Source organism: Dipodomys merriami, unplaced genomic scaffold (assembly GCF_024711535.1).
Source record: "Dipodomys merriami isolate MVZ:Mamm:240054 unplaced genomic scaffold, mDipMer1.0.p SCAF_12, whole genome shotgun sequence".
Taxonomy (NCBI): domain Eukaryota; kingdom Metazoa; phylum Chordata; class Mammalia; order Rodentia; family Heteromyidae; genus Dipodomys; species Dipodomys merriami.
The window spans coordinates 41,147,968-41,388,072 of NW_027202493.1; the positions used below are offsets into that span (position 1 = coordinate 41,147,968).

At 46.8% G+C, this 240,105-nt stretch overlaps 1 protein-coding gene and 1 long non-coding RNA gene across 2 annotated transcripts; both read right to left on the minus strand.

The window, feature by feature from the left end:
- Window positions 1-19,721: 19,721 nt before the first annotated feature.
- Window positions 19,722-203,736, minus strand: Ebf2 (EBF transcription factor 2). The gene is made up of 16 exons (XM_070016691.1): window positions 203,347-203,736; window positions 200,845-201,001; window positions 199,211-199,274; window positions 198,938-198,993; window positions 198,381-198,454; window positions 192,006-192,074; window positions 70,646-70,727; window positions 58,307-58,424; window positions 56,680-56,810; window positions 55,411-55,537; window positions 39,357-39,445; window positions 37,893-37,958; window positions 37,631-37,808; window positions 35,238-35,423; window positions 27,177-27,344; window positions 19,722-22,493 (listed from the first exon to the last, which is right to left on the minus strand). The coding sequence occupies exons 1-16, from the start codon at window positions 203,475-203,477 to the stop codon at window positions 22,462-22,464; spliced, it is 1,728 nt and encodes a 575-aa protein (XP_069872792.1). The 5' UTR covers window positions 203,478-203,736; the 3' UTR covers window positions 19,722-22,461.
- A 6,967-nt stretch (window positions 203,737-210,703) lies between these two features.
- Window positions 210,704-217,667, minus strand: LOC138823072 (uncharacterized). The gene is made up of 3 exons (XR_011370732.1): window positions 217,550-217,667; window positions 211,631-211,706; window positions 210,704-210,951 (listed from the first exon to the last, which is right to left on the minus strand). It is a non-coding gene; the product is annotated as an uncharacterized lncRNA (long non-coding RNA).
- Between the last annotated feature and the right edge of the window lie 22,438 nt (window positions 217,668-240,105).

Here is a 240,105-nt window from a genome sequence, read left to right on the forward strand (position 1 = left end):
AGAAAAGGAAACACCACCACCATGCCATTCTCCAAAAGAAAAATTGTAAGAAAGGAAGTACAAAAACAAACTGACATATTTATAGAGAATTACTCATAAACCTAAGAATTGGTTCCTCAGGGATAAAACAAGTACCAAATGACTAACAGCCTCACCAAATAAAAAATACTGGGCTAGATCACAAGAAGAAGAAGAAAAAAAGCAAGAATTGTGTTTTATTCTATGCTAATCAATTTGAACCTCTTGTTACAATAATCATTTATGTAGATAAGTCAAAACTGACACAAGATGAAAGAAAAATCCTCAATGGGTAACAATTGGTGAAACAGGAAAAGCTGTTGCTGTCAGAGAATTATCTCCAAAAAAGGCTCCAAGCCCAGAAGTTTTTATGAGCAAGTTTTAAATTTTTTTCTAGGAAAACAATTCTCTCCTGTTATGTAAGCTAGAAAAATAAGAAAATTATTCCCATTTATCTTACAATACTTCATGTTTCTCAAGAAAACAAGCCTAGTACAGCTAAAAACTCACACAAAAGTAAACCAATCTTACTTTTGGCTTGACTAGCAGATCAAATCTAGCAACTTATTTGAACAAACAATACAACATAGTCAGGAATGCAAAATTGGTTTGATGACAGAAAACCTGTTGATGTAATTCATCATCTCTGTAAATCAAGGAAGAATGATTATCTTGCAAGATGCCAAAATATGCTTTTAATATCATTCCTGATTTTTAATCAAAATTTTAAACAGAAACTTCTCACTAACACAGATTTCCTTAACCAATTTAAGGATATTTATGTCCAGTTGGCCACTATGACAATTAATGGGGAAACTAAGATATTGGAATCAGATTTCTCTCTGAGAACTTGCCATCATCAGGATCTTAAAAAATATTTGCCTGGGACTCTGAGTCATAAGTATGTCAAGAAAAAGAAATATAAAGTGCAAATAGTGGAGAGAGAAAAATTGTTTGCCTCACAGGCAGTATAGATAATGCCCCTGATACACTTGGGCTATAGAAAGCAAACCATGTATACCCTTCCAAGTGAAGGGATTCTCTTAAAAGTATGGTGTATCTGAGGCTTACTGTTTTTTTAAATTCATTTAACTACTCTGTGTCATTCAATCCATTTATATTTTTAAGTGATACTTGATAGATCAGGATTTACTAATGCTGAATTTGTCTGCTGGCTTGTTTGTTTTTATTATTTTCTGGTTTGTGGATTGTTTGCTCCCTTCTTCTTCCCTTTCTGTCTTCTTTTGTGACTAGATGGTTTTTTAATTATTAAATTTAAATTTTATCATAGAGGTGATGTGCAGAAGGGTCACATAAGTAAGGTAATGAGTACATTTCTTTTTGAACAGTGTTACCCGCCTCCTTTATTTCTTCTACTTTCCCCCTCCAACCTCCTCCTGCTCCATGCTGTAAAGTCCATTTCCAACATAGGGTCTAGTGAATATCGCAGTTGAATTGGTTTACCCTTTGTCTCACTGTTTCTGTGATTCCCCATCCATTCCTCAAATCAGTTTAACTGACATATAAGACAAAGGGTAAAAAACAGTGACAACAGGTAATAAACACATGGAAGGAAGAAAGAAAAAGAAAGAGAAAGAAAGAAAGAAAGAAAGAGAAAGAAAGGAAGAGAGAGAGAAAGAGAGAGAGAGAGGGGGGGGAGAAAGAAGGAGCTGCAATCAGTACAATAAAAAAACTCTTGTTTTTTATATGATCATATGCACATAGCTATTGAGCCATTGTGATCCTCTCCTAAGAATATCCTCCTTTGTTCTCACTGTGCAATGCTTGGAGTGCTATTTAATTAATCATATCCAAGCGCATACATGGACTGAAAGTGAAGATGGAAAAAGTTATTTCATGATGATGAAAACTAAAACATAGCAGAGGCAGCTGTATTTACAGAAAATAGTTTTTTAGGTTAAAAAGAGGATTTTCTTTGTACTTTCTTAAGCATTTGAAAAAATAGAAATATTACATAAGCCACACATGTACTTTGATATTTTCTATTGGCTACACTAAAAATACACAAGGAAATAGGTACAATTAACTTTAAGAGTCTTTGAATTTAACCCAACGATACTATCATTTCAAAATGGCATTAGGATACTTTTAAGTAACCTTATGAGATTATTTCATCCTACAGGATATCTCAATTTGGAGTACCCATATTTCAACAGATCAATAGTTATGTATGACACTGATTTCTCTATTGGGTAATGCTAATTTAGGGTTTCACAAATCAATAATCACTGCCTCTGCTTTAGCTCTGATTGGATAATTTTGTTCCACTAATTTCATTAAGCAACTAAGACGCACAGAGCAAAGCTATTATGTTTTGTATTCTAATTACAATGTTGCTGTATTTAAATAAGTCATCTTAGCTTCTTTTCAACGGAGAAAAAATTCACTAAATGTCATATATGTGCACATTTATAATAAAAATAAGACCACTTATCAATTTCCAGAGTGGGGAAAATATAGAAAGCAAACTCTCATTTCTGTTTGTGCCCTGTCTCAGAACTCCCCGTGGTAATAAACACATCACTGTTTGAAGGGACAGGAACAGGGACAGGGAAACAAGGAAAGAAAAACTGAGAATAACTCAAAAATACCATTTATTTTTCTATACCTCATACACACATACCGAAAACAAATCTAGAATAAATAAACATTAACATTTTAGGGTTTATTTCTTGGGTGAAATTCTATTTGATTTTATTTCTGCTTTTAAAAATCTTTTTTTAATATATTTTATTATAAAGATACTATACAGAGAGGTTACAGTTACATGAGTAAGGTAATGAGTACATTTCCTATTGAGCATTGTTATCTCCTCCTTTGTTTTTCCCCTACTATCCCTCCCTTCCTCCCCCCTCCCCAATTCCTCTCCCCTCCCAGGTTGTAAAGTTTGTTTTCAACATAGTATCTTGTACATTTCATTGTTACAATGGGTCAATCAGTATCCTTGCTTCAGCATTTTGTTATTTCCCTTCCCCTCCCCAAATTAGAAAAATGTATATACAAGATGCAGGGCACTGGAATCACATACAGTGAAAACAGGGGTTATACCATGGGAGAAGAACATTCAAAAGAAGCAAACATCACATAGTATATTATAAATACATTAAAAACAACAGCAACAAAGATAAAACCTCTTGGGTCCCTATCTTGGGGTTCATTTCGCTTATGGTCATATGTACATAGCTTTTGACCTTTTCTGCTTGTCTGGTAAGATTATCCTAGACATATATTAGTTATTGCAAATAAGGGAAACCATAGAACCTATGTTTCTTTGAGTCTGGCTTAAAAATCTTAATTTAATTTATTTTTTTTTAGATTTTTATTGTAAAGCTGATGTACAGAGGGGTTACAGTTACATAAGTCAGATCTTTAGTGTGTTCCTTTTTGAACAGTGTCACCCCCTTCCCTCCTTTTCTCCCAGTTTTTTTTCCCTCCCCAGTTACATAGTTCATTTTCAACTCAGTGTCTAGTGAGTATCACTGCTGCATGTGTTCACCCTTTGTCACACTATTTTTGTGCTTCCTCTTCCCCTCCCCAAATCAGGCAAACTTAAGTACAAGACAAAAGGTACAGAAATTTTTTTAAAAGTGACAAAAGAAGATTTGTACAGTGAACATTCTTTTTCTGTGTAGGAGAAAATAATTATTTTTCAAAGTTCAAAGACAAATAATGGGATAGAAGGTATTTAAATTGTTTGTGGAGAGGATGGGGGTGGTGGCGAGTATGAGGCTGCCGGGGTGTGCTGGAAGAACCAGGCTTTGGAAGCAGAGACCCTGCCTTCCACCTCATCTCTCCAATCATGGGAGCTGTCTTGGTGGGGAAAATGACTATTTCCTGACAGAGATGAACACAGTAGCTGCTACACTTGAGCCAGAAGTCTACTGCATGTGCCCTTAAGCCCATTGCTGTAGTGGCGGCTTAGTGAACTCCAACAGGCTCCTCGTGGTGTGGTGATTCTGTAGGCTTCAAAGGGTAGAACAAGTCTTGCAACTTCAGCCATGCCAGTCAAGAGTGTTGATGTTGCAGTCAGCCCCCGGTCTGCAGGGGACAAGGCCTCTTCACACCAGGCAGAGGTCGGCAGGGTTGGATCAGATGTCCCCGGAGGCCAGAGTTTGTGTGGCTCTGCATCTGGGCTCCCACGGAGAGACTGAAGCCACAGCTGGGTTCATGCGGCTCTCCCACCATGGAAAGGTGCACCCCGATTTGGCTTTTGCTTCCTTAAATATGTAAGCCCTGACGTAGGTTTGAGATTTTTTTTTCTTTCTTTCAGGATCTGAGTTGTGGCTTCATGTACTGATTTTCCTCCTTCTTCCAAACATTGCTGGGTCTCTGGCAGCAGTGTGTACTGGACTCTGAAAAAGCAATTTCTGCTTGGATAACTCACTTGTGGCTGGGGATTTCTTGTGGTTCTTCATTTTGGGGAATACAGGGCTAATGGTATAATAATCTTATGTGTTCTATTAACTCTTTGAACTTGTGGGGTTTTTTTAAGTAGGACTCAGAAGAGGCCATGCAGGAGCCACACCCATTCCCATGGAAGACAGCCCAGCTGGTCTCTTCCGCAGAACACAGCCCTCGGCTTGACACTGAGCAGACTGCACACGGGGAAATGAAATTTTGGACATTCATTTCTTTGCATATCAAGTCACAGGAAAAATAAAAGCTTGAATTGGATTTTAATTTCTTTGGACTTTTCCTTCTACATGTTAGAGACATTCAACTTGGGATCTTAATTCTTTTTTTGGACTTAAACTTCCTTGGACTTTTCCTTAAAAAAAAAAAAAAAAAAAAGGATTTAATTCTTGGACCTCAGTAACTCACTTGTAATTTCCAAATGGGCTCCCCTCTCTGTTACTGGAATTCTGTGGCTGAGTATCTTTCTGTTGTTATTTAAGCACCTTGCAGAAGCTTCTAGGAGTATGGTCATCACCATTAACATGACTGAATGTGGTTTTTCTGGAGAAAGAACAGCATTCTGGGAAGGCAGTTACTGGGTACTGGGTACTGGAAGTATTGGGTACTTCAGTTAGTTAAATCAGTGTCTCCTTTGGACCTAATTTGGAATCTTCTGAGGGTAAATTCTAACGTGCCTCCCTCAGTCCCAGGGCAATTCTTACCACGGTGGGAGCACAGTCTTGTGAGAGACTTCCCTCTGAAACCCTCTGGCCCTGGAATCTAGGAAGGGCATCCATTGTGGCATCCATCCGTGAACGTGGATGTCTGGTCCAGGGGCTCCCCTCCTGGGTCAGACATGTGGCCAGAGGGAGCAGGGAGCGCTGTATCGGGTCCACTGACCACCTCAGCCCTGCTCCCCGGAGCTTTCACAGCGATAAAAACTAACATGGCCGGCACCAGTGGCTGGTGTCTGTCATCCTAGCAACTCAGGAAATGGAGATCTGAGGATTCCAGTTGGAAGCCAGCATGAATTAGAAAGTCTGTGAGACTTTATCTCCAATTAATCACCCAAAGAACCGCAAGTGGAGGTATGGCACAAGTGATAGAGAGCTGGCCTTGAGCAAAAGAGCTCAGGGACAATGCCCAGGCCCTGAGTTCAAGACCCAGGACTAGCACACACACACACACACACACACACACACACACACACACACACACACACACACACACACACACACACACACACACACACACACACACACTATTTCAGCTGGCTGGATCCTGTCCTGTCCTCTCATCAGTTCTGAAGTTAGCCAGGAAAGGGTGCATTATGTGCTTATAGAGTCCCCCAGTAGGCTTCAGCTTTAAAGGTTGACTCCTAAGTCCTCCCCCTCCCAAAGGTACATGCAAGGGCTAGGTAGATAATGAATGTGGAAATTAGTTTTAGATTGTTAATCATGACAATTCATTCAACAATCCTGGCTACTTTGGATCATTGTAAGCTCACGAGTACCTGCCTTGCACATCAGAATTCAGAAGAGCAGGGCTCACTGCCGTGATTCGGTAGCTAAAATCACTGCCACTTCCTGACTTTTGGGCTGGGCAAAGAAGGTCATTTCTCCCTCCAGGCATCTCTGGCTTTCCTTAGAAGAATAGGACGTTCATAGGTTTGGGGCGGTATGTCAATCGAGCATCTGAATGGTATTGTTACATAACCATTAAAAAATGATAAATACAGAAAAAACAGGATCGTTTGTGGCTTCTATTGCTTCCTGCAGAAGAGCTGTGGGCCGGAGGCTACTCTTAGGCCCTGTTCTTCCTCTAGGTTGGAAGTCACTTCCTGTCTTCTAAGTTGATCGCTCTGTGTGTCAACTTCCCATTAGCTATCCAGCCGACACCCCCACATGGCCCCCACTGCCCCGGGCACCCCATCTCCCAAGCAGCGATAATGAGACAGTGCTACCTAGATAACCTGGTCTGATTAGAGTCTGAGATCTTCCCACCTTAACAGCTGTGTGTTGTCAACATTGGAGACTTTTAACTCATCCGCCAATTCCCTGGTCGCCCAAATAAGTGGCTGAAAGAGTGGCTACTGTTTCATCATTTATTAGGGTGGAATTTAGACTCTGATAAACCCTAATGCTGAAAATTAGCTCAGAGGAAACAGCTGCTGCGGCCGTTGGTCCCTGACTGATAGAAACAAGGAGAATGTATTCAGGTGGGTTTTTCTTTTTTCTTTCTTTTTCTTTTTTTCAATCCTGTAGCCAGTTCAGCACACAAATTACTTCAGAGCTATTTTTAAAAAAAAAAAAATGTAATAGGACCAATACTTAGGAGAGGCAGATACGATGTGAGGAGGATTAGAAACCATCCATTACAGCTCACCGTTCACTCTCCCACAAAGCCTCAGATGATATTGGAAAAAGCCGCTCCTGATCTTCCTGGTGGCTCGGCCAAGCTGCCCAGAGTCCCTCTGGGTGGCTTTTGTGTTGTTTTGTTTTGTGTGAGACTGGTTACACGTGGATAAGTCATTCCTGTTGGAATGAAGAGCTTGTGCATAACGACTTTTCAGATTGTGTGCTACATGGAGAAGTGAATCCCCCCCCAACACACACACACACACACACACACACACACACACACACACACACACACACACCCCTTCCTTTCAAAACTTCCATACCTAGGAGTCTTTCTGAGATCTCTAGAAAAAGGCTAGGTTGGCATTCATGGTGGTGCATTCAAGTATCCCATAGTTTTTTTAAGCAAAAAGAAGAAAAAAACATCCAGGGCTTCACATTGTGCATTCTAGAACTCCCCTTCCTATTTTGATACCGGTGTACATGAACCTTCATTTCTATTGTTTTCCCTTCTGATCCATTCCGAAGCAATCCAAAAATGGCCTAAAATACCTCCCACTGCAAGCCAGAACGCTGGCAGGGACAGGGGAAACAACAGGACCTGGCCTCAGAGAGCTTACTGTCCAGTGAGGGAATTTTCTCATCCCCCGCCCCTCCGCCACCGCCCCGGCCAGGGAACGCCGAGTCTCTCCTCTCCCAGGCTGTGGCTCATTCTGGCGATGTCCTTCCCCAACCTTTCCAAGTTTTCTCAATCTGTCTTCACTTCCAAGAGCCAGCTTGAAGCCAGTACAGGAAAACAATAATCTTATTTTAAAAGATTTTTAAATTGAAAAAAAATATTTCTGTATATGTAGAACATCTTGCTTATATTATTTTTACATGCAAGTGGGAAATCAGGGGAATTAGAGGTAGGGTTGGGATCTGGCGCAGTAAATGGGAGGAATTAGAGGTAGGGCTGGGATCTGGCTAAGGCACCACCTCGCTTTTAGACTTTGGCCCCAGCTTGTCTCAGCTTCAGTTAGGTCACTTATACAATTGTGACAGCTGACCGCAGGCCTGTTAGGAGAAGCAGAGACCCGGGGTGGAAACTGCCTTGTGCGGAGTTCTTTCCTGCGAGTGGACAATTAAAACCATCCACAATCCATTGTGAGTTGAATACATTGTGTGAACTGAAACAAGCTCATGGTTTTCAAAAAGAGCAGCCGTGCATGGTGTGCCTCATCTGTGCTAATTTTCCCAGACAGGCCGGGGTCTGCCCAGCCAGCACCCAGGGCTGAGGATGATGGAGGCTGAGTGTTTAGAAACCTGCCGTGTCCCAAGTCACACACCCGCAGGGCAGTGTCAAGAACCCACCCACTCTCTGAGTCATAGTTCCACGCTCAAAACCATCGTGAACCATCTCACTCAACGTCTGTGGTTTTGTGTCTTTGCTCCTCTTGATAAAGTCTGGATATGCTTTCCAGGCTGCTCTCAGACTTTTCATCCTCGGGCCTCAGCCTCCCGAGAGGGTGGGATGGCAGGCGTGCACCACCATACCTGGTGAATCTCAGTCTTCCAAGGTACGTTTCGTGTTTCTGCTGCCACTCGGCCCTGGGTCCGGCCTCTTCACTTCCTGCTGCCAGGTCTGCTGTCTGCTCCTTTTACACCCACAAACTCAACACCCTCCTCTGCCCCCCGGAGCTGCGGATGTCTCCAGGTGGGTTGGGACACACAAGGACACGGGGAAGACGATGTGTGGACAGAGCGCGAGGGCCGCCATCTGCAAGCGAAGGAGAGAGGCCTCGGAGGAGAACCGCCTTGCCCACAGCTCTGGTTTGGGATATTCGGGCTCTGCTTCTATCTCGGTGTCTGTCGACCCCAGGGAGGCTGGAGGCTTCCCTTCCACCCCTCTCCCAGCACGTTGCTGGCTCCTTCTGATGGCAGAATGTGAGTGATCGAGACCAGCCCAGGATGTCTCTAGGGGCTCGCTCAGCCACCTTTGTCGCCTTCCTCTGAGGACCAGAATCCTGTCCCAAAGGGTTCTGTGTGGTCTGGGGATTCAACTCTCTGACATCCTGGGGACAAAGGAAGGGTAGCTCTGAATGGCTGAAGGCACAAGGGGGGAGAGTAGGCAGGGGTGTGTGGGGAGAGAGAGCCGGCCCCTGTCAGTAGCTGCTGGCCGGAAGTCCTGCCTCCCAGCATCACCGCTGTCTACCAGGGCGGGCGGCTGCCTGCTTCACTGGCATGCTCAGATTTCCTGTCCCGTGTTGCTGGGCTCTGCTGCTCTGTCCTGTGGGTCTGGTTCTCCTCCTCCTCCGTTCTGGGACACAGCCAGCTCACAGTTTGAGCTGAAGCTTCAGGTGTTTCTTCTTTAGACGGTGAGTTCCTGCTCCCAGGGCCTGGGCACACTTTCTGTCCAGCTGCGCCTGATTGGTAGGGAGAAGAGAGATGCTCTGACTTCCATCCTTACAACAGAACATGGGTTCCTAGAGGAACGTGGGCTCCCTGGCGTGCATGGCACCTGTGCAGGTGCAGGGTCCCTGTCAACCAGCCCTGTCGACCATGGCCGGCTCCACTCCTTCTCTTCCTGTCTGCACTCAGCAGGTCGGAGGCATCGCATCTGCACCGCACTCCCAAGAGAAACGGGAGGGCGAAGTGCCTCCTGGGCCTGGGCCTGGGCCTGGGCCTGGGTGCATGGGCCTGGGCCTGGGCCTGGGTGCATGGGCCTGGGCGCATGGGGTGCTTCGCTCACCCTGGTCTTCCTGCTGTTCCAGACACAGTCGTGAGGAGGAGGGGCTAGGGAGGAGTGAAAAGCAGCCAAATGGGCCTCTGGGTTCTGAACTTTGGACCATTTTCCACTTGGCTCTACCTCTCTGGGTCACTTTTTGCATCTTTTCCTGCAAAAGCCTGCTTTGTGAAGGTGTAATTGTCATACGATACACTGCACCTACTTACAGTGTACACTTGGATAAGTTTTGACATCTGTAAACCCCCATGAAGCTGCGGCCACGGCCAAGGGAGGAAACAAAGCACCCCCATCCCCCCCATCCCCGCCTGGGCCTCATCCTCCCTCACCCTGCCAGCCACTACTCTGCTGGCTGTCAGCACACATTAGTTTGCAGTTTCTTGAGTTTGCTACAAATGAGATTATACGGCCTGTAGTTTTCTTCTTAAAAACAACCATTCAGATATAATTTACATAGACTAAAACTTCTTTGTTTTAAAGTGCATGCATTTGTCAGGGTTCTTCAGAGAAACAGAACCAAGTGAGTGTGTATGTGTATGTGTGTGCATGGTGTGTGTGTGTGTGTGTGTGTGTGCACGCACGCGTGCGTGCGTGGAGGGGAGGGAGATGGGAAAGGGAGAATCCTAGAGTGGTTGATTTATTTCAAAGAGTTGGCTCACACCTAGCGTGCTAGGACAAACCCATAATCCCTGCTATTCAAGAAGCAGAAGTAGGAGGATTGTGTGAGGCCAATTCTAGTCAAAAAAGCAGGAGACCTTATCTGAAAACTGACAACTGAGGGTGTGGTTCAAGTGACAGAGTGCCAAGTATTTGGTCCTTATTTCAAATCCCAGCACTGCCAAAAACCTAAAAAAGAGTCACACTGTCACGAGGGCTGGCAACTGTGAAATGGGTAGGGTAGGCCAGGAGGCTGGAAACTGAGGCAGGAGACGGTGATAGCGTCTGGAGGTAAACTTCCTTCTTTCCTCGGGAACTCAGCGTTGGCGCTGGAGGCCCTTCGCCTGATGGGAGGCGGCCTATCACATGGCCAAGGGAATGTCCTCCTCTTCAGAGCCTCGCAGAGCCACGTGCTGGAGGGAATGGCTGCATCCTGAGAGCGGCTCCGCCGGCACACGGGACTCGGCCTCACAGAACAATTCCGTAGCTCCAGTGCGTCTCCTCACAGTCCCTGTGTGTAGGGGCTCCACTCCCCCAAGACCTCAACGCTTCTTCCTAAATCTCCTTCCCTGCCCATCACTGTTATCCTCCACTCCCCAGAGCCCAATTCCTCAACTCTTCCTCCCCAACCAACCCTGGCAAGGCTCTCCCCCAGTTGCCCACTGGTTGTTTTACTTATGTATGTTTGAAATGAAAGCCAGGACTCGATCAAGAGCAGCTTCCTGTAGTCACATTCGAGGACGCTGAACATTACTGAGAAGCACTGGGGGAGGTGCTTTAGGTATTTTATAACAACAACAAAAAAGTGGACAAATCAGAAACTCGTCTTTTCATTGCAGCTCAGCTGTTTATCACCAGCATGACATTGTGTGTGTGTGTGTGTGTGTGTGTGTGTGTGTGCGCACGTGTGGTAGTAGGGTGTGAACTCAGGGCCTCACACCTTTTTGCTTTAGTTATTTTCTGCTTTGGGACTCAGGCTGTGATCTTCCTACCTGTGCCTCCCACATAGCTGGATGACAGACATATACCACCATCCTCAGCTGTTGGTCAAGACAGGGTCTTGCTTTTTGCTTAGACTGGCCTCCAACTACAATCCTCCTGATGTCTACCTCCCAACTAGCTGGGAGTACAAGCATGAACCACCATGCCCATAATCTTTGAAGAGCTCCAACCATTTGGTATCTACATGACCAAGTCTTGCCAAAGAGAAGGTCTCGAGTACAAGGAGCTGAGCCTTGCATCTCCTTGGTTCCTCCCCTGCTGCGTCCAGCTGCCTCCTCTGCCATCGTGATCGATGTCAAGGTGAGGATCCAGGTTCTGCTGTCACTTCCTGGAGGTTGGTGCCATGGCCCATGTTGTCCCAAGGGAGAAGGTCCCCTGTGCCCCACCCCACATGGAGATATGTCCTGTGGGATAGTCTTGGGGCTACTTCGGTTTCTCTGACTTTTCCTCCCTGTACTGGAGTCCTCAGAGAATTTACTTAACTGAGCATTCCTTTAGTACTCAGTACAGCATGTCTGGCCCTGTTATCTCTTCATTTTCTCCTTCTCCCTATTTGATTCCACCCCTTCACCCCCAACAATAACAACAACAACAGCAACAATGATCGAAGTCTGAAGAAGAAACTGTCTAGCATGGGAAATGTCAATGCAAATTAGCCCAGGTCCACAAACTCAGAGCCTGGCCAGGTAAACTGGAATATTTCCTCTGGCTTCAGGACAGCCTTGTCTATAACCACACCACGCTCGAGGACAGTGAGAGACTCCCTTCCCCAGAGAGAGACGTCTTCTTGGTTTTCCTGCAAAGCCAGGGTTAAATTTCCCAGGAGGGCTATGGGCACCCAGTGAATTCAGAGATGTGATAGGTTCTTGTGTCTCTACCTTTACAGACAGATACAAAGAACCTGTTGCTCTCAGTTCTCAAAATAATACCATGAAGCATTTCTTGGGAGATGACTTTCGTGACTTGTGTTATAGAGATCTGGAAAATCTAGGACAAATCCGATCTCAGAGGCATTGGCATTCATCGAGTCACAAGTTCGGATCATTGGCTTCCAAAGTGTGGTCACCTTGGTTTCAGGTGAGCCTGTGAACTCTGAGGCCACCGTCATAACTAATACTTCTTGGGTGGTATCACCCCTGACTGTGTTCTTCTGAGCAATGCCCTCAATGAGCCAGATTATAGAGATGATACAGCCCACCACCAGGTGGTTTTGTTAATAATGGGAAACACATTTCTCTATTTCATAGGACCAAGGGGAGGAAAACACCACCAAGAAAATGTGACATGTGGGGACAATTATTCAATAGGTCCTTGGCTGGGATTTGCAATGATGAACATAACTCAGAGGCACAAATGAAATGCTAGAATCATGCATGGAGAAGTCTTCTACTGAAGCAGAATTGCAAAACCCAGGAACTCATTGCCACCAGGTCCTGATTGTTCAAGGAATAATGACCCAAGCAGTAGATGACTGAAGTTTTCCTCTCTTTTCATCCCAAGCTTTCTCAAGTTTGAGACACAGATGTGGAAATAAAGAATATGGAATGTATTTATTTTTTTGAGACTGGGAAACCTCTCTTAAAAAAGGCCACAGTGTTTCTTAAACAATAATTGCATTAAGCTTTACACAACACTAAAAATTTAAGATTGAATTTTCATGCCTGAGGGCATGCTTGATTTTGTTATTTTTAAATAGTAATTTACACAATAAAAAGAATCCAAAGCCCCAAGTTCATGCATTCAATATGAACCCTATTGATGTACAGTGGTGGATGGTGGTGTTTGGCTGAAGTGACCTAGTGGGACTACAACCTTCCTGAGACAGATGGAGAGGACCTAGCTTCTGTGATTGGTTCCAGGGCCTCCACAAGGACTTGTGAACCCCACCATGAAGAATGCTGATTTATCCATTTCAAATTGAAATTCTTCTTATTTTCCCTTATCTCCAGATTCATCATGGCAAGGAAATAGATGAGAAACCCTTTTTGTTGGTAAAAGTTGATAATAAAGGAATTTGGGGTAACATATAGATTTCAATAAGGTAAACTGTGCATTTTTTCCCACCACCAATGAGGTTAGAGGACTCTCTATATCGTCTCTCCAGACACACAGGACTGGCTGTAAAGTTGGCAGGTGGATGCCTTTCCACACGGAGGATACACTGATGGGAATACAGCTGCTAGGCCTACCTTTCATTGTAGATCCATGTGAAGGAACAGCCAATCCAGGCATTGTGATATCAATGGTGGGTTTTTTTTTACACCCAGCACTTCTATCTTCTTGATGTTTCTCAAACACTGGCTAATTAATCAGTTCTTACTACTGCCAGGGAGAAAGGACAAAGAAAGAATGATGACTGGCTCTCCAGATAAACACATTAATTTTGATCCCAGGTGAAGGAAGGGGAAAGAAACAAAAATGTATACAGCTAAATGCTTGCTGCTCCTGACACTTAGACATTTGTTTTTTATTTGAAACTTACAACAATCTTGGCAGGCAAAAAGAAAAAAGTCTTGGCATAAGGGTCTCCTTATCTCCATTTTTGTCCATGGGGAAATTGCATCTAATAGTTTATTTTCTGACAATCACACATAATTAGAGTTGGAGGGATTAGATCTCAGGCCTGTTGGTTTCCAGTATTCACATTCATTCTTTTACTCCACAGTACAGAGGAGAAAAGTTTAGAATTTCCACTGTAACAGTTATTATCATTATTGTTGGCAAAAGTGTTATTAATATTTAATAAAAAGCCATAGCACTTCAAATTTATGTAGCCTAGTCTTTGAGACATTTAGCAATTATTTCGCCTTCACTCTGTTGGATCTGATACTGGAAGTCATTTTGGTCTTATTCCTGTCTTAAAAGCAATTTTTCATGGGTTTAAACTCTTGGATGTGTGAAACACTGGGATTGAACACAATGCTTGCTTTGTCCTCAAAGGCAGAGCTTGATTCGCCAGATGTTCCAGTCTTGTCAAAAAACAATTCTCATTAACTTTTAATGGAAAAAAACAGATTGGTTTTAGGACACATCTCCGATTATATATATATATATACACACACACACACACACACACACACACACACACACATACACATGCATACACACATATTTACCTTGTAAAGCACTGGGGCTAAAGCTTCTCCTCTATTCCCACTACTGAAGAACCACTGCTAGGCCAGTATACTTCTTGTTCTACCCTGATCTTCACTGGATCAAAGAGTACCAAAAGCCAAACTGGACCCATTGCTCTTTACCCTTTGACCACAAGTCCACCCTAGGAAATCCTATGACTGATTAGTGGCTAAAGCTGTTGAGAGAAAGATGTTAGTTGACCCTAGGCCAGGACCAGGGCTGAAATCCTATTTTCTTAGTGATAGTGAGTTTCAGTGTTTCTTCTGCCCTTGCACTGGCCAGAGGAAAAGGCAGGATTCAAGCTGAGTCTATGGGACTCTGAAAACACACGGTCAAGCTATGGTTGATACTTCACTGACCCCCATGACATGGGAAGTTTACATACTCAATTGCTTCTTACTTTATCAATTGTCTGCTTAGGCCAAGTACAATTCCAGGTACTGAGAATACCATTTCTCCCAACCTTTGAACAAAACCAACATTCATTGAGCTTATGTCAACTAAGGTATATGCATTTTAAATTCTCATAACTATATCTGATGCAAAATTATTTGTACAGATATTTATATGTATAATACATAAATCCATGTTTTGTGACTGATTTATATTTACGTAGTTGTCATTTATTTAATATTACATAACTAAGGATAACAGGTCTTAAAATTAAATCTCTACATATGATTCCTCTCTAGTTCCATTTTATCACAGTCTTCTATTCATAAAACCTATTTAAAAAATAGGGACTTGCTATGCAAAGTAGAATCCACTCTAGGGGACTAACTAAAATCTACCTCCATGAATTTTATGTTAGTTCATGTGCCATTTGAACAGATTTCTAAGAGTCAGGGAGTGGGTTCTTTTGTAGTTGTATATATATTATTCATTACAACAAATTCCAGCCGAACACTCAACTGTTGTTTGTTGTGTGGGGAATTACATGTATCTTATTATTTGTATTTGGCAGAATCCAGTGTGAAAGTAAAGAATAGAGTCACTGAGCTGGGCCTCAGAGCTGGCTCTCAAGGGTAATCCACAAGGTCAAAGGTGAGTTGCTATGTAGGAGTAGATGAAGGTGCTCATGGCTCCGAGTAACTCTCGCTAGTTTCTGAATGATCACAGTGTAATGCAAACTAAATGAAGAGATCCAGAGCAACAGGCTATAGTATAAGGAACTTCTTTTCCCCTCTTCCTTCCTTCCTTCCTTCCTTCCTTCCTTCCTTCCTTCCTTCCTTCCTTCCATTTTCCTTTTCTATCTTTCTTTCTTTCTTCTCTTTCTTTCTTTCTTTTTTCTAATTCCCTCTCAGACTCTCTCAGAATAACCCAGGGAAGTGAGAGAGACAGGAGTTTCATTTTTGATGAAATTAGAAAAATGAGTTATCTGAATCAGGATTTCTGAGCAAGGGATAGGATGGCAGCCAAACAAAGTCAGACGAGAGTGTGTTGTGACTGAGCATGGACTCCAGGTGGTGGGTCATGCGAGTGGGCTACCTGAGGGCCCAAACCCACAGCCTCTTGTCTGGAACACTGGGGGCATGTATGCCGCCTGGTGGCAGCCATGGCTCTGGAGCCCACTGGGTAGAGAAAAGCAATAGGGTGGAGAACGGATGGAGGGAATTGCTCAGACAAGCCATGTGTGCTGGAAGCAGTCTGCAGAGACGAAGAGTGGTTGAAGTGCTAAGCCACTCTGCCTCAACACCGGTCTATGCTGCCAAAAAGAGGTAAAATCTAAAAGTTTTCTCTCCCTTTCTCTGCCCCCTTCTACGGATGTACACACACACACATGCGCACACACACACACACACACACACACACACACACACACACACACAGGTGAACATACACCTCTAACATTCTTGCTAACCCTAATCTACCTTCTCAAAACTAGCTGTCACATAGCTGACTTAGTAGAAGACACTTGTATTAATCAAAGATAAATACTATCCAAATGGATCTAACAATAATAAATATTCAAAGAAATGTAAAATGATTGGAGAGACGATAGGAACATAATAAATTATATCAGAAAAGTTGTAATCAAGCTCAGAATTGTCATAACAATAATAAAAAGAAACATCCACTATAAGACAATAGTTTGAAGCAGAGGTACCAGCATTCAATGAAAACAAGCAACACAATAAAAATAATAGAATAGCTGGGTACCCATGGCTCATGTCTGTAACCATAGCTACTCAAGAGGCTGAGATCTGAGGATCATAGTTCAAAGCCAGCCCAGGCAGGAAAGAGCATGAGACTCTTATCTCCAATTAACCACCAGAAAACTGGAAGTAGATCTGTGGTTCAAAGTGGTAGAGCACCGGCCTTAAGCAAGAAGAGCTCAGGGACAGTGTCCAGGCCCTGAGTTCAAGCCCCATGACCAACAACCAAAAAAAAAGATGGTATATAGCTACTGAAAAGAATGAAGTAAAATGTTGAAACTATCTGGGCAGGTGCAACTACGTTAGAAGGGACATAAAGTGGAAGGAGAGTGAGACAAATGACCTGTACTACCAATGCTATTGCCATGAACGATGGGGAGGAGAGAGCCCGTGCAGAACCGTACTCCTGGCAGGAAGAACGCCAATGAAGGGACAGCACACATATCTATGTCACATGCTACTGTCGAAGTCTTCAGACACAAAGGGAGGCTTGAGTCTACACATTGATAAGGAAGGACATCTATACACTTCTACCCCTGGCACAAAGGACACATCATGGTGAGGTCACCAGTCTACAAATTGGAGAGACTACTTCAGGCAGTCAGAAAACAGCTAAGCCACTTGTAAGTGGCTAGGCCCTGGGTTGATCATGGGCATCATTACTAGTCCCAGGCATAATTATTTATTGTGTTTCCCTCACTCTCAAGGCTAGGTTTCTAATTTCTGAAACCCCAGAAATTTTAGTCAGCCATCTATTAGAATAGAAATAATCATTTTGTATATATAATTGTAGGAATAGAATTCTCCCTAGTTCTTCTTGAATAAGCTGATGGAAAAAAAAAATCAAGACTGGAAGGGAGCAATGAAAGTGATTGTTCCTCAATTTCAAATCATCCCCTGGAGCAGGTAGGAGAGACACGAGCCAGCTCTGCCGCCCCCGTGCTACCGCCATGTCCCAAAGAAGGCCTTCTCCGAAGTGGTCTTTCCAACCTTCACTAAGGAAAAAAATCGTGCTTTTTCTGTCCCTCAACATGGTCCCCTTTATGCTCCCCACGTGGGCTAGTGTTATCACCAAAACCTGTCCTCTAAGAAGCAATCTCGGCAGCATCCTTGGTTCCCATTCTCATTTCCACAGCTCGCTAGTCAACAAATCCATCAAACTGCACAGGAGTCTCTGGAATCTTTCCTCTACTTGCCATCTCTAGGCCCAGCCTTACTTCAGGAACGAGATATCCCTGTCTGTTGAAATAGCCCAGGGGTGATTGCAATTTCAATGCATTTAACAATGAGCAACACAGGTACTGACCAATCTGAATAGAAGTCATTCGTGAACAAGGGCCCTGTACACTGAGGCTTTTATAGCTTCCTGTTAGCTGCAGTCGATTCCTATGGAGAAGGTAGAAACCCCTTGAAATAATGGACAACTTTGTTTGAGACTATATCTCCACCTAATTCTTTTTTTTTTCTTTTTCCAGTGCCAGGGATTGAACCGGGGTCCTCTGGACCATTGTGCTCTACCACTAAACCTCCCCCTCAGCCAAATATTATCTCTCTCGTGCTCATGCCCCATTGCCGCTCTGAACCTCTTGCAGCCTGGAGCACACACTACAAACTCACTGAGATTCAAGTGTGTGGTTAACAAGATAAATGTGCTCCCTGGAATGGGCACAGAATACGCACTCCTTAAAAGGCTCCGATTCTGGCTCTGGCATTACATCTGAGCAAGAGCACTCAGATGCCCTGAACTCCAAGGTCAATGGGGCAAAGCAACCTGCCCGACAGACTGCCAGCCAGAGGCCACTTCTTCCTCAGCCCCCACCCACTTTGTCCCCAATATGTGATCAAGAGCCAGACATATGATATTAGAGACACACTTCACGATGCTGTCCGACTGGCTGATGGCCAAGACTATCCCTAAGAAGTAATTCTCAAAGCAACACCATTTCCTGTCACTCGTGATCCGTCAGTTTCTTCTCCCTCACCTCCACCAGGCAGGGCAGAGCTAAGCTCCATCTGAGGGTGAAAATGGAGCCAGATCCTTCTCCTTTCCACAAGCTCTGTGAGGCCGCAGCACTGGACACGGGGCTCCACATTCAGTGCTGAACCCATTCAAGTCCCCGCACTTAGGAACCTTGCATCGGAAGAGGAGCCAAATAACCCACAGAGAAACGAATGCAAATGATGACAAGGACATGAGCAGAGCTCAGTTCCCGAGGGCGGATGGGAGCACTCGCATCTTCAGAGAGCGGCTAGGGTCTTCTGGCAGAGGAAGGGCCAGAAGAGCTTCAGAGAAGCAAACGCCACGGCTTCCCCAGTTTACCATTTAGAAACACACCTCAGCCACTCACTTAAGGAAACAAGTTCTGTGGTTTGAAAATAACCTGTACTCTCGCTGCTGGATTCTCAGCAGTCTGGTTGACAATGTCAGTTAGGGGCTGGAGGCATGGCTCAAGGTGAAGAAACTTCCATGGAATGCCTACCGAGCACAAGGGATGCCTCGGGTTCCGCTCCCCTGGTAACATACATACACAGTGACTCCCCAGCGACCTTGTGAATTCCATGCGTCCAGACCAGGTAGAGTGGGGTACAACTGTAGTGCCAACGTGGGAAAAAGTGAGACCCTAGCTCAACCAACAAACTAGGGGTGGTAATGCATATCTATTTGAGAGACTGAAGTAGGAGAATCACAGTCAGAAGCTCACCCAGGCAAAGGCACAAGACCCCACCTGAAAAATAATCCAAAAGGAGCAATGATTGGGAGCATGGGTCAGGTGAGGTCCTGAGTTCACTCTCTAGTATCAAAGAAGAAGGAAAAAAAACCATGAATCCAAAATCAACTAAGTAAATAGAGTCCTTTTTTTAATTCAGGGGAGGAATATGAAGGAATTTGAACAGCTGGAGATATAGATAAAAAATATGCACAGAACATTGACCTACCATCTCCTCTAGGTAAGTATCTTGGCATATGCCCCGTGTAAGTAAAAGCTGTATGTTTTTCTCAACCAGAGGAAAACTCAGAAACCAGCAGTTATGAGAAAACCTACACCAGCAAGAGCAAATCCCAAACTACATTTCTTCTACTTAAATTAATAAAAAAAAAAAAAGCAAAGATCATTTTTACAGTACAAAAATTTTTATTTTTTGTTAGGATAATTTAAAGTTTAAAACTGAAGTAGACATATTCATTTTACAAACAAGATATTCTTTCATAATAAGTAAGACCATTAAAAACAGTAAACAAAAAAAGCCGTCTTTACAAAAAGCTCTGTGCATAGCAACTTTATACTGGATTTAACTGACAAAGCAAAACAAAAATGAAACTATACAGTTTCAAAATGAGACTTTACTATACAAAAGGTAGAGAAAGATAATGGTTTTTAAACCATGCATATTGGCTTGAAATGTGCAAAGAAAAACTGGGAAGAATTTCGATGCTATAACCCAAAGAGAGAGAGAAAGAGAGAGAGAGAAAAATAATGGAGTAAATTATCCTTTTAAATGAAAACTCTTACACAGCTCCTCTTACAAAGATAAGATCAAATTTTGTAGTCACCTAGTAGAAGTATTCGTATTCCAAGTGGCACCATTTATAAACCTGGGACCGAAGAATTCATAAGCAATGACTAGAGAGAACAGAGTCACTTTGTTTTTAATTTATTAGTACACTAAAAGTAATCCTTACACACATTTTGTACAATTAAATAGATCTGTTGCTGCCAAGGTTCTAGCTGTACTGTCAAGGGCGTCTGATATTTAGTTACACACAATTTTTTTTCGGTGTAAAGCTACCAAGAAATTCTACAATCCTTCTGAAGATAGTACCGCACTCATCTTCATGCAAGAGCAAAAATTCACAGGTTCTAAAAGCAATGCTACTTTAAAGAAAAAAAATAAACATTTCCTTCTGTTGGATTGGCTCCAATCCAGATCTCAACGTGCTTAGTTTTGTTCTGCCATCATTTCGGATGGCGGTGTTCGCCCTCCCCACACATTCTTTCCTTGCACCGGGTTGTTCGCTGGGGAAACGTTTTCTCTCATGTATTTCTGTGTATTTTGGCGCTGTCAGCCCTCACGATGAAGGACTGTCAACAGTTGTGACAAGCATGCCAGGTTTCTAAAACCATAGATTCTCATGTGCATAGAGAAAAAATATGGGTCATACTGTTAAGCCCAGAGTGAACTAAAGGCAAATCAGACTGTTGAGGTTTGGGGATTTGCAGCTAGTGGAGCAACAGGGTCCACCTAAACATGGCTTGCATGCACTCAAGTTGTTTTTATCAACTTCTAATGCTAGAACCCCAATCCAGACCCTCACAGATGCTATGTCTGTGTCTAAGCTCTAGTACTGCTAGCCCTGACCCAGGGGAACGTGGTGACGGGCTGGTGACCCAAGTAAGTCCAGATGCATGTCAGGAACCAACCAACCGCTGTCAGCAGCTACTGCAACGTCTCACCTCTAAGAACTAGTCACAGGACTATGGGCTGGGTAACTGCACTGCTCAGAACACAGCCACCCCTAATCTCTGAGTCTCCTTAGAACCCCCATTTCCATGTCTTTGAACATCAGGAGACTTTGGGGTTCTAACAATCCTCCTCCTCAACCCGTCCCACTCTGGTCTGGAAGTCATGTTACTTGGAATACATACATACTGTTTCCTTAAAGAGAATTTAACCACAGAGACCAGGAAGAGTTAGCAGAGTGAGGAGAGGACTTGGACATTTTCAGACTGATCTGAAGAGTTGAAGACATAGCATCATCTCATCGTACTCAGCCTGGTTTTTGAAGTTCTGAAGTTTTTTTCCCCCTCTGTGTGGAGAGAAGGGAAGAATTGCAAGAGGGCCCGTGGTTAGCAAAGTCCAGTGGCTTTTGGCTCTTCTCAAAGGTGGGACATTTCTCTCCTCAGATGCTCAAAGCCTGAGATCAATGAACAAGCGGGGCTTTGTCTGCATTGTTGAGGGAAGAGCTGAGTTTTTAGAGACTGCTCACCAAGAGTGAATACGAAAAGGGGTCTATAGACTAATTTGAAGGTAGAGGAAGCTGGGTGTGGAGTGATAGGTTGGAGTGTCTGTCTATGTGTATTCTCTGAGTCTGTTTTTGGAGGGAGACAGTCCTGTAGGAATCCACATACGTTCCACAGTTTTGCTCCTGGGTCAATAAAAATGATAGAAAAGAGGGAGGTGAAGCTGAGGGTGGAGGCCAATAAGTAACTGTAGTTATAATCACACACCTTTAAGACTTGTTACTACATGTTTGATTCGTTTCCTTTTTACATCAGAAAGAGAAATGGTCTCTTCTTTAAAGAAAAAAAAAGGCCTTAATTTCTACTGCTACTTACAATAAGTTACACGTTTATTTATTTAAATAACTGTAAAACATTTTAAAATTTTCCCTTTTTTGTTTTTTTTTAAGAGATTAAACTATAAGGAAACACACATACAACATTTCATCATTCAATTCAGGTTTCTTTTTTTTTTTTTTTTAAGAAAGTCTTCCATGCTGGTACCCTGTTTTGTTCAATGGTTTTTTTTTTCTGCATAAACTAAATTGGTATCTGAAAGGCTTCATAGAAAATAGAAACTTTCAACTTTTTTCCTACAAAGAAAAACAAATAGTATCCAAAATATTAAGCATGAATTGTTTGCCAATTTTTTTCTTAAATATTTTACAAACACAGGAAGGTGGTTTTCTTCCCCCCCCCCATAATGTTCATAACAAAGCATTGCATTTCTGCTCTCAGCACTGACCACGTCAATGACATCTTTTGTCCTGGTCCCCAAAGGGGTCAGTTTGTGTAGCTATTGGCAAAGCTACAGGAGAAATGTGAGACCAAGAAAGATGACGGATTTTGCCTTCCCAGATCTGTCCATCACGTCCACTTGGGCGGGGGCGGGGGGGCGCAACTCTCCCCCAAAGAGCTTAGAGTGCTTTCCTCATTATTGGTCCATCAGAATAAGTAGTTTTGTGCTATGAGAAAGCAGGACTCGCTCTGCTTCACATCGGGGGCACGACGAGTCCGGTCATGGCTGCAAGGCAAACAGTGACACGGGAATGAGACTGGGGGACTTGGTGTGGCAGCACTTCTACCACAGAGAGGAGGGCAGGGGGTGTGGAGGGGAGAGCCTGGGACAGTCCAGAGAGAGGGGCAGGTTTGGGCTCACAGACAGAAGCCACTGGCCCAGACACACAGCTGTGGAGGTTCTGCTGCAGGCTGAGAATGAGATTGTTTTGTTTTCTAGTAAGGAGTTATATCAACCACATGGTGGATATAGACAGAGCATCTATACTCTAGCTTATGCACCTATAATTGTTCATCATTGGACTAACAATAATTTCCAGATTATACTATCCCCAGTCCCTTATATGGAACAGAAAAGGAAATTCCAGATGTCGAGCCCATTGGCTGGTATATCGTTGATAATAGATCAGGCTTTCTATCCTTTGTGAGCCTTTTTGTTGGTTGGTTGGTTTGTTGGTTGGTGGGCTGAATTCAGGGCCTGGGCACTGTCCCTGAACTTCTTTGTGCTCAAGGCTAGTGCTCTACCACTTGAGCCACAGCACCACTTCTAGTTTTTGACTGGTAAATTGGCGATAAGAGTCTCATGGACTTTTCTGCCCAGGCTGGCTTCAAACTACAATCCTCAGATCTGAGTAGCTAGAATTACTACTAGGTGATGCTATCATCTACAAGTGCCAATCCACTGGGAAGAGAAAACTTAATTTCACTCTTAATCTGGGAGTCAGTCATCCCTTCCTCCCACTCCAGTGCTACCTCCCATCTGGACAAGAAGATGTGGACAGCAGAGCAGTCCAAGAAGATATGGAAATCACACAACAAAATGTATTCCTTTCCCCTGTCAGGGAGGAACCCAGAAGATTTTCACATTTTGAACAATGGCAAAAAAAAAAAAAAAGACTTTCTCTGAATCCAAAACTTCTAGCCACGTCTGGGTCTGATTCTCTGATTTCTCTTGTCTGCACCGTACCAAGGCAATGACAAATGTCATTCTAGCATGTTGATGAAGGGCACTTAGAAGCAAGGGGCCAAAATTCTGTTTATTTTCCCCAATTTACTCATCTTTTTCTCTCTCTTTTCCCCTCCTTCTTTTCTCTTTTGCCTCCCTCCCCCTCCTTTCCCCCCACTGCTCCCTTTCTCTAGTCCTCTCGGGCAAAATCGTCAACCATCTATTTCCCTGCCCATACAGCCTTTATTGAATGTTTGCGAGATCTGGATTAAGGTCTTACACAGCTAGCAAAGCCTTAATTATTTTTGCCTGTATTACTATATATTGAATCGATGTAACTTTTCAATAAAGGCAGTTCAATTCTGGACACTCCCTGATGATTTGAAGATATAGCAACTCTAGTAATTATCCCAGAGTGCAAGAGGTTTTTTTTTTTTTTCTTCTCTTTCCTAGAGGGAGCTAGAAAATGAATCAGACACACGGTGTATAATATTATCTTGACAATCTATACTCATCAACTATAAATGCCTGATAAATGAGGCCGAGGCTGCAGACAGGCCTCTCTAGCGGGGGTTGAGGGGTGGGGTGGGGATATTCTGACTCACATGCTGAACTTCACCCTGTCTGTTATATTCAACACTTCTCCACCCATGTCTGGTTTCTGGAGGTCAGGCTTGCCCAAGGAGCACTCGGAGGACAGAGAAGCTCAAGTGTTCAGACCCATCCCATGCCAGAAGACAATGGACTCCCCCCACAGCTCTTCCCAATCCCTCCTCCTTCAGCACTGGGTGGGCTGCACCTCAACTCACAGGGTAACCTCGACGTTTCCACTTGTAGGAAACAAAGCCCGCAGACCGGTAGCAGACAGACACCGGAGAGGAAGTTAATCGTTTCATGGGTAGCAGCGGAGAGACTTTAACTACACTTGAATTGTACAATCCCTTTGCACCGTGGGCATTTCCCAGGAAAGCAATAACCTTCCTTTGGCCCAGGTGGCAAGCAGATAGTAGTGAAGGGTGAAAGGTTAACAAGAGGACTTCCGTTAGCACAGTCTCTGGTAAGATGGGGGGCTATCAGAACCCAGGCTCAGAGATCCAAATGTCTGGGTCCAAATCATCAGACACTTGCTGTATGGCCTTGGACATGGTACTTAATACTAAAAGTGGGGATGGCAGCATGGCTCAATGGAGGGACTTTGTTGCAGGGCACTCAGTTCAGTACGTTGCTCACGGCATATCTTAGCGAGTGCTGGTTGCACATGCCTCTGCTGATAATTAAGAGCTCGTCTACAAAAGCACCCTTCCTCACCTACGTTTCTCGGTCTCCCCCTGCCTGGGAAGCCGGTGCCCTGGGCGTATCCAGGCCCTGCCCTCCCAGGAGGTGCTCATGCATTAAACACCAGCTCGCTCTTCTCCTGCTCTGTATCTCCTGGCCCCTCGGGGAGCTGGACAGTGAGCCCCTGCTGACATGGTCCCAAATGGAGACAAGCAGCAAGTGGTTTGTCCTTGCTGGTCTTGAGGCAATATCCTCTACCCATCTTCACTCACACTGTTCCTTCCACAGTGGCCTCGAGGATAGCTACGGATTGTCCTGTGGGGTAGACGAGGAAACCGAGGCCTGCCAAGAGTTGAACTCCAGTTCCAACAGACGTCTACAAAGTGAATCATGCTGCCGGTCATATTCTTTAGGACTCTCCTTAGACTCCAGCATCATGTCTCCATGCATCCCTTTCTATTTCCATCGCTCTCTGCAATTGCTCTAAGCTGACGGGGCTGTCTGCAAGGGTTCCCTTGCATTTATTTTTTGAATGGTCACATCAACAGGGAATCTTGAAGGGAATTATGGGATTCAAAAGTAGTAGGAGACCTCCTGTGATTCTAGAGAATCAAGAGCCTGGAGCTTGTGCCTGTATACAGCTAAGTCATCACCTTGACAGACACGATCAAGGATTGAGGCTCAGCCACTGCCCCAGGACTAGCATCCTTGCTGCTGGTGACAGGCCATGTGCTCAGCTGAGGACCCCAGAGAGGGTCTCCCTTCCCACCCCATGACCCAGGGGCCTTGGACCACAGAAGACAGGGTTAGGTGGCAGGCCACGGATCCAGGAAAAACTCTGCCTCAGCCTCCCTGTAGCCCCAAATCCAGGCAGGGCCCACAGCGAGTCTCCCTGGGGCGATCAGACCAGATCAGATTCAGATCTGGAATGGGCAGCTCTGAACCGCCGAATTCGGTGCCTGTGCGAGAGAGGGGGTAGGGAAGGCTGACGGGAGCTCAAGGGCCATTGCTTCTCTTTCCAGTAAAACCGATTGTCACCAGGCCAGGGCAGTGTTCCTGTCCCCTCCCGGAGCCCACGTGGAGAAAAACCAAGCTCACCCTCGTCTGTCACCCTGTGTTTCCCCACTAGGCTCAAAGTCTGTGAACAGAGCCAGGGGAGGTAGAAAGAGGGGCATTGCTATGGAACCAGTGTGGGGAAGGGAGACACAGCGAGTACTCAGCCACAGCTTGCTCTCAGGGAGGAAGTAGATTACCGGTGGGATGGAAGCCACTAGTACTTGATGAGAGATGGGCCTCCCCCTCCCCCAGGGCAGGGCGGGGGCGGGGAGGGGGAGCCCGGAGCGGGGAATGACGCTTAGCTACAGGCTGCACTGTTTCTCTACGGCATGGACATCTGGATATGGAGAAGAAAAGCTCTGTGAAGGATACAGATGTTTCCAACTATCCACATGTTGAGTGGCACGGAGCCCCTGCGGCTGAGTTTACTCAGAATTGGCAGAATGCGGGGCCCGCCTCCGCCTGATGGGCTTGGTCCATACCTCCATCAGCTCTGGCAGCATGGAGAGGATGCTGTAAAGGAATCTCACACAGCCCTCAGGGCGTGATTCACACACAAGTGGACAAGGACCCCTCTCGCGCATCCCCGAAAAATCAGGAACTCACACACTTATTGAAACCACGGGGGGTGCACAGCTCCCGCCATGGTTCCCCACTACGGTTTGGGGATCCCCAGCTGTCCTGCTCCAGGAGGGGTTAACCCAGCCTCGCTACGGTTTTATCCAACCCTGCTTGTCCTGTGTTCATGTGAAGATGCGCGAGTCAGCTGCAAAGCACTGTGGGATGCCAGGGAGCCATCGCGCTCAGCAGGCTCCAATTTGCTCTTTGGCCGTGAGCTGCCTCCCGTCCTCCATAGGGTGATTCGAGTCTCATGTACTCATCACATTCGAGTTATGTCATGTCACATTACAGTTTCCGACGTTGCTTGAAAGTGCCTTTGACGGGTGATATTAATTTTTGTTCTTAGAAACAGTACGACCTCTCTCTCTCTCTCTCTCTTCCTTCCCTACCCCACCCCCGATCAGGCGCCTGCTATCAATTTGGCTAGCATGTTAAACCAGAATTCTCAGAACTTGCTCCCGACTCCACGTGTGGTATGGGAATGCAGCGTGGGTGGTGAGCCGGTTAGGGAAGAAGATGATATGGCTACGTGGCATCGGATGGGAGGTCAGACACCTTTCCACCGAGCACACAGACTCCAGACACTCCGGGACCACAGGTGCAGCGGTTCCACTGGAATTCCATGACTTGCAGCTCCCTGACCTGTCCCTGTCCACCCTCACCCTTGCTTTGTGATGGCTGCACAACCCCGACGGCTCTCTCTCTCTCTAGTTGAGTGACCATCCAGACTACTATGGAGCAGCGCTGTGACCACACCTGGTCACCTGGGTCTCACCTATTCCCCAGGCTTACCTCTGAATCCATTTCCGTTACCACTGGAGCAGGCTGGGGACGGGGAGCCTTGGGGCCTGATGACAGGGGCGAAGGCACTCTTCTGTTTCACAGCAGGAAAAACTGAAGAGGAAAACGGGAGGATGGAGGACGTGCTGGACGAGCCAACGGTTGGGCTGGAGGACATGACTGCAAAGCAAAGCACAATCATCTCAGAAAGAGGGATCCTCCAGAAACGCGTGGAGAAATGCTTCACGTATAGGCACAGGTCCAGATTCCAAGATCACAATAGAAATGAAGTGTGACATGCTCCCTGTCCCCAGGGGGTGGGCACACACCCTGTCTGTGATGGTCAAGGAAGTTCAGGCAACATGCGCAGATGCATGGACAGAGTTCCTTCAGGAAGTCAATGGCAAGATAGGTCTGGTTCGTGAACAGATTACTCGAGACTGACATCCTTAGAAGGTTCTCAGATTCACCCAGCATGAGAAAACTCTCTCTTACCCTAGGAGAAGTCCTCTCTGGGGCCCATGTGCCTCCCTGCCAACTCCCAGGCCTCCAGAGGTTTGATTTACAGGGTTACTTTCTTCTTTGAGAATGCTATCTCGGTGGGCCGCTTTCTCATTAAATGTAAGAGTTTATTAACATTTAGAAGATCACTTCCCTCTCCCCGGACATCCGGTGCTCCTGGGAAATAAAGCTACAAGCCCGCCTCCTCCGATATAATATTTAAAGGGGAAAAAATCCACACCAATATTAACAATATTAACATTAAAATGTCTTAGGGGAAGCCAATATCTAAGTGTGGTAATTTCCAAGAAAAATAAAGGCAATTTACACAACGAAGTGCCTTCCTCTTAAATCCACATATTCGTCCAAGTTACATCATACAAGGAGATAACTCTATCTGCCCTGTGTAACAGGCATGGGGTGGGGGTGGGGTAAAATGAGTTTTGACAAAGGTTACAAAGGAGGAAGTCCAAGGTGAATTGAAGCTCATGTGCTTTGTATCTCCTCTTTCCTTCATCTTGCTATGTAAAATTATATCTTGAGCTATGTTCACCCATATATAAAGTAATCATAAAAGACATCTCCAGTATGGTGACTTTTACAGAAGAACTATGAGCCAATAGTATCACAAAAAGAACTGTCTCTAAAAATACTTATCCTTAGCTCATCCTGACCTAAAGAGCCATACAAAAGAAAACATCTGAATAAATTTATTTCCTCAAATCAGATACACAAAAAAATAAGTTGCAAAGAAAGACAAAATCAAGCATCTCATGTAATAATTGAAGTGGTAGATGCATAGAACTTGGGCCAATGCACTCTGGTAAGATAGGATGAACATTAAGCACCGAAAGTAGGTCTTACTCATTGTTTCTGCGAAATCTTCTTTTGTAGTTTTGTCTCTAGCATCAATAAACTAGAAGAACAACATAAAATACTCCTCCTTTCTTTAAGGTACAGATTTAGAGGCTGAGACTCAGGAGGCCCCAAGGCTGATGAAGGTTCAGTCTCTGTTGTATTTTGTTGTGTTGTTGTGTGACACCAAGAGAGCAGATTGGGTTTTTGGGTCCTCGATGGTAGAAGTGCTACTCAAACACAGTGACAAAGATGGTTCTTATGATGCAGCCTTGCATTGACTCATACACTCCCTTTCATTTATACCCAGCACGTGTCCCCTTTCTACAGACAGTCTCTTTCCTAATCACTAATTCCAGCCTAAAGTGTGGCTCAGACACAGGGTGTTCTGGTAAAAGACCAGAAGGCACACCATACCAAGCTCTGCTAGGTGATGTCAAAGAACTGCTGCACCCCCACTTAGCAAATGGGAGTCCCTCTGCACAGCACATTACTAGTAACATGAACTCATTAAAAAAATAAACAACTGCTGCAGAGTTGAATAAGTACCAGCCTTGGTAATTGTTTTATAAAAATGATCAATTATATTCCAGTAATTTAAAAGTTAATACAACTGTAACAAAAGTCCTAAAGGGGATTTTTGATATGTATTTCAGAAAAAAATACTGTGTTTCTTGTGCTTCAATAGTGACTTTGTCAGAGGTTTTGCCAAAACATTTGTTTCAACTAGTAAGGAAAACACTGATATTAAATATTACATCTGTGTCAGTTAAATCAGTGCTATTATTTATAATCAGTGTTATATTAATAAAGAAATAAGAAACTTGAGGGTCCAGAAATGGGCCTGGTATATGTAATATATATATATATATATATATGAATTGATACATAATAAAGGTAACATGTCCTGTTGTGAAATTATGTATTATGAAATACATAGCAACACCACACTAAAATTTGGGAGACTAAATTTAGAGAACTTCATGTTCATCACCAAAGTAATCTAAATAGATCAAAGAAGTACATGGAAAAAACAAAATTATAAAGGTGCTAGAAGAAAACTTAGTAAGAATATGTAATACTCATGATTCATTTACCCTAAAGCTTAAATAAAAGTTTGCAACATTATATTCACCACATAATAAAAAAAAAAAAACACATCTATACACAAAAGGCCAAAGCCAAAGTAAGAAAAAAATATTTTCAGCACTTACTTAAATCTGTTCATGTCCTTGCTAGCTAATATGTTCTTATAAGTAAATTAGAAAAACACTCCATTTGGAAAATGAGCAAAGAACATAAAAAGTAAAGCCACTAAAGAAGAAAAAAAATGACCAGATGACATGTACAGAAACCCACAAACTGATTAGTAATAGAATGATAATTAAAGTACTAACAAGATGTTATTTTTCTCTTACTAAACTGATAAAGATTAAAGAAAAAATTAACCGGGCAGAGCAACATATATTCCCTCTTTTCTAAGGAAAGAATCAATTTCTCTGGAGGGATTTTGGCAATACACTGCAAAATCTTTTTAAATGTTCATATCCTCTGACCCACTAATTTAATCTCAAGAAATTAATCCCAAGGAGATAATCAGAAATGTGCCAAAAAATAGATCCAAGGGCATTTTTATGATCATGAAAAATTGAGAAATAAGTGACCCTCAGTAGGGTAAACTATGTTTAGTCCGTATAGTAGAATACTACATTGAGACTAATGTTAGGGAATATTTAACATACCTGAAAAGATATCTCTTCAGAATAGAAAAGCAGATTATATATACATTAACACAGTTTTACGGGTACACAAAATTCATATAGCAAAAGTCTAAAAGGATGTAATATATAGCCAGCCTGTAAAATGGCTTGTCTGATGAATGAGATTACAAATATTCTTATTCATTCTTATTATTATCCTTATTTTCATTTTTCTACAGTGAAAATATATTACTTCTGATGTGGGAGAAAACAGGATGAGTAACTAATATTTGAAAATAGAAAATCTCTATTTCATTGTTCAAAATAGTCATCTTTAGCAAAAAGAGTAATAGTTTCCTGAATTATTTTTATTTTCTTCTTTAAGGTTTTATGGCCTGTCAACAAAATTGTGTGTTAACTTCTTTAGCACAAAACAAACAGACAAACAAACTGAAGAACAAAGATAATAAATCCTCAGATTCCTGGGGAAATTAACGTCCTAAAAGCAAGTGCCAGCCCCGGTGTCTGTGGTCCATTCTTAGAAGTAGAGCTGTGGTTCAAATGGTAGAGCGCTAGCCTTGAGCACAAAGAAGCTCAGGGACAGTGCCCTGAGTTCAAGCCCTACGATTGGCACAAAAAAGAGAAAAGAAACAAGTATAATTTCTGTATCAATAAATTAAAAGAAATTTATTCCTCTTAGGGTGACAGCAGGCTTTCTTTTAAAAAAGCCAAAACTATTTTCCACACAAAAAATAAAACTCTTTCCATGATGTTCTATTAAATGATAACAATGCTTAATATCATACAAGAGAAAACTCTTGATATTAATTTCTAAAAAGGTAAAGATACTGAAGCCCAGGTCCCCGTTTAAGTCTGTGAAGAAAGCAGAAATCTCCGAGGACAGGTTGGATTCCTGCCTGGCTGGATTCTGCCCCAAACTTGGGGTCCATTTGGTGGCTGGGTCTCCCGGGAAGAAGAGGTCCCTTGGGTGTTGGGTAAGCCAGGTTTAGGGAGGGCAGAGGGTATTGTTTGAGGAAGGCCAATCACATGCATTTGCAACTGAGAATTTCTCCAGTGGATAGAGGCCAAGGTAAAGGCAAACACGCCTGGCCCAGAAAGCTACACGGATTGGGGGAGTTAAGGAAAAAGCCCTTTTCTTTTAACAAAGATTGACTGGCTGCCCCCAGCAGGAACCCGCCAGCATGCAAGCCAGGCTCACACTAAGAGGTCCCGATTGTCAGGGGCTTAGGATCCAGCCACAGCAACTCACAGAGCTGGAACCTGGCACACGGTGCTATGGCCAGGAAGTGACGTTTGTATGTAGATTTGAGGGGGGAAAAAAACGCCCAAACATCTGTTTGACCATGTTCTGAAGCAGCATGAGAGCACACACAGAAAGACACAGGTGTCTGATCCTCAGCTGTGGCTGTAATGAAAGGCCAATGTGACCAGGAGCTGTGCCTCTGTTTCTTTGTTAAATGTTGCTGGCAAGGGAGGGCCCGTGGTATGGTTCAGCTACAACAGGTTGCAAGAGTGAAATCGTAGATCTGTGTTTTAGACACAGGCAACTGAATCCGTAAGTTGTTCCTCTCTGGGTTTTTTTTTTTTTAATTTCTTTCCTTTCCTTTTTTTTTCCTTTGCCAGAGAAGTAAAGACTTGGTTAGAAATACAGAGCAGGTAGTACTGCCATGAGCTCCGCTGGGGAAGTTGAAGGCAATGGATGGATGGTTTGAAATCTCCTGCCCACACTGCAACTCCTTCTGACCATCTCTCCAAAACGAAGCGCTCACTACCAGCTCCTCTGCTCTTTCCTACTTCCTAGTGGGCAAAGGGCCTTCTTCCCAGGATCCCTTTCTCTTCTGTGTATACCATCCTGTTTTCACAGGTGATACTTTCTTGTGGCGGTTGGTGTGAGTGATCAGAAAGTTACTTGCTAGGGTGAGAAGAATGCCTCTCTACTGGATGGATTACCTAGTAAGACCTAGTAAGCAATTAACACTCACACAGGCATTTTTATGAATGAAAATTGACCCTACCCAGGTGCTGGTGGCTCACGCCTATAATCCCAGCTACTCAGGAGGCTGAGATCTGAAGATCACAGTTGGAAACTAACCTAACACATACATGAATGTATGATCAAACTGCATAAAGCTACCTTTTCCATAGCCTGGAAGTGGTCAGAGAGGGAGGAATTTTATATGATTCAGGCTAAAAATATATTACAAATACGCTAATATTTTCACATCCTGGAGTAATTTCATCACAGGTAATCTAGAGGCTGGGGACAGAGGTTCTGGTCCCACGTTTACTGTTCATTGGCTAGGAATCTTTGAGTACATCATCCCTCACCTCCTCCAAGGGAGTGTGGTGATGACACTGATGATTTGCAAGGCCTCGGGGAGCTTGTGAGGACCTGACTGACTCAGGCTGTGAATTTGCTCTCTCACTGATGACATCATCATTCTGTGACAAGATTCATCCAGTGGCTCTCCTGACACCACATGGCTTGTGGGATTGTTACACAGGTGGTCTCTGCCATACGCAAGGAAGGCCTGAGGGCAAACCTCCTCCCGGTCTCCTTAGCGGAAGTACCCATATTTACCCTAAGACCCCTCACAAGTAATATTTAGACATAAAATCTCTTTTTTTTCTTTTCCTGCTAGTCCCCAGGCTTGAACTCGGGGCCTAGGCGCTGTCTCTGAGCTTCTTTTACCCATGGGTAGCGCTATACCACTGGAGCCACAGCTTTACCTCCAGCCTTTTCAGTAGTTTATTGGAGATGAGAATCTCACAGACCTTACTGCCCAGGCTGGCTTCAAACCAGGACCCTCAGATCTCAGCCCCCTGAGTAGCTAGGATTATTTTCATAGGCATGAGCTACTGGTGCCCGGCTAGGACATAAAATCTTAGCACAACGTTCTCCTCTAACATTCTGTAAACTTGAGACAATATTAAATAGACTGAATGCATGCATGCTTGCCCCTTGGACTTAATCTAGTTTTCTTAACCACTTTCCCTTGTATCTCAGTTTCCTATTAACTCTGGGTTTATACATGCCTATTACCTATTTGATTTTTATGATATGTCAAAACGTTGGGATGGGATCAGATTTTTTTAATCAATCAATCAACTGACAATAATTTATTCCTGTTGACACTCAGAACTCATGAATCGGGACTACTGGAGAGGTCTACAGTGACAAAACTTGCGTTGTGCTGAGAGAAATGAGCTCTGCTATTTTCTGCTACTTGTCGCTGTGTCCCCACACACGGTGGAGAGTGGACTGTGTGTCTTCAACAGATAACCCAAAAATAACTCAAGAGGTCATATCCCCTGGGAACCAAATGTCCAAAGGCAGCCAGAGGCAGCCGCCACGGCCGCCACCGCATGAGCCTGGCGGGCACATCTGTGTGCTCTCCTTCATGTGTCCTTGTTGCTGGCACAAGGGACGCACTCTGGGTAAAGAGAGGGCAAGCTGCGGGGCCTTGCGACAACACCCAGAATTTCAAGAACACTCTCCTCAGGCGCTCATGTTCCTTGCCTCAAGAATTCCCTAAGTAGGGCTGGAAAAACATACACACTGGCTCAGTCTCCCGGGACCATTGTGTAAGTCCCCAGCCTGGCCATCTGGGTTCTTTACCCAAATGGGTTTTCGCAATGTCCCGGAGCCACAGATTAGGATTAAGGAAGGGGTGACATTGATCAAGATGCATTGTCCTTATAAACAGATGTGTTGAATCAAAACCCCTTTATAGCAGCTACTGAAAGATAGTTTAAAAATATAACACAGAGGGGCTAGGAAGGTGGCTCAGTGGTAGAGCGCTTGCTTTGCATGCCTGAGGCCCTGGGTTCAATTCCTCAGCACCACATAAGCAAAAAGAAAAAAGCCCTAAGTGGCACTGTGGCTCAAATGGTAGAGCGCTAGCCTTGAGCTGAAGAGCTGAGGGACAGCGCCCAGGCCCAGAGTTCAGGCCCCACAACCGGAACCCCCCCTAAAAAAAAAAAAAAAAAATATATATATATATATATATATATATATATATATATATATATATATATAAAACACACAGAGCTGGGCGCCGGTAGCTCATGCCTGTAATCCTACTCAGGAGGCTGAGGTCTGAGGATTGCAGTTCAAAGCCAGCCCGGGCAGAAAATTCCCCGTGAGACTCTTATCTCCAATTAACTACTCAAAAACTAGAAGTGGTGCTGTGGTTCAAAATGGGTAAAGCATTAGCCTTGAGCAAAAGAGCTCAGGGACAGCGCCCAGGCCCTGAATGAAAGCCCCATGATTAACAACAACAACAACAAAAAAGAATGTATATACATTATATAGAAATTATATGCATTACATACGTGTGTGTACATATATATATATATATATATATAAATCAAAAAAGATTGAGCAGCACTGTCTCATTATGTCACAGTTGTCACAGGCTTTCATCAAGTACACCAAGAACATGATGTGACAAATAACAACCTGAAGCCATCAATTCAGTGCCCAAATCCTTGCCCTGCTGTATTCAGACTATGTGGTAATGGGTAAGATGTGCACCAAAATTCTTTGTCTAGGTCAGGGCTCAAGTGGTAGAACTCCTAAATAGCATGTGAAAGGCCTTAGTTTCAAATCCCAGTACCACTAAAACCAAAAATCTTTGTCTATCACACGGCAATAACATTAACTCTGGACATTTCTCATGGACACAAAATGAAATATTGCACTGTCAAGTGTCTGATGAAGAATATACATGTTTTTGACTGAAATGGAATCTTCCTCTCTGACACACACCCAAGCCCCATGTACTCTCCTATACCAAGAGAACCATTTCTTTCCCCAGAAGGCCTTGACTCCAAAGGCAACTAAGAGGAAAGAAGAAAATACAGCAAGGACATTTCCTCCCCAACCCGGACCATCCCTCACATGCAAGTAAGATTCAGGAACGCAGCTCTCCCCCAAAAGGCTGATCGGAGAGTCGCAAAGACCTGGAGCCGCAAGGACGTGGAACACACTTACTTCCGTATGGGGAGCCGGTGGGGGAGCCGTTCAGGAATCCCGGGGATCCCGGCACACCCAGGTTGGCCATGGGGACGTTGCTGTAGCCGTTCATACTGTTGCTGGAGGTACTGTAATTAGACTGCTGAGGTGTGGAGCTGGAGGAGTAACCCCGCGGGGAGATGCTGCTTGTGTTTCGAATGTAACCTTGACAACAAAAGAAAAGCTCAGCTAGGTCAGCGGGTCCCCACGGCGGGCCGTGCGTGGCTAGCACCGGTCCACACCGGTCCAGACCGCCACGTCACAGCACTGTCCATACATGTATACACCCGACAGCGATCACATCTGTCACATTAAACACGGATGGGTTCTTTGTGTTAGGAGCATTCCAAATCTTTTCATGTAACTACCTGGAATTATACAATTATTGTTGACGATAATCGCCCAAGCATGGTCTTCAACACTTTGAATGTGCTCCTCTTACCTAACTATACCTTTGTGGCAGCCTTTTACCCATCCCTCTTTCCCTGCCCCCTCTCCCTCCCACCCACAGCGCACCCGTGATGTTCCTCCCTGTTCCAATCCCACACTCAGCATCTCCAGCACACCCTAAGGAATGGGACTCCTATGAGATACGAATTGCTGGCACGGGGAAACATGTGTACATTAAGTAAAGCTGGGCAGATGTGATGCGCGGTAGCTAGCTCTTGAAGATCCCTCGATGAAACGCCTAGAGAATAAGGAAGTGACTTTAACTTTGCTAATCTTGCATTTCCCACGATAGAGAGCATCTTTTGGGGGAGGGTGGGAGGAAGGCACCCTGCTAACATTTCTGTTGTCAGTTGCATTCTGCAAGATGCAAGTTCGGTAGCGTGAGTCCGCAGGGGTTACCATGCCTTCAGTGTTGGATGGCAGAGACTGGGATCAAGTTCACTCAAAAAGTAATGAGAGCGGGGGGCTGGTGGCTCATGCCTGTCATCCTAGCTACTCAGGAAGCTGAGATCTGAGGATCATGGTTCAAAGCCAGCCTGGGTAGGAAAGTCTGTGAGACTCTTATCTCCAATAAACCACTCAGAAAACCAGAAGTGGCACTATGGCTCAAGTGTAGAGCACTAGCCTTGAGCTGAAGAGCTGAGGGACAGCACCCAAGCCCAGAGTTCAAGTCCCATGACGAACAAAAAACAAACAACAACAACAAAAAAAAACCAAAAGTAATGAGGGGCTGTTCTACGTATTCTGTTCTTTAACCTAAGACTCTAAGACACCATGAATTGAGTGTGGGCACTCAGTGTGTGCGTGGGCTGGGGAGGAAGATAAATCCTCCCCCATGTGTGTGAAATCCAGCCCAGTCTCTCCTGAAGCAAACCCATGAGATAATTGTCTCTACACCTACCTAGCCAATAACCCCAAACTGTCATCAAATAAAAAAAAATGTTGCTATATGGTCCACAGATCCCATGTTTAACAAAAATAATAATGAAGTAATAATGTCTCCCACTTACTCTCTTATGAGAAGAGCCCACCTTGGGCAAAATATATGAGGATTCTTCCTCCCATAGATAAACAAAATTAGACATAAAAATATCCCAAGGTGAAAGATGTCAGTAGGAAAATTTACTCCTTTCAAAAATGATTTATGAAAGGTAGTTAGATTTGCCCTTTAACAATAAAATTGACCTCTGATAAAAATCAACACCATGGGAGCTGGGAAGGTGGCTCAGTGGTAGAGTGCTTGCCTTGCATGCATGAGGCCCTGGGTTCAATTCCTCAGCAGCACATAAGTAGAAAAAGCTGGAAGTGGCTCTGTGGCTCAAGTGGTAGAGCACTAGCCTTGAGCTGAAAAGCTGAGGGACAGCACCCAGGCCCAGAGTTCAGGCCCCACAACTGACAAAAAAAAAAATCAACACGATGTACCTCACATGTCGAAGTATAGTGGACTGTAACATTGCTTCTTATCTGTATATAAGATAACACACAATGGAAGTTACCCAAATAAGATCAAGTCATTCATTCACAAGGGGAGAGACAGATAGAATGAATGAGAATGGCAACAGTTGACCTTATTTTATTCAATTGGATAACTGAAATAGTATAAATATAAATTTAGTAAATATCTGCAAACCTAGTTTCCACGGGCCCAAACCCTTCTGAATTTATGCTAGTCAACCTCATCTTTACATGTTTGCAGTTAACGAGATTCTCTCTGGTGCCAGAAGCTCAGATGTAACGATGTACCATCTGCAATGCTGACAGGGGCCAATCTGTGATGGTGCGGCTTACATGGGGACGGCTGTGTTCAAGGGCCACTCTGTTGGATAGTCCTAACCTCCAGTTCCTTCTCCTCCAGCAGAACCAAACATTTACATGAAGACCACAAACATGCATTCTGACTGGATTCAGAGTTGAGGCTGTACCTTGATTATTTCCTTGTGTTGACTCTGAGATGCTGACCCCTAGCTGGCTGCCGTAAGAATTGATGCCCATCATGCCACCGTGCGCTGGGGAGCTGGAGAGAGCTGGGATCTGACTGGGGTTCCTGGGGACGCTGTACAGAGCCTCCGCGATGTCTGCAGCTCGCTTCAAAATGATGTCCTATGGAGGGAGAGGTGGGCGTGAGCATCGTGCCCAGCGTGGAGGGTCAAACTCCACACGAGGGGTTGGACGAAAGTATCCCACCTGGTTATTGTGGGGTGTTCCATAGAGGGCCTCCACAAGGTCAGCAGCTCTCTTCAACAGCATTTCCTGGGAGGGAAAGAAAGGAGGACTCCGGCTACCATCACTATGGAAAACCCCAAACGGCCAACAAAAGAAACGCACAGATTAAACGCAAAACAACACAATTATATGTCAATAATTACCAAGCGGTCTGATGCTTGGTAGAATATTTACATCTATCATTTCATTCTGTTGAACAATGAGTCTACAAGGTGGTCAGGACCCAGACAAAACCCATGACCAACCACATGGAGGGAAGAGTTGCTTAAATTTAATGTCTTGAAAATTCAATGAAAACAACTTCTAGGCATCATATTTAAAAACAAGATGGAGGAGAAGGGGCAGGAGGAGGAGGAACAGGAAGAAGAAGACGAAGGAAGAAAAGAGGGGAAGGAGAGGAAGAGGAATAACAATAATTCTGGTACTCTAATTAACCAAATATTCTTGACATGATTGATGAACCTGAGGTTAGCTGTTTGCCAAGGAGCTGTCCAGAGTACTGAAATTATATTGGCAACACGTATTGCAAAATTCTATTCTAATAAAGATGAAGTCTTCCAGTAATATTTCCCCTGTTCACGTTAACCAGAGAGAATTAGTTATCTCAACTCCCACTTCTCTCATCTTGTCTTTTCTACCTCCTGTGTTTTTTTTAACAACCTTTTAAATTGCTATTAGCCTACTTTCCAGATATCACCTAATTTAATGGTGGAGCTGGGGATTTTTCCAGGAGTAAAACCAAGGTGTGATATAGAAATAACTGGTACTTGAATTCCACTCACAGCACATGATAGAGAACATAACATTTTATAACTTGTGCATTTAAAGTGCAAGTCAAATACAAGCGTAAAATTTTTATTGTTTCTCATTAGTTGAATGACAACTAATAAATTGACATGTTTTTTAAATAAAGAAAGCGAATATCATGGGCCAGATTTGCAATGAAGTTTTCATAAGCAAGATCATTTAAAAGTGATACATTTCCACCGATGTTTTCTGTGGAGACATTTTTATTGTCATTAAATCTGTATGTACATAGTAGGCCCTCAATGAATACTTGTTTCTAGATTGATGGGCTTCTGTAATATAAGCAAATAAAATCATATTTAAATACAAAGCAGAGGAAGCCCACATTTCAAGCAATTAAGCAAAATGTTTATTTCCACAAAGTTGGCATTGTTTTATCATCTGACTATTCTTTCAGCTTATCTGTTTTATAGGCTCCAAAATTTTTAGGTTTCATGCTTCCGGAGAGACCAAAGATAATATATTTCATAGTCTAAATTTTATGTTCATCTCGTTCCTACACTTTAGCCAATTTCAAGGGCTAATTGATTTTAATGGGGGAGTAAAAGGCTGGGTTTGTCTACATTTGCTAGGATTCTACAGAGAGGCTTTCCTAGGTCGAGTTTCCAAGTATCTTACCTTAGCTAATCTCTCAGGATCCCCAGGGTGCCTGGGGATGACTTTCTGCAGCCTCTGGAAGCCGTAATCAATGGTGGGTTCATTGAGTGCTGAAAGAGAAAATCCTCTCTGAGTCACACAGCAAAGCCAGAGAGTAACCCTTCTGTTAACGCCTCACGCAGGTAACAGAAGCCTTCTGCTACTGTCTCTCGCAGAACTGACAGGCACAAGGTGCACACAGGAGATCCTGATACCGACGCTGGTTAATTCACATGCAATTCTGGAATCGATCTTTCAAAATAACATTTTTTTCCTTTATCATTCTCATCACATGCACACATAACCTTCTGTGATCTTGTGCTCATAAAACCCTGCCCTTGTGCGCCCTACACTTGAGCCCTTTGTGGTTTAGGCATCTACCTGTACTTTTTGTTGGATGAGGGGAGGCACTGTTTATTGAAGGCAAGACGTATGCATGCTAAGCAAGTGTTCTACCTCAAAAAGTATTTCTCAAACACACATCAATCACTTAACTGTATTTTTATATCCAGTGTGTGTGTGTGTGTGTGTGTGTGTGTGTGTGTGTGTGTGTGTGTGTGTGTGTGTGTGTGTGTGTGTTGTGTGGGATCGAACCCAGGGCCTTATCTATGCAAGGCAAGCACACTACCTCTGTGCTATATCCCTAGCCCAGCACACACATTTTAGAAATGTCAGGTTCTTGTACTACACCAAAATATCCATTGAAGCAGAATCATTTTGTCTCACCCACTGGGTTTTCATGGCTGAAGACTGCCAGGAATACAGTAGGCGCTTAAGTGAGTAATTCTGAGTATGTAAATGAACAAATGACATCCTTTAGTATCTTGGTTCTTCTCAAGAATTTTCAGCGTTGGTTTCTTTGGGGTTTTTTTTCACTCCTTTGCTCCCTTTCTTTTTCCTTTTCTTCAAAAGTTGTTGATTAGATTTTATGGTTTTAAACCTAATGCTTGACCAAAGGTTAAAAAAATCATACAAAGAATAAAATAATAGTGTGCACTCCTGTTAGAGAATAATAAACTCTGGAGAGTGTGGGGGTCTTTTTTGAAGTCTTTCTTTTCGTACATGTATTTTATGAACATCTGTTGCTATTACTATATTGAAACAAGGCCTCTTCAAAGAAATTGTAACCAAACTTCAATATATAGTAAAAAAATAAAGCCACCTGTAGACACCATCACTTCAGAGACAAGCACAATTTACCTCTTCTAGCCTTCCAGAGTTAAACACACGTGTACTTAAAATTACTGACATTGTTACATCATTTACTTTTGAAAACCTTCTAAACAATACTGCATGTCATGAACTTTCGCCAGGCTATTAAATATTCCTTTATAATTAAAACTCCTGCAAATTTCCTCCATAACATACTCCAGTATTTATTTGCATGGTTTCCTAATTCTGGGTATTTTGTCAAGTCCTTATTTCTCACTATGATAAAAAGCAGAGCAATAATTTGTTTGTGTATAATTTTATTTCAAATGGAAAATGCCAAGAATTAGAATGACTGGACCAAACATTACAGACAAAGCCTTTCACACACTGCTGAGTCACTTTTTGTTAGATTGTAAGCTTGAGTCACTGCACCCAGATTAAGTAGAGACATGTTAGTATGTTCTGAAAAAGATATTCAACATGGATAGCACCTCCTGCTTAAAAGTTTGAACGAATCCCAGTCAAATTGTTTTTGTTGAGTTCACTGAACCAAGGGGAACTTTTTCGTCTTCATCCCAACTTGGCATCAGACACAGCTCACATCTGCTCCTTCTGGAAATGTTTCTCTCCACCGGCTCTCCTGAGTTCACTCTGCTTCCCACTAACCTGTCTGGTAAGGCATCCCGGCCTGCTCTGGGGCTCTTGCTCTGCAGCCCATTATGCAAATATGATGCCCTTCTAGATTGTTGCCATGGTAACTTCACCCAGCCCCCCACCACCACTCCCATGTCCAGGTATGTGCTGATCACCACAAAATTTTATTTCTAGTTTATAGCTTGCTAGGGATTCGGCCTGTAATATCCAACTGTTGGCTGGACGGCCACCTGCATACCCACCGGCCCCTCCCTCCCAAAGCCTTCATGCTCCGGAGATTCCAGGCGAGTAGCAGCATTCACCTGACTGCCGAGCCGAAACTTGCATTTGTTCTTCTTTCTCAGTATCACATTTGTCTAGAAAAGCCATTCATTTCCTCACAATTCTAAATGCTTTATCATAGATCCAATATTAGATTTGTTTTTACCTCCCCTTCCGTTAAAATTTCCCAAACAGCTATATTTCTAGTTTTCACTTCTTTTTTTGTTCCAAGAAAAATAGGTATACTTTCTAGGGGGTTGAGTATGGATGGTTGATCCCAGACAACTGCCCTGGATTTTCCAAAGGTAGTCTTTGGGAATTGGAGTGGGTGTTTTTGTTTTGTTTTGTTTTTTGTTTTTTTGTGAAGGGACATACTAGTCCCATCTGTCTTCCACAGATAGTGTTTTAATGTTCCATTCACTATCACGTATTATTTGTCAAATTATTTAACCCATTTTATCCATTTTTACGATGGTGCTTCTCTTTCCAGTCTCCTTACAGGTCTAACTCTATTCTTTCCTAAGAGTCTGGAGTCCAGCTGCCACACAACCCGGCGCGCACACACCAGCACACACATTTTCTAGCATGCCAGCGGAGCTTAGGATCCAGCATGAATAGATTCCCATTGATTTTATTTCCCTCCAACTTATTCCGGAGGTGAGAAGTGATTACGTCACCATTTTGCTCAGAAACACACGGAATAGCTGTGTGCTGTAAGTGGAATCCTGTAAACTTTTCCTTCTGTTTAGCATTTGAAGTCATCCATTTAAGAAGCTTTTTCTTAATAACAGGATGCTGAGTGTCTATGACCTGCAATAAGAACATCGTCATCCCCTCCCCCCAATCAGGATATACTGGTGCTTTTCCCTGTGGTGGATAGTCTACTGGCCTTGAACCACGATCCTTCTGTTTCTGCCTCTAGAGCAGGTCATCCACAATCACAATTCTCGTTGAAAAAAACCTATGGGCTGAACTTCATCCCCACATTAAACTAGGGGGTGAAAGAAGGATCTGAACCCTGGCTCCTGTAATCCCTAAATCTGCCTCCGAACTACAGACAGCCCTTCCATCACTCTCTGCGCCTCTTCCTCAGCTGCAGGAAAGGGCTGCCCCTGTGGGTGACTCCCGGAGTCACCTAACTTCTAAGTCGCCGAGAAGTTACAGGGCAAACAGATCTGGTGACAAAACTCTCAGCAGCAAACATTGTTTCGTTTGCCATCCCAAGTGAAGAGCTTCTTCTTGGGCATTTGAAAAGCTGAAGGCCCGGGAATGCTCATGATGGGCTGAACACACACGGAAGCAATCCCCTGGCTCACCAGTGCAGCCACGCCCCTCTCTACGTAGCATCCCCCCCCTCCTTTCCATCTGCGCCGCCACCCACCCCGCAGGCCTCTCCCAGCAGCCCGCACCATGCCACCCGCCACAGCCACCACCATTTCTCCTTTCCCCACCTTGCTGCTGCCCACGGAGGAGCGCTCCCAAGCCGGGCTCCCCTCAGCACAGGGAAGGGGAAGAAAGAGCACTGTTTCTTTAATACAATCCCCTGCTGGAGAAGCTGGTGATTGGCCTCCTCCAGCAGACTGAAAGCCATCAACATTCTGTCTGGTTCGCCTCTCCTGCCCTCCTTTCCCCAGCCCCAGGCTTTGAAGGAACTTAGTCTCTTGGCTGCACAGGGTGACTAACGCATGTTTTAAAGGGAAGGAGGAGATTCAGCACAGCTGTCTGTTTATGCACACTGTTTTAGGCAGGCACCTGACAGGTAGGGTGGGCCACGTGTGCATGCCAAAGAGAGGGTCGAGCAAGCCACGGTGCTGTGTGTCCTGTGCATCACGCAGGGATGAATGTCCCATGCGCAAGCGGGCACACATGATCTCATCTAATCAAGTGCATATCTGAAGTACAGGTCACCGTCAAAAGCAGTCAGGTGCTGTTCAAAACCAGTCCGCCTCTGTCTTCAAAGCCTCAAGGTCAGGCTCAACGATCTGCTCTGGTTCCCAACTGCCTGGCTGTTGTCACATCCCATAGCATCCATTTCGCCTTGGATCCCAGCCGTCCCACCTCTCCCCGCCGCCAGCTCCCTGGCATTCTCTGGCTTTTCTGAGCCAGCCAAGAACCTCAATTAGCTAATGAGGTACCCAAGACCAAGCACCAAGACCGTCTCAAAGGGCCAGCCAGGTCATTAACGGCCATCATCCACGTAAATTTACAGCCTGGCCTACCATGTGAAGGCAGGGTGTACGCCATCCTGCCAATGCTTTGGCTGACAGGGACAGGGAAACGCCGGCAAGATGCAAATAGAGTAAATTAAAAATACGCTTCAATCTATAGGCTCTATTTATCTATGTCTTTCTTTAGTAATATAACATTAAGGTAAAAGGTCATATCCCCACTGAAATATAATTTATATTTACCTTTTATTAAATAATTATGGCATGGCATGAAGTTAAATATTACAGAAGCTAATCAAGGGGGAATTCAATAGAGAGGACTAAGACATGAGACTTCCGTCGTTGCTATACATAGAATGTCTTAATCCTCCAGTGGGACTCATTCGGGTTTGCTTAAGGAGTTTAATAATACACATTTCAACTGCCACAGACTCTAAATCCCATTTGGATCAAGCTTGAAAAACTTTCATCAATACCTTGAGATTTCATAATATTTCTCTCGAGAACCCAGACCTCATGTGTCATTTCTCATTCTGATTGTGGGTTATAATATACAAAGTTACTTACCTATCTTGGACCCAACAAGTAGGTAGAAAATACAAATCATGTGTGAAGTTTTCTCTCTTTTTTTAAGCAAATAAAAATTAACTAAAAATATCTACTGAGAACCACAAAAAATACAGCTGGCTGTTGCCCAATACTGATTTTCCCAAAGGATCGATAAAATATATAAATTCTCCACGATTTTTTCTTTTCTTTCCTTGAGAGGCAGTAGAGGGACCAAATAATGCTCATTCCCAGCTTGTGCTTCTATTTCTGTTTCCCAAAAACATAAGGATGCTGACTAGTATGGGAAAGAAAAGAGCTGCCTGCAGCAGCCCTGAACACCCCTCAGCAACGGGGCTTTAACGCTGTAGGAGGCTACCTGTGCCCTCAACCAACAGGGGTACAGATCACAAACGTGGCAACATCTAAGGCCTGCTGGGATTTCTTTGCAGGAGTTTGAGAGGAGATCTGAGTGGCCAGTGGGTGTGTCATGCTGGGGATGTTGGCCAATCACAGCACAGTGCTGGCTTTCAGTCTTACTCAACATGAAGTCTTCACTTGGGCCCCAGAAAGGCTGTGGAATCTATGGATGGCTATCAAGGGGTTCACAGAATGAGGAATTCTGAGCTGAGCTCTGTGTCTGCGCATAGAGTCTCTACCCAGATCACATGTTCACAGAGCCCAAGGTCCAATAAAGACCTTGAGGGGGGGGGGGAGGAAGCCCACAGAATCAGAGGATTTCCCACAGTCCCAGTTCTAAATTCCAACTTTTTCAAGAAGAGATAAAAGAGCCAAAAGGGATCCTGTTCTTTGTGCCACAAGAACAAAGGCAGAGAAAGCTGGAATCTCTGTACGTGTGTACTCGATCAGAAGAATTGATAAGCACACAGGAGCACATGCGTGTTGAGAAGACACACACAGCATGTGTCCGTGAGTCAGAGTTGCTCTGCTGAAGCGGGTAAGCAGTCCAGCTTTTGAAGGCATTTTAAGGGTACAGGAATAAGCTCTCATGTTCCTTGACAACTTCTTTCCAGTGTCCATCTTCCTGTCCTGCCCGTGGGTTCCCAGGAACTCAACCTTCCTGTGCTATGAGTTGGGTTTTCCTCTCTCCTGCCCTCAGTCTCTGCAGCCACTGCCTAACTCGGCCAGTACCCATCAACCAAAGGCTGTACGTGTTGAACACCCCTTATCCAAGATGCTTGGGGTCAGAACTGTGCAGATTTTGAATTTTATTTTTGGATTTTTGAAACCCTTTGTACATGCCTAAGTTATAAACCCCACATTCATTTATGTTTCATCAAAATCTGATCAACATAGCCTGAAAGTGATTTTATATAAAATTTTAAAATGCACCTTTGTTTTGACTGGGATTTGTTGCGTGGCATCAGGTGTACATGTCGGGGGTGGGTTTCATACTTGGGGCATCTTGTTCATGTTCAAGAGGTTTTCAATTTTTGGAGCATTTCATGTTTCAGAGTTTGGGATCGAGGAAGCTCTACTTGCATTAAATTAGCTCTGAGTTAGGGGTTTTCACAGCATCTGCTGCTCAGACTCAATGAATCATGGGATCTGACTTCAAGATCAAGAATGACCAACAGTGTCATCCTCCTACCATTGCTCAGCCATGCAGAGCTTTGGCTAATGTCTCCTCAAAGGAAAATGGTTGGTGTGCATGGTCCCCAAGACCTTTTGCATCTTACAATTCTAAGACTATGGGTGGGGATAAAATCACAGACTGTTGAACTAAGTTAATTTTTACATTGGTGACATTGAACTCTCTGCCCACATCCATTTGTTTCCATTAGTTACACCAAAGCATAGTGCTGGTAGCTTATGCCTATAAAGTTAGCTATCTAGAAGGCTGAAATATGAGGATTGTGGTTCAAAGCCTAGACAAGAAAGTCTATGAGACTCTTAAGTTCAATTAATGAGCAAAAAGCCAACAATGAAGCTGTGGCCCAAATGGTAAAGTACCAGCCTTGAGCAAAATAGTTAAGGAATAGTGCTCAGGCCCTAGTACCAGAAGAAGAAGAAGAAGAAGAAGAAGAAGAAGAAAGGAGGAGGAGGAGGAGGAGGAGGAGGAGGAGGAGGAGGAGGAGGAGGAGGAGGAGGAGGAGGAGGAGGAGGAAGAAGAAGAAGAAGAAGAAGAAGAAGAAGAAGAAGAAGAAGAAGAAGAAGAAGAAGAAGAAGAAGAAGATGATGATAGAGGAGGAGGAGGAGGAGGAGGAGGAGGAGGAAGAACAGGAGGGGGAGGAGGGGGAGGAGGAGGAGGAAAATAAATTTTAAAATAGAGGGAGGAAGGAAGGAAGGAAAGAAGGAAAGAATGAAGGAAGGAGGGAAAAAAGAAAGGAAAGAAAGAAAGAAAGAAAGAAAGAAAGAAAGAAAGAAAGAAAGAAAGAAAGAAAGAAAGAAAGAAAGGAAGGAAGGAAGGAAGGAAGGAAGGAAGGAAGGAACGAAGGAAGGAAGGAAGGAAGGAAGGAAGGAAGGAAGGAAGGAAGGAAGGAAGGAAGGAAGGAAATCAGGACAACACAGGATCAGCGCTCACCTTTGTGGACACAGAGCAAGAACACCAGGAGAGAATCAGCAGTGCACAAGCAAAAGATTAGACGGAAGCCTTTGATATTTAATTTTAAATGAAATATTAATTTAATATTTAATTACGCTTTGGTTTCAAGAAAAACTGCAGCCGCAAGACAGATTGTTTGAAGAAGGGAGTAATATACACAGTTAAGGAGACAACTGTAAAAATTAAAGATAAATTTCAAGGGTAAATCTAAATGCCACCACGGAGTCGTTATGAATCCGCGCCTGCTCTGTAGTGTTCATTTAGAATATTCTAGCCTGGAGCTCCAGTGCATTAAGGAGCTGACAGGTCTCTGGTGGAGCAACAGCTTCCCTCTCAGGAGCCAATGGGGGCGCCTCATTCCTCACACTCAGCGCAAAGAGGTCTCTGCATTTCATAAGAGGTGGGGGGCAGGCAACTTCCCCAAAAGTACGGGCTACCAGGAGAGCTGTTGATCCAACCTGTTTCCAGTTTGAACAGGGAACAACAGGCCTCGGGCCTGCTTTTGATGTCTGCATTGGGTCTTTTTTTAAACTAAAACTCAGATTCATTTCTTCTATGGGGATTTTTTTTTCTGGGAGCGGGGAGATAAGGCTAGGAAGAGAAAATAAGAAATGCAAAGTAGATGAGCAATTAACATTTGAGATCTAGTTTGCACATCTGTTTCGGGCAGCTTTATGCAGAGAGAGAGAGGAGAGAGAGAGAGAGAAGGCCTCCAGCCTCGTGTGGAGCTGGGGCAGAGACTGCCTGCTATGTGATTTGGGGCTTTGTGGAAAAATCCAGCTCGGCCATGTTTCCTTCTAAATGCCGGCTCTTGCTGTTGATGAGTACTGTCTCCCAAATAACGAGCAGGCTACTTAAACACTCTCTGATTTTCTTTTTCCTAAAGTAAGAGCTAAGCATGTCGCTTATAAACGTTTAAGACTTCGCGTTGTTTCTCCGTGCGTCTCAATTAGCCAGGCTGTCACAGTCGACTTCTAAATTCAGCTGCGCACCTTGTTGAAGCATCTGTGTACACCTGGGCCAGGTGGGGCTGTCAGTCTCTTTTCATTCTGGTGTTCATTTACCTTTGACCCCCATCTGCTGCCCCTTCCTCCTCCTTCCCTGCTTCCCCACAACCTGGAAAGCCCATGTCCTCAGGCTGCCTTGGCCTACTCTGTCTCCTGATTTCTAACCTGGATCTTCAGGCCTTCAAGACGCATCTATATTTTTACTGAAAGGATGACACGTTACGAGGCCACCGCTGATGACACAGGGACCACTGGCACTATCCCAGCTGTGCACAGCCTTCCCACCGCAGCCTTCGCTTCTGCGTTTACATCTACGTGCATCGCTGCCTTTGTGTGCGAAGATCACTCCATCTCCCCTGCAACTATAGCTCCATTTTTTAGATTATAAAAACGAGGCGAAGAATACTTGCATGAGTTCCCCCAAATATGTGGATGACCATCCCAGCCTCTGAGCCCCAATCGCTGTTTCTCTGCTACCCACCAGCAGCCCTCCAGAGCCAAATTCACTCAGGAGGAACAACGATGTCTGTCTGGTATTCCCTCTAAGGAGTTCAAAACAACCTGCAGGCTCTAACACATCACTTTGAGATATTCAGACATTTCCCCCATTTGCTGTGTAGGGGGAAGGCATCTTCTGAGACCCCCAGCATGCTCACTGGCTGCAGCTAAGTCCTGGACACTTCCTGGGTAACAGCCAGACACCAGGCCATCAGCATTTGCCAAGGAAAAATGCAGTTGGGGCCAAATGCTGGCCTGGGGGGCGCTTCTTCTAATAGGCTGGACAGCACTGGCCATAAGCCAGGGGTGCAGACAGAACTTCGGAATGAACAGTCACCTCGCTCAGTGACTTCATTTGTTATGCAACAGGATTCTCACCTAGAAGGCTGAGATACTAATAAAACTGTCAGGATGGGCAGAGCTGATGATGGCTGTGTTGGATACTTCCTGTGAGAATCTGGCCCTGCCTGCTCAACACACGACAGATGAGACTTGCCGAATTACCATCATCCTCTGTGTGTCTGTCTGTCTGTGTGTCTGTGTGTCTGTGTGTCTGTCTGCCTGCCTGCCTGTCTGTCTATCTGTGCTGACACTGGGGCTTGAACTCAGGGCCTCATGCTCTAGCTTGGCTTTTCTGCTCAAGGCTAAAGCTCTTGTCATTTGAGTCATAGCTCAACTTCTAGCTTTTTGGTAGTTAATGGGAGATAAGAGTTTCATAGACTTTTCTACTCAGGGATGGCATTGAGCCATGATTCTTAGATCTCAGCCTCCTGAGTAGCTAGGACTGTAGACATGAGCCACTTGCTCTTGGCTATTATTTTATTCTTACAAGTTGTATCTTACACTAAAACTTTAAACCCACCCTCAAATATGTAGTCTGCTTCTGCAAATACCAGTGGGAACAGCAGTTGAAGCACTGTGCTCATCACCCCTGGTTCTCAGCCACCCCTTAGTTCTCAGCCATCTGCCCACAGCTCACACATAGATGGAACTTGACTATCGGGTTTCCTTGTGAAATAACTATCCTGCAATACCTGCAATCCCCTCACACACAGAACGCCTTCCAGGTCGCAGGGGTAGCCTTCTGGTGGATCAGCCCTGCCTACCAGCCTGCTGAGAGCTTTCTACCCCAAGAACCAAGTTTACTTGTGAGTGTTGTTTTCAGTATTTTAAACATGCATTACTCATTTTCATATTGTATTTTATGCTTCTAATTTTTAACTAAACTTATTTAATTTCACTTGAGTAATAGGAGATACAAACAAGCACGCAACATAAAAAATTACCAACACCAAGAAATAATCACAGTTTGGTATAGAGATTGCTATGCTTTACTTATATTTTTTGTATTATTATTCACTAGATATATAGACAGATGATCACATATACTTACATATATATAAGATCATAGTTATAAGGTCATATTTGTATCACTGATAATACTTTGCATTGTTTCTGTATATATATCCACACACAAAATTATGTATGTACATAAACACATACATACTCACACGCACATGCACACGCACACATACTTTGAGATTATCTTTTAATACATTGCTGGTCTGGCTAAGAACTTGCTATGTAGCCCAGCCTGCATCCTCCTGCCTTAGACTCCCTATGTGCTCAGATTACAGGCATGCTTCACCACCTAGCTATAAGCATTTTAAAAACTTACACACGTCTTTTTTTAAATTTTTGTTGGTGGTGGTAGTGGTCATGGGGCCTGAACTCTAGGCCTGAATGCTGACCCACAGCTCTTTAGTTCAAGGCTAGCGCTCTACCACTTGAGCCATTGCACCACTTCTGGCTTTTTCTGCTTATTTGCTGAGGAATCGAACCCAGGACCTCATGCATGCAAGGCAAGCACTCTACCACTGAGCCACCTTCCCAACCCCCTTACACATGTGTTTCACAGACATTTTCATCATAGGCAGTTATTTTTAATGTTCAAAAAACATAAAGATGCTTCATTACTTATTTAATGACCCCTCTACTGGACAATAGGACATAGTGCCACCACCAGAAATCCTACTCCAGTGAACAGCCATGGGCAAATTCAAGCATTCTTCAAAGTAGAATTGTTGGGCATAGAACACACCGGGGTGTGTGTGTGTGTGTGTGTGTGTGTGTGTGTGTGTGTGTGTGTGTGTGTGTGTGTGTGTGTGTGTGTGTGTGTGTGTGTGTGTGTGTGTGTGTGTGTGTGTGTGTGTGTGTGTGTGTGTGTGTGTGTGTGTGTGTGTGTGTGTGTGTGTGTGTGTACTGGGGCTTGGGCTTGAACTCAGAGCCGTGTGTACTTGCTTAGCTAATTTGTTTTCCCCTCAAGGCTAGTGCCCAATCACTTGAATACATCTCTACTCCTGGCTCTTCAGTGGTTAATTACCCAAACTGGTTTTGGACCATGATCCTCAGGTCTCAGCCTCCTACATAAGCAGAATTACAGGTGTGAGCCACCAACGCCTGTCTAGTTTGTTCCTTTCCTTCTGACTCAGGGTAGCCTTTCGGCATGCAGAAGCTTTCCTCTTACGTAACTCCGTCTTTTGTCACTGTTCTCTCCTAAGGCTCAGTTAAGAATTATGTGTAGATCTTTTGAAGTGTTTGTGTTTTTTAACGCATAATATTCCATTTGAACAAAATTCAGTGAAGGATGTGAAATCAGAAATGACCTTTTCTCTTCCAACAACTTTTGAACTGGCTGGCCAAACCATTGTCAAACACCCTGCTTTTTCCACTCTGAGCTAAGAAAGCTCCTGGCCTTGGGCTGGACCTCCAGTGTTTACCCCAGTGTTTAGTTCCAGATTTTATTTTCTGCCGTGTCGCATTTCTCTGTGTCCCTGTAGAGCCCCCATATTCTTTTAATTACGGAAACTCAAAGTAGGTTTTCGAGCCTAGAAGGACAAGGCCCTCTCACTTTTCAAAATCAGGAGTTAGATTTTTAGCACCTTCCCAGGTGAACTCTGTCACGTTCTCCCCACAAACATTTTGTTTGGTATTTGGATTGGCATCGTGTTAAATGGATTCATTAATCGGCATCTTTTCAATATTAAAATCTTCCTCCCTCTCCACCGGCTGGAAGCATTTTGTCCTTCCTTTGAACTTCTTCAACACTTCATACCTTTTAAAAAAATTCACTCTCTAAACTATACCCACACAATTTCTCCAGCCTGTAACCCGAGTGCCATCCCTCTCCCTCTCTTCTCAACCCTCACCCCATCCAATTAATCATCAAGGCCCATCTGTGCTGCCTCCTAAATTCACCTGCTTCTGCCTGTCCCCTCCACCAGCACCCCAGTCCACACTGCCAGCATTTCTTTGCTGAGCCACCACCCTGGCCTCCATCTGACCCAGCTGCATCTGCCCAGCCTTCTAAGCTATTCTCTGCACTGCAGCCAGAACCGCTCTATTTAAGAGACGAATCTGATTGTGACAACACCAATGCATGGCACTTCAAGAGGAACTGAGAAAAAGATTCTAGGTGGAGTCTGGACAACCTGGTCTGAACTTGCAGCTTGGACCAACCAGTGCATCCTTTCTTGCCTTATTCAGAGTGACTATCAAGTGAAAGCATTTATTGTTCCATCTCAGGGCCTTTGCATGTGCTGTTTCCCCTCTGTAGACTGTTCTAAGAGTCCTCCCATTATCCACTTCAAGAAGATTCAGTTTTATCCCACCATTTGAGAGGCTGAGGCAGGTGAACAGTGACTTTGAGGACCAATTTGGGCTACATAGCAAGAAAACAAGAAAAAAGAATACCCCATTATCCGGAGCAACTCCCTTTCAGCCCCCCTCATGTCTGCCACCCCTTATTCAAGTCAGTGTCTAGCAATAAAAGATGAATGGTAGTAATAAAGATGATACTCATAACCTATGCTTTCCAAATAGTAAGGGGTGGCTCCCTCCACCTGATCGTGTTGCCAGGGCTCTCAGACCTGTGCTCGGCTGGCGCTGCCGGCTTGTGAGAGTGGGGCCTGGTCTTACAGCATCTGCACGGACATCGATGCTGAAATCCACTCTTTTCTTTTAAACTTCCATGCTTCCTTACTTGTCCTTCCTTACTTGTCCTGTGGGCACTGGGAAGCGGGTAGTCCATTTACAACCCAGGGAAGGGCTTTCAGGAAGCAAGTCCAGCACTCTGACCCCTGGGGTGAGCAGCTCACCCGTACATCGTCCAACGCCAACATCGGCTCGCGCCGGCCGCGCCCTGGCCTGATGTGTCTGCAGCTTCCCTGCGAAGCACACGGCACTGAGCGCAATGCGCATGCTCAGTCCATCCCTGCCTGATGTGTCTACAGCTTCCCTGCATAGGGCACAACACTGAGTATAAGGTGCATGCTCAGAACATGCATGTGTCATGAGAATGCGGTACGGAAAATTCAAATGTTATTATGCTGTAACCTCCTCTAAGAAGCCTTCCTTGATTTCTCCTACTTAGTCACTCCCTACTCAGTATCCCCATAACCCTTTTTGCTTTTACCTCTTAGGAGACTTAACATAATTATAACACTTCAAAAGCAGCTGTCTCTTCTTCCCTGACTGTCGAATGCTGAATAACACTGATTTTATTGGTTCTGTTCTTTGTGCATAATTTCGAGCACATGTGTGTTCAGGAATACGGATTCAGAGACTCAGCCATTTCACAGCTATCTGCCTGAAGTCCAGCCTAGATGTTGTTGGTAGTTTGAAGTATAGCTACGGATGAGAAGATGAGAATCTCTGCTCTCAGTGGACACACACACACACACACACACACACACACACACACACACACACACACACACCACCCCCACCCAGTTCCAAATGACTACAGTCCCTCTGAAAACTTGGGTCCTTCCTAACTGCACAGAGTTGAAGATGGGTTCCAACATACTTGTGATTATACCTGCCTATCTCCCCCAGTCCTGCGACGGTGATCGGCACCTTGAAGACACAAGCAATACTGCAGATGTGCGAGGTGTCCAGGAGAGAAAGCCACTCACCTAGCTCAGGGATCATCCAAACTCGCGGCTTCCTCTCCCCCCGCCAGTCCTCCTCAGCCTCCCCTGTCATCCTGAGTCACGGACACCCCGGTAGTCCTCTTCATCCTGTAGCTCCTCCTCCTCCCCCCCCCCCTCCTCCACCTCCACGCTCATGTCCGGTCCTGTAGCTTTACCTCCTATCTTCATTCTTCCAGGCTCAACACCCTCAAAGCCTTCCCCTCAGAACCTCTCGCCACAGCCACCTTCCTGCCCTACCTCCCAGCATGCTTCACTGGCCTCATGCTTCCTGCGCCACCAGGACTCCTTTCTACTTCTTGGCCTGCCTGGGCCAGGACATCACTGTTCACACAGTCATGAACCGTGTGGTACTGCCCCCACACCAGCGAGCGGCGCCCTGGGACGGGGACAGGGGAAGGGAAGCCATGTACATGGACCCGCGAGGGAGGGCAGACCACTGTGGCTTGTCCCTTCCTGCGACCCACCCCATTGCCCAAGGTCCCCTCCTTCAGAGAGGCCTCCCTGCCCCCCTGCCTAGGCCCCCTGCTCTCCTTACCTCATGCCTCGCTGCCTGAAGTGCTTTGTCATCGGTGTCGCCCCCTAGTGCATGAGCGTTATACTGAGGACTAGGCCTGGCTCCCTTCCCTGGCTGGGAGACAGCCCCGTGGAGGTCACAGAAGAAAGACCATCTTGAATGAGGGCTGAACTGGGCCTCTGGGGGCTTAGAACCGTGACCCTGTGGCCACCTTGGAATGTCTATCAATAGTAATAATACTAATACTACTACTAATACTTGAGATGCGCTTATCTCAGGAGGACAAATTCCAAGGCAAAGTTTTAAATGAGCACACCTAAGCATGATCCTTCCCACCCCTCCAGTTTGTCACCTAGCTGGAAACACAAAAGAAGGATGAAAGAATTTATCACATGCTGCGTTTGGAATCTGCCCAATATAGTTCCTGGTATCTGGGGTTCTCTTGTCTACATCCCTTATTTCCTTTTTCAAGGTCCAGTACTCTACCTCCAGTGCCACCCGCCTTCCTGTCAACCGCACTCTTTCTCCAAACGCAACGCTGTGGCCCGCTGGCCTAGGCAAGGAGCCCCAGCGGTCCTCAGACTTCTTGCCAAGTCAAATGTGAACGCCCCTTCACAAGCCCTCCCTTCCTCGGAAAACACAATTAGAACGAAATGCAGTGACAGAACACTGGCCTCCTGACCACTTCTGCGTGTGCAAAGCAGTAATGTCTACACTGCGGTGAGCACTTGTGATCTGGGTCACTGAATGACCACCCATTCTCCCCACGTCCCCTTCCCCTCAAGAGCGGCCATTCACAATGGCCTCTATGAATCTGGCTGCCCTCTTGGGCTGTTGTGTAGTCTCATGCCCTCCTCTTTCCACCTCACACAATGAGACCTGGGCGAAGCCCTGCAATGCACCCGGCCCCAACGGTGACACCAGGCACCATCTTGCCTGTGCACGTCCTCCTCTCCCTGCGGCCAGCGCCCATGGTGTTCCACAGTCACAACAGTTCTCATCCTCGTTGCCCATCCCAGCCCTCCCCCTCCCTCAAATGCGGCCTTCAGTTTCCATCAACTCCATCCCACAACTCCAGCTACCTCTGACTCTGCTTGAGACGCATAGTCTCTCCACTGGATACGCTCTGCCTTACATTACAAAGTCTCCATCTTACTAACTTCTCCAAAAGTTAATGAGCTTCCAAACAAGGAAGAAGCTATGGCTTAGACATCATTGGTACCTCCCACCTAGAAAGAAGAGGTATCTGATAAACTCAAAACTTAACCATCATGCAAAGCAGAAATTCAGGAGCAATTGCACTGCTATGTGATTTTTACTTTCAAGATGTTTCCAAAAACATCACTCTGCCACACAGTTGAGAAGTGTTCTCAAGTCATTGTCAAGAAAAACGTACCACCCACAAGGTCAAGAGCTGTTATCTGACTGCTTGCAGTGAAGCCCAAGTCAAATTTGTAAGGGGTGTTCGGCAAGTGAGCTGTCAGGGGCATCTTCTCCAGTGTGCAGGAGCTGCTTATCCACACACATCTAGAATCCAGTCTACACTTCCTCATCCAGTGTCTAGCCTTTGCCCCACATTTCCCACAGCAACAGAAAGGTGTAGAAAAGTTGGCTAGAGCGTAAAGAGGCTGGGAAGGGAAGGAGAGCAAAGACTGGAGAATCACCTGGTCACTCACCTGTGTAAATGAATCTTCCCGGCGCTCCTTTGCAGAACTGTTTGGATTTGTAAGATAATGTCACTTCCACAACGCCAGGGATGTGCCGGGGAGGGGTCTGCACACGGATGGCATGGGGGGTTATCAGCTGAGGAGGGACACAGAGGGACGGAATAGCATTAGAGCAACCACCAGCAAGGACGCCACTTCTGGCTGCATGCATTCATTCATGCAGCAATTTCCAAGCCCAACGCAGCACTAAGACCTATCTTTCTGTAATGTTTCTTGTTGTTGTTGTTATTATTATTATCATCATCAGAAGAGTAGAACATATCTGATGTAGAAAACTGAAAGAATGACACAAATATCTAGAGGGAAGTAATGTTGCACAACTCAGAGATAGTCAATGTCATTTGATCCTCTTCCAGTACATTCCAGGGCTGTGTGTCACAGAATGAGCTTTCCCCTGGGCAGGAGCTGTCCTGATTTGTGAACTTGTTTGCATTCTAGTACACACATAGGCATATCTCTCCTCTCATCAGAATTTTTCTGAATCAAAATTTTCAATGGTGGCATCACATTCTATTGGGGAGTGTTTTTTGCTTTTGTTTTTTTTTTTTTTTTTTTTTTTTTTTACCATTCTCCTATAATCCAGTATCTAGGCCCTTTTTTTTCTTTTCTTCCTTGCTTTTTTAAAAAAAGAATGCACAGGGGCTGGGGGTTTAGCCCAGCGGAAGGGCGCCCGCCTCGCGCGCCCAAGGCCCTGGGTTCGGTTCTCAGCCCTAGTTTAAAAAAAAAAAAAGACATGTAAAAAAAGAATGCACATAATGTTCCAGTGTACATCTGTCTTTTTTAATTGGTTCCGGGGTTTGAACTCAAGGCCATGGGCTTTCTTGGCAGGCACTCAACCACACCTGAACCACACCTTCAGACCTTTTTGCTTTGGTTATTTTTGCGTCTTGGTCTCATCTTTAGGCCTGGGGCAGCCTGGATTGTGATTCTCCATCTATGTGTATGTCTCTGCTCTTTATTAATTGCTATGAGGGTTTCTCACCCACTTTCCCCAGGCTAGCCTTGAACCATGATTCTCCTGATTGCTACCTCTCCCAGGCAGCTAGGATTACAAGTGTGAGCCACCACGCCTGGTAGGCATGTGTGTTTTTAAGGAATCTGTCCCTGCCGGACTCATGATCTTCATATCTTGCTTTCTTTTTTGCTCTGCTCATAGTAGGTGCCCAGTACTAGGCTGCTCATGCGGCTCCTTTGGGAATTAAGTAGCCTTTCACCTACCTCGCTCCACACGAGCATGGTGCCAAACACCACTTGGAGACCATCGAAGAAGTTGTCGCCAATGATGATGACCATAGCGCCGCCCGTGGTCCAGCCCTCACTCGGGCTGATGGCTTTGATGCAGGGGGTAGCTAGGAGGGCAGGAAAAAGGAAAGTCATCTCTGTCCTTAGGTGCCTGAAGTTTAGATTTTGAGGAATGAGCTTAGCTTTTGGTCATCTGAAGAAGTTCAAGTTGAGTGGTGTTGACTTGCCATCCTTCCCTAATTGGATGTTGATTTTTTATACCAGGTCATTAAGCCTAATGAGTTGACCATTATGTACGAAAAAGTGAAACACTTAGCTAATTGTGCAAAGGGTGTTTTTAAAGCTCTGTTGTTTTTACCCATATTTTTATAAGTGGATCACACTAGAAAAGTGTAAATCCTTTTGCTCTCCCCACCTCCTCTGCCCCGTGACGCCAGAAGACTTACAAGGCCCATTAACATGCTGGGAAGAAAGGGAGAGAGCAAAAGCTATCATTGCTGAAGTTCTTTTTGTTTTGGGCTTTGTCTTTTCTTCCAGTTTTATCAAGAGGCAATTTCTAATCATTCTTGTAGCTTTATAGGAATGGTTTTCCTCCCTTCCTGCCTGCCTTCCAGGCCTCCTGACTTTACATCCCAATAGGAACCCAATATGGTTTTCAGGCCATAACTAAAGTCAATCCATCACTCCATTTCCAAAGTTGACAAGGTCAAAGGTGGAAGAGAACTTTGGCAGGACTCCAAAAACACGAGCCCCCTTTGAACAGCCAGTCAATCACATTCAATCAGTCAAAAGGAACTCGAAGGGCTCCTAGCTCTCAACCCTGGGGTTTGCTTCTCTCCTTTCAGTACCCACTGTGGGAGAATTAACACCACTCCAAATTCTTTACTGATTCAATCATTTTCTTTCAGTTCATTAATTCCTATTTAAAGTGATACAAGATACGTTTTAAGGGCTGAGTTGGGGTATAGGCTGGTAGGCAGGATATAGGAAAACATCACACTAAGAATAGTAGCCTAACTTGGCCATTCATTCTGTATTATAAGGCTTTCTTACATTGGTGAGTGGAGGAGGAAGGGGAGCGAATGAAGGCAAACTCTCTTAGGTTTGTCAGTAATGTTCATCGATACATGTTAATTTTTTTGGACAACTTGAAGTTTAACAGTTACCGGTATTTCTAATTACTTTAATGCACTTGGAAAACTACCCAGAGCTGCCCGTGATTTCTTCTTGTCCAAGCAAACAAAAATCAATTAGTGTCAGTTTCATTCTGCACATTGTTTTGTTTTGCCCACAATCTGTTTAAGGACACATCTGACACTCATTCATACATGTCTGGCACGGTAATGTCCCTGTTTAACTAAGATGTCATAGGCCTGCACTTGCCTGAAATGCAAAAAGAAAAACACAGCGCTGGATGGGAGTCAGAGGCACAGGAAATGGAGCGCTGGCTGGGGGCTGAGCGGGGTTTGTGATGGTCCAGGCCTCAGTGTTTACAGAAACCCACACGCTCTGGGGCACCTCCTCCAGGTGATGCTGAGACAGCAATGTGAAATTCAAACAAGGAAACTTGTAGAAAGCTTCCATTGATCTGCTACACTCCTACCTTCAGACGGGTCGAGCCTCCTCGCTCTCCGCCCGTGCTTGGAATTGTTGTGGACGAACATGTTGTCCGAGACAGCCAGCACGTGCCCATCCACATTCACCGTGGTCGACAACACCACCTGCATGGAAAGGACAATGGGAAGTACCAAGTCCCAAACGTCCCAGAATTCCCTCTCACCAGAAAGAGGAGACAGGACAGAACTTGGGAATGAGTTATGTTCTTAATAGCTCAACAGACTTTTACCCCCTCCTGTAAGTATGGAAAAGCTTTATAGCAGGGGAGGAGGGGTCGGAGAATGAGAGGCAGTCCACAGCCCGTGTGTTGTCATGTATTTGTGTTTAATCTCTGTGTCGTGAGATTGGAAAATTGGCCTTGTGCCCGTGAGGTCCAGAAACCTTGCTCTCTCAAAGGTTTGGGCTGTTATTCCCGGCAGGGCTTTGAACTTTAGTCACACTGACTGTGTGCAGTGTGGAATCCAGGATGGATGGAATGGTCAGCTGGAAGACCACTTCTCCACCCTGGGAAATGGTTCCCACACTTCAGAAGTGGCCCCAAACCATGCTAGGCATCAGAATGCCAGTGGATGGTTGTCCACAGCCTCCCTTCCCACTCAGGAGCAGTAAGCAAAGATGCTCTGACTGTTGGCGAGAAGCTGAAGTTCCCAGGATTCACTGTGGGGAAGAGGAGGACCTGGTCTCTCACTGGAGGAAAGGAAGGGAGGCAAGGGTGTGGCGTCGTACAAGGACAAGAATTTGGATTCAGAACCCATCCAAATCCCAAGCCGCAACTTCCCACAATGAATCTATGACAAATGACTGAATGTTTTTCAATCTCAGTTCTGCTTATCTGTACAACATAAATAAAACAACCTAGCTCTCAGGCCTGCATGAGATAACGAAACACGCACCCAATACCTTCCAAATTAGAATCGTTTATAGTCTGTGGGCCTCACCCCTGCCCCATCTGACCGGCCAGGAACACGCTGATGCTACCTGCAAGCTTCTCCCATGATCTAAGTTCTGGGAGCCCACCTGGGTCTGCCTACCACCCGTGGGCTTTACCTAGGGAGCTGGGCCATCAGGACAACAAACTATGTCTCAGCTCTCCTCAGTTAAGCATGGGATTTTTTTTTAAAGGAAGGAGCTTGTTATATTCACGCTCATGAATATGTATAGCGCACTGGAGGAAGGGCATTGAATAGGTACCTAATGAGAAGCAGTGTTTCCAAATGACTCATCCTGCCTCTGCCCCCAAATGTAATTTGTTGATATTCTACTTGTAATTGTTGTGCCACCCCTTTCTTCCTCATTAAATGAGGGAGGAGGGGGGAGGCACTTGACCCTGCCTTACCTCTTAATAGGAAAGAACTCAGTGGCATTTTAAACCTTGTTATTATGAATAAGTTAAGATGAGCAAAACAAACTCAATAGTGTAATGACTCCCTAGGTCCCATTGTCCAGCTTCAAGACTTGTCAAAATCTTACCATTCTCATTTCATCTATGTGATGATGGTTTCCACAGGTTTGGAGGTGGGGAGGGTTTTGGTAGTTGTTTTTTTTTTTTTTAGTTAAAAATTATAGGTACTGAAGTGCATGAGACTTAGCAGTACATTCACATTGCTTTAATGATATGAAATAATTTCTGTTTCCAGAAAATTGTCTTAGGCCTTTTCCCAGTCACTCCTAACCACCACCACCCCAAACACACAAAGGAACACTCTTCTCAGACTTCTATTGATGTTTTGCCCTAAAGAGAGTTTGAGATGGCATCTTTTCTTATTTTTATAATGTTTGTAGTTTGTAATGCAGTCGGTTTGAGTGAATCTCTAAGATTCTCAAAGCCCACAAATCATTCCACACTGCCTCACTCCACAGGCAGACGCGGCGTACATGAAATTCCACACGGACACAAGAAGGTTTCAATCACTCAACTCAACAGATATTCACTGAGCTCCTACTACATGGCAAGCATTAGGACAGGCCCTGGGGGGCTCAAGGAATAAACTTAAAGAAACCTCAGTTGTCATTCAGAAAATTATCACCCATATAATTGCTCACAATTCAGGGATGCAGCCTCTCTAGCTCTGGGTCTGTTTTCAATTGTGACTGTGTTAACAGGTTAGCATCTGAGCAAAGTCCTTCTCAAGAGTTCTATCATGTGGTGGCAACCATAAAACAGAGCTATCCATCACTCTTGGCACAAGTCCTGATCAGAGTGATCATGGCAAAATGCAAGATCATGTCGCAGCCAAAGCAACAGACTGGACCGCATAAGCATAGGGGCCAGTGACCGGGGAGGTAAAGCCATTGCCCGTGAGGCTGTGTACCCCTGAAAACAATAGTTTTGGTGTTGGGCCACTCTTAATAACTATGAGTGCACATGGATTCCACCCCCCCCCCAAAAAAAAAGGCTGTCACCTGTGGGAAACAAGCCAAAAGTCCCAAATGACCACCAGGAAAGGTGCTTCTGACATGAGCCCGGAGAAGGGACCTGCAGCCGCATGAGAGGACAGCGTGAACTGGGGCGCATTCTCTCAGAGAAGACATGAGCGTGCCTCCAGCCTGCCATCCCTGTGCTCCTGGAACATTCCTGCCACAGAAAAAGGGGCTTTCGCCGAGCCAGCGGATTTCATCATTGTCCGTTTGGGTGGAGTGAGACTGACTTCCAAAGTGAACATTTCCCAAATGACATACCCTGCCGGTTCAGATGCACTTCATTATTTTCTATTAACAATGGAAATAAATTTTAATCTCTTGCTGGCTAGTGCCGGCCTCTCATGACAGCAAGGGAATTAACCTGAATTATTTCAGTGTCTGCAAAATTTATTACAAGATTTTAAATTATGTCCAAATGTGTGTAAAGATATATATATAGGAGGGGGGGGGAGAGATTGAAAGAAAGAGACAGAAAGACAGAGGAGAGACAGATGAGGCAAGTTTCAGTTTTTTATATTCCACAAAGAGCATGCCAATTAAACTTGATTTGCAAAATACAATGGATTTAACGCGCAGACACCATCACAGCATTTCAGGCGCATTGGCTGTTGTGCCTCTGGTGCAGATGTGTATTCAGATGCTGACTTTCCTACACACTCCCTCTACTTCTGGAAGAACGAACTCCATTAGGCAGGTGAAGATACTTCTGATTCAGTCAAAGCTTTGAATTTAACTTCCTTCACTGTCTCTTGATGAATGATGACAACCCCGATATTATTCTATTCGGAGAAGTTAAAATTTCTAAATGTTTTAAGACTGAAGGAAGTGGGACGTGCATTCCAACATCATCTCCCTCCCAGGCTTCCCCTTCCCCAAGCCAACTTCTTTCCCCTAGTGAGTATTTCCTGGGTCATGGAGACTGACCTTTTCCATCTGGAATCAATCAGTCAACCCCTGACAACTTCCTGAAACACCTCACTCCATTTCCTGTTCTCTCCCCCTTCTCGCTTTCCCCCTGCTTTGCTTCACTCTTCAAAACTGCAGGCCCCAGAGGCTTCACGTTAGAGGGTCAGGCACAGTTAGACTCCAAAACACTACACAAGGACACCTTTGACCTTCAAAAATCTTTACATCTTAGCTAAACAAATCAAGGTCAACATTTCTTACTATTACCTCGTTAACTATTTGTATGCATCTTTACCAATGCGCTTCTGGCCAAGCCGTCATCAATTCCACTTGTTCTCCTAAATCATAAACTGGTCTGCTTTAAAAGCAGCAAGCTTGGTGTGGGTAGAAGGTGCCAGTTGAAGGTGCCCAAAGCTAAAACTCATGCGTGTGCTATCAAATGCACGGGAGCGGATTCTGTACCAAAGCACTCCTGTGCCTCCTCGATGTCTCCTGTCACCTACACGTGATTCCTCATTTTTCCCCCCCAATGCTATCAAGCCTTCCTGGCGGTGCCATTCAGCTGGCACAACCCTGAAGAATACAAATTAGGAATACAGATGTCCATAATTTGTGAGGGATGGACCCCGGGTTTTTGCTAGTGACACCAGTGACAACTTTCATTTATTTCTCATAGTTGATGTATCTGTACCTCAGCTCAAAGTCCTGACAGCAAACCTGCAGATCTGAATACTAAGTCATTACAGACGATTGCTATCCGCCCCACACACATTCAATTCTGCACAAAAGTAAGAAGCAGTCCATTCATCATGAACCTTGGAGTCAAGGTTCTCGGGAAAGAAGTCAGGATCAATTGAATTGCTTGCTTTTTTTTTTTTTTTAAGTAAAAGTGGTCTTTGCGTGTGTGTGTGTGTGTGTGTGTGTGTGTGTGTGTGTGTGTGTGTGTGTGTGTAGCCATCCCTTATTTTGTTTTGATTATGGTCTTGAAGTTTTCGTGAAGGCAGCTCAAGAAGCTGAGACCAAGTGGAGAATGACGATTCTGGGTTTCATTTTGAGCTCAGCGGACTAACTATAAGGCAGTGGAGGCCAACAAAGAAACACAAATACAATCCTGGTACCCCCTTCACCCCGTCCAGGAAAGCCCGAGAAAGTTTTCAGAATCTACAAGTGGGTTTCAGACTGCCGAAAGTGCACAGGAAAAGTGATTGGCTTTCTCAATTTCTATTTTTCTTTTCATTACCCCAACATTTTCTCACGTCTCCCCCTCTAATAATTTATACAAAGCAGGAGCTGAGTTGTAAAGAGCTCTTTCCTGCCCATAAAAGGCCACGGTGGGAGTCAGCCCCAGGTCCCGTCCTCGGCCTGCACAGCTAACTTTCTGATAGGAGAGCGGGATCGTGGGTGCCCGTGAGAGCCCATGGCCTGAGGATTCTGATGAAACCGACGTGGGCCTGTGCTCGGCTATTTCTACACCTCACTCTGAGATGCCCTTGGTGCTTTGGAATGCCACCACTTTGGTGGTTGGTTTTATTTACCCTTCTCGGAGTCCTAACTGCATAGTTGAGTTGAGTTCGTCAGCCGGGGGAGGAGCCAACGTCGGCCCTCCTCCCAGTCTCCCTTTCTCCACTCATCTCCAGGTGTTTCTCCGTCTCACACCAGGAAGGTAACAAGAGAAGTCAATGAACGCTGGGTCGAACGGCCACATGACCTCTTCTTTTGAAACACATGGCACGCCACTGTCTTTAGTCAGTAGAGAACAATCAGGCTGGTTAGGAACTGCCCCACTGGCTCAGAGTTCTTGCTCTGAAATCACACCAAATCCTACCACTAGACAGACACAGGGCTCTCGCCTTTCGGAGGAGGGTCATACCTCTCGTAGCTCAATGTGGGGTCTCAGGAAAGCCGTAACGCGTAGCATTTACAACACACTCAATGTCAAAGGCTCTCTGATACCATACTTATGAACATGCGTACACCCCGCTAAATAAAATGGGCTCAAAAATTCCTGTTATTTTGCCAAGTATGGAAAAAAATTCTTTATGACATTTTACATCTGGAAATGGAATTAAATTCATGATGTGCTTTTCCTTTATAACTGTTCAGTTGCTATATATGTTATTTCAGCTTTCCCAAAGTATAAGTGTATGTGGGATTTTATTTTCCACCTGTGGAAGAAGGAAAGAGACCAGGAGACCATTAAAGCAACAGAGAAAATCAAGACAGACTTCTGGCTATGTTAAGCACCCTGGTTGAGAATCCACACTATGAGATATTTCTGTGCCCTGGATAATTGTCATAACTGATGAGGAAAATCTAAAAAAAACTATTTTCTATAAGCCCTCATTAATTCAGCACTGGTTAACAACAAACATATCGGCTACTGCAATTTGTTTCACCCTATACATTCATTTTTGGCACACATTGAATTTCCAAACCAGATTTAAAGCCCAGATTCTTCTTTGTTACTGGACTCCAGAGTCTCCACAATTAGCTTTAAACACCTACCCCACAGCATAGGTTTTGTCTCTTAAAAAAAAATCCCAGAATTCTTAGGGAAAGATGTTGTTTCACACTCCCTAAGGCTAAATTTTCTGTTCAGTGAAGTATCAAGTTCCAAATAGGAATACACAAAGTTGGTCACCATAGAGACAGACCCAGAGCATTCTGGGATGGTGGACACCAAGGCATGGGGACTGTGGCATTAATGACGAGTCCTGAGAAGACACTTGCTCAGGTAACCAGACAGGGATATGTTCGAGCCATTCATCAAGCATCTTTTGAGCCTCCCGGGCACTAAGCTACATGCCATGTGGGCTTACAGAAGACACTGTCACTGCCTCCAGCAAACTAGCACGCAGTTGATAAACCGAAGCAGGGCAAACTAGAGACACGATCTCTGAGCAACTATTACTATACAGTGACGGCCATTCAACTCTCTAAGGGACCAAAGGCGAGGAGAACCAACTCGAATTGAAAACAGAAGTCAAAATCTTCATTAAGAAAGTAAGAGTGGAGATAGGGCCTGAGAGATGGACCACATTGGGGTCTGCAACTTGAAACGTCTTGAGATGACGATGCAGGCACCTATGAGAAGAAATCCCATCAGGTAGAAGTAGAGTCTCATCGCCAAGAGGTTTCAACCGGCACAGTTTGCTGAGTGTGATTTATGGTAGAGCTTGCTTTTTCAGATCCCTTTGACTATGTACAGAAGTAATGTGCCATTTTTTTTTAAAACCAGCTTTCCGGCACTGGGGAGACATGTTTCTGCCGTAGAAGTGACTCCTTCGTCTCAAGGGCTGACACACTGGCCTCCCCATCCCACCTCAGCTTCCTTCCGTGGAATACCTTGCATTTCCCATCTAACGTGTAGGCCAGGGGGTGGGATTTCACCAGCAGACGTTTGGGGAGCCCTGGGGGAGCCGCAGAGTGTGTGAGACGCGGTTCAATGTTGGGCTCTGTCATTCTCCTCCACCAAGCTTTCCCCTGAAGACCCTGTGAATCACCTGTCCTGTACCCAAAATCAGAAGCAGCCAAGGAATGCATGTAGCACCATTGCAGAACTAAGAAACTCTGTGCTCCAGAATGTCCTACATCTGATGGTGCTGGAGTGGGATCAGGTGAAGGGTGAGCGCCAAAATTTAAGTCCCCTCAGATATTTGAGTATTTGCTTGCATCTAACTGAAGTCTGATGTGCCCTTTCCTAAAGGTAATTTAGGCAACTACCTGTTCACATGTCGCTCCCACAAAGAAGCCAAAACACATTTTCTTCAGTCAAAAGTTCTAACATCCCGATTCTTATACCACTGGGGACACCGAAAGCTGGGGGCGGGAACGCAGAAGGCAATGCCACCAGGGGAACGCATGGGGGAAGCTGTGGAGAGTTTTCCCAAACCGAGGAAAAGACCCGCAGAACCTCAGAGCTTTCCCCAGACTCCAGGTAGATAACGATCCTTTCTTCACTTGGACTCTGCTTTGCTTTATGACCAGGTAATGGACACAACCATTGACCAGAGAGCCCCTAAGTCACCTCGATTTTATTATGTGCATTAGAACTGTTGCTCGGTAGCGCAGCAACTTTCAAATGGTGGGGAGACGTGAGACCCCTCCAACAGCTGGGGCAGCTCTCAGACGGAGAGATCTGAACTAAGGAAACCTGCAGGCAGCTGGGGCTGTATTAAATTTTTACCATTTGGAGTTAATTTAAACTCTCGTTTCTCTCTCTCCAATGGGTGTGAGAGAAACATTCAACAATTTTTATTTAAGGAAAATAGATGGTGGTGCCATTAAAAGTTTTATATAAGAGCTGAGGGTTTAAAAAAAAAATCCTAAGGGGTTGTTGGATAGATCCTGGCCCTGCTCCAAGACATGAGTAGCCCTGCCCTTTGCTCTCACGTCGTTTCGTCAAATCGAGTAATAGCTAACGCCCAGCTGGGAGGACGAGGTGTCTTTGTTAGTGATGTTAATTTCCCATCGTTCTCTGGGGTTGTGGCACCCGGTACACTGCAATACAGACACAACGCTCCTGGAGTTCTCTAGTTCCTCCCGGAGATCAGCCAGATCAGATCATGTGGGCAGATCAGTTCCTTGGCTTTTCTCATAGACCTGCCTAGTACAGCCTCTCCAAGCCCGGACCCTTCCTCTCTGCCCCTCTGAGTTCCCTCAAGATACCTAGTAGTCTACCAGCCCATCCCGGGCATGTGGGCAACCAGAACCGAGTCACCTCTAACCCAGAAATGATTTCTCTGACACTAGAAAGGCTCATCTGTGGAGGCCTAGAAAGGCATGCCTTGAGCAGGGTCCCCTCCCTGGCATCACTGCACAAATGGAGAATGATTGTGTTGGTCCGTCTAATTGAAAAAAGGAAGCCATTGGAGGGGTGAACTTGAGACACCCAGAAGTCTCTCAGAAAACACAGTAAATTGCAGCTGAGAAACATGTTAAATCTAAGAAAGTGCTGCGTTGGAAAGATGGCATCCATTAAAAATGATCTGGAGATGGGACACATGTCCAGGCTGCCAAGGCCAAAGTGACCTGGTATTCAGGCCAGCACCCTCTCCCCCCCCTTCCATCCCGAGGCAAAACACCCCTGTGGTGGTCTTTCAGAAATAAGTCATTTTGAAGGCAAACAGCTGCTAGGCTTCCTTGCCACAAGCAAAAGACCTGTTGGCATTACACACGATGCCATGGTAACCTCTGAAAGCACTTACTATTATTTATAGTGGTGGGCCTCGTGCACATCTCAGCACAGGGCTGACTTTCTACAGGCAACAGGGAGACACCATGTCAGACAGGGTCCTACTTTCTGCAGGCCAATCCTGTGAAGACCACACACAAGTAGATCTCTGTCATGAGAACCACTCACATACTCTCCTGTATCTCTTCCCTAGATGAAAGCCAACTAGCGTGTGAAACTGTTGTGGGAGATTATATCTGAGTTGTTCCCACTGTATCTCCAGCACTTAAGCTGCACAGGAGGTGTAAACAGGAGCATCAAAGTCTAGGCCAGCCTGGGCCAAAATTCAAAATCATATTCAAAAAACTAACTAAAGCAGAAAGGACTGGCGACGTGGCTCAAGTGGTAGTGTGCTCGCCTAGCAAGTGTGAGGCGCTGAGTTCAAACACCCCAAAACACTTGAGCTGAATCTATTCAGACTTGGGGAATCCATTTAATATAATGATTTGTGTCTTGTTCCATTGTTTTTTGGAAAAAGTTCAGATTATGCCAGTCTTGAGAGAGGAAGGGAGGGCTTTCTTGAATTCATGATTGTATTAGAAGCATTTGCAGTTCTATTTTGCAGATTAAAATTTCCATAAAAGAATCATTTAGCTGGGTGCCCATGGCTCGCCTAGCACTCAAGATGCTGAGGACTACAGTTCAAAGCCAGTTCAGGAAAGAAAGTCTGTGAGATTCTTACCTCTAATTAATAACACACACACACACACACACACACACACACACACACACACACACACACACACACACACACACACACACACACACACACACACACACACACACACACACACACACACACACACACACACACACACACACACACACACACCAGAAGTGTGGCTCAAAAGCTAGAGCACTAGCCTTGTGCAAAAAGCTCAGAGACAGTACCCAGGCCCTGAGTTCAAGTTCCAGGACCAGCAAAATAATAATAATAATACATAGTAATAATAATAATACTCCTTTATATTAAACGTGTTTGATCATATAACCAAAGTAGTAAATGAAAGTAATTGTGTCTGTGATTTAAAAATGATTGTTCTTTTCATTCGGAATTACATACTTTTGGTGTGATGGAAATTTCTGGAATCAGGTGGTGGTGACAGTAGGCTAAAAGCCACCGACTTGTACACTTTAAAGTGGCTTTTAAATGGTGGGTTGTATGGTACACAAATTAATTTTACCTCATTCTAGAAAAATGTGAAAGAAAATTGTTAATAAACACTGGTTTTAGTCTAAAAATAGTGCAAGCCTAAGATCTACAGCCTTTCCTTATATTTCCCTTTGTCTTTGAAAAAGTCAGGTATGTCCTGGGATGAGAAGCCGAGATCACTCAGAGTCAGCAAGGCAAACCCTTGAGCAGTGAACATCTCGAATAGAAGGGAAGAACTGGAGAAGTAGAGGCCAGCGTGCCTACATTTGCTTTACAAACCTATTTCTAAAATTTGGGAGAGATAAAATGAGAATACATTCTTCTAGAAACCCTTCACATTTGTTAGAACCTTTTCTAGTCTAACCTGCTTTGAAGATGGTGAGGGAAAAGAGGGGACGAAAAGAACCCAAGCGGCCTGCTCCTTTCCCTTGCCCATGTTTCTTCTAGGAGTGAAATTAGCTTCCATTTTCAATGTGGCACTTTGGGAATTCTAATTTCACTCTTAGGCTGTGGGCGTGGTTCAAGGGGTTAGAGCACTTGCCTACCAAGAGGCAAGATCCTGAGTTCAAATCCCAGTCCTGCCCAAAAGATTCCTTTCTGGGCTACAGTCATTTTGCTGGCATTGAAGATAGGACATTCTCCTGGGAACAACATTGCTGCTCAGTTCCCAAGCTTCATTGCAGCTTTGTTTGTCTTTCTATCAATCAGCAAAGGAAAGGCCTCCATACAGGGAGAGGGCTCACCTGGGGCCTGGTAAGAATGGTGAATATGCCTATACATATACCAAAAAGTGTCCTGGTCACAGCAAGATTGCTCGATAGCCATGATATAGCAAAGATAAATTAGCTAATAATTAATTAAAGGTTTGGGCTGGGAAGGTGGCTCAGTGGTAGAGTGCTTGCCTTGCATGCATGAGGCCCTGGGTTCAATTCCTCAGCACCACATAAGCAAAAAGAAAAAAAGCCGGAAGTGGCGCTGTGGCTCAAGTGGTAGAGCGCTAGCCTTGAGCTGAAGCGCCCAGGCCCAGAGTTCAGGCCCCACGACCGGACCCCCCCAAAAAAAATAATTAAAGGATTTTTTTCCAGAATAATTCTCATGGGTATGATGTGTGCTTCTTCCTTCCTCCCACCCTTCCCCTCCCTCCCTCCCTCTCTCCTTTCCTTTTTTTCCTCTCTCCCTCCTTTCCTTCCCTTCTTTCTTTCTTCCTTTCTTTTTCCTCCAGTGGGTAGGAAGTGAACCAAGGCCCCTCTATACTAGTTAGGTTTTCTACCACTGAACCCCATCCCCAGTCCTCTGTTAGCCACTGAGTAGCTCTGTTCCAAGTCCCTCTCAGACTGTGACCTCACTACAAAAGGTCTTTTAAGACACCTAATTGGTGGCGTATAAAATGGACAACATTTCAAGCATTGGGGGACTGAAGGCATGGTTCAAGTGGTAGAGCACCTTTCCCAGCAAGCATGCTTGAGAGAGCAAGACAGAGACAGAGACAGGGACAGAGAGAGAAGAATAAAGAAAGAAGAAAGGAAACAAAGAGACGAAGGAAGGAAGGAAGGAAAGGAGAGAGGGAGGGAGGGAGGGAGGGAGGGAGGGAGGGAGGGAGGGAGGGAGGGAGGGAATTGTTTAGCAGAAGTTCACATATGCAGAAGTTCAGGAGGGCGGCAGTCAGCCTGGCCCAGTAGCTGCAACGCAACACATCCCCCACCCATGATGGGGAGAGGAAGCTGACGCTGTCCTCCCCACAGCTGGCTTCAGGTGCCTGGAGCGTGTGGACTAGCCATCCCCATCTCCTACCCTGCTCTGAGGGCTGTCTCTAAGTCTCAAGCCTAAGGAGCATTGCTTAACCCACTTTTCATCTTTCTGTGGAGAATGGCCTCCAGGCCCCGCGTGTGGCTGGGGGTGGCACATTCCCAGGTGGTGCGTGCAGTCTGGGTCCTTCAAAGCAGAGGAGAAGTGAGCCACGCCGGGCTGCACCCTCTCCCGTCTCCAGCCCAACACGCCTTGCTTGGTGCGGTGTTTTTGTTTTTGTTTTTTATTAGCTCCTCAGTGCATCGGTGGCCAGGGTGATAAAATTGGTGGCAGATTTAACTGCCGGGCAGCTGGGTCACTGTCCCATGGGTCTGGTTGTCACACTGAGGTCTTAAAGTGGCCACGGCTGCTGGGGCTGCAGCTTCCGCAGGCCGGGAGGGAGAGCACTGAATAGTTAATCGTGAGATGGGAAGGCAGAGGCTGTTGCTTACCAAAAAAAAAAAAAAAAAAAAAAACAGACAAGCAGCTTTGAAAAATCCCAAGGTGGCTGAATATCAAGAACCCGGCTCCTGCTGTGGGCAGCTGCGTGTGCCCGGCAGCCTGAGGGCTTAAAATCCACTCTCCAGCATAGGTTGGTGCTCTTCCCGGGGGCTTTAGCAATAGAAGCAGAAAACCTAAACACTACAAAACGAAGAAGCCCTCCGCCCCATCGGAGCCCAGCCAGGGTGGAGGTAACCTGGACCAGTTACCTTTTGCATTGCTGGCTGGATGGGTACGTGGGGGGAGGAGGGGGAGGAGAGAAAAGATAAGAACAAGAGTAAGAATGGTAAAACCAGATGACTTATTTAATAGTCATGGCGTCTTACCTGAAACCGTCTCATGTCCCTGGGGTTTCCCGCTGTTTTCAAACAATTCTGATTGCACTTGAGGAAAAATTTTAAAAAGAATCTGCGAAGAGAAAGCAGCATGTTAACTTTATGGTTTTACCCACCCCCCCAGTAAACATTTCGTAAGGGCGACGCTCATCTGCACTGGATTAGGTCTGGTTTGGAACGTGATTGTATTTCAGGTGTGGGGAATGTCACCCAGCCTTCGTCTGGGAGGGACCCGGACGCCCCTGTGCCAGCCGCCAAGTTGGATGTTTTCGATCACCAGCCTTTTCCATCCCCGTGGGGGGAGCTGCAAACTAGGCTCTGGTTTGTAAGCCAGTGTCTGAGTTTCTGCAGCATTCACCCTGCAAAGAGACATCAGATACGCCAGTGACCCCTGCTGTTCAGGGGGTTTTAAAATGGGAGGAAATAACCCAGAATCCCAGTCCCCCCACACCCCTGGCTGATCCCTGCTCTCCTCAGACCACATACACCAGCACACTCACACCTGAAATTGGTCTGACCATGCCTTCCAATGAATCCAAACTCAGAAAACGGCAGGCTACCATTCCAAGACTCAGTCTGCTATACACATAATTAATAACAAGTGTGAATGTCCTTCCAGACCATGAAGGAATTATCCAGGAAAAAAAAACCCACAACAACAAAAAACCCCACTAATGCACAAAGGTACACATGATCATGGTGTGAGGTTATCATCTGTAAGACAGACTTTGGGAGCTCATGTTCTCATCAATGATCTGTGTGATTTTGAAAACCAGGCCCCAGGAAGCAGACAACCATATCGGCCAAGAAAAATGACCCAAGTGGTCTGTGGAGAAATTTACTTAGTTCCCGTTTTGAAATTTTGTTTTAAAAATACAATAAGTTTTTTTTTCATTTATTTCACTTGCAGAGTCCTTTCCCTTAAAAAAAAAAATCTAGCTTTTGCAGTGTTCAAGTCCCAGGTGAGCTGGGCCTATTTCCCTTCCAGTTTCTATGACAACGAAATTTTACCGCAGTCCCAAAGTCCCTTCAGAACTCTCACACCATGCCTTGAATTAGAACTTTAAAGGAAAAGATATACATTTTCTCCAGGATTTACCAACAACAATGAAAAAGAAGTACAAATCAACAATGCTTCCTTAAAAAAAAAATCTGTTTTTAAAGCATTAGTTGTGGAAATGCTCTCACCATTGACCTTCTGTGTATTTTTATTTTTAACAATCACACAAAAGGATTCAAGAGCCTCCAATTAACTGAATGTATCACTTACCAAAAAAAAAAAAAAAACTGATGAGAAGGTAAACAATAAGCAACGATAGAGAAGGGAAACTGACTCAGGTACCTCTGTCTCAAAGCTCTTTTATCCTTTGTTTGCTAAAATTATTTGGCAACACACCTCTACCCTGATCTGTGAATAAGGTTGAGTGTGAACTTGGAAGTCACAGCCACATATTTTTTTTAATTGCTTTCTAATGTCTATGGTTCGTTTCTATCTTGTGATCTTTTAGGGGGTGGGAGAGACAGGGCACAGAAGGAAATGGGCAGCATTGATTTTGTGCAGTGTATACATTCAAAGCCTGCTGCAGAATTCAAGAGTACAGCGACATGTCGGCCCATGGTCTCTGAAGTTAGAAAGGAGGACTCAAACATTTTGTTTCTAAAAGGAGCGCCTTTCCTCTATCCAGTCCTATAGGATTCCACTTTGCCACTCCCAAGGCTGGGAGATGCTCGCAGGAGATGCTGAAACCTCGTCTTTTCTCTTGGACCCTCTTTCCAAACAATAGCCGCCCCCCACCACCACCACCATCACCATATTTCCCCTCTAACACCCTCAAAAGCAGTTTCCCCTACCAAAGCCTCAGTGTTTGTTTTCGTTTACTCCTTGGTCTCTGGAACGTTTGCCCGAACTGGACTGGTTTACGAATCGTTGGTGTGGGTTCTCCTTCCCGTTGCCCCCCCGCCCCCCCCCCCCCGAGCCTAAGATTTCTGCTGAAAACATTGGTGTTCAGGAAAGCATTCTTAGGTGAATGGTGTGGCCTGGAGGAGAGTGCAAAAGAGATAAATGTTCACCTCGGATCAAACTGATTTAGGGAAACACAGAGCCTGGTGAGAGGCTTTATTCATTTTAAATTAGGATCCTTCACAGCTCTCTGGATGGAAAACACACAGTGTTGACTCTTTTCACTTATTTCAGGGCTGAGTTTGTAACCTACACAGACCCCTGCACAACCTACTCAGACTCCCTGCACACCAAGGGTTTAGCATCTGGCTCCCAATGCGGGGTAAAAAGGAGGGAGGTCGAGGGGCGTGGGCCATCTTTACATTATAATACAATACCTAATAAATTATAACAACATAACATACAACTGCTACTTCTAAATAGCTACCACCATAAATTGTAGCTTGGATTATATATACACATATATAAGTATATATGTATATATACATGTACATATATACACACATGTGAATATGTACACATACATGTGCATGTGCGTGTATGTGCATGTATACTATATATATATATATATATATATATATATATATATATATATATATATATATATATAAAGATGAATGAAGAGACATTTTGGAGCTTGCCGACATGCCACTTCTGACTTTCTCTGGGTCCTGTCCACCATTCACCCGTGTGGCCTCCACGCCACCGTGTGCTGGGTCTTGGTGAGAAGCCCTTCCCCGCCTACCCCATCTTTTAGCCACAGGCTAACGTGCAAGGAACAAATTCTCTCCGAATCCCCTGGGTCTGGATCCCTCCAAAGCTGGAGCTGCCTGGAAAATGTCAGCGCTCTCCACTCCGAAACAGAAAACCAAAATGAATTACAAGATTCAGACCAAATGTGCAGATTTCTCATCAAGATGGGAAATCTTTCCACTTTTTGCAAACAACAGTGACAACATAAATATTACAAGCACTTAGCAGGCTGCAGTGGGTGGGGCTTCGAACTGCATTCCTGAGGCGTGAGCCCTAAACCAGGGAGGTTTATCCTTGTTTTATGGGTAAGGAGGAATGGAAAGGTGGGGTCAAAATGTGAACCCCAACCAACCCACACATTCCTGTAGGTCCCCAGGTCACGGAGGCGGTGTCATGTACCAAAGGCATTCCTTTACAGCAAAACTATGCATTCACATGCTCTAGTCCAGGCCGGCCAACCACTACCGATGTAACCAAATCACCCCACATCTCTGGCCTCAGCTTCTTCAGTGGTTAAAGGAAGAGTCTGATTGAGTTCTCTCTAGACTTCCTTCCAACATCAAGATACCATGACCATAGCTGGGCAATGGTGGCTCATACCTGGGCGCTGGTGAAATCCTACCTATTCACGAGACTGGGGACGGTGGTTCAAAGCCAGCCTGGGCAGCAAAGTCAATAAGACTCATCTAATTAACCAGCAAAAAGCCAGAAGTAAACTGTGGCTCAAGTGATAAAGTACCACCTTTGAGTGAAAAAAAAATTAAGGGACAGTTCCCTGGTCCTGAGTTCAAGCCCCAGTACTGGCTAGCGCGCGCGCGTGCGCGTGCGCGCGCGCGCACACGCGCACACACACACACACACACACACACACACACACACACACACACACACACACACACACACGAGATTGCAAAGGAAAATGGATAGAACTGACAGCCTTCCAGAAAGGAATATTTAGGGGAACAACCTCTGAAGATACAAAGACTAGAACTTGCTGGAAGGAGAGGTGATGTAAGGGACAGGTCAAATACACCCAGACAAGGATGTGGAAGGCAAGTGTCGGGAGGGAGATGGCTGGTTGACGTCCCTCTGGGCCAGTGGGCTCCCAAAGATAAGGGGCACGTGGCTAGGCAAAATCCACCTTTCCGTGAGGATCCCTTTGGGACTTCTACTGCATGGGGTGTAGGAAGACCATAGGTCAAGGCCATTTCTATCCCTGCTGGCCATTTAGGGGACTCAACAGCTGAATACTGCAAAGGATACAGAGGAGAGGAAACACTGGCAGGTTACATTCCAGCGTATTCCTGCTACCGACCAATCCTTATCCTCAGAGGATGCATTCCAAGGCTCCAAACTCTCTGAACTCTAGGCTTTTTCTTATATATACACATCTACAATAAAGTTTAATTTATAAGCTAGGATGAGATTCACAATACCTATTAGTAAACAACAACAATTATGACAATACATTGCAATAACAGTAATGAATGATTGATTTCTGGAACTTTCCATTCAACACTTCTGGACTGCAGTTGACTTTGAGTAACTAAAAGCTTAGGAAAGGGAGCTGGTGGATGAGGGGCCCATGCTCTGGGCTCGGCATGCGTGACCTCATGGAGTTCTCGTGACAACCTTGTGAGTGACACGTCACTTGCTAGAACTGGAGAGGGTGGTCAGCAATGCCCCAGGAGCACAGGACTGGAGACTGGGCCTTGCCAGCCCCCAGTGCACCTGGCATTCTATGTCCTATGCCAACACTACCAGGATGGTCACACAACTCTTGAGTACACGTCAGTCCACTGAAGTGCATGCTTTGAATGAATGGACAAGCCTTCTGGTATGCAAACCGTATCTCATCAAAGCCACTGATGGTGTTTGTTTACAAGAAACAGTCTTAAGAGTGAAGGAAGAAAATGAGGAAGGAACAAGAAAAACAGAGGAGTCTGGCTTCTGAAAAAAGCTAAAATAAACTGGGTGCTGGTAGCTCCCACCTGTAATCCCAGCTATTCAGGGGGATGCGATCTGAGGATCAAAGTTTGAAGCCAGCCTGGGCAGGAAAGCCCCAGAAAGTCTTATTTCCAGTTGGCCACAAAGAGTCAGAAGTGGAACTGTGGCTGCAGTAGTAAAGTGCTAACCTTAAACAAAAAAAGCTCAGGGATAGCACCCAGGCTCTGAGCTGAAGTCCCACAGATGCAAAACAAAACAAAAGAAAACATCTGGTTAGAGATAGTCATAACAGTACATATTTCACATTGAAATTCTCTGCTGTTTCATGTGCTAGTGGGTCATGCCTGTTTACCTGAGCCACTCGAGGCTGAGATCTGAGGCTCATGGTTCAAAGTCAGCCTGGGCAGAAAAGTCCGTGAAACTCTTATCCCCAGTTAAACAGCAAAAAGCCAGAAGTGGAGGTGTGGCTCAAGTGGTAACATGCCAGCCTTAAGCTAAAAAGCCAAGCAAAAGCTTGAGGCCCTGAGTTCAAACCCCAATCCCAGCATATGGAAAAAAGGAGAAAAAAAAAGAAAAAGAGAACAAATTTCTGCTCAATTCATGCACATACTCATTGCTCAGTACACAGTACATGGAACCCAGCGTGAAGTTCAGGAAGAGTGACAGAGCACCTGCGTTTGTGGTACACATAACCAAATTATCCTAGAGCCAGACATGGACCTGTCCAATGAAGCTACAGATTCCCTGACTCTATGGATCCCAGCAGCTCTTGCATCCCAAACCTCTCTCCCTCCACTCCTAGTATCTGGGAACCATTCTTTACTGTTGAAGAACATGATGAAAGTCTCACATGCTTACTGCATGTCCTGCTTCCATCTTGAATAGAAACTGACTTGCACATTACTGTACAATTCGTATTCAGAGTGAAGGTCCAGTAGTAGAGGCCTGAATTGAGAAGTCACCGGGTGGGGGGAGGGGTTACCAGCCGATATTCCCCTGGAAATATGTGTAACAATCTGCCACAAAACCCAGCACCACACCCTTCAGGATTTACAGAAGAAACTATCAACCTTGTCTCCAACTTTAGCAGCAAGATCTAATCCCTTCTTAATAATTTTAACATAAAATAAAAATCTTCAGGTGAACACTGTAGATGGCATCAAAGGGTTTATTTTCTCCCTCCCAGGAAATGATTGGACAAGATTGCCCATAGAAGAATTGTGAACTTAGTGCTACTAACAGCTATCTTTGTCCAGAGCCTTATTCCAAGTAAACTAAGGTGTCAAATATTTTCCCCCTCGAAACTTAAGGTTCCCTACTTTCAAACTTATTCTAGAAACAACTTCCATGATGTGGCTGCCTCTTCCAGACTGCAGCTCCCATTGTACCTGACACTCACCAGGACCCCAGAGCTGGGATGCGCAATGTGGACCCATTTATCTGCCCTGATGGTCACGTGAGTAATTTGGACCTCTAAAGGCTGAGACAAATATCCCGTAGCTCTCACCTCACAAATCACGTAGGTGCTTAGAGGTCTGTGTCCATTGATTTTTGAGGAAGACACCTTTTATCTGGATTAGCTGCTAAACCTCCGTTTTTTTAAGAGGCCAATAAATTGAAATGCAATTGACTTTCACTGCTCATGTGTGCTTCAAAAAAGAAGACATCCCTTCTCCCTTAAAGTGCTCTCCAGTTATTTCAGCTTTGAAATGTGGAGATCAGCTATTCTAAGTCACAGAATGACATTTGGAAAGAAAAAAAAAAAGGAAGAGGGAGGCATTTCCCTCTTCTTCAAGGACTTCTTCAGAAATACGCATGCTTTAAATCATTGTCCAGGCTCTAACATCAGAGAGAGACGCCATGTTGGATGTACAGAAGCCCTGGCACAATGTCTCTCTCTGGAAGTGCCCTCATGGCCCTCCCTCTGCCTTCAGTGTTGGGACTGGCTTCCACTAGTGCCCAGTGGAGAACACAACAATGCTCTAGCTTATCTGGTTCTTAACTGGAGTCTCCTCTTGGACCGTCCTACAGCAGAAGCAGCACAATGTCTTTCCCCAAAAGCTTCCCAGAGATACCCACGCCAAGCAGGAGCTTGGAGGAAGGACAGGGAAGCGGCAGCCAGACATGGTGTGAAGATGAAGATTGAAGAATGAAAGGATAGAAAAGGCCCTAAAGCTTTAAGGGTCTTATGAGAACTCTGCGTAGAGCCCATCAGGATGAGAAGTCTCTGGAAAGCCAAGCTCCCAATGGGCTCTTGCTACCTCTGAAAGCAACATGACCATGACACCATGGTCTGCTGTTGTTGTTGTTGTTGTTTAGCAAGATGGCGGCTGCAGCATGGAAGTCCAAGAAGACCCATGTGGGATGTAGGGGGAGATAATTTGATGGACTGGCTTAGGCATCTTACAGTTTTGGTATCTTCCAATTTGGGTATCTACGGTAGGTCCTAGAAGCAATTCCCTGTGGATACCAAGGGATGACTGCACTCATTTTTTATAATGTTCCATCTTTTCCAGCTATTAAGCAACTCCTTGAACTATATAGAGAAATCTATGGACAGACAGGCAAAGATTCTCTAATCCCTTCAGAAATTCCTAAGGAAGGGATGGATTACCACTAAAAGTGGTTGGCTGGTGCTCTCCCACTTGAGCCTCCACTTCTGGCTTTTTAGTGGTCAAGTGGAGAGAAGAGTCTCATGGACTTTTCTGCTCAGACTGGCATGGAGCCTCAATCGTCAGATCTCAGCCACCTGAGTATCTAGGATTATAGGCATGAGCCACTGGCAGGCAGCTTATAAGAACTTTTTAAGCAGAAAATGTTCTTGCTTCCTCCTACACTCAACTGCCCAAACTCCTTTTGGCTAAAAGACTAGGGTGACAATTATAATAATCATTGACAATAATCTAAACTCACTAATTTCATATTATTTCCCACACGTGATTTCATTTAACCCACCAACTCTTAAGGGTGGGTGCATTAATATACCCATTTTACAGAGGAGATGAAAAAATGCCTTAAAATTAGATTATCTGGAAAATTCAAGAAGGGCCAAATTCAGTGGCTCTTCACCTATAATCCTATCTAACTGAAAGGCAGAGATCAGTAGGACTGAAGTTTGAAGACAGTCAGTCTGGGCAAAAGTTAGTGAGATTCCATCTCAATTTACAAGCTGGTTGTAAAGGTTCACACTTGTGATCTCAGCTATCTGGGAGGGATAGGTAGTAAGACTGTGGTGTGAAGCTGGTCCTGGGCAAAACAGTGAAACAATATCCAAAACAAAAAACAAAAAAGGGCTAGAGGCATGGTTTAAGTGGGAGAGCACCTATCTAGTAAGTGCAAGGTCCTGAGTTCAAACTCCAGTGCCACTAGAAGGAAAAAGAAAGCTTGTCTCTGTGGCAAGAACTTGGCCAAGCTTCCATTGAAGACGAGGTGGAAGCCATGGCCGAATGGCCGTTCACTACAGACAAGCAGTCACAACCCTGCCTCCTCTTCCTCTGGAAATGGATGCACAGTCAGTCTTTATGCAGCAAAACAAGCAAACAATCAGAAATGTCTATCATTCTTATCAGGGATGGTGTGCTGTAGCAATGCTACTTGAAAGTGCAAAGGAAAATAAACAAGTCTACCAGATGTTCAGAAAGCAAGACTTCTCAAGATCACCAATGGTCCAACGATGGCTCTGCCCAAGGAGCTGCAACTGGTGACAAAACAACAACAACAACAACAAACAAACAAACAACAACAAATCCAGAAGGCTGATGAAGTGCATAAGGAAGATTTCGGCTCTATTTGTCCTAAGAATAAGACAAGAAGCCAGAGCTGTAACATAAGAAGTTAAAGTCATTCTTGGAAAACATGTTTTGAGAATCAAATCACCGCAGCTAAATTTTGAAAGCATTACTCCAGGGATGCATGATTGTTTTTGATGATGGAGATTTTTTACATAGACCAGAAAGCCAATTCCTCTGGCAGCAAATATTTTCAGTTTTATCTGTGGCCACTAATTGGAATGCCCCTACCATTTCCATAAGACTTCAAGCAATTCTTATGACGATTACTATTACTTAAATGTTTATCTTAAAAATGGGGGCCCTGCTGGGCACTGGTGGATCACGCCTGTAATCCTAGGTACTAAGGAGGCTGAGATCTGAGGATCACAGTTCAAAGCTATCCCGGGCAGGAAACTTGGTGAGACTCTTATCTCCAATAAACCACCAGAAAATGGGAAAGTGGCGCTGTGGATCAAGTGGTAGAGCACTCGCTTTGAGCTGAAGAGCTGAGGGACAGCACCCAGGCCCAGAGTTCAAGCCCCATGACCACCACCAACAACAAAAATGGGGGCCCTCCTGGGGCCAGTAGTGAGAGGCAGGTCATCCTGCAAACTCTAGGGATGGCGGCTAAGCTTGGAGCATGCAGCATCACTTTTTGCTAGACATACTCGTGCCTAGCTCTATCTTAGAACTATGCACTCTCCAAATTATTCAAGATGAGTTGACACAAGTTGATATTGGATCCTCTCTGTGAACTGGGGTTCTCTCTACAATAAGATGTATCTTCCTTAAAGAACTTCCTTAAATAGTCAAAGAAAAAATTCTTTGACAAGATAGTAAAAGGAAAAGAAAGAAAAAAAGTATTAAAAGAAAAATAAGACAACATACATAATTAATCCAGTCCAACAGATTGTAGGGGGAAACAAGACCACAATAAAGCAAGATGGTGGGTCTAAGTCCTCGATGCTGTTTGCAGTGAACTCTGGCCAGCCAAAGATTTCCGAGCTCCAAGCACAATATGCCGGCTCCTAGCTGGCAACCGGCCCTGTGGAAACATTTCCTAGCCCATCTTCTTTCCAGCGACAAGCTCCTGGAAGTGGCATTTCAGCTTGGCAATAGATCCTCAGTCCCTAAACATGCTGCCCCCTCCAGGAGGATATGTTGTGTTCACTTAGACACCAGAAGGGGGTATGTCCCTCATGGTGCAGATCAGACTCTACTGATAGACTCCATTTCAAAGCCATCTCCTGATTTCTTCTGAAGTGAGTGTCTCCCTCCATTCGGTGGCTGAGCTGAGCTGCCAGAGCTAGGGGCCACTTTGATGTTTTAGTTCTTTCTGACCAGGAATACTCTCCAGTTTCCGAGGGTCTGGCCTTCTGCTGTATTTTAATTTCTTTTTTCTTCTCTATTCAGAAACATCTTCACTCTCCTGAATTTCATTACTTGGCACCAAGTGGCTCACAGGGAGCAAAATCTCTAAGGAAAAGTCCTTGTTTTTTTGCAGTCAGATGAAAAAAATCTGACACCATTAATGAAAATAATAATTGAACTCTTTGGGCCTGAATTGGAAGGGAACGCAACGCTAAGTGCATGTTTGTAATTCTAATTGTTCTTCTAAAATGTCTTCCGAGGGCTCTTGGCAAAGAACACAGATTTATCTTTTCTTTTCTTTTCTTTTTTTTTCCTGCAAACTCAGGTCTTCTCTGCCCTGTCTCTTCCTTCCCATCTATACCCCAAAACTGAATCACATTACACACTGCCTTCTGAAAAGCTCCTCTTTCAGGGAGGCAGAAGCATACAAATCTAGTCTCCTTTCTGGTACCATGATTTCTTGGGTGAAGGGGAGAAATGAAGTTATTAGTCAGACATCAGCTTAACGGTTCTCTCCGTCCTGTTCCCCTCACTACCCTCCCCTTCCCCACAAAGCCCATCTCTGCTAGGCTGAGCAGTGAACACCAATTACTGCAAGGGCCCTTTGCTGCTGCCTGGTCCGCTGGTTTTACTGTTTTGCCAGATGGTTGAGGCCAATGTGCAAAACTCTCCACCCTACCGTTAATTCATAACTCGGTAATAACTTTCCCACGACTCCGGGAAATTGAAATGAAGTGCAAATGTGAATATTTGGAAAGGGAATCAAGGTTGGACAACTATTTTACACCTGCCAGAATCGATAACAGTGAGACAAAAAGATAACGCTATTTCCACAGGCTGCAGCCAGTGCTACTTTCCCAGAACGGAAGAGACATGACTGAACGTGCAATGTTGGAGAGAATGGGGAACAAAGTCCAGAGTCTGGGCTCCACCTGGCATCGCCTTCTCTCTGCAGACTGCAGTGCACTCCTAGCGCACCTCTGAGGTCACTCACGAATGACCTTGAGCCCGAACATCTAGGTAACGTTATATTTTTTAGGACTGATTCCTAGCTTAGCAGATGTGAGTGCATTCTCTTGCTAAGACAGGACACCATCCAATGTTTGTTAGCATCATTAAACTAAAACTGACTTTTCACCTGCTCCCATACCATATGCAGCTGCAAATTTTTAAATTAAACTATGAAGCCATGCATAAATTTACATATATTACGGACTAGCCTCTCCATTTAACATGCAAATGTACTCCAATGTTTCAGAACACCTTCTGTCGCTAATTAATTTGCTGAATTATAATTAGACTAATCCTGCATAATTAATAAGCACAGATTTTTTTTTAATTTGTAAGCAGCTTGAGGAGATCATTCACTTCCTTCTATAAACTGCTAAGTAAGTGTTAAAAAAATCTGGAAAGAACATGTGTGAAAAGGTATGTTTGATGTCGCGTACAAACGCAAACTTGCATGGAAGACACAGGAGGAAGAATGGATAAAGGTACATTGTCTGAAGACAACATTCAAACAATCAAAAACAAAAAGGAAAAAAAATCCTATCTAGAGAATGGGGACTAATTCTCCCTTTGTCTCCTTGTCTATAGTGTTTTATTCTTTGCCTTCTATCCGTCGGATCTTCCAAGATCACAGAGGCAGGAAAGGATTAAAGTAACCGTATGTTGTATTAGCAGAGATAATGATATTAACACTCCACTGTATATCAAAACACTCAGTGCATGCTGGGTGCTTATAAGCCCCTTTGATGGTATTTGGAATCATTTTCATTTTGGCTGCCAAAAACACCCGAGATCCATCTAGTGGAAACAATTAAGTTCCATTAGTACTGTATCCATTCGGTAATGATTACAATGAAGGGTCCCTCTTTAATGCGAGAGAGTAGAGTCGCAAAGAAAAACATGCGTCTGTGCACTGGAAAATGTGTAAAACTATTGAGTTTGACAACCAAGCATGAAGCTTCATTCTGATAAAGTGAGATCGGGAGAGCTTGAAGTGTAGGCAGATGACGTGTTCAGAAATCCCACACAGGGTGAGACCGTGGAAGGCCAAGGCCAGCTTGCCCATCAGGCAAGTTGAGAAACATTTATGGGAAGACAACATGCTTATTGGCGAGGGGAGAACCTGTAGAACCTTCAGCCAGAAGGAGAAAATCACTTTAGAGGAAACCCAGAGCTCCTTGACTGCCCATCAGTGAAACTCTAATACCAGTGACCGAAAGATGAGCAGACCAGAAGGAGGGAGCCACTTGAAATACGCCTGGCTTTCCAGAACTGCGATTTAATTTTTCATAGCGAGGCTATAAATAGATATGTCTTCTGCAGAATAGAAAACAATATTCCCAGGTTCATTACTATACCAAATATACCTTCTTACTACCAGGAAGCCAACTTTTTCTTTTTTAACAAAACTAGGAGATAAACTAGCGTGAGAGTTGAGAAAGCAGGTAAGAAACGCAGTGGCCCCTGGGAAGCCATTGGCCAGTGTTCAGAGCAGAAGGGAAGGCTCCATTCAAGGAATGTCTCAGACAGCTCCCTCCTGGGGCTCTGGCAGCAACTAGCTCGAATGCAAAGACTACTTTGAAAGCACCTGGGGAAAGGCTGTCACAATTCTTCTGCACTAAGAAATGCTATTCCTTGGGTAGTTTAGGAACATAAGATCCTTGGAAAGTTTTTCTAAGCCAAACCATAGTCCTTACCATCCATCCTCAACCTGAAGTCCCCAAACATCAGGACGAGATTTCTAAAACCGAGGCGGGAAGGAGCTTACGAGACCCTCCGTGGATCCTCCAAAAGAACACCACAGCTGGAATCACCACACGAGGAAGAGGCACCAACTATCCTCGCAAGAAAACATAGGCATGGCCAGGGACATCTTGTCTGAATGTGCCACGGCGCTGAGATTTCTCCTGCCCCGTTTTGAATGATTATAAGAGGAAATCAGGTTTCTCTTACAGTCAAGACTGTGAACAGCTCTGTTTTTAAAACTCACAGGGTAAACTGAGGGTGTCTCTGCTCCCTCCCACGAAGTTCTGGCTGAGTTCGCTCCCTGAACTTGTTGGAGCAGAGCTTAAAGCTGAGACTGAGAGAGAGCAGTTTTGTTTGGGGACTTGCTTCCCTTCCCCCCCTTCCCCCCCACCTTCACCATCGCCCAACCAATTTCCCATGATGCACTTGTAGGAAAGAGTGGAGAGGAAGCAATTGGTAGAACCCGGAATTAGCTTTTGTATCATTCCTGACAAGTTATTAGGGAGTTCAAATGCTCAGGTGTAGAGCAGTTCATTAACAAAGCCATGACTTGGGCTAAGTGGTTTTCTCCTAATGTTCACATTGTAAGAAGTTTCTCTAATTTTATTTTTACTTATTTGTTTGTTTGTTTTGGACCTCTACTGGGGCTTGAGCTCGGGGCTTCACACTCTTTCTTTAATTACAGTTTTTATTATCTTTAAGTAGCTGAACAAAGGAGTTTCCATTCTGGATCAATACCATCCTTTTCATCATTCTCTCCTTCCCTGCCAACTCAACCCTCTCCCTCAATTTTCCTAGAATAGACCTTGAATATTTATTGGTTAACTCTGTCCACTCGAGGCTGGCATTCTACCTCCTGAGCCACAACTCCACTTCCAGCACATTGTTGGTTAACTGGAGATAAGAGCCTCTTAAATTTGTGTGCTCAGGCTGCCTTTGAACTTCAATCCTCAGATCTAAGTCTTCTGAGTAGCCAGGATTATAGGCCTGAAGCCCTGGTATCTGGCTTTCTAATTTTGCTTTCTTATAGGAGAGTTTCCCTCCATGCCAGCCCTTCTTGTGAAGAAGAAAAAACTTAATGATAATTATAGCCAATCTCAATTTCATCTGACAGATGTGATGGTTTGCCTTCACTTTAGCCGGTAAAGTAACTCATACCCAATTACACTGAGGGAGAAAGAAAGAGCATATACCCTGACAGGTAGCAGGTGGTACATATAGAATTATCAGGTCTGGTGTCAGATTAGGCACCATCAGACTGCATTTGCCAAACCCACATACAAATATAAAACCAGGTATTTCAACATTCTTATCAAAACAGATTTTCTTCTACTACTTATAGTAGAGCTAGCTGGTTTTCATTAGAATTTTCTTTAACTTTTTTTCTTAAAGTAGAACTAAACTTAGATGATATAAAAGAGAAACTGGGACAAAAATGAGGTCAAGAATTTGATACAAAAAACATTTAGACAAGACCAAGAATATTCAGCTTAGCTGATGTCACCTTATACAAAGTTCAAGGGATCAATCATTTATTTCCAGTTTTGTTTTGTTGCTCAACACTTATTGATTATAAGGTCTCTATTTGTGAGAATTACCATAATTTTTGGAGATTTCCAAATCTCTCTACCAATGAAAACTTTCTTTGAAATGCCATGAGCGAATTTTACCTGTTCCATGTTTCTTTGAGATATAGTACAGACACGTTTTGTGCTAACCAACACAGGTCATTAATGCTCATTTCTCTCAGAAATAGACTACAAGACTTCTTTCATTTCCCTTGGAAAGCCTGAGGCTCACCAGGAGCTGGTTGCTCACATGCAAAATCCTAGCTACTGAGGAGTCTGAGATCTGAGGATCACAGTTTGGAGCTAGCCAGGGCAGGCAAGTTGTGAGACTCTTATCTCCAATAAACTATTAAAAAAAAGCCAGAAGTGATACAGGTGGACCCACTGCAACAATGAGAAGTATAAGTCGTTATGGCGAAAACGAACTTTACAACTTGGGAGGGGGGGAGGCGCGGGGAGAATTGGGAGGGGCGGGAGAGGAAAGGGAGGGATGGGAAGGGGAAACAAAGGAGGAGGCTACAATGCTTAATAAGAAATGTACTCATTATCTTGCCCATGTAATTGTAACCCCTCTGTACAGTATGTTCACAATAAAAAAATAATAAAAATTAAATAAATAATAATAATTTTTAAAAAGCCAGAAGTGGAGCTGTGGCTCAAGTGGTAGAACACTAACCTTGAGTTTAAAAAAAAAAAAAAAGCTCAGGGAAAGGGCCAAGGCCCTAAGTTCAAGCTCCAAGATAGCACCAAAACAAAACAAAACAAAAAAACAGAAACAAAACATCTTAGGCTCACACAAGAAGGATAGGAGAGAACCGGAGCGGATGCGTCTGCAGCCTGCACTGGGATGTGAAGTGGTCTAGGTGCTTCTTTCCCACTTCCCTGAATTCTGCTCTGTTGGTTACTAGACCAAGATGCAACTGAGGCATCTTATTTCAAAACTGGAGGCCACGCTTAGAGTCCCCCATCTTGAGTGAGTAATGGTGATTTCTCACTCCAGGTGCAAAAAACCAAACAGCTAAATATGAATGGGCATATTTTAGGGCTCCCATGATTAGCCCCTACCTGCTTAAAACAAGAACTTGAGTTCAGATTAACATCTTAAAAGTTCTTGACAGAGCTCAGTCTGAACTCCAGCTAAGTAACTCCAGACTGAGGAGGCTTGAGTATTTGGGTTTATTTGTTTGTTTTTTCTAAATCCAGACACTTGTAAGGATGAAAGTTCATTTAGATGCATATTCTGACATGTCACTAAGCAAATGTGATTGGTTGTTAATGCCTGATGCAGTAGCTTCAGCTCTGGAGAGCATGTTTACTTGTGACCATATCCTTACCATGGCTCAAATGAAAAGGAAACCTCTATGCAGAAAAAGAAAGAAAATGCTATGGAAAAAGATAACTTTCAGACTTTAAACTAAATTTGTTCTGCCACTCATTTCCTTACAAGAGCAGATAGCACTGTGGAACCAATATATACAATCCACAACCACGGAGCATAAAAGGTAATAACTCACTAGGCACTAGCGGCTCACACCTGTAATCCTAGCCACTCATGAGCTGAGGATCACAGTTTGATACCAGCCTGAGCAGGAAGGTCCGTCAGACTCTTATCTCCAATGAGCCACCAAAAAGCTAGAAGCAGAGCTGTGGTTCAAGTGGTAAAAAAACAGCACCGAGGCCTGAAGCCCCAGTACAGGCACACACAACATAATTGGCAACTCACACCGTGTGTGTGTGTGTGTGTGTGTGTGTGTGCGCGCGCGCACGCGCACGCACGCGCGCTTGTACCTAACCCCTGAAACTTAGCTGAGGCTTCCAACACTCTCTGGTTTTCTTACCCTCCAAACTGCCTTCAAGAGAAGTATCAATAAACCAAAGAAACTATATAAAGTTTACATAAATGGCTAAAATTTTAATTGGTTTCAGTGGGGCAGAGGCATGGGTTATCAATACTCACTGCATAAAGTGATCTGTAAAAGTAGGTCCTTGGTTTTATCTATCCACATGACCCTTCCTGGCCCTAGAGTTTGGAGTTGGGTCATTCTTTATTGCTATTCAGAGAGAGGATGATGGAACATAACCATTAATGAAAAAAAAAAATCCTTCCCTGGGGAGTCAGCAGCTGACCTGGAAGTAAAACATCTTGGCCCTTCACTCAAGGGTCACAGGGCCTGCCGTGCTTTCTCAGGGAGCAGCAGGACGGGGTCTGGAGGCATGGGAAAGAGAGGCCACCATTCCCTGGGGATGCACAGAGGAGCCGGCACAGCCATGCCGGGAGGAGGCCGCTCCAGGGCAGCCTCCGGTGCTGGCCTGGACTCCAGGGAACAGACAGCAAATTCTCCCAGCAAACTCCCCAGCAGGATCACCAGTCCCAGAAATGGCCCGGTCCCAACACCAGACAGAGAAGTCACTGAATCCTGTCTCTTGCCTGAGTCAGAGTGCACCGGCTGCTTGGGCAGTCTTGGATGCTCCCACTCCACCATCTCTCCTGGTAGAACCCTGCCTGGAAAGCCGACAGAGCCGGGAAGCACAGGCCTCGGTGTGCTACGTGATGGCAGAAAGCCCCGCCTCCGCTGGCAGCTAGGCCTTCGCTCAAGTTCCTTCATTTATGTAAAGGAGATTTACAAAGGGTGAACAAATGCAGCAGTGGTACTCACCAGATACTATATTGGAAATGAACCAAACAACTTGTGGGTGAGGACCGGAGGGAAAAACTGGGAGAGAGCGAGGGAAGAGGTGACACCGTCCAAAAAGAAATGTACCCTTTACCTGACTTATGCAACCATAAGCCCTTCATCATCACAATTTAGAATGTTTTCAAGGAGATTTTAGCATTCCAGTAATACAGGTTCTAAACCAATCAAAAAGGTACTTGCATCTCTCTGCTTTCTTTGGCAAAATCGTGGGGTATGACGAGGGGAAGGCATTTTTACATTTTTTTTTGGTAGAAGTGGGGCTTGAACTCAGGGCCTGGGCACTATCTCTTACTGCTTTCACTCAAGGTTAATGCTCTACCATTTGAGCCACAGCTCCACCTTCTGCTTTCTGATGGTTAATTGATGATAAGGGTCTTATGGACTTTCCTGCCCAGGCTGGCTTGGAACCGAGATCCTCAGATCTCAGCCTCCTGAGTAGCTGGGATTACAGGCATGAGCTACCAACATCCAGCCAGCATCAGTAGTTTGGGGGGGGGGGGTCTTGCATTATGTTGACTCTGGCATCTGCTGAGCTCCTACTACACTTCTGCTTCCCGTATAGCTAGGATACAGGTATGCACCACTGAGCCCAGCTAAGGTTGAGATGGAGTCTCCAGACTGATTTTTTTTTTTATTCTGGTCTGGTCTGGAACCATGATTTCCTGATCACCACTTCCCAAGTAGCTAGAATTATAAGCTTAAGCCACTGTGCCTGTATCATGTTTGATACAACTCAACTGACAATCTCAGTGAGTCATAATCATTCCTCATCCCTGAGAACATCAAGTCAGGAATATATCCTAACTCAAGCTGGCCTAGACTAGCATAGCCAAATCTTTTTATTTTTGTAAGCAAAGCTAGGCATATGGACTTTTATAATACTTGAAGTGATAAGGCAATTAGTGGATTAATTTTCTTCTTACCTCTACTGTTTTAACCTGGGCCAAATGTTTACATTTCTCCTAATGAGATGACTCATTAAAAAGGAAAGATGTCATTTGCTTTTCATGTGATCTATAAAATTAATCTCCCATGTTTATGTTAATACTGATCATGTGAGGTAGGAAACACCATGTCCTAGAAGAGAAAACTTAAGACTCAGGAGATCAGCAGGGTGCCGGGGGCTCATGCCTATCATACCATTATATCATCTCAGGAGGCTGAGATCTGAGGACCAAGCTTCGAAGCCAGCCCTGGCAGGAAAGTCCATGAGACTCTTATCTCTGATTAACCACCAAAAACCTGGAAGCAGAGCTGTGGCATAAGTGGTAGAGCACTAGCCTTGAGTGAAAAAACAAAACAAAACATAAAAACAAAGCAAGAACATCGGGCCCTGACTTCAAGCCCCAGTTCTGCAGGCGCGGGTGCACGCACGCGCACACACACACACACACACACGTAAGGAGATTGTGTTCAATTACTCTTATATGCCCAGCAATATTTTCTCCTCTGCCTCTCCGTAGCCTGATCTCACCGCTTGTACACATTCCCACATATGCCGATTTCCTGCAATATGGGGTAATACCTCTGAGAGATATGGGAGGATTACTTGGGTACTTTGGGAATGACTTAAAACCCCTCTCTGAACTTCCCAGTAAAATTGCAGCTGCAGTCCGGGCTGTGCACGGACTCTGCCTTGTAGTAAATAATCAGGATGTGCTTAGTGAATTGTCTCTGCACACAGTCAGCTCTGTCCCCCTCTCCCAAGCTTACACAGGTGACCCTCCATTCCCCCCAAAAATGGCTCTCTTTGTTTCCTGAGAATAAATCACCCAAAGGAGAGCGTGGTGGAGAGTAATGAAGTCACCGAGTTAAGGAGAGATCGGTGTTTCGATGCTAGGGGTTAAACCCAAAGCTGGTTACATCGGGAAGGAATCTGTGCTCCGTATTCAGCTGTAAAATAAGCCAGGAGGTTTTGTGTTCAGTGTCTGAAACATCCCTCAAAACACTAAATCAATTTAATGTCAATAATTGCCAGATATATGCTAGATTAAATGAAGCAGTGCAGATAGCTTAGTTCACAAAGAAAAACAGGGCCAAATGGCTTTCGTTAGCATGACTAATCTCAAAGTTTGGTGGCTCGATAATCAGCTGTGTAAGCCTGAATTGTGACCTTTGCTGTATATAATCAAGCTCCAGAGGTTAGAGGTGTCCTGAGTCTTCAGTGTATGTGCTGAGTATCACAGCTGCCAGGTGACACGAAAACCACCCACAGGGCTCCACAACACACCAGACCTGCAGAAAGCAGGGGCCACGATCGACAGCTCCATTGTCCTCCAGGTGGGGTTTGAGGGGCTCTGGAAATACCCACTCTGGTCCTGGGAACCAGCAATCTGAACCATGGTTTCAAGACCCAGTTGTGCCGGGTCCGTTCTGCAGCAGCCCCAGAGCCCTGCTGGCTTGCGTTCCCTGGCTCTGGTTAAGGCCCCGGGGCGGGCCCCGCAACTCCAAGGGTTTGCTGCTTTTTTTCCTCAGCCCCAGAAAATTGTTCTCCCTTTAGGAAACTCTGACATCCCTCCTCCCCTGGTAACTCTCAGGATTCTGCAAAGCTTGTGACAAATTTGATCCCTCCACAGCCTGGAGTGACCAGTTTCGCTTACGTTTTCATAATGAAGAAAGAACGGGTTGTTGCAGAACACGGGCTGTGGACCATGAGCTGGGGTGGTGAGCCTCGTGACTCGGGATGAGAAGCCTTCGGAGCCCCATGCACACGTGCATGAATGTGTGCACGCAGCACACTGGGCTGGCTGCAGCTGGAAATGTGCAAGGCAGAGGTCATGGGTCATATCTTGAATTCCCGAGTCTGGGCCTGTCCCACACGCACCCTTATGCCGGTTCAGGCTGTCCCCCTCAGTGTATCTGTCAGCCATCTTTTGAAGCGTGTGCACATACATGCTCATGTGTGTTCATGTGTGCACATGTCTGTGTGTGCATGCGTGTGCATGAGCAGCTCTGTGTCAGGGTGAATGTCCCATGGAGATCTGCCGGAGCCCCAAGTCAGAGCAGCTGCCAAGTCCCTCCTCGGCCAATCTGGAGAAGAGGAAAAAGCACCCGGCTCCCCGTGTCCACGATGGAAAGGGTGTTTTCTGTTCTTGTGTTTTCAAACCCCACAGAGCACAGTCGGGAAACACACTGAGAGATCATGTGACCACTCCAGAGGGTGGGTTTGGGAACACAGATGCTGATCATCGATGGTCCTGAGGAGAAACTGAGGTGGCCAGGGGGCAGCCAGGCCTGTTCAGTTCTTTGTAGGCTCTGTTCACCTGTGTGGTGAGTGTGTGTGCGCTTGTGTATGTGCGCACGTGTGTGTGCATGTGTGCGTGTGTGCATGCAGTTACAGGAGGCTGATAAAAATGATACTTCTGCTTTCCAAATGAACATAACTGCAGCGGTCTTCCAACCCCTCAACCCAGTTGTTCTGAGGCATGACCTTACACACGCGGTTGTGCCAGAGGCCTTGGGGAGAGCTCTGTCCTTCCACCGACACGCCAGGGCCCTGTGGCCTGCAAGGCCTCTGGGGAACAAGGAAGAGCATTTCTTATTCTCCCCTTGGGACAGCCTGGCAGAGAAATCCAGAGTCCTAAGTTCAAGGCAGGCTGCTTCACCCCTACGAATGCTGCTGTAAGGTTGAGAAACATCTGAAATCTCTCCTCCCCCCCCCCACCTCTGTTTATTCTTCCCAAGTCTGCCAAGAAGTAAATAAATAAGGTGTGTCTTAAATTGGGCAGTGGCCAACTTTCTGAAACACCCCTGAAAGGTAGAGGTGACTCCTCATGACTCCATGAGCTGGACACCAGCCTTCTGCCTCCATACTGACCAAGCGAGTGGCCCCTTTCACACAGAGGTCTGACAGAAGGTGCTCTGTCGACGCGTTTGCACGGCTCCCATCTGGATGACTCTCAAAGATTCCTCCTCACGCTCCACCCTGTCAAAGTTCAGACTTAAAACCTAACAACCAGACACAAAGGCATAAATCCTCTTAAGCTATTTCCTAAGATGCATTACTGCCAGTCAACCCAAAAGGTCAGTGATTATTACTTTTTTTTTTTTTAAGCAAGATTGGGAATGTATCACCTTTGGTCCAACAAGTCACAGAGATTACTTGAGCAGAGAATCCAATAGATCAGTGATCTCCCTGGGTAGAAGAAAGATGTCCACCTGCTTTTTGGGAGGCAGTGAGTAGAATTTCTAGGAAGCATTTCGGGACCCGGGTAGCCAGTCTGATGTGTCAACGTGGCCAGGTCACAGGACCCAGCTACTTTGGTCAACAGCAATCTAGGGATTGCTCTGAAGTAACTTCTATAGATGCAGTCAATATCAATAGGGAACGGCTTCAAGGTCACAAACTACCCTCAGCAGTGTGATGGGTTGCATCCAAGTGATGAAAAGCCTTAAAAGCAAAAACTGAAATTTCCTGGGACAAGAAATTCCACATCTGCCCCTGCCTGAGCTTCCATCCTGCTGGCCCATCCGACAAGTTTTGCACTCACATCCTGCTTGCCCCAACTCTCAGTGTGTCCATTTATCATGTGGAAATACACAGAATTTCCCAAATGGCTCTGTTTTTCTGAGACCTCTGACTGATTTTTTTTTAAAAAGAAAGAAAAAGACTCACTAGAAATTTTAGATAAAATCTTTATCACCAGAGAATCCAGGGTGGGTAGTTCTATAGGCTGGACCTGGGCATTGGACTTCCCAACGTCCCCACCCCACCCCGCATCCTCCCTTCCACCCAGTAGAGTGGGCAGAGAGGACAAGGGAACCTCCCTGGGGAACGTCCTGGAGGTCATGCTGCAGTGGCCTTCCACATGCACTTACACCTCAGGCTGACATGAACTCAGTTGGAGCCTAAGTCCTCTCTTCTTCTCGTCTTCTAAGAGAACCTCTTAGAAGCCTGTTCTTCAGAGGTGAGACTTGTATAAGCTATCTGTGGAAGGGAGCAAGAGCACTCACAGGGACTTCTCTGTAGCTCCCATCTGACCTATTCCGCCATAGAGATGGAAGTGAAGGGAAGCAGAAGAGACTCCAACCCCGGCCCCATACCTATCACCAGGAAGGCCACCAGACTGGGCCAGACTGCAAACAGACCAGGAAACATTCTCTACCTTCCACAGCGCATCTGTTGTACATGGAAGACCCCCATGATGCAAAGAGGCTTCTGAGGACTAAGTAGAACCTCTTGGACTGAGTGCCCAGTTAGTAAGTTGCCTTGACATAATACTCAATAAATGGTAGCTATGGAAGTGGCACTGTAGCTCAAGTGGTAGAGCACTAGCCTTGAGCTGAAGAGCTGAGGGTAAGTGCCCAGGCCCAGAGTTCAAGTCCCATGACCAACAAATAAAATAAAAATAATTCAATAAATGGTAGCTATTAGTGTTCTATTAGTGATGATCAGTTATATTATTATGATCAGCTATTTGGTGCTATATTATTATGATCAGTTAAGAAAGATCCAGGCAAAGACAACTCAATTGGAGACCATTCGTATGACATGGCTACTAAGCATTGGCCAGTAGTTATTTAAACACTTACACATGTCATAAGGAGGGGTAAAGAGAGGTTAAAGACTTACACAAAGACATCAGAGGATGGAGCTGGTGGGGACCTAGGATGTCCTCTGTTCTATTTGCCTACATTCAACCAATCCATTCGCCCAACTTCTCTTAGAACAGAAAGGACCACCGCAATATAGGTCCTCCCTGAGACATTTCATTGAGCTCTGTGTATAACACATGTTACGAGCATTCAATGAGGCTTTTTATGGAGGGCTTTCTGTATTTTTAAGTAAGGTGCTTCTTTATTTTAATATGTATTTACTCTGCTTCCCTTCCTTTCTATTGGGTAATCTTCTCTTCCCTGCTTCGGACCTCTGGTAACATCTGCCATCTTTCAGAGAACACATAAATGCCCTCCACTAGTTTTGTTCAGCAGTGACTCTCTCCTTGAGCACAGAAGGAAACAGAGTTATACTGACAATTGGTGGAGAACAACGGAGAATGGAAATGGAGGGACTGTGCCTTGGCTATGCCTTAAGTGTATCCCCTGGGGGCTTGTGTGCTGACAGCTCAGACTTCGTGTGCCAATGTTTGAAGGTGGTGGGACCTTTAAGAGGTGGAGCCTAATGAGAGCTCCTTAGGCCAGTGGAGGCAGGCTCCTGGAAAGGAGTGAGGTAGGTCTCTCTGGTCAGGCCTCTCCAGAGACAGGGTCATTAGTAAAGAGCAAGCCTGGCTCTTACTGGTCTCACCCAGTGATCTCTCCCTCTCTCACGTGCTGTGGTGAAACACAGCCAAAGGGGGACCTTCACCAGAGCCCAAAAGATGTCAGCATTGACCTCCTGAACCCCCAAACTGCAAGCAAAATAAACCTACTTCTAATAAAGTACCCGTCTTCGGGTATTTTCAGCAACAGAAAAGAAAATGGACTGTTCACAGGGTATGTGGAACTCCACAGTGGCCGAGATGGAAGGAGGTGAAGGAATGAGACAAAATCTGATGAAGTGAATTTTTTCTTTCATCACACTAACATTCTTTGAAAGATGCTGAGGAAAGAAAAACTAGAATTGCTTGCATTTACTTTTGTCTACTGGAATTCTGGGTGCAGTGGGGACACAGAGTTTCAGGTCCAAGTAGCAGCAGTGCCAAGGTTCACTGCGGAGGCAGAGTCCTGCCCGACCAGTCGCACTGCTGCTCTACAACCCAGTCTTCCAGGACTTGCATTATTTCTGTGTATCCGTTGTATGGGATACACAGTTCTGGGAGACCTAATCCAGAGCCCATTACCTCTGGCTGTGTAGTGTTTAGAAAAGTCACCATACCTCTCTGAACCTCATCAATAAGCTCTTCCTCTGAGAGGCACATGGGATAATATATGAGCAAGAGTGTTAGGAACCACGAAGGGCTACATAAACGTTGCCACCACTCGGTGCCTTGGGAGTACTCGTTAAAACCCTGTTGATTGACTTACGCTGGCAAACTTCCTTAAAAAACTGGCTCATTTAGCCGAGAAAGGGACAGCTATGTAATTTGAGTGACATCCAAGAAAATCCATTCCATTTTATAGCAGCCTAGTCTGAGGGTGTTTTAAGGTAATAGCTCACTTGCGAGCGATTCTCTCGGTCTGTCTCTGTCCCTCTCCCTGTCTCTGTCTCTGTCTTTCTCTCCACTCCCAGGGCTTCACAAATGCAAGCCAAACACTCCGCCACTGAGCTACAACCTCACCCGGAACAAATCTGTATTTATTGCTCCATAAATATAACTTGGGTTGGGATAATGAGATTGTTCCTAAGAAGTGAGTGTCATTTGGACTCACTACACGTGCCTCTGAAGATCGAGACCCTGGGTTCAACAAGTTTCAGTGAAGAGGTAAGAGGCGCCCAACCTCCAGGGACCATATCTGGACATGCAGCTGCATGCCTGAAAGAAAATGTGGAGGCCTGGACTGAGGTCTGCAGATGCCAGGCTTCCTCATGGTAGGTAAGGACACTGGGCCTCTCCCTGAGGTGTTTTTGTTTTTGTTTTTTTGGTCGGTCGTGGGGCTTGAACTCTGGGCCTGGGTGCTGTCCCTCAGCTCTTCAGCTCAAGGCGAGTGCTCTACACTTGAGCCACAGCACCACTTCCGGTTTTCTGGTGGTTAATTGGAGATAAGAGTCTCACAGACTTTCCTGCCTGGGCTGGCTTTGAACCACAATTCTCAGAACTCAGCCTCCTTAGTAGCTAGGTGACAGGCATGAGCCACCGGCACCTGGCTTCGTGAGGTTTTTTGAGAAACATCTCAGAGCTTACACGACCTCGTTAAAAACAAAAGCAACTTGAAGTTACCAAGCACTGAAGCAAATGAAACTTCAAACTAAATTTTTATTGAAATTCTCCCCCATTGTCCACCGCCGCCGACATTTTCAATTTTCATTTCCCTGCTTTAGTCCATTTTACCATAGAAACTTGGATGTTTTCATTGAACAGCCGCCAGCGGACTGGAGGGGCACACTATAAATTTGGAAAAATAAATAAATGCTTCAGAACTTCCACTTGAAAACCACAGCTAAAAATGAAATCAAATCTGACCCACCCCTTTTCTTTTAAATTGTGGGAACAGGCTGGGTCTGCCTCAATTTTTAAGCCTATATTAAATTTTATATAAGCACCTCAGAAGTCAGCGAGTGCACAGCTCGGTCCAAAGTAATTGCACGATTTGTGGTTGATACAGCATTTGGACAACTCGCACCAAAAGGTACCATCCCTCCTGCCCGGAGTTTCTTAATAAACACGTGTGCTTAAAAAATAAAAAGGGAAGAAAAATTGGTTTATGGGCATAGATAGAGAGAATAATTCACTCCAAATTGCTCCTTTGATGAATGTGGACAAAAGAATAAAATTTGTCACCTAGCTAATATTACCATCAATATTTTGTCCAGCTACATTCTTTCCAATTTAAAAACAGTTCAATATCCCTTTTACCTTCAAGTAGCAGCACTTAATAAACAGTGATGGATGGTTTTCACTTCTGTTCGCATTTCAGTCTTCCGTGCTTCTGTTACAAGGGGACTATTTTGCTTGGGGGAAATGTAGATCTCCCGTCTAGCTTGCATTGACATGCTCCCCTCAAGGAAAGACGGCCATATTTAATTCATAACCCCCACCAGCTACACAAACATACAACTTCCCATCAATTAGGCAACACAGAGATGCTGTTAAAAATCAATGAGCTTATTATTAAATATATTTTTTTCATGTAGCAATAATAGTTATTGCTACAGTATTGTTATTACTGCAATGTCAGCTCTTTAGACAGCTTTCAGAGGGTTTGATTGCCTTTGATCTTGCAAGGAAGGAAGGAGCAATCCAAGAGAAGCTGCCCTGTCTGTCTTCTGCCAGTTTCAGAAGCCACCAAGAGAAAGGGGGACATGCATGCTGTAGTGAAACAAACCTTGGATTGGAGGCACAAGACCGGGGTTCTAATCCCAGCTCTGCACATAGTGAGCTGTGTGACTTTAGGTAACTCCCTTCTCCAGTCTGAGCTCCCCTGGCTTATTTGTAGAAAGGAAAGAAGTGTTCTCCTGCAGGATCCAAGGACAGAATCTTTCTATCCCATTTTTTTTTTAATTCTTAAGTAAGTTTTATTTTGTAGCAAAGAAAAAAGGTAGAAATGGAATTGGTGCAGCAACTCCCATTGATCCTTTTCCAAAGACTCTTGACTTACCAAAAATAATAATAATAATAAATAATAATAATGATGATGATGAAGGGAGTGGGGTGAGCGGGAGAGCCCAAGTGAATCTGGAGCAGACGTGAAATGGATCCAAAAACCAAATATGTCCATATTTGTGTTTTCATCGTCGTTATCGTGTGTTTATTAAAAATAATTTTGATATTTTGACACATGCCACGACTGTGGAAGTCTCCTGCCTACAAACAGAGATGTTAAAATTGTGCCAGCACATGCAAAGGTTAAAAACAACATTGCAATGATTTTGGCAACTACATCATGCGCTGTCTGGCCGCAGCTGATGTGAACTGGGTCCCCCGTAATTACAGAAGAAGGTGGAGCAGGTTTGCTGCTAATTGGAAAATTCTGCAAATGGCAGCACTGAAGTAAATTGACAGTCGTTAGAATATTAGCAAAATGAGAGTACTGATTAGTAAAAAGCTCAGATGCAGATTTTTTTTTTTTTTACTGCCGGAATCTACTGGCAAATTGATAATAAAAGCTGAACTTAATAATAACAGCTGTTATTTGACCTGGTAATATTTTTTTTAATCTGTTGCTGTTCCTCGACCAATAACACATAAAGAAGGTTTGTATCCACTGTGGCAAAATTATTTTGAATCCCCAAAGATAGATTCTGACTCCAGGAAAGGAAACTCGTGCTTAAAGGGACAGCGGTAAATAGCACAGGTACAAGCGGAAAGCCCTGAGCTGATAGGTAGCGTCCACCTCTCCAGGAGGCCTGGGCTGTGGGTCCTGTTGAGAACTGGGCCCTGGATTCTATTTCCAGTTTGCTGGAAAGCTGTGACTGGCAAAAAAAAAAAAAAAATGTCAACATTAACTTCGCTTTCATGTCACATCGGAGAATGCTGCTAGAGCGTGAGCGTTTCTCAGCACTGAGCCGCTGGTGAGATTACAGGTGGGAAGGGACGGGACACAGACAGGCCGCTGTGAGTCTGCGGTGGGAGGGCTGGACATGCCACCACCCCGAAGAGGCTCGGTCTCAGGGTGCTCTTCTGCACGGTGGGAGGTGATGTAAGTGGGAACACACAGCCTTTGGCCCCCAGATTCTATTACAAGGATTTGTCCTCAAACATGAGCCATGGACTTGCCCGAAACGTTACCCGCCAAGATGTTCCTTCCACCATCGTTTATTTTGTAAGGAACAATGACTAGTGGAAACCACATTTATCCTAAAATAGATTATGATGGATACACAAAGGCACATTACAGAATTGCTGAAATTATGTTATAGAACTGTAGGATAATGATAGTCTGGTTTTTCAAAAAAAAAAAATAAGGCTAATACAAAAGTACAAACATGGGATGTGCACTGAGAGGGGAGGGAGAGAGGGAGGGAGAGAGGGAGGGAGGGAGGGAGAGAGGGAGGGAGGGAGGGAGGGAGGGAGAAAGAGAAAGAGAAGGAGGCTCAAAGAGACATGGATTAATGGTTATTTCTGAGCAGTGAGTTAATGGATCATTTTCACTTTATTTTGCTTGTTCACATTTTCCAAATGGTATAAAATGAAAACTTAGCTGTTATTTTTAGAAAATAAATCGATAGAGGGTTTCTGCTATTTTAAGTAACAAGCCACGGCCACAGGGACAGCAGCTTGCCCGAAGGGCGGGCTGGCATCTTGCCCCTGACGCTCTACTACCTCGTGCAGCGTGGGTTCACGCTCCACCAAGGATAGGAGAATAGCCAGCTGGATCAAACCTTAAAACTCGAGCTGAAACCAGCCTGCAGATTATAGTTAATTTACAGCCCACCCCTCCACCCCCACACACGCACACACGCGCACACACACACACACGCACACAAACACACACATACACACATGCCCTCTCTTCTTTTTGATATCTCTTCTCTGAAATCTCAGGTCATCAGTGACACTTATGACCCTTGAGAGAGAGAGAGAGAGAGAGAGAGCCTTTTCTATCTTGAGACTCATCTCTGACAATGTTGCCATCTTCCTCTGCTCTGTGATCACATGGAAGCTCTTTCTTCCACGTGTGTGGGAGGGAGGCACTGTTGGGCTCTGGTTTTCTCTCACCGGCTGGAGGAGAGCAAGGGTTGGGATCACAGTGCTCCCAAGCCAGCCACAACCTCACCAAATCGACTGTGTGTCCATATTGTTATCAGCGGGGTCCCCGGCGAGCTCGGCGCTCCCTGTGCTGCGAGAGGAGGGCTCTGCGTATTGAACTCAACTCACAGAAACCCAATGGCCACAGCCCCATGACGCTGTTTGTACCTGAACACTGGCCAAGAAGTTAAGGAAGGCTGGAAGGTTTCCGAGCTGGCCCTAACGTGCGTGTGCGTTTGCTGGAGTCCTGACAGAGGCAGTGCATGTCCCATCAGGTCTACTTTAAAAAAAAAAAAGGCCCTTATTAATATCCTAGGATGCTGTTGCCAAAAAACATAAAATTCCAAAGGCAAATTCCTGAAGTCCTAGTCCAGCCAGCTTCGCTGGGGGACTTGAAACCACCACAGTTGCTTCCACAGCAAGGACCACAAAGCCCACCCCATTAGCCTCAGCCCAGGACCAGGACACTTCCAAGCTGTTTCTTGCCAGGATTATATGGGTGGGCAGCGGGCAGGGTTCCATCACCACAACTAGACTCAATGGACTGTAACCCAGAAATTGTTTTGGTGGTGGTGTTTTGCTGTTGTTGTTGTTGTTAAGTAGCTTTTTTGGCTGGTGGGACCCAGATTCCCCCTCGGCCCTCCCCGCCCCCCATTCCTCATTCCTTCTCACAGCGATGCAGCAGGTACACAAAGCAACCAGGAGAGTTTGTGCCAAATACAGTGATGGGTAGAGAGAGAAGGTGGGTTGGGAAGCGGGTGCAGGGTGGGGCTTGGGGGGAGTGGAAATCAAGTCACTTTCAATCAAGTGTCACACCTTTAAATAGTGGTTAAATCTTTGCATTAGGCAGCTCATCCCTTTACAACATAGGGTTCCCTCAGAGAATTCCCTGTTTACACTGGGAATTCCTCCAGGGCTGCATCAATAAAGCTGAACAGATGTCAGGGTAGAATGCCAGCGGCGGTGGCTGTTGTCCGGGGTACTGGGGAGGCAGGCACAGAACAATAAAACGGCGTCTGCACACAAAGCCCTGCGCGTGGGTCAGGTTCTGCCAGTGTGTAAAGATTCCACTCTCGCCTTTGTCTGGACACATTGCCTTTCTTGTGTCTGGATGACAAGGGTTGACACATGTCACCCGGCCCTATCAGGAGTGTTATTTGTTTGTCACTTGCCTATGCACCAGTGTTCCTGACCTCCCTGCCTCTCGGCTGGCAATGCGTGGGGCAGAGCTCGGCTTCCCCCGGCCCTGCCCCAATCTACAATTTCATTATGCACTTTCCAGTCGAAAGTGGGATGTAGATGTCCTTCTTTTTAATTAAAAACATGATTGATGAGACTTAACTGACAGTAGGAAATGCAATTTAAATATTCCTTAAAGAGGCACTCACCCTGTTTGGGGGGTTGGAGGGGGTTGGCTTGGCATTCCCTGCCAACGTTGGGACCAGGGGGAGAGAGGAAATTAAAATAAAAGCTTGGGCGAGTCAGGTGGTACTGTGAGACAGTCCCAGCAGCCGTGTAACCAGAAACTTCTGCGCAGGAGGAGCTGAGGTGAGGTGTTACTTGGTAATGGTCATGGGGGGGGGGGGGGTTCCGGCATGAAGTCATGAGAAAGCTAAACCAGAACACTCGCTTCAGGGTTGTTGTTGGTTTCTTTTTAAGGTGGCAATCAGCTTCCCAAAGACCTCATACCAAAACTCTCCTCTTCTTCAGATCTGCAAAAGAGTCCCCCACCACCCCCGCCCCGCTGATCGCCGTCTGACTCCTCCGACAAGGCCTTTTAAAACAAGCGCCGCACAAAAAGCCAGACACCTCGGACAAGGAGGGGGCTGCTCGTCTAAGACAGAGAGAAAGAACTTGTCACCTTATTTATTTCTTTATTTTTATTATTTATTCCTTTATTTTTATTTCTTGACCTTCTCAGCTTTACTCCCCCAGTGTCTGCTAAGCTATTAGGGCAAATTCTGTATCGCATAGGATACAGTAATTTACAAACCATAGGAATCATGTAAAGAAGGCCAGGAGACAGTGCCCCGAACTGCAGGCCCTTCCCACTGCTTGTTTTCCTTCTGCAAATAGTGTACCAAGTTGAATCTTGCTCCCCACCAAAATAGTGTAACTTAAAAACCAGTAACACTAGCAGTTTAAAAATTATTTTCAACTAGATCGCTCCTCTTTCTACTACTTATAAGAAGGAATTGTCGTTTCTTGTTTTTGTTCTTTCTGGGTGTTTTATTTCGTTTTCCGTGGAGATAGTTACTTTCTGAGAAATGCTAACACTGAATTTCAAAAAGGCATCCTAAATATATGTATTCGAATAGCCTTGTCTCCACTCTGGAGGTTTGCTCAGAGTGTACGATTCATACATGATTTGTGCCTAAAGATTTTATTCTAGGGTTTCAAAAGCCCATACCACATGCTTCTTCTCTGCTTAAAGCCCAATTAAAAACTGATAAAAAAGAAAAGCATTTATTGAAATTCCTGAATTAGAGAACAAGGACTACAATTTGGGACTAATTTTTGGTAACTATTTAACTAGCAAAGGTTAATTAGTATTGTAGCAATGAGATGTAAAATAACAGATTTTGGTCAATTGATTAATGAGATGTCAGAAGGTATAAGAATTCGCCTTTGAGAGAAATGTATTAAAAAGGAAATGTTTTCCAAAGCTGTCCCTTTTACTTAGTTTATTAGCCTGGGTGGAGGCAATGTACAGAAATGAATGCCCCGAAACCTGTGAAAAGCAGCACCAAACGGGTTACCTAAGTTTATGCCATCTGAAATTTTTCCTCATTATCTGCGAGAGGTCAAAATCTTCACAAACCCCCCTCCAATTCCTCTTTGCATTTTCCTCTTCCTTCTATACTAGATATTCAAACTAAAGACTAATTCTTTGCAAAACTGTGCATCTTTCATTACTAAAAAGAAAACCATTTATAATGCCTATTCTGAAAAGCTAGATCGACCCCTTTGGTGTCAGCTTCACCCTGGACAGAGTGAGGAGGTGTTGGGATAAAGGACCATGCGTGGTTTGCCTGCCCTGGTCAGCAAGCACCTCTTCCTATCTGCGGCATAGATGTTCTTTGTCACAATAAACCACAGTGTATTGTGTTTATATATGTCCTTCAGGCATGTCACAACAGTTTGGCATTCTGAGGGGCTCCACCACTGTGTACATTAAATAGTCATGTAGTTACATTAAACAGGAGGGAGTTCACACTTCACAGGCACTCCGTGTTTTAAAACAGATGTGAGCTGTCTGTTGTCAGACGCCAGTGAAAAAGCTTAGAAGCATCTTGGTGGGAACTCAATCTGCAAAGGACTGAGGGATCCCCCAAATTTCCCATCAGGTTCCCTGGTACCCCATCTCACACACACACACACACACACACACACACACACACACACACACACTAAAGGATCTGGGTGAGAAAGACAGAAGAGAAAGGAAGGGAAAGGGAGGGGGGAAAGACACAACTTTTATGTCTTACAGTACAGAGATCTGAAAAAAAAAAAAAGAATTCAGAATTCGGAATAGTTGTGCCATGGAATATTTTGAGCGGGGTGGGCTTGCCGGGTACCCTGGGATTTACTGACAGGAGAATTTTTGACAGTTGATGGACAGATGAATTCCATCATGGAGGCGTTAGTCGAAAGCGGCAAGGCCAGATGGAAACTCACAGCTTGTCTTTAATATTAATTTTCTTTTTTTTTCAAGAGATCAGAATTCCCTAATTCCCTAAAATGTTTCAATGCATCTTGAGGTATTATTTTTCCGATGCTTTTCTCCACCTACTCTTAGTAAGAGTGTTCCTTTGTGCTCATGTTATTTTTCCCCCTTTACTTTGAAAAAATAAAAGCCGACTTTTTTTTCTTCCTTCCTTCCTTTTTTTTTTTTTTTTGACTATACTTATGCAGCTGTTAAAATTCTTCCTTCATTTGCAGCAAGCATAGAAGACAAACACCCAGCCTCATAAGTATTAAATCTAAATACTAGACATACACTGGGAACAGCTATGGCTTGGAGCAATGGTCACAGACGAAGGTGACAGGATTTGCTCGTGGCTGAAAGGAAAGGCGTTCACCCCATGCTTTCGCAAGGGCAACGCTAGGCTGAAGTCACCCACCCTCACCTGGGATCCGTCTGACTGCTGTTGGGCTAAGACCCAGGGGCTGCAGTTCCAGTCTTGGCTCGCTCTCTCCTTCGCTGTGCGGTGTGGTACACAGGTCACAAGAGTTTTCTAAGCCTTGATTTCCTTCCTTGTAAAATAGGGTTGGTGTTGGCAGGAAGACAGTGGGTCCTAAAAGCTCTCCATGGGTCCCTTTAGAACAGTCCAGAACCTTTTACGTAACGAGCTAAAATGTGAGGGACATGCTTTCCTCACGGCCGAGCTCAGAGGCCCCCACAGGCTCCTAGGAAGTGGATAATGCCCCCGACTTTTAGTCTCACCTTTTCCTTTCTGTTCTGCTAAACATAATTGCCCTGCGTTTTTCTGAAGGGGAAAACTCACTCTTCAGCCCAAGCAAAAAAAGCAAGCAATGAAAAATCAGTAACCATATATGATATTCTACACTGTAACACTGCAAAGCTCAAGTTCTCCTACCTGTTCTGTCCTATCATGTGTCCCTCGTTCCTTTCTTTTGCACCAATGACTTCATTCCGATTGAAAACGTCACTCTGAAACCTGGTTCTTTCTCTTTTAGATCTGTGTTATTTGCTTTTCTGATATTGTTTCAGGTTTAATATAAAAATAGTAACCCATGATCATTCCTGCCAGGATATACCGACATCACCGGCTACAACTCAGGTCCTTCTGTGATGTTCGTGTGTGTGTGTGTGTGTGTGTGTGTGTGTGTGTGTGTGTGTGTGTGTGTGTGTGTGTGTGTGTGTGTGTGTGTGTGTGTGTGTGTGTGTGTGTGTGTGTGTGTGTGTGTGTGTGTGTGTGTGTGTGTGCGCGTGCACGCTAGTTAACATACTTGTCTATTAATGAGTTAGTGTGGGTCAGTTAGAAAAACCTTTAAAAGTAAGCATAATGAAACCATTTAGCTAAACAAAGCACCCCAAAAACAAAGCAATAGGAGGCATCCATTGATAGACTAGAAGAGGGGACTTCCCCCTGCACCCCATAACTCACCTCCAGGCAGCTCAGGAAAGCTACATAGCAGCCCCGCCTGGAAAGCTTAAGGTAGGAAGTTCTCACTCTTGACACGCCCCACCCCATGCTCAGGCACTGGATACCCAACTTCCCTCCTGTGTCCATATCAGCGAAGTGGGGAGAGGATTATTAACTTAGATGCATGGACCTCATACCAGCAGCTTTGGATGGCAGACACCACGTAGTGTTTACCAAGGAGCAGACCTGAAGCAGCATGAGGAGGACCTGTAAAAGCACCGCACGGCTCAGCCAGGGCTGTGGCATGACACCACACACCTCCAGAAGACAATTTCTACTGGACTGAGGAGGTCTGATCCTGCAGACGTCCTGTCTATCCATTAAGTATGCAAAATGTATATTATACAGACAATATCACCTGTAAAAATGCATGTGATAAACAAATCTACAATAAGTACCTGTGATAAACCTCACACCCAATAAATATATGATGGACATATCATAGGTAATAAATAAATGTGATAAGCAGATGTAATATCTGATAAATGTGTCACATATAATTTTCTTATAAACATATCATATAGTAAACAGGTAGCGGACATGCCTTATATGATCAACATAGATTCACTATACACACATCATACATGAGTATGAGTTTAGACATGAGCAGATGTCATGTGCACGTGTACCAAGATAAATACCTGTGACGTATAATTATACAGCTTGCAAACTGGGTGAAAGTACTCATAAATACCATCATGAAAGAACCAACTATTGGAACCACAAGAGATCTTAAGGGAAAAAAATCTGGAGACCCATGTGGTCCCCTGAAGATGGTGGAGCCAATGTTCATGGTGGTTTACAAAATTCTTTCTCCTACTCCTTTTGGGAGACGCCCAGCCTCCTTCTAGCTGCACACTTGACTGGCATGGGGACAGAGGGCAGGGCTGGGCCAGGGCTGGGCTGGGGACAGGCCATGTCCCCAAGCCACCTCTCTCTCTCAGCCACATTGCTGCCTGTCTCAAACCAGGAATGTGTGGTGCTGTTCGTCGAGGCTCACTTGTTACCAGAGGTAGCAGAAAGCCCGAGGATCATTTTCCCTCCAGCTTTCGTTTTGTGAAAAAAGCAACGGAGGTTGGGAGAAGACTGTTAGTACACCATTCAAAATGAAAAGCTTGATTTCTACTTAAAGACAGCAGCCTACACACCCCACCAGGCAAGTCATGATTTAAACCAGGTGAGAGCAAGAATGATTTCATTCATTACCGCTTCCATGTGCCTCACGAAGAAAGGCATGTGGAATATGTACGTAGCAAGAGAGCCCCCCCAGGCCCCTGGCGCCCCCCCTCACGCACAGTAGACCAGTAAACGTGGGCTAGCTATTTGCAGGGCTGATGGCAGGCGGTATTCTTCCCCTGTGCCAAACAACTTCATCCTAAAGGAAATACTTCACTCTGGCGAGATTTAATAACAATTATATGCATACCTTATACTGATACGGCGTTCTGTATCTAGAACATTCTTTCATGGGTAAGTTGATGGGGCGTGGAGAGGGAAAGTGGGGAGATGTGATGGTGGGGGTCCCTTGAGGTCCTGGGGCTCCCCTTCCCCTGATACCAAGCACAGGATCATACTCCCCTTCCCCTCTGCTTAATCTTCCCATCTGACATTTTTGGAGGGAATGGAACAAAAGAACCCCAGAAGAAGCAAAGAGTTCTTCTAAGGGAAAGAAGGGGCTGGGAAACCAGGCTCCCATCATCACTGGACGCCCCAGGCTGGGCCCCATACAAGAAGGAGCATTAAAGACACACAGGTGGACCCTGTGCCTGACCCTTGCGTCTGGGACCCCCCCTCCGGGCCCCTGGTATATCAGAGTGGGTAATCTAAGCCTCTTGGCTGTAACTCTGCTGGCTCTCACCAAACCCTAAACACTTGCTAGAATGCAGCGTGTGTGCCCAGCGTGAAGCCTCCCCACACTGAGGCTGGGTTCTAGTCCATTTTAGATCACTTGCAGATCACTTGTTAACCCAGCATATGTTTCTTATAGCAGCTGTGACTTGCCAGGAGCAGTGTGAGAGGCTGGAAACGGACACATACGTCTGTCCTCACAGCTGACCCTGGGCAGTGAGGGACACAAGAAGAGGCCTCAGAAAACATGTGACAATCACACACACACACACACACACACACACACACACACACACACACACACACACACACACACACACTGCAATCACAGAAGGGATCTCAAAGTACCTTCCAGTGTAAAAACAGATGCTTAAAATCCCCTTCTAGTAACTTGTATTTTAATAAAGTTTGTTCCTACTTGAATTGTTTGTGTCTCTTAAAGAAAGGAGGATAGTTAGCTAAATCAAGACACCACCCATACCCAACCTCTTTCATAAATGTACAATTCAGCCAAGTTCTTAGGGTTCATGCCTGTAATTCTAGCTACTCAGGAGGCTGAGATCTGAGGTCTGCAGTTCAAAGCCAGCCTGGGCAGGAAAGTTTTAAGATTTTTCTCTCCAGTTAATCACTGAAAAGCCAGAAGTGGATCTGTGGCTCAAATGGTAAAGTGCTAACATTGAGCAAAGAAAAGGAAATACCCAGGCCCTGAGTTCAAGTCCGAGTACTGGCACAAAAGACAAAATAAATGTATAATTCAGATGCCTTCCCTGTAGTGCTCACATTCTATCCCACAGGTGTAGTGGGTGAAGCCCAGGAAAAGGGAAGTGTTTCCAGAGAAGCTAGAGAAACTGAACAGGAACCTACTACCTTACTAAACACTGGCTTTGCTCGGCCTTCTTAAGATGCTATGTACTGATGTTTGTTTCGTTCTTTGCATACTTTTTGGACACATGCATGATTTGATGGTTTGGAAACTAGCAACCAAACAGGAACATTGTGTTTGGGAAAGTGATCAGTCAACATGAATCACGCATGGACCTGTGGAGAGAACTCCGGCCACACTCGGTCACTGGGTGCACAGACCCTAGACACTATGACATGACACACAGCCTGCCTTTCCTGTCAATTGCTGTGCACATGCTTCAGGCCTGAGAATACTGCTGGATTCTCCCAGGCATCTTCTGTTTCCTCATGCCTGGTGTGTGTGTGCGTGTGCGTGTGCATGTGTGCGTGTAAAATATATTCATAAAGTAAATATCATATATGGCATGCGACACAGAGCACAGAACTAGATGTCACAAATATTTGGTAGGTTTCTCAGCACAGCAGAGCATCATGGCAGTTCCTCTTCCGTGATGTGAGCCATGGCTCGGATGGAAAGGGAGAACTTTTCAACTTCCTTTGACTTCCTGCTGGGATTTTCAAAGCTCTTGGGGGCCTATCCTGAAATTCTCAGTCCTCTTTGGGGGCTGGGCTCTGTTTCCTTGGGGTTCTTGGCTCCCTAAAAGCTCTGAAGCCCAGTCCCACTCCGTGGGGTTCGGGTTGGAGACAACTTACAAATTGCTCCTCCAAGGATCGGAGGCCAAATATCCTGAAGCCAGGGCTTTCTTTTCCTCTTGCCTTGGCTGTGAGAGCCCCCCTCTCTTGGAGCGTGGGGGTCGTGGAGCCTTTGACAGTCATTAGCAAGTGGTCACAGGTCCCCAGAGGTCCTACTCCCCTTCTCCCCCCCCCCTCTTCCCCCTCCCCAGAGGTCTGGGGAGACTAAGTGCTGTCGAAGGTCGTCCACTGCCCCCGGACCCTCCCAGGCAGCTTCAGAAGTACACACATGGCAAAGACACTGCTACCATGGACACCGAAAGGCTTTTCTGCCTCAAACTAAGCTGTCATTGAGGATCTCTCCTCCCGGTGTGGGGCTTGCTGAAGTGCAGGGCGGTGGGGAAGTTGGACACCTGCCTGGCCCAGCCCACCGTGTGACATCACAGGCCACGGTGACCGCCCTCGCTCTTCTGCGAGCCACTCTGCTGATGATGAGTGGCTGAGCGCCTTGGTAGCGACTCGGCTGCCTCTGTGAGGTCATCATCCTGGGACACAAGGGCTTTCTCCAGGAACCCCATGTGTGAAAGTAGAGCCGCCTCTAAGGACCTTCGTGAGACTTAACACCTTCCAGGTCAGAGCCCCTGGCCCGGCTCTGTCGGCTCTGAATAGAACCAACAGTCAAATAAATGTTGGTTTCTTCCAGGGAAGAAGCCAAGGGCTGGCAGCAGGGTTCAAGTGGGAAAGTAAGACCCTGAGTTCAAGTTTCAGGACCACTAAAAAAAAACAAAACTGTTGACTTAGAGCCTCAGTGACAACTGGCTAGAAACACCTTCTTTTAAATGGTGGCTTTGAGACTCTGTATTCTGTGTCATTTTCTACTCTATGCTTCCCACACAGAACTTTCCACAGGGTTGGCCTTCAGAATATACACGGTGACTAAGGATTCTCCAGACTCTTGAGAGCCAGGACGGCAGGCAGTACCACTGTGCCCAGCTATAAGTAACTTTCTAACCTAGCACTCAGCAAGCCTTTACCAACTCCAGGCTCACAAGAGCCCCTACTAGTGACCATGCTCCGGCTGCATTCTATGGCTGATCCACTGAGCTGACTCATTGCTCACGAGTCCCTGTCTTTCTTCCTCTGCTAAGAGGAAAAGCACCCTGCAGACAGAAGTCAAGATGTACAGCTTGAAGCCCTTTTAGCATCCAGCCCCAGATTTCATACACAGCCATCCTTCAAATAAGCAATGGTGGCTTGACTGTTTGGTGCCATGGCCTGTGTCAGCAAAGCAGTGAATGGTATTCTGCCCTTGGTCTCCCGGCTGGGGTGGGACCCGGGCACTCGGGCCTGCTCTTGGAAAGGCGATGGACACCTCTCGAGCTTCTGGTTTCTCAGCAGTGAAACAAAAGCAGTGGCATGCAATCTACGATCAGTGGTTTCCTAACTCTTCAAGCAGGGGATGAATGTCCTGTTGCTCCCACCCACCACCACACTCCCAGAATCCTCTGCTCCAACCTTCTTAGGCTCTACAGCCTGGACAGTAGTTTCAGGACCTGCATGATTTTAACTCTTCTCCTTTGACGCAGACCTGATTGGCACTATTCTGCCGTGACCTGAAAGCATAACCCATGACCTATGTCTCATGTCCCATAAATTGCTCTGGGGTTGTGTCTCCTCCGTGCTGTAGGGAAATGGTAATTCAGACCAAGTTGTCTCTGACATCCTCTACTCTTCTGTAGCTCTGTGGGTTGTAAGTTCAGGGACAGATAAGCTATGGGGACCAGCAAAGGAACCAACCTGTTGTGTCGTTTTCTTGAATCTTCCTAGAGTCTTGCCCTTAATGAACTTTTCTGCATCATCTACTTAGAAAACCCGAGAGAAGCTGCCCAGGTTTATTCAACGCTCAAGGTTTGTTTATTTATTTGTTCCAAATACCAATGCATGGAAGGAGGAATTTCATTCAAGTAGAATCAGTTATTTCTTCCTCCTCCCTCTACGTGTTTTGTTGGTTTGTTGTGCTTTTTTGAGACGTTCCAGGCTGGCCCTGAACTCTCCATCCTCCTCTCTGGGCCTCCTGAGAAAAACCACAGCCTTCAGATCCATTTCCGCCAAAGCTGTGTTCAGTCTTAGGGTAAAAGAGGGTGTAGGGAGTTCATTTCTGGGAATTCAATCTGTCCTGAACCCTCCAACAATGATCCATAACTAGAATCATGACGGGAAAGCAGCGTTAGAGGGAAGAGAGTTCTGATTCCACCTCTGTCCAATTTTTAATGCAGCTGCTGGGTAACTAAATTGATTGAGTGGAAGGAAAGTTATATTCCTGGAGCTATGATTTAAGGATTTAGAAAGCCTCAAACTAGGACCATGGTCTTTTATTCATTCAGAAGGTAGAAGCGCCTTTTAGTGCAGAATGCTGAAATATGAAAGTCGGAATGAGCAAGCAGTTGCAGTTGGAAGGACCGTGCAGGAATCTGCCTGATGAAGCACAAGCAAGCCCTCACAGACCAAGGCCCTCTCTCCACTAGCGGCCATGAGGAGGAACTGATCACGTTTGACCCAAAGAGTTCTTCCACTTCCCAGCTCTTCTGTTAAAATGCACAGCCAGACATGGTGATTCACACCTGTAATCCCAGCACTCAGGAGGCTGGTGCAGGACAATGCTGAGTTCAGTCTCGCCACAGAGTGAGAGCCTGCTTGGAAGAGTCAAACCCCCAAGCTTCCACCATCGCCGCAGCGTCTGGAAGGATGCAATAGCTAAGGAAGAAACCCTGGATGGTCCAGGACACAGGGCTGTGAGTACAAACCAGGGAAGGCAGCGGAACGCCTGTGTGAGCACCGAGGGGCAGATCTCTTCCTCACCCATCGCCCTGACAGCTATGCCTGGCCTGGTCTCCAACACCTCATCTCAATCCATGTGCTAAAAGAAGTAACGTGGGGATACAATGGAATGTATCAGACTTCCCAACTTCCCAACAGTCATCTCTCTTTCTCCGACCCCCACCCCCACCCATCTCCAATACCCAGTCCAGACTCTACTCCTGCACAAACCCATTGGATGACCCTACCGCTATGGTGGGGTGCAGTTTGGGTGGGACTCCCCCTCCCCCGAGGCCCATCATTGCATGCTGGGACATAATCCCCAGTGCAGGGCAATACGAGGTTGCTTACAGGTGCAGCCTTCGGGACGTGGCTAAGAATCCTGGTGACTTTAGATGAAGGAAACGACCCCCCAGCGTGTGACATTCATTGACTTCCATCCATGAGCCAAAACAAACCTCTTTTCTTTATAAAATAGCCTGAGCATGGTTGTTTTATTATGGTGATGGGGCCTGCAGCCAATGCTCATGCTCAGTCTCACTTTCCCATTCAACCAAAATATTCTAGTGCCTCTACCTCAAAGTACTGCGCAAGCGTCTGTCTGCCGCCGCCGCTGTCCTTGTTTAAATCCCATCCCTTCTGGCCTGAAGACTGCCCACGACCCCCCAGAGTTCCTCACTTTCTCCTCCATGTCCAAGCCAAGATTCACCCCCAAGCACTAGTCAAAAGGCAATGCAGTTGGTTAGATCGCCACAGAGAAGCTTTTCATTCATACCAACACCAGTGCCCTAAGACCACAGGGCAAACTCCTTTGCTGGGTCCGCTGGCCCTTCTCCAGCCTCAGGCTCCGTACCTCTGTGGGAACCGCATTGGAAGCGGCAGTGTGGCACCCTTCCCTGCTCGTGCAAATCCCACAGGGGGCGCTGTTCCTTCCTTCCCTGCCAGGCAACGCCTCTTCTTCCTCAGCCAGAATGGAGAACGGCCAGCGGGTCTATAGCTTCCAGACAGTTCCGTGTCCTTCCTATGACTGTGGCGCAGACCTCCGATAACACACTCACTTGCCCTTGTTTTTTTTTAAATTCCATCTACTTCATGTTAGTGAGCAAGGAAGGGTAACACAGTATCTCATCCACAGAGCAGATGTTGACGACGCATCTGCTCCATACAAGACGCACGGTCAACATGATGCCAGAAAGTTCTTCCAAAGGACTTAGATGGCCAACCACTCCTTCATCCATGGTCATGCTATAAGCCTCCTTAAAGGAAGGAGAGAAAGACCTCTCTCATCAGAGACTAATCCTAAGAGAGGGTTTTTTGAATGACGTAGTATCGCGTTGGCCCAAAATGACAGCACACACTTGTGTCTCTCCCACCATGGTCCTGGGGATGAATGGAACTCCAACTGGTGGTTTCTCTAGAGAGTTGTCACTCTGGGGATGCAAGCTATGCAAAGTGCTATGACTCTGCATAAACCACCTCGAGCAGCTTCAAAGACAGTTCCCCTTTCCCCGACGGTCCTCCGTCCTATCCAAGGGACGCACACCAGCACCTGGCTGCTGCTTCCCTAGCCACGGTGCCCTGGGAGGGCTGGGCCCAGAGTCCCACTGTAATTATACCCTGTTTGACTAGGAAATGGAATTCCTGATCGCATTCCTAGCTCTCCCACCGACGCGACATTTATAACTACATTAAAAAAGGAAATGCTCTTTGCTGTGCGCCTTCACTCAAGATAATTGGACAGGGATAACGCCGTGGAGGGGCCTGAGGCCCTTCCCAAAATGGCACAACAGAACCATGACTCATAAAGTAAAGGGAACTCTGGTTCCCTCCTCGAGCCCCAGAACACAAGGGAAATAAACGGAGCCTTAACTGAAAGATGAATACATCGCTCAGAACTCTGGGGTTCTGGAAGCCCGGGAGCTGCCAAGGCTCCTACTGCATTGTCGCCCGCTGCCCCTGCTGTCTTCCCCTATCTATAGAATGAGGCCAGCAAAGTTGTGGCTTCTACCCAAACTCCCACCCATGACTGCAGAGCCCTGGGGGTCAGGGGGTTACTACAGGTCATCTGGGAATCCCAGTATTCACCCATAAGCACGTGCTGCAAAGCCAGGGAGAGGTCTTGCACAAGTACGCTGTTGTGCTTTCACATTTATATCACTATCACTGATAGCGTTTGGTGGGTGATCGCCACAGGCCAAGCACTTTCCAAACATCATCTACATGCTAGCCAGTTGTTTTCCATGAGCCCTATGACCATCGCTGTTCCCATCTTATAAATGGAAAACAGCAGCACAGAGAGGTCATGAGGAGTGGAGATTCAAGCCAGGAGCGTGCTCTGTGACTCCTCCATCCTCAACCAACAGCTATTAAAAAAGACCATTATTATCCTGTCGGGATCCTGATTGTGTGTGTGTGAGAGAGAGGGGGGGGGGAGAAGGAGAGGGAGAGGGAGAGAGGGAGAGAGGGGGAGAGGCGGAGAGGGGAGGGAGAGAGGGAGAGAGGGAGAGACAGAGACAGAGACAGAGACAGAGACAGAGTGTTAATGAGGGTTCTAGTTGGGAGAAAACCAAACTGCCCAGATTAACCACTAGTTGGGCTAAATAAAAAGATTGCAAAAGACACATCCTAACAAAGCATCTTCCTCCTGATGTCCTTGCTGGAGAACCTGCCTGTGGGTGTTGAGGAGATTCCTTCTGAGTTACTTTTAAGATACTAGTCCCCTAACAAAGGGTAAAACAAGTCATTAGTACCTTAGCACAGTGACATTTACAAATCATTCCTTCATTTTCAGGAAACCACACACACGCATACACACATGACATAGGGCATTAGAAGGATATTCTTGAAAATGGAGGAAGGGGTCACAGAAGTAAAGGAAATGATGTGGGGGTGGGGGAAGGGCAGAAAGTGCATTTCTTGTCCTGCAAAGGACAGAAAATGACCACTTTGGGAGACAATCAGGGAAGTCAGAAATAAACCTGGCCTACTTCACAGTTCTGCCTGGAGCGGGCCTCGGGGCGTTCATCAGTACCCTACAGGATGGCCCTTTTTGGCAAAATGTCTTAAATCCGTTAAGGGCTAAATCATTATTCTAGAAATATTAACCTCATCACCTTTTGAAACAATCCTGTACCAATAAGCGGGAGGCCTGGCAGAGCTGGGATCTTACTTGAGGTGGAGAGCAGCACAGCTTAGCCTGCTGGTCACGAGATGTATTAATGAGCATCATCCGAGGGCCAGCTTTGACAAGGGGTAACCCCGCATCAGAGCAGCTGCACGGAGCTGGCCTGCTGCAAGTTTTCTCCTTTCTATCTCTGGTTCCTTTGCCTTGGTAAAGATCTCTCCTCTTTACACTCCTAAATTTTCCTTTCAAATTTCCCATGTTGTTAAAAACAAGGGGGCTGACCTCCATGGTGCCCACCCATATCAGACGTGTATTTCCTTAAAGAAGCATAAGAGAGACGTGCCACAAAAAGCCACAGAGCACTAACCAAGTGTGCATGAAAGGATTTATCTACAACACAGAGAGCCACAAAAATCTAAGGGTTCTCATGTTCTAGAAAACTCCAGGGTACCAGTAGCCAACCATAGTTGGCCACTGTGAAGAATACCTCATGTAATCGGATCAAAGGACAGGAATACCCATCATGGCATCTTCTCTGCTGCTGTTGGGTCTCATCAGGGAAGGCTGAGCTCAAGTCTATTAAACCACTGACCCAGGATCAAAGATGTCAGCAGATCTGTTCTTCACCTGTTTCGGCCATAGACCCCACTGTCTTAAGGATTGGGCAACTTCTAGGCAGTACCAGAAACACAATGCACAGCTCAGTAAAGCTGATGACAAATGACAGCAAACGTTCCACAATTTTAACACAAATTGCTAAGAAAAAAACAAACAAACACAACCTATGTATAATCCAATTCAAAGATCATTTTTCTTTTCCTCCTCTTCTTTTCGTTACCTGAGCTGATTCCCCGGCCCATGACAAAGTGGTGTTTATAACTTCTTAAAGAAAAAATAAAGTTGCTTAAAGATAGAGATGCTACGTAGCTTTCCTCCCCAGATCAAAATCAAAAATAGACGCTGCTTCCCTCTTTCTTCTGATGTGGAAATTCTTTGGCATTTTTAGAAATTAATTTTTCCAGGCAATTAAGTTAGTCAGTAATTTGATATCACCAACTTATTTCATTATATAGAACACATGCTGAAATGACACACAGCCTCATTTTCATTTATTATTTTTGCAAATTTAGTACTCATTAAATGTGCTAGCTTGACAGTACCGGTGACTAGAATCTTCCCCGCTGGCTGGGATAGAGGCTGAGAAGTGGTTACATTAGAGGAGGAGCTGAGGCCTTCCTGGCTGTGGGAGCAGGACCAGCCCTTTATTCTCTGCTTCAGAACCCTTGCTGGTCCACCCAATAGAGCAGGATAAATGGCCCATGGCTGGAATCCTCCCCCTCACTTCCCAGTGGCCACCTGGTATTTCTATGATTCCAAAGAATATGTAAATGCTTTCCAAGTCTTCCAACTCAATCTCTAGCCCTTTCAAGAAGAGATGAATCTCCAAGAACCTAGAAATACACATGGGAGGAGAGAGAATGGACACACTCAGCTTTAGAAACCCTAAGTAAGATCCTTTCTCAGAGCTTATAAGGGGTATAGTTATGTTCTACCATGGGAAGAGTGAAGCTGAAGATTCCCATTGGCTCCTTAAGTTCCTAGCAAATGAGATGCACTGTTTACTGATTTTGTAAATGGGCAAGCAAAGACACAGAAAGGAGAGGAGCAGCTTCAAGTTCATACTCCCAGTGGAGAAGTCAAGGTCAGGATGAAGATTCAGAGGTCATCCCATCACAAATAATGCCTCTCTTTAACAGTTTTTCATAGAAACACATGGAAGAACATTGAAAGAGGACAGCAGGGGTGTAAATCAGAACTGTCCAAGGTAAACTAGGACAAGGGTCCACTCGTGTGTGTGTGTGTGTGTGTGTGTGTGTGTGTGTGTGTGTGTGTGTGTGTGTGTGTGTGTGTGTGTGTGTGTGTGTGTGTGTGTGTGTGTGTGTGTGTGTGTGTGTGTGTGTGTGTGTGTGTGTGTGTGTGTGTGTGTGTGTGTGGTCAAGTTAAGAACTGCTATAGATCACATCAGCCTCTTTTTTTCTGCAGGCTTTGCCAGTCCCTCTCCCCATACTCCACGCCTAGACTCCCCTCTCCTGTGTGCTCTTCATCTCCACACACGCTGGCCTTTATTTAAGACCCAAATGAACGGCCACCTCGCCTACACAGCTCTTCCTGCCCACTCCATTTATTCTGTTCTTTCCCTTTCTGAATCTTCTTCTTCTAATTCCTCTTCTTCTTCTAATTCCTCTTCTTCTTCCTCTTCTTCTTCCTCTTCTTCTTCCTCTTCCTCTTCTTCTTCTTCTTCTTCTTCTTCTTCTTCTTCTTCTTCTTCTTCTTGTTCTTCTTCTTCTTCTTCTTCTTCTTCTTCTTCTTCTTCTTCTTCTTCTTCTTCTTCTTCTTCTTCTTCTTCTGCTTTTTCCTCCTCCTCCTCTTCCACCTCCTCATCCTCTTCCTCCTCTTCCTCTTCTTCCTCTTCCTCCTCCTCCTCCTCCTCTTCTTCTTCTCCTTTTATGGTATGGCTCCAACCTGCAGGATGCTTTGGGGTTTTTCCAACTTGTTCTATAAGGAGGAGGCTCTCTTCCAACAAGGCTTTCAGCTCATGGAAAGCCAGACTCTGCCTTGAGCTCTCGCTCGCACTGTAGGTCAAGCTCACGCATACTCGGGATGTTAGGAGAGGGAAACTAGTTCTCAGGGCCCGGCCAGCCCAGCTACACACCCCAAACAATTGATCTGTGAGAGAAAAGGGGTGCTGTACGCACCGTAGCCCTACCAGGCCTAGAGGAGGGCCCCACCCTGTGGACTCGTGGGCCCGCAGACCCCTCCTTACACGTTGCCGTTATGACTGGGCCACAGGAACGCATGTTTACTTAGGCATCTAGCCACAGGGCTTGGGAAGTAGAAACCCAGCTGGATCAATCATGGCATCATCAATGGCTGGCATGTCATAGACACTCAGTAAACGTTGGCAGAATGAATAATCGATGGGATAAATATCTGGTTTTCTTAAGATAATAATACAGGCACGTTCTAGATTTAATTGGGTTTCTAAGATGTAGTCAGGAGAGAAGAGAAGGAATCTGCTGGTTGTTAGAATGGTCCCAGAGGATGATGAGGGGAGATGCCTGGCTTCTGTTTGCCTCCCAGATTAGCTGGAAGAATCCATTCCCAGTGACTTTCTCCCAGGTCCCACATGGTGGAGGGGGAAATAGCGCTAAATTCAAAATCAAGGCAACCAACTTGGGGCCTGACTCTCCACGGTCTGCCTCTTACCAGCATTATGACACTGCTCAGAGCTGCTAACTGCCCCTCCGTACTGAGAGAAGACACCCATAGACCCCCGAGGAGCCTGAACAGGCCCTGCCAAGTGGCCCAGGAAGACTCCCTGGGCATTTGGAAAGGAGAATGAGGGTCGCCGAGCAGAGTGACATCCTACAGGTCTGGACCCTCGAGCGTGATCCCTCTTCTCCAATCAGGGAAACATAGCTTAGTCAACGGAGTCCCCAAATCTCCCCGCCCCCAGCTTCTTGGAATCTCCTGGTCACAAACCGGGGTGCACATCAGGTAGATGTGACGTAGCTCTGGAGGCCTCTTAAAGGCTGGGTCCTTTCCTTTGCTTTTCCTTTTTTTTCCTTTTTAATCAGCTGCTGTCAGCGTATGTTAGTGTCTCTTCATTTAAACAAGTGCCTTAGTCCTGGTACACAGAACTGGGACTTAGAAAAAAAAGTGAGTGGAATAAATAATCTATCATGCTAGCAACATAATTACAAGGACATATGTTGGCGCCGACCAGCTATCTTTCTAGTTGTATGAAGGGCTGTGTGGGAGAGAAGGAGAGCAGGAGGAAGAGCGTGCGGGGGCTGGGCGGAGCCCACAGCCTCACCTGCACCGCGCTCCAGAGGGCTGCTATTGGTGCTGCCAACCGGCGGCCTGAGGCTTATCACTGGCAGGGAGAGAGATGCCCACAGCATTTCTGCTGCGCCAGGTGCAGAGAGACCCACAGAGATGCCACCTGCTGGGAGAAAGTTCTGCTCGGGTGGGCAAAGGCCACGGACCCTGGTTCTCACAACGTCTCTGCTCTGAGGTATGGAAGAAGAAAGCAGATGTGCCCCTAATTTGATGGCCTTCAGTGTATGATCCAAGGGGGAGGCAAGAGGGCGGGGGAGGGACATGTCACGGGTCCTTGTCGTCATCTCTGCATCTCTATTGAACCTGTCCTCACCGTTCAGTTCTCCAGGAACTCACCCCCTCTCGCCTGCCTCCAGGGCCACCCCCGTGCCCGGCCCTGGCCCCTGCAGACCTCCTGCCCACATCTTTCCCTCTGCACAGATGGGTTCCCCCAGCTCTCAGCACAGCACTCACCGTTCTGGGAGACTCCGGTACTCATTCCACTTTTAATTATGCAATGCCTGCCTTCCCGAATGGATTGCTGCTTCCGCCAAGGTAGAGCTGTACCTAATTTGCTCACCACAGTGCCTGCAGCTGGCTGGGGATCTGGGGTCTCTGCTGAAGATGCAGACACGTGCCAGCCCATGAGGCAGCTGTAAACAAGGCACCCAGGAGCCGCACCGCACTGGGAGGGTCAGGGAAGGCTCTCAGAAGAGGGCCCCAGACACACAGTGGGCTGCAGCACACACCAGGACCCAGAGCAGGCAGGTCCGAACGCAAAGAGCACCAAGCCCCTTATCCTGGATGCCCAGAGACAGAGGGATGCCTGCACTGGGCTGCAGGCATCATGTCAAGTCTGTGCCCTAGGAGGTTAATCCTGGGGACACAAGGAAGGTCTAGCGGGCAGGAAACCAGCTGGAAGGCCATTATATCCAACAGAGTGAGAGCTAAAGATCTAAATTAGGGTAGAATTATGGGATAGACCAAGGAGACATTCCAGAGAAAACAGCAGTACATATTTTAAGAGACACTAAGCATTTAGTTCACAGTCCTTAAGAAAATAAAAATAAACTCGGGAAGCTGAGATCTGAAGATCAAGATTCGAAGCTAGCCTAGGAAGGAAAGTCTATGAGACTCTTATCTCCAATTAGCCAACAAAAAGCCTGAAGTAGAAGTGTGGCTCAAGTGACAGAGCTTCGAGCAAAAACCAAAAGGGACAGCACCCAGGCCCTGAGTTCAAGCCCTAGAACTACTAGCACATAGAGGGGGAAAAAATTTAAGACCTACTACAGACCTGTCAATAATAACTATTTATTTACCAGTAATAATAAATAATTAACAATACATTTACCAGTATATGCCAATATTTATCAATATATACACCTGTGTCTCTGAGAACACAAAAAATGAAAACTATTTTTGTGAAAATAGTATTAAGTATCATTTCAACAGATTTCCCTATTTTTACGTGACTTGCTGATATTTTTTACAAGAGAAAGAAATAAAAGATGGAAAGGAAGGAAAAGCAGAGAGCTCAGAAAAGTCCAATGTGTAGAACCACAAGCTCGAGCCATACACCAAGTCCAAGAGAATGTCTATGTACACTTGCATCTAAGTTGGAGTCCTTTAGGACCTCTTCTTCCAGCTACACGTATTTAGGTGCTGCCTTCTGTGTTTGATGAGTACAGGCAAAGAATTGAGGTGTCAAGGTACCCCACACCCAGATAAACACACAGGATGCACACATCACCAGGGGACACCTATCTGGGAGGGGAGCCATTATTTCAGCTCAGGGAACATCACGGAGAGTAGAGCCAGGAAAGGATGGAGTACAAGGGCGGGTGGCAAGCTATGACAGGGACAGACATGTTAATGGTCACCCACCCTCCAATCCTCACTCGGTTTTCATTCTTCAGTGCTAACACTTAAACAGTATTCTCTCCCAAGATGACACACAAGGAGACTTGAACGTAAGCCAGACTATTATGTCAACAGCGCCGATATAGAAAACATGACATTTGTGCTTATTCCCAAGGAAACGCTGCTCATCAAGTGGTGGGAAGCAGACTGACATATTACCCACTGCTGTGCGCTTCCTGATCACCATATTGATCATTGGAAACGTTTGGCAAAAGCCACGTTTAGTGCTGTGCCCTTTACAGTGCTATTAAAACCCAGGACAGAGGGGTCAAAAGGGCATGGGACAAAGCGCTCACTTTTACTCTTTGTAAGAAAAAATGGTAGTGGGGTTTTTGCGTCCCGACTGCCTTGATCCCCCCCTCTACAACCCACGTCTCCTTAGACCACTACTCTTTCAGGCCACAGATGAGGAAGAAAATGGTACTTAGCAAAAAGATTTTTTTTTAAATACCAAGCCACCAGCGGCTGTAGAATGTGCTGGGTGGTGGTCGTTACTTTGCCAGGGGTAGCTGAGCATACTACAGCACGCTGGCAGAGTGACCTGGACTTCCCCATCTGAGCTCAGAACTGGAGGTCCTTCCACTCATCCCTGCGGCCACCTCTTCTCCAGCCCCCTCTTCTACTAACTGCCTGTCACCTGCGCATCCTTACTGAACCATTCTGGACAAGACAGGAAAGGCCCACGGAAGCCTCTACAAGCGCCGAGGTCTGCTCTAATCTGTCCATGATGTAAATCAAATGAGACAGTGTTTCAATTCACAGTCCTGATCTGGGGAGACTGCCTCTGCCCAGGCCCGGCTACATGGAGCAGGACACAGACAGATTCCAAATGGCCAGGCTCCCTTTAGCAGGCAACGGAGAGGTCGGGTTCACCCAGAGAAGGAGGCCCCTCCTCGGCCTCTGTACCTTCCCATGGACTCCCCAGACAGGTCACAGACCCACACCCACGGCGACTCCAACTCCCCAGAGACTGCCCCGCTTATTGCTTATCAACTGTCTATCTGTCTATCACCCTAGTTATCCCAGAGGCTGAGATCTAAGGCTCACGGTTCAAAGCCAGCCTGGGCAGACAAATCTTAGAGACTCTTATCTCCAGTTAACCAGCAAAAAGTCAGAAGCTGGAGGCTCCACTACTTAGTGGAGTCTTGAGCGAAAAATCAGGCCAAGAGGAAAAGAAAAAAGGAGGAAGTGAGACTCACACCCAGACCCAACGGCCTACAACCCCTCAGAGCCTCCCATCAGACCCTGCAGCCTAGACCCTCTGGAGTTTCCCATCAGGCCCTGCAGCCTAGACCCTCTGGAGTTTCCCATCAGAACCTGCAGCCTAGACCCTCTGGAGTTTCCCATCAGAACCTGCAGCCTAGACCCTCTGGAGTTTCCCATCAGACCCTGCAGCCTAGACCCTCTGGAGTTTCCCATCAGAACCTGCAGCCTAGACCCTCTGGAGTTTCCCATCAGACCCTGCAGCCTAGACCCTCTGGAGTTTCCCATCAGAACCTGCAGCCTAGACCCTCTGGAGTTTCCCATCAGGCCCTGCAGCCTAGACCCTCTGGAGTTTCCCATCAGGCCCTGCAGCCTAGACCCTCTGGAGTTTCCCATCAGGCCCTGCAGCCTAGAACCATTCAGTGCCTCCCATCAGAAACAGCGCAGCCTGCCCAGCGCAGGAAAAAGTGAAAGTAAATAAACGCTGCCTTCATCCCTCCAGTAGATTGGAACAATCTGAACGGACCTGTAATTTCATCCAGACATGCGGGGAGAATAATTTTTTAAAGCCTTGCTCAAACATAAATGTACCTCCACTCATTACGATTTCCCCGGCAGCTTTTTTTTTCTTTTTTCTTCCTGCCCCCTTCCCCATCTGCACTTCATTCAATGAACACATCTGCATTCCTTCTTCTCTCTTTTTTTGGCCAGAAACTCTATACAACCTTATCACTGACACCTCTCTGCAGTTTCAAATTCCAACTTTGTGCCAAATCCCTATTTCCTGCTGCTTAATTTCCATTCATTTACTCTTGTTTTTACTTCTTCTGCCATTCCCAGCGTGGACCAGCTCCAGCCCAGCTTCTTGTAATTTTTAAAGGAAGGCTCCCCATCGAGTGCTATTGGAATCTGAGCTTTCTCTCCATGCCAGTGACTGGCCATTGTTTATACTACCTAACGACAGTTGCCAATAAGGCCTGTTTCTTTCTCTCTCTTTGTTTCACTCCCTGGGTGTGTATATTAGGGCCCAGGAGGGCTTTTCCCCACATATGGTGACCTACTAGGTCTAGTTTTATTATTACTCCAGTAGACTCTGAAGTAGACTCTTTCCATTTTTGTTTTCAAGAGGAAAAATAAGATCGAGAGTGGAAGCTTTGTTTACCCGACTCTCAAAGGCACAATGGGCCAGAGCCTGCTATAAATGGTTGTCAGGACCAGGTCTTAAGGAGCCTCATTAAGTTAGACTAGACCTGGTACCGTGACGGGAGAGTTCCTGGGGCCTTGGGCAACCTAGGGCTACTTTTCTGGCTTCAAGGGAGGGCTACTCACGTACAGAATACCCTTGTCAAAGCAAGTGATCTGTGGTAGGAAAACGCGCCACCATTTTAATTCCAGGGCCGATTTGGTTCTAGCCAGTTGTTTGGGGAAGGCCCTGGTTTTGATTTTGGTTTTCCTAAGTCTGTCGCTAAGCCATCAGCTCTGTCCTTCACCCCACTGGGACTCCAGTGTCACTGCAAATATTACCCCAGGTCCTGACAGCTCTCCTCTCCCCATGCTGTCCCTCCAGGTCCCCAACACCTAAAATTGCATTTTCACTGCAAAGATCCCACCGAAAACGGAAGGACAGGGAGTCAGGAATAGGGAAACTGTCAGAATAAAGGCTAGAAAAGGAAATTGCCAATTGTCTTAGAGCTCCCTGACACCTCTGACCATCTCTTCCCAGCCATCTCTACTACAGGTTTCACACTGTCTAGATAGTGGTGTCCCGAGAGCCACACTGTCCCGAGAGTTGTGACCCATCATTCCCTGGGCTCCTGGCTCTGAGTCCACCCCACCCACACTCCTCCTCTGATACTGCCCTCAGAACATCTTACGTCCCACAAAGTGTGACATATTCTCACACACGTTCTCCTTTCCCAACCTGCATAGGAGCAGCCCGACATCCAAGGTGAGCAAAAATAAATAAATAAAAAAGCGTTCTCACACAGTTGCAGGACCCAGATGTGCAGTGTGCCTTGAAAACATGACTTTTGCTTATTTGTTTTATTTAGATTTTAAGAGCAGTCTTTCTTTCAGTAAAGCACAGTTCAGTTAGTCTCATGACCCAAAGCAACGTGGGCTCACAGCCTCTCAAACAGTGCAATTCACACTTATATAATGCCAGACACCTGAACACACCGTTCAAAGCCAGATTTTTTTTTAAATTCTATATGTGTGCATGTGGTCATCTCAAGAACAGCACCACGGGTTGATGCTCTGTTCTACAGATGCGAAACCCATGATTTGGGGATAGACCTAAGGACACACTAAAGGCAGAAGAAGCCCAAAGATTCAGATCTGAGTGCACTTGCCTTTCCTGGTTTCTGGGGAGGGGTACCCTGGAACCCATCTGTGAGGACCCCAAAGCAATGAGGCTCCGCGGAAGGAAGGAGTGGAGGGACTCAACTTGGCCCCTCTACTGGGCAGCCATCCCCAAGTCTTCCTCCGGCCCTGGGTCTCCCAGCCATGACAGGGAGATTCAACCCTTGCCTGCAGATGCAGGAGCACTGAGTTTCCTGCAGTCCTGTGAGCTCCGGCAGGAGGAAGCCCACCAAGAACCGGAAGTGTATCTTTAAAGAAAGTGGGATTCCATCTGGAGGAACACACTCTGCCCCCACAGCCTGCTGTGGCTCTCTTCTTAGAGTTCCTGCCGCAGGCTTACCACACCAGCAGCGCAGCTGTCACTCCAAACACACGAGGCAAAGGAAAACCACCACCCTGGAAACAGCCTTATGTGCAAATGAACAGGCAGAGCTTAGCTCGGTGTGGGTGATCCTAGCTACTCAGGAGGCTGAGACTTGAGGATCATGATTTGAAGTCAGTCTAGGCAGACCAGTCTGAGAGACTTTTATCTCCAATTATCCAGCAAAAAAAAGCTGGAAGAAGAGACATGGCTCAAGTGCTAGAGCATCAAGCAAGCAAGAGCTCAAGTTCAAGCTCCAGTGGGGCTGAAAAGAGAGGAGGAGCAGGAGGAGGAGAAAGAGGAGGAGCAGGAGGAGGAGAAAGAGGAGGAGGAGGAGGAGGAGGAGGAGGAGGAGGAGGAGGAGGAGGAGGAGGAGGAGAAAAATGAGTGGAAAAGGAACCAAAGGGAGTTGGACACTCATCTCTAAGAACAGACATCTTTGCCCTTATTCCTATTAAGTTAAAAATTCAATTTTGTTATTTTTCTTTTCTTGAAATGACAGCCTTTTCCAAACTTCCCCTGGAAAATCTGTCCATCAAAATAAGTTTTCTATAATTCTAGAATATTCTTCCTCATTTTATTCAACTGCTCTGGGCATCCAGAACACCTGTTCACTGGAGTAGCCACATCTAAAAACAAACAGGAATGGGAAGAATGTACATGCTGAATGCCAAATACAAATTCTACTTGTTTGTTTCCCTCAGACTTGCATTGTGAGTGGATTGACACGGTCCTGTACGCAAAGGACAAAACAAACAAGACAAAGTAACAAACGAGGAAAGGCCCAAACCTTGGTTCTAAATCCAATTGAAGACCCGTGTCTTTGAGGGCTGGAAACAATATTGAGCCCAGTGTGTTGGTGCTGGTGGCTCTCTGATGTACCTGGATTTCTGTGGGCAACTTACAAGAGGGCTGTCAGGATAACGAGCTAGTCCCCGGAGAATGAGCTGGCCCGAAGCAAAAAGCACCAATGTAAATCCGCAAAGTCCCCAGACAGCAAGCCCTTTAGGTCACCCTCCAACTGTTGTCCTGACGTATCTGGATCTAGCCTCTGAACCTGGACCATCCATTTGCTACGCTTTCTTGGAGGCACATGGACTGACCAAAATTTAAAAAAAAAAAAATCTCCAAGTATTTGACATCAACCTGTTTTCCTCAGCTAACGAGCTTCTCTATTCACCAGCAGCCCAAAAAAAAAAAAAAAAATTTAAGTGGCTCTTAAACAAAGACAGCCCAACGAAGAATAATGCTGTCAAACCCAAGCCACAGTCCCGTGGTGTGAACACAGAGTCTGCAGGACCCAAGTTAAAAATGATTTACAGGCAGTTTGATCAGAGTCAGATGTAACATGGTGTCTTACTGGAGACGAGCCAGCGGCTATCAATCCGAATCCCCTACAACAAGTTATGTCATTAGTCAGAATCAATACATTATGGAGACAATTTTCCCCTTTGTCTCTCAGCCCAGGGAATTTACTGTGCTGAGTTTCATCACCAGATCGCAAGGTACTCGCATTACAACGTGGCTGACAGGAATCAGACCACAGCTCCATGGCGTGGCACTGCTGGAGGGGTAGAGAAGATGCTTTAAGAAAAAAAAGTCGACCCAACAACAACAAGTCCAAGATCTGGTCGGCAAATTCATGTTGAGCTTGGATAGCCTGTTTTTGCTCCTCATATCCTTTTTAAAGAAATGGCTTTGGACTCTCAAGCACAAAAGCAACATGGCAGCAAGACATTCCATTGTAGGTCACCCCTGGGTAGGGAGGGGACGGGGTCATCTGATCACCTGGCTTGGCCAAGACAGAGTAAAAATGACTCATGGATGAAGAGCAAGACATTGCCTCTGTCCTCTGTACGACTCCTTTCTCTCCTCTCTGACACCAGGCAGCTGCATCTACCTATAAAATCCTCATATACCCACCCTGGTCAGTTCTGAAAGAATGGTCACAGGGCCTCTAACCAGGCCAGGTCTTATCATTAATGCCATCAAGGAGGTTTTGCATTAGAGCTTGTGGTATCTTCCAACCTCTCTTCCCATGGAAGACAAAGAATAGGAATAAAAATATTGCAAAACAGAAAAAAAAAGTAAATAAATAAATAAATGTCTCATTTTCTTATTGCCTTCAAGCTCTTCCTAAAGAAAAATTCTCTATTCACTCCCATGTGCGACTCTAACACATGATATTTTTCCAGCTCACTGGTATTTCATAAACACCATTTGTTGTCATGTGGTTAAATTAAAACTGAGGATATCAAACATCAAACAGTATGTTAATGTCAAGTATGCTTGAATAAATAGTAAGAGTTCAACTGAATGGAATATGTGGATTGCTAGCTAATTAAGCAAGAAGCAGGTGTGAAAAAAATCTAATTTAGGCAATTTTTTATAATTAATAATGTTTACTTGTAGTACCCTTCTAATGGGGCTCTGGTTTAGCCTCTTGTGAATTGCTAGGAGTTTACTCCGGTATTTTCAAATTATAATTGAATGGAGGATTTTACGAGCTATCAGGTTTCCTTACAGAGAAGAAAGCACTGTACATAGATGGTTCCCGACAGTACTTTGTATCAATAGGATCAATTAGCAAATCACCCCAGCAATTAAGGCTTAAAACACACACAGTCATGGCCCTGCACCTAAAAGTTTCCCTGAACCTCCAGCAGGAGCAAAGGTGCAAGTGAACTCAGATGAACCAATCTGAATAAAGGTATTACATTTGAACCAATTATCAAACGTGCATGATGAGGGCTTCCGTGATTTTCTGCAAAGAACAGGAACAAAAAAGATTTTGCTACAATTAGAAACAAAAAAAAACTTTTTTTAAGATCCTGTCTAAACTGTCCAGGCAAGTTGCACACAACCAATCAATTAATCCAAGCATACATTGAAAGTTGGTTTTCTTTCCAAGAAGCTGAATGGAAGTTGAGAAGGAGAAAATGGCCACAGATGTGGAGACGGATCTGGACTGTCTCATGGATGTGACATATCTACTGCATTTAATTAAACGAAGAATGTATGAGAACAATGTATCCTTCACCATCCAGGCCCGGGGACCAGACCGGGACTGGATTAGATAGGACAACTGAAATCTCGAGAGGCCGTCCGCTGTGTAATGGGAGCGCCACATGTTTGATACGTAGAGGAGTAAGTGGGTGTTCTGGACACCATCCACCATTCATCATCATACCACAGCCCCACTCCTTCCCAGAGAGGAGACCTAAAGCCATGACACCATATGGAGAATATTAAAAATCATTTCACGTTAAAAATGTGCATCCTGCAGACATGCACTCTGGACAAGGCTGCGATCCAAGGACGCCCTGAGAAATCTCCAAATCAGAAGACAATGGATGTAAAGGTAGACTGAGTTGCGTGAATGTGTCCACACACTCACAGAAAACGCCATAGAAATCCAGTCTTCCCCTCTGCAATTCTGTCTTTTGTCACTATTTACCTTACTGGTTTGTTTGTTTGTGTTTTCTGGTGCCAGGACTGGGGCTTGAACTCAGAGCCTGGACACTGTCTCTAAGCATTTTTGCTCAAGGATAGGGCTCTCACACTTGAGTCATGCTCCTGTTACAGGGTTTTTGCTTTGCTTTGCTTTGCTTTGCAAAGCTTTGCTGGTTAACTGAGAGAAGAGTCCAACAAACTTTCCTGTCCAGGCTGGCTTTGAACTGTAATCCTCAGATCTCAGCCTCTGGAGTAGCTAGTGTTACAGGTGTGAACCTCTGTGCCCAGCTTCTTTACTGATTTCTATAACAAGGAAACACATACCTTGAGCATCTGTACGTAAATCTATAATTAAAGAAGATAAAGAGAAATATTAGCTCTTCTCCCACTACTGATCACTTAGTAGTAAGTTTTTTATATGTGCGCATATATTCATGGCAGGTATTCTATTGTTTCTCAGACAGAGTCTATTTTTGTGGGCTTTTCACTGTCACTGAATTAATCACAGCCTTGCCCCTAACCACACAGAATTTTATTTTCCCTAAGTGCATGTTTACTTTGGTTTACTTGGTTGGAACTCTGGGTAGTTACTCAGTCTATAAAGATTTAGTATACTGTATTTTGGTAAGCACCATTGAAAGCTCTCCCTGCCAGATCTTGTCACGCGTTGCTTTGCCTCGATGCAGATTCTCCAGCTTTTGATTCTCATCTCGCTCACTAACAAGGGCACCGCGGAGCAGAGCTCAGTGTGCCCGGAAATGCTAACACGTTTGGAGATGGAGACTTCTATTTATCTTCTCAGTTGCCAGAAATAACATATGAAGGGAGAAGTAGAGGCCGCGGCCCTCAGCCTGCGCACAGGGAGCAAGTGTGCTTTGGGAACTTTGCAGAAAATGATAGGTGGCAGAGACAACCACCAACATGGCTCCCCATATCCCAAGATAGACCAGACACCCGCTAAGGACCACTAGAGGACATCTGGGTACCTGCTCACTGTGAGGGACCCAGAGCTCACTGAGGGATCCTCAAATCCCCCCTTGTAGTGGGGCTATCTGCCCAACACACACACACACACACACACACACACACACACAGCGTGGGAGACCATGCAATGTCTTCTGGAACTGCCAGCATCAGAACAAGTACAGCTGAAAGAAACCCAGGGGTCTGTGCCTGGCCAGGACAGCAAGGCTGCTATGGCCTCTGACAGCCATCAGCAAGCAGGGCCTGCCCTCCACACTGACCGCAGTGGCTGCTGCCCTCCGTGGACAGGGAGCAGTGAGAGGAGGCTCCCTCCTTAACGATACATAGGGAATAGCTGCAGCTCTGCGAGGGGAAGACAAGAACCGGTGCCTTCGGCCCTCCAACCACAGACCCCATTCCACCCAGTCCCGGTGGGGCTGGCTCCTTCTCAAAGGGGAAGCCCTGGGCCTGGGGACAGCAGAGCCTTGGAAAGGCCTGGGGAGGGAAGGCACACAGGTAGTTAAGAGCACATAGCCCGTGGGGGTCACTCAAGGCTGTTCCTGGCCCCAAGGAAGCAGAGAAGTGGGAAGCCAAGCAACATGGCACAGGGTGCTGCCTTCTTCCTCACCGTCCCGACCCCATTCCTGCACTTGCTGCCCGGGCCCCAGAGGGAATCACATCCAGACAGTGCCCTGATCCAGACCTTTGAGAACCAGAAGTACCAAAACACATCCAGGCAGAAAGAAAGGGCTGCCACTAGATCAAGGCAACCTGGAGGTCAGGAGAGGTCAATGGTAACTCCCACGGGGCTTGGTCCCACTGTTTCATACGAGAGGAGGCCGAAGAAACCATCTTCATGGGCAATCCTGAAGTTTTTGATTTGGGGTGGGTTTTCTTTTCCTCTTAAAATCCTGGTAAGTTGCCTTCCTGAGTTCCCAAGGAGTGACAGCGCCTGCTCTGCCCCCTCCTAGTGCCGCAGCTCCCAGCCATGCATGCTGAGTGAATAGGGCCAGACAGAAAGGCGGCCCACGCCTTCCCCTCCAAATCCACGATGCTGCAGCCAGATAGCTTTCCCACCTGCCAGCAGCCTGGTGGGCGTGCAGATCTGCATGGTCACCATCCCCGGACAGACAGACAGATTACACAGAAGATTAGATAGATACAGAAAAAGATACATAGATAGATTAGGCAAGTAGATAGATAGATAGATAGATAGATAGATAGATAGATAGATAGATAGATAGATAGATAGATAGATAGATAGATAGATAGATAATACATGTATATATGTAAATTTTCTTAGAGACAAATACCAACCATGGATGGGGAATGCAGTCACTGAAGAGCTGCAGTGAGCACAGCTACAACAGACAAGGAGAAAAAGGCTAATAAATAAATTCATCTTCCTCAATGATGCAGGAGAACGCAGACGGCCAATGCATTCAAGAAAGTCAAACCTCCCATTCATGGCTCACACGGCTCGGAGCTATGGGTGAGCTGACACTGGCTGGAGGCTGGGAAGGCAACAATGATATGTGTTCATTACATCACTGCTAAAGACAGAAGACAGAGGCATGGGCTGGGAAAGCTGCAGCTACGTGGAAGTAAAGACAGATATGCAGGGAAAGAGAGCCAGCCCTTCCGTAGCTGAAGAACTAGATTGAGCACCTATGGATGGAGGGTAGGGAGAGGGCGGATTTTCTAAGTTCCTTGTTTAGTCTCCATGAGACACAGCCCAGAGTGGCCAGTCAGACTGTAGCTCTGAGCAGCATGCCTGGGTTCGAGTCCAGGGTCCCTCTACTTGCTAACATGGGCAGATTTCTTAAGCTCTCATAGCCTTGGAACCCACATACGTAAAACAGAGATAATAATAGATTCTGCCATAGAGAGGTGTCATTGCAAAGATTAAATAGAGACGGGATAGAACAGTGGCAGAATGCTTGATTTGCATGTACCAGAGCATGGGTTCCATCCCCAATACCACAAAACAGCAGCAGCAGCAGCAGCAGCAACTAAAAGGTTGGAGAAGGCAGCCGGTAGCTAGGCAAATGCGTGATGTGGCGTCTGGAACACACAGCACACACACGAACAGCGTGAACTCACAGAGCGCACACCTCTGTCACGCCCTAACAGTGTGCCAATAACTGAAAGCAGGATGGGCATTTTCAAAAGGTGCCAGCTTGTCAGCGAGTGTTGGCACTTGTTCTGTACATTGTGGGGCTTTGATGACAGCCAGGACACTCGCTGGATGGATAGTCACAGACCCCAGGGACTCCTGATCCACACGTTTTACCTCTGAGAATCTCCTCCCAGAACAAATGGATTTCTAACCCCATGTTCACAGGAGCCCAGAGGTGGAAATTACCTAAGTGTCCACTGATGGATAAAATAATAAAGACAATGGATGCAACCATACAGTGGACTATTACTAGGCCTTTAAAAAGGTAATGTTTTTATATACTGTAACATGGACAATAAAATAAGTCAGTCTTGAAAGACCAAATGTTCCATGATTCCACCTTTATTAATTCCGGGGCTTCCAGGAGCTAGTGAGAAGAGGAAATGGAGTTACTGTTTAATGGATAGAGTTTCTAATTCACAAGATGGTAAAATCTCAGAGACAGATGGCAGTGATGGCGTCCAATATGAGTGTACTTATCTATTGAACTGTGTGCTCAAACATGGTTAAAATAGGTCTTGCCAAGAGCCGGTGGCTCATGCCTGTAATCCTAGCTACTCAGGAGCCTGAGATCTGAGGATCACAGTTCAAAGCCAGCCCGGGCAGGAAAGTCTGTGAGACTCTTATCTCCAATAAACCACTAGAAAACCGGAAGTGGCACTGTGACTCAAGCAGTAGAGTGCTCGCCTTGAGCTGAAAAGCACAAGGACAGCGCCCAAGCACAGAGTTCAAGCCCCACGACTGACCAAAAAAAAAGGTCTTTTGATATATGTATTTTACTACAAGAAATCAATTTTAAAATTAAAAAAAATCTCAGCAAGTCATGCAATCAAAAAGATCCTTTCCAAGTAGAGAGTAATGGCCACTCTCGCAAGTGTCTCCTTACAGTCAAGATTCCTGCCAGGTACCAGTGGCTCACGCCTGTAATTCTAGCTACACATGAGGCTGACATCTGAGGATCACAGTTCAAAGCCAGCCCAGGCAGGAAAGTCTGAGAGACTCTTATCTCCAATTAATCACACACACACACACACACACACACACAAAAACTGGAATTGGAGCTGTGGCTCAAGTGATAGAGCACTAGCCTAGAGCCTGAGAAGCTCAGGGACAGTGTCTAGGCCCAGAGTTCACGCTCTAGGACCAACAAAAAAGAAAAAAAAAAAGATTTCTTTAAACGTCCTAAAGTCAGGCTTGGGAGAATAAAGAAATCATCTAAAAAAATTTATAAGCTGGGCGCTGGTGGCTCATGCCTGTAATCCTACCTACTCAGAGGCTGAGATCTGAGGATCCCGGTTCAAAGCCAGCCCAGGCACGAAAGTCCGTGAGACTCTTATCTCCAATAAACCACTCAGAAAAACGGAGATGGCACTGTGGCTCAAGTGGTAGAGCACTAGCCTTGAGCACAGAGAGGCTCAGGGACAGTGCCCAGGCCCAGAGTTCAAGCCCCACAATGGACAAAAATAAATAAATAAAAATAAAAATAATTATATTTAAATACCTATATAATATATATCATATATATATATATAGGCTTAGGTCTGAGTCACAACAACATCACTCATGGAAAGTTGACAAACTCTTCCCTGACCATATGCGAATTTCTTTCCTGATGTCTAAGCTCTATTTAGACATAGCCTAGGATGGGGGATTGAAGGGTCCACCAAGCCCAGAGGGCTCAAAAGGAAGGCGCTGCAGAAAACTGGGCCAGAGGAGACTCTTGTCCCCACTGGTCGGTTTGTGCTGGGGGAACAGCGAATGGGCCTCTGGCCCCTGGGACCCCCACCAGGCCTGGGCTCTTTCAGAACCGCCTCCATGATCAGCAGCCTGGGAGACTACTGCATCTGCACTGGCGTTTTCGGCAGGAAAGCGTGTTTGACTGGCAGGTCTCCCAGGGCACAGTGAGTTCACGCTCCTGCTCTGTTCCTTGGAAGTGAGCCTCCTTTGAGGTACAATGGCTAAGAGTTCAGGTTTGGGGGTGGATCTGGGTTGCTGAGCAACCACAGCAAGTAATCTCTCCTGGCACCAATTTCCTCATCTATAAAACGTGGATGACAACATTGCCTATTTCTTAGAGTTGCGGTGAGTGTCCACAGGACCGTGTGTAAAGCAGGCTTAGATCAGGGCCTAATACCCAGCGAATGTTCCACCATTATTATTTATTGTCCTCACTACAGGCCTTTGGAACCAATTTTATGATCTTTTTCCGCCTCTCAACAAGGGAGGAGCCACAGAGGGAGGTGAGCGACTGTGAGGAGGACCCCGCCCATCACGGCCTCTTCTGGCTCCATCCTTTCCAGACCCCGAGACCCACCAGGGCAGGTGTAGTGAGCAGAGCCACCCAGGTACCTCTGTGTCTCAGGTACACCTGGAAGCCGCCTCTGGGTTGGCGCTGAGTTTCTCAGCCTGGGTGGTACCCAAGCAGCCGCACACATCTGTCCCCAGCTCTTGCATTCGCCACGACAGGAGCCTTCATCTGCTCCGCCTTCTGGGACCGTGCCTTGCTCTCTGAGCCCGACGCGGAAGCAGGTGTAGGCATATTTTAAGCTCCAGCAAATAACTTTAATTGAGCTCTCCTTAGACATATGAACCCACAGAGCGATTTTTTTTTCCTCTTCTAATAAAAAAAGACCCACAACAAGCCAGATGGGTCTCAGTCCCTCCCTGACAGCCCCCACCACTCCTCAGACTCCTCTAATAAATCTTTTAATGTGAAAGAAATTACCCTTCTCAAAGTGGGTATGGAATTGGGTGGCATGACACCCCCCACACACCCAAGCTGCCGTGGGTCAGACGGGTACGAGCTACAGAGACAAGGCCTGCTTGCTTCTCACCTGGTGGCTACTTTTATTTTTTTCTTTTTTGCCAGTCCTGGGACTTGAACTCTAGGCCTAGGCGCTGTCCCTGAGCTCCTTTTGCTCAAGCTTAGTGCTCTACCATTTGAGCCACAGTGCCATTTCTGGCTTTTTCTGTGTTTAACTGGATATAAGAGTCTCATGGACTTTCCTGCCCAGGCTGGCTTTGAACCAGGATCCTCAGATCTCAGCCTCCTACTGAGTAGCTAGGATGACAGGCGTGAGCCGCCAGTGCTCAGCTTCATTCCCATCTTGGATCTGTAACTTCTGTCTCTTCTCCTGTCTCCCTTTAAAGAAAATTCCCTTCTTGTGTGGACTATCTATTGCTCAATAGGGAAAGATCCAGACAGAATTCTCTTCACCAAAATCCAGCTGAAGTCTTTGGTGATGTGTCCAGAAAAGAATGCCCCTATCACCAGCATAAAACTGAAGAGCAGGCCAGGGAGAGCTCGGCTTCCCCGGCTGTCTTTGAATGCCCCAGAGGAAGGTGACAGCGGGAACCAAAGGGAAATACGACATTGTGAATGGATTCCAGACCTCCCTCGCCAGAAATGAAAAAAAAAAGGACCTCAAGAATAGCCCAGGGCAAGAGCTAAGCAACCCGCTCTGGGTTCTGATTTATGAGCACTGAATTATTGGTAGGAGGGCCCAAAAGGAGTCGTTTACAACAGAAATTATTGCAGGCAAATGTTGGTTGGTATTTTAAATCACTCACTAATATTGATAGGTTAATGCCTGTCACACTTACTTAAGGGTCATGGAGAAAGAAAAGAAAGAAGAAGCAAAAAAAAAAAAAAAGAAGAAGAAGAACTTTATCTTTGGCTTGTTACTAGCTAGGTAGAATGATAGATCTACCTTTTTGTGTTTTGTATTTTTCCCCCAGCAAAGCCTGCTGGATTATTTATGGTTTTCTGAGTCACCGGCTATCGCCTGCATCTGGATTTTAAAAGGTTGATTTGCAAAATACAAACACAAAAACAGGGCACGGGTCTAGGGAGATGGGTGAGAATCCGCTCGCCTGGCGCTCGGCAGCCCCTCCGAGGACCCCGGGCTCGGCGCTCGGCTGGGGCGCCTAGGGCTGCTGGGCCAGATGGCAAGGGCGTATTGTTCCCTTTCTGGTGATAGTCCTGCTGTGGCGAATAAAGTTAAATCAAAAGGTTGGGGCTCTGCAAGGGGCTGTCGGGCAGCTCAGCAGCCAGGGTGGAGTGGCGCCTGCCCCCCAACCTGCCACAGGGTACCGGGGAGCTCCCTGCCCTAACACTACTTGTGTGGCCGGCCCCAGGGCCAGGGCTGAGGCAGGCAAGTCCTTCTCCTCCTCCTGAGAGGGGAAGAGCCGCCTGGCTTCCCCAGCCAACCGTACTTGGGTGGAGCCTCTGGAGGGCACGGCGGGTCTGGTTTTCCGTGCTCCTGGGGCTGTGGAGGGGACGGGCGGGCTGCAGGATGCCCAAGGTGTGCCAAGCCCCAGGCAACACACATGGGGCTTTCAAGGGCTAGGGGCCGGCAGCGCGCCCCAGAGTGCAGCATGGGGGCTTCTTCCCAAGTCAAGTTGCACTCGCCTTACAGTTCCACACACACGCTCTCTCCCCGTCCTGCCAAACCCAACGCCCTACTAACCCAAGTCCCTGCAAGGGCCCGGAGCTGCTCTCCTCCGCCCGGGCCTCAACCAACACATGCATCTCTGCTCCTTTTTTTTTTTTTTTCCTGTTTCCAAAGCACACATTTCCCCGGCAGGCCACAGATTCCAGGTTTGGAGCATAATTAGGCGTCTGCAGAGCAGTTGTGATTTGCCTGAGAGACCCAGCCAAGCCTTCGTGTCAATTGGTCCCCCAGGTCCGAACTTGGGCAGACATTAAAAATAAATAAAAGGTAAACAATTAGGAAGATGTGTGCGTGTGCGCGTGTGTGTGTGTGTGTGTGTGTGTGTGTGAGAGAGAGAGAGAGAGAGAGAGAGAGAGAGAGAGAGAGAGAGAGAGAATCATGTTGCTTGAACACAGGACATTGATGCTGTCCTTGAGCATTTTTGCTCAAGGTCTCTATCTCTTGAGCCACAATTCCACTTCCAACCTTCTGTGTTTTGAATTAGTTAATTGGAAATAAGAGTCTCACGAGCTTTCCAGTCTGGGTTGGCTTTGAATCACAATCTTCAGTTCTCAGCCTCCTGAGTAGCAAGGATTACAGGCCTGAGCCCCTGGTGTAGATATCTAAATAGAGAATTCATTCTTTTCATTGAGAACCTTTCTTTTCCCTAAGGCAAAATTAACTATTTCTACTCCTTAGACACCCTTTTCCTGTGGAGGAACTTTATAGGGAGGAACTTTTCTTTAAACCAGAGGAGGCTTGCGTGAGAGCAGAGCGAAGCAATGTCTCGATGTCCCTCAGAGAACAGGCCTAAGAGGAGATGGCATTTCCAACTGTTTATGAAGTCACTTGCGAAACTAGTTCAACTCGTTGAAAATGTGAGCCCAGCAACCCCCAGGCCACGCTTCTGTCCCACGCCTTCCTCTCCATGTAGCTGTTACACAGCCCTAGAGCTCGGAGCTGGTGTGCGTTTCTCAGGAAGCCTACGACACAGGCTCTGCTTGTCTCTGAAGAAGGCAAAATCTGAGTGCCACATCTGTCTGAAACTATGGAAGAAATCTGCTTTAAGTTCTTACCCCCTAAAATAAAATAAAGGTTTTGGAGTAATGTCATGTCGCCACGTGACTTGCAATGGGTAATACGGCCCAGATCACAGACAGAGGGGCAAATGCCAGGTCCCCAGATCCACCCCAGGGCCTTTGCCAACATCCCAAGCCCCACTCCGACTGGCTATCAGCCCACTGGTAACAAACAATGACCTCTCCCCACAGGTCCGATTGTCCCAGAATCAAGAATCTATGAGGCTGGATGAAAAGACCCAGACACCCCCATGAACTTGCTCTAAGCTGAGACTGGAGAGACAATTGTAGTTACCACACCCCACGCCCTACACCCCACACCCACTGAGGATATTAGCTAGTATACAGAGCTCAAAACTGGGTAAAATCATAATTGGAACTTGGATCACTGTGTGGCCCCTACACATGTTAGTAAATTAGCTGTTATTCAATCCACTGATTTAACATATATCTTTTAACTAACGTTTATAAAAAATTTCTGGCAATACACAAAAATATTCACAGCAGAGAAACCGAGACTTGGATTGAAAAATAATATAGGCCCTACTTTTCATCCTCCCAGTACCCCCACCCTACACATGCACGTGCCACACGCACACACACAGCGGCACATGCACTCACAGGCGCACACACAGACACACATGCACACAGGGGCACGTGCGCACCTACACATGCGTGCGTGCACACATATGTGCATGGGCATGCGTGCACATGCCTACACATGTGTACACATATGTGTACACATGCACAGGTACATACACAGAGACATGCACGCAGAGGCACGCATGTGCATGCATGCACACAAGTGCACGTGTGTGTACACAGGCACAGGTGTACACAAAGATACACACATGCACATGCACACTCCTATACTAGTCGAAAAAAAATAGTTTTCCAAGAACTGCATTTTCCTGACATTTGCGCTGTCTGAGGTCCAGGGAGGCTTCCCATTTGCAGAGTCAGCACAAGGAGGGACGGCAGGGTCAAGGCACAGAATTCCCAGCAGATCTCTGGCAGTTCATCCAGAACAATCGAGCTACTGGCTGCTCCGCCCCTCTGGTTACTAAGCTCACATCAATTCCTCAAATAAGCGTTACCTTTGTTGTAGTTGTTTGCCTACTGGAAACACAAAACCCTGCACCAGAGAGAGACGGCCCACCCTCCTGAGCCAGTTCCACGTTCTGCCCCGAGTCCCAGTCTCCTCCAACACCATACACCCCAGTTAGAAAAAATAAATACATAAAATGACATTTCACATCCGGGTCTCGGACGCTTGTGTGAAGATAGAAACTCCTACCACGCAGATCACATCCTCTGCTGAAGGCTGCAAGCTGAGACTCACAGAGAAAGTGAAAGAAATAGAAGCTTCAATCTCCATGAAGTTTAGCTGGTCAGAAACCAGCAGCCGCCAACACAGATGTAAGCCTCCCCCTCTCCTTCCTCAATGCCTCTGAAGACAAAACTCAGAGACACACACTTCCTGGTTGGGTAATATGCCAGGGGAAGTGGACATATAAGCACTTATAATTGAGCACTAGGCTTTGCCTTATTAAATGAATCACTCCAAGTGCGATCTTAAGTCCCACCTTTAACTAGAGGAAGTGTTTTGTTTGAGGTTTTGTTGTTTTTTGCACCAGTCCTGGGGCATTATCCCTGAGCTTCTCAAGGCTAGGGCTCTACCACTTGAGCCACAGAACCACTTCTGGCTTTTTCTAAGTAGTTTATTAGAGAAAATAGTCTCACGGACTTTCTTGCCCAGAATGGCTTTAATCTGCAATCCTCAGATCTCAGTCTCCTGAGTAACTAGGATTACAGGCATAAGCCACCAGTGACAGCTTAGAGAAAGTATTTTTATAGAACTATAACCTAAGATCATCTCATCTTACTGCCAGCCTAGGTAAAATGAGTGTTTACCTTCCCAAGCAACATTTAAAACAAACAAAAACAACCACAAAATCTTCTATAGCAACTTGGCAGTATCTTAAGTGATTAAAACTGGTATTATAAAGCCCAGCACTGTTGGCTCATGCCTGTAATCCTAGCTACTCAGGAGGCTGAGATCTGAGGATCAGGGGTCAAAGCCAGCCCTGGCAGGTAAGTTCGTGAGACTCTTACCTCTAATTAACTACCAAAAATCAGGAAGTGGAGCTGTGGCTCAAGTGGTAGAGGGCTGCCTTCAGCAAAACAATGCTAAGGGACAGTGCCCAATAGTGAGTTCAAGCCCAGCACTAGCACCAAAAGCAAAAGCAAAAACAACGATCTGACATTGTGTACCAAATTACCTAACTGCTGGGGAAGGATTAACAGGCAGAAAAATCAGGGCAGAATTTGAAACTCTCCACGCAAAGAATCTGAAATTCTCTTCAAGCAAAAGCTGGGAGACTGATGGTTTCAGATCTGAACCTGCACAGCTGGCAAAGGAAAGTTAAAAATTACATCTAAAGGCGGAATAGCTGTAGTCCAAACCACACTGAGGCATTCATCTTTATGAGCTTCTTCCATAGGCTCCAAACACACCAAAGCCAAACATTTCCAACATGATCCCTTCTACAGAGAGAGTCAAAGGTGCTGTGTTCATAAGTTTGGAACTTTAATATAGAATAATAATAATAAATTCAATTAGATTAATGCTCTCCTCGGGTGAAAATTAAAACCTCAACTCCTTCATCACACTTTTTTTATGAAGATGGATGAAAATGTCTTCATTACTTTTGAAGGATGTGGTTAAAAGTATTAAATTATTATTGAATCTGAGTCTCCAAAACCACTCGCAGGTTTTTATTCCATGTTCTTCCACAGTTTATCAGGGAGATGCTTAAAGTTTTGTCTGCTTGGCAATAGGTTCGAGATGTGGTTATTAAGGATGGCTTGAACGTTAAGTTTCCTAAGTTCCAGAATAGTCTGTGGCCACTTCTAGAACTTGAGCTACCTTCGTCCTTTTCAGAGTAACCCTGAAATTCCTGGACAAAACCTCAGGAAAATGACACGGGCTCAGGCGTAGCTGCCAGAGGCCTACATATTTTAAGTGAAGAAGACTAATACTATTTAGAAGTCATTTCCTCTATGTCTTCTCTACTCTTTTGTTAATCTGAGAGAGTGTCCAGGGATTTCAAAGGTTTGTGTCTTTTGCATAAAGAAAATTAGAAGCTTCCTGCAAAAGAAAAATCAACTCACTTTCTTAGGGCTGAGTCTCAATACCAAAGGTCTTTTAAGTCCTTTAGGTAAACATAACTGTGCATACATTAGTGACCCTCGTATGGAGGGGAGGAAAGAGACAGACAGATGGACAGGGATTGGCCTTTTCCCTGTAAATACAGACTCTTAAGCCTCTAAATGATTTGCCAAACCAAATCGAATAATAAAAGGTTTAAACTTTGCCACTTTGGGGTTAATGTGAAAGGCTTGTCCACATCAGATTGTTTAGACATTAAAAGGAACGCACTGTGTGCCTCCTTTTAAACCCAGAGCGGCTGGAGTCATGGCTCCCAGTGAATTTACCCAGCTGTAAGTGAATCCAGATGTGCAGTGGTGACAAGCTTGGGTCTCAGGGTACTTATTCATTTCACATTAAAATCTCATGTTCCCAGGTCTGAGCCGTTATCTGACTGAGATCTGATTAGGGAATACAGCAGAGGCACTTCCAAGCCCAGAGCGGCCCTCATTCCCGGGCCCAGATCCTGGGCTACCAGACTCCTGTGTGCTAGGGAGAGGCAGCCAGGAGGTGCAGGCAAAGCACAGGCCAGGGCCTCAGTGCTACCATTTTCTTTGCGTGCATGCGTGTGTGTGTGTGCGTGCGTGCGTGCGTGCGTGCGTGCGTGTGTGTGTGTGTGTGTGTGTGTGTGTGTTCTCTTTTTGCTGGTCTTTGGTCCTGAACTCAGGGACTGGGCACTGTCCCTGAGCTTCTTTTACCCAGGGCTAAAGCTCTACCACTTGAGCCACAGCACCTCTTCTGGCTTTTTCTTAGTAGTTTATTGGAGATAAACTGCCTGGGCTGACTTCAAACCACAATCCTCAGTCTTCAGCTTTCTGAGTAGCTAGGATTTGAGGCGTGATCCACCGGTGCCCGGCTTAGCATCACCAGTTTCCTACACTTGGCATGCCTCCTACCCAGGGCCAGGGAGTGCGTCAAGTACCTCCCTAGGCTATCTCATTTAATCCGAGACAGAACTCCAGACAATTCATCCTCGCTGAACCCAGGTGCCCACCCTAGAGTCAGCTTTATCCCCAGCCCCCAGCTAAAAGGGGAGGCCTGCAATTTTGTGTTTTATGTACCTAGCACCCCACATGCAGAGGGGAACTCACCACACACATGACGAAGTATGCCAGATTCCCCAACCCAAGTCCTCTGATTCCCTCTGTCCACCTAGTTACCATGACACACAAGGCAAGGTAAAAGGCCAGGGGAAGAAGAGAAAGAGCCAGAAAGGAGATGGGGGCATGGCAGAGGCCCTCAGCCAACCATACTCCATGTGCCTTTGTCCCTTTGTGAAGTCAGGGACAGTGTATCTGTCCCCCGGTGTGAGGGTCTCACTCCAAAGTCAGCTTTGGCTTTCTTACCTGGAGTAAAGAAGAACAGACACTACTGGCTGCCACAGCTTCCGCGGCATGTGTCAAGGATACGTTTTTCTGGCTACTGAACTACAAAGTAAGTTACAGACTTCGGACTGAGACAGAAAGATAACAGAGCACTCGCAGGGGAAGGCTACCTGGGTGGTGTCTCCAGACCGGAGCCAAGGAAGGGTCATTTTTGCTTTACTATCTCCCCTCTAGCCAGGACTCTGGAGCCACTTTGGACTCTACTGTAATGCTTTGTCCCTACGCCACTGTCACTTGGAAGAAGTGGAGACTACCGCCAACCCCCAGCTGACCGGCTGTGGTCACAGGCCACTGGGCAGCCCCAGAGCCCGTCAGGATCTCCTGTCACCAAGATCCTCACAGGAGGAGCCCTGGAAAACATGCACTGAATACTGCCAGCCCCTCCCCACCCCACCGGCCCCGTCTTCCCCCAAGAAGGACGGAAGAGACAGCACATGGAAGGAGAGCAGTGGTATTTGACTTGGTGGTGGGCAGATTTTCTTTTATGACTGCTAAATGCCTGCCTTTCTCCCTGAGCAATTACAGTGCTGTTTCCCATCAAGATGGCTGTTAGCAGCAGATCTCCAAGTGGCTGCAAATAAATCAAGAACACTATTGGCAGCTGTTCTGGAGAACAGCCTGGATGGTCATTCTTGCGATATACTATGCGGGGGGTGGAGACATGAATCATGGCAAAGACCAGAGCCAGGCTATAATCCCAAAGTTCAAGAAAATAGGGTGCCACCCAAAAGGCCAACAGAAAAAAAAAAAAAGGTACACTGTGCCCTCTGGCTGGACATTGAGAACCAGAGCGCACCTATGACCTATGACCTCCGACCTTCCACATGACACACGCCTGGCCTGAGTCACCTTCCCCAGCATGCTGGCTGAAGCCAAGTGCTGCCATTACAGTTCATTAGAAGCCTCACAAAAGGGGGAGCCAGAGCGAAGCGGACACAAATTCACCGAGTAACAGAAGAGACGGTGCCAAAGATGCCTGTCCAAGGCCGAGGGCGAACAGGCCCCACCCTGGGGGCCTCCCGCTCCACCACCGGCAGTGGTTTCCAGGTAGAAAACAAGCTGTTCACGCTGCAGGGCAGCCCAGACCTCCAGCAACACGGAATCTCCTCTCCAAAGCCCAGTGCGTTCTCTGGTGTGTGACCCCGTCCCGCTGGAGGCCCCCCATGGAAGATGAGGCTCGTGGCGGGGGCCCGCACCTCTCACCCACCCATTGTCAAAGCCGCTTCTCACAAAACCCTGAGTGTCCTGGCAAGTCACTGTATGGCCAACGGACGTCAAAAAAAAAAAAAAAAAAAAGCTTTTCCTCTGTCACAGTGCTCGGGAGTGACACGAGAGTAAATGATCTGGGAACGCTGCCAGGGTATGTGGAGGCCAGGTGGGCCATGTCCCGGGAACGAGGCGCGTGCTGGGGCTGGGAGACGTCCCTGAACTGGACAGGCTCCGGGTGCCAGCTGCAGACCTGAGCCCTGCCCCCTGGCCCTCGAGTCACATTGTGTCATGCCACACAGCATTGAGATCACAAGACGGCCGTGGCGTGGTGTGTAATATTTTTTAAAAGCCCGTTTCCGCGTTCAAGGGGGAAGCAGGTGGAAGGCAGGACCCCTGAAGGGCAGATACACTGCGAGGCCCCACAGGCAATCCTCCAATAAAAGAGCGAGCAAAGCTGGCATCCATCCCAAACTTTCCAATTGACCTTCTCTCGTGATCTGGGACTTAATGCCTCCAAACCAAACTAATTCCAAAAGTCACCTTCTCAACTTCTCTGCACAGTTTAAACAAAACCAAAAAAAAAAAAAAGAAGAAGAAGAAGAAGAAGAAGAAGAAGAAGAAGAAGAAGAAGAAGAAGAAGAAGAAGAAGAAGAAGAAGAAGAAAAGAAAGCCCAGGTACGGCTCCCTTTGCAGCCCTTCTGACGTCCGTAGCTGCTCAAATTAAATCTGAATGGTTCGCCTCTTTTTATTATACGATGGACCATATGTCACTAAAATAAAAATCCAGCTGAAATCCCAGAACAGATAAAGGGCATAGAAAACGGTTCCGGCCACAAAACAGAGACCTTGTTTAAATCTTATTAAACAATAACACCCACCCAGCCCTCCCCTCCCCCTTTGGAAAAAAAAATCAGGAAGGAAATTGTGGTTAAATCATCTCATAGTTTGGCAAAAACTTCTACCTCTGAAAAATGAAAAGAAAGGGGGAAAAAAACTGTACTCACGCAGGCTAATAAAAAGCAGGGCTCCACTGCCTTGCTCTGTAGCTGTCAAATGCTTGGCAATGAAATATAGATCCTGACTGTCTTGGTCCCTGGAGTCCTTTCCACCCCTCAGACCACCAAAAGGGGAGTCCTGGGGTAGGAGTCCCCAAGTTTCTCCATCCAAAGTGAACCTTGTTGGTTGTCTTGTTTAAAATTTCAACATCTGAACATCTCTTTTCCTGAATCAAGTTTGCACTGTTATAATCAACACAGTTAGACACAGACAAGAGTGTTGCTACTTGGGAGGAGCAATGAATCTGTTTCCTTACCTACTACTGACTCCTTACTACTCCCTGCACATGGCAACAGAACTGAGACAGGGCCCAAGGAGAAGCAAGGGGAGAGGGAGAGGGAGAGAAGGGGAAAGGGACAAGAAGAAGGAGAGGGAGAGAGAGAGGGAGAGGGAGAATAAAGAGAGGAAGGGAGGGAAAGAAAAGAAAAGGAAGGAAGGAGAGGAAATGAAGGAAAAAGGAAAGAGGGAGGAAGGGAAAGAAGGAGGGAAGGAGAAAGGAAGGATGGAAGTAAGGAAGAAAAGAAGGGAGGGAGGGAGGGAGGGAGGGAGGGAGGGAGGGAGGAAGGAGGGAGGGAGGGAGGGAGGGAGGGAGGGAGGGAGGGAGGGAGGAAGGAAGGAAGGAAGGAAGGAAGGAAGGAAGGAAGGAAGGAAGGAAAGAAAAAGAAAAAGAGGCAGAGAAAGGATCAAACAGAAAAATGATTTCCACTTCATAGGCCCCCACAGTGGTCTCCCATGCTCCTCCTCCACCATCAAAAATTCATAAAGAGGATCAGCATTCTTTTCAGAATGGATCCCAGTGGCACCATAGACCTTGTTGGGGAGAGAGGCAATAAATATGGAATTGCCCACCTCCTGGGAAGAGAGCTTCCAGCCCTCAGCCTGGTCCCTGGGGCGCTGGTTCCCCACTCAGGGGGCACAGAAGGAAATGGGTCAAGTGTGTCAATTTCTAGACTGATGACCTCTGACTTGTTTAATGACACTGGAAGGCCACCACACACACACACACACACACACACACACACACACACACACACACACACACACACACACACACACACACACACACACACACACACACACACACACACACACACACACACACACACACACGACAAACCCACATGCATGCCTGGGGAGAAGGAGGGGTGGGGGAAGGTGCTGCGGGGCTGCAGGGAGCTGTGGCGGTGACCCCTCATCCCTACATCACTTTGGTCCTTAAGAAAACATGACCAGATCTGTGGAAGAAAGTCAGGAGCTGAGAACTTGGACTACCTCACGTTTCCCTTCCTGGGATGGCTCAGCTTCTGCCTGAACCTCGCAGGCCAGTCCTGCCCGTCCACACACAGCCCAGTCCCTCCTCCCTCCACCTTCCCTCCCTGGTGGCCCTCACTTCCGGTGGCCAAGGCCTGGTGCTCAGCCATGCGAGGTGGCCTCGGGCTTTGCTTGCTGCCTTGGCTCCTGCATTGTTTTCTCTTCCTATTTATAACTTCCAAGCCAGGAGCGGCCTGGACGCTATCCATTCTCTCCAGGTCCCACCCTCCCTCACCCAGAACTGGACCACCAGCGGGTGAACCAGGCAGGCTCTGCAACACAGACCAACCTGTACAAGGGACAGAGCCTGGCTTCCACAACAGAACAGTGAACAGGGCGGTGGAAGCAGGGGGGAGAGCATGAACTACAGCAGGCCCCCGGCGTTCTCCTCTTCAACTCCAGAATCAAGACTCCCCTCCCCCGCTACATGCAAATAAAAAACTCCTCACAACTGGTTGATCAAACAATACAACTCTCTATGAAGCCCGCACGTTCAGGGAGAGTTTAATTGAGCTTGTGGACTGAGTTTAAAAAGCGCTTCACTGCCTCTGTCCCAGAGGGAGACCTCGGCCGACCCAGCCTCAGCTAGAAAGTTGGCCCAGTTAGACCTGGGTGTGGATGGACGTTTTTTGCTCCCAGCTCTCAGGCACCTGGGCTTACTTCGTCCTTTATGGTTCAAAAACACAGTTGAAATTCTTCTTTCCCATATTAACTTTCGGGACTCTTCAGCCAGTTCTACGAGCTGCTCCTTCAGACATTTGCTCCATGGCAAATAGTGAGAAATCTGCCTAAAACACCCACCCACACCGAGCTGCTCCTTTTCCAGTCCCAGAGCACTGGATGGGTGGGGACAGCCAAAGATCTGTCAGCTGGAGGCCACCAGGCAGGCTCCCCTCCTCACCCCCAGCCTCTTCCTGGATACACAGTACCCTCCACAAGAAATAAAAAAGCTTAGCAAGTGAAGGGAGGGAGGGGATCACAGCTCTCAGGGGAAGAGCTGGAACACCAGGCTTTGGAGGAGAAGGCACTAAAACTACTGTCTAAACAGAGGCTAGGGGTGAGGTGCCAGTGGCATTGCTCTGTGTTTACACTGCCCATCAGTTAAGACCCCCTGATAGTCCCTAACCTTTTGAAAGTGGTAACACATTTCTGGCTCTATTTTTCTAGCATCTTCTTCTTCCCACCTCCAGTAGAGCAGGGGAAAGTATCCTATTCACTTTATAAAGCTACAGTTTAGTTAGGTTATGTTGGTTTTCTGAATATGAAACTTTTCATTAACTTGAACAGAAATACACACATATACACACAGAATATTTTGTGTCTATTCCATGTGATAATATATGTGTGTGTATGTGTGGGGGTATACTATGTACACACTTAAAATCTTACAATATAAATGGGTAATCACACTGAAATAATATCAATTGCTATTTTTACATGCTTCTATTTCATGTATTCTATAAGCCAGATAGATAGATAGATAGATAGATAGGTAGATAGATAGATAGATAGATAGATAGATAGATAGATAGATAGATAGATAGATAGATAGATACCATGGTAGGTAAGAGCTGGACTACTTGAGCGATGTCTTGTTTTGTTTATGAGATAGGGTTTCACTAATTTTCCCAAGATGGCCTCAAACTCTCAGTCCTCCTAACTCAGCCTCCTAAGTGGTTAAGATTACAAGCCTGTGCCATCAAGCCTAGCTAAATATATTCTAGATTCATGATGATAAAATGAGACTGGAGTAGTTCAATGGCTGTCTATGACTCTTAGGACTCCTGCCTGTCTTGGACATCTCGCCCTATTTTCCACAAGCATGAGTATTCATTTCAGTGTTTCTAAAAGGAAAACACACACACACACACACACACACACACACACACACACACACACACCTCCTTTCATATATGGGAGATACAATATAGAAAAGGTGAAGGAATTTGTGTCCTGTGCACTTTCTCAGCACAGAGTATTTTTAAAGGGATTTTCCCCTTTAAAAGATTTGTGTATTTCTATGTGAATGTTAAAGTAACAGCAGACATAATCATGTGTGCTCTAACACATGCCAAAATACACCTCCAAAACAGGCATGAGGGGACACATAAAAGCAAAAATAGTTACGTTCAAGGTCAAGGGGAGGGAGGAGTCTTTCTATTTTCCAGACTTTTCTTTGCAATTTTACATTATAATTTGAAAGAAAACTTTGAATGCCAATTTCTATTCCAAGTTTAATGCTGCCTCCAACAAGAAATCACCTTTCCTATCTCTCCCAGATCATCCTCTAAGACTCGACACTTCCCAGGAAGCTGGGGTGCAAGAGAACACTGGGACTCCCCAGTTCCAGGCTCTAGTGTTCAACCCAGCCAGGCTAAGCTTTCCGTGCACAAATGACCGCAGTGCTCTGGGAGTCCCCTCCTCACCGCGTCTCCAGCCTGAGGGATTATGGGAATGTATAGGGTGCCTGCAAATCAGCTGAGACTCTAGTGCCAGATATCACAAAGGACGCTCCCTGGACCGTGATACCAATTAAAACTAAAAACCCACAACTTTGCTTTGCCAACTTTATCCTCCTCGGCCACTGTGCAATGACTGCCTTGAAAAAATAAAATCTAACATTTTCTTTTTGTTCTTGTGTTTTTGAGACTGAGTCTTCCTCCCAAGGCCCTGGCTGGCCTCATGATCCTCCCGCCTTTGCTTCCTGAGGGCTGGGATTACAGGTGGACCCCTCTTCACTCCTTGAAGCACTTAACATGTCTTTAGGAGGGATGCATTGTGTTAGTATCTGCCACATTAACCATACTAGCTCCCATCCTATTGCAAATGGAAGTGGGTGCGGGGTAAATAGAGGCTGTGCACTTTTGTGCGCTTACCGGTGTATGGGGTGTGGTTGTTGACTGGGATTCAAATAAATTATTTCTGGAATGTGAAATTGGGGAGGAGCTGGGTTTCCCAAATTTATGAAAAGCATGGGAACGTGAGCACATCACAGAGCCAGGGCCCAACTGTCTGGCACAGTGTGCATACAGGGTCCAGACACCATTTGCATTAACTACATGATAGAAGTGTGTAAACAGAGCCCCCAATCCAAAGTGCGCTAACATTTACAGAGCAAGCAAGGTGCGGGTCTCACAAGGAGGGGAATCAATGAGCCCCAGTCACCTGACCTGGCCTCCGACATCCCCAATTTCCAGGTGATAAAATTTGCTCAGGGCTCCCTCTTGCCTGCATTTTGGAAACAGCTTCGGGTTCTTTCTTCCCATTGAGGCCTTTAGAGTTTTGCAGAATGAGGTCAGATATCTGTGGCTGCCCGACCTGGGTGTTCCCAAAGATTGCTATCCACCCACCAGCTCCTGAAACCGAGACACTTCCCCAAAACCCTGCTTCTGCCAAGAGGAAAAAAAAAGGAAAGAAAGAAAAGAAAAACATGTCTGGACAACAATCAAAGCCAAAGCTACCTTTCTTCTGCCTCCAGGAAATCTCAGGGACGGTAACTCTGGTCTTAAGAGAGGCAGGGGAATTGTTTATATTTGAAAAGTGGTAAAACAGAAGAAGGCAGAGGAGGCAGAGGCTGGGCCGTAGCCAGGGCTGAGGTTACAAGCTGGGATTCCCCTGTCCAAGTCCAGCCTTTGACAAGTTCTCCAAGGCTTGTGGGGTTCTCGGGAGAGGCCACCCCTCACTCCTTTGCCCACACTGGATAAGAAGCACCTATGAATTGGCCTTCTCTGAAGTAGCCAGTGGGTGCATGGAAAATAAAACATCGCAGTCAGATGAGTTCACAACCAACACCTGCATAAAATTTCATGATACTCCCTCAGAAGACCAGGCCGGAGGCTTCCAGAGAGCCAGGCAGGGTAACTGGCTTGGGGCTAGAGATGCTCCTGCTTGGCACCAGTGAGAAAATCAGGTATATATCTGGTCTGAGAAACAAATCTTCAGGTCAGAAGAAATGGCTCAAGAGCTCCTGGGATGGACAGCATGACTCTGGGTGGCCCTGGACGATGCTTTCCTTCTCTGCAGCACCAAGACTTGGGCCCGACATTCAGTCAAGGCTGCTCTCCACCTGCTGACACTCACTGAAAGGTTATTCCCAGTCCAGCCAGGAGAGGAGAAGTTGAGGAAGAGAGGAAATCCAGAGAATTGCTATGAAAAAAGTAGGTAATCCAGGGTTGTTTGTTTGTCTTTTTCCATTTTCTAGGGAATCCTATAATTCTCAGGATTCTTCCATTGGCCAGGTACATTCCAAGGACAGGTAGATGAGCCCACGAGTCCACACAATTCTATCAGTTCCCCTTGGCCAGGAGTAGGTACCCACAGTGATGTCTGGTCGGGCAGTGATGGCTCCCACCTGTAATCCTAGCTACTCAGGAGACTGACACACAAAGGCAGGTGACACTATCCTCTTGTGATATCCAGGGTAAGGGGTTTGCTTTGAATCCAACCATAGCAATCTTTTTTTTTAAGTTGCTACTCATCTTAGGTAAAAATGTTTCTTTAATTATCTTTAAGTAGTTGTACAAAAGAGTTGCCACTTAACAAAGCAGTCACGAATGCAATGCACCCTGATTCCTGTCACCGCTCTCAACACTCTTACCCATCCTCCACTTACGCCTTCCCCTCACTTTTCTTAATTTTGTAGGATGTACATTGGATTCTTGACGGCATTCTCCTCTTCTTCTCCTCTTTATTTGTCTTCTCCTCTCCTCATGACTCCACCCCACCCCTTTCAAGTACCCACTTCCTGGTGTTAATTGTGTTGAACTTTGCCTTGACTTTGCCTTCTGAGGAATTACACTATTTGAGATCACCCTTGAATCTACCGTATTTCAGTTAATACATTCGTATACACTTGCATACCCCCAACATATCGGCTTATAAGTGGGTAAGCTAAAACTGGCTCCCCCATATTAGGAAAAACGTGGGTCCTTTGTTTCTCTGGGCTTGACTTACTTCACCTAACGTAATTTTTCCCAGGCTTTTCCACTTCTTTACAAATGGTACAATATCATTCTTTCTAATTCTGCCATGGCAATCTTGTCCAAGTACTACACCTCCAATAACCCACTCTAAAAAGTGAAAGACTATACATGCAAAGAAATTCCAAGTCTGTGCAAAGAGCCACGTGCATGGGGAGGTCCAGGCACCACAAACGTTCTACCATTTGGCCCCCTATGCCTGAGGCACATGGGGGTCCAATCGGTTGAGTCTTGTGAGAATTCCTCTCATGAACCCCAGTGGTAGAAGCGGCCCTGTCTCTGTCAAGCATCCCTGCAGTGGATCCCTATGGATTCTGTGTAAACAGTGAGTAAGGAGCCGAACGGGCATCTTGTCTACCAGCTGCGTTGGCCTGGCTTTCCAGATAATGGGCTGGCAGTGGTATTCCCTGTGCTCACTAGCAAATACACACCCTAAGGTGTGGGGCCGAATGCATGGGGAGGCTGCCCGGGGACTCCTGTTATTCCTCTCTACCAGGAACCCAGGCCCAGCTCCTAAACCAAGGGATAGGATTAGCAAGATAGTTCAGGGTTTGGGAACCACATCTGAACTGCTCTCTGTTCTCCCAAAGTTTGCAGAGAAAAAAGAAGCCAGAGTCAGGAAAAAAAAATTTTATCCACCTGAACACAGTAGGTGAACAAAACCATCTCCATAAACCACAGTCAGCCACATTGTACACAGATATACAGTATGGTGCTACAATGAATAGACCCATTTCTCCATCAGCACACCCCCTCCTAGGTTTTAAAATACCCTACTTCCCTGAGCATTGGTATTCTGAAAAATAGAAAATACTGAGAAGGACTAGCTTACAAGTAGGTGCTGGTGGCTCACACCTGTAATCCTAGGATCACAGTTCATATCCAGCCCAGGTAGAAAAATCCATGAGAGTCTTATCTCCAATTAATCAGCAAACAGTCAGAAGTGGGGATGTGGCTCAAGTGGTAGAGCAGAAAAACATCAAGCAAGAAAGTGAGATCCTAAGCTCAAGCCCCCGTACGGGTGTACGCGCGGGCACACGCATGCGCGCACACACACACATACACACACGTAGTACATGCGGGCACACGCATGCGCGTGCGCGCGCGCACACACACACACACACACACATACACACACACACACACGTAAAGAACTTACAAATTATATACATCACATGATACCATTTAACATACAATGTTAAGTCCACACATTTAATGCTCGTCAATGTCCATTTGGAATGAAATCTAAAAGCCAGAATGGGGGCTTAGCGCCCCCATCCACCTTCCCAGCAACTGTGCTGTAGGAAAATAGCCTTTCCCCCTTATCTCCAAATCTACCAACTCCAGGAAGAGTGGGAATCTTCCTCATATGCAGGCCAAGAACAGAGCATAAGGTTGTCCTCACCACAGTAACAGGCTGGCCTGGAAATATTAAATCGACTCAGCTCATGTTTTATTAGACGCAGCTTAACAACTCTGAGTTTACAAAACGCAGCCAAACAGCATCAGGCTTCGGCATAAACTTTTGCTAACTAGCCCACGTAGTTCCCATATGCTCTGAGATGCTATTGGAGCCAACTCAGTACCTTATAATTATAAACACACGTCTTTCAGCTCTTCTGTGCATTCTTCCCAGGCAGAACGGAAATATGTCACTTAAATTAGCACTTGGAGTACAGAGCCAGTGCCAAATTTGGGTTAGCACAAACAGGGTAAATAAAGCAGCACCAAATTAAAATGGTAAAATAAACTTCTTTCTGCTTCAGTGGAAACTGCTAAGTCCTAGCTGAATGACAGCTAATGGGTCTGGGAACAGGATAGTTTTCAAACTGTAGCTCTTGGCTTTTGAGTGCTATTTTCTCATCCAAGGATCTCAAAGTCATTTCTTGCAAAATTCAAGTCGTGTGAGTAAAACAAAAATGTAAAAGCTCTTTTTTCGTTGTTTTGCAAACACTTTGGCCATTATTTTTCTTCATCGTTCCTTTCCCACCATGCAGGCAAAGTTTATATTTTTATCCTTATGGAACCCATGAGGGATGGAGAGGTTTTAAAAAAATAAACGAAGGTACCTAGGTGTGACCTCACTTGGCAAAAGCCACAGGGCAAGGGGGGAAAAAAACCTCGAAATCCAATCAGAAAAAAATCCTGAACATACAAACATCTGAATGATCATGGCTACCATCTGTGGGGTCCTACTGTGTGCCCGGCCTGTTACCTATGACCTCACTTTCTTCCCCCCATTAGCTGATCTCTCCACTTACTCAGACACACTAAGTACCTTCTGGAAACTAATGTGGACACACATATACACACACACACACACACACAACACAACACACACACACGCACACACAGAACAGCCAAAGCAAAAAGATACTCACAGAAACATCCTTCATGATGACAAACCCCGGTCACATCTATAACCAACTGTGGCTGTTCCCCAGGTGAATATGACTTGGCACAGAAAAAGGACCTGCTTTTGTCCAGGCATCCAAACGGATGGTGATTTATACACGCATGGATTTGGACAGACCTTTAAAGCATTTTGCTAAACAAAAGCAGCCTTCCAGAAAAGAAGACACCGCTGCTGGATTCCCCTTTAGTGAGATTCTAGAACAGGCAGAACGAATCCATGTCAGAGCAGGGGCTGCATCATGAAAGCTAAGTAGAAATAGGCACTGGCTGAGAAAGGACAGGGAGGAACTTTCTAAGGCACCTGGAATGTTCTTTGTGTTGAAAGAGGGTTAGACTACCAGGGGCATTTGTCAAAACTCATCTCATTGTATGTTTACGATTTATATAATTCATTCTATATAAGATTTGCCTTTATAGAGACACAGAGAATATCAACAAGTTCAAGTTGGTGATAGGCCTGTGGAGGTAGTTAGGGAACTGCTCTGGTGGCCAAATTCTAAACAAATTCTTTTTCTTTTTTTTTTTTTTGTCGGTCGTGGGGCTTGAACTCTGGGCCTGGCCACTGTCCCTCAGCTCTTCAGCTCAAGGCGAGCGCTCTACCACTTGAGCTACAGCGCCACTTCCTCTTTGTTTTTTTTTCAGACAAGGTTTTACTATGTAGCCCAAGCTGACCTCAAACTTAGGATTTTCCCACCTCAGCTCTCCAAGTCCTGAATTCTACGTGTGCATCACCTCACCTAGCTAAAATTTACTCTAAGAGCATCAGAAAAAAATGTTCACAGGTGGGTAAGGAAATAAATAATATGTGATAACGCAAATTTAGTAAAATAGTAATCGAATCTGGGCACGAAATATGTAAGAATTACTATAAAATTCTTTCAATACAACATTTCAGTACTTTCATAATATATGGTAGTCACTACTAGAGAATGCAGATAAGAGGGAAATTAAAGGAAATGAAGGACAGGGAAACAGGAAGGGGGAAGAGGAAGATCCTGAATACAAGTCTAGGAAGGAGGGTGGGAGGAAGTTGACTTGGAAGACCCTGGAAAGTATCAGCAGAAAACATGGGAGGAAAATATGAAGAGAGGAAAGAATAACAAGGAAAAGAGGGAAATGCACACAGTCCGCAAAGAGCAAAGTGAAGACAGGGTGGAAGGAAAGGAGAGAGACAGGAGCCGCTGACGGCAGGTGAAGCCCCAAAACCACCCAGCTCAGTGGAGCTGAACTTCGGACTTCACGCCTGTCTTCTGGCTGTCAGGCCACTTCCACTTGGTGCTGGCTGGGTCAGAATCCAGATGAAGAAAGAGAGCCAAGAGGATCTCAGGCCTCTAACTTATGAAAGCCACCGACCCATCAAGCTCAAAGGCTACAGACAACATGATGCCCCTAAAGTTGTTGTCATACTTTATTGTAGATAGTTACAAAATTCACTGAAATAAAAATTCCGTAAATCACACACCCCTTTCCCCCCCCCAATAAAGAGCAAAGGCTGAAGGGGAGCTATACTGACCAATGTGGAGGGTGGAGGGAGCAAGAGGAGGAGCCCTGGGGTGCCAAGGAGACCTCCCCATCTCCCTCCCCAAAGACAGAGTCTCTAGAGATAGCTATGGTTCTGAATGCCCAGGCAAAGCAGAAAGCCTTCTGCACCAAAAGAGACGCAGGAGATGAGATCTTGACTCTGCCACTAACTGGGGATATCAAACCTTTGAAATTCCCCACACTTTAGTTCCCTCCTTCCTCTCTCCTCTCTCCGGGCTCCTGTCCCTTCTTCATCAGTAGATTAGTCACAGGTTCATGGTTCTATTTGGGAAGCAGTGGACATGGAGAGGTGTGCTCTGGCTGGAGGAAGTATGTCAGTGGAGGCGGGCCTTTGAAGGGCCTGGCCCCACCCTCTCCGCTTCCAGGCACCCCCAAAGCGAGCAGCCTTGCTCTGCCACCTTGATGATTGACCTCCCTGCAGCTGACCACGAGCTGAAACCTCCACACCAAAGCAAATCCTTTTTTCTCCTTGAAGTTGGTTTCCTTGGGCACGTTGTCACAGCACTGTAGCAGACTAACACATCAACATCTGGGAGGAGCATGCCTCTGGTTTGAAATGCCTTCTAGCTCCCAACCCCCAGTGCTAGCTTTCCTACTTAAGATCCAGAGGGAGCGCACTGCAGCACTAAACATCACTTCTAAAATGCATCTGTTCCTTTCCACCTAGCCCACCAATCTATTACAGCTATACTAATTTATTTTCTGTATCTCTGCACAAAGCATATTTCTGTGATACTCCCCCCCAAGCTCCCACACAGGAACCCAGGGACTCTGAGATGCTCAATCACAGAGAGGAAGGGCAAGAAAAGCAACCAGAGAAAGATAAGAAATGGCCAAGAGAATTTTCTTGGGTTGATGAGAGGTAGGCTGGTGTTAACAGTTGACTGCATTCCAAAAATGATCAATGAAGATCAACGTATTAGCAGCCTCATCCCCCTCCCCAGAATGAAGTGCGTGAGTATGCTGGATGACCTCTAAATAATTCTGAGTAAAAGAGTCTGGTCCTAGAGTGTTATGACCAATATTTTGTAAGTGGAGATGTCAGAAAAGGGCTCTTAGGTATTCCAAGTTTCAGGAAAACGTATCACTACATCCCCTTCTTGGTAAGATTACTGAAAATGTCATCCCACTCTAGAAAAATGAAGCAAAATGCAAAGCTCAACAGTGCAGGTATGGCCACGTGAGGGAGACAGAAGCAAACCGGATCGTCAATATAAATGCAATTGTGAGACTTACACATGATTACTAAAAGCAGTTATTCAAAGGCTATGTATATGATGAAAGGTTGATGTTATATTCTTCTGGATACAAAAGCTACATGGACTGTTTATAAAGATTTCCAAAATGGCATCCAAAGAAAGATATATACATTTGAGATCAAAAGCAAATAATGATATTATGAAATCTGCATACAAAAAAAGGAAATAGCAAATAAGTGAAAAACAATAACTTGGAGTAAGATGCCAGATTCATGACTAAAATACCAGCCATGACAATATATGTAAATCAAACTCTCCTATTAAAATACTCACAATGAATGAAGCTATTGTTAACTAATCAACTGTGTGTTATTTAAAAGAATACTCAGTAGGTCCAATGGTAGAACCTCTGCCCTAGGAAGCACAAAGCCCATTGCCAAGAAAGAAACAAAGAAAATACTCAAATATCCATAACCCTACAAATCTATTACAGATCATTGAATCATATCATGAAAATGGACGGATTATATGTTACATAAACTATACCTTCAGAAAACTATTTACAGAAAAAGAGAATACTCAAATACAACATTAGAAATACAAAGTTATACAAAGGTTTATACGGTAAAAATGAACAAAAATAAGAGGTCTCAGAACTGAGAGCAGACAAGGCAATGTTAAAGGTTGAAATCACTGAGTTGGGGGTAAAGATGTTTTATCAATGTGTGTGTATGTGTGTGTGTGTGTCTGTGCATGTGCGTGCGTGTGCATGTGTGTGTGTGTGTGTGTGTGTTGTTTTTCAAGGTCCAAAAATATCCAAACCACCAAAATGCAATACTTTCAGATAACCTTTATAACTTTAACAAATCAAGTTAACAAATGAATCACTAAAGCAATCAACTCTACAAGGTGAATACTCACAAATTATTGACAATTAGAAAGAAAAATACATAAGAACTAGGGCCAAAACTGCATACAGAGGAAAATGGATAGCCCCAAATGATTTTTTTTATTTTTATAAAAACTAACAAAAAATAGGGGGAAAGCAAAGGCAGGGGTGTCATTGTCCAAAAAGAAATGTACCCATTACCTGACTTATGAAACAGTAACCCCTCTATATATACCTTAATAATAACAATAAAATTGTATTTTTAATAAACTAACAAAAAATATTAAATGAAGAATTCACTGAAGGAAACCTTACAGTAAAATAAACCAATTTAGAAAGCAGAAGGGCAGAATTAATAAGATGAGGGCCCATAGCAATTCAGACTATAATTAAGCAGAATTGACAGATTTAAATACATATTTTAAATATAAACTAGATACATTGAAGTGGGAATTTTTTTAATTGTAGAAGACTACAAGTAACTATGTGCTAGTAAGTATGGAAATGTTGAGTAACTCTTACCGTTTCTAGGGGAAATTGCTAAATTTTAGAATAAAACTTCTGCAAGAAGTGGAAACGAATAATTGGCTGAAAGCTGACAGTATTTTATTTAGCATCCTGTGAGCAAAAATTGAGTGTGGTGAGTGGGCAAGAAGCAGCACAGGGGTCCATGAAGACAGACCAGGGTGAAATCTCCCAAATCCAAACAGTGACGCACACCTAGAGGGTATATGGTGTGATCACCTGCTAAAAGGCCACGTGCTATTTCATGCTACATGCTATTCCAGGCTATTCACAGTGAGCAGGTGCAGAGTGCTTTCTCTACCACGGTAACCTCTGTTCATATAATCTTTAAGAAAGTCAAATCTAACTGACCAGTTCTCACTATCTCCTCCTAACATGGGAGTAAACCAGAAAAGACAAGATGGAGTCTGAGAGTCTGAGGTAGCCTCCTGGGATGCCACCATCTCTCTTGGAGAAGACAGCTTCTCTCTCTAGAACAATGTATGCAACATGGTTCTGATAGATCATTTCCTGTCAACTCCTGTCGGGGACGATCTGCTTTCTTGCCATTTATTTGTAGTACTTTCTGGGTTGTGTTTCCAAGTATCATTTAATGTCATTTTACGACTCCCTGGTTGTAAGTGTCTGAGTATTACCAGGGCTTAGAGATTTACAGCCTATTTTAAACTCAGATAATGATGTTTAATTTGTTATTGGCTGTGTAAAGGTTAACAAAGAAATAACTCAAATGATCATCTCAGGGATAACACATTACAAGAGGGCAATTAGGCACAGTACCTGGCATTACAGGAAAGATTGATATCTCCTTACCAGGGAGCAGCAGATGAGTTCAGGCCTCACACTATAGCAAATCCTCGCACCACCACCACCAGTTCTCTTTGAATAAACAGATAGGAAGTCCCACTAACAAGAGCTACCGGGTGACCGCTGACTCAGAGGGGAAGGGAAGGAAAAAGGGGGCGGGAAGCCTTTTCAAGAAAAGGGCACTAACAGCTGCTGGGCACTGGTGACTTACACCTGCAATACTAGCTACTCAGGTGGAGGCTGAGATCTGAGGACTGTGGTTCAAAGCCAGCTGGGGCTGGAAAGTCCGTGAGACTCTTATCTCCAACAAACCACCAGAAAACTGAAAGTGGTGCTGTGGTTCTAAGTGGTAGAGTGCTAGCCTTCAGCTGATAAAGCTCAGACAGCACCTAGGCACCAAGTTCAAGCCCCACAACTGACCAAAAGAAAAAGGGGCAGAGGGAAGACTGACAGCAATATTTTGCAGAAGAACTGGAGAAAGACTGAAATCCAGTATCCAAGAGAAAATGAGGTTGTGGTTACTCAAGTAAAAGATTAAGTTCCCTTTTAGCTATAAACAAATGATGCTCACCGGCCAGCAAAATAGACATGTATCCAACAGGCCCTTGAGAAGACTTAGCAAAATAAATAAAAGCATCAAAGCCAAATTGTTATTAAATCGTGTCTGAAATGGAAAATGAAAGGCAATCTATGACAGCGATCATTTTTGTCTGTTTTCTTCTCAAGACACTTCTCGGTGAAAATACACTCTGCATTCCATGGATTTGGCCAGCAATAAAAATATAAATAAGCAATACTTTAAAAAAAAACTCATCAGATCAAGGCATTTGAATGCCCAGCCCTCTCTTTCTGGAATCAGCTTTCACATATAACATGTATTCATGACTGTCTTCCTGTGACTACAGGCATATTTATCTCCCATAATGATAGCTTCCTTCCCACCCCTCCGCCCCCCACCCCCCCACCCCTCCCTATCCCACCCCCCCACCCTCCCACCCCCGCTAAGTCTCAATAAAACCTTTTCTCTTCTTTGTTTCTTCTTGTTGTTTGTTTTTGTGCTGGAGCTGGGGCTTGAACCCAGGGCCTTGTACTCTTGCTTGTTTTGTTTTGTTTTTTTTAATTCAAGGTTGATATTCTACCATGTGAGTCACATTTACACTTTTGACTTTTTAGTGATTCACTGGAGATAAGAGTCTCATGAACATTCCTGCCCAGGCTGGGTCTGAAGCAGGATCCTCAGCCTGTTGAAGAGCTAGGATTACAGGCGTGAGCCACAAGCGCCTAGCCGTTTTTTCTCTCTACAGTCTTGGTCTTTTTTCCATCTGGACTTTTTTTTTTCCTTTCTTTTTTCATGTTCCCATAAGTTGTCTCCTTTCATTCATGTTTACTCTAAACTCCATCCTTTCTTTCCTTTTCCTCTGTCTCCTGTTCCTTCTTCCACATGCCCTGTAATTCTTTTCTGTAAGAGTTCTTCTCCCCTCTTCCTCTTCTTATATTCCATCTGCCCACCACTTCTCCATCTGATTTTCCTGTCACCCATGTCTCTGCAATTCTATTTCCTCCCTGTTTCCTTTGCTGCCGTCTTCCACTGAGTTCCTCCAGCCCCAAGCTGTGTGACTTGAGACCCTTCTCCAGGGAGATTCAGACTTGTAAACAAAGGCGCTGACTTGGAGGCTCTCCCAGCTCACAACCTCAGTGCTAACCGCAGAAGCATCAGTGATTGGGACGCAAACGCCTGAGCAGCTACACCAGCACACAGGCAGGCCAGGCAGGGACCCAGGAACCTCTTAAATGATAGCCAAGGAGTCTGGTGTTCAGAAACCTTACTCTCCAGTCAGACTGCCACTAGGGTCCTGGGAAAGATCTCACCTTCCGTGTGGCTTTCTGTCATCAAGGGGAAGAACAGAGTCTGTGGCCAGCCCCGAGACACTGCATGCCCACTTGACAAAGTGGCACAAATGCCGCCGGCACTGTCATCAGTATGGTCATCGAGAGGGGCATTTAGGAAGCTCAAATCTATCTTAGGTGTGGTGCTGCATCTCAGAATAACAGAGAAACATGGTCCCTCTGGTCCTGTTGCCTACAGCCAAGAAACGCCCAGCTGAAGAGAGGTGCCAACATTCCCCAGTGCTGAGGACTTAGGGCATAAGAAAAATGAGGGAAACTCTCAGTAAGTAGCCTCTGTTGACACATAAATGCCTACACTGTTCATGTGTCCCTTTAATCAACTGGCTGTCCCCGGGTCCTGTAACCTCTAATCAATGGAACTGTTAGTTTCTCACAAGGATGTGTACATTCTAGCAGACTGGAGCGTCACACCGGGAGCCAGGCCCAGGCAACTACTGTTGCATGGAAACACCTGGGATGGGAGGGAGAACGCATTAGTTAAGCAAACTAACCTTGAGCCTTTGGAACTGAAATATCAACAAAAGGATCAACTAAATTTGCAAATTGTTCTTTCCCTGTGGACATTAGGCAGGTGTTTGTTCTTTAGCCAACAACAATCAACAGTCAAGATGCAACTGTTAAGAAAAAAAAGTGTTCAGCCAAGGAGCTAATCCAACAAATAAAGACAATCTGATAGCATGTCGAGAGATTATCAATGGTCATCCGTGGAAAGTGAGGGCTAAATTCAAACAAGAGGGAGAGGCTGGAGTAAAATCCAGATTTACCTCAGCTAACATGAACTTCAGATCTAAGGCTGCCTTTGGCATAAGGTTTGAACTAAAAAGCAACCAAATATTATTAGTTGTTATTAGTTCTCGCAGGTAGTTAATAGGGAGCATGTACTTCCTTCTTTCCTTCTTCCATCCTTCCTTCCTTTGATCTTTTTTCCTTTCTTCTTTCCTTCCTTCTTTCATTTTTCCTTTTTTTCTTTCTTTCTTCCTTCCTTTCTTTCTTTCTTTTTTTCTTTCTTTGTTTCTTTCTCTCCCTAGTATCAGAGTTTGAACCCAGGGCCTCGCACTTTACTTGGCTTTGTTTGCTCTGCTGATGCTTTATCACTTGAGCCGTATCTCCAAACTGGCTTTTTGCTGGCTATTTTGAAAGTGGGAGTCTCTGAGACTTTTCTGCCTAGGCTGGCTTTAAACTATGATCTTCTAGATCTCAGCCTCCTGAGTAGCTAGAATGACACACTTCAGATACTAAGATCCAACAGAACACGTATGTTTAAATTTAAAAAAAAAAAAAAAAAAAAAAAAACAGTCCTGGCCAGTCTCTAGATCCTCACAGTGCTATTTACATGGAACTCCAGAAATGGAAGGGTAGAAGATGAATGGAGTTGAAATATCTTGAGCTCCCTGAGATTATGTCTGAAAAAATGGAAGAACTCCATTTTCCCGGATGGCAATAGCCCAGAGAGACCCTCATGCACTCCACTGTAGCACGGCAATGCCACTGAGATGGGCGGAAAGAAGAAAAGAAGGATCTAGTCTCCTGCCTGAGGACTGAGTGGGAGGCGTGGCCAACGTCAGGAGCCCACTCCCGGCTTCTGCCTGGAGCCTGTGAGGCCGCATGAAGAAGCTGGCTGGAGGTGGGTGGTACAGTGCAGAGGGAACTGGCTTTTGCCACCCTGCTCTTCGAAACGGGTGTGAAGGAAGGATTTTTGATGAATGACTTTGTCATCACTGACATGCGCACAGCTGGCCCACTGTGAGGCGGACAGCCCCCCGTCTACTGAGCACCTTCTCTGGCCCAGACACGCGCCCTGCGCGGGGTGAGCAGTGTAAATTATGACAGCCCCGTTGTCGCAGAAGGCCAGGTCTGAGCGCTGCTGCACCGTCTTTTCCTTTTGTGTTCCCGTCTCCCCGCGGCCCTGCCTCAAAGCTCGAGGAGCTCCTTGGAGAGAACGTTAACAGCCAGAGACTCTGGCTTGGAGTAAATATTGCAGGATTGAAATGCGGAGGGAATTAGACTTCTTTTCCCTTACAGGCTTTGCAGTGCCGGGTCAGAAATAAATAATGAGGGTAATAATGGGGCCAATTCTTCCCGGCTGTGTCCTTCCCCCGGGTTGGGCAGCCTCCTCTGCAGCCATGGCTGCTGCCTGTGGTGACAGCTTCCATCTTGAAGCCCACAGGGTGCTCAGTGTGGGCCAGGCAGGCCAGGGGCGCAGGTCAGTTCCAGATGCTGTCCTGCGGGGAAGGAAGTCTCCTCCCCGTCTACATGTACAGGATCGAGCTAGCTAGTCCCTAACTGGGCCAATGGATGCCACACGGCCCCCGTCTGAGATAGTCTGGGGGTGCAGGCTGGGACTAGCTCATCTCTTGAGACTCCGGGCAGAACTGAAGCTGGAAGTGTTTGAGGGCCACGTGCAGCGGGTACAGAGTGGGAGCATTTGTCCTTGGGCATTAGAGGCTGTGGGCAAACCTGCTCCACAGGGGTCCAGTACCTTCTAGACGCTCCTGGAACAGATCTGGACGGCCCCATTCACTTCCTTCGTCCCTGTGTCAACGCTGCTGGTACATTTCTTTTTTCTGTGTTCTCAGGAAGCTTCGTTTTTCTTGCTTCCACCAATCCTCCCCTTAAAGAGGAGACTGAAGGCTGTGTGTAGTCTGCTGCCAGAGGCTTCGAGCTGCAGCCGTGAGCAATCTGCGCTGCAACTTCCACAAGGTGAGCCAGGGTCAGGAGGGCACAACTGGGCCGAGGTGCCTGGGTGGAAGGGGAGCCTCTGTCGGGCCACGGAGAAGCTCGGGGTCACTCTAAGGAGCACACGCACGCATGTGCGCGCATGCACACACACACACACACACACACACACACACACACACACACACACACACACACACACACACACACACACACACACACACACACACACACACACACACACACACACACACACACACACACACACACACACACACACACACTCAAGCAGCTGTGATGAAGGAAATGTCCATAAGAGGAAAGTCTCTGACCACAGAGCTCTCATGCAGGCAGGCCAGCGATGGCGCTGCCGCCAGCCAGGAAGGGGCATCAAGGACAAGCGATGGTCAGGCTTCCTATGAGCCCCTTCGTGGGGCGTGGCAAGTGTTACGGCCCACCCCACCTCGGACCTCTCAAACACTCTGACCTGAATCATGACATCTCCTCCTGAAAACTCATTCTCTGGCAAAGCACCAAGAGAACAATTAGGGATGAACCCAAGTGCTCCTGTTGCCAGCAAGAGCTGGGCCTCCCGAGGGAGCGGGGGCACTTGGTACCAACACTCTTTGTCTCTGAAACTCCCTCACCTGTGCTTTTCTCTCATTATGAGAGGCGTTTGCCTCCACTAAGCCAAGAACTCTTGTTTCTAAGGTGTCCTCTAGTCGTTAAATTAGTATTTTCCCTGTATCCAAAAGTCTTACTGACATGTATTTTTAAAAAAAAGATTTAAAATACTCTCATCTACATGTAGCTTGATGCCGCTCCTGTGTCAGCTGGGTGCAGGGCACGCCTCTGAAACGCCAGCTCTTGGGAAGCGGAAGCAGGAAGATAACAGGAGATCAAGACTAGTCTCAGCCACATAGTGAGAGATTGTCCCAGGGACAGATGTGTTACACACTAGCTTTTCCCATAATAACTCTAGTGAATGACCTGTCTAGAAACTGGCCATATTTGATTTTTTAAATTATTGGGAAAAATACAGAGAATGCAATGTTATCATGATTTATATAGATATTCAACTTGCACATGGTACCTGAGTGCAATTGTTACTTCAACAAATTGAGACGGAGTGAAAATCAAAGAGATCCTTCCAGAATGGTATCCATAAAACCTATAGCAACAAACTTACACACATCATTTTTTTAAAAAAAAGTCCCCTAACAGATCCCTGAGTCTGTACCCATTCCAAATAGTAACTTCCTCATCAGAACTAAGAGATGGGTGAAACGATTCACGTGCATCCTGCCCCACCCCAGAGCAGAAAGCCTTCCTAAAGGTAACGCGGAACCATCTTTAAGTCCCACATTTATCTTGAATAATAGGATCCGTACACAGCAGTCCCAGGGGCTGAGGGTCTCCCTTTGGGGCAGACAGGAGACATGAAGACTATAATTGAAGCACAGAGAAGAAGCCACCTGCCCCTAAACACAAGTTCAATGGCAGAATCAAAATAAAATACGAGGTTTCCTTTTCTCCCTCTAGCTGTGCTAGAGAAAGGGAGAAAGACTGAGAAACCCACTCTGAAGGCCCTTGGACATCAGAGAACCAACCACTGGGCTACTTGCTATGAGTGGTGTTTTATATCGATATGCACAGCAACAACTCTATTAGGAGGAGAGAGAGGGAGAGAGAGGGAGAGAGAGACAGAGAGACAGAGAGATAGAGAGACAGAGAGAGAGAGAGATTGTGTTCATGTGGGTTGTCTTAATGGAAAACGATACCAGGACGGACTCATGCTTTGAAGTCACTTCTCCTGAGTATAATTCCTTCCCAAAGTAGCCACAGTTTAATTTACTATTTTAAAATGCTCAGGATCTCCATGTGGCCTGTCTCTGTTGGCTCTTCGATATTTTTTTTCCTCCAGCAAACAAAAAAATTTCCTTTCTGCAGAATAAAGACTGAAGGCCAGGAGGATCGCAGTCTCTCCGAGGGAAACTGACTTCTCCTAGCTCTACAGAACCCCATTTCCTCAATGAAAGTTCCTCCTGTGATCTGTTCGCTTCCCATCCCCTCTGTCTTAAACGAGGGGGTCCCCAGGGAGAGAGCCGGGCCTTTGGTGAGCTGACAGGACACCAGGCTCTGTCCTGCTTTCCATTCTGACTCAGCCCAAGCCCCTGAGGGACGCCCTGAGCATACCTTGTGTCCTGCAAATGGACCTTCTCCATTCACAAACCTAGATCACTCCAGTATCTGTTCCCTCTGGGAGACCAGAGATGCGATTTGGGGTTCCTACGCTGCTTGATCTCTACTTCATTTGAGTTGGTTTTGTTTGTTTCTCTTAATAACCTAACCCTAAACAGAAATTAAAACCAAAAGCAGGTATTTTTTTTTTAATGGACAGCAACAACAACAAAAGGCTACAGCAGGAAGCGTGGCTCGATGGTACAGCTGGTAGAGCACCTGCCTAGCAAGTGCAAGGCTCTGGGCTGAAACCCCAGCACTAAAAGAAAATAAAAGCACCAGGTCCAGGCTGGAGTTACCATGAAGATACTGAGAGGCCTGAGAGACAATAAGGCCTGGAGTCACACGGACCCTTCAAACCAGAGTGGAATCCAGACTGCAATACTAGCACGGCCCTGGGTCCTGGGATCACACTCAGAACATTTTTTGCAGTGGGAGAAGGGGGAAGAGGAGGGCTGATTTGGCCTCATGCTTTCTAAAGTCCATGATGACTCCACTTTGTGTTTTCGCACCTGGTGTAAAACAGAACATCATCGCAGCAAAGGACCTTCTCCACCTCACTATAGACAGGAAACAGTGAATGGAGCACACAGGAAGAGGCCAGGGGGCAAGATATAACACCTAAGAACACGACTCCAACCACCTACTTCCACAAACTATATCCCACTTCCCACCTTTATTATACACTAGTGTTCTGAATCCATCCGGGGATTGATACATTGATCAGATCCGAGCCCTCCTGATATGATGATCTCTGAACTCATCTCCTCCGATTCAAGGGAGCAAAGCGAGACTAAAATCCAGGAGGGTAAACATTAAACCTCTCAGGTCTAGCATCTGGGGGCATGTGGCAATGTGGTGTGGGCTCGGGCAGTCTAACCTCCGGGTTCTTGCTGTTTGGAGACCATGTTGGTCTCTCTTCACCTGGCCCTGCTCCTTGCCTACAGCTTTCCTCAGCAGACTCTCCATGTTCCGGGAATCTCGATCTCGGGGGGCATCAATTGCAGTTTAGACTTCCCCCTCACCACTTCACACATCACCCTTTCAGGGACTGTCTGCAGGGAGCATGCCCCTGCACACACTGCCTGGCACATCCCAGGACTTCTTTTTGAAATCTCGGTGCAAGCTTCCATGACCTGGCTGCAATTCTTGCATTAGCAAAACTGGCATTACATGAACAACACCAAGGCTTCTGTCCGCTCGAGCAGTAGCCCTTGGGGCCAGGGCTGCAGCAGCCTCTAACAGCCTGAGGTGGTTAAACCCAGGAAACCACCCACCGGCTTCTCTACAAGGCCCTTGGCAAGAAGAGGCCCTTGGACCCTCCCTTCCCAATGAAAATCTTTAGAGCTTAGACATCCTTCCTGTTCTCCTAACTCAGTGTTCACTTCTCTTTGAAGGCATTAATCTATTTAACCACCATACTACTTCCCATCCTCAAGTCCAACTTCCTTTTTAATCCTCAGCTCTGTTTTGTTCTTCCTTCTTTCTGTAAACCTGGCTAGATGCAGCCAATTAGAAGCCAGCCACCTGGCTTAACAGTATCATCTTAGATGTATGATCTTCTAATTTCCTTGAGTAAATTCATTAGTTTATTACTGTTGAATTCAGTCTCATTCAAAGTCTCAGGTCATGGACAAAATGTAGACAAATTTATCGCCAGGATGTAACATGAACGGCTTTTAGACCAGTTTCCACAAGCATCCTCATGCCCGCCTGACACCTCACAGGCCTGGCCTCCCTGCTGGCATTCCCTGCTGGCATTCCTGCTGGTTTTCTAGTCTTCTAAGTCCCCACTGTAGTCACCCATTAAACTCAGCTTACAGCACCCTAGAGATCCTCTACCCTGAGTCTCTCGACATCTCCAAATTTCTCCTACACATTAATTCCAAAGGCCTAAGAACCACACAGTTAGGTTTCATCCTAGCAATCCACACAGTCAGGTTTCATCCTAGCAATGACCCCACTTCCTCTGGTGCCATTTTTCTGTGCTAATGACTTTTCATAGATGTGACAAAACCACTAACATAAAGAACTGAATGGAGAGCCAGGAATCGGTGGCTCACACCTGTAATCCTCCTGAAATCAGGAGGCTAAGATCTAAGGATTATGGTTTGAAGCTAGCTCAGGAAGGTACGTCCATGAAACTCTTATTTCCAATTAACCAGCAAAAAGCCTGAAATAAAGCTGTGGCTCAAGTGGTAACCGTGCTGGCCCTAAGCAAAAAGAAAAAGAAAAAAAAAAAAAAAAGCCCTGTTCAATCCCCAGAACTGGCACAAAAAAAAGAAAAAAACAAAAACTGGGTATCGGTGGCTCATGCTTGTAATCCTAGCTACTGAGGAGGCTGAGATCTGAGGACTGTGGTTCAAAGCCAGCCTAGACAGGAAAGGCTGTGAGACTTATCTCTAATTAACCACCAGAAAACTGAAGTGGCGCTGTGGCTCAAGTGGTAGAGCACTAGCCTTCAGCTGAAGAGCTGAGAGACAGTGCCCAGGCCCAGAGTTCAAGTCCCGTGACTGATGGGGGGAGGGGAAAAAGAACTGAAAGGAGAGATTTAGCCTGGCTCCAGTTCAGAAGTCTCAGCCCACCACCTGGTAGAGTTGAGAAACTGTCTTCATGGCAGCCAGGAAGCAGCAAACAGGGGCCAGATTCAAATCCTTAGCCCTAAACATGCATCACTTGCCCATAAGTTGGCAACTTTTCACACATACACCATTCTCACTCACGTTGCCATACAACATGGAGAAAACTGAACAGTTCTCAATTGTATTTGTGAGCCCAGGCTGGTACAACTTGAAAAGCTATAGCAACCCGTCTCCTTAAAAAAATAAATAAAATAAAATAATAATAATAATAAATGTTACCAAATATTTCAGCAGCTTTCTCTGAAAAGGAAGACACCACATAGTTTCCAAGTGAAATCGTTTTAAATGTCCTACATTTGGGCTGTTCACAGAGGCTAATATTTGAATCCACTAGGGAGACTCTGTCCCCAATTCCAACTCTATCACTGTGACCAGCAGGGCCTGGGAGACGTTTGAGGTCAACATTAGTTTTGACCAATAGCATACAAGACGGACGGAAGTGACACCCTGGTGCGAGTCTATTTTTACCAAGCAGTATGTACTGCACTCTATTTCTCCTCTGCTATATGTACAAGGCCCAGGCTCAGGACATGAGTGGAAATTCACAACATACACAGTCTGCATACATAGGAGTTTTTTTTCTCCCTCTTGATACACTCTCCTTCATACTCCTCACTTGCAGCGTTTGAGTAATGATACCACAAAGCACGAGCTGCCTTTATCATCCCTGATATCAGCTGAGAAATATCTAGACCCAAACCCCCACCCTAAAAGTTTCAGCTCCTGTTCCAGAGCAAGAAGCCAGCCCACACGTGGGGGCCACGGACAGACTGGGTGTGGGTGGCTACTGAAGATCCAGCAGAGGACACAGCCCATCAACCTATTCTGTTAACCACCAAAATATTCAGGCACATAATGAATTCTTGGGAGGAAATCCTCTATTCAAAAATGGATGTGTGCAAATGAGACTATAACAAATTTTCTCCCTTTTTTTGTGTTTTCCTTTTTGGCTGAAATTCTAACATCAATCAGCATCTTATCATCTTTGCTCTTCATATTCCAAGTATTTTTTTTCCCTTAGAAACTAATCAGAAAGTTGGGGGTGGAGATCTACTCTATAAAGAAATCCAGCCCGAGAGTAAGTAATCTACTCGACCACATTCATCAACCTCTCAAAATAAAAACAAAACACAAAAAGCAAAGGACAACAGTAACGACGCACCTCTACGTGGATGGAAGCTGAGGAATGAGGCAGTGATGTGGAAGTGTCTGTGATCTTTTATACAACACGCTCACCAAGTGAGAACTGATTTTCGATTACTTATATATTCTGAAAATGTTTCCTGTCTACACAGCCTCAGACGTCCCAAGAGCTTTGCTGGACACATGGAAAATTTCAAGTTGAGCCATTTTTAAAGTTATCCATGAGTGAAAGAAAAAAGAAAAAAAAAAACGCATGGGGTGGGAATTTGACTTTGTCACAAAGGGGTAAAAATTATTTTGCCCTTTCTTTTTCTTCCCTTTTTCTTGAATTCCTTCTCATACTTTGCCCAGGTTTGTTATATTGGTTGGCTTTTTCCAGGGGAAAAAAAGCCCTCTGTACAGTATTCTTACAATAAACGTATTTTAAAAAAAAAAAGAAAAGAATCACCTTTGTGCTCAAGCCAAGTATGAACGTATTCAGCATGCTCTACACAGGGAACACGAGGGAATTCTTGAGGCAGATCTATTGGTAACTGTAAAACGAGCATTACCAGACACAAATCATATCCTACATCATAAGGATAAAGAACTACCAGGATTTTAAAAAAAAAATAAAACAGGCTTAATACCCACCAACTCACCTCCAAAATGTCAATTTTTTAAATTGTTTTCAAGTATGTAACACAGAGGTCATTGTTCAAAGGCAGGCAACACTGAATGAAATACAAACGGCACAATGCTGGCTAGTTGACTATTGAAAAAGCCATGATTCCTTAAGAAAAATTAACCCCCAATGAAAAGTTTCCGAGGTTCTTTGTGAACCGCCTCCACGCAGTATCAAGCAGAACCTAGCTCTCGTGTGCCAAGAACAGCTGGGGCAGAGAAGGATAGAAATTCTGGATGTTATTAAAGTAGAGGAGTTGAACAAGTTAAGTACGGAGGATGGGGTAAAACTGTTTCACAAGGAAACGCCCCACTCAGAAATTCCATGACTGGCTGCGTTTCATGAATGTCACATAAATAGCTAAGGAGATCGCTGATGTCCTGAGCCAACGTGGGGTGCGGGGTGCGGGGTGCAGGGGGGGAAGGGGGAAGGCGGGAGGCACATGCATTTGAAGAACAGGAAAAGAAGCCAGAGGATGGAATCATCACAGCACTGAACACACCCTCCATCCCTGACACCACTGGCCCAGACCCTTCCTAAGCAGGCACCAGAAACTTCGAGAGAGATGCTGCCTAGGCGGGAAGGGAGGAAACTTTGCTTTTGTAAATAAACTTGCCACAGAGCTAAGTCCTCACATCAGAAAGGAAAGTCGTTGGGAGAAAGGGGAGGGGGGGACCTGAAAGGTACAGGGGGCTGAGGTCAAGGACCCCCAAAGCCTCCACCCCGTCTCCCCTGGAGGCTGTTCTAGAAGAAAAAGGGGAAACCGAATATTAGCATTGTCTAGCCTTGGCCCTTTTCCCCCCCTTCTTCTAATATAACTTTGTGAATATGTTTAAGAGAGTGCCTGCTGTTATTGGTCTAATGAGCTAACTCTGAAATCTGAGCTAAAGACAGCTCCCTAGTGGCTGTTCACCGCCGCACAGACCGAGAGGAAACGCGTTTCAAGGGACCTTCATGGCAAACCACTGCTGACAGCTTGGAACGGCACAACACACAGATTTATTTCACAGACAGCCACAGACAGGAATTTAGCACCCTGTGCTGGCCTCCTGCTTCGTGGAGAAGGTGTTAAAATGCAACCATGCAGAGCTCTCCCTTGAACAAAACCCAGTAGCGACTAATCAAGCGGTCACCCCGCAGCAGAAAATAACCCAGGGACCGTGCAACTGAGCGCCGACAGGGAGCTGGGCCATCTGACAGCTGCTTCCCGGCCGAGTTGGAGCTGCCTCTCGGAGAGCTCTAAATATTGTGCATGACCTTTCAACTTCCAAATTAATTGATTTATAAACAATGGCAAATGTTATTTATTTATTTATGACATCTTGGAATGCCTTCCCTGCAGTGGAGGGCGCGTGTGGAGCGCAGACTCCAAGGCCTGCAGCGACATCAAGACGCAGCAGCGGGTGACTCTGTGTGTCCTCAACACAGGGTGTGGCCGGGAGTGGGTGCCCAGCTGTTTACCTGCCCACTAAGAAGATCCATAGCATAGTATGACCTACATGACATGAGCACATAAATCTGTGTTGTCTACGCATGTATTGCAAGCACGTACAAGTACACACATACATACATGTACACACACATGGGTAACACTACCTTCATACGTGTACAGACGTGTGTGACTCCTTCGATTGCTTCCAACTTATGGATAGAGGAAAACTCGATTTACCAGCACCATTAAGACCGCAGCTGGGAAACTCGGGGTCATTCTCCAGGAACTGGGGGACATTAGGAATATTCATGACATTGTCCATCTTGCTCTTGCTCTCACCTGCTAGATGGCTTCTTGGGTTCAGGTTGCCTTGATGAACCAAGAAATTGTTCTAGCAGGAAGAGAAAGGAATACGAGGACCAGAACCCATTTCCTTCCATATTTTCTTCGTTGGGGTCAAGCCTCTGTTCTCTTCTATTAGATGCCTCTTAAAATGACCTCAAGTGAGGGTGTGGTAGGGCATACTTGTAATCTCAGAACCTGGGAGGCTGAGGCAGGAGGAACGTGAGTTTGAGGCCAGCCTGGGCTACATGACAAGACCCTGCTAAAAGACAGACAGACAGAGACAGAGCCAGATTGGGGCAAAGTCATAAATACTATCCCCACCTAGCACGTTCCCCATAAATACATCTCTTCAGATCACTTTTCTTCTCACCAAAGTCTTAAAGCTTGCCGATAATAAATGCCAATCACTGCCATAACCTCCTCCCAGAAATGCTGAAGGCAGAGTCCTGTGCAAATGCCCCACTCTGCTACCCAGAAGATGTTTCGGAAATGGGAGGGCTGGGGAGGTGGCTGAGTGTCAGAGGGCTGGCCTGTCTGGGCAGGGCTCTGCATTCTAGCTCCAGCGCTGCAAGAAAAGAAAGTACAGCAGTAACCCCCAAAAAAAACCCTTCTGCTAGGTGCAGTGGTGCATACCCGTGATCCCAGCACCGGGAAAGACAAGAGGATTGAGAAAGAAAAAGACCCATAATTCACCTGGGACAGACCATCCCCTAAAAGGGCCCTGGCAGGAACCAGCCCCACACTGCCCCCTCTCTGGGGTGCGCTCTGCAGTGGCTTCTCCAGGGCTTCAGCAATCTTAAGAGAGCACAGGACTTTGTTCGGACTTTTGTTTTTCAGCAGGGTTTTATCCTGTTTCTAGCATGCGCACACAGGCGGAGGCACCTATCATGATAACGACAGGCGCCGCTGGGGCTCCAGCCCCCTCTCTGAGCTTCTTCCTCAGGGTTACTTGGTCCCACTTCACCGCAGGGAATTCACACAGGAGCCTCAGAACCAACGCCTGGAAACCAGGAGCCAGCAAAGAAATGTCATCATCTTAGGAAGCCAGGCCCAGGCGCTCCTGGAGAAGAACTAGGCCCTGTCTATTTTTCCACTTCTTCCAAACCTGTCACTTTCTTGGAAGTCTTGGGTCAGAGACTCTGGTGATTCTAATTTTATGCTGAAAGTTTAAAAGTGGGCAGGGCTGATGGTGAGAAGAGAGGAGGAAGTCATAGGAAAGTTGACCCAAAGAGTTTTCTGTAGAAGGTTTTCCTGGTTTGGTAAACGAAAACAGCCCTACCAGTTCTTAACAGATCTGCTAGTATAGGCTACCTTAGGATACATGAATGTTCACTTAAATAAAATAGGAAGTAGTAGGGATATTATACAAAGAAACATTCAACACAAAGACAAACCCCTCCAAGACAACTATTGAAATGGTTGGGGAGTTTGCATTTACCCTAAATTAGAAGTCACAGCCAGCTAACAGTGGCTCATGCCTGTAATCCTAGCTACCTAAAAGTCTGAGATCTGAGAATCATGTTTGAAGCCAGCCAGGACAGAAAAGTCTGTGAGACTCGTATCTCCAATTAACTACCAAAAAGCCAGAGGTAGAACTGCAGCTCAAGTGGTAGGGCATTCATTAACCTTGAGCAAAAAACCTCAGAGACAATGCCCAGGCCCTGAGGCACATTAAAAAATAAAAAAATAATGATCACACCAGATGCCTCCAGCGTCTTCCCCCTCTTCCTCGTGTGGTGTCTTGTGTATGAAACAGGCATTGCTCGCATCCCCAGAAGAAATCTGTTAAGAGGAAGATGGACTGTGCACAGGTTGGGGACACGAGGTCTTCTTTATTCCGGGCTTATGCCTGTATGCTCTGTCTTTGAGACATTTCCCATGTCAGGGGTGTCTGTCAGATTTCAAACAGGTAGTCCTCGTAAGGCACACAGATGACAGACTCATTGTTAGCAGTGTATTGGGTGGGCTCAGAGTACCCCACATCTCTGGCCTTTCCTGGAGATGCTAAACACCCTTCCATGGCACAGCCATTCTGTTTTCACACATTACACAAATGCCCACGGATGCCTGTGCTGTGCATACAGCACTACCCTACATGTGGAAGTCAAGCCAGTGAACAGAAAGGCAAAAACTGAGTAGTGTATCTTACCGTCGAAGGATCACAGTCAACAAATGAAGGAGTCACCTACATAGCAGTGCACTTGGAGAAAAGTGTTATGACAAGAAGTCAGTCTGGAAATAGGTTAAAAAGTGCCGGATTGCAAGAGTTACATCACTGAGGTGACATTTAAGCAAAGACCCAAAGGAGCAAATGTGAATGAATAAGAATAGTTTTCTGTTCATTTTGGGGGGGGGGTTGGTTTGGTTTTGTTTTCTCAGTACTGGGATTGAACCCGGGGCCTCATACTAACACGCACTCCAATTACCAGTGGCAACGCGGCTCTACTTCTCCCCGTTTTTCTTTAGGACCAGGTCACTTTGCCAAGTCACTCACTCATACTGTGGAGTGAGTGCTGCTGTCCTTCCTATGGGCTCAGGAATTGCTTCTCTTTTTAATAAGGTTTTTATTGTGAAAATACCGTACAGAGGGTTTACAGTTACATGAGCAAGGTCATGAGTACATTCCTCCTTTGTTTTTCCCCTACCATCCCTTCCTTCCCACCCCCACCACTAGGGATTTGCTTTAAGACTACCTACTCTACCTCAATCGTTCAGAGCAAGAAAAATGGCTACGGTGAGGGAACATGGTTGTGGTCTTGGGTTCTAATCATCTCACCAGCCCTTCTCAGCCAACTTGCACTACATGCACGCACACACACACACACACACACACACACACACACACACACACTTGCACACGCTAAAGGCTCCCTTTAGGATAATTCTGATTTCGTGATTTTCTGATCCACACTACTCCACATCACATTTGTACTCACTATTTAAAAAAACAATCAAGGCAAGCCACACAAGACGACACCATGAAGCATTGTATTGCAGGTAACAGAAACCCTTGTCGATACAAAATCAGACAGTGTAAAATTCCCTCCCTGAGGAATCTGGCATTATTATATCCCCCATCAATCATGGCATTGTTTTCCCAACAACCTTATCAGACACGGCATCCGGATAGCTCTATGTCATCTGCCAATTCACAGTCTCCTTGTGTTAATCCGTGCAAGCCAGACTCACCCGCTACCACAGGCCCACCACATCCAAACCCTCCCAACACTTCCAAGTTCTCAATGGTATCCAGCGATGACCAAGTCCCAGAATTCCAGGACACTAGTGTGAAGTGGAATTTATGCATGATTCACACATACACACTTCAGCGAACATTTTATGGATTTGATATGGGCCAATGTGGTGAAACATTATAGACAATACATAGAGGAGATTATTGAATGGCATATAATTTGAATCTTATCAAAATAATATTAGCTCATAGTCTGGACCTTCCATATTAAATTAAACAGGCAAGTTCCCTTTGGTAGGATTTATGGGTTACCTAAAGACAAGTTCCAGGTGTTGCTCTGAATATCCAGGATTATGACCCATAGCTACACCAATGAGTGCAGAGTTTGTTCTTTCCTTCCTTCCTTCCTTCCTTCCTTCCTTCCTTCCTTCCTTCCTTCCTTCCTTCCCTTCTTTCTTCCTTTCTTTCTTCCTTCTTTCTTTCCTTCTTCTTTCCTTCTTTTTGTCTTTTTCTTTTTTCTTTCATCTTTCCTTATGCCTTTTCTATCTTTCCTTCTTTCTTTGGTAGATCTCTGGGGTCCTTCAATACTCTCCATATGAATAAAAATTAAGGTTACACTTAAACTAATATGTAGAGACTGGCTGAATTTGAAATTGTCCTTTCTTTATTCCTTTACATGATTAAGGAGAAAACACCTCCCACTCCTCCTCCCCAAGCCCCGTGTTTCCACTTGCTCACTCGCTCACTCTCTGCTAGCACAAACACACACACACACACACACACACACACACACACACACACACACACACAGAGAGAGAGAGAGAAAAGTTGTCCTGTGAGGTTTCTGTTCCCCTTCCCATTTTCCCTTGTCAGGCCCCTGACAACCAGGAGCAAAGACGTAAGGACCTCACCTCGGCCCCTGCAGAGAAAATGCTTGTAGTATATCCACCTTCTGCACCTTATTTATAATCCTCCGCAAATTCACCCAAAAGTCGTGAACTACATAATACTAATTCTTATAGGTTGACATATTTCCCTGATCTTTCATGAGCCTCCTGGGGAAACAGTTTTCTCCTGATCTGAATGAAGAAGAAAAACAGTGATCCTAATCAACCATTTGCCCTTAGTGGCTTCCCTAAACAAATCTGGGAAAGCGCTTACAGGCTTGGGAATAACCATGACCCTGCTTGATGCACTGTAATAACCCTACCTAATTATACTGATATAAAAACTAATTGGAAAGATAGCAAATGTCAGGGTAAGATGCAAATCGTAGGGTGTTAATTGCTGAACAGGTGCTGGAATAGAATTAAATGAGCATTCTGATTAAAAGAGTGGAGGAAACAAATGTGGACCCCGACACAAACTTGGGCATGTGACTCCTTCTGCAGTTCATTCCACCAGGAAAAGGTCACGGTGCTGCGGCCTCTGCCTTGGGATGGGTGGGCCAAGCAAAGGATAGTGACCCCAGAAGAGAAAACAATCCCATACCAACGCAGCTTCCAGGACTGAAGTTTGCCAAGTGTGAGCCTCAAAGACACGGGATCTATCTTCTTAAAAATACAGATAAAGCCAGGAGCCAGTGTCATCCTAGCTACTCAGGAGGCTGAGATCTGAGGATCACAGCTCCTAGCCAGCCTCGCCAGAAAAGTCCATGAGATTCTTATCTCCAATTAACCACCAAAGAGCTGGAAATGGAGCTATGGTTCAACTGGTAGAGCACTTAGCCTTAAGCAAAAGAAGATCGTTGATGGCACCCAGGCCCTGAGTTCAAGTCCTAAGAATAGCACCAGAAAAATAAAAATTTAAAGCCACAGAGAAGCCTGGGATACATAGCCAAGTGTGGTTTTACATGCCTGTAATCTTATTACTCAGAACACTAAAGCAGGAGGATGGAGAGTTCAAAGCCAACCTGCCTCCATATTTTGAGATGCGTCATTGATAGAATCAAGAATAACACAGGCTCACTTCTCCAGCCACAAAGCCTTGACCTTGCACCTGTCCCCAGGAGTTCCCAAACTCCCCCCCCCCCCCGCCCCCTCCAGTCTGCCAGTGAACTGAGTGCTACTGGTTATTCACAACACATTTTGGGTTGATCGAGCAGTTGAGTAATGAACAGTATGACTTCCTTCAATAACTCCAGATGACAGAAATGGCGGCTGGGTAGAATGACATGGAGAATAAGTCTGAAGTTTGACTGCTAAAATCTTTATTCTTATCCTACATGGTATCTATGGATGCTTGAGCGATCCAAGTCTTCAACTACAAATAGAAAAGAGACCTCCTTCGCCTGAAATGCCAGGGAAAAGCGCATGTTTACAACCACCTGGTGGCTTGGCCAAGCCCTTGGCCGACTGTCCTTGCATTTCCCTTGCATTGAGCAATGCTGCTGCCCAAGGAACCTGCATTCTCAGGAAGTTAGCACTCCGGAGGGCAGCAGGCGCAGGGAGCGACAGGCGGTGGTAGAAAGCAACCCCTGCCCCGTGCCCAGAGCCTTCCAGCCTTCCTCTGCTAACTGGGGAAGGCATTCTCCAGCCCCACTAGACGTCATACCCAAAGAAACACTCTCTATAGAGGCTCTGATATTTTCTCCACATACCGCCTCAAATAACTTAGAGGAGGTCGCTCCACTTCCAGGCAGAAAGCTGCAATTGACTGTTCTTTCCTTTCTCCCAGTGGTTGGCAGGTCTTTGAGATTCAGGCTAGCAGGACAGTTAGTACAGGGAGAAGCACTCGGCCAGTTCTCCTCCAGCCGCCCTGGAGCCCACCCCAGCACCTACTTTTCTCATCCCACCAGCAGTCCCTTCCCCAGTGTCTGAGTTCGTTTAAGTCCACTAGAGCAGAGCACAAAGCCAATCGGCCTAGCTTGTTTTCACTCTCTCACCTTTTATTGTATTTAACTAACTTGACCTGCACTGAGATGAAGCAAAAAAATTAAGATTGTGACTACATTAGACAATGTTTCTACTCTAGACCCAATGTGACCAAAGGCCCCAAATCTTCTCCAAGGGAAATGTGACATGGATGCGGGTTCATTTTGTTTTGTTTTTCTCAGGACACTAAGCATCATAACAAAATGAGATGGGAAGGAAGGAATTCCCTCGTTCTGTCCTTTTCCTTAATGTCAGAAAGCTCATCCTCTCCTGCTCATTCTCTCTTTAAGGAACAAAAATAAACTGTCTCCTGAGTAATAAAGTCAAGACACTTGCCGGTAAAAAATAGTTAAGGCCATCACTTCTGAAGGTCAAACAAGTTTGAGAGAAGATGTCAAGTGCACTCATCATTCAGCACGTTTAGCTAAATGGTGAAAAATAATAATAAAAATTAATGACAGTCATGGAGTTCTTAAAAAAAAAAAAGAAGAAGAAGCACAGAAATCAGAGAGAAAATGAGAAAACCAGATGTCTAGAAGGAATGCTGGGAAATACTTAAGAGAAAGACTTCTCCCACCCCCCAAAACAAAAGCTTCCCCAAGGATCTTTGCAGACTTGCTGTCAGAGCTCAATCCCAAGGTCATGCGATATGTGTGTGTGTGTGTGTGTGTGTGTGTGTGTGTGTGTGTGTGTGTGTGTGTGTGTGTTGTGTGTAGGACTGCAGGGTTGTCTAATTTATTTATTCCATATTAATAAAGAAGACACAGTAAGGAAAAGTTTTTTTCAAAAGTTGACGGTTCAAGCTGACCCCTAAAGCACGCATGGCCCCCAGTCCCCCTTGTTTAAAGATCCACAAGACACCAACAGTTATATGGGACCAGCAACAATGGGTACTGGGCAGGATCGGACAGAGACTGGCCTCATGCTCAAGGCGGCTGATTTAGCTGGAGGGAAGACACGGGGTGGGAGGTGGGCGGGCAGTGTCCAGGGTACCAGGTTCCCAAGGATGATAACTGCTCTTTCTAAATCACAACACAAACAGGTCCGAGCCAAAGGCCTATTACCCAATGCAAATGAGCCCCCGTGGGAGGTCTCTGCAGCTCCAAAAACACACTCAGAGTGTACAACCACGGCCTGGCCCCGGGGCTCCAGGTCAGGCCCCATCCCTTTACTGCACCAAGTGGGCAGCCAGGACGGATCCTCATTTGCTCGTTTTGTTTTCACAAGTACAAGCCGTTTGCTTTTACAGAACTCTGCTCACAACGGAACCAGAAAAGCGCTCCTGTGCCAAAGGGTGTTTCAAACCCAGGGAGGCCGCGGCCAGAGACTCGAGTTCCAAGGGCTGCTCGCTGCCAGGGACAATTAGAACAATCCGAAAATGTTCCTCCCACAAAAACACACTCTCTTTTTTTGTTGTTGTTGTAACTGGGGAGCAAATGCCAGCCAATCTCTCTTGGCACCCAACGTGGTAAGAAGTGGTTTCTCTGTGCCACCTCGCGACAAAAAAAAAAAAATCTCCTCATTGAGTCACCCTCCAAGGACCGCTCTGAAAAGGGGTTTCTCCTATCAGGTGAACGCATGCGCTTGGCACAGCCCAAATTTCGCACCAAGGCTCTGGGGTACAGGGCGATAAGAGCCTGGTTCTGTTTGTTAACGATAAGGCAATTATTTCTTTGGTACTTTCATACAGAAAAAGAAAAAGAAATCTTACAGCGAAGATTCAAACAAGGATCCCCAGGGAGACAACGAAACTCATAGGTTGGAAAAGTTTGGTTTTTTTTTTTTTCTATCTTTCTTTTTCTCTTTTTATTTTTTCTTCCCCTGGAGCAATCACATAGGCTGCTGAGAGGAACAGAACAAGGAAGGGGAAGTTAACAAGAAACACACCTTTGCTGCTCCCAGACATGTCTTCAGTGACTTAAGAAGAGAAAGGCAGGCAGGAAGAGAGGAGAGAGAAAGAACAACTCACAGACAAGGAATGGAAAAGAAGGAAAATAGCAAAGAGTGCAGGGAGAGAAACAGAGGCAAGGAAGAGAAGAGGGGGCCATGATTGGATATCGGAAATGCTAGCCTGGTCCATGTGCTCACATGCAGACAAAAGGGACCCCAAAAGGGCTGGGTAGAGACCTGTCTTATTTCTACTGACTCCTAACCAAAAGCTGGCATTTCCTCCCACTTTAAATGTAGACAAGTCACGGGAGCATTATGAATTCACAGTGCTCACTGAACCATCAATGATTCATGGCCAGAAAAAGGAAAAAGTTAGGAAGGAAAACCACAGGGAAGGTGACCACCTTTTCCGACTGTCAGCCATGTATCATTTCACAGAACAGACTCGCGCGATCTTCAGTCCTGAGACAGAGAGAAACCCTTCCAGGCGCTCCATGGGCTGGCATAGCTGCTTCTAGGCCAAATTACCTACTTTTCCCTGGAACTCTAAACTAAGCAGCCATCAAATGCCAGGAGTCTCCGAGAACTGTTTCTCAAGGTCATCACGTTTGGTTAACAGCTGACAGTTAACTCCACTACTTCCTGGGTCAGGTCTAGCATGACCATTTTGCTTAGCTAGTTCTCACTAAGCCTGTAAAACATCACCAAAATTTAAAAAAAAAAAAAAAAAAAGGTTGGATGGTGACATCCCATGGAAGGGTGCTGCTGAAGCCTCGTTTTTAGATTCCTAGGAAGGAAAAGTATGACAAAGACTTTACCAACAAATGGGTCTCCGGCACAATAAATGCTCAGTCCTTCTTAGCCATGGGACTCCAGAGAACCCAGCCCCATGAAACTCCACTTCCTGCTGTCAGGACAGACTACATCCTGAACTGGAGGGTCCACTGGCCCCAGACCTACCTGCTCATGCTGGCGGTATACAGCAGCTGCGTGCAAGGTGGGACATGCCCCTGATCCTAGATCACAGCTGAGCCTGGCCCGAGTGATGGAGAGAGTAGAGTAGAAACTCAAGCAGCCATCTCTGCCATGTTCTCCTGGTGCCTTGGCTTTCTAGGATGCCCGGGCTCTTTCTCAGAAGTTTCTAGGCCAAAGATACCTCCATCCCCGGGAGGCAGAGAAGCCTTCCTCCTTGACTTGGAGGTTTGGTTATTAGGCTGGATTGAACTGAAAATCTTTAGAACGGGGGCCAACCCTTTAAACCATCTGCCTTCACCTCCCAAGAAAATGGGGGTGGGGGGAAGCTGCTTTGACCTGGCATCAATTTCCCCTTCCACCTACTTCTCAAAGCAGACCCTGGGTTGCCCACAGCTCCAGTCTCTCCTAGTGAGAGAGAAGGTCTCCACCTGGAAGAGTTCAGAGGCTCAAAAGATAAGAGGATCTACCTGTGGGCAGCAGTCAGCACCTGGGGGGGTGGGGGGGGAATGTGGATCCCACACAGAGCGGGGAGCGATAACAAGCAAGATGCTACCTCTCAGCCAGAGCCAGCCACAGGCTCTCCACATTGTCTGCTTCATTGGCTTCTAGTCTTGGTAACGGGAATTAGACAATTGCTTTAAAAACTCCAAAGACGCTATAAAAATAGAAAAATTATTGCTTCCTGTCACGACCAAATATTAAACACAGTGCACACCTAATGACTCCATCCTTCCCCAGGGAAGAAGCTTTATGAACAATAAAGTCCCCACAGACTTCCACTGTGGGTTTAGGGGAGACGTTACGGGCTCACTGATCCAGTACAATTTACAAGCCCAGTGGATGCCACTGGGGGGTGAGAACCACCAGCCTGGGGTCATAAACAGAGCGCCTCCAGTGAAGCCAGGGAGAGGAAGGAAGACAGGGAACATTTAGAAGGAGGACATCAGGATACAAGTTACGAACGGAATTGTTTCTTCCCGGATGGAAATTAGGGTTACACACCCCACCAGACATTTGGAGCCATCAGGAGAAGACAATTGGAGATCCTAACATGGGAAGCAAGCAGAAAGGGCGACGATGACGGGGAAAGGGTTCAAGGCAAGGGTGGGTCGCCTGGGAAGCAGGGAGGGAAATTAAAAATCTGTTGTCCATATCCCTTTCTCTACATGGGTTGAATCAACATGACATCAATAATCCAAGTCAGACTTTAAGTTCCGTAAATTGGCCAGGTACAGGTCTAGAAGGTGTCTCCTCTTCTTCGTGTGACTCCACATCTGGCCCGTGGAATGCACTCGCCACCCTGCATTTACTTGGGTTAAGTATCGAATGGACGGCGGGCGTTCAAGCGCAGTCAAACCTGGCTCCCGTTCAAACGTCAGCCAGCACCGAGCAGGGAGAGCGGAGCTTCTTTACCTTTAACTCTGTGCAATTTATCACTCGAGCCTAAACAATCCCACATGTTGGAAGCGCCAAGGAGGGAGATGGAAGAACGCTGAACAAAGGCTCTTAGCGATGTCAGAATGTCAGTGAGCAGGAGACAGACAGGGGACACTAAGCAAAAGCAATCCAGGGGAGGTGACAAGTCCATAAAGCAGGGTCTAGACAGAGCTGGAGACCAAGGCACTGAGAGGTGGCAAAAAGGAGGGAAGAGACAGTGAACGTAGGGCAGGGGAGGAGGGAATGTCTGGAAGAAGAAACTGACAAAAGAAGGGGGAAATGTTGGTGATCACAAACTTGTTTTCTGCTTGCCCGTCTACCTTTTACATGAGTCTCCCAAGTGTAAATCAACTTTTGTATAGACCAGAGAGCAAAGTGGTGTGTCACTCATAAAAGTATAAAACACAGTAATAGAAAGGACATGCCAATTGCTTCTAGAAGCAGCCGGGTACTTGCATCATCTCTCTCCCCCACCCGACAAGCCTTGGTGTTCCAGATATTACATTGGCACTCTTCAGAGGAGAATCAAACTCAGGGAGGACTGGCAGATAAAGATACACAAGTGCCCGGTTCATTTTGAATTTCAAATAATCAACCAATCATTTCTCAGTATAAAAGTCTATCCTCAAATACTCTGTGGGACAAGATTAATACCGAAAAGTAAATTGCTTCTTATTTATCTGAAATTCAAATTTAACTGGTATATACCTGTCCTAAAAGAATCACATTACTCTCCTATTGGAATGCAAATATTTTTCATTCAATATTCAGATATTCTCTTATTTTCATTTGCAACTCTAGAGTCAATGAGAGGGAAGAGATGGATGAGTGCGTGAATGGATGTCCAACCCATATGTCACAAATCTGGAAAGTCAGAATACGACCTTAGCATCGAAGAAAGTGGGTCCAAACCACACCACTGACGTAAAAGGCCATCTTTCTGTGCCAGGAACCTACACAGACGGTGAAACATGCTCCATCCCTTCAGTCCCTAGATTGCTGCATCATTTAATGAGCTGCATCTGCAGGACTTTCACAGCTTCTCCGGGCCTCTCCTTGCACAGGCCTCCTTAATTTTTGTTCTGAGAAGTAGAGACCTTGGTTTCTAATCCCAGTTGACTCCTTGGCCTGTTTGCTCCATGGCTCCTGAAAGAGTGGGTCTTCGATCGGACCCTCTGAAGTATAGGATGACAGCTCCAGCACATAACCGAAATGAGCCCCACACACAGGTGTCAAAGAATCAGGAAAAATGCCTTGTGTGACCCCAGGAAAAAAGTTCACTTTGTCTCCTGTGAGACCCTACTTCAGGGCCTTGCTGGAATGACCAGGTTTAAATAGTAGCGATCAGGGGTATAATACCTGGGCCTCCTCCCTCCGCCATCTTGTGAGTTCTCTTTTGAAAAAAAAAAAAAAAAGTCTTGGCTTCTCATGGGCCTTCAACAGGGCCGTTGTCCCCCAAATGCTGGTCTGGACCCACTGTCCATCCCTACAAACTCCTCATTCCCATCAGTGGGGTTAGGGTTTCTTCTCTTTCTGAAAAGCACTTGTTCTACGAAAACTGCTCAGCGCTTCTCACCACAACTCTGCCTCCCTCATGATCTTGAGGGAGTCAGGGAAGTTTGTCTGCTCTGGAAACTCCATTCAGCACAAATCCTTCGTAGAGGACAACCATTTAATTGAGGAAAGGCTGATTCTTTGTAAACGGGTCTCCAAGCTGGCCAACAGGCTCCAAGCTCACATCACTCAACTCAACTACTTTACTACTACTACTCTTCTTCTTCTTCTTCTTCTTCTTCTTCTTCTTCTTCTTCTTCTTCTTCTTCTTCTTCTTCTTCTTCTTCTTCTTCTTCTTTCTTCTTCTTCTTTCTTCTTCTTTCTTCTTCCTTCTTTCTTCTTCTTCTTCCTTCTTCCTTCTTCCTTCTTTCTTCCTCCTCCTCCTCCTCCTTCTTCTTTTTGTCTGCCATGGGGCTTGAACTCAGGATCTGGGTACAGTCCCTGAGCTTTTTCACTCAAGAATAGTACTCTACCACTTTGAGCCACACAGATAAAAGATAAGAGTCTCACGGACTTTCCTGCCCCAGATGGCTTTGGAAGCATGACCCTCAGAGTTCAGATCTCAGCCTCCCGATTAGCTATGATTACAGGTGTGAGCCACCATCAGCATCCAGCTACTTTTCCTTTCTGATTAATGTCCCTCCGAATATGACTCTAGGTCAGTATGATGGTCTGAGTAACAATTTTTACAAGATTTTAATTATCATTGATTAAAATTTACTTATACAAATAATTTTTCAAGTCTTAGTAGCAGGATCCTAAATCTGCAAGTTACACGGGTGACTGCCCTCTGAGCTCCTTGGTATCTGTGTCTCCTTTCCCAGCCATTTAGTTTGTGAGTCTCTTGGCTAGGTCAAAACTAGACCCAAGAGCTAGAAGCATCACGCCAGTGGTAGCAAGCATAAGGCCCTGAGTTCAAATCTCAGTATTTTCCCACCTACCTCCCCCCACCCCAAAAAAAAATCAAATTGAAAAGAATTTATTCAGCCCTGCTTATTCAAATAGAAAAAAAGGAAAGAAAGAAGGACAGAAAGAAAGAGAAAATAGCTAGAAATTCTAGAAGGTCCTCTTGAGGTCAGTACATAATCTTACCATAATCTTTTCCAGCTCTATGACTTCTATCTCCAGCAGGATAATGTCAAGAGGAAACACCTCTTTTAGAACCAAACACCTATTTCTTGTTTGCAACACAGCACAGATTCAGAGCTCTATTCTCCTAAGCCATTGCAATTCACCCACTTTTTTTTTTTTTTTTGGGCAAATCTACTATTTGATCATCTCACACAGAAGAAACTGGAACCTAAGCAAAGCACTGTCTGCCCTGAATGAGCCCAGTGATCCAGTGGCTGATTCTCCCTAGAAATAGAGTCAAGGAACTTAGGCAAGCACTTTGGGTGAAAGAATGTTAGTAATGAGGCTTGGTTCTCCCCCTCTTTTGCTGAAGAATGGCTTACAAACGGTATGGACGTTGGCCTCAGAGTCTCTGCTTTCTCACAAACATCCAGGCTACTAAAAAGAAAAAGTCACAGATTGCCAGATGGTGGGACAGCAGCTCTTTGCCCGGGGATGGGAACCTGGGAGTGAACAAAAGGGAGGCATGCTCAGGGGGGACAATGGCCACATCAGCAAGCAGGGCGAGAGGTGGGCACTGGGGGAGGGACGTGGGTGTAGAGAAGGCAGAAAATGGATCTTCCCCCTCCAGGGTGACCGCTACTGGAGCATTTGGTAAGGGAAAGCTGACTTTCTAATCATAGAAAAAGTCTGCCCCACCTCCAACCCATGTTTTCCAATGTTGACTGAGCATGAATCTGCACTACTCAACTTCCATTACATCCTCCACTGCCAATAAAATAATGTCAAGATAGACCAGGAAGACCAGTGCTGGGGGCTCACCCCTATAATCCTAGCTAATCAGGAGGCTGAGAGCTGAGGATCGTGGTTCAAAGCCAGCCTGGGCAGGAAAGTCTGTGAGACTCTTATCTCCAATTAAACACCAGAAAACGGGAAGTGGTGCTGTGGCTCAAGTGGTAGAGTGCTAGCCTTGAGCTGAAGAGCTCAGGAACAACATTTAGGCCCAGAGTTCAAGCCCCATGACCAACAACAACAACAACAACAAAAAGATATGCGAGGAAGCAGCAATAAGTTGGGGGGGAGGGCATCAGGGGGAGGGGCAGACAACAGGAGGGAGGGAGGATGAGTAAATGCACTCATTAATACACTCATTATATTCAATATACATTATGTAACAATTAAACTGGGAGCCCTAAAGGTCAGGATGGGAGAGGGGACATTGGTCAAGATGCTTTGTACTCATAACCTGACTCATGGAATTGTAACCTCTTTGTACAACTACTTAATAAAAAAATGCTAAAAATAATCATGTCAAAACACTCTTGTAGTCATAGGAAGCTCCTAAAATCCAGCCTGAAGCATCTTCTCTACTGTACCCCTTCTCACATAAGCATGCACCTCTAAAAGTGTAAGAACTTTCATGAAATGCTTTCCTTTCTACCTGCCTTTTCTAAAAGAATACTCTTCTAACCAGTGACTAGAAGTGGCACTGGTGGCTCATGCCTGGAATCCTAGGGAGGCTGAAATTGAGGGTCATGGTTTGAAGCAAGCCTGGGCAGAAAAGTTTGAGACTCTTCTCTCCAATTAACCACCAAAAAAGCAGCAGTAAAGCTATGGCTCAAATAGTAAAGTGGGAAAAAAAAAAGCTAAGGAACAACACCTAGGCCCTGAGTTCAAGCCCTCATACTTATATTAGACAGCCACCTAACAGTCTTGTCCCCAATAGCAGAGAGGGACAGGGTTCAGAGCAAAGTAGATGTCCTTCACCCTAACTATGCATGTCCTGAAGTTACAACTGTCACCACACCCAGGAGTAATGTACTAGGGCTTTGATAAACATTGGGAACATTGATGAACAGAAGGAAATTTGTATGACTAAAAGACTCTGAATGTAGCTGGGTGCCGGTGGCTTACCCCTGTAATCCTAGCTACTCAGGAGGCTGGGATCTGAGGAATCATGGTTCAAAGCCAGCCCGGGCAGGAAAGTCCGTGAAACTCTTATCTCCAATAAAAACCACTAGAAAACCTGAAGTGGCACTGTGGCTCAAGTGGTAGAGTGCTAGCCTTGAGCTGAAGAGCTGAGGGACAGCACCCAGGCCCAGGGTTCAAGCCCCATGACCGAGAAAAAAAAAAAAGAATTTAAATATTAGTTTTTTTATTTTCAAGTACATATTAACTGTATAAAAGGCTTTCATGCTAGACACTGGTGTCTCACATCTGCAAACCTAGCTACCCAGGGAGCTAAGATCTAGGATCACAGTTCAAATCCATCCCAGGCAGAAGTCTCCAATTAACCAACAAATAGCCATAAGCAGAGGTGTGACTCAAGTGGTAGAGCACCAGCCTCAAGAGAAAAAAAAAGAGTAAGAGTACAAGGCTTGCCCAAAACTGGCACTTGTGTGCATTCACGTATACACACACACACACACACACACACAACACACACAGGCTCTCACTGTAACAATGTGCTTTGATCAAATTCACCTCTCTTATGGCTCTTTTTTGTCTCCCCGCCCCAACCCGGCTCATGTTCATCCTTTTTTTAAAACCATTTTCATGGGTTTCGCTATTCTATTTTCACACATGAAGATATTTCTCCCCAGTGTTTATCTCTGTCTCTTTGGTGGTACTTCCTGCATTCTACACCATATCTGGTTACATCTACATAGCCTCTCTCTTCCCCCACTCAACTCCCCAAGGCTGAGCTTTGCCTCTGGTCACTCCCTTCCCATCCGTCGCCAAGTCCACGACAGGCTACACCTTCAAGACATGTTTCCTGGACAACCTCGGGTTCATTCTCCCACACCACCCTGCACATCTGTTCTGGGCACTGTCCCTGTCGGCTACTGGGCACAAGGCTGCTAAGCAGCCGTCTACTACCAGCAGTTGCCAGGAACGCTCCTCTGTGCACTGGCTAAGACACGTTACCAAGTCCTCAGTGCTTGGCAGTCAGACGTTATTCAGCCAACTGATGTTTCCTCAGTGTCTATAATATCCAAGCCACCGCACAGACGCAGGAGGAGATATAAGGTGATCGCTGCTGTGGCTTTTTTCAAAGCATGGAGGGCTGAGGATGAAGCTGAGTGGTGCAGTGCTTCTTTAGCATGAGTATGAGGTACTTTAGTATGAGGTACTGGGTTCACTCCCCAGTGTGGGTGGGCATTAATTCTATCACTCACTGCTATTACATATAGTAATGTATTTCACATGAGGAAAAGAAAGACTCAGTATGATTAACTATTATTAAAACCATCACATGGAGGGACAGTGGCAGGGGGAGATGAGAAGGGATGGGAAAGAGAAACAAAGGAGGAGGCAACAATGCTTGATAAGAAATGTGCTCATTACCTTGCCCATGTAATTGTAACCCCTCACAATAAAAACTAAAATAAAACCATCATATTGCTCCTATTAGAGTTAAGACATAAATAGAATTGGGTATCTAAGAATCATAATACGCCTAGGAATGTAAACACAAATAGGTTTAAAAAAAAAAGAACACAATACCCACATAGCCAAACAAGAATGAGTACGTGTGATAAATGTCGAGTGGGAAGACTTTATGATAAGAACGGGTATCTTCGAGAAGGCAGACTGTGAACTAGAACTGGAACGGGGTGACAGGACTTGTAACTGACAGAGAACTGAAACGGCGGAACGAGTATGTTCTAGGGGAGAAAAGAAGTGGTCCAGGCTGGTACGACGGACCCAGGGGTTCACAGAGGAAGCAACGTTGGACCTGGAAGGTTGGAAACTCGCTACCATCCTCTGACCTCCAGAGAACTCATTTTGTCACTGTTTATCTCCTGGGATCACAGAGATAGCTCGGGCAGGAGGGGCCACGTCTGCTGTAATCTCTGCTCACCTCTCTCTGCCAGGGAGTCACAAATATCTGCTTAATAATGGAGCACCCTGGAATGCCTAATTGGATGAAGGATGGAATGAACCCCATGTATCATAGATATCTAAACTCAATTCATGTCTAACTATAAACATCTAGAGAGACTGGTGAGGTAAGTAGAAAAAGTATAGTTCTTCAAAACTAACCCAGACACCAGGTATAGTAATCACACCTATAATACCATCTGCACAGGAGTCAAAGACAGGAGGAGTTCAAAACCAGATATATATAATTAGATATACATTATACATATATCATATATATCATTAGATATATGACATACATCTATCAGATATATCACATATGATATCAGATATATGTGTGGGGGTATATATATATATATATATATATATGTATATATCAGATCTGGGGACAGAGCTAAGTGTTTGAGCAGCTGCCTAGCATGTGTGAGGGCTTGGGTTCCATCCCCAGCACTACAAAACATTAAACCAAAAAGCAAAACCTAACCCCAATACAGAAATGAACACCCTAACTTTGCACTGCCTAACTCAGAATGAGGAGAGTCGTGTTCTAGAAGGAAAGTTTCCTTCCCTTTTGCTCTTTGACTCAGGCTGTCACTCAGGAAAGCACTTCAACCACAGTGACCTATCCCTCCTAGACTAGAAGCAGCAGAGAGACCTTCTCCTGCCTGCACCTCGCTGAAAAGGCTAAGAAACCAGCAAAGGCTCTGCTAGGAAACAACAGAAGAACAGCAGAGACGCAAACAGTCACAGTGGAGAGATCATCAGAGTCTCCGTAAGAAAATCTAAGCCTTCCCTGAGGAGCTGGACTTTTCGTTTAATTTTTTTTTAAATATTGCCCAGATGGGGAAGGTGGCTCAGTGGTAGAGCACTCGCCTTGCATGCATGAGGCCCTGGGTTCAATTCCTCAGCACCACATAAGCAGAAAAGCCCAGAAATGGTGCTGTGGCTCAAGTGGTAGAACGCTAGCCTTTAGCTGAAGAGCTGAGGGACAGTGCCTGGGCCCCCAGAGTTCAGGCCCCACGACCAACAAAAAACAAAACAAAACACTGCCCAGAGCCAGGCTTTTATAGCTTCTTCACAATGCGGAGTTCCCCTACCCTGGAGATGAAGGGTTTGGGCTAAAAAGGCATAGATATTAATAGCTCCTATAAATTACTGATAAACCAGGATGATGAATTAACATGCCTGACACTCAAACCTGGGCCCACCACTAAAATCAGAGAAAGTAAAGCTGAAAGACAATCAAAGGTCATGCCTTAACCCAATGCCCTGCACGCCACAGACAGGGAGGGCGAGGATCTGGGAGGCTCACGACCTAAGTGATACTAGACAACTACCTGGGGGATGAACCCCGACGCCAGGGCCTTGGGCCACACTGAAGACTGATGTTCCACCCAATGTGCCACGCCCTTGAACGTGACTTACGGAACATCGGGGTTAGACAACACTGCGGGGCCAGCAGCTCAGTGTTTCCCGAGGACAGCTGCTCCCACCCCAAGTCCCTGTAGCTCTCACTCAGCAGGACCTACAACAGCAGGCAAGTTTGTCCTTGCCGTATACCAAAATACAAAATATGTTTTCCTGTGACTTGTACCAGTCCACTAAATTCCAATTTCACCACCAAAACTGGCCCTGTGACTTTGGCCCACTTTGCCTAACTCCTCAAGATGGATGCTTTTCCTTGCATAACACTGAGCTTTTTTTCCCAATCAACTGTAGTTGATAAAATTAATTATTTAATTAGCACCAATTGCTTAACCCAATGCCTAGTATACAATAAGCGCCAATTAAACCTAGTTTCCATAACTAAATGGATAGAAAGAGAGATAGATGTCAATATCTACAATGAAATACAATTCAGCCTTAAAAAGGAAGGAAATTCTGACATACAAAGAGCAACACGCTGAGTAATGGTTGTATGGTTCCACTCACATGCAGTTCACAGAGACAGAAAATTGAATGGTAGGGACAGAGGCTGTGTAAGGAGAAATGGGAAGTCTTATACAGCAATGGGTACATGGTTCTAGTTTTGTAAGGCAGAAAGCATTCTAAGGATGGGTGCTGGTGACGTGGCCCAATAAGGTGTGTGCAAACTTATACAGGGTAAATGCGGCAAATTCCACATTATGTGTATTTTACCACAAGGCCTTAAAAGAGGAAAACGCCAGAACTGCACTGCCCACCACCGCTCGTATGGATGGTTCAACCCCAGCTTCTTTTTGAGCAATGGTCATTCTGCAGTTTGCTTGGAGTGTTGAAAAAGAAAATAAGCAAAACCATACTCACCCTGAAAATGGTTCCCCTGGGAAAAACCAGACAAAACATAGGAGAAAAATGACCCAGAACAACAAATGCAAAAGCGGAGCACGTGAGGCACAGGCTGGACCTGCCCTTTCATAGAAAATAGCCAGAGACACAGAAAACAAAGATTCCCATAAGCCATGTGCTTGGGACCCACCCGGGAGGATTCAGCATGGGGAAACATCTTTTATCTCCCACACCAGTGGGACTGACCCTAGAATCCCTTTCCTGCGGGGCACCATGGAGCCCCGGGAACTCATGGACAGTATTTTGGTATCGTACAGGAAGAAGCGACCAGATAAAAGCCGAGTTTGAAGGAAGCCGGCCCTGACAAGGAGAGCTGATTAGAGCACCCTCTGAAACCACAAGAGGAAGTCACTGCCATCTTCTTCTTCTATTTACCACATAAGCCTTCACAGACAAGATCTTGGCAAAGATGAGAGTTTACATTTCAATGTGGGCATGATGTTTGTTTGTTTGGGTGCCAATCCTGGGCTTGAACCCAGGGCCTCACACTGTCACTTCACTATGCTGCTCAAGGCTAGCAGGCAATATGCTGCAGCTACAGCTCCACTTTAGGTGTCTTGTTGAGAAACTGAAGAGTTTCGGGGACTTTTCTGCCACATCCAGCGTCAAACTTCTATCCTCAAGATTCCTCCTGACCAGCTAGCATTATAGGCATGAGCCAACAGCACCTGGATTCACTGTGTTTTGTTTTGTGGTTTTCCAGATTGAGACTCTAGATTTTTACACTACAGAAAGAGAGAAGGAGAGAGGAGGGGGGAGGGAGGGAGGGAGACAAAAAAGAGATAAAAGGGAGAGAAAGAGGCAGAAAAGGAAGGAGGGAAGAAGGGAGGGAGGGAGGAAGGAAGGAAGGAAGGAAGGAAGGAAGAGAGAAAAGAAGGAGGGAAGGAGGAGGAGGAAGAAAAGGAGGAGGAGGAGGAGAAAGAAGAGGAGGAGGAGGAATAGGAGAAAGAAAATGAGGAAGAGGAAGAGGAGAAAGAAGAGGAGGAGGAGGAGGAGGAGGAGGAAGAGGAGGAGGAGGAGGGAGGTGGAGGAAAAGGGAGGAGGAGGAGGAGGAAGGTGACAATGATGGCAATGACAATACTGTGGAGGATTCTGGGCCCACTAGCAGGTGCTGTGGAGCTGGGTGTTGGCCTGGCTTTAGGAGCAGGGCCATGGTTATTCAAGAACACAAGAGATCCGGACAGGGAACAATTTAGCTGTGTCAAGTAGGCAGGACCTACAAATCTGGGACTAAGTTTTGGGACTAAGTAACTGATGATGGAGCTCCATTGTAAACCGGTGGTTTTCAATTAAGGAACCACAAGACAGCAAAAGCTGTTTTTCATCTTCCAGCAGCCTGTGCAGGCGCGGTGCTGGCTCTCGGGAAGCCCGGTGTTGTGGCTGGAGCTTCAGGTGTGGTAATGCTGGCTCTCAACTGGCCACTGAGACACAGCAAAGACATACCTGAGAGGAGGCTGTTTGTTTTTTAATGTTTTTATTCTATTACAGGTCTTTGATTAGTAAGAAAGGAGCTCACAGCTGCAGCGGACTCACTTGCGATGTGGAACGCGAAGTCATAAAGCAAAACTGCCTGTGTTCACTAAGCAGAAATGAAGGGGTCCCTAGGGGTAAGAAGTTCAGAAACTGCCCCTAGGTTTCCTTCCCCTCCAACCTGTGCCATTCCAGAGGAGCGAGCAAGCTCCCTCAAGCCAGAGCCCCTGCTATGGAGAGACTCCACGAGGGACCGTGTAAATTACCCGCATCTGGGAGGGGTGGAGAGAAGGACGGACACCATTAGCTGGTCCAACCGGGCAAGGAAGACCTTCCGTAGTCAGTCGGAGGAATCTGAGACAGGCCGCTTTGCACCCATGTGGTGCGTGGTGAGGACACACGAGGCCTCCATGCTGGCACACATGGAACCCAGGGACCCGCCAGAGACACAACTCAACCAGACCCTGGTCACCCAAGCTCCCCTCCCACCTCCAGTCCGCAGAACCCTGACTTCAAGCCCCTCGGCTTTCCAAGAGGAAGGCAAGAAGGCTAAGGCACACCCCAAAGCCACCGAGAATCCATAAGCCAACGTTCTGATGAGTGAATAATACAGGTAAACAACAGGTGCACACACATGTGTTCAGGATAAAATAAGTGCTCTCAAAACCTACACTGGCCAATATATGAGATCCAGCATGCATGTTTCCATTTCAGAAGTACTGCAATTTCCACATGACCCAATGATACCATTGGGCTGTATTATTGTGCAGAGAACAGGAAAAATAATAATAATAATGATGATGATGCCACCATCTCATCAAACCCCCTAAAAGGCAGCCACGGTACAAGTTTCACAACCTCAGAATTTAAGTCATTCTAGCACCAAGCAACAGAGATCAGATCCAGAGACAAGAAAGACTACTTTCTCCCGAGCAGGTAACACGTCTTGCTAAGGAAAAGAAGCTGAACAGATCTAACTTTGTCTGTGGAGTCAGTGGAGGGTGGGTGGGTGTGGGTGTGTGCGCGTGCACACATGCGTGCACATGCACGCAGGTCAGCGCTTGTACATGAGCACATGTTGCTACAGGGGGGTGACGGGTGTGTACTACAAGGAGACTGTCACCATCGGGAGTCTGAGGCCTTCCTGGAAGGGGAGTGGGAAGTGAGTGGGGACCAGGAGATGAAGATGAGTGCATGCAGCGTGCAAGCTGGAAACCATTTCAGCTGGGAGCTGCATCTCAGCTGCTCATGATCACACGTTCCCACTCTGCCCCCCACCCCGGAAGATCCCAAGGGATCCCAGAAACAAGGGGGCCCAGGTCCCTGACACAGCAGTTGGGACAGAGAGCATGCTGGGAGAGCGAGGGGAGAAAGCACCAGCTCTAGCACCTGCCCCGCCCCCACGCATTGCACAAGCCATGTCACCACTCCGCACTTCAGTGTTTTCATCTCTAAAATGCAGAAGACGAATGATCCCACAGAGTCCTTACAACGCTGTATATTTAACTTGTCTGCACTTTCAGAAATACCAGAGAAACCCCAAACAGCTCTATAAAATGGCAGAGGCGCCGTAGGCATCCAGCAGACATTTTCCACTTGCCTGCCACCCCCTTCCAGGTATCTCCGCGAACACCAGGGACATTTCAACCATCATCACACCAGAGAAGCTAAAAACACGCCGTGCCCCGGGTCAGGGGCGAAGACTGGAACTGCAGCCTCCTCCATCCTTACATCTACCTCTACTCGCTACTCTGCACTTTGCCGCTCTGACTCTGCACAAGGAAACCAAGCTGGCTTTCTGGGAAGGATGCCAGAGGTTGGGCTCTCCCAGCTGAGAATTCCTGGGAATACTGGAATAACAACTTCGGAGACTGCGGTCTCTCCAATCCATTTCAGGACCTGGCTAGAAACATGAAAACCCAAAGAAAGAAGCAACGGGGAATTACTCCGTTTTTTAACGAAAAAGAAAAAATTAGGGGTGGGAATTTGGGGTTTCTTAAAAATTACATGATTGCTGGGAGTTAATTTGGTATTTCTTCGTTGGTCTGTAAGTTCTGTTTCCAATCATATGCGCGTGTGCGCGCACGCACACGTACACACACACACACACACACACACACACACACACACACACACACACACACACGACAGCTGCAAGATGCCTAAATCACATTTCAGCAAACTAGCATCTTGTCCCAAAGACTACAACACAGAATCCAGAATGCGGTCCACTGTGGCGGGGAGAAACGTCACTGGATGCAAGAACAACCTTGTCACAGGCTCCGAGTGGCAATCAGAGCCGACAGGCTTCAAGCCCAGCAGCCTCGGGCAGTGGACTTGGGGTGCATGGCTCCCACGGAACTAGCAGAGCCACACCCTGCCCGGGAAGGAGCTAGCCTCCGCCCTCTCATCCTAACACACACTGCGTGCACCTGGGAAAGAATCCTTCCTCCATTTAGAGATGTGTGTTCTGAAAGCAAGGTCCTGACTTTGCTCCAAGACAGGCCAACCTTGCCCGAGTAGCTGAGTAGCCTTGAAGAAAACACGAAAACAACATTACATCACAGCCCCCGGGGAGCAGTCCTCAGCGGAGCTTCATGAAGGAAAGAAACAAAACAAAACAAAACAAAACACAAAAAGATTTTGAACCCACAGGTTCCCCTACCTGTCGATGATAACCGGGTCGGAGGGTGTCTCATTTCGGTTTCCGCAGCTTTTCTTTTCGCAACATCGACTGCAGCGTAAGGGAAGCCAAAGAGTAAAAGAATTTTGTTAGAAAAAAGAAAATACAATGAGCATACAACATTAAAAAAAACTCAAAAAAATGAATATGTCCAAGTGGCCTCCAACTAGAAGCTACTTGAAGGGAAAAAATGTGTGGCTATATGTTTGCTTGTTTGTTTTTTAATCTGAACCTGATGCCAAAACATAGTCGTCCAAATTCTCACTCTATGGCTCACCAATGAGGTAATTCTCTTCAATGCACAACTCCCCCAAATCCATGCTGATAACTAAATCACAGCTGGTTGGATCTTAGGCTACAACGTCATTTCCAGGCTGGTGTTCGTTTACTTTGTGATTGTATATTCTACATCTCTGTACCTCAATAAATATTTAAACAAGGTAGAAGAAAATTGTGTTCTATGGAGGGCAGGGAGCAGTCACAAATGTCATTTACATAACGTCTTTCTTTGGAGAATTTAATGTCCTTCAGAGACATTCATTCATTCCCTCATCCCGAAGGCAAAGGAAGAAGATCAGAACTATGGTGTGTGTTGTCAGGAAGGAAGGAAGGAAGGAAGGAAGGAAGGAAGGAAGAGAGGGAGGGAGGGAGGAAGGAAGGAAGGAAGAGAGGGAGGGAGGAAGGGAGGGAGGGAGAAAGGGAGAAAGGGAGGGAGGGAATACCAGCTTCAACAATCATCACCAAGGCCGGAAGTAAATGGGACTGGACCACATACAAGTCTCACTTCTGAGAACTCTACATCCCTGAACTTCCCTTTAACAAAGGGCTGATACCCAGACAGCTGGATAAATGCAGAGGGATTCGATGAGTGAAAGAGATACAAGGAGCCCCCAATGCAAGTACAACAGAAAGGAAGTACTCAGAAGAAGAGAAAGACCAACAGAAAGACAGACAGAGACAGGCAGGCAGGCAGGCAGACAGGCAGGCAGGCAGGCAGGCAGGCAGACAGACAGGCAGGCAGACAGACAGGCAGGCAGACAGGCAGGCAGGCAGGCAGGCAGGCAGACAGACAGACAGACAGACAGACAGACAGACAGACAGACAGACAGACAGACAGACAGACAGAGCAGTCCAATGCTGCTTGTCAGAGCTACAGACTTCTGAAGGCCTCTCGGCTCGTTAAGCGTGTCTGGAGTCAACTCAGACGATGGCCTTGACGTGGCTTTTAAGGGTATCATGATCATCCACTCAGTTGGAGAAGAGTCTAATCAATGTTAACAGCCAGGGCTGCCTTTCCCACGGCAGGGTCTCCAACTTCAGCACTGGTGAACTGCCATTGAGACACTGCTAAACAGCATATGGGGCTCTGGCATCTAGCCTGCCTCTAACCAGCTGCGAGAAGGTAGGAAAATCTCTTTAACCCCTTTGAGCTTCACTTCCCTTACATAGAATGGAAGTGTTGGGTTCCACTGTGGCTAGAGCCCTGGTAGGCTTCAGTGACAAGGCTGTGGGATGACAAGGGCATCCTATGCAAAGGCCCTGGGGTCAGGGAGCCTGGGAAGGCAGCCATGTCCCCGCCCAGTCAGAGCCCTACTCTCTGTAGTCCATTCACCCTCTGATCCTCCACAGAATTAAACATAAATTAATATTTTAAAACTTTGCCAGTCCATCCCTCTCCCGCAGAGATGTGTCCATTAGCCAGTGAACCATTTTGCCAATACACCCCCCACCACCACCTCCCCGCCGAAAGTAAAATATACTTGAGACACACTTGGACATTTTCATCAAATGGGTACAATGAAGCTTCCACAAATTTAATCAAATTAGTAGAATGTAACAACAACAACAACAAAAGAATTCTCTCGACTTTCCTACACAGCAGCCTTTACCACTGGGACTTTCTGAACTCATACTTGGCCTTTACAATTATACTAGGTCTGAACTTTTAAAATTTCAATCTATGGGGCTGGGAAGGTGGCTCAGCGGTAGAGCGCTTGCCTTGCATGTATGAGGCCCTGGGTTCAATTCCTCAGCACCACATAAGCAGAAAAAGACGGAAGTGGCTCAAGTGGTAGAGCGCTAGCCTTGAGCTGAAGAGCTGAGGGACAGCGCCCAGGCCCAGAGTTCAGGCCCCATGTCCAACAAAAAGAAAAAAATTCAATCTATCCCAAAATTGGCACCAATAGGAGAGCTGGCCAGTGACCCTCCTACCTCCCCAAACCTTCTCTCCCTAGTCTCCCCCCCTCACCCACCGGCGGCTACCACCTCGCCTGTGTCTCCACTACTGCTTACATCTAACTTCTACATAAGCTTCTGAGACAAACCGCATTGTGGACACAATTTCAAAAGACTCCTCAGTGCTAGGTGCCTAAAGACCTCCACACTCGACTCCTTTACATCACCCACTCACCAACTGAACCCTAAATATGTGTGCCAGGGGGGTACGATTTAATTACACCGTCACAATGCGCCAATCTGTTTCGTTTAGAGAGGAATGATTCTGAGGAGACTGAGTAGGTTTGTCAAATTGCTCAGCTGAATTCAGCTGCTTTCCACAGGGATTTCCTCTAGAGGAAAAGAAAAACAGATCTCAGCATAAGCCTGGTGCCAGCACAATACGACTGGATCACTCGGGGAAGGGAAGGAGATGCAAAAGAAACTTTAGAACCCAATCCTTTGCCTTCCAACGGTTACATATTTAAATAGAATCTCTCATGTTCGTACCCAGCCCAGAAGAGATACAAGTGAGTGTCTACCCACTTGGCGATCAAACTACAATAGTAAAAGTATTTTAAAAATAATAGTAATAGGACCTGATTGTTTTCACCCTTTTTTCAATTTCTCTGGGTCTGTAAACTAATCACAGAAAATTATTTTTCTTTTTCTTTAAAGCGAAGGTCTCATTAATATGTCTTAGTTGTTCTTAATTCTGTGCTTAAGTGACATCCAGTCTCCATGCTAACAGCACACCTCCCGGACCGTGTGGACAGGTAATACTCAAGAACCTGCCTCTGATCACTCACATAACTAACTCCATTCTGCTCTCCCTGCTGCACAGACAAAGCCTGAATAGACAACTTCAGGTTCACTACTGCAGTAGAAAGGCTCTTAGGGTTCTTTTATAAACACCCAAGTCTCCAAGTCTGGACTTCCTGAGAAGAGTTTTGTTTTGCTTTTTTTTTCACTCATAATGATTGCAAAATAAATAGATAATAAACAAACAAACAAAGAGAAGAGGGAAGTGAACTTGGTGGTAGGTTAATACTTGTATTTCTAACTACCCCAGGGGCTCGCTGGGGTGCTCCTTACAGCAATGAGTAAAGAGAAAAGCCATGCCCCTGCCTCACTGTCTGGCTTAGTTTGCTTTATTTTATTCTCCTCCTCATTGGGTGAACCTTCTACTTGAAACACTGTAGATTTGAGTCCAGGCCTCTTTTCCTGTCTCCACATGGAGTCTTTGAAGAGGAAAAGAGAAAGAATAAGACAAGTTGGGGGGGAGGAAGCGTGAAAGGTGGGAACATACAAGACATTTTTATCACAACCCTAAACCTTACCTGGATCTTTCAGAAAGGCTAAAAGGAGATACAAGATAACTAGGAAAGAAAAATAACCATCAATAAAATAAAAGCCCTAGATTTGGACTTGGGGTGTCCAGTCAGCCAAAGTCTGGCTCAAGATGAATTCATGTGGCCCTCTCCTCTTCCAAAATCGTTTTTAAAATTCAACCCTCAACTTTCAAAAATCTGTCTCTAATTTCAAACTCAAATAAGCGCACAGCATGGTGGCTTTTGTTTTGTTTTCTTCTCCCCAACTCCTCCCTGCGATTGCATAACAAAAGTGTCTAAATTCACACCATCTGGCCGATAAAGACACTGGCCCCACTGCCCGGCTGGTCCCTCTGATTAGGACCCTGTCTAGCCTGCGCCTTGTGGCAAAAAGTCACAGCTGTGAGGTTTGCTTGCGCTCAATACAACTCTGTTATTAGCCAGCTGTAGCCTTGAGAAGACTTCTGTTCAAATTATAATACCTTTTAACCCTCTGAGCACTGAGGGCACAGGGGTAGCTGGCAGCAACATAATTGGCAAAATGAACTCAGGCAGGGAGCGGGGAAAGGCAGAGGCCATCCGGGAGGGGGAGAAAAAGTTCTACTTCCACAGCCTTATTTCTTGTCCCTTTGCTTTCGTCTCCCCAGCCCTCAAAGCTAACCACCAGTGTATGGACGAGCCTTTTCCTAAAGGCTACCAAACATAAAACCACTCCCAGAAACCTCCCAGTATGCACCAGGCGAAAGTAAATATGTGCAGTCATCACTGACAAAGCAATCAGGACGTTCTTCGATGCACATGCACCCTCACTGCGACAACCGAGTCTGAAAATGTGGGAGAAGAAACTTTTCTCCTTCCTGAAGCCTCAGCCCCTCTAACTGACAGACTGAATGAGAAATTCCCTTTCAGAGGCAGTCAATATTTGCCTACACATGCCTCACCTCCCAACACACACACACACACACACACACACAACACACACACACACACACACACACACACACAACACACACACACACACACACACACTTATTTGGAAAACTGCAGACAGTACCCATCCAATGGATCATTTATGTGCCCATAATTAATATGTGTTTCAAAGTCTGGTTTGGGAAGAAAAGAGCAGAGCATTTTCTCAGCCCTCCGATACAGCAAAGTTACAGTACATTAAATTTTTATATTGTGTTACTAATGCAGACTAAACTAGAGGCTTTAAAAATTGATGCTGCTACTTAAACAGCATAAAATGAGGAGGATTTGCTTGAGCTTAAAAAATAAAAAATGTCAGCCTCACTGCAGCTGGATGGAGCGTGCAAGTATTATTTCAAGTGTTCGGAAAGATTCATTAGATAATGGGCTGGTTTGGGGTTTTGTTTTCTTTTGCGAAGGTTCTTTCTCCAAAACAAAGACATTTAAACAGTGTAGAGAGGATTTTCTTTTAAACCTTCCCTTCTGACTAGCCAACCAAATCGAAGCCTTCTGATTATTTAATCTAGCTATTACCCACAAGTGCATCTTGGAACAGTATTTTCTTTCTGAACAAATCTATCAGGGCCCTGAGTTAAAGGAGCACCGGGGCTCACCATGCAGCTCCGCAGGCTCCTGTAGTTAGACAGCCTGGATCTCCCTCCATCAAGATCTGGCCCAGCTGAAGTTTGCGGTTTGATGTGGTGTTCCTCCCCCTCCCCCTCCCAATACTCGTTCAAAAATCTAAACAAACATGTCTGGTTGCTATGATTTCTTCCTGAGTTGAGGAGGGACATAAGGGCTTAAGGGAGCCCCCATAAAATACTCAGGACTAAATTAGATGGCCTGCAATTATCCCAAACTAGCAATCCTGTCCTTGGGAAACAATTGGTGGAGCAAGGTCTGAGGAAGAAAGAACTGAGACTTTCCCTCTAATCGGGCTGTAGGGAGGAAAAAAACGCGCTTATAGAATAGATGTCACATTCTTAGTACAAAACCACCCTCTTCCCACTGACCCCACGGTCTCCAAGCCTCCGGCCCCATACTGGGCACAGAGTAGACATTCAAAAACCTTCTGTTCAATGAGTGTGTAGATGAATTTCTTCTAATTTCTGAAACTTTCGTTCTACTCAAGCAGAAGGGAAAGGCCAATGCCCAGGGTTCAAGCTTTCTAGAAGGTAGAGGGCAAAGGCTGAGGAAAGCAAAGGAGCTAACAGCCTGGGCCTCTTGCAGTGGGGAGCCCAAGACTCCAGCTAATGCTGTGGACCCAGAACTTACAGCATGCCAGCCTTTCCCCCACCGCTGCACCTCATTCACAGGCGGGAACCAGGATTGATCTTTCTACCCAGAGGTTCCTTCTAACCGGAGAAACAAGGCCCTACTCCCCCCCCCCCAATTTTTAAAAACAAAGCATTAGCGCCAGCACCAGCTTGTGAAGTTATTGGAATGGGCACCTTCAGAGCTGAAAAGAATTCACCTCATCCAGAGACAGCCAGGCCTAGGAGCGAGCGGGGAAGTGCCCAGGTCTCTCAACCCTCAGTCTCTGCTTCCGGGTCTATCCTCAGCTCCACAAGTGGGTGCCTGAGTGGGCAGGGAAGGAACCCCGCTTTCACCCACCCCCAGCTGTGGTAAGTGTAAGGGGATGGGGGGGAGGAAACCCAGATATGAACCCCAAAGCCACAGACAGCCCGGGCTTTCCACCCAGCAGAGCAAACTCCAGCCATGCCAGGAACCGTGGATCTTTCTGGAGTTTAGTTTCCAAATCCTAAGAGCTATGTTCTGAAGAAGAAGGTGAGGCTGGCCTGCCTGGCTCTCCAACCAAGCCCGAGGAGAGGGTGTCTCTTACCTGCACATGACTTCGTGTGTCAGGAGAACTCGGCACATCTCAGGATTCTTATTTTGTCCCTCGTAAGCTATGGGCTGCCGGGCGGGAAGACGCGGAGGCACAAAGAAAGTACTTTAGGGCAAAGACAAGATCGTCTCCCTCCCCACCGCCTGCTCCCTCTAAGAATTCTGGAAGCAGAAGCTTGAGTCATGAACTGAAGCGCAGTAATAAAGAAGTTTGCCCCCCTCAGATCTTTGTGAAAAGGAATATTGGGGAGGAAGCAAGTCTCCCAGTAATTATTTGCTTTCTACATCCCTTTGCTCCATCCTTTATCCCCTCATTAAAACAACAATTGGAGACAATTGGAGAGAGAGGCTTGGACAGGGTTTTTGGGTGATATAGGGTAGTGTGCAAACTGACCCAGAAGGTCATGCAGGGAGGGGGCTGGGATAAATGGACAGGAGGACCGTGTTCTTGGAGGAGGAGGAGGAGGAGGAGGAGGAGGAGGAGGAGGAGGAGGAGGAGGAGGAGGAGGAGGAGGAGGAGGAGGAGGAGGAGGGGTGGCCTGCCTGGCTTACCTGCTTGGTGACCGAGTCAATGAGCCTCACGTAGAGGTCCTGCTCCGTTCGAACGCCTGCAGGAAGGACAGACAGAGTCAAGGGCTGGGGGTTCCTCTGGCATCCAAACCCCTGTAGCTCCCCCTCCCCCTCAGCGCAGCCAGTCCATGCTACCAGAGACAAGGCTGGGCTGTTCTGAAGCAGAAAACTTCGTCCCCAGCTCCAACCCCAAGCCTCCCACCACCACCCCCCTCCTGGCTCCGTCTTTCACGGACTTTAGGAGCAGATACTCACCATTGCTGTACAGGAGTTGTAACTTGTAGTGGGTGCCATTGTTGGTCTTCTCATTCCCCTGCTCCTGAAACGACAAGACAATCATTCAACTGTTTTTCAACGCCCCCTCCCCATGAAAAAAAAGCAGGAGAGGGCTGGGAAGGTGACTCAGTGGTAGAGTGCTTGCCTTGCATGCATGAGGCCCTGGGTTCGATTTCTCAGCACCACATAAGCAAAAAGAAAAAAGCCGGAAGTGGCGCTGTGGCTCAAGTGGTAGAGCACTAGCCTTGAGCTGAAGAGCTGAGGGACAGCACCCAGGCCCAGAGTTCAGGCCCCACGACCTGACCCCCCCAAAAAAAGAAAGAAAGAAAAAGAAAAAAAGCAGGAGACAGTACTGCCCTGTCACAGTGCCTCCCGGCCACCTTGATTCACCCCAGTCCCAACACGGGTCAAAGGGCAGGATCTAATGCCCACCACTGGCCAGGGCCTGCCAGACCCCCAGCGCTCCTCCTGTCTCCCTTAAAAATGTCCTCTGGATAGGTACAGGGTTGGGAAAGATGGAGGGGGGGGTGGGAAATGTAGGAAGGGATGACTCTGATCAAGATGCATGGTACTCATAATCTGACTTGTTGAATGGAAACCTTCTGGCACAACTACTGAGATTCTTAAAGATTGAAAGACGCTCAGAAGTGCCTTCCCCTGGCCCTGAGAAGCAGACAGACAGACAGACAGACAGACAGACAGACAAACTGACAGACAAACTGACAGACAGACAGAGCACCCACCAGTCTTTAAGAAGTTCCACCCCACCCATCTGGCTGTGTCTGACTCTAGAACCCCCAGGCTTCTCTGGGAGAAAGAAAGAGAGAAAGAGAGAAAGAGAGAGGGGAGAGGGAGAGGGAGAGAGACAGAGCGAGAGACAGGAAGGAAAGAAGGAAGGAAAGAAGGAAGGAAGGAAGGAAGGAAGGAAGGAAGGAAGGAAGGAAGGAAGGAAAGAAGGAAGGAAAAGGAAAAGAAGGAAAGGAAAGGAAGGAGAAAGGGCCTGTCATGCAGAAGGGCCGGCTGGGAGCAGATGGGGAGGAGGGGTACAGCGGGGACCGCAGCCCGGAGACCCGCAGCCGAATTGGTCGCGGCCCTGAGGAAGTGGCCAGTCCAAGGCCGGGGAGACCCGCCCGGTGAAGGGCGTGTGGTTTCCATCGACAAGGTTTCACTGAAGACTAAATACGCTGTCCATCCCCAAACCCAAGCTTGGGCAGGCCGGATGGGGCCGGCGGGACGGGGCAGGCGGGACGGGGCCAGCGGGATGGGGCAGGGATGGGGCAGGCGGGACAGGGCCGGCGGGACGGGGCAGGCCTCGGCCCTAGCTCGAATCAACCCACCCCGGGCCCGCCGGCCGGGCAGCCTGGGAGGCAGGACATGGTCCGCCCGGGTGCGCTTTTTAACCAAGATCTCGCGGTCCTTCCGCTCACGACCCCCACCGCCTACCCAAGGCCCGGGCACCAGCGCTCCCGCCAGGGCCTGGGGTGACCGGGGCCGTGCGGGGCGAAGGTGGAGGGCGAGGGGCCTCGAGTTCTGCGCGCGCGCGGGGAAGTGTCTCGCGTGACAGGCGGACTCCCCGGTGGTCGGCCCGAGGCGGGGCACCGGGGTCCGCTTACTTTGTCGTTCTCCACGAAGTCCACGAAGGCCGTGCGCTCGATCTCCACCGGCTGCCCCTGCCGGTCGTACAGCGCCAGCACGAAATGGAAAAAGTTGGATTTCCTTAAGTTGGACGGAGGCTGCTTCTCGAAGTGGGCCCGGGACAGGGCCACCCCGCTGCGTGAGGAGGACAGGAGGGGCGTCGGGCACAGAGAGAAAAGACACCACGTTAAAAAAGAAAAAAGAAAAAAGAAAAGGGGGGAGGGGTCCACATCCCAGGCGCCCGGAAACTTTCCGGACTTTAATCAGGCCATCTTGAGAAGCCCGAGAAGGGCCAGGCACGGGGCGGCGCAGGCCTGGAAACCCACGGTGGAGGCTGAGATCTGAGGATCACAGTCGGAGGCCAGGCCTGGCCGGAAAGTCACCGGGGGAGACTCTGATCTCCAACTAACCACGGGAGGCGGAGCTGTGGCTCAAGCGCTGGCCTTGAGTAGAAATAACCCAAAGGCCCATGTCCTGGATCTGAGTTCAAGAACTCGCCTACATACACCCAGACCCACCGCCGGGCTCCTAAGAGGACGCGCGGGGAGCACTGGCGAACGCCGGGCCCGCCCTGGGCCGGTGCGCGCCCCGCGGGCCCTGTCCCGCCACGGACCACCGAAGTCCCGGCTTCGCGCGCGGCACCGCAGCCCCCCGCCCCGCCCCGGCGCAGACCCAAGTCCTTGGGGGTCCCACGGCCCCCTTCCTCCGCGTGTCAGAACTCAGAGCTGGGACTAGGCATCCACGGAACCAGAACTCTCCTTGGCATTTGAAAACCCAGTCCTTCCCCTCTTCGCGCGGGGGAGGAGGGTTACCTGCCCGGAGCGGCCGCCCACGGGGACGGCGTGGGAAAGCCCAGCGTGGCGGAAAGCCCGGGATTCCGCTCGCCGAGCGACCCTCACCGCGGAGCGCAACCCGGGGCGGGGGGCGCGGCTTTGGGGACCTTCGGGAGCCCCAGATCGGCGGGACGTGGAGAGGCCCGGTGGTGCCTCCGCGGAGCGCGTCGGCCAGAGCCGCGGGGCGCGCTCGGGGCTCAGGCCGAGTTTCCCCGCGGCGCCCGAAGCTGGGAGCACGCGAGCATCCGGGATGGGCGCACCACGCCTCCAGGCCCAGCTGTCTGAGCTAGTCTCGAACCGGCCACCAAGATCTCACTGACCCCGAGGCGTGCGGAGGGGGGGGGGGTAGAGAGAAGGGGGGAGGGCTGGCGATCGCTGCCCCGGGCGCGGGGGTCCTCGGCCCGCACCCGCACCTCCACGCTGCGGAGGATGCCACACTGGATGCCCTAACTTTTCCAACTCTTCAGACGCCGGGAGGGAAGGCGGGGAAGGGAGGCTCTGCCTTCTTTCCCCGTGGTGGCGGCGGCGCGGAGCCTCGATCCTCCGACCTCCGCGGAGTCCCGGCCTCCCGGCGCCGTCCGTCCGCCGCGGGGTCCCCCGCGCCGGCCCCGCCGTCCGCCCCGTCACCCTTCTCCTCCCAGGGTGGCGGCCACTTCGCTGCACCCGGGACCCCGGAGGAGGCGGCGTTTCCCGGCGTGATTTGGAAGCTGGCGGGGCGGGGGGCGGAAGGGCGCATGGCCGTGGGGGCCGAGGAAGAAGTTCGGGGCCTCCCAGTGGTCCGAGGGCTGCCTCCAGCCGGCAGGGACGGCAAGACCGCCAGCCCGGGGCCCGAAGTGCGGGAGAAGGCGGGGGGAGGGCCTGGCGGGGTCCGCGGGGCGGCGGCCACCCTGGGCGAGCGTGTGCGAGCCGGGCCCCCCGCGCGCTCCGAGGCCAAGTCAACTTTGGGGACGCGCCCAGCCGGAGGCCGGGGCCGCGGCGGCCGCTCTCCGCCGCCCTCTTCCTCCGCGACTCCCGCGGCATGCTCCGCGTCGCCCCCGCCTCCGAGCATCCGGACCGCGCTCGCTCCCTCGCTCGCTCTTCCACTCCGGGTCCTCCCGCCTGGCCCCCGCCCGGCCTCGTCTTCCCGGCAGCTGCTCCGGCCTCTCGCCGCTCCTCTCGCCGCCGCCATCTGGCAGCTGGGCTCCCGGCGTCAGGGAACCCCGCCGGAAGGTGCGGGAAGGTGCGGGAGGAGCGGCGCTCGCCCGCGGCCAGTGCCAGGGACGCCACTGCCGGTTCGGACGGCCTCGCGCCGCCCGGAGAGCCCGGCCGGGTGACGCGGGGACGGTCAGGGCTGTGAGAGCCCCGGCGCTACTTAATTTCGATGCGTGGGTTGATGTTTGTTTTGGGGTCCCACATAAGTGGGAGACGCGCGGCAGACTCCGATGCTGGTGAAGGATGAGTCCCCGCACCGTAGCGACCTCCCTGTCCCGGGGAGAAGCCCTCGCGCGCGCGCGAGTGGCCCGGACCTCGGAGGGGGAAAGGGGGCGCGGTGGGGGCCGGGAGGAGAAGGGGTGCCGGGGACGGGGGGGGGTTGGGAGGGGAGGACGGACAGGGGCGGCGGGGACCCGAGATTCTGAACCGATCCCGTTGGCGCGGCGAGCCGGTTACCTCTGCGCGGCCACATTGGCGTCCACGACCCCGACGTTCCGGACCCAGGACCTGACCGAATCCATCTCCGCGCCCAGAGCTTTCTCCTTCAGAGCCGGGCCTCTTCCTAAAGTATCTTGAATCCCAAACATTTAAAAAGTCTGATCTTTTTTTATTTCTGTCGCCTTCTTCGGAAAAAATTAAAAAGTAATAATAATAATAATAATAATAATAATCAATGAGTTCACCACCACACCCGGCCTGCCTCGAATCTCCAACGGCGCCCAGGAAAGCCGTCTTCTCCAAAAAGCAATCCGAGAAAGGGAATCAAGTGCCCAAGTTTGGATCTCGCGTGCAAGAAAGAAAAAAAATGTTTTTTAAAAATGGAAGAAAGAAAAAAATTTAAAAAGGAGGCGGAGGCGGAGGAGGAGGAGGAAGAGGAGGACAGCAAAGCGGCGCCTGGCTGCACGCGCCAGGCGCGGTGCTGCGGTCCAAGTTTGGTGCGCCTCCCGCGCGAGTTCAGACGCGCCGCCGCAGGCCGTGGCGCCTAGCGCGCTCGCATCCTCCCCGCCGCACGGCGACCGCCAGAAAGTAGCCACGGTTTAGAAGCATCACCTGTGCCGGGAGAAACGGGAGGAGATTGATCGCCGCCTAATCGTTCCCCCTCCCCACCCCTTCCTTCCCCCCCCCCCGGCTCCCCCTCCCCGCTCCTCCCCACCGTTCCAATTTAGGAAAGGGAAGGAGAAGAGGGGGGAAAAAAATCCCCAGCAGGATCGGTTGTAAAAGGAAAGGGAAGACCCGGAGCCGCGAGGAGGCGGTGGCTTGCGAGCGCCGCGGAGCCGGGCTGCCGCCGCGCGCGGGCCCCCATGAATGGTTACTACGGCCCCGGCCGCAGGAGGCGGAGCCGCGGGTCCGTTAACGCGCCTCATTTGCATGGGCGCTCGGGATTGGCCGGCGTCCGGGCCGACGTCCGCCCGCGGCGCGCGCCACGCTCGGCGAGGCCGCGGGTCCGGGAGGTGAAAGGGGACGCAGAGCTGCGGGCGCCAGAGTCCTGGTCCGAACCCGGTGCGCTCCGGCGGTGCGTGGGACGGGGGGGGGCGAGGGAGGGGTGTCTCCCCAAACTTGGCCTCCGCGACGGCGTAGGGTCCGGGGGATGAGCTGCCCGGGAAGACTCCTCCGCGGGTTCGCGTCTAGGTGGAGGGTTTTGTGGGCTGCGGGGCGGCATCTTCGATTCCGGGGCTCGGGCCGGTGTGCGGCAGGGCGGCCACGCTTACGCTCTGGGGTTTATTAGTACGGACAGTACCCTCCCCCAGCACCCCTCCCTGGAGCACCCCTCCCCAGAGCCTCGCGCCCGATGCTCAGGTTATCAGTGCGGCTCGCAAGTTGTTAAAGAAGGGGATCTTCGGGAGTAGGGTGTGGATGGGAGGGATCCCAAAGTGTTGTTCAAATGGACCGGGCGTGGGGCTCGCCGCGCGCGCGCGCTCGGGGGCCGGGTGTCACCGTGCGCGGGGGGGCGGTGCATGCTGACAGCGCATCGCCCGCGGGGCTCCCCCGGGGGGAGGGCCTGCTCACCGATCCTCCCCCAGGCCCCGGGGAGCGGGGGGGGGGGACCCCAGGGCCGTCCCGGGGACTTTTTCCCGGGGCGCGCGCGCGGTGGTCGCAGGCTGGTGACCGGGGAGGCGGCGGCGGCGGCTCAGCCCAACAGCTGAAACCCTAGACGGCTTTGTAACTACGGCGGGGGCCGCTCCAAGTGCCTATTAAAACACACACCCCACCACAGCAACCCTCGCGGCTGGGTGTTATTTTCTTGCGTTTCCTTTTGTATTCTGATCTGTGTGTAGATCGGCGGCTGAAATCTAGAACGCCAGCGCGAAAACAGATTTGAAGACAATGAATGCAAATCTGTGCTCAAAGACCATCTGCCGCGCGGGAGCCTTCAGCTGTCGGCGCGGGCGGGCGGCTGCGCCCGCGTCTCCGGGCCTCGTTACGCACCCGGCGTCTGCGAAACCCCGGATTACGTTCAGGAGACACCCCCCTCCCTCCCCTCCGAGGAGTCAGATTGGAGTGTCAATCCGCTCTTGACCAGATCTTTAGGTGAACTGCGGGAGTTTACCGCTAGAGGACACAGCGCCCGGGCGCCTCCACCGCCTGGACCGACTCTTCTCTGAGAAAGTGACAGCGCCCTCCCCTCCCCCGACGTCACCCCGGGGGGAGGTCAAACCACGCCGTCGGGCTGCGCGGGAGGGGTCGCTCCGGGCCGAGGGACTGGGGGTCGTGGACTGGGGACCCCGGGCCTCTAGCTTCATCTTCCACGTTGGACAGCAAAGGTTGAGGGGAACCAGTGAGATCGAATACCAGAAAATGGCACCGATGGTTTGTAATAGTGGTGGTGGTAATAATAAAATAATAATAATAATGACAACCTTGCCAGGAGTTGTGCAAAGAAAAAGAAGAGAGAGGATGGGAGAGAAACTTCTGGGATGAAATCTTATGTCTGGTTTTTTGCAACTTGGCGGCTGTGTTCTAGAACAACTCTGGAATACCCCTCCCCTGCAAAAACTGGTCACCCACCTAGTCCTCTGCTTCCAAGTCTCTCGACTCTTCATTCCTCCCCGCACCCACGATCAGCCCCCCGGGGCAAGGGCGCCGGGCTCCTCATCAGAGGGGTGGCAGCCCTCCTAGACGAGACTTGCAGATGGGCCTGGTGGCCCCCCTGTGGGGGGCAGATTTGACGGACCAAATCTTCAAGCTGCTAAGGCACGGTGCCGGGAGTCCCCCCCCCCCCAAGGGCCCGCCGGGGAACCGTGCGCCCGGCCCCAGACTGCCTGCCCCGGGCTTAGGTTGACTTAGGTTAAAGGGCAGCGCCAGGGTCGCGAACGCCCAGCTTTTCTCGCCGGTAACAGCTGCCACCCAAATGATGCCCCTCAGGAAGAGGATGAATTGCTCCTTTCTGCGGCCGGCCGGCCGCTGCCCCCCTCTCCAAATCGAACCGTGGCGCGCGGCGCTCCCAAACCCGGCTCCAACTCCCAGTGACAAGTCTCGGGGCCCCAGCGGGTGGCACTCGGTGGGAGCTGGGGCGTGGGGCGCACCGCTGTGGCCAGCCGCACGCAGGGCGCCCTCCCCGTGGCTGGTGGGGCATTGGGCCCCCACAGCACCCCAGCTCCCCCCAGGCCAGGATGAAGTTCCCAGGGGAGGGAGGGGGCGGTGCTTCGGCGAACGGCGAGCATTTCAACCAAACGGGTTGGGTTTTGGAAAGAGGTGGCTGCGGGGCCGGCCACTTGCCCCGCCCCGCCCCGCATCGCGCGGAAGGAGCGTGAGTGGCGGCTGCTGTGCGCGGCGAGATGGCTGCCCCAGGGATGGCGCCTCCCCTCCACCGCCTCCGGCGACAGGCGAACAACCAGCCCCGCAAACCTGCAACCCCAAACCCCACCGCGCCCGGCGGGAGCCGGGAAGGCGCAGCTGCGGCCCCCCCCCAAAGCCTGGCCTAGCGGGGGGTGCGGCGTGCGCGCGCGGCTCTGCGCCCGGGGCTGCCTAGCTGCGCCCCCCCCCCCGCAGCCCCTGGCCGGAGGGGGTGAAAGATCGAAAGTGAACCCCGGGCCCATTCTTCCTCGCCGTCTGTACGCCTACACCAGGGTGGTGGGCATGGCATTCGACCTTTGACCCTGCCTGCTTCTTTGTTCACCCCTCCAAAATGCTCAGTTCCGGGATTGTTGGGGAGGTTTTGTTTGTTTGTTTGTTTGTTTTGTTTTCCTTCTTCGTCTTTCACGTCCGCCTCTCAGTGCCCTTTCTAGGCGGGGAAGGGAGGGCTGGGTGCGAATGTTCCTGTACCAATGCTCTCTAGGCCACGATCTCCTCTGGCGGGGACGGGGCAGGGGGAAGTCCCTCCGAGGTAAATTCACACACTTAATACCCTCACCCCCAATCCATTCGCGCGCGCGCGCACACCCGTGGCGCAGCCCAAGCCGGAGTGTTCGATCCACCGGGACGCGTCGTCCGCGTCGCGGAAAGCAAATAAGCAGACCCCCGTGGCTTCTCTTTGGACAACCGTTTTCCAAATTTTTTAAAGCTGGAGTTATTGCTCTTTCTTCGTCGGACGAGCAGGAAAGGCCGGCTCGCAGCCTCGGAATCCGGCTGCAGAGTGAACCCACACTTTATGGCATGATTCTGTTTTTGTCAATAGCCCATGTCCGTGACCTACCCAATCCAAACTGCGTGCTGGGCCTTTTTTTTTTGTTTTTCCCCTGCCCGCAATGAGCTGTGTGTGTTTTAAAGTGCACATTCTAGGGGAGGGGAAAGCGATTCGCTGGTTGCTGGACCCGCACCCCAACTCCACCGAACAACTTCCTTTCGGGACAGGGGGGTAAGGACATTCGGCTCCTGGTTTTTGCATTACCTTCGGCAAGATTCCAGCGGGAACCGTGCAGAAATTAATTTACCCCAGGTGGGGAGAATACCAGATTGGGCTCCCCCATAATCAACACCCCCCCCCGCGAAGCCCAGGAAAGCATCTCCTCGTTTCCCCCCACCCCGCTCCCTGCGGGCTCCTTCACGCTTCCCCTTTATAAAATAAATAAATAAGTTCTTCCTAGTCTCTTCATTCCGGGCGCCGAGAACAAGGACATCCGACCCACGCAGAACCGTGGAAAGGTCCCCGCGGGCACCGCACAGCCGCGGCCCCGGGGAGGCGCTGGGCTCGCGGGCAGCCGGCGGGAGGGCGCGGGCGGGGGGCACAAGGGGTGCGTGCGGCTTCCACGCGCGAACTAACTCGGGGACCCAGCCCCTCTCAGGGTCGTCCCGCCAGCTAGGCGCGTGGCTGCGGCTAGGCCGGATTCTCTCCCCGCAGGCCGGCTGGCCGCCTGTGTCACACGGCCGCGGTGGCCGCTCCATCGTGACCTTCATGTAGGCGCAGCCATGGGGGACAAAGTGGCCGCCCCGGGGTGCCGCGAGCCGGCGAGACAGGAAGAGCCAGGCAGGACCTCCACTCGCCCATTTGCGCTCACCTCAAGTGGGATTTGGGTGTCCTGCTTTTAAAATGATCAAAATGAGAAGGGGCGCTGACTGACTCTGTGTGTGTGTGTGTGTGTGTGTGTGTGTGTGTGTGTGTGTGTGTGTGTGTGTGTGTGTTAATTGGAGATCAGAGTCTCACAGCCTTTCCTGCCCAGGCAGGCTTTGAACTTCTGAACTCGGCTGTCAGCCTCCTGAGGAGCTGAGAGTACAGGTATCCAAGGAACAAAAACTCCTCTCCCCGTGGCCGCCTTCCCGCCACCCCACCTCCTACCCCGGGCCGCGCAGGAGGCCTGCGCCCCGGAAAAAGTTAAGTGGGACCCGAGACCGGCACCCTCTTTCCCTCCCCCCCCCCCCGCATTTTCTCAGCTCAGTCTTGAGGGAGGATAACCGAGGAGCTGCTCTGGAATACCCCCCCTTACCCCCGGTGGTCCCCGCCTCCAGCCCGCGGGGCCTAGCGCCCCTCCCGGCTCTCGGCGGAGGTGTGAGCGATGTGTTGATTATTCATATTTTTGCCGAGCGCACCCGCCACCCGCCGCGGCCGGCCGCATTTCACACTGCTCTTGCACGCTTGCACGCGCGCTGGTGCTCGGAGGCGCGGCGCACAGCGCCCCAGGGGGGGAGGGGAAGGGGCGATCGAAGGGGGCAACTGTGGCGGGGGTGGGTGGCAAATGGGCCCCAGTCCCTGGGGCCCCGGCACCTCTTTCTCGAGTCCCTAGGAACCAACACGCCCTGACCTTCAGAGCCAACTTTCTTCTCCACGACACAACTTGTTTTCCTACAACCCCACGGTGTGTGCGTGGGTGCGTGCGTGGGTGCGCGTGTGTGTGTGTGTGTGTGTGTGTGGCTACTAACGTGACACCAGCTAGAAATCCATTCCATTGGGCACTAGGCAGTCTCCAGCTTCAGCACGCGCGCAGACACACCCTCTATCACCATCTCCATCTCCTCCATCATCTCCATCACCACCTCCATCTCCATCACCACCTCCATCTCCATCACCACCTCCCTCTCCACCCCCACCCCACCCCACCCCAGCCCTGCACACTTAGGGTGGCCGAGAGAAAATGAGAAGGCACGTGGGGAGAGTGCATGGTTCAACTCCTCAGGGTAGGCGCTCCTCACACACGCCCCCCAAGCCTGGGACCCCCACTTCCGGCACCTCCACCCCGCAAGTCCCGGAAGTTGGCCCCACTCTCCTGCGTCCTGGAAGGAGGACAGATGGGGTCCCGGGGTTTGGGGGGTTTCTGCGTGGGGACCCTCGCGGGTTCGGGAAGCTTAAACCTGCGTTGGGATGGTGGCTGGGTGCCCCGCGGGCGGTGCTGGACCAACCGCTCGGAAGCGTCCCGCAAGACTCAGCCAGGAAAGTTGCTGTGTCCCGGTTGTCCGCGCTCCCAGGGGATGCGAGGTGAGGGAGAAACCCACAGCCCAGCTCCGAGGTCCACGCACCCGGCCCTTCGGCCCTTCGTACTGGCGACGTCTGCCCTGCCTAGCAGCCGGCACTTAGGTGGTCAATACGTGCGTGCCTCCCTCCGCTGACACCGGGCCCAGGCACTCAGGGGTCCCGGAGCCCCCCCCCACGTGTTCTGGGGGGGTCGCCACCCCTGCCCGCCGAGCGCCCTAGCTCCCTCATTGTCTTAAACGTAAAAAATTGCAAGCCGGGCGCCAGTGGCTCACGCCTGTCATCCCAGCTACCCAGGAGGCTGAGATCTGAGGATCGAGGTTCAAAGCCAGCCCCGAAAGTCTATGGGACTCTTATCTCTGATTGATCACCGCCCCCCAAAAAAATCCAGACGTGGAGGCCCGGCCCAAAGGTGGTCGAGTGCTAGCATTGAGTGAAAGGCTCAGGGGCAGCGCCCAGGTCCCCCGGAGCTCCAGCCCTGGGATGGCACCACAGAAACCCCAGTTATAGCCAGGAAAGTGCTTTGGGACCTGCCCAGTGCCCGAAGGTACCGTGGACACGAGGCACAGGGGTGGATCTTGGGGGGAGGTGGGAGCTGCTACGGACAGCGCAGGCCCAGGGCCCCGGAGCCGGAGCTGGAGCCGGAGCTCCGAAGGCTGCAAGGAGTGACAACAGGATCCGCTTCCCGGTGGGCGGTATTCGGGACTCTGGAGACGCAGGGACGCACCCAAGCCCGCAGGAAGGGAGGGTGCTGGCCTGGCACGGTGGGCAGAGCGCCCTGGCCTGGATGGACAGGGGAGTCTGCGGAGCTTTCTGTCCCGCGGGACTGAAGTTTCCTAGAGACTCGTTTTTTTTAATTCTCATTTTTTTTTAAAGCAAAAACAATGCCCGTGCATTGCCGAAAAATAGGTAAGCAAACCAAAACAAGAAATCAATAGTCACCTCTAATCAATTCATTCGGAATAGGCCTTGTTTAATGTTTGAGCTCTTTCTCCCAACCTTCCTTTTGTACAGTTTCTCACAGGCTGCAAATGGAAAGCATAAATTACATGGACTGATTCACCATCGCGGTAGCACCATTCAATATTTTTTGACAGTCACCGTGCACACTGGTGTTTCCTGATTCCTGCCAGTTCATTTCCAATTCTTCACCGTTGTAAGCAACACCTTGGTGGACGTCTTTGTACCTGTAGCCTTCCACAAAAAGTCTATTTCTTCCCCTAGGATAAAATCGTAGGTGTAAATTTTGAAATGAAAGACTGCTTTAAAAAAAAAAAAAGCATTGATACACATTGACAAACTGGCCTGTAGGATGGCTACATTTACATTCCCACCGTCCACACTTGGAATTACCTCTGCCCTCACTCCCAACCTTTCTCAATCCTTGATTTTCCTCCTTGAAAATATTGCCAAGTGGGCTAAGGACTTGGGTCAAGTGGTAGAAAGCCTGCCTGGCAAGTATAAATCTCTAAATTCAAACCTCAGCCCATCTCCCAATCTCCCACTAAATTGTACTTATATTTACATACAATTGTATGGACACTATTTTGTATTGTGTTTATATTTTTGTTGTATTCATATTGTGTGAATTTCCAGTAAGAGAAAAATAATCCATACACTTTGGCCAGTGAACTTCTTTACGGAGTTTCAAGATCTACCTTGCATGCTCAGTTGGCACTCTACCACTTGAGCTATGCCTCCAGCCTTGGTTTTTGCTAGTTACTTTGAAGATGGAATTTCATGGATTTTTCTACCTACCTGGAATGGCTTCAAACTGAGATCCTCCTCATCTCAGCCTCCTGAGTATCTGAGATCATAGGCATGAGCCATCCACCCGCAGTATCCTCCCTCTTTGTCATCCTCCTTTCCCATTGCAAGATAAATTAAATATTGACTTACATTTTTTTGTAATTTCTATTTTTACCAACTTTGTCTTGAATAGATTTGGTTTTCTCTTCTTTTGTTCTTTGTTCCACTGTCAACAATAAACATCCAATTGTTTTAGAAAGTTAATTTAAGTTTAGATCTATAGAAGTACTTAATTTATTCTTTTCTTCAAAATGTGTTTGTGTGTGTGTGTGTGTGTGTGTGTGTGTGTGTGTGTGTGTGTGTGTACCATCTGGAATTTATTTGGGTTTATGTTAAAATGCAGACACCAGATTTCTGTTACCAAACTGTTAGCTATCCCCACAAAACTTCACAGCACTACTTATACGGCTTCAGGAAAAATGTTACTGCTAGGGAGTTTTTTTTTTAATATAGTTTTATTATAGTTCTTATAGATTATATGGATTATGGACAAAATATAGAGAAATTGTTCATGTGCTAAGTGTGTAGCCAGCCATCCTGCTTGGCTCTCATTAGCTGTAGGGTGGAGTTTACTTCTTTGTTGTTTTACTTGATTCAGTTGGGCTTTACAGTTTGTTTGTTTGAGGTGAAAGGAGTGATTGAGATGAGTCGGAGGCTGATCTTGAACTGAAGATGATCATACCATCTTCATGTGCTGGGATCACAAACATACTTTTCAAATAGATAATTACATCACTTCCTAAGGGATAATTTGATCCTTTTCTTTCCAGGAACTACACCTGATTAATTTTACCTGTTTTATTGCATTGGCTAGGATCACTAATAAAATGGCAAATAGAAGCACTAAGGTAACACTTGTCTTATGCCTGAATATTATGGATTTTTTAAGATGCCATTTTCTTAACTGGACCAGATTAGATTGTGATCCTGTCACTTACTCAGCCCATAATAGCTGGGATGGCAGACCTGTACGACCACACTCGGCTTTTTCTGTTGAAACAGAAGTTGGGGGACTTTTTTTGGCCTTGGCTGGCCTCAAACCATGATCCTCCAGTCATGGCCACCCCAGTAGGTTACAGGCATAAACCACAGGAAGCCAGTTTATGGGTCATTCTTGAAGGCCCTTCTTGGAGTTTGCTTTTATAACTCTTCTAATGATTTTGAAGAATTCAAATCTCTTCTTAAGAATTCCTTTCTGCTTGTGATGTTTGTAACACTTTTTTACTGGCACAAAACTCAAACTAGCACATCAGATCTGGCATCTGGGTTACACAAGTTCCGAAAAAAGTACTTGTTTTCTTTTTTATTATTATTATGTTCAGGTTCAGTTTAAATAGGATAAAATGTGTATTGTCTTTAAATTAATACAACTTACCCATAAGGCATTATAGTTTATGCTAGATTCCCTAATTTGGTGATTATTGATGAATGCAAGGATTTTTTAAAGTCCTTATTGAATATGTTTGGGTAACATTTTATTCTCATAAAATAATTATTTCACTGATATTTTCAAATGCATGGTCCTGAAGCTGCCACAATTTTAATTTTTTAAATATCTGAAATAATTTACTTTCTCATTTCTACGCATTCAAACATTTCCATTTTGTGGTCTGTTTTGTTCTTGTTGATTTCCCAGCTTACTAGCCAGGCCTTGCGGTGCACATCTGTAATCCCAGCTACTTGGGAAGCAGAGGCAGGAGGAGTGCAAGTTCATAGCTATCCCAGGGTTTCCATGTTGGAGGATTTTTGTCTATCAGGGTCTCCTCTTATTACAGAGGGGAGTAGGTTTGGGTGTTCAGGATGAGTGACTTCCACGTCTCTCTGTTTCTGGGAGTAGGTTTGGGTGTTCAGGATGAGTGACTTCCACGTCTCCCTGTTTCCGGGTTCCGTTTCTTTATCTTCTGCACAATGAAGTTAAGCAGTTCATTTTCCATGTAGGCACAGGGGACTCATTTAGGTGCTTCAGAAATTCTGGTTGCTTTCAGGCCATGAGCTGACTGAAGCACAGTCCTCTGTGGACTTTTCTTCAGATCTTCCAGGTCTTGATGAAGGAAAAGCAGGAAAATGTGAAATCTCATCTCTTTCGACTTTTCTTTTTCTTCCTTTCTTTCTTTCTTTTTCTTCCTTCCTTCCTTCCTTCCTTCCTTCCTTTCTTTCTTGTTTTCTTTCTTTCTTTCTTTCTTTCATCGTGGGGCTTAAACTCTAGGCCTGGGTGCTTTCCCTATGCTCTTCAGCTCAAGGAGAGTGTTCTACAGCTTAAGCCACAGCACCACTTCTGGTTTTTTAGTGGTTTATTGGAGATAAGAGTCTCACAAACTTTCCTGCCCCAGCTGGCTTTGACCTGTGATCCTCAGATCTCAGGAGCTAGGATTACAGGTGTGTGCCACCGGCTCCTGGCTATAGGAAGCCTTTTTAATCCTTTTAATATATATCATGGACAAAGACTATACAGCACTTAAATCTCCCCTGCCTGTTGCACAAGAGGAGCGGGAAGCTGAGAGCAAAGGTGGCCAGGGCATAGGCGTGCTCGGTGCATGGTTAAGTTGGGGGTATTCAGTAGGGTGGCCAAGGCCCACAGGTGGCTCTGGGCAGCTGAAAGACAGCAGGGCAGCGGTGGGTGAGAAGCGGCGCGTCCACTCTCATGTCAGTTTAAACTTAAACACCACATGCAGTGGAAGCAGCCTGAAGTGAACAGAAGAAACTCCGTAGAATCAGCAAAAGCTCTGCCCATTGCTGGGACGGGGTGGGCAGCGTGGTTCCGTGAGAGTCTCCTGACACGGCTGCTCAGGGCGGAGGAGCGGGGACGTTATCTGCATTTTAAGCAGACATAAAAAAGATAAACTGACTCATTTAGGGTCGTTAGATAGTTTATGAGAGAAGCATGCCTCCAACTCATGATTTCTGACAACTCGTGGGGAGCTTTATCCACGGCTCCTGTATAATAATGACGACAATAATCCATTAACGGCGTAATTAATATTATGAACTGCTTGCTCTGTGCAAGGAAGCGCTCTGCATCTGTTGCTTGGTGCATCCCAACAGTTTGCACATTCTGGTGTTCAAAGAAAATGATACCCCAGACAAGACACTCAGGGACAGGGGGGAGACAAGCCCCGCCAGCAAGCCGTCTGAAACAACCCATTACACCCCATTTACATTTTATAATTAAGATCAAAATAAAACGCAGAGGAATGGAGTAGGTATTAAATGCTGACTTTGTGGAAAACTTGTGCATAGTTCCTGACAAACTTAAAGCCGGGCGCTGGCAGCTCACACCTGTAACCCTAGCTACTTAGGAAGCTGAGATCTGGACATCACAGTTCAAAGCCAGCCCGGGCCAAAACAAAAATAAAAGTCTATAAGACTCTTATCTCCAATTAACCACCAAAAATCTGAAAGTGGAGCTCTGGCTCAAGTGGTAGAGCACCAGGCTTGGGGGAAAAGGCTCAGGGACAGTGCCCAGGCACTGAGTTCAAGTCTCAGTACCAGCAGAGAAAAAAACAACTTTAACTCCTTCCTTATGTCTTTTTTTTTTTTTTTTTTTTTGGTCAGTCATGGGACTTGAACTCTGGGCCTGGGTGCTGTCCCTCAGCTCTTCAGCTCAAGGCTAGCACTCTACCACTTGAGCCACAGTGCCACTTCTGCCTTTTCTGTTTATGTGGTACTGAGGAATCGAACCCAGGGCCTCATGCATGTGAGGCAAGCACTCTACCACTGAGCTACCATCCCAGCTTCTACTATGTCTTTTAGATGTTGTTTAATGCTGCATATATAATTCCTCAGCATATAATTATATGTTGCATATACAATTCAATGTAGCTTATAGAAACACTTTTAAGGGTAATGGATTCCATTTTTTTATGTTTACCATTATAGAGAAATTTCGGTCACCCTTGAAGCTGTTTGAAAATGTGTAAATGTTGAAAGCACAATTTCAATAAATCTTACTTAACATTCCTGTTAGTAGGTCTTTCATTGGCAAATACAATGCTAAAATTTGGTCACAATGTCACCATTTTTGATCCAATCTTTTTTTCAAATGTGTGTACTACTCCTGGGGCCTGGGTGCTGTCTCTAAGCTTTTAGCTCAAAGCTAATGCTCTAGCACTTGAGCCACAACTCCACTTCAGCTTCTTTTTTTTGTAGATAAGAGTCTTATGGACAGTCCTGCCTGGGCTGGCTTTGAACCTCGATCCTCAGACCTCAGCCTCCTGAGTAGCAAGGATTATAGGTATGAGCTACTGGCATCTGGCCAATCAATTATTTTTTCATAGGCCATAGTTGAATAGAATACATTGACATTGTTAGAGCAGTTGCCCGGCGTCTAGCATAGTTGACGCTGAAAAAGGGGCCACCTCAACCACACACAGAAGCATCTGATTTTGGAAAAAGCAGATATTGAGCCTCACCTAAAGGTGGGCATGCCAGCAACACCAGGCCCTTGGTGTGCCCCGAAGAGCTTGTGAATTTCAACTGCCAAAGGCACATGCATTTGCCAAGCCCAACTTCCCCACGCCAGCCTGGGAGGCTCCTAAGCATCGAGGGGTACAGATCTGTGCATTCTCCACGTGAAGGGTAGGGGCTCCCCCAGCATGCTGCCTCTCCCCACCGCTCCACCCCTGCCTCTCAGCCTGAGGATGGCAAAGCCCAGCAGGTGACTAGAGACGGGGTGGCCAGAGCACCGTTATTTTCCCTCTTGGCTTCTGGCTCTTCAGCTCCCCATCTCCACACGAATTCTGCAGCAGCATTCAAAGACCTCCAGCCACAGATCCTTATCCTTATCCTTACAGTCTGGAGCTGGAAGTTCAAGACCAAGGCATGGGCAGAAGTTGGCCTCTGTGGGGCCTCCCTCCGCGGCTAGCAGACGCCATCTGCTTGCTGGGCACACCCAGCGCTGGGGACGCTCACGCCTGTCAATTCTCTTCACACAAGGACACCAGACAGACCGGTGGGAGAGGACCCCGAAACAATCTTACATTAACGCAAGCTCCTCGTTGACACATCTCACCCCAAGACAGTCACAGGCTGAGGGACATTTGAGTTTGGCGGGACACCACCCAACTAGTCATACCTTCTTGGGAGTCTTGGTGGGACAGAGACTAATTTTTACAACATAACTGAAGATGTCTACCTCCTTTCCACAGCCCAGCTCGCCATGGAGGCCAAGCGAGGCTCTGTCAGTGGGTGGCTGAGGACCAGACTTGGGAGCTTGGAGCTCAGGAGCCAGGCATGGGGGGCAGAGGGGCTCTCGCACTCCCTCCCTCCCTCCCTCCCTCCCTCCCTCTCTCTCTCTCTCTCTCTCCCCCCCTCTCTCCTCTCTCTCTCTCTCTCTCTCTCTCTCTCTCTCTCTCTCTCTCCCCCCTCTCTCCCTCTCTCTCTCCCTCTCCCTCTCCCTCTCCCTCTCCCTCTCTCTCTCTCTCTCTCTCTCTCTGTCTCCTCTCTCTCTCTCTCCCCCCTCTCTCCCTCTCTCTCTCCCTCTCTCTCTCTCCCTCTCCCTCTCCCTCTCCCTTTCCCTCTCCCTCTCCCTCTCTCTCTCTCCCTCTCTCTCTCTCTCTCTCTCTCTCTCTGTCTCCTCTCTCTCTCTCTCTCCCCCCTCTCCCTCTCTCTCTCTCTCTCTCTCCCCCCTCTCTCCCTCTCTCTCTCTCTCCCTCTCCCTCTCCCTTTCCCTCTCCCTCTCCCTCTCTCTCTCTCTCTCTCCCTCTCCCTCTCTCTCTCTCTCTCTCTCTCTCTCTCTCTCTCTCTCTCTCTCTCTCTCTCTCTCTCTCTCTCTCTCTCTCTCTCTCTCTCTCTCTCTCTCTCTCTCTCTCTCTCCCCCCCCCTCCCAGCCACCCTGTGTGCTGATGGCAGTATGGGCTGTGGCTGTGACCCGGACCCCAGGTGGGAACGTGGCATTGGCGCATGCGCTGTTCTCTGGATGGAGGCTTGGCTCCTGGCAGCCCAGCTTCAGCCCCTCCCTAGGAGTCTGTCGGCTTCCCCAGATACTTTCTAGTAAGTTCCTCTTCTGCTCACAGAAGCCAGAGCCAGTTCGTGTTGCTTGTGCTGGACCATCCTCGCACAGGCCTGGACGTCCACAGTTCCTTGTCGCTGCTCTCCATCTGGCCAGAAGGAAAGTACAGAAGAGAACGGCGGCAACTGCGACTGCAATTCCTGCACAAGAACCACAACAACAAAGACTCAGGCCCTGGCTGCTAGTTCAGTCGCATGAGAAACGTGCACCTCTCAAACCCGGTCCCGAGGACAGGGCTGGCGGGCGGCTGGGCTGTGAGCGCTGCTCCTCCCTCATGCCTCCTCCTGCCAGCCAGGGAAGAGCCGAAGTGTCAGGGGAGTCCAGTCAGGTGACCTGACCTGCAGGATCACTGGCAGGTGAGATGAATGACACCCAGAGCCCAGAGCCCAGCCCCGGGCAGTACCTGTCCTTCAGAGTCAGAATCATGATGACTGTTAGGGGAGACACCGGGAGATCATTTCTGGCAGGAGCTAGTGCCAGGCTTTGGGGCTGGGGAAGGATGCCAGGCACAGGGCCTCTTCTTGCGAGGGAGAGGGTGGGGGCAGCTCACTCTGGGAGAGATGGCTGCGGAGGGGAAAGGCTTTTCGAGAAAGGGGTTGTTAATTCTTCCACGTGCCTCTTGAGGTCCATAGGCCTGGCCTGACACGGTGGGCAGAGCAGGGAGAGTAGTTAAGAAAATGTCGGTGGGCCAGGCACCCGTGGCTCATACCTGTCATCCTAGCTATTCAGGAGGCTGAGACTTGAGGATCACGGTTCAAAGCCAGCCTGGACACAAAGTCTAGGAGAGGGGCTGGGAAGGTGGCTCAGTGATAGAGCGCTTGTCTTGCATGCATGAGGCCCTGGGTTTGATTCCTCAGCACCACATAAGCAAAAAAAAAAAAAAAAAAAAAGCCAGAAGTGGGGCTGAGGCTCAAGTGGTAAAAAGCTAGTAAAGTGCTAGTCTACAACTGGAATACTGAGGGACAGCGCCCAGGCCCAGAGTTCAGGCCCCATGACCGACCAAAAAAAAAAAAAAAAAAAAAAATCCAGGAGACTCTTATCTCCAATTAATCATCAAAAAGCTGAAAATGGAGCTGTGGTTCAAATGTTAGAGAACTAGGAAGAAGGAGGAGGAGGAAGAGGAGGAGGAAGAAGAGGAGGAAGAGGAGGAGGAGGAGGAGGAAGAGGAGGAGGGAGGAGAAGGAAGAAAAAGAGGAGGAGGGAGGAGAAGAAGGAGGAAGAGGAGGAGGGAGGAGGGAGAAGGAGGAAGAAGGAGGAAGAGCAGGAAGGAGGAGGAGGAGGGAGGAGGAGGAGGAAGAGGAGGAGGAGGAGGAGGGAGGAGGAGGAGGACATGATTGCAGAACTGAGTGTGAGACGGGGACTCTTCTAGTCCCTCTACTCTAAAGGACAGCAGGTCATCATGACCTGGCTCTTGTCACAAGGTGCCAAGGGCAGCACTACACGGAAGGAGCACATGTAGCCATTAAACTCAACAAGGGATACTGTGCACAACCTGGAAAGCATCTGGGTGTCTACATTAAAGCTATGAAATAGATGTCCTGGGAACAACTCCCAGAGGAGGGCGGGACTGGATGGATGGGGTGTTTGCATCTGGCCAGACTTTTGGGTGTCTCTGTCCCTTAGCTCTTCATTTTGACACGTGTCCCAGGATACTGCGGGGTGAGAGGCTACGGAGACTGAACGAGGCACATATGAGAAGTTTCTAGCAGCTTTGTAACTTTTCCCTCACTCTTAAAATTACCCCCAGAGAAGTTTCCTTAAAAGGAAAAGGTGGAAAGGCAGACTGGGGACCCACCATGAGAACAAGGCCACTTCAGATCATAGTGCTGGGTGTCAGCTCAGCTGGGACGGGCTGAGAACCCGAGCCCCAGGAGCAGAAGCCAGGAACAGAAGGCACAGCCCAGTAAGGACCTGCGGAGACCTGGACACCACTCAGAAGCTGCCCAGTTCTGCACCAGTCTTCAGATGCATTTCGCCTAGGAGTCCCTGCCAGTGAGCCAAAGCTCACTTCCCTAAATGTGCAATGCAATCAGTACGGTAATTAGTGGCCCAGCGCTTGGAAGAACAGTTTACTTTTAAATGCAGACACATCCGGTGACGGGAGGGGGAACTAAGTATGGGCGGCAGAGAATTTGTTACTCTGGTAAAATAGAAGACCTAGGTGAAGAATCAATAGACCTTGTGTTAATTTGCCTCCAGGATATTGGCTTTCAAACCAAAACACATCTCTTTGCCAAGATGGGGGACAATTTGCCTGGATTGGGGCGCCATCTAGTGGACAGTCTCACACCTCAGCTACTAGCAGAGCAGAGCAGAACAAATCTCAAGCACAAGATGGCCAGGCAGACTCCAGGTTCTACCTGGCAGGTGCTTGGCAGGGAGGGAGACCAGACCTATTCTGCTTTTCATCATTTCAGAGATGCAGGTGTATATTACCACTGGGTTTTCTTTCCTTGGAACTTTGAATTAGAGCTCTAATGCTTGGGATTTGTTTTCTCATGTTTTTGTTTCCACTGTTTACCAGAGAGGACCAGGGGTGTGTGTGTGTGTGTGTGTGTGTGTGTGTGTGTGTGTGTGTGTGTGTGTGTGTGTGTGTGTGTGTGTGTGTAGACTGCAGTGTGATCACAAGGACACTACCATCAGAGTAGTTGGTACAATCTGGAGCACCCAAAGGCAGCTCACCCAGGACGGCAGCTGCCACATGCAGCGTGGTGCTGGCTGTGGGTAGCTGCTCTGCTTTCGCAGTCTTGGCCTCACACAGGCCTGGTGTGAACATCCTAGAGGCTCACTTGTCCCCTAGAGTGTCTGGTTCAGTGTCCAGGATTGTGTTCACAGAAGACAGGGGTCCAAGGCTACAGGGTACCCCATTCTCTTAGCAGGATGCACACTCACAACACCCCAGGAGTCAGTCATGGGGGGGAAGAGTACCTATTTACCCACATTTTCCAGTAACCTCTGAAATGCTTAAGAAGTGGGAGAGCACTTTTGTTTTTAGCTTCTCAAAAGAACAAGTAACATTTCTTAATTGGAAAAAAACCATCCCTTTGTCTTCCAGAAATCCAGGTCTTACATACTCAAAGGAGTATATTTGAAGAGGGACAATGATTCTTTTTATTTTGTCTCATTTGGGGCAGTACTGAGCTTTGAATTCAGGTCCTCACACTTGCTAAACAAGTACTCTACCACTGAGCTCTGCCCCTAGATGTGCTTTCTGCTGGTTGTTTTTTAGACAGGGTCTTACTTCTTCCCCAGGTACCTGCCTGGACCTCAATCCACCTATTTTAGATTTCCTGTAATTGCTAGGATGGCAGGCACCTGCTGCTGCACCCAACTTCCCTTCATTGAGATGGATCTCATGGAGTTTTCTGCCCAGGCTAGTCCGGAACCATGTCCCTTTCATACTCAGCCTCACAAGTTACTAGGATGATAAACATGCAACACTGGCTTCTGACTCTTCGTTGGGGGAGGGGCTAGTTATAGACTCTCCTAAGTGGGAAAAAGGAAATGCATTCTTCTCTGTAGGAAATATGTACAACATTTGTATTCACTGCCTCCATAAAAGGGATTTAAAGCTCCCACACTAGAGAAATGAAGTGGGAAATGCTGTGGTTTGTAGGCTTTTCATTATCCAGAATTTCTTTTCAATTTAGTTTTATCCACTAAATCACTGGAGAGCTTGTCTAGTGTAAGGCACTGGGCTACGAAAATAAACAGCCCATGGCTTCAGAAAACCACATAACATTTTCTCGTCTGTTACTTTTCATCCACAGACCTCATGGTATGGAAGGAATTTTCATAGAACTTCAATTGCTTGGAATTTCTCATTCATTTTTCCCAACACAACTGCCTTAAAGACTCCAAGGTTTTGCACAGAACCTGCAACACAGGAGGTATCAATACATGTCAGGCTCAATTCTATCAATTGACTTGATAAAATCCTAATCAAAAAGTTAAAAAAATAGTTGCAACATTAGGTTTGATCCTGGATTAACTTTTAAACATATTGAAATAATCCCAACACTGTTTAACCTAAGGTTACCAGCTGTCCAGGGCCAGGGACTAGAAACCAGAGTCTGTTCTCCAAACTGCCTCATGTTTTCAGACTTTCAATTATTCACTAAAAGTCACTGAGGAAAAAAAGTATCTGTAAAATATTTTCTTCATATCACAAGCCAGAATCAGTTCTGGAAAGATTAAAAAATTAAATGAAGAAAGAAGGAAGGAAGAAAAAGAAGGAGAAGGAGAGAGGGAGGAAAAAAGCAAACTAAAAACATAGGGAAGTTTCTTCAACTTCATAAACACCATTTATAAAAAGAAGAAGGAGGACCAGAAAGAAGAGAGAGAGGAGGAGGAAGAAGAGAAGGAGATGAAGAAGAAGAGGGGAGGGAGAAAAGAAAATAGAAAAGAAATGACAGTTGGCAAAAAAAAACCCATTGTTTCTTCCTCCAAACTCAAAAGACAAAGCCATTACTTGACTCTCTGAATGAGAAGAGTCGAGGTAACAAAGAAGACTATATTCTGAAGAGGGAAAGAGAGGAAGAGCACCAAGAATCAGGACAGAGGGACATCACATACAAAACTCTTGGAGCAACAAGAGAGGAAAGTGGGAAATAGTCTACAGCTCCAGCCCTGGAGAGTCAGGGATAGCAACAGTTTCCACCACTGGATAAGAGGTAGAATTGGCAATCGACTCACAGGCCCAGATGCCGGACAGTCCACTCTTCCCCAAAACTTAAACCCAATGCCAGGATTCAAAGCAACCCTGACTTCCACATGACAGGCAAGCATTAGAAGGAAAAGGTATTTTTCTGCTCCCCATATCTTGGACAGCTATCAGGAAGTGCCATCTTGAGAGGCAGCCTTTTATTCTTCAAAACAAGGGGCAATCACTGCTCCAGGAGTCTTGGTTCCAGCCAGCCAACATGCCCGTGTGAGCGACAGACACAGAAGGAGAATCCTGACATGGGCTCATGAAGAAGCTTAAGCAATGGAGAGATCAGGTAGTGAATGAAGAACATGGTGGTCAGTAACCCAACAATCCCCGATGAGGAATTAGTTGCATTTCTTGAGACTCATGGTGAAAATGGCAGTGAGCCTATGGCTGGTAAAGTGCTCACCTCCAGGAGCTACCTAGTGGCTGTAGGTGTTTGCTGCCAGGAAGGACTGAGAGCTGTGAGCACAGGTCCTGTGAATCACATCAGATTTCTCAGGCTCCTCCCACTCACAGAGTGGTGAGCTGCAGGTCAGGGTTTGCCTCTGGGAGCACATATACTTACCTGCAGGCAGAGCCTCTGAGTCATTTATTTCTCTGTGGCTAATGCAGAACTCAGGGCTCTGACGAGTCCCTCTACTTTCTGACACCCTTGGAAGGCTCTCTTAGGCTTGAATATTACTGCAAGACCTATGCATCATCTGGGAACCTGCCCAGCCATCAGGGTGCAAGGCTCCTTTGTGTATCATACCCCACACTGGCTCCTAGTACACAAAAAAGGGACACTTATAAAAGGAAGACAGCACAGAAATAGACAACTGATCCTTATCCAGCCCTGCCCTCCATCACATATAACATCAGTCTGCACACTGGGAACCCCAAAAGTCTCCAGCTGATCCTCCTCCACATGAGTGGCGTTGGGGGATCAGGCCTGGTTCCCTGATCGTGTGGGTGAATGTCCAATTGCTGAGCTGTGCCTCTAGTCCAGTGGCGAGAAATATATGCACCTTAGCCCTGCTCTGCACACTCCTTGCATGAAGACTGAGGATACTGTAAAGGACAGACTACAAGTAACTAAAACTTTCAGACAAACCACTTTGCTTCAGATGCAGGAACACAAGAAATCAGAAGAAGAAAAAAGCAAAATTACTTTTCCAAAGACAACAATTTCAGAAGAACATACTCTAATGAAAATGAAGAGGATGGAGCCCCCAAAAATAAAGAGTGATCAAAGTAACTAAAGAGGGTACATAAACACCCTCTTTATATAAATCCAAAGAGGATTCAAATAAACAGTTAAAGGAAATAAGGAAGGCAAGTTTTGAAAGGAAGACAGAATATTGAAGGGTTCAATAAACATATAGAAATCCTAAAAAAAAAAAAAAAAAAAAAAAAAAAAAAAAAAAAAAAAAAGTAGAATTTCTGGAAATAAAACACTCAGTTGAAAGCCCAGTTAGTAGACTGGATCAAGTTGGAGCTAGTATATGGCTTGAAGACAAGGGAGAGGAAGTAAAACATTTGAATAAAGAAAAATAATAAAGTATGAATGAAACATGCAAGACTCTGGGATACCATTCAAACCTATGAATCATGGGCACAAAAAAGAAGAGGTGCAAGCTACAATCATAGAAATAGTATTTAATAAAACAATAGAAAAATTTCCAGATCTAATAAGATGGTCATTCATGGACAGAAGATTATCAGGACATCAAACAGACAAGACCAAGAAAAAACTTTTCCACATCATACTATAGCTAAAACATTAAACATACAGAACAAAAGGCAATATGAAAAGATGCAAGAAAAGAAAAAGCAAATTGCATATAAAGACAAACTCATAAGAAAACAGAAGATTTCTCAACAGAAACCCTAAAGACAGGAGGAAATGCAATGTTGTATTTCAAGCTCTGGAAGAAAATCACTGCCAACCTAGATTACATTGTTTCTAGCAATGCTATCCTTCATAACTGAAGGAGAAATAAAAACCTTCCATAATAAACAAAAGCCAAAGGAATTTATAACCACCAAGCTAGCATGAAAGATACTTAAAGGAATCCTACCACACAGAAGAGGTGGATAAAATCCTTCACAGAAACAAGGAAAGAATAAACTTCACTGAATGGATAAACAAATGAGGATTAGAAAAGAGCCAAACACTACAAAAAAACAACAGAATGATGGAAATTACTGCATTCCTTTCAATAATAATTCTATAAGTAATCGCAATCCTAGATGGGCACTGATGTCTCACTCCTGTAATCCTAATTACCCAGCAGGTTGAGATCTAAAGATTGCAGTTCAAAGACAATCCAGTAATGTCTGTTAAATTCTTATTTCCAATAGACTATCAAAAAAGCTGGAAGTAGAGCTGTGGCTCAAGTGATAGAGTACTAGCCTTGAGCAAGAAAGTTCAGGGACAGCACCAGGCCACAAGACCAGCAGAATAAATTATCATCACCAGCAGCAGCACCAGCATCTCAATTTTCCAAACACAGAAGGATTGGATTAAAAAGCAAGACCCAAGAAATACAATGGCAAGAGCAAACACAAACTTAGAATGAAAGAATGAAAAAAGATATTCCAAGCAAATAGAACCTGAAAGCAAGCAGGAGTATATATACTCATATCAGATAAAGAGTTCAAGCCAAAATCAGTCAGATGAGACAAAGAAGGTTATTTCATATTGACGAAGGAAACAATCGAGGCTATAACAATAAGCGCACACACATCAAACATCAGAACACCCAAGTCCATAAAACAAACACCATTGGACATAAAAGCCAGCTAGCAAATGCTTTCTTGCTTATCTGAAATAATACAGAAAAAAGAGATTCCTGTCACTTTTGGTGAAGAAAGTCAGTTTTGTATACTTTATTTCAATCTAAATAAAATGTGAATAGTCCCCAATACAGTAACAATGGGTGACTTCCATGCTCCATTCTCACCACAGACAGGTTATCTAGACACCCCAAAAAATCTCTAGAAACTTCAGAATTAAGTGATACAATGGGCTTAACAGATCAAGACATCCACTGAACGTTTTCCCCAACAGCTGCAGCACACACATTCTTCTCAGCAGTCCAAGCAACGTCCTCCAGAACAGATTATATTTGGGGCATAAAATAAGTCACCAAATACAAGAAAATGTACATACCTTCCTGCATTTTATCAGACCATGCTGGAATAAAACTAGAACTCAACGGCAAGAGAAACTATAGAAAATATTCAAAGAAAGTGAGACTGAATGACATGATACACTTTTGTATGATGGGTGGGTGACCAAAGAAATAAGATGTGTGGATGGGAGGTTGGAAAATGCCTAGAACCAAAGGAAAATAAAAATACAACTTACCAGAACCATTGGGATACAACAAAGAGTGTTAAGTGGAGTTTACAGTGATGAGTGCCTACATTAACAAAATTGACAAGGGCTGGGAATGTGGCTCAGCGGTACAGTGCTTGCCTAGCATGCACAAGGCCCTGGGTTCGATCCCTCAGTACCTCATACACAAAAAAAATAATAAAAAATAACCATTAAAAATGTTTTTAAAAGGGAGAACCAATGCAGCAGTAATACTCATGAGACACTATGTTGAAAATGAGGGAAGGGGAGGAGGGGAAAAAAATGAGAAAATGAGGGAAGAGGTGACACTGTTCAAAAAGAAATGTACTCGTGACCTGACCTATGTTAACTGTAACCCCTATATACAGAAATATTTTTTTAATTTTTTCAGAAGTTCTAAACAAATAACCTAAAGATACACTGAAGAAAGAAATTGCAGAAACTGAAAGATGGATAGATTTTGTGTTCATGGACTGGCAGAATTAATATTATGAAAACGGTTATGCTACCTAAAGCATTCTACATATTCAATGCAATCCCCATTTTAAAAAGTCCAACTTTTGTGCAGAAAAATCAATCCCAGAATTCATATGGATGCATCAACATTTTATACTGAATATGAACTAAGACTTTGCTGCAGAGGAGAGTGAAAATGCAATCCTGGAAGGAGACACCAGTCAAAAGAAAAACAGAAATCAGCCACAAGAGGAAGCTTGCCCTGTAAGCACTCCTCATCTTATAGGAAAAGAGGAGAATCATAAGAAACCAAAGTAGGGTCTGATTGGAGGAGATCTCAGTCATTTTAAGTGGATGATAATGCGGATGAGGATGAGGATGATGAAGACAGAGAAGGAAAGAAGGAAAGGGTGGGAAAGGAAAGAAGGAGGAAACTGAGGACAATAGTAATGACATGGTTAAAAAAAAAAAAGGAGAGAGAAGCCGGGTGCCAGCTCACACCTGTCATCCTAGCTACTCAGGAAGCTGAGATCTGAGGATCGTGGTTCAAAGCCAGCCTGGGCAGGAAAGTCCGTGAAACTCTTATCTCCAATAAACCACCAGAAAACCAGAAGTAGCTGTGTGACTCAAGTGGTAGAGTGCTCGCCTTGAGCTGAAGAGCTGAGGGATAGTGCTCAGGCCCAGAGTTCAAGCCCCATGGCCTCAAAAGAGACCACAGGGCTCCCTCAGATGCTAACACTCTCCCTGTCCTGAAACCACAGCTAGTTCAGCCATAATTCAGTGTGGTGATGGGAAATATTGTGAAGCCTTGATTTGTGGAGTCCTTGGGTTTCCTGGTCCCTCTGAAGCACGTGTGCAGCCTGTGTGCATGAGGTCCACTTGGAGCGCCGTGTGTCACCACCAGGCATCTGATGCTGTGGTCCGCCAGGGTGCTGGAACACGATGTCTGCTTGACCCATTTGTCTGGGGTTTGGCCTTCATTCCTATTTCCCATGACTTTTACCTCATTTGCTCTCAGGGCCTGTGTCCTGCTTGGATTTATTCCCAATGCCTTCGTCATCACTGACCATTCCCCTGGGGGTCAAAACTCACGGCCTGTTTCCTTTCCTCACCAGTCTTTGATAGGTAAGATAATGGTGTGGCTATGTATTCCAGAACCATGCAGCACAGCCCGGGCCCATACCACATGGTACCTACCACCAAGAATCCCTCCGTGCCTTGTACCACTTCTTGATCATAAGTTAAGAGGATTTGTTGGGGTTTTTTTTGTCTTTGTTTTTTGTTGGTCATGAGGCTTGAACTCAGGGCTGAATACTGTCCCTGAGCTCTTTTTCTCAAAGCTAGCGCTCTACCACTTTGAACCACAGCTCCACTTCTGGTTTTCTGGTGGTTAATTGGAGATACAAGTCTCACAGACTTTCCTGCCTGTGCTGGCTCTGATCTCAGCCTCCTGAGTAGCTAGGATTCTAGGCGAGGAGCCTGGCTCAGCACGCACTGTGAGGTGGGGCCTTGGGTACATTCTTAGATTTGATGAGATCCTCCCCAAATGCTGTCTAGCTGCGCTATTCCAGCTAGATCTCATGTGTAAAAACATCTTAGAAACTCAAATTACTTCCAACTTAGTAGTCACTTCTGAAGATAATGCAAAATGCTCAGAATAATAAACGCAACAAATGAGAATGTGATTATTGTTTCTACTGGGCGGCACTGTTAATTTCAATTCAGTCTAGAATATTGGTAAGACAGCAATATCCAGCAGGAAGCAAGCTGCCTGCCATGGAGATATAAACACACACACACACACACACACACACACACACACACACACACAACTATTAGAACCACTCACCTCCCTTGCCAATTCAGTTCTGTTTCCTCCCTATGCAGATTCCAGCAGAGTCTCCTAAGTCCCCGGCTGTCAAAAGATAGATCTCTTCAGACTTTTTAAAAGGCCCCTAAGTGCTCTGATGAGCAGCTCTAGTTTTGTAACACTGGGACTTGAACTCAGTGCCTTGCACTTGCTAGGTGGATGACTACACTTGAGCCACACCCTCAGCCCTTTTTGAGCACATCTGATTCCCACTCGGCCCTCCCCATTCAATCCAGTTCCACCACATGGTCTCCAACCACACAACCCACAGTATCCCTCCACCCTTCTTCCTCAGCAAAGAACCACAACTTGGGCTGCCATCAAAATCACCCAACAAGTCTTACAACCCCAATGTCTAATTTCTACTATACACAAAAATTAATTCAGAATGTACCAAGGACCTAAAGGGCAGACTATGTAAATGCTGACAAGAAAAAATCATCCTCAGATGGGCACCAGTGGCTCACGCCTGTAATCCTAGCTACTCAGGAGGCTGAGATCTGAGGATCGCAGTTCAAAGCCAGCCCAGGCAGGAAACCCAATGAGACTCTTATCACCAATAAACCATTGAAGTGGTGCTGTGGCTCAAGCAGTAGAGCACTAGCCTTGAGCTGAAGAGCTGAGGGATAGCACCCAGGCCCAGAGGTCAAGCCCCATGACCGACCTCCCCAAAAAAAATCCTCATGATCTTGGACTTGGCAATGAATCCTAAGCGGTGAGACCTCCTCCTGAGGAGCTGCTGGGTCCGAGAGGCAGGAGTCCAGTGTGAATGACCCACGCTCTGAGGCCTTGTGCTGGACAGTGAGACCACCTGAGCATCTGAGCCGGCTTCGGGGGCCGCTGGTACTCTAATATGCGCATTTGGCTAGTGTGGCTTCAAGCATTCCTCCACTTAGCTCTCTAATGCCTCTTCCTTCCCAGGCCTGCCTTTGAGCCTTGGCCTTGGGTGGGCCAAGGCACAGAGCTCTGCTTTCAAGTCCTCTCTTTTGTCTTTGCTCCTGCCAGCCCCACATCCCAATCTCTATGGCTCTCATCAGATGACAATCGTGATAGCTGCAGGTTTCATCCCTCTCCCGGAAACAGACCTGAACACCAGAGCTTCCAGATTCTCCATTGAAATTATTTCTGGTCACACATACATTCCAGTAACCCATTTCTCTTCTCTATAACCATTCATTCATTCATTCATTCATTCAACAGATGCTTTTGAGTGCCCACCACATGCCAAGCACTCTCCTGGGGCTGTGGGCAACATAGTGACTGTGTCAAGGCTTCTGGTCATATGTCACTTAAACTCTAGGCAGGGTGGGGTAAGGTGGGGTGGGGAGACAAAATAAATGAATTTCCAACAGTGACCAGAGCTATGAAAACAAGAGGGAAATGGCAGAACTCATGAGAACATACAAGGATGGGGTGGGCTGCCGCCTGGCTGCAACACAGGGAAGGCTCTGAGCTGGAACCCGCATGCAGCAAGTCTGGGCCCAGGGGTAGCTGGGAGAAGAGGGCTTCACCTTTCACCCTGGGGAGACAAAAGAGGGCCACAGGCCCCCACCTCTGTTTCCATCACAGGGTAGGGCTGTGACTCCTCCCTGCGGATTCCAGGACTGTCCCGACCAATAGAATACACAGCAGAACCGATCCAGGAATCCTGTGCTGGAGATTCCACTTCCTGACTCCCAGGACTCTCCCCAGGGGACCCCTGAGCTCATCTGAGAAGGCCACGCAAAACAGAGGCCGGGGGTTCCGCAGGAACTCCAGAAAATTCCAGAATCTTCTGGAGTTTTCCAGAGATCCCTGCTGAGCAAGAGGAATGGGAAGCCATCTTAGACCTTTCAGCTCAGCTATTAACTGAACACCAGAGGAGGAGCGGAGGGCCAGGCAGGTCCTGTCTGCACGTCCAACCCCCTCGTGGTGATGATAACTAATAAAATATTGGTGACACAGCTAAGTTGTGGAATCATCTGTTATGTAACGAGGGGAGGGAGGGAGGGAACTGGAACATAGTCTACGAGAAAGAAACGTCGGTGCACGGTCCTGAGGCAGTGCCCACAGTAAGACAGGGGGCTGGAACATGAGAAAAAAAGGTGGAGATGGACAGAAGAGGAGTTGTGAAGGTTGAGCAGGGACAGACGCCGGGGTACCTGGGGGCCCCGGGGCGGGATGGGGGGAGGCCACGGGTGGCTGTTGAAAGGACCTCACAGACGAACGCTGCGGTCTGAATTTTGAAAGTCGCGGCTGCAGTGGGGTAAGAGGGCGCAGCTTCGGAGGCTGATGCAAGCCCTGCTATGTCCTGATTGGAAATTTGGCCCAATGTGTAGAAAGTCACCTTGCAACGCTGCCATCCGCCCGGTGACTCCTGCTCCAGTTCAAGCAGTGAGTCCTCGGGAACATAGCCTCCGGTTTGTCTCTGAGCTCCCCAAGGGTGCCCGGATGGAATCTCCCAGGGCCCTGCTCCTCGTGGGGACAGCAGGGAGGGAATCCTGCTTCCTTTGGCTGGCTGCAGAAGGACGTGTAGAAATCCCACTGCCGAAACCCCTCGGGGTGGAGGAGAACCACGGGGCGTCAGCACGCAGCGGTACTTGGCTCCGCGTTGTGTGCTCTCGTGCCAGCGCTCTCCAGCGAGCTCGTGTGACCCCACTCCGCATTCTTCCATGTCATGAAGTCCACCCTGGGTAAGGGTCCAGGGTGGCCGAGTGCAGCTGCTGTGACTAAGAGCTAATCACCTTTCTCTGGGGCTCAGTATTAGGAAACTCCCTAGATCCCACATGACAGGGTCGTGTGGTGCAGAAGTAATAGAAATGAGAGCAAATAAAATGAACACGCCCGAGCCAGCTGGCTCCAGCGAGCTGCCTAGCGTGCGTGTTCACAGTGAGCAGAGGTGAGCAGGCCGCTGGCTTAAACAGAAGGAGCAGCAGGCTTTTCCAGGCTTTGGGGTGGGGGGGAGGGGGAGGGAGACAGGTGGTAAAAGTGGGGTAGGTGTCCATTTGTCCTAGTATGTCTTCAAAAAGTGTTTTTCCTCCTGATGCACGGCCGTTCTAGCTCTGCACTTGCTGGGCTAATGGAGAGTCACCTGCATTCAAGAACTGGGCTGCTTTTGTTGTGTCAGCAATGCTTTGCATAAATGTCCTGGCTTCATGGTTTGGCCTGGGCCTTAGGCTCTGCCTGAGGGACTGTGGGTGTTAAAGCTGCTGAGAAAGTACCCAGGCCAGGGCTGGGAAGGTGGCGTAGCAGTAAGAGTGCTTGCCTAGCATGCACGAAGCCCTGGGTTCAATCTCTTAGTACCACATACACAGAAAAAGCCAGAAGTGGCACTGTGGCTGTAAATATTCTATTGTGGGCCCAACCAAAAACCCCCCACCTCCCTAGACCTAATGGCTTTTTCATTCCCCTCTTCCTCCCTGCTAGACTCCATAAAACCCCATTCCCGAGTGCACTGTGGGGAAAGTCTGTGCTTCTTGCTGGCATTAAACATTCCCAGCCTGTTGAGATCGAATCCAGCAGTCCATGGAAAACAGTGGCCGTGGCTTTTCTTTTAAATCTCTGACACAAAGCTTGGTGCCTAGCACTTTGCTGTTACTAAATAAATGGCCGTTCTGACGAGCACACTTCAGACAACCGGGCAGGACTGGGATGAGTCACCTCACAAAAATTCCAGGAATGGGCCAATACGGCTTTATGCCGTCTCTTCTCTTCCCCCTTCCCTGGCCAGCTCAGTCAGGAGCTAACTCTGCTCTCCAGATCACAGCGGCCCTGGAGTTCACAGAGACAGCCGGAGCCCCGCTGCTACCCACAGGATGTCACCTCCACTCAGGCACCTCCAACTCCGGGCTTGGGAGGGACCCAGTGCTCCTTTTCCGGAGGGCTGGGCGGGCCTGTGATGGGAAGTCAGGAAGGTCTGCCAGGCCTTCTCAGGCAGGCAGTGGGTGCTGCTTCCAAGGAGCGGAGTGGCCGGGAGAGATAAGGGCCGGCCTGTGAATGGCTATTGTGTCTCACGGTGCAGCAACAAGAAGGGCTTTCCGTACAGTCCTTTGTAAGACCAGGCGGCGACAATTACCCTGAACTCGAGCGGGCGAGGAATTCAACTCTTCCTTTCTTACTGGCTCCTGCTGACATGGAGGCCATCCACAGTATCAGGTTCGTTATAAACTCCAGGGTCCCGGCAGCAGAATGACGTGTTCAGAGCCCAGGGCTGCCAAACACCATTGCCTCCGTGTTTTTCATTCACACATTTATTCTTCCATTATTGTCAGGTGGGTGGGCATTGTGGGATGGGAGGAAAGTTCAAGGCGCACACCAACCCGTCTGTGGAATTCTGTCCTCAATGCCTAACACAGACAAAAGACACGCGCCACATAAAATCAAACACACTTACACCCGAAACACCATTTGCTCACCACGAAAAATGTATAGGAAGCTTTTAAAGTACAAAGAAAATAGAAGCCATGGTCCCAGTCCCGGGGAGTTACTGGGGCTCACATCTTGCCACCCTCTGTGTGGTGGCCATATGAGAGACACCTGAGCACCAGGGGGCCCTGGAACCCCAGGGAGCTGGAATTGGCCATGCTGCTGGCACACTGTCTCATTACTGACTGCTATGGCTGTACATATTCCCCGAATGGCCACAAGCAGGAAAACCTCTTTGGAGACCTCCGGTCTCTGTAATGTGGTCTCCTTCACAAGACACACTAACTTACATGATCTGCTCAAAATGGTGGCCTCCCATGCACGGCAGAAATTGTTTCAAGCACAGTTCCAGGGAAAAATTAGATAGCAAGGAAGAATGGCCATGGTTCAGAGAGAAACAGGAACTGTGCCAAGTCGTCCCCCTCAGCAAGCCATCTTCCTTCCCTTCCCAAACCCGTCTGCCTCCTACCCCTTCCTCCATACTGAAGATGCACGCATGCACTGATTTCTATCTGTTCTTTCCTGGGATTCGGAAACTCTGTTGCGTGTCCACTTTTGGTCTACAAGACTGGTCAGGTTTACTCCCGCTGCAAAGTCTCCAGGCAGAGCATGAGTGATCATTCTTGGCTGTCTGGAGATTGCATAATGAAGACTGAAACCAAAGAAAGATGGAATTGGTACCCACAGACGGAAAACATAGCACTTACACTCCCAAGACACTCGCTATCTCTTTTACACACACACACACACACACACACACACACACACACACACACACACTTTACATGCTGCAAACAGCAACACAAGGAGTTAAATAAAATCAGAATTACAATCAGCCTTCTAAGTTGTAAGTCCTCATAGACCTGGCCTGGGTAAACATTACTTGCTATCACAAGCATTGTGTGTCATTGCCACTTCAACGATCTCATTATTTCTTCATCAATATAGAATTTTCCAACATCATTACTGGCAGAAGTATCCTTTAAAGACAGGAAATCACCCTACTCCAAACCACATCTGACTTTTAAAATTAAATATCCAAATAGAGAGAAAATTGGCAATGGAGTTTGTGGGTCCTCTTTCCTCCCCAAATCTTATCTTCTTGTTTTTGAATGACGAAGGACACAGCAAAGTGCCTTAGCTTGTTTATAAAACACTCACGGGTCTAATGTTAGCCTAGAGAATGGAAAACTACTGCCTGTGAGCCAAATCCAGCCCACTTACTGTTAGTACAGCCTACAAGTTGAAAATGACTTTCACATTCATTTTTAAATAGCTGGTGGGGGAAATCAAAAGAAGACTTCATGACACGTGCAAATTATATAAAATTCAAATCTCAGTGTCTATAAAGTTTTATTGGAACCCAGCCATGCACCTGCCTTTGCATATTGTCTGCAGCTATGTTCATACCACATAGTCAAAATGGAGCAGTTACCTTAGAGATTGTATAATGCACAAAGCCTAAAATATTACTCCGTGGCCCTTTCCTGAAAGTTTGCTAATGCCTTTTAGCCCATAAAATAGCACTGTTAAATAGAAATTTAACAATGGCTTATATATGAATAGATGTAGGTAAGCCGAATGAAAGCAACTCACAGAGCATCAACAAGAATTGGATCAGGTACAGTGGCTCATGCCTGTAATCCCAACTCCTCAAGAAATGGAAACTGAGAGGATCAAGGTTTGAGGCTAGCTTGGTTAAAAAGTTACCAAAACCCTGATCTCAACCAAGAAGCAGGGTATGGTAGCATATACCTGTCAACCTGGTTACACCGAAGACGTAAATAGAGGGATCACAGTCTCAAGGAGACCCAAGCAAAAAGAACATGACCCTGTCCAAAAACTACCTATAACAAAAAGGGCTTGGGACATAGCTCAAGCAGAAGAGTACTTGCTTAGCAACTGCAAAACCCTGAATTCAAACCCAAGTACCACCACAAAAAAAGAAAAAAATAGAGGAAGAGGAGGTAGAAGAGCGGGAGCAGCAGCAAAACTCAGAGGAAAAAAAATCACCCCATCTTGATTTTACTTCTCTACAAAGAAGCTCAGAAACGTGTGGCCAAAGTGAGCGAGAGTCTTAGAGAAATGAATATGAAATCACACACAGTGTTATGATTTGAAAACCATGGCCCGTGTGCTCAGAAGTGCCGGAAAAGCCTTCTTCTTGTTTTCCATAACTGTTCCCCACTTTTCCTCGAAGTAGAAAAGGGAAGAGGACAGAGGGGAAGAGGTCATGGTCTTGTCAGCTAAATCTGTCCTCTTCCAGTTTAGCCCTGTCTTTGTAGGGTGACACTAGACTCTTTCCTGATAGGATCACCTTTCAGGACTTCTGTCCCTCCCACCCTTGCCAGTTCTTCCATGAGTTTGGGGGAACGGTTCCCTGAGCTTGGCCCCAGAGGGGGGCGCTGTCCACTTGTGCATTTCCTCCTATAAGAGCCGGAAGCAGGTCTCCTCCCCGCTCCGCCATCTTGGCTGTGAACCCTCTAAATGCTCACAATGTCTTCTATTCCCTGACCTGGCTGCCCAGTCCCGCCACAGGGTCCCAACTATCAGGGGTGCCCTGGCTCTCAGCTCAGCACCCTCTGTCCTGCCCACTGGGAACACTTCTGTGCCACACAGGAGCCCAGCAATGGATGGTGCTGTCTCCAATCCCTTCATCCAGCCTTTTCTCACCCACTACCAGTGTGGTGCCATATTGAATGCAGCAATCCTCAGGGACTTGATGTCGACACCTGGAAAAGCCTAGGGACAAAGGCTTTGCTGTGGGCTTTCCCCGAACGGCCTAGGCATTTCTAACCTGCATCTTTTCATGTGGAGGAGCCAGTAACCTCGGATCGCATGATCCGACCCCTCGTCTTTCTCTCTCAGTGTGAGCAGTCCTTCTCTTATAAAACCACCCACTTCTCTCCACCTAGGGTCCATGTGTCTAAATGCCAACTCCCATGAATAAAAGGAGCTTTTAAACTGCAGAAGATAAACATTCTCTCCTTGAATTTGGGAGCTACTATTTCAATGTGGAATCAGCACATTCAGCTTGGAAAAATCAAAGCACATGAATGCTCTTTTCATTTCAAGCTCTCCCTGCAGTTTACAGCTGAGCTTTAATGGTGGAAAGCCATGAGGGAGGGGAGGGGGGGCGCATAATTTATGGAAGCGGGGAAAACACGTCAGTTTAATATTTCAAAATATTATTCCTGTTGCCCTTGCTAAGTAAAAACCCTTGGTAAACATTTTCATTCTTAAAAAAAAAAATTACGCCTCAGTAGGACCCTTTGGATTGTACTCTTGTATTACCCTGGAAGAGCTGCCTTAACCAAACACCCAAGATGTGTTTGCCCACAGTTCTGAAGCTGTGGTTCTAACACCCAGCATGCGCAGGGGAGGGGTCTCCTGCGTCCTCCTTTCTCTGATTTGCCCGTGGCGGCTCCTCCCCGCTGCGTCTCTACCTGTCAGGCCTTCTCTGTGCACATCCCTCACCCGGGTGTCCACGTTTCCCTTCCTTATTAGGACAGTCAGATTGAACTTTGAAGTCCACTCTATGGCTTCATTTAAATTTACTCTTTAAAGGCTTTGACTCCAACTACAGCAACATACTGATATAGTAGAAGTAAGAACTTCAACACACAGATTTGAAGAGATGGAGAAGATACAAACACCAGTACAATATCATTGGCTTGATGGTGCTCTCCCTGTCTCCATGTCTAGGTCCAGACCCTCTCTTAGACAGATGCCATGGATATAATGTGAGGGGCCGCTCTGACCGCTTCGTTTTCACCTGATGGCTACTGTGGCACGGCCCCACTCTGAGGAAGTAGAACTCTAACAATTCAACTCAGAACAGTGGGTCAGAGTCTGTTAGACACAGCGGTGTCTGAGAGTCAAGGCAAACCTGTTTATACTCTGGAAGAACATTTCTATTCCCTCAGAGTCAAAACAAAAAGACAAAATCTCTCCTCCAGATTGCCAGCCCTCTGTGCAGTCGGAGGCTGTAGAGACCTGACAGCCGGGGGGGGGGGGGGGGGGGGGGGAGGGGACACCCTGCGCAGCCTCCCCGTGCGGCTGGAGGGGAGCTCAGTGAGCAGGCGCTAAGGAGAGCTTCACCCGAGTAGCTCAGAGCCCCCCAAGAAGTGGCAATGGCTGAACTCAAGGAGGCTTCCTTTTTTTTTTTTTCTTTTCCAAATAGATCGTCTCAGAAAGAGGGAAGGTGGACACCATCTCTACCTCCAGAACAATCAGCACCTTCATTCCTGCAGAGCACACGCTGCAGGGAACTCCACGGCTCCTGTCCTGGGGTTGCATGTTGGAACCACAGCCATCACCACCTTCATCAGAAGAGCGCTCAGGCCACATCTGCTCCCTTTGGACTTGTTCGGCTCTGATCTTGTTTAAAATGTCCACCCATGTTAACTCCCAATGCCCAGGAGCTCCCGGATGGAGCAGAGCAGCACAGACCCCTTCTCCAGAGGCTTCTCAGAAATGACAGGTGAAAGGGTGGAAGACGAAGGTGTCCTGTCATCTGAAATCGACATTTGTGGGTTTTTTTCTGATTGGGTGGGGTTTTGTCTTTTTATTTTTTTGTCTTCTGACATTCTGCCGCAGGAGTTAAGCATTTTTGCGACACTTCATAGCGAGCAGTAACCAAGATCTGCCTCACACCTTTTGCAGTGTCCACGGGCTATCCCTGGTTAACACAGTGGCACGTGGACTCCAATAACCTGACTTCCTCCCATTCAGCCTCATCTCCACTGTCATCCACTGACAGGGCCACAGGCCAGGGACCAGGATTCCCACACATGGCCTTTGAGGCATGTTCATGTCCCAGTTACAGCCTCAAACACAGTCGGTCAAAACCCACCTATCTCAAAGCCTCTTTATAATCAGCTGTTGGATACCTTCATAACTTACCGACACCAGGCAGACAGTGAACAGCGGAGTGGAGTGGATGTAAGGGTGGGCTTTTACTCTCCTGTAAAGCCAAGAAATGGTTAAGTAGAACCAGCTGTTCTTGATTTTAGCAATCACATTGGCGCTCATTTAAAAATCTGTGGTTATTATACACACTCAAGAAAGACATTGGGGCCGGTTGAAGGAAGTGTGAGTAATAAAGAGGCAGATGGTTAGAAAACAATATCTGTAACACTTCCTGCCTTTTTATTCAGGGAAAAAAATCAATATCTGAGGGCTCCCAACCAGATGCATGTCAGGCTGAAGCAAGCAATTAAATACAGTGTGCTCAAATTCTCAGATATGAGATGCCTGGGCCTTGTGCTGGAATTCATGTTACTGAATGCTAAAAAGAGCTTCTGTGTCTAGCAGTGCACAGCCTTGGGTTCAATCCCCAGTATCACAAAAGCTCAGGTGTTTGTGTGTGTGCGTACGCACGCACGCGTGTGTGTGCTTAGACAGGATCTGATCTCAACTCTTTTCTGATGCCTGTGCCCATTATGAGCCAGCAATAATTCTAACAGCCCATGCCCAACCCAAAGCGGACTCCTGGCTGGCTGTACAAGCAAGACCAGAACAGTAAGGAGTCGCTGGGTCCAGCGGTTTGAGGATGTCCTGTGCGAGGGGCGTGCGTGGTCCAGGGTGGGGGTGGGAAGACTGGGCGGTATGCACAAGGAGCCCACGCAGCCCACATGCTGCCCAGGCTGAGAATTTGTGCCCATGGCAGCAGATAAACCCCTGCTCCTCAGCCCCACTGGGCACAATGTCACTTTTTTTTTTTAAGTCGGTCATGGGGCTTGAACTCTGAGCCTGGGCGCTGTCCCTCAGCTCTTCAGCTCAAGGCTAGAGCTCTACAACTTGAGCCACAGCTCCACTTCCAGTTTTCTGGTGGTTTATTGGAGATAAGAGCCGCACAGACTTTCCTGCCCAGGCTGGCTTTGAACCGCGATCCTCAGATCTCAGCCTCCTGAGTAGCTCGGATTGCAGGTGTGAGCCATGAGCACCCAGCTAGCAACGTTACTTTTTGCAATCATCATTCTGTCATGCCCCTTTACTCATCTAAAGACAAAGTGATCGCTCATTTATCTCCCTTCACGTATTTTTTTAAGCAATATCTCAACTTGAGAATAAAAGGGAATGTAGGGCACGAGAAACATTTCAATTCATGAACATTTAGACAGTTAGATGTATTACAAAACACACCACAATGTCAAATGCAGACAGCGGTACTGATTGAAACAGTTACACAGACTGATGCTGTGCTTACCTCGTTGTATTATTTGTTAATCTGTGTGTTTTTAGATAGCATCTCACTGTGTAGCCCAGAATAGCCTTAGATTTGTGATCCTCCTCCTAAGCAGTGGGGTTACAGGAGTGTGCCGCTGCACCTAGCTACGTGTCCATTCTAAGAATGAGGCAAAGGCCACGCATGTGACCTCATTACTGGATATGGTGAATTCTTGGTATGATGACCCACTCCTGGCAAAGTTCATTTCATGATTCCTCTTCCTTGAAATACACAGGACAGGCAGGTTTCCGAGGATGGGTAGTAGTTTTTGAGGTAACCAGAGCTGACAGAAGAGATGAGGATTCTGCTAAGGGTCATGAAGAAGTTTTGGAAGTGGGCTGTGGTGATGATTTCACAGCAATGCAAACACCATTAAAACACTGAGATTATACACTTAGAAATGTGTGAGGCCCGGCCACAGTGACTCACATCTGTGATCCTAGCTACTCAGGAGACAGATTTGAGAGTTGAGATTTGAAGTCAGCCCAGACATACAAACCCTGGAGATTTTTATCCTCTAATTAGCAAAAGCCAGTTTGAAGTAGGCTCAAGTGATAAAGTGCCAGCTGCGAGAAAAGGAAAAAACAAAATCAAAAGAAGCTGAGTAAGAGCTCAAGTTTAAGCCCCAATACTGGAATTAAAGAAATGGCTAAGGGCTGGGAAGGTGGCTCAGTGGTAGAGCGCTTGCCTTGCAAGCCTGAGGCCCTGGATGTGATGCCTCATCATCACATAAGCAGAAAAAAGCCAGAAGTGGCACTGTGGCTCAAGTGGTAGAGCACTAGCCCTGAGCCAAAGAGCTGAGAGACAGCGCCCAGGCCCAGAGTTCAGCCCCACACTGTATTTGATGTTGATATAATTTGTGGAGGGGAAGGGAAAAAAAAACAAATGGTTTAACTAGAGATACAGGTGGACCCATTGCAACAATGAGAAGTGTAAGTCGTTATGTCGAAAAACGAACTTTACAACTTTGGTGGTGGTGGGGAGGATCAGGTGGGGGGAGGTGGGGAGAGTATGGGAAGGGATGGGAAGGGGAAACAAAGAGGAGGCAACAAAGCTTGATAAAAAATGTACTCATTATCTTGCCCATGTAATTGTAACTCCTCTGTATGGTATTCTCACAATAAAAAAGGTTAAAATAATAAATGTTATGTGATGTAGAATATATATGTGTATATGTGTGTATATGTATATATATGTATACACACACACACACACACATATATATATATATATATATATATATTATACATATATATAAGCTGGATTTGGTGGCACACTCTTATAATCCCAGAACTGGGATAGAAGAATCACTAGTTTGAGGCCACTCTTGGCTACATAGTTGAGAAGCTATTTCAAAGAAACAAACTTGCAAACAAACAAAACAAAACAAAAACAAAAACCACCCATGATTTCTGTGCATGACATGGGGCTGGGGGCTGGGAGCTGGCTCTAGGAAGACTCATGCACAGTCTTTCCCAGGGTCGGCCGGTGAGCCCCTCCCCCCCCCCCCCCCCCCCCCCCGCCGAGATCCAGTGCTGCAGC

What these genes read in the sequence shown, in the direction of transcription:
- Ebf2 (XM_070016691.1), bottom strand. Translation starts at nt 203,477, where the DNA reads ATGTTTGGGATTCAAGATACTTTAGGAAGAGGCCCGGCTCTGAAGGAG. An exon ending in ACTTCGTGGAGAACGACAAA is followed by an intron (nt 199,275 to 200,844) that starts GTAAGCGGACCC and finishes TTGTCGTTTCAG; the next exon opens with GAGCAGGGGAATGAGAAGAC. An exon ending in CACCGGCTCCCCATACGGAA is followed by an intron (nt 27,345 to 35,237) that starts GTAAGTGTGTTC and finishes TTTGCTTTGCAG; the next exon opens with TCATGTCCTCCAGCCCAACC.